At 37.5% G+C, this 258,179-nt stretch overlaps 13 protein-coding genes and 2 long non-coding RNA genes across 26 annotated transcripts in view; 6 read left to right on the top strand and 9 right to left on the bottom strand.

Annotated features, from left to right (window-relative positions):
* The window catches only part of LOC127428432 (cationic amino acid transporter 3-like), a 17,962-nt gene extending 11,241 nt beyond the window's left edge, over positions 1 to 6,721 (bottom strand). Inside the window, exon 1 of the mRNA XM_051676799.1 lies at positions 6,593 to 6,721. The gene's annotated coding sequence lies outside the window, so the exon portion shown is untranslated. The remainder of the gene's footprint in view (positions 1 to 6,592) is intronic.
* A 9,514-nt stretch (positions 6,722 to 16,235) lies between these two features.
* LOC127428439 (sorting nexin-12) lies at positions 16,236 to 26,468 on the bottom strand. 3 transcript variants are annotated; one of them, XM_051676808.1, is made up of 6 exons: positions 26,108 to 26,468; positions 25,540 to 25,635; positions 19,940 to 20,064; positions 19,592 to 19,682; positions 18,146 to 18,161; positions 16,236 to 17,853 (listed from the first exon to the last, which is right to left on the bottom strand). In XM_051676808.1, exons 1-5 carry the CDS (start codon positions 26,270 to 26,272, stop codon positions 18,156 to 18,158), a joined length of 483 nt encoding a protein of 160 aa, XP_051532768.1. In that variant the 5' UTR covers positions 26,273 to 26,468; the 3' UTR covers positions 16,236 to 17,853; positions 18,146 to 18,155. The 3 variants fall into 3 exon arrangements, with proteins under 3 accessions (XP_051532768.1, XP_051532769.1, XP_051532767.1); XM_051676809.1 differs by having other exon boundaries at positions 16,236 to 17,198; XM_051676807.1 differs by lacking the exons at positions 16,236 to 17,853; positions 18,146 to 18,161 and having other exon boundaries at positions 19,565 to 19,682.
* A 401-nt stretch (positions 26,469 to 26,869) lies between these two features.
* On the bottom strand, positions 26,870 to 31,066 carry LOC127428443 (uncharacterized). Its single transcript, XR_007895108.1, has 3 exons — positions 30,965 to 31,066; positions 29,425 to 29,518; positions 26,870 to 29,321 (listed from the first exon to the last, which is right to left on the bottom strand). It is a non-coding gene; the product is annotated as an uncharacterized LOC127428443 (long non-coding RNA).
* Positions 31,067 to 36,027: 4,961 nt separating this feature from the next.
* LOC127428431 (actin filament-associated protein 1-like 1) lies at positions 36,028 to 81,549 on the top strand. Of its 6 annotated transcripts, none has more exons than XM_051676794.1 (19): positions 36,028 to 36,149; positions 57,880 to 58,005; positions 58,866 to 58,949; positions 59,222 to 59,334; positions 60,146 to 60,257; positions 60,338 to 60,436; positions 60,525 to 60,736; positions 70,243 to 70,422; positions 70,819 to 70,911; positions 71,048 to 71,126; positions 73,715 to 73,870; positions 74,978 to 75,189; positions 75,280 to 75,425; positions 75,531 to 75,603; positions 76,127 to 76,226; positions 76,530 to 76,697; positions 77,453 to 77,643; positions 80,677 to 80,805; positions 80,928 to 81,549. In XM_051676794.1, the coding sequence occupies exons 1-19, from the start codon at positions 36,128 to 36,130 to the stop codon at positions 80,952 to 80,954; spliced, it is 2,322 nt and encodes a 773-aa protein (XP_051532754.1). In that variant the 5' UTR covers positions 36,028 to 36,127; the 3' UTR covers positions 80,955 to 81,549. The 6 variants fall into 6 exon arrangements, with proteins under 6 accessions (XP_051532754.1, XP_051532753.1, XP_051532758.1 ...); XM_051676793.1 differs by lacking the exon at positions 36,028 to 36,149 and adding an exon at positions 49,945 to 50,091; XM_051676797.1 differs by lacking the exon at positions 36,028 to 36,149 and adding an exon at positions 49,946 to 50,091 and having other exon boundaries at positions 59,246 to 59,334; positions 77,471 to 77,643.
* A 4,457-nt stretch (positions 81,550 to 86,006) lies between these two features.
* LOC127428436 (grpE protein homolog 2, mitochondrial-like) lies at positions 86,007 to 91,741 on the top strand. The gene is made up of 4 exons (XM_051676803.1): positions 86,007 to 86,152; positions 87,015 to 87,174; positions 90,419 to 90,500; positions 90,613 to 91,741. The coding sequence occupies exons 1-4, from the start codon at positions 86,076 to 86,078 to the stop codon at positions 90,945 to 90,947; spliced, it is 654 nt and encodes a 217-aa protein (XP_051532763.1). The 5' UTR covers positions 86,007 to 86,075; the 3' UTR covers positions 90,948 to 91,741.
* A 47-nt stretch (positions 91,742 to 91,788) lies between these two features.
* LOC127428440 (H/ACA ribonucleoprotein complex subunit 2-like protein) lies at positions 91,789 to 93,507 on the top strand. Its single transcript, XM_051676810.1, has 4 exons — positions 91,789 to 92,076; positions 92,221 to 92,290; positions 92,387 to 92,492; positions 92,938 to 93,507. Exons 1-4 carry the CDS (start codon positions 91,923 to 91,925, stop codon positions 93,061 to 93,063), a joined length of 456 nt encoding a protein of 151 aa, XP_051532770.1. The 5' UTR covers positions 91,789 to 91,922; the 3' UTR covers positions 93,064 to 93,507.
* Positions 93,508 to 95,103: 1,596 nt separating this feature from the next.
* LOC127428444 (uncharacterized) lies at positions 95,104 to 116,814 on the top strand. The gene is made up of 3 exons (XR_007895109.1): positions 95,104 to 95,617; positions 112,537 to 112,611; positions 116,604 to 116,814. It is a non-coding gene; the product is annotated as an uncharacterized LOC127428444 (long non-coding RNA).
* Positions 116,815 to 119,330: 2,516 nt separating this feature from the next.
* On the bottom strand, positions 119,331 to 121,690 carry LOC127428435 (forkhead box protein I1-ema-like). The gene is made up of 2 exons (XM_051676802.1): positions 120,645 to 121,690; positions 119,331 to 120,537 (listed from the first exon to the last, which is right to left on the bottom strand). Exons 1-2 carry the CDS (start codon positions 121,303 to 121,305, stop codon positions 119,987 to 119,989), a joined length of 1,212 nt encoding a protein of 403 aa, XP_051532762.1. The 5' UTR covers positions 121,306 to 121,690; the 3' UTR covers positions 119,331 to 119,986.
* Positions 121,691 to 121,856: 166 nt separating this feature from the next.
* Positions 121,857 to 131,869, bottom strand: LOC127428442 (lymphocyte cytosolic protein 2-like). Its single transcript, XM_051676813.1, is given in 20 exon segments — positions 121,857 to 122,473; positions 122,592 to 122,741; positions 122,896 to 122,970; positions 123,308 to 123,372; positions 123,470 to 123,510; positions 123,721 to 123,962; positions 124,265 to 124,289; positions 124,477 to 124,605; positions 125,033 to 125,052; positions 125,449 to 125,477; positions 125,818 to 125,883; positions 126,749 to 126,794; positions 126,894 to 126,994; positions 128,103 to 128,286; positions 128,590 to 128,627; positions 128,716 to 128,753; positions 128,842 to 128,913; positions 129,944 to 129,990; positions 130,826 to 130,888; positions 131,313 to 131,869. Coding segments are annotated over 20 exon segments (1,635 nt in total). The 5' UTR covers positions 131,391 to 131,869; the 3' UTR covers positions 121,857 to 122,347.
* A 10,992-nt stretch (positions 131,870 to 142,861) lies between these two features.
* LOC127429054 (zinc finger matrin-type protein 2) lies at positions 142,862 to 149,329 on the bottom strand. The gene is made up of 6 exons (XM_051677806.1): positions 149,267 to 149,329; positions 144,315 to 144,405; positions 143,927 to 144,050; positions 143,668 to 143,741; positions 143,439 to 143,584; positions 142,862 to 143,147 (listed from the first exon to the last, which is right to left on the bottom strand). Exons 1-6 carry the CDS (start codon positions 149,282 to 149,284, stop codon positions 143,004 to 143,006), a joined length of 597 nt encoding a protein of 198 aa, XP_051533766.1. The 5' UTR covers positions 149,285 to 149,329; the 3' UTR covers positions 142,862 to 143,003.
* Positions 149,330 to 149,636: 307 nt separating this feature from the next.
* Positions 149,637 to 155,301, top strand: LOC127429053 (oocyte-specific histone RNA stem-loop-binding protein 2-like). Of its 2 annotated transcripts, XM_051677803.1 has the most exons (8): positions 149,637 to 149,849; positions 149,971 to 150,093; positions 150,201 to 150,284; positions 150,502 to 150,585; positions 150,734 to 150,880; positions 151,462 to 151,629; positions 154,479 to 154,635; positions 154,722 to 155,301. In XM_051677803.1, the coding sequence occupies exons 1-8, from the start codon at positions 149,737 to 149,739 to the stop codon at positions 154,896 to 154,898; spliced, it is 1,053 nt and encodes a 350-aa protein (XP_051533763.1). In that variant the 5' UTR covers positions 149,637 to 149,736; the 3' UTR covers positions 154,899 to 155,301. The 2 variants fall into 2 exon arrangements, with proteins under 2 accessions (XP_051533763.1, XP_051533764.1); XM_051677804.1 differs by lacking the exon at positions 150,734 to 150,880.
* A 2,759-nt stretch (positions 155,302 to 158,060) lies between these two features.
* On the top strand, positions 158,061 to 169,596 carry LOC127429061 (protein FAM53C-like). The gene is made up of 5 exons (XM_051677821.1): positions 158,061 to 158,359; positions 162,399 to 162,609; positions 162,756 to 162,813; positions 163,735 to 164,573; positions 168,257 to 169,596. The coding sequence occupies exons 3-5, from the start codon at positions 162,807 to 162,809 to the stop codon at positions 168,527 to 168,529; spliced, it is 1,119 nt and encodes a 372-aa protein (XP_051533781.1). The 5' UTR covers positions 158,061 to 158,359; positions 162,399 to 162,609; positions 162,756 to 162,806; the 3' UTR covers positions 168,530 to 169,596.
* Positions 169,597 to 175,616: 6,020 nt separating this feature from the next.
* Positions 175,617 to 182,100, bottom strand: LOC127428853 (T-cell immunoglobulin and mucin domain-containing protein 4-like). The gene is made up of 7 exons (XM_051677489.1): positions 181,903 to 182,100; positions 181,007 to 181,345; positions 180,825 to 180,890; positions 180,202 to 180,293; positions 176,732 to 176,843; positions 176,585 to 176,618; positions 175,617 to 176,491 (listed from the first exon to the last, which is right to left on the bottom strand). The coding sequence occupies exons 1-7, from the start codon at positions 181,958 to 181,960 to the stop codon at positions 176,410 to 176,412; spliced, it is 783 nt and encodes a 260-aa protein (XP_051533449.1). The 5' UTR covers positions 181,961 to 182,100; the 3' UTR covers positions 175,617 to 176,409.
* A 1,587-nt stretch (positions 182,101 to 183,687) lies between these two features.
* LOC127429113 (T-cell immunoglobulin and mucin domain-containing protein 4-like) lies at positions 183,688 to 193,792 on the bottom strand. Of its 4 annotated transcripts, XM_051677921.1 has the most exons (8): positions 193,631 to 193,792; positions 192,577 to 192,918; positions 192,260 to 192,352; positions 191,535 to 191,612; positions 191,083 to 191,129; positions 190,911 to 190,986; positions 190,728 to 190,764; positions 183,688 to 184,477 (listed from the first exon to the last, which is right to left on the bottom strand). In XM_051677921.1, exons 1-8 carry the CDS (start codon positions 193,683 to 193,685, stop codon positions 184,348 to 184,350), a joined length of 858 nt encoding a protein of 285 aa, XP_051533881.1. In that variant the 5' UTR covers positions 193,686 to 193,792; the 3' UTR covers positions 183,688 to 184,347. The 4 variants fall into 4 exon arrangements, with proteins under 4 accessions (XP_051533881.1, XP_051533882.1, XP_051533883.1 ...); XM_051677922.1 differs by lacking the exon at positions 191,535 to 191,612; XM_051677923.1 differs by lacking the exon at positions 192,260 to 192,352.
* Positions 193,793 to 193,927: 135 nt separating this feature from the next.
* LOC127428964 (hepatitis A virus cellular receptor 1 homolog) lies at positions 193,928 to 198,816 on the bottom strand. The gene is made up of 7 exons (XM_051677658.1): positions 198,743 to 198,816; positions 197,830 to 198,168; positions 197,677 to 197,748; positions 197,332 to 197,400; positions 197,178 to 197,227; positions 196,934 to 197,018; positions 193,928 to 194,388 (listed from the first exon to the last, which is right to left on the bottom strand). The coding sequence occupies exons 1-7, from the start codon at positions 198,786 to 198,788 to the stop codon at positions 194,342 to 194,344; spliced, it is 708 nt and encodes a 235-aa protein (XP_051533618.1). The 5' UTR covers positions 198,789 to 198,816; the 3' UTR covers positions 193,928 to 194,341.
* Positions 198,817 to 258,179: the final 59,363 nt, after the last annotated feature.

The raw sequence follows: 258,179 nt of genomic DNA, 5'->3' as shown, positions 1-258,179 counted from the left end.
GATGAGAAGGAAGAGGCCCGGCCCATCGGCCAAGCCCACCGCAGCTGACCACCAAGAGGGGGAGGAGCCCGCTGCTGACTGCCTGGAGGCGGCGGACGTTCCCGCAACAGTGCGGAAGAGGAGAAGGGCCCCTGCTCTCCAGTTGCTGCCAGCGCTCACGGCCATGGAGGCCATTTCCCTGCCACTGTCAGCATCTACGGCCACGGAGGCTGTTCCCCTGCCGCTGCCAGCATCCACGGAGGCCATTACCTTGCCGCTGTCAGTGTGCACAGCCACGGAGGCCAATCTTCTGCCCATGTCAGAGTTCACGGTCACGGAGGTCAGTTTCCTGTGGCCGCTGACGAGCCTGTCCAGTTCCCTGTGGTTATCAAGTCTATCCAGTTCCCTAAAGCTGTCAACGAGCCTGTCCAGTTTCCCGTGGCTGCCGCCCAGTCGTCTAACCCCTGCCCAGAGGCTGCCCAAGTCCAGTCTGACTCCTATCCAGAGGCTGCCCACATCCAGTCAGATCCCTGTCAAGCAACCGCTCCTTTCCTGAAGCCAACTTCCAGGCCACCGGACCCCACCTCTTTCCTGAGGCCTCCTCCCAGGCCGCCAGACCCCACCCCTTTCCTTAAACTTCTACGCTGGTTTCCCTCCCTTCTCTCCCTTTCTTTTGTTTTTTTCTGTTCTGTGTTAGTTCCTGTTCCGTTTGTCATATCTGTTTGATGTTCTTTTGTTTTGGGACGCCAGGAGGTGTCCCTTTGAGGGGGGTAATGTCACGATCCTATCACTCTGTCAGGCTGGGTTTATGTGTGACGGGGTCGTGACACTATGGTTTCATGTCTGGAGCATGGTGTCTGGATCCTGACTTCCCTGTCTGGTTCTGTTTCGGTGTCAGAAGTGCATTGCGCATATGTCATCTTGGCGGCATGCGGTCAGTCGTCTGTGTCTGTCTCTCGCGGCCGCGCATCGCATTGCGTTCGCTTTGCACTACGTGCCCGGGTTGTGATCTGTCTTCACGCTGTGCTGAGGTTCGGTCACTTCGGTCTGAACTGTCAGGATTATTTGTGGCCGAACTCTCGCACAGGTGTCTTGTCTCGTATTGCATGCGTCATGTGGTGTTTGCCTCACGATGTACGCTCAGGCTTTGTCTAGTGTGAGAATGCATGGCATTGTTCTGTTGCCGTTGCCATGCATTCTCTCGTCTTATCTGTCAATTGGCATGGGTGCATATTGCATTATTGCCTTGGCCATGGGCGCTCGTGCCATCTTGTGAGAGCACGTGGTTTTGTTTTGCCTTGTGTCACTCAGTCCTCCGTCATACCCCGCCTCCTTGTTTGCCCATTATAAGTTCATTTGCCTCACCTGCCCTGCTATTAAACTGTTTGATTTCTCTCCCTATTTTAGTCTCCTCGTGTACACTGTCCAGTGCCAGTTCGTCTTGTTCTTTGGTCTAGTGTGTTCGTCTTGCTCTTCGGTCTTGTTCTTGTCTGTCGGTCTTGTGTTTTCCTTCTTTATCCAGCCCAGACCATCCTTGCATTTACCACCCTGAATCTCATTTTTTCCCCTTCGGGGTAGTTTGAGTTTTTGCCTGTGTTTATTTTTTGGAGTAATAATACCTTTTGATTTTTTCACTCTGCGTTTGGGTTCTGCCTCTGCTGATAACCGTGACAACATTGACATTGCATCACCAAAAAATTCTTAATTGTAAAAGGAAACATGAAACCGAAGTATGTGCATGTAGCCTACTGTTATATATATAATTGAAATAAAACACTAAAGAAATCCTAGTTTTGTTATTTTCCTCTTTTTTTTATTTTTAGTTCAGTGAATTTTTTTATTTTATTGTTTGTACCTGCATACTCTCCCATTAACTGATGTGATTGTCTGTGTGGATGATACATGGAGACCAGTGGATCAACAATGATTTTTGTCATGTACTATCACCGTTTAAGCAGTAAACGTAATGTTCATCTATAGAGAAATGCTCCATGATTACATTGACACCAGCTTCACCTTAACAAGCGGTGTTTTCAATTCTATGTTGCTGACAGGACGCAAGCATAAGGGTGTCTGATTCGAAAGCACTGCCAACAAATTGCATGGCCATGTTTATGTCTGAGCGAGCAGTCGTAGGCTGATGTTGACTTTTTAGTAGTGAGCAAACAGTTCCTTACCTAGGTCATCGTTCCTACTGGTGACGTATATAGTGATGCATGTTCCCAATTCATTATTTCTGTTCAGACTTGAAGAGGGACACAACAGAACCTTGAGTTGCAACAACAGCTTTCAAAATAGTACAAACTCTTTCGCAACAGCGTCAAAGGAAGCTAGAAATGTGGAATGCCCTGTTTGTTCAATCTACTTACATTTTTGCACAAATGCTCTAAAATGTTACGACTTCCCGTCCCATGACGAAGTTCTAAGACTATGCATGAAAACTAAAACAATGAAATTAAAGTCTTTCGCTAAAAATGGCTTGATAAAAGTTATGGAAATGCTTGCAAAACACTCTGTGTCCGCGGATCAAAGAAAGGTTTGACAAAGAGGACATAGGAGGGTCAGAAAACAAAAACATCCCTGTAATTCAGCGTACAATAGAGAGGCTGAAATAGACTCTTTTTATCTGCAAGGTGGTTTGTTTCACTTGGCACAGCAGCTGGCAAGATTCTTATAGGTTTGAATCAAGCTCAGTCCGGGCAAGAGCTCAGAACTTTAAGCCACTGTGTGGCTTTACACAACACATACAATGACTGCTTTCTTTCGCTACTCCCTGTCTTTGTCCAAAATGGTGGTGCATACACATAGAACATGTTAATGAGCTACCATAAACAGTTATGTAAATAAAAACCCTCTCACCGAGAGCAGAACTAACATATCTAGCTCTCAAGAGTGTGGAATTTTGTCTGCCTTTGTAGGTTGGCGCCTGAAGCACTTGAGGTGGGTTGAATTTGGCAAAGGTTGAAGAGTGCATGGATTTCAGTTGCCTTGAGAATGTTCTCTCGGTGTGAAGCCTCCCAGTCTAATCGCCCAGCATGTCCGCTGCTCTCAGGAGTTAAAGTTTTTTTGGGGGGCGTACATGTACAGTGTACACATCTGTGATAGGCCAAAGTGAGGCCAGCTGTACTAATCTCTTCCTTGTGGTCTCCACGAGGATGGCTGAGTGACACGTAGGCGAAATTAAATCTGTAACGGGTTTGATCTGGCCATGAGAAATTCATGAATGTCATGACGTCTGTTATACCTTATCCTGAGGAAACTGGCACATCAACAAGTGTGCCAACACATTTTTGTTGAAACACACTGACTTTAGCTTGGCTATACCGCTTGGTTTTGAACTCTAGACATTAAGGCTTAGACAATGTGACGATGTTATAGTTAGAGGGAACAGACACATTTACAGACTTTGATGAGGATAATCAAGTATATTAAAGATCTAAGTAACCCTCCCATGAGTGCATGAGATGGTGGTGTTATGGAGTGACTCATTGGGCTTTTCTCAAAATAAATATCTCAATGGATTTTAAGAGGATTACATAAAGACCTGCCAACCGGTTAACCTTCTTAACGGGAGAAAGAGGACTTATATTGGTTTACATTAGGTCTTGTTTTGTTTTGGTTCTTTTTTCCACATATTGCAACTATGGTATTGTGTTAGTATTGTCCAACATCTGAACACTACATTTCAAACAAACACCCCTTAGAAGATCAATAAGTACAATTCCCCTAATACAACAAGTGAACTTGGGATATATTGTAAACAGGTTCTGTGACAACGCTTGAAGGTAGTTTGACCCCTTGAGAAATATGAAATGCCTATTCAGATTACAGATCAATACAGTTATTCCTCACGACAGGATTTGCTAAATCCTTAAAGGAACAAGTGTTCTCAGGTTCCAGTTTTCACTAAATTGGGGACAGTATTACTTCTGTATAATTTTTTTGATGCTTGGGTCAAAAACAAACAAGGCTGTTCAAGGTGATAAAAATTTGAAATTTGAAAGGGTTACACCACATGACCTGAACAAAATGTGCCTTTTCATAAAAATGTCAAAATAATTTCTTTTTTTCCACACACAATCAAGATGGTCAACAGGGGTCCTCTCTGTTTTATGTTTTTTTTGTCACGACAACAAAATGGCAACCTACATGTTGGTTAAAAAATCTAACAATTTTCATAATCAACTAGTCAGTCAGTTGTTTGAACGACTATTTGACTAGTCGTTGTTAAAGATAAAAATGTATAATGTAGGGTCCGTTATGATCACGTGACCCCAATCAGATGCATTTCAGATGGCTATATGGGTGCTAACTGAAGCATTTCAACATGGTAACTAACGTTTATGCAACAAATAAATAGGCTAAATAACTATAACATCTTTTTGCACAAAACTATCGTGGTAAAAAAAGCTTCAATACAGAGCGGCACAAAACCGCTTATGTGGATCCTGAATGCAAAATGATGCACTTCAATGTAAACAGAGAGCTTGGGAGACATCTAGTTCATGACATCAAGCAGTTTAAAAATATTTTACTGCACCTATTTATTTAAGCAGTTTCAGACAGAATCAGCAAAAGACTTTAATCTTTTCACAGCACCTCACAGCAGAGGATTTAACATCAAACGGTAACATCTTGTAATGTGTTGTTGATGCAGCGCTTTGATGGCTGTAACAGCAGCGGTGCATAAATGAAATAAACTTAAAGCATTAAGGGACAAAGTTCCTGCAGAGGGTTTTTCTGTGCTGGCTGTTATTCACTTTTAAGCACAGCAAGCTATAATCAAGCAAAAACTCTCTCTAAGTTGCATCTCTCAATTAATATGAGAATTGCGTCTCCCATTAAAATCACCACCATTAAAAATATTAATGTTAGTAGTCGACTAGTCAGTTGTTGGGCGACTAGTCGATTAGTCGACCACCATGGCACATCCCTCGTTACGTCACCTGACTTTAATTTGGTGGACATTTTTTCCATTTTTTAAAAGAAATAATAATAAAATATTATCTTGCACTACTCATGCCAACATTTATATTTTCGAGAATTTCAGCATTTAATGAGACTAATATATTTTGACAGTTACATCATGCAATATTTTACTTAAATCCCCCGAAAAATATCAAAATGATAGCATGTTAATAATAGAAGAGGTGTATTGAAGTAATTGTTTGTATGAATTGCCTTTTTAATGTATTTTTGAGCATCACGTCATTGACCCGATAATTGATTTAACTCAAAGGCTGAGAACACAATTATGAAATGATGAAATCTGTTGGCACACCGACATTTAATAGTCTGCATGCTGTGCATAGAAACATAGAAGGGCATAAACATCTTCTCATATCAAACAATGAGAAATGCTGTTGAGAAGGAGATACGATCAAACTGTTTTGGGGACTGCAGGTTCCATAGACCTCTGGTGCCATATTACAGGTAAGAAATCAGCATGAGAGCATCATTCTTCAAGCACTCAACTGGTCATGGTTATGAAATGGTCTTATACAGTCAGGCGGCACATACCACTGTGAATGAATCAAGCAACCCCTCCAAAAGCTGGCATAGTGTCATTATATGGTTGCCTTCAAAAGGACTCCACATCCTGTGCACAATACAGTCACAAGACCGAGAACAGTGTGGCAACAACAACAAATGTGTGGGTGATCTTCGTGGGTTGGGCAATACAAATGTGACGTCACAGTCAAACAGCACTGTTTGATTTAGATGTAGGTGTGACATTTGGCCAGTTTGAATTGGCATCGGTCAGTTCGGGGCTGATGCAACGCTTACAACAGCTTCCGGGGCAATGACGTCCATTCAAAACGTGTCTGCTGAGCGGGAACTCGCGTGGATGACTGAAACGCGTAAAAAAACAAAACAAAAAAAAAACACGACGTTTTCATAAATATCTCAAATATTTAATATAGTAAATGTAAGAAATTAAAGCTATGCATGTTAGAAATGTATACGGAAATTTTTATGAATTATATTTAGAGTAAGACTGGTCGTTTGCAAGCTTATAAATAATCCTGCAAAATAACATAATAGCAGACGGAGCGATATCTGCAAGCTGTTTTGCACCCACATATTTTCAGAATATGTAATTAAATGTAATTGTTAAAACTAAACATTTAATAAGTCCCGATAAAACAAAAGACATCAATGTTTAGTACAGCCAATAGGGAATTCATATATATATATATATATATATATATATATATATATATATAAAAATTCTGGCGCCATTTAAGAATGGACATAAAGCAATTTCTTAGATAGGATAAAAGGTGAACAAATTAATTAAAGAGGATAGTGATAGCTGATGCTCACGTACATTGTTTCTCCTGGTGACAAGAGGGCACTCACTAATATTTAGTTGTTTAACTATTTACATTTTCATTATTTTGGCATTAAAAGACTGATAGATGCATGCAAATATCGAAGGCTGACATGAATTTCGGAACTGTGGGTTAATTTGAGAATATGATCACATGCACGAGTTCGATTGCATCAGATATTTTACAGTACAGAACAATGAATGATCCGTCCTGGAGTCAAGGTGGAAAAATAAGAAAAACTCTTACACAAAGCCTGTGTGATAAAAGTGAAAATGTACCTCTTTAGCCTCGATGTGTTTCTGGAAATGCGTTGTTATCCTCAGATTGTTGTGTAACCTTGTCTCTCAGCGACTATGTGCAAGTGATAAACCCAAGGGTGCAGGGGCTGCGACGTAATGTAAACAAACGTAAACACGCCCCTTTCTCCGCCCACTAGCTGATGTGACCAATCATCTTTCAGGGCGATTCAATTCAATTGCGCGTTGGAAAGTTCTCTGGCGTCAACGTGAAAATTAACGTCTATACATTATTTTAGGGTCTTGGAAATTTTAGTCTCCTTCAGCAAAATGAACGAATTCAAGTCATTTAGTTCATTTGAGCAGAATTAAATTAAAATGTTAAATTTTCAACGACTTGGACCAAAAGAGCTGAAAGGTCAACTAATAATGTATTTTTCCTGTACAGCGCCCATGCGGTTTTCATGTAACAAACGAATTGAGGTTGCGCAATGCGCATGAGCGGCCAACACAAAATGAAAGAATCACTCTCTGGTTCACTCTACTCGTTCTTCTGAGTCACATAAAAGATTCGTTCAAAAAGGACCCATCACTATTGGAGAGCCTGGGTGGCTCAGCAAGTAAAGATACTAACTACCCCACCTGGAGTCGCGAGTTCGAATCCAGTGCTGAGTGACTCCAGCCAGGTTGCTAGGGGAGGTAGAGTCACATGGAGTAACCTCCTTGTGGTCGTTATAATGTGTGGTTCTCACTCCGGTGGGGTGTGTGGATGTTCCTAGGACAGAAATGGAATGTATCATGGTTGCTATGACAGCACACCATGCTTTAACAAGCAGAGCACTTTGAGTGAGAAGGGAACAAAGTCCATTTAGAAGGGAATGTATGAGGTACATTTTAGGAGAGTTATAAAGATGTATAGAGAAAAGGAAATAGATTTTACAGGTGTACATTTAGTCTAATACTTTATTTTAATTATATATTAATATAATTATACATGTTATATACTCTGCACCCATCTACTGAGGTACTTCAACCTGGGAATTAACATTACTTGCATTTGAATATCATATTTACGGGCAAATTGGCGTTAATTAGTATTTTAATTTTTTTATTTATTTTTTACATTTCCGTTGAAGCAAAGAATTGTGGGATGTGAGTGCACACGAAGGATACACCTCATGCATCCTCCGAATTCCCGTGAAAGAAGGTCACATTTGAAGGCTGCATTCGAAGTGTCCTACTCGCTTTTCTGAAACGAGACAGCCTCTATGACGTATGCGGCCGACAAATGCGACCTCCGGAGGACACAGCCTTCCAAACAAGACACTACCTGAGATTCGTCCTCCGCTACCTGGATTGAGGCGAGTCACTACGCCACCACGAGGACTTAGAGCGCATTGGGAATTGGGCATTCCAAATTGGGGATAAAAGGGGAGAAAAAAAAATTATAACCTTGGTAATCTCAACAAATCCAGTGGAGACATGCTAAACAATTACAACCCCACACAATCCAACTGGTAAAGGAAAAGCGTAACTGAGTTAGTGTTTAAAACTGAAAGGCAAATGATGCGTTCAAGTCAGTTCGGAATGGTCTTATTTATGATTTGAACCAAAGTCTTTCTAGCAAGTCCACTGTCGGCCATCTTTGGAACGCTTTCAGGAAGCTACTTCCAGTCATGCCAGTGCACCTCCTATCTACTTGAATGGGGAAAGACCAAAATCTCAAATACGATTGGTCAACATTACGATCGTAGGACATATTTCAAATCAGCAATAAAATCTGACAATACTGGAATCATAAATTGTGATTCTTTACCTCATATTACGCTAAAAAACACAATTTTCCAAGCTTATATAGCTAATGCGCATGCATGTTCTAAAGTTGATTGACAGGTGATGTCTGTATTTAAAAGGTGATTGGCTCTTTTAACTGTAAGGTGGCACTTCCTTTCTACATCCGTTGACTGTTGGGCGCTCAGAACTTCTTCAATTTCAATTTCTCCCATTCATTTTAATAGAAGTGGCCCATCTCTGCGAAATGCTCTCTGGATGAACGCACATGAACGGCACCACAAAGTGAGAAATCATCATGAGTTGGAAACTCTGGATTTTTTTCGAGCCCCTATTTTCTGAGTTAGGGGTATGTCAATTTAAGAATCATGGCAGAAGCATTGTTATTGGTAATAATTCAGTTTTACTTGAGGATTTTGACTGTGCAGTTCAGTTTGTATGCATTTGTTGTACTGTTAAAGGAACAGTTCACCCAAAATTCATCATTTACTCACCCTCAAGCCATCCCAGATGTATGACTTTCTTTCTTCTGCAGAACACAAATTAAGATTTTTAGAAGACTGTTTCGGCTCTGTATGTCCATAGAATGCAAGTGAATAAGTACCAAAATTTTGACGCACATAAAGGCAGCATAAAAGTAATCCATAAGACTCCAGTGGTTAAATCCATGTCTTCTGAAGTGATGTGATAGATGTGGGTGAGAAACAGATAAATATTTAAGTAAATTTTTGCTAGAAATAAAGGCCAAGTAGGAGGCATATGCATGAAGAATGTGAATCACCAAAAACACAAGAAGAAGAATGTAAAAGTGAAAGTTGAGATTGACTGGGCAGGGAGGAGAATTTATAGTAAAAATTGACTAAAATAATGATCTGTTTCTCACCCACACCTATCAAATCGCTTCTGAAGTCATGGATTTAACCACTGGAGTCTTATGGATTACTTTTATGCTGCCTTTATGTTCTTTTTGGATCTTCAGATTTCTGGCCACCATTCACTTGCATTGTATGGGCCTACAGAGCTGAAATATTCTTCTAAAAATCTTCATTTGGTCTGCTGAAGAAAGAAAGTCATACACATCTGAGTAAATGATGAGAGAATTTTCATTTTTGGGTGAACTATTCCTTTAACTGCACTACGTAACTTTGTGCTCTCTAGCGACAACTGTGGTTGAAACTTAAAATTGCAAGCAATTTGTGGAAGAACACTATGTCAGTCGCGTTTCAGCACAAGCGCTTTTACATAGAGAACAGGGGACTCAATCACTACTAGAATATTTTAATATGATTATTCAAGTGTTTTATCAACTATTAATGTTTGTATTGTACTACACATCAATTTAAGAGGTGAAACTGGTGATATGGCTGATATGAGTTAAATGGAAGACTTTATTATTTTTATATTATTTTGTACAGCCTCAGATGATAATGCAAGTGAACCGTAATACCACAATAGTATGTTTATGCAGTGCACACAATAACACCGTAAACTAAATTGAGGATTCAATAATGATGGAGATAAAATATACTTTATTAAACATGAAAATAATATTCTTAAATATGCAATATAACAGTTACAAGAAGTCAATTTCAGAAGTCATGAATATTAGTAAACATGTCACAGTAACGTCCCCCAACAATGTAAATACACCGTGATCGATTAACACACGAGTAATGTTCGATTAATAAAAGCATGACAACCAATATAAGCTTCAACACCTTACCAGACAACATATCCAAGCATTATAGCAGGTAAACAACTTCACCAAACGGATAACAGATAAACGTCCAGATAAACAGTGATGCTGTCCTGAACTGTGTGAGTGTGACTGATTGAACTGAATGTAGTTTCTCCAGCCAGAACAAATGACAGCCGGTTCTTCTTTCCTGTGCTTACTGATGTGACGTAAGGATGAATGACAAAAGCCAGCGATTTCGTGCCAAATCCGACCTGACAGCTCAAAATACAAATAATTTTTAAAGGCTTACTGTAGTGAGTCAGTTGTTTTGAAGACTGATTGTTTATGTACTCAGTCAATAATGGCAATTTGTAAATTTTAAACAAAAAGTCTTACGTAGTGCAGCTTTAATGAAGAATAACGATAAAACTCACCAGAAAATAAGCCTTGAACTGGTTAATGCAGCGACAAGTGTTTGCAACAAAAGTACATTTCCCATCATTAGATGTGGCCACACAAGCATGATAAAATAGATAGATAAAGCATGAATTAGGGGCTGTTTACACGACAACGTTTTCAACTAAAAACGGAAAACTTTTTATTGCGTTTTGGCTGTTCGTTTACACGACAACGGCGTTTTGGGGCCTGAAAACGCAAACTTTTCACGTCATGCGCACGCGTATTATGTGTTCAGTCTATAGGCATGCGCGCGAGTACGTCAAAACAAAGCACAAAGCATTAAAAACTACAATGGTGGACTACAGGACTGTGTTTGTGCTGCTCAAGATTTTGAGTTTATTGACACGTCTCCAGCAAAGTGTAGATTTATTGCATCACTACAACGACCAGCAATCGCCATCTTCATTGTTTGTATTCACCGCTCTGTGGAAGAATGCTTATGTGCGCGGGCGCGGAGTGTTTCTTTACAAAGTGACATCGCCAACTACTGGACTGGCATGCATAATACAGCGTTTTTAGTCGTTTTCGCGGATCCTTGTGAACGGGCATCGTTTTGACAACGTTGTCGTCTGTACGCAAAACTTTTCAAAAACGCAAAGGAAAATCTTTTCAGTTTTTAGTACATCGTTGTCGTGTAAACGTACCCTTAAACGTGCATGGCTTTGCACTTCATTTTGTTGCATTGGTGCTAAAAAAAAAAACTTCCGCCTTCACTAGTTTGTAAAAGAGATAAAGAAAAATTCAATTGCAAAACGGGTCTGTTCTTTCCAAATAAAATCACTTGAACGCACATCACATAGTATTTACTATTTCCGATCTCGTAAGTACGAACTTCCGAGGAGGACTTGAATTCATATATAATTTTTGATGGGAATGAAAACTAGGCTGTGAGGTATGAATGTCCTAGACCACATTCCATTCCAAAAGATGTAATTTCAATGTTTCGTCAGCTGAAAGATCAACACCAGTTATAACAACAGTACAAGCCAATTAATGCCTTTCCCTCACAGCATCATTTTCATTCCCTTCAAAATTAAAAGGGACATTTAAAATGCAGTCATTATTTATTCATCCTTGTATTATTCTAAACCCATATGTCTTTCTTTTTTTTTTTTCTTTACCTTTTTTTTTGTGGTTAACAAAAGGGAGAAATTTTGAAAAAAATATTCTTCTCACTCAGTCAAAAGGACGCAAAAGGATAATTCAGAAATGTAACAAATTATTCCATGCCACTCATGCCTTATTCTGAAGGCATACGATAAGGTTTGGTTAGAAACAAACCAAAAATAATTTATTATTTAGTTAAAATCCTCACTAACCAATGCTCTCCAGTGGGCGTTCATGAGAGTGCACAAGAGCAGCAGTTCACGCAGCTCCCACTCACAAGTTGGTGCATTCAAGCAAAAAATAAATAAAAATAAAAAAAAGAACACTTATTTTGCTTCAACCGAACCACAAGCGATATTAACAACAGAGAACACAACACAGCTGCACACAAACCAGAGAACTGAAACTTACAAAACATGTCTGTAGAGTTTGAAGTCGAAGAGATGATGCCTTTGTTTGAACTGGAGTACTTGGAAATCGAACTAATACCAACATATACTTATGGAGTTAATCAGAGGGTTTTTTTTTTGTTTTGTTATAGAGCCTTTGCTCAGGTGATCCCATGGGAAAAATTACATTAACTACATGGATATTGTTACATATCAGTTTGCTTTCTCACACATAATCTTTGTTTGATTATGACAGAGGCCACTGTGTCTTGCATGTACAGTATGTGGGTAAGGGAGTTTTGGGCAGCGATCCGAAAAAAAGGGGCCTACCAGTCGAGGAAGATTTAAGGTTTAACATTGAGCACTTTTAATACTGGCCGAGCCCAGCGGGTTTAGTATGATATCCAATTTAGCTTTGCTGTTAAATAAAATAAAAAGTGATATGGGATTTCTGTGCCCTGTGGCCCTTTCTGAGGTGTAGTGTGGGGGAGGTACTGTCTGTGTTATAAAAGAAATCTCCTCCCATTGGCCTTGATAAAGTTCAGACCTCTCTTCTAAGCAGGTGGCCCATTACCCGGAAGAAACATAGTCTTCATAATCTGAAACTTTTCCAAGAAATGAATTAGGGAAAAAAAGGAACACTATTAGCAGAATGTGCTCATTCATCAAACTTTAGGCTATAAAGAGAGATGTAGGCAGAATCATCGTCAAGAGGGAACATTAGAAAAGTTGTCCTGGGCCCTTTGATTAGGGAGGCCCACAATGATCCTCTATGGCAGGTTTTTTTTTTTTTTAACTGGGGTTCGGGGAGCCCCAGGGGGCCACAAGGGAATTCTAGGGGGTCTGCAAATATATATATATATTTGTTTTAGAGAAAACAGTATGTGAAAGTGTACACTTTGTTAACATTATTACTGTTACATTCTCAAATCATGATTTTTATTTTTTATTCTTCTGACAGCCATAGTTTTTAACAGTAAGAAATAAAAACAAATCTTTATGATAATTATATAATATTTCAAATTAATAGGAATTGTAAGGCACTGTTCTGAGTAAAGCTAATTATAGTGAAAAGTGCTATACAAATCAATTTCTTCAGGTTTATACATCTAACATACTCTTGTAGTGTGTAGAAAAAAGACACTTGATACAAAGTAAATATATTCCAGGTAATGTTTTAATTATTTCTTTTGACTTTAATACAATGAAAATAGAAACTTTCACAAACAATGCTGTCTTTATAATATCATGCATAGTATATCCCTCACAGTTTGAAAGCCCCTGCTCTATGGTATAGCCTACACAGTGGGTCCAGGGCAGAGGGGGCCCCTTCAAAATTTTGTCTGGGCCCCATGATTTTTAGTGATGGCCCTGGATGTAGGTCTACCTTTAATTTAAAGATTATCAGGTGTTAATGCGTGTAAAATGTCATCTTTGTTGGTCCTCATCCAGACAAAAAGTCTGGTGCATATCCTCAATTCTTGTTTAATCTTTTTCCATCCCATCAAGTTGACTGAACATCAAGTCTCACATCATAAAAGAATGGTTACCAGTGGAAACCAGGTCACAGCCTTGCATTCAGTGATCTCATCCACTGCAGTTTCAGAGTTAACAAAGCACTTGTAATCTCACTTTTGTCCATATGACTGCTTCTTTTAGCACGTTTTTGTAGGCAGGGTTAAATTCCATGCGTCAAAGAAAGCCTTGTCTTTGACATCGGTGGATATGTTGTGTCAGTTTGTGTAGATGTCAAAAATATCCCATTTAGCTTCCACATCATGGACTAATGAGTCGATCATGCATTATGCGCAAACTCAGTTCCAAACTACTGCTGCTATTGTTTACATAGACAAATGAATACGTAAAACAAGTGTAAATTAACTTAATGAATACTTATTCTTATTCTTCCCTGCAATGTTATTGAGAATGGGGCAAGCCCTCTTTTTACACCTGAGATTGCTTTGGGTGGTCTCTGAACAAAATCATACTTAATAAAGGATTTGTGATAGATATGGCAGCATAAAACCCTAATATCTTAAATTTTTTAATATTGAAAAATCTAGAAAAACATTATTATTTTAAACGCAAAATTATAAATGATAATTTTTTGAAATAATGAAAAGGGTACAGTGAAAATAAAATCATCTGTGAGCTTGTTTGCCTATTTGACTCCGCTGATTACAATCAACTATTACAGTATCCAAGATCTAAATTAGGAACAAACTTAATCCTTTAAACACAACTCTTCTTGAACTAATGCTGTCTGTTTATCCACATTCAAGCAGTGCGTACACAGGTTCGTTTCAGGTTTAAACTACATGTTCACAAACACTTTCCCTCCCCCCACTAGTAGCATAATCCAGGCAGATCAGAGCAATTCACACAAGAACAAGGGACAATATAAAATAAAATTTTCTTGAATAGAATGGTCTTAAAATTAACATGCAAGTTTATGTTTAATGAAGGATAGGTTTAAGCAGTACATGCACAATCCTTTCTGCAAAAGAAAGCTACTCAGCGCTGCCACCTTCTGGTTGAATTCAAGAAAGCAGATTTTGATCTGCCTAGTCCTAGTGTTTAAGGAATGTTTGGGGTTCAATACAAGTTAAAGGAATAGTTCACCCAAAAATGAAAATTCTCTCATCATTTACTCACCCTCATGCCATCCCAGATGTGTATGACTTTCTTTCTTCTGCTGAACACAAAATAAGAAGTTTAGAAGAAAATCTCAGCTCTGTAGATCTATACAATGCAATTGAATGATGATCAAGTCTTTGAAGCTCCAAAAAGCAGATAAAGGCAGCATAAAAGTAATCAATAAGACTTCAGTGGTTTAATCAATGTCTTCTGAAGCCATCCAGCTGATTTTGGGTGAAAAATGACCAAAATGTAACAACTTTTTCAATGACTTGACAGCAGTCTCTTTGGTGATCATGATTTCAAGCTCAATTATACTTCCTGTAGCACCATCTAGCGCTCTGTGCATGCCTCAAGCACTAGGAAGTGTAATCGAGCTTAAAATCATGATTGTGCCTGGAGACTGCAATGTCAAGATGTAAAGTGAAAAAAGAGTTATATTTTGGTCTGTTCTCAACCAAAACCAACTGGATTGCTTCAGAAGATATTGACTACATTTACATGGACACCAGAAAGTGGCTTATTGCAAGAAAGTAGCTTTTCGGTTTATATATAATATATAAGCTGCATACTCTTTACTCTTGTATACATGCGGCTTGGTCAGTAAGCAGCTTTCTCCACAACAACATAATTTCCCCAAGACGCTTATGTAAGTAAGTAACATAATATCCGAGGAAGACTTCACTATTTTTATTCTCCGTTGCTTCGCTTTATTTCCAGATATTCCTGAGCTGTTGCTGTGTTTCTTTCCTTAACTTTCTATAGCGTCCTGCAGTGGAATTGCGCTGCAATAGCGGGGATTCCTATTACATAAAATTCTAGGATTCCCCCAGTGTACAAGCATATAGGCGAACACTGTTGATATTTTACATGGGTGTGTATAAATGAGTATAATTTATATTGTATATGCTTTACCCACTGCACTACTTATTGAAGGGGTCCATTATATAATATTTGTTATCCGGTCTGTTCACACACATGCGCACTTTTCAAAAACCTGTTAGAATGCCACTTATGTGTTTACACAACCACATAAGCCACGTTCTCCGGGAGAACCTGGATGTGTTAAACCGCTTTCTCTTAATAACAGCATAAGGAAATCTGTGTTCTTGTTTACATGACGTTTCAGAATGCTACTTACTGCAAAACCCCTGGGATAAACCGTTTTCTTAAGTTTGCATGTAAACATGGTCAATGATTAAACCGATGGAGTTATATGGATTACTTTTATGCAGACTTTATCTTCTTTTTGGAGCTTCAAAGGCCTGATCACCATTCACTTGTATTGTATGGACCTACAGAGCTGAGATATTTTTCTAAAAATTGTATTTTGAAACAGTGTGTATTTTTATGTTTATGGACTGGCCCCATTCACTTCCATTGTAAGTGCCCTACTGTAACTGAGATTTTTAAACAGAGGGGGACGAGTCGAGAATATTTCCTATGGTAATCAACATTATGCTACATATAGTGTCAAACGAAAATAAATTGCATTGAACTTGGAACGATCTTTTAATAACGTAATATGAAATGTCGTCTGTTCGCATATTAGATTGTATTATAAACTATTCAAGAAGACAATATAAGTCATATAGCATGAACAAAACACAGTCAGATAACACAGTAGAGCAGACAGCAGAGGTTTATTAATGGGCAGAAATGACGGCTATCTGTTAAAAATCAAATAGAGCCATTTTATTTACACATACTGAAAGTATAATAAAAAGAAATAGAACATAAGTAATTTTTTTTTCTTCAAGAGGGCTTATATAAACGTAACAATGTAACACAATTCGTCATAATGAAATTCAGTTTTTCACAGTGATTGAATATGTACATTCCCAAAGCCTGACTTGTTACACTGACACTAAACATAAGGAAAAACAATTTAAAATGTTTTCAAAAGCTTTGTTTTAACACACATTTCATAATTTTAAAGAATACTAATGAAACATGGAATGTGATAAAGGAAGACATTGTCAATGGGCAACACTTGTTTCAATTCTCTCTGAAATGCTACATTTTGAGTTAGTATAATATTGGGGCTGGACATTATGTCATTATTCAACAACGCACTTAAGATTTGAAGATAATGGGGTCACTTTTCTTTGTAGATTGCAGCTTTAATTCCAATTATATTCTATATCTTCTCGTAGCATTTTCAGTATGAGGTCTATATGCATACATATGAAATTATTAAGAATGCACATTACAAGGTGTGGTATGGAATACCATACTAACCTGACTGTCTTCTATTTATTTATTAATTAGGAAAATGGGTAGGTTGTTGAATTTAAGCCAGTACTTTCAACCAGATTTAAACACAAAAGGGAATGTTTTTAATTTTTGTTTAAAGATCAGCACAAAGCATACTGTACTTCTCAAAGCAACTGTGTGTGTGAGGTATAAATACAGCATACATACGAGTTCATCTTCAGGGTCAAATACGTGTTATAGTCTAGCTCTATTTGAGAAAAAAATATATACAAGATATTATGGAGAGCAGCCATGAAAAGCTCTGATTGATGTGCAGAAAAGAGCTGGTAGAGCAGATGGGTCCTGGACAGGGAGGGGGGCTTACAGCAACCTTTGGATTACAGGCCAAGGAGCAAAACTATTAGAGATTTTACAATTGCAGAGCTTATTTCCTTTTAAAGGTGCACTCAGTAATTTTTTTCAATATGTCATCTTGGACTGACACGAACACCTAGTGACTTGGATGCTGCATCATTCAAACACAATAGTTTTCAGTTACAGATGCCACTGTATAAACTCACTGTTCACAGTCAGCCATGATTAATTTAATCAGTGAGTGAAAGTGTCCAATAACAGGGCGTTTACTGAGATTAAACAAGTAGTATTTGGCTGGTCATGTGATTCTAACATGGCAGCCCCCATGAGGAGACCCTCTCCATGTAGAATAAAGCATCTTTTATAAGGTGAATGATATGATTGGAGTCTTCATCTCATGTGATTGGTCATGATTTCATAAATATTTTTCAAAATTACAATTAATTTCATGTGGAGTAAAACTTTTTAAATCTGGAAAAAAATTACAGAGTTCACCTTTAAGTATACCCCTTTTAATAATTCAACATTGTGTGAAACAATACTGCATTTGTTTATTGCGATGTTAGCTCCAATTCATTTAGGACAAAAGAGAACAACTTGTTTGGACAATGATCATAACAAGTAACTTCATGTGTTTGATATCACTGAAATTTTGTAGGCAGCCAATTTACCTAAAAAACAAAAACAAAAAAAACAGACTTTACAACACAAAGCATGCAATCATAACATGCATCCAACAAATTAGTAGATAGTAGATGTTGACTGGTAAGATCAGTGACAAGCAGATGCAAAATAAAAATGAGCAAAGCAACAGAATTTAAGTACATTAAAAAGAGAGTTGCAAGTATGACCATGAGATTACATTTCCCCATAACACTGCTTTGAATAGTTAGAATTCATGCAAATAGTGTTTTCCCACATCAGTTAACAACATCGTGATATTGAGAGTAAATAAAAACAAACCTTACTTCATTCACACCTAAAATGGAAGAGAGAATAAACACAGTAAGCATTTATTTCTGATATTATGGAATCTCTAGCCAGTGCTCTCTATTATGCTTTATTTACAGACAAACGTCACAGGCACAAATCGATGAACACAGGAGGTAACATAAATATAGTCATTCAGAGGAAAATGACTGAACTTTGGCAGGACGACTTTTACACAGTTGGCGCATATTTTGTCCTCTTGGGAAGTCTTTGGATATTACACACATCCTGGAGTTTAACCTTGACACAACCTCACATAAAATACAGGTCTTACGCACATATTTTATACCAAAATAGGTACATTTGATTATAAATTACTTGGGGTGGGGGGGGGGGGGGGAGACTCCATATAATTTGCCAAACGAAAATATTACAATACTTCCCAGTAGTTCAAGATACAGACCTTCGAACATTAGTAAATGCCATGCAAGCTAGACAAGATGAAGTATTGTTGTAATGTGTAATACGTATACTTAGCAGGCCTGATATACTGTATATTTATTAGTGATCTGTTGTTTTTGATACCAATAATCTTTAAACAATAGAATAAGATTTCTTTTGGATTAACATTCACACAACCAAGTCTTGTCACATAAAACTGGATTTAAAAGGCTCAAATCTATTCCTAATCCAATGTGTCTGATAAAACGAAGTGCATTCACTGTGTGGAACTTTAAGAGTTAATCAGATTGAATTGCTGTCAACATCACATTATTATGAGATAGTACTTTTCATTTCATGCACTGGACGGTTTAGGGAGCAAGAAGCAACAGTCTCAAGTTCCATTTGTCAATTTTAACACAAACTAGTGTATTAAAGTCCTACTGAGAGTCTTGTGATAACAAACAACAGGTACGACTTTAAAATACAAGTTTGAAAAACCCCACAGACCATTTATTTTGAGCTTGCGCCTTTGACAAACAAGCTTGACCACTAATTAACATTAATTTCCAAATCAGTTGCAAATATCCTTACTAATTGCTCCCTTAATGTTGTTAACTCAATGAGTGATCATTTGTGCCATCTGGAATGAAATGAAACACACTTTCGCTCTTGGACTCGGAAAAGCACATGTTCTCTTACAGTTGCCAGAGAGGACAAAGATATGAGCCAACCTCTTCGTTTTACAGTGCTACAGCTTCATGTATAGATATAATGTATACACACACACACTAACAAGTACATTGTATAGATGTAAAAAATACTATGTGTGTGCAAAGAGAAACTCTCAGTCAGACACCTGTACAAAACATGATCTGTCAAATAAAATCATGTCCTGCACAGTTCATTATATATCTAGATTTGCTTGGTGTAAAAATAAATGTTACTCTGCAATGTTTGCAGATGAACGGAATAGAAACCGAAACTGAAGAAAGAAGACCCCCCCTTGTCCCAGTTCAGAAAGCCCTACTGCCGTACTTTTCCGGGAATGTAGTTCCGGTCAATACTTTCGTCCTGCAAGAACATGTGAAGACAGCGTTCGTTCTGGGCCAAAGGATGACCTGCAATTCTGAACAGGAATAGGAGCAAAACAGTTATGCAAACAATGCATACAATAAGGTTGTACTGAAATCATCAGACAAATGCATAATTATAAATATATATTGTGATCAAATTTGAAAAGCTACTATTTCACGTCCTCCCAGATTATAAACTTAATTTATTAGTAATCTCTTACATTATGCTTGATTGCTTCTCTTGAACTTCATCTAACATTATGCAGTGGAGTGGATAACTCCAACACGGTGTATCATTTCGATGGCTAACCTGTTGATAAACTGTTCAAGGCCAGCTCGCCTCTCCTCAATGAAGGACTCTTCAAAAATACCCTCATCTCCACGGAAGGGGAGCTGTCTCTTCAATGCCTTTCCAGGCAAAGGAGGCACAACAATCTAAGAAACATTTTCATACCTTTTAGACACAATTAAAACATGAACAGGACAGAATCTAAAGCTACACATAAAAGTATTTTTAAAGTGTAATACTTTAAAGAGCATGCAATAAACAATGGCTGTTTTTTTTTTTGTTTTTTTTTTACATTAATTTAAAATTATTTAATGGTGTACATTTTTTATTTTAAATTTCTGTTTCTTCAACTGAACACAAATAAAGATTTTTGTGACCAGAACTTTGAAGCTCCATAAAGGTAGAATAAAAGTTATCAATATGACACCAGTGTGGGTCTACGAGGTTGGCGCCGAGTATGGCTGCTGCGTTGCGAGCTCCGACACAACACTGTAGTGTTTTGTTTGTTTTGTTTACAATTCTTATGTTTTTTGTACTGGATGTTGTCTGCCTTATTGTCTACGACAGACAAACACTTTTGGACATTGGTTCAGCAATTACACACCGCAAATCGGACTTCAAATTCCTCGATGCCGACCCGCTGTTTACAAACACGCCAGTGGAGCCCTTTGTCTGGGCTGCCTGGCCACAGAAACGCAGGAGGAAAAGGGGAAACAGAGCCGGCGTTCTCATCAGAGTAAGACGCCGCGCAAATCGACCCCCGCTACCCAGTATTCTACTGGCAAATGTTCAGTCTCTGGATAACAAGCTCTGCGAGCTGAAAGCGCGGATCTCTTTCCAACAAGAGACGAGGGACTGCTGCATTATCTGCCTAACAGAAACTTGGATGTCTGCTGAGATTCCAGATTCAGCCATTGAACCCGCGGGGTTCTCCGTGCACCGAGCGGACAGAGCGAAAGAAATCTCAGGTAAAAGCAGAGGTGGTGGTGTATGTTTTATGATCAACAAATCCTGGTGTGATCAGAGGAACATACAGGTGCATCTCAATAAATTAGAATGTCGTGGAAAAGTTAATTTATTTCAGTAATTCAACTCAAATTGTGAAACTCGTGTATTAAATAAATTCAATGCACACAGACTGAAGTAGTTTAAGTCTTTGGTTCTTTTAATTGTGATGATTTTGGCTCACATTTAACAAAAACCCACCAATTCACTATCTCAAAAAATTAGAATATGGAGACATGCCAATCAGCAAATCAACTCAAAACACCTGCAAAGGTTTCCTGAGCCTTCAAAATTGTCTCTTAGTTTGGTTCACTAGGCTACACAATCATGGGGAAGACTGCTGATCTGACAGTTGTCCAGAAGACAATCATTGACACCCTTCACAAGGAGGGTAAGCCACAAACATTCATTGCCAAAGAAGCTGGCTGTTCACAGAGTGCTGTATCCAAGCATGTTAACAGAAAGTTGAGTGGAAGGAAAAAGTGTGGAAGAAAAAGATGCACAACCAACCGAGAGAACCGCAGCCTTATGATTGTCAAGCAAAATCGATTCAAGAATTTGGGTGAACTTCACAAGGAATGGACTGAGGCTGGGGTCAAGGCATCAAGAGCCACCACACACAGACGTGTCAAGGGATTTGGATACAGTTGTCGTATTCCTCTTGTTAAGCCACTCCTGAACCACAGACAACGTCAGAGGCGTCTTACCTGGGCTAAGGAGAAGAAGAACTGGACTGTTGCCCAGTGTTCCAAAGTCCTCTTTTCAGATGAGAGCAAGTTCTGTATTTCATTTGGAAACCAAGGTCCTAGAGTCTGGAGGAAGGGTGGAGAAGCTCATAGCCCAAGTTGCTTGAAGTCCAGTGTTAAGTTTCCACAGTCTGTGATGATTTGGGGTGCAATGTCATCTGCTGGTGTTGGTCCATTGTGTTCTTTGAAAACCAAAGTCACTGCACCCGTTTACCAAGAAATTTTGGAGCACGTCATGCTTCCTTCTGCTGACCAGCTTTTTAAAGATGCTGATTTCATTTTCCAGCAGGATTTGGCACCTGCCCACACTGCCAAAAGCACCAAAAGTTGGTTAAATGACCATGGTGTTGGTGTGCTTGACTGGCCAGCAAACTCACCAGACCTGAACCCCATAGAGAATCTATGGGGTATTGTCAAGAGGACAATGAGAAACAAGAGATCAAAAAATGCAGATGAGCTGAAGGCCACTATCAAAGAAACCTGGGCTTCCATACCACCTCAGCAGTGCCACAAACTGATCACCTCCATGCCACGCCGAATTGAGGAAGTAATTAAAGCAAAAGGAGCCCCTACCAAGTATTGAGTACATATACAGTAAATTAACATACTTTCCAGAAGGCCAACAATTCACTAAAAATGTTTTTTTTATTGGTCTTATGATGTATTCTAATTTATTGAGATGCACCTGTACATTCTATCAAGTCTTTCTGCTCTCCTGATCTGGAATTTCTCATGCTTCTGTGTCGACCATTCTGGCTACCGAGGGAATTCACAGCGGTCATTATCACAGCTGTGTACATCCCGCTACAAGCCGACACAGACCGGGCACTCAAGGAACTGTATGGGATTATAAGTGAGCAGGAAACCGCGCACCCTGAGGCCACGTTCATTGTGACCGGGGACTTTAATAAAGCCAGTTTCAAATCAGTCACACCAAAATACCACCAACATATTAGTTTTAACACACGAGGGGACCGGGTTTTGGACCATTGCTACTCTCCCTTCCGGGACGGCTACAAATCCCTCCCCCGCCCACCATTTGGCAAATCGGACCACTCTTCCATTCTGCTTCTGCCCGCTTACAGGCAGAAACTGAAACAGGAAGCACCCACCCTCAGAACGATCCAGTGCTGGTCGGACCAATCAGACTCTGTGCTACAGGACTGTTTTGATCACACGGACTGGGAGATGTTCCGGTCCGCCTCTGATGACGACATCGAGCTTTATGCTGATAGCGTAACGTGTTTCATCAGAAAGTGCATAGAGGACGTCGTTCCGACCAGAACAATACGGATCTATCCGAACCAGAAACCTTGGATTAATAGCGATGTTCGCGTGGCACTTGATGCGCGGACCTCCGCTTTTAATTCCGGGAACGCGGAGGAGCATAAACAAGCCAGTTATGCCCTCTGAAAAACAGTCAGTATCAGCAAAACGTCAGTACAGGAACAAGATTGAAGGACAGTTTAACACCACCAACTCTAGAAGCATGTGGCAGGGAATTAACATCATCACGGACTTTAAAGGGAATAAAAACTCCACCGCGAACACCGCTGCCTCTCTCCCGGATGAGCTAAATACTTTTTATGCTCGTTTTGAGGGAAATAACACCGCCCTCACGGAGAGAGCTCTCGCGGCCGAAGCTACAGAGGTTAGTTCACTCTCCGTCTCTGTAGCGTATGTAACTCGATCCTTCTGACGGATGAATATCTGCAAAGCCACGGGTCCAGACGGCATTCCGGGCCGCGTCATCAGAGCGTGCGCGAACCAACTGGCTGGTGTTTTTAAACGGACATTTTCAACCTTTCCCACTCTTTGTCTGTAGTCCCCACATGCTTTAAAACGTCCACCATTGTGCGTGTTCCAAAGCAATCCAAAATAACTTGCTTAAATGACTGGCGTCCTGTTGCTCTGACCCCCATCATCAGCAAATGCTTTGAGAGACTAATCAGAGATTACATCTGCTCTGTGCTGCCTTCCTCACTTGACACATTGCAGTTTGCTTTCCGCAACAACCGCTCCACTGATGATGCCATTGCATCTACAATACACACTGCTCTCTCCCACCTGGAAAAAAAGAACACTTATGTGAGAATGCTCTTTGTAGACTACAGCTCAGCATTCAACACCATAGTGCCCTCCAAGCTTGATGAGAAACTCTGGGCTCTGGGCTTAAACAGCTCGCTGTGCAGCTGGATCCTGGACTTCCTGTCAAGCAGACGCCTCAACACTGGAGCCCCGCAGGGCTGTGTTCTCAGCCCACTCTTGTATTCCTTGTACACACATGACTGTGTGGCAACACACAGCTCCAATGCCATCATTAAGTTTGCTGATGAGATGATGGTGGTAGGTCTGATCACTGACAATGATGAAACAGCCTACAGAGAGGAGGTGCACACTCTGACACACTGGTGTCAGGAGCACAACCTCTCCCTCAACGTCAGTAAGAAAAAGGAGCTTGTGGTGGACTTCAGAAGAAAAGACAGAGAACACAGTCCCATCACCATCAATGGAGCACCAGTGGAGAGAGTCAGCAGCTTCAAGTTCCTGGGTGTCCACATCACTGAGGAACTCACATGGTCCATCCACACTGAGGCCGTTGTGAAGAAGGCTCATCAGTGCCTCTTCTTCCTGAGACGGCTGAGGAAGCTTGGAATGAACCGCCACATCCTCACACGGTTCTACACCTGCACTGTAGAGAGCATCCTGACTGGCTGCATCTCCGCCTGGTACGGCAATAGCACAGCCCACAACCGCAAAGCCCTGCAAAGGGTGGTGCGAACTGCCAAACATCATCGGAGGTGAGCTCCAGGACATATATACCAGGCGGTGTGTGAAAAAAGCTCGGAAGGATCATCAGAGACTCCAGCCACCCGAGCCATGGTCTGTTCTCACTGCTACCATCAGGCAGGTAGTATCACAGCATCAGGACCCGCACCAGACGACTTCATGACAGCTTCTTCCCCCAAGCAATCAGACTTCTGAACTCTTGATCTCCCACGATCAAAATACATCAGCCCTGCACTTTCTTACTCTTATATCTCACACCGGACTGTCATAAATTATATTATTATTATATTCTATTCTCTCTTAACAACTTACTATCAACCGACAGCCTGAATGTCAATACAATACAATACAACCTACTGTACATCCTATATACACACTATATATACTTTTTTTATTGTATAATATGTATTCTATATTGTGTGTATTGTATACTGTACATTGTATGTTATTATTTGTATATTGTGTTGTGTGTAATTGTGTATATTAGATTTTAAACTGTGTTGTAAATCTGATGTTTATTGTAAATTGTCTCATCACTGTCACGACTATGTTGCTCGGAACTGCACCCAACAATTTCACACACTATTGCACTTGTGTATATGGTTGTGTGACAATAAAAGTGATTTGATACGGATCAATATTTAAGTCCTTTTTTTTTTTTTTTTAACTATAAATTCTCCTCCCTGCTCAACAGATGGCAATGTGCATGAATAATGCGAAAAAACAAAAGAACGTGAAAGTGGTAATTTACAGTAATAAGGGACTGAAATATTGATCTGTTTCTCACCCAGATGTATCATATCGCTTCAGAAAACATAGATGTAACCACTGGAGTCGTTTGGATTACTTTTATGCTGCCTTTATGTGCTTTCTGGATCTTCAAAGTTCTGGTCACCATTCACTTGCATTGTATGGACCTACAGAGCTTAAATATTCTTTTAAAAATCTTCATTTGTGTTCTGTAAAAGAAAGTAAGTCATTCACATCTGGGATGGCATAATGGTGAGTAAATAATGAGATAATTATTATTATTATTTTTTTTTTGTGAACTATCACTTTAAGGGTTCCAAGATTTCATACCTTGCTGTCTCGTTCCAGTTCATTCTTCAGCCACTCGAAGTCACTGTATCTTCGTCTTACACAAGACTCCTTCAGTTTAAAAATGGGAAGATTTGTCTAGATTTCAATAGGGAAAGCAGAACAAGTCGTATTAACATTTGAAATGTAACTATCACAAAACTAAATTTCTCGAATATTCAAGCACAAGACATTTGAAATTTGAAACAAGTGTGCACTTATAACAATAAATAATTTCGCATTTAAAATGACAGTTAATCATAATGCTTTAGATGCGAAATAACCAAGTCGCAGGACGTTGTTTATGGTTGACAGTAACAGCTACATTAGCTCGGAATCCGTCGAACTGCTTGGATTAAGCTTGTTTACACAGAAAACTGAATTAAGACGAACAAACCCTGCGATTCACACAATAACACCCCATTTATAAATGCTTTGAGGGGGTTTATTTTCTCAAGAATCTTTCACGTTGGTTGAGGCGTTGGTTAGCAAGTTAGCGCTCAAGATAGCTAGGCCGAACCGAGCCGGAGCCTCTCACACACAAACACGTCCATTCACTGAGCCAGCATACCCTCATCCGGACTTCGTAAGTGGTGAACCGATTGCGGCCGACGCCTATAGTCTGAGGGTCGTACACGTCGATTTCCAGAAAGTTGCTGGGAGGCCCGTAAGCGTCCGTCAGGTCCTGCGGTTTGGAGTTTAACCGGCGTGTATCGGCCACTGTGGCTTCGGACATTTTTTATGACTTCTTTCAGACTAACTACGTCGAGGTGTAGTCTATGACACGTACGGATGAGATGGTTTTGATTAAGACATTAAATCGATGGAGGTTAAAATGGGCTAGGTACTTTTGCGAATGTAAAATTTGGATGTGCCCAGATCAGCAACACCACAGGAAGTCCTGCGTTTCTCGCAACCCCAGAGATTAGATGTTTAGCAGTCAACGTAATTCAGGCGACCAACCCATCTTGCTCATCTAGCCAATAGAATCTTTGTTTTGCAATGACTGACAGGCATTGGACCTATAAGATTTGAGAAGGCCGCTAAGAGGGTAGGATCTTCAAGATTCCATAAAATGTCATAACTGGAGAAGAAAATGCGAATGTGTAGAAATATCTGAATTTAAAAATGAATATTTTGCCCTGATTTCCAGTGTTTTGATACTTATTTGTGGATGTTTTACTATTTCACTACTGATTTGTTAATTTATATATATATATATATATATATATATGAGAGAGAGAGAGAGAGAGAGAGAGAGAGAGAGAGAGAGAGAGAGAGAGAGAGAGAGAGATTTGTCGATTTTTCACAGACCGATGTGGCATAACACACTCGTAAAATATATTTTTTTAAATAAATTAATAACAATTTTTATCGATAAATTGAATTGTGTTTTAATATTTTTTTAATCTTACCACTGTAACAGATGTGAGCGCATGCATCCATCATTCAATAACATACCGCTGTTTTACATTTTGTATCAATTCTGATGTGCAGAAACATTTGTTTTATTGAAATGTTAGAAGTATATTGATATCCTTTTAAATCTAAATTCATATAGGCTATCCCACTGAGCAAATATACGTCCAAAAGACGTCTTTTGAACGTCTTTGTTGCATGTTAAAAATACATCCCCTGAGGAGCCAGAATGAAAGTTTTTATGACGTCTTTTTATGACGTCCTCTGAACGTCCGATGTTGACGTCCACAGGACCTCTTTACAAGGTTGAAAATGAGTTCAAATGGGGTAATTGTGGACGTCTTTTCAACGTCTTATAACGTCAACTGCAGACTCATTTTAGACATAATTTATACTGCTTCTGGACCAATAAAGAGTCTTACGCTGGATTCAATTAAAACTCACTTTATTTCAAATTTTATGCTGTACAACAGGCAACTCACCGCAACTGGTATTGCAACTTCTGAACTGAATATGAATGTCGATTTTCTGCACCTGTCCTGAACGTCTACAGACTTAAAAAAAAATAAAAAAAATTGTACATAATTTCTACGTCCAAGAGGGCTTGCAGTATTTCGAGTGGATAGTGCCACGAAGGAGACAGTCGTGTACTTTTACGTGAGAGAAGGATACGTCGCCTCAATAGACGTGTGACTCCAACGTCGTGGATAAGTACGTCGCCGCTATAGAAAGTCGTTGATAGGTACATCAATCTAATGCAAAGCTAGTGTCAGAGCTTTCTACCAAAGGGTTTAGGTGAGGTTGTAAAAAGAGTGACAAAACTCAGAAAGTGTAAATTTATTGACAGCTGAATGGGTCATGGACTTTTATTTCAATTAGGAGGCTGGAGTTCCTGTCTTATTTGTAGCCAGAACTTATTGACATTTATTTTCGGTTTTCAGTCGCAATTTGGTTAGTTTTAGATACTAGACTCTTTCACAATTTCAACCACGTGTTAGAAAGTCTTTCTGCTAGAAAGTCCTGAAGGCAAACTGATGTGCTATAGTCACAACTGATATAAACATAGTCACAGGTGACATTGCGAATTATACATCTTCAGCAGAGCTGTAATTTTACTAAGTAATATACAGTCATTAAAATGAGCCCACCATTACTAGCAACAACTTTAAAGATGAACACATAAATTCAATAATTATAATCCAGTAATATATAATATTCTGGAATGTGCCATTCTGAACTTTTACTCTTGATGTTTTAAGTATATGATGCTAATACTTTTGTACTTTTACTTAAAGGGATATTTCACCCAAACAAGAAGATTCTGTCATCATTTACTCCTCTTCATGTCCTTCCAAACCTGTATGACTTTCTTTCTTCTGTGGAACATATATTTTGATACTTATTATACAAGACTTTTCCATATCTCTCAAATATATCATTTTTGGCTTCCTTATGATAAACACAATGGCTAATTTCATTGATTTTTAGGAACTATCAAAACCATTAATATTTATAATACATATCACATATTTAAAAATGTTCAACCTCTACCATGTCAAATGTATTCGTTTATCTGTTTTATTGTGTCTTTTTTCCCCCAATTCTAATTTATTCTTGTTGACTCATATATTGCTGTTTTTAAATGTCATCACTTTAAGGCACTGTTTGTACTCTTCTTGCTCAATTTCAGGAATAAAATGTAAGAATGAAAATGATGAGTGATTCTTTTTGCTATTTTAACTGTAAAAAGTGGTATATAAACTGCTGCTGCTGTACTTCCACATTCAGGATCCTTTGATGAGGGTTTATCCAATGAATAATGCATTCAGTGAACATGTATGAGTAGGTTTAGCATGCATTTAGGGAAAATAGTTTTACAAAATGTTTATCTTTACTCTGTAAAAGACTACCTTCAGATTTCAAAATCCAAAAGTAATTCTCCTTATTACAAGAAAATGTATATATATATATATATATATATATATATATATATATATAAATAAAAGCATCTTGCCTTTAAGTGTAAGGATTTTAAAATACTCATATAGGCTTTCTCTAAGTGCAACTTGAAATACTTGTTGGCTGTGTTACAGTATATTTGTTTCAAGTATGACCATGTTACCATGTCCTTTAAATATTGGTCTTTTTTTGAACAACTGATGCATTGTTAGCTGCTTTTTTCCAATTTAAAGGAGGCAGATTGCAAAAGAAAGGGACTCCTGATTTTCTTTCTTCAATTATTTCAAGTTGCACTTAGAGAAAGCCAGAAGTCAATGAGAATACACTTCAAAAGTCCACAAAGAGACAACACAGATTCCAAAGGTGGTCTTGTGCATAGAGGTTAGGACTTCATCATGGGAAACATCCTAAAAAAAAGGGTGAAATACAAAAAGAAAATTAACAACAGACCAGGGGTGAAAGGGGTTGTTTGTTTTAGGGAAACATACAATTTTAATTTAAATAACTTACCATGTACTCCTTCACGAGTTTTGAGGGATCTTCATTCGGGTAAGCAGCAAGTGTTCTCTAGACACATTCACGTTTTCTTTTCGATGGTGGCATTCTGGAAATGTGACAAATGAGCAGTGTTCAGCAGAATTAACACACAAGTTAGCATTTTGATTTTCAGATTTAGTCCTGTACCTCCAACACTTTCTTTAAACAGCATCACACAGAATATCCCACTGCGTTATTTCCACAAGAGTCAAGTTTGTCAATCTATTCATTGGCTGAAATTAATTCTACAATAGCATCTGTGAGGGCCACAAAATACCAGGAACCAGTACAAGAAAACAATCAAATGGTCCTAAACCAGAAGCTTTGCCACAGGAAAGCTACAAAATAATATTGGATGTCACAGTTGTGCCTACTGCATAAATGACAACTCTGATGCTTCTGAGAAATGGGGTAAAGTTACGAACAAGCCCTGAAATTAAAACGGTATGAATCATGTGCATAATAACATTCCAGAGCATATAAACCAAGGTTTAAAGGGATAGTTCACCCAAAAATGAAAAGTTCAGTCATTATTTACTCAACTTCATGTTGTTAAAACCCCTTATGATTATTTTCTTTCTGAACTCAAAAGGTTAATTTTGGCCAGTTTGTCCTGCTGGTTTCTGTCCGTACAATGACAGTCAGTGGTGCCCATATCTTCTGAAGCTTCAAAAGCATCATCAAATAATTCCATGTGACTCCTTCTGTATAATCTGAAGTCATATGATTGGGTTTGGTGAGAAACAAACAGAACACTCTTTTGTGCCCCTGTTCCTCCTTTGTTTTTGGAAATTCTGAGGAACTGGGTTGAGAAATGATCAAGCTGACCCATATATTTGGACATCAAAGGGATTGTTGTAATTGTACTGAATTCCACAGATACCTAATACAATTTTAAAATGACAAATCAGATTGGTTGCTGATAAATTTGTTACAATATTATCATATACTACATTATTTCTTTACCAGCACTTACACACAGATGAAATACAAAACTGTTACAGATGAATTACATCCAAAGGACTTCAATTCAGAATTTGGATTTACATACAACAACCATCACAGCTGACATTACATCACAAAGACTTCCCTCTTGCTCAGTAAAGAGTGCTGGTCATCTGTTCTTAAATTCCACGAGGAAAGGCAGACCTCACGCCTCCTGTGTGCAAATGCGGACTAGTAAAATTATGAATGATCTAACCTGCAAGTTTAGATCATATCGCATTTATTGCGATATGTGTAGTTAGAGATGCCAAAGTTGGAGTTAACATTTAATATTAAATAAAAATGCTCAACGCCATTATTTGTATGCACTATTGCCACTTGTTGGGAAATAACTAAATAAAAGCAATAGCCTATAACAAATAAATCTACTAACGCAAACTTCACACACACAAAACACACTGACGTAGTTACCCGGAGACGTTTTTTTATTTTATTTATTTTTTTGTTTGTTTTTTGTTTTTTTACCTGCAGAGGACATGTGTGTCAGACGTGTTTTAAGGCGACGTACCTGGAGACGACGTACTTAGTAAACATGTCATTTTTTTGGATACATTTCTGATATACGCCGCCGTCACGACGCCGCCGTCACGTCGCCGCCGGTAGATGTTCCTTACGTGCACTCGCCGTGACGTCGCCTCCGGTCTTACGTCAGCAGTCCCAATCAATCCCATTCAAAACTCGACACGGTCTGACGGCGAAGGAAGGGTAGATTGCTCCTTCTCCTCCCGGGAAGCCTTTAAAGTGGCACTATCCACTCGCCATAGTCGTAGTCAGACTTCGAGATACTGAACCTGATTTGCACGTCGTGCAGACATACAGATATGGTTTTAGACCGACTGACGCAATATAGACATGATTTACACGTCTGGCAGACGTCTCATGTTTGCTGGGATTTCCCTTTCTTTTCTCATTTTAGATTATGGCCACTCACAAAATAAATGAAAGCTAATAGCATCCTTTAATAAAACAATTGACTATTTAAATCAGATTTTATTAGCTCCTGATATGTGCGGCATTGTCCTTTTGGAATAGATACAGAATATCTTATTAAGATACTTTTAAAAAAGATTGTTACTGCACTGATACTGTCATCATTTTGCCTCTGGAGGGTGCTAAATAGTGCTGTAACCCTGAAACATTCATAATCTGAACATATCGTGTTTTTTGGGGATATTTGTACATGTACTTTCTGACTTGTGAAAATGAAATGAAAAATCAGTGTTGAAGTCGCTCAGTGTTGATTCATGACCAAAAAACACCCTAATTTGAAGATGTTTTGTGCATGACTAAAATGTTACCATTTTGTTCAAGCAAGCCTTTATATGTTGATAGTTTATTAAAGGAATATTCCGGGTTCAATACAAGTTAAGTTCAGTCGATAGCATTTGTGGCATAATGTTGATTACCACAAAAAATAATTTCGACTCGTTCCTCCTTTTCTTTAAAAAAAAAATTCGAGGTTCCAGTGAGGCACTTATAATGGAAGTGAATAGGGCCAAATTTTTTAACATGAAAATACTCACTTTTTCAAAAGTATAACCACAAGACATAAAGGATATGTGTGCAAACATGATTTTAGTGTGATAAAATCACTTACAAACCTTTTCTGTGTATAGTTGTAGCCAATTGTACAACTTGTTACCATGACGATGTAATGTCAACAAACCCCAAAACCCTAAAATTACTGTAAAAATTTCAATTTAAACATATTTTCAGCTCAAATAATACATGAGTTTTAACAGAAGAATTAATGCAAGTGCTTTTATAAAATTATAAGCTTCATATTTCTGCCTTTAAACCCTCCAAAAATTGGCCCCATTCACTTCCATTGTAAGAGCCTCACTGTAACCTCTATTTTTGCTTTTTTTTTAAAGGAAAGGAGGAACGAGTCTAAATAAATTTTGGTGGTAATCAATAGTCTATGTATTTATAGACATTTTTATACTTCCAGTCCTCGAATCTGATTGGACGAGAGGCGTTCCAAGAATGCTGATAGCTCACACCATCAGCACTTGGACACTTTACTGTTTGTATAACTCCACTTGTGTTTATGACGTTCCAAACTAACATGTAAGAGCTGCCGATCACAGCTGAGAGTCGTGAAAGACTCACGTTCAGGGTGCCTAACTGATACCCAGTTTCCAAGTTGAAAGAAGATGTAATCTTTCAACATGGTGGAGGAGAGTCTGGTTTCTGTGTCGTGTCAAAATAAGAGTTAAAAAAATACACAAAAATGAAACTGGCGTCATCTATATTTTCTCTCCAACAACAAAACACTTGAACGTGAGTGAAATATTTGGAGGATAATTCCGATAGCATGTATGGCAGCATTACTCCACGATCGGAGCAGATTACTATCACACTACAGCTGATGAATAGAGATAAACTAACAGATGCAGGTAATCACACATTCACTCACTCACTCACTCACTCTCTCTCTCTTTCTCTCTCTCTCTCTCTCTCTCTCTCTCTCTCTCTCTCTCTCACTCTCTCTCTCATATACACACATGTACTTTTGTATCCAATAACTTGTTAGAAACAGCCCAAGCTGTCATTACTAGTTATAAAGTATAGTTTTTTAATTAGTGACGGAGGCTTGGGCACATCTTTCTAACTAGCAATGGCAAATCTTGAATCTGTGGCGTAAAAAGTAGTTCTGTTGAAAACTGTTGTATAAAAGGAATATCACACTTGCAATCATATTGTCTATCTGTCAGCATGGCTGTAATTACCTGTGGCACTCAGCTGCTGTGTTTACAGCTGTACATACAGCACTCTTGCACATGTGATATTACTTTAATATAGCAGATGTTTTTAACCCAATGGACTTGATGCACAATGGTGATTGCCCATATCTCACTCCAAACAGTGCTTGAACCAGCAACCATCTGGTAACCAGCAGTGGCACCTGCAGCTGTACAGCTATATGCACTGTGCATATCATGAGCGCTCTGACTGACCTGAGAAACATTTTCTCTGAGAATATTTCACCAATCATGAAGTGTGTCCCATGTTTTATTGACTGTTTAAAAGAACTAGCAATGCACGATTCACAAATGAATAATTCTTTTGAGTCGGTTCTTTTCAGTGAATTGGCCAAACGGACTTGTAAAACAGTCTGATTCTATTTGTGATTCAGTACAATTCGTTCGGACCGCTCTCTCACTGAATCATTTGAAGCGGTAAAACAGTATTGGGGTATTTACGAATACATCGCTGGATAAAGTGTAAATTTACCTACTGTTAACTGAAACAAAAGGCTGTCTTTTTGAGAGGTAACTTTGAGAAACTTCAGCCAGTGCTGTGTCATGAGAATAAGGGGCTATTCTCACTGAACGTGTTTTTGGGTCAGCTTGTATTGTTTTAATTTGTTCAGTTCGCATGATGGATGTTTTTGACTACTATGTTACTTTTACTATGTTTTTAGCACTTCTCACAGGAGCGCTGCATGTTTAGATGCCGCGTCAAGTAAAAAAGAACTTCAGCTGTTAAAAACGCATCTCAAGACACCTGTGTTTTGCCTTTGTTGTTGCACTGCATCTTGCTTTTTTAGTGTGAGAATGTGTTTGTTCTGAACGGTTACTGTCTTCTAAGCCAATCAGTGCTACACATACTTGAGAAAATTAATAATTAATAATGTTTCTCTAAAAGTCGCCAGAATTGAATGCTTTGGTGTTGTTTTTGCAACAACAACAACAACAACAACAACAATGAAATCTACTGGGGAAGCATGCCCCCAAACCCCCTACAAATAAGTGTAGATGTACTTTAGTCAGATTTCTGTGCATAACCCCAGATTAAATTGTGCCAGTCCTAGCCTTTTGGGGGCCCTAAGCAGAATTTTGTGTGGGGGCCCCCGTCAGTATATTCGTAACACTACTTATAATGTCTTTGACAGTGTGGGGGGCCCCTGGCAGATCAGGCCCCTAAGCTACTTGCTTAGTTTGCCTATTGACCTGTTTCAGTGACATCACTTTTTTTCCTGCAGCTGCCATATTTGTGACCATCAGCAGGAGGAAACAATGGCGGTGAATGGAAAAACACTGTAAAACGATATCAAGAAAAACCTCAAAAATCCAAGGCAATTGATCCAAGCCAAGTCTCAGGAAAGGTGTATACAGGTCTGAAGTAGCATAAATATTGCCAAACTTGACTTTTGTGGACATTTAAATATATTTTATCCACGATTCATCTCTGTACGTTGGCGAGTCTGATGTGTGACCAGTGAGTACACACGCCTACCGGTACATCACCGTAAACATCTCTAATTCAGAAGTTACAAATGTTTGTGTTGTTTTCTGCTCTGATTTGGTCACAATATTACAAAATGTCTGTAATGATCCCGTCTGTATGAATGTAAGAGCTGCTTTTGACTCATGAAGGATACACAGAAATCAACTGAGACATATTAGTGAATAAGACTAATGTTTACATTGTAGTCTGGTGGTGTAAATAAAGTCTGTGCTTCACGGTCTTATGATGTGTTGTTTATTGACTACCATTAGTATAAACACATTAAATGTATACTATATATTCACATTATAGTCATTTTTTATTTATTACAGTGTGTTATAAATATGACATACCTTTATACAGTCTGGGTGTTATGAATAACCTCGTTCTATGTGCATTACTAATGTTAGCCAGTTTAACTGTATCCGACTCGATTATGTTATAAATATAATCGACACGTGTACAGATAACTGACATTTCTGAATAAATGAGCAAAGACCCACAAGTGTTTTTATTCGTGCTTTCTCCCTTCTTTGCTGCTTGTCTATGGCGAAATGAAGCCATGTCACTTAAAAGATAAAACTTTATTGAAAGAAAAATTACATTTTGGCTCTGGTAATTAAACAGCTGTATCACCTTTTCAATCATACAGTGACATCACATGAAACAGGTCAATAGGGAGGACCGGTGTTCTGACATTTTGTGCTACCTGCTCAGGAGTAAAAACAGTGATCTGTAAAGTTAAAACATGGGTAGCACATGTCATGAGGCACGGGAGAACCTGTCGGTATGTGCTACTACAGCATGAAATGTGTTAAAAACCTAGGTGGCACATCTTGTCGGGCAGATAATACCTATCAGGATGTGCTACCAGCATAACTATGAGATAGTGTGATATGGTGTGAGGCTGTACTAGGCCCTAACCCTACCACAAACCCTAACCCCAACCCTAAAACTATACGAATATAGCACATCCTGATAGGTAGCATATATTTTCAGGACACCGGCACTGGGCGCTCATGGTTACCAGCCCCAAGCTTTAGCCACTGTGCCTCAGCAACCCATGTGGATGTTTCATCCCAACATATCTACATGACTGCTCACTTTATTTATTTTTTAATCAATTATTATTTTGTATTTTATTTCTGATAACATAAATTAAACATGGATGAATTTATTTATCTCAAAAGTTAAAATACATAATTTTGGGGGGTGATATTTTCTTTGGGATTTAATATTTAATGCATTACAGTGTTAAAAAGACTTTGGTTTGGATGACAACAGTTAAGAAACTGGGTGACTTCATGCTGTAGTCATGACCTGACGAGCGCTAGGACCCAGATGTGTTGTGATTTCGAGTGGTCTGCACGCGCCCCTGTCAAAAGTGTAGTGCTGGCCACACGCGCGGTGAATACACAAGGAAATTATTCTGTTCGTCATGGAAATCACCGATTCCACTTGTAAGTTTGAAATTTTATTTATTCGGAAATAGCTAGTCTTTGAAATACGTTATAAAGCATGTGTAACATTATAAAGGTAAGTCCACAGCACCTTCTCAGTGATGGAAGGTGAATTTCATGTTATTATTATATTAGTCGTTATTCAAGATGAAAACAATCTCATCAACATTCTTGCAGAGTTGGTTATGCAATATGACCAACTCTTATTGGGTTATTAACAGCATGCCATCACTGTATCTGTCAAACTATCACTGATCTTTGTATATTTTTGTTTGTTTAAATTTTTTTTTTTTTGTTTCAAACTTTTGTTTCCCCCTTATTTTTAAAATTATTGTTTATTAGAGATGTCCAGTGGATGGAAATCCAAAGTTGAGTCTGTGATAGTAAATTCCACTGTCATTTCTGCCCTTCTCTATTAATATCACAACATATTAACTCATTCTCGGAGCAAAATGGCAAGACCTTATTAACCATGCTTGCAAACTTGTTATTTATTGCTGCGCTTTTCCATGTAGCACCCTGCATGTAAAAATATCTCTCACTCTGTATGCCTCATGTCCCTAACTTTCCATTGAACCCAGCTATCAGCTCCTTCATCCTGCTGTGCTGATCTGGTTGAAGGCCAGTTCAGCATGATGGCTATTCATGATCTGAAAGAAGACTTCCTCGCCTCTCATGCAGGAAATCCGCTTGAGGATGTGTTAAACTCTGAGTTTGTTTGCTTGGATGCCAGGAAAAAAACAGCCCATCAGCTACTTGTTACTGTTTTTAGCTGATTTGGAAATGCCCTTTTAAGTGTGTACTTGTTTCTTGTGAGAGTTGGTGAGTTTTGACTAGTGATTGACTGATATGGTTTTTTAATGGCCGATGTTGATATCCAGAAAGCAGGGTGGCCAATAGGCCGATACTATGCAGATAAATCACACAGTTTAATATAGTAAATAACATAAACATAAAATTGCAAAAAAAAAAATTAAAAATATTATTTAGCACTATATTTACTCAATTTCACACTAAACCTTAACTTTGTAAAAAAGAATCTTAAAAAAATAATATTGTATTTTCAATGGCAGATAGCAGTTTCTTCTGATATCTGTTTAGTCATCACATTTTAGTAATTTATTTGCACATTAACTAATTGTTAATATATTAGGAAGAAGGAAATAACAGTACACAGAGTAGTCCAGCAACCATGGATGGCATGTCCACGTTAGCAATCGCATTTTTAAAAGAAAATACAGAATCAAACCAATTGTTCATACAGTGCATAGTAAATATGACATGTACTCATAGCACACGTGAAGCACTTTTACTTTGAAGATGCACACACACGCTCGTGCGGATCCATCGTGAGCAGAATTCTCCTGACAGTTTAAATGGCCTGGATTGCCGGCTTGGATTGTCACGGACTGACCATCATGATTTGTGAATCAGAGGAACTTTTGATCCTGAAGTTTTGATTCTGGCTGATCGAATACACACTTCAAAGGAAGATATTATAGAAGTGCTCAACGGGAAGAAAACACTGGGTTTTCGTGAGGTTCATGAATTACATCTGTTTAAACGAGATATCTGCATATTTGCAGATGGTAGGCTATATGATGTTAGTTTTATTTATATTTGCCTTTTTATAATTAGACAAGACAGTTAAAAGTTAAAGGGGGGTGGTGCTGTAGCACGTGCTCTTAAAGGCACCTCTGCGCTCTTAAAGGCACCTCTGCTTAAAAGGGCACCTTTACATTTACGAAGGGCATCTTTAGATTTGTGAACTAAAGGGGCCCCCTTTCTGTGCACGTCAGTGCTCAGTTGCTTCACATGCAAGCAAGCGATTCACAGCTAAACAAATCAGCGAAATGGGAAAATGTATCGGCCGATTTATATCGGTTGACCGCTCGTTTTGACATGTAGGTGAAACCTGTACCTTTGAATTTGATGAGAACCAGTTTTGGATTTACAGCTCTGTTGCAGGGTCTATTTTGCAAGTGTTGCATAAGTCCATTTCCATGACAGTAATGGTTTGTTTTCCTAATCTCTGTTGAACACATTGGTTTTTCAGGATATAAAGGACAAATAATTTTTTTATCTTCTTATTTCATAACTGTAATTAATACAGACTAACGGTAGTGAGAATTAGGATCAATGGGCATGTTAGTGTTTAAAAGATTAGTTCACCCAAAAATGAAAATTCTCTCATCATTTACTCACCCTCATGCCATCCCAGATGTGTATGAATTTCTTCCTTCTGCTGAACACAAACGAAGATTTTTTGAATATTTTTTGAATATTTTTTGAATATCTCAGCTCTGTTGGTCCATACAATGCAAGTGACCAGAACTGCAAAAAGGAGATTAAGTCAGTATAAAAGTAATCCACAAGACTCCAGTGGTTTAATCCATGTCTTCTGAAGAAATCCATTTGATTTTGGGTGAAAACAGACCAAAATATAACTCCTTTTTCTCTGTACATCTTGCCATTTCAGTGTCTAGGCATGATCATGATTTCAAGCTCGATTACGCTTCCTAGTGCTTGACAACGCACAGAGCACTAGATGGCACTATAGGAAGTGTAATCAAGCTTGAAATCATGATCACCAAGTAGACTGCTGTCAAGATGTACAATGAAAAAGGAGTTATATTTTGGTCTGTTCTCACCCAAAACCAATTGGATGGCTTCAGAATAGGGTTGGGGTGGGGGATATTCATGTTCAAACCGACAAACACCGGTATTACCGCTGGTTGGACGCTAGGTGGTACTATGGAGTAATTTTCGTTAAGCAGGGTTAGGGTTAAGCCTACACAATAAAGCAAGACACCTTGATTTCAAACTTTGAACTTAATTTTTTTTTAAATGTTAATGAAACTGGAAAAAAATTAAGTGCAATTAAAATGTGTGTTGTTCCTACTTCATCTGTGCATTCTCAACCGGTCGGGTATTTCGTTGTCCGGGAGAATACATCATGTGTGTGAATACATTTGCTTTGTTCCCTCCTTCACAATATATATGCAGATGTAATTGGATATTGCGATATTTATCACAATATCCAATTACATCTGCAGCCCCTGAGGGATTGGTGAATATTCTCGCTTTAGTGATTTTGCATTGAAAATTAAATTCATTTATTTAAAAAACAAATAACTTAAATCAAATACATATCTAAATTCAAATTGCACTCCAAACGAAACGAAAAAGCAATTAAAATAACAAAGTGATCAAAATAGTAAAAATAGTAAAAAAAGTAACCACCTTTCCATTTACCGTCAGGCAAGTATCCATCTAAACATGCATTACTTACTTACAAAAATGAAGACATAAAAACAATTATAAATGAAAAAATAATAATTATAATGATGCTAATAATCACTGAACTATAAATCATGTTTTTTTAAATTATTATTTTATGTTTTAATCACATATGTATAGGCTGCAGAGTTGTGGTCACAATGAACTGATTTGTGGAAAAAGCGAACTGAACTCAAAACACCTCCTGAGCTGAGATGTCTGAGGTCATATGCAGCACTCATAGACGATACTGTTGTTGCAAAAAAAAAAATAATTCAGAAGACAGAAACAAAGAAAAAGTAAGAACCTTTTCTGTCATCTGTTCTTAATAATATAATAAAGTGTTTCTTGAAGCGTGTGTCTGTGTGCCGCGGGGCAAATTGTTTATAATATTAATTTGATACTAATAATAGCCTAATAATAATAATAATAATTTAATACATTCATGGGAAAAGGAGCCAAATATCGTCTTTACATCATCAAAGGCATCAGCTATTGGCGATCACTCTGACCATCGTAGATCCCCAAGATCATCGTCAATCGGCACAACCTTACTTCAGAAGACATTGATTAAACCACTGGAGTCATATGGATTACTTTTATGCTGCCTTTATCTGCTATTTGGAGCTTCAGAGGTCTGGTTGTGATTTACTTGCATTGTATTGACCCACAGAGCTGAAATATTCTTCTAAAAATCTTCATTTGTGTTCAGCAGATGGAAGAAAGTCATACACATCTGGGATGGCATGAGGGTGAGCAAATGATGAGTGAATTTCCATTTTTGGGTGAACTATCCCTTTAAATGACAATGTACTAGAGGCTTTGATGTGTCATCATTCAAATGATGATCCAGTCTGATTAAAAGTGTGAATAAATTCATACTTACTATAAGCTACAGCAGCAGAATTGAAGTGGATCATACACCAAAGTTTAACCACAAAATTGACAAACTCAATTCTTTAATATGCACAGTTATAATCGAGCTACAACAAGGTTTGCGTAGTTGAGCTACAGTCTTCAGCTGTCTTTGCAAGTATAGATTACACAATGCACACTGAATATTTGAAGGAAGGACATCAAATACAGCGAGTTCGGAGTATGCATAGAGACAATGTTGAGGCCAATTATGGTCCGATTGCCGTGTATACATGCTGTATGAAGGCAAGCTATAATCACATTATCTAGGTCTGTTAGTCCGGCTTCGCAAAAATCGGACTTGTAGGATTTCATTCTGACTAAAGCAAGTTATTGAGAAATTATTGACTGAATCGACTGAAATCGAACTTTTAAAGTGCATGTAAATGCACTGACAGTGCTAAACCTTTGGGACTTATTTATCACCCCCTTCCCTTCTTCATTCAAACTTTGAAGGGTGGGGTGGGGTAAGGGTCTGGTGAGAGATTTGCCCTGATTCCTCTCCACTAGTTCCTTGTGCACATGGCTTACATCTATAAATACCCATGGCCAAAGAGACAAAGGCTTCTCTCTTCTGCAGCTTATGAGCCTGATGGGTCTGCATAGGCCTGACCTTGTCCCTCACTCCAGCATTCCACGGACTAACTGCACAGGAACGGCAGCTGTCAAGGGCAGCTCCTGTCTGCAGAGAAATCACACAGGGTTATTATGATACAGAGTGGCCAGAAAGGTCTTTGTGTGTGACCCTGTGGGCCCTTACACTCTGATGTTACTAAAGAGTGGAAATCAAAGCCTGTCATCACAGGGGTTTGCTGTGATTGACCAATGTATTAACCTTCTAAAGAAAGTAGGTCAGCTGTTGAGTGGGGGCAAGCTGGAAAAAGCTTTTATTCATCAACCTTCCTCAATCCCATGCAAAGTAGGGGCAAAAATATGGGGAGGAGCAGTAATTATACTTGAAAGGCAAGAATTTCAATGATTTAAGGACAAATTTAGCAGAGGCCTCAACTATCTGCAAGAGAAAGATGCCTTTTGAGGATAAAAATTTCCACAAGTTGCTATCAGTGGGCTGGGAATTAAAAAGCAAAAGGTGAGATACTCAAAACAAACCTGGACTTGATAAAGTATGATTGAATCATCTGTTTGGAGGAATGGTTTTATAGCTGGTGCATTTCCAACTTCCTGACCAATCTCCCACCTGCCAGAAGCTCAAATTTAAACAGTTAATTAAGCCTCTGGTGAGAAATAAAGTGATGGTAATAAAGATGTTATATCTCTCTAAAGAGATATCATCTGAATTGGCTAATTCAGTACAATTAGTTAGCTTAATTGCAATCTTAGTAATGATATTTGAATCAAATTGGGTTACATGAACTATGTTTCTGTTGTTTTTTGCTCTCAAGATGTGTGTTTACTAATAACTGCAAAAAAAAGTACCAACATGTGTTTGCTAACTTTCTTTTCATCGAAACTAACTACTAGACACTAAATTGCAGGGACAGTTCTCCAGTAGCAATCTAGTGTTAGGTTGTTCTGGAGAACAATAGTGACAGAGCAGGATTGTGATTTTAGTAACCCTCCAGTTCGGTTTCTGTTACATGTAATTAAATCTGCAACCCAAAGTGAACCAGGCCAGATCCGTAACCATTAAAGCCACGCTGTAACGTTGGGTGGTGGAGAGGAAGAGATGCAGGAGTTGATTCTTTTCAATCTTTTAATAGTAATCACTGGAGTGGAACAAACTATAAAGCTAAACATCACAAACTAGCAACGCAAGGTAACACTTCAAGGACTGACATAGGAAGGAACAAAACAGAAGGGTATTTATACAAACAATGACTGATGATGGAAAGGAGGACAGGTGAGGATTGGAAACAGATTGAAGTGATAAGGGCAGTGGATTCTGGGAGATGTAGTCCAGGGGGAAAAAAACTTCAAAATAAGAGTCCTTGAAGAACATGAGGGAGACAGACTGTGACATTACCCCTTCAAAGGGTGAATCCTGGTGCCCAGAGATGGATTAGGAGGGTAGGGTGATGTAGAAGGTGAAGGAAGATCCAAGGAGGACGATCAGGAGGCCGGGGGGGGCGGCTTCGGGGCTGGGACTGTGTCAGGAGGCCTGGGAGGCGGCCACAGGGCAGGGACTGGATCAGGAGGTCTAGGAGGCGGCCACAGGGCAGGGACTGGGTCAGGAGGCCTGGGTGGCGGCCACAGGGCAGGGACTGGGTCAGGAGGCCTGGGAGGCGGCCACAGGGCAGGGACTGGGGAATGACCTCCATGGTCATGAGCACAGGCAGAGACTGGGGAACGACCTCCTTGGTCGTGAGCACAGGCAGAGACTGGGGAACGACCTCCGTGGTCGTGAGCACAGGCAGAGACTGGGGAACGACCTCCGTGGTCGTGAGCACAGGCAGAGACTGGGGAACGACCTCCGTGGTCGTGAGCACAGGCAGAGACTGGGGAACGACCTCCGTGGTCGTGAGCACAGGCAGAGACTGGGGAACGACCTCCGTGGTCGTGAGCACAGGCAGAGACTGGGGAACGACCTCCGTGGTCGTGAGCACAGGCAGAGACTGGGGAAAAGGTGTCCTTTTCCTTCTCCTACTTTTCCGGCCAGCAGGGAGCATGGTTACGGGGATCGTCGAGGCTACAGGCACTGGCTCTGGGACGGCCGAGGCTACAGGCACTGGCTCTGGGACGGCCGAGGCTACAGGCACTGGCTCGGGCTCGTTAACCATGGCAGGCACGGGCACAGGTTGTGGCCCGGGGTTCCCGCCATAATTCACAGCAAATGCAACTTCCATGGTCGCTACCACTGACTGCCGTGGGGAATTGACCACAAGAACTTGGAGGATGAGCACCCCCCAAAAAAAGTTACCTTGGAGATAGGGGCCACGGAAGGCACGGAGACAGGGGCCGTGGAGACAGGGGCCGTGGAAGGCAAGGAGCCGTGGAGGATGTTCACTGTGGGAGGAGATTCAAAGTCCTCATCCTCCAAACCCACAGTGAATGGTGAGCCGCAAAGCTGCAGAGCCACATCCATGTAGTTGGAGATCGTCCAGCGAGGACCCGATGGAGGCATCAGCTCCTTCAATGCACTATTCAGGCCAGCCCTGAAGAAACTCAGAGCATGGTCATCATAGTGCACCAAATTCGCGAGATGGAGAAACTCACATATGTGATCCTCAACTGGACGGTCTCCTTGTTCTAGAAGGAGGATTGCTACAGCAGGTGGTAGATCCATTAGGTCAGGTCAGTCTTTCTGTAACATTGGGTCATGTAGAGGATGAGGGAGAGTTGATACTTTTCATTCTTTTAATAGTAACCGCTGGAGTGGAACAAACACTGAAGTAGAACTAACTATAAAGCTAAACAATAGTAATCGCTGGAGCGGAACAAACGCTGGAGCGGAACAAACTATAAAGCTAAACATCACAAACTAGCAATGCAACGTAACACTTCAAGGACTGACAAAGGAAGGAACAAAACAGAAGGGTATTTATACAAACAATGACTGATGATGGAATGGAGGACAGGTGAGGAGGATAGGAAACAGATGGAAGTGATGAGGGCAAATCAATCAAATCGAATCACTTTTATTGTCACACAACCATATACACAAGTGCAATAGTGTGTGAAAATCTTGGGTGCAGTTCCGAGCAACATAGTAGTCGTGACAGTGATGAGACAATTTACAATAAACATCAGATTTACAACACAGTTTAAAATCTAATATACACATAATTACACACAACACAATATATAAATAATAACATACAATGTACAGTATACAATACACACAATATAGAATACACATTATAGTGGATTCTGGGAGATGTAGTCCAGGGGAAAACTTCAAAATAAGAGTCCTCGAAGAACATGAGGGAGACACGCACTCTCACTACACGGTTTTTGGTTGGATTTTCCTGTTGCACACAGATTTTCAAGGTCTGTGATAAAACCCACAGATCATTAAGGATGAGCAGTTCAGCAATCTGAGCCAGCCTTGAGCAGTCATAGACACTACAGTATTTTCAAGCATGTTTGATATTATCACCACATAGTCTTGTAGTATGATCGATGCAGCAACAACGGAGAACTGCTTCAGCCAATCACATCTTATCATGCATCTTTATGTACAGGAATGGAAAGCAACAATTTGATCAATTGTGTTTTATTGTAAAAAACTGAAAAGTATTTCTAACAAATAAATAAATGGCCTGAGCACTATACTTGACAATGTGCTATGTTTTGTTTTTTCCAAAACAGACACAGACAGCCTGCCCGTGTCTTCTTGTCTTTTTCGTCTCCTCTTTTGCTTTTCAGACAAAATCAGTAAACACTAGTGCCCGACTGATATATCAGTCGGCCGATATTAGCCTTTCACCGATATATCAGTATCAGCGTATATTTTACTGATATGCGCTGATATGAAAACTTTTTTTCAGAACTTATAATGCAGAAAACAATGCTTTAGAATTGGTGTCATAGCGTAGTTTGTCCGACTCCATTGTTTACAGAGCTGTGCTGATAGTGGCTCTGCAGACAGGGCGGAGTTGAGCGGTGTGGTAAGTGTACTAGTATGTGAAATACATAGTGGAAACTTAATAATTAATGACCCCATCATTTTCCCTTTTCAGTAAAACTAATATAACATTAACCTTGTCCCTGACAACCATGTCACTCATGTCTGTTTGCTGTTAGCCAGCTATAGTTTGTCAGTGTAGTCAGTAATGTAGCAGATTGAAAGGTAAACATCAGAGCATCTTTTGCAGCTCAGCAGACAACGGTGCGGTGGTGGATTGTGTCTGATGAGTGTTGATTTCATGCTATGTTGTTACCTAGTTGGTGAGACACAATGCTGGAAAGTAAAATAAACAACGAGCTTATAGCTAACTAGCTATGCACGTAGCTACTTTCATTGCTTGTCAGCTGAGTGGAAGCTAATGAGTAAATATGTATTCACCAAACTGTTTTGTTCAGGATTCACAGTTTGGTACCCCCTTCAACCGAACAATTCCAGTCGCTGCATTTATAAAATGTAATATTTAAAAGTCTGGTTTTCCACCGTTGAAAGTTTCCCCTGAACTTGTATAGCAGAATACGGTGTAACACCGCTGCCGCTGTTTATCTCTTGTCTCGGCAGTATTAATATAGTCAGCATTTGACTGATACTGAACAGTAATACTGATGTTTATTTAGCTATTTATTTTATTTTTATTTATTCTTTATTTTAATGGTCAGAATTTGACTGATACTAAACAGTACTGATGTTTATTTAGCTATTTATTGAATTTTTATTTATTCTTTATTTTCTCAGTGTTCATTTCTAGAATTTGTTGACAATGTATAATAATAATGTCAAATATTCTTTGATAAAAATATTTGTTTAAGAAAGCAGCCTTCTGAGTACCTTTGCATAGTCATATCAGTGCAAAATCGGTGCACAATCCACATAGAAAAGGTCTGTTTTCATTCCAGCTCAAAAATTAAATATATCCGCCACCATATCGGTAATCGTTTTTTGTGAAATTGTTCGTCCATTCATCTGGCCATGGTGTTCCTGTTTCTCAGTCGCTCTGTTCACTGCTTTTCTAACCGTTTGTTACATTAGATTCTTGTTGCAGTGTCTGTTTTTCCTTGTTACATTTTTTTTGTTGTTTTCTGGCTGACATGTGTCCGTTCTTAAAAACCCTTATACAGAATCTTAAGTGTTAGCATTATCTTCCAACCATTCTCTTGTAGTACAAAGGCATTTATATGACTTTAAATATCTTAAATTTCAGTGGTTGCCTGAAAGTTCATGAAAGTAAAATATTATAGAACCTACAATGTAGTGATTTTGTCCTTAATAAACCCAGTTTACAAGTGGAAATTTCATATCTTGGGATCATAACTGAAATATCCAAACTTCTTTGGCTTCAAAATCCATATAATTAAGGTTTTAAGTGTAAATAATTAAAAATAATTTTCAGAGTTCAATATAAGTTAAGGTCAGTCAACAGCATTTGTGGCATAATGTTGATTACTACAAAAAATTATTTTGACTCGTCCCTCCTTTTCTTTCAAAAAAGCAAAAATTGAGGTTACAGTGAGACACACAATAAAAGTGAACGTGGCCAATTTTTGGAGGGTTTAAAGGCAGAAATGTGAAGCTTATAATTTTATAAAAGCACTTACATTCATTCCTCTATTAAAACTTGTGTATTATTTTAGCTGTTAAGTTGTTTAAATCGTCATTTTTATAGGAGTTTAGGGTTGACAATATGTCTTCATGACAACGAAGTTGTAAAATTGGCTATAACTTAACACAGAAAAGGTTAGTAAGTGGTTTTATCATACAAAAATAATGTTAATGTGTATTGTTTATGTCTTGTGGCTATACTTTTGAAATAGTGAGTATTTTTACGTTTGTGGATTGGCCCCTTTCACTTCCATTGTAAGTGCCTCACTGTAACCCAGATTTTTAAATTTTTTTATTTATTTATTTTTTTAAGAAAAGCCACAAATGCTGTTGATTGAGCTTAACCTGTATTGAACCCAGACTATTCTTTAACTTATGAAACTAATGGGACATATAATAGTTATTAAAATTAATATAGATTTTTAGCTCTTTTCAATGTATCTGGTATTTCTTTGGATTTGGTATACATGTTTTATTTGAAGTCACCATTAGGGTGGCTAATTTTTTTCTCCATACAAATGCAAATATTTTACAAAAGTGCAGTTTTATGTGCACTTACAGCTACTGGGGAGAATCAAATGTTTTCAACCTGACCCAGGGTCTAGTCATAACTTTCCCTCTGAACCATATGCAATAATGTTTTTTTGTTGTTTTTTTATTTTGTTTTGTTTTTGTGCTAATTAGTGAAAAATTATATTTTGATCCCAAATCTTAGTTACGTCTTGTTGCAAGTAGCTTACTTTACTTAAAGTGTTAAAAAGTTAATTGTTTGAGAAGACCAAATTAGTTGAACTTAATGACATGTTTTGAGATGACGCGTTTCCTCAAATATCTGGAGTAAATTCAATTTATTAGTGTTTACAGTGTGTATATCGTAAGATATTAAAAATCATCAGTGTAATCAGTGAGTTTTGATTTACATTCCATTTGGGAATCTTTCACAATGTATTGTAGCTTGTTTTCTTATGTAGGAGGATTTTTCCCATGGATGCTCATTGACATGTTCAATCCATCAATAACCATGTCGTCATCCACAAAGCCTTCATTTCAGTTATGTGGCCTGTTGTTCCTCTGTGATTGACCCCACCCGGCAAGCTGCGAACTGCTTAAATAGTGAGTGTTAAATTATAGATATATCGCCTCCATGTGACCTTGTCTGGTGTTCATAAAAGCCCTCTGTATGTGTCGGCCCTGCTGTGTCTTCTACAGTTTATGGCAATTGATGTCCGCCCACCCTGAATCAGACAGCTGATAAGCTTTTTTAGGGATAGTGTGGTATTCTGCATGTAGTGCTTGTAGGATGAGCTTGTAGGACCCTCATATCTCATGAGAGATCCCAGCATGGTTTGTGGATAAGACCATTACTGCTGTAGATACGCCGTGTGCTATGATTTTTGAACTGGTGCACATGGAGGGGGGGGGGTGGACTTTGAAAGAGAGTGCTCTAGAGAAGAACTGATGGTATGTCATTTTTGTGGGGTGTATGTGGAGTAGAGGAATAGGAAGCAGAAGGTTTGAGATGATAGAAAGACTGTCAGCCCAGACAGGAAACTACATCTGCAGGACATATCCACTTACCCACAATGCCCTTGCCTCAAGACCGCACAGCTGCTTTCCCTAGAATTTGTTTTGCAAGTGTTTGAATGCGTATTAAGCTGTAGTGTATTTGGGTGAATGAATGTTTGCACTGCATTTGTGAATGCTACGTGCTGCTTTGTCCTGTTTTCCTCAAAGTTGATGTCATTGTGTAATTTTGGACCTCACAATGGCACATTGTCTAGGGTTTTCTATGCAGACCCACTGAATGAAAGTTCAGTCGAAATGATTTGTTGTTTAAACTTTGCCTAGTCTATAAAAAGAATGTGCTTTTAGCTTTGTTTGAATGTACTATTTTAAATTGCTACATCCCAGTTACAAACTAGGAACACTTCTTCACTAAATAAACCCTGTTTACGTCATGTAAATGTGATAAAATATGCAAAGGACTACATTGTTCCCATGGTCACGGAAAACCTGAAAATATCAGGGAATTTAAAAATGGTGTTTTCCAGGCCTGGAAATGTCATGAAAATTAATAAAATCGTAGAAGTCGTGGAAAAGTCTTGGAAATTGCTACACTATAAAAAGTGGTAACCTGCTCCTTAATCTTTTGCAAGTAGAAATAGATCCTGATGGTAAGACTTGCAGGTTACAATTTTTTTTTAGTGTGGGTCTAATAAAAGTGTTGATGAGAGATGTCTTTAGTTTTATTGTTAAGTTGAAATACAATGTGTCTTTGATCAGTGAGAGTCAGCACAGATGCATTAAGACCCACTGAAGCAGTCAGATAAGGTTCAACAACCTCACATTCCCACACATTACAAACACTGAAAAAATGTTATCCTTAAAAATGTGCTTCATGTGGTAACACGTAAACTAACTGTTTTGATTCAAGTTGAAAATATTATTTAAATATCATCGAATAAACTTGAATACATTAGGTTACATCAGCAAAACTCATTTTAAGGGTTAGACCAGGGAGAAAAAGCTCCTTAAGGTAACAATTGCAGGTTACCACTTTTTACGGAAGAAGAGTAGAAGTGCACCATAGCAGAAACAAGGTAGCCTTTTAAATAGTTGTATCTGAGCTGATTGTACCTTGTTCCACAAACTTGACCCAGTTTCCAGAGAAGAGTATGGCTGGCTGAAGACGGTGGATATAGGCGCAGAGGGTTTTTTGGGAACTTAAGTAACTCGAAAACGAGACGGGTCACTTCCTCGCCCGTGTCAGTAAGTGCACACCCACACAATGGCCCTCTGGAAAGCTGTGGCCCTGGAGTTGTGATTGCACCACTCTCAGAACAATAACAAAGTCATCCTCTCTGTGCTCCGAGTTTCCGCCTCCTACCCTTCTTCCGCCCCTCTCTTTTTCTTGTTTCCCCTTACGGATGCATACACATTCATATTCGTCTCAGGGAGAGAGGAAAAACCCTTTGGCGGAGTTTACTCGCAATTTGGCAGTTCATTTTTACTGACTATATCTACAAATTGCTTATTATATTGTTGTAATAAAAATGATAAGTGTAAAAACACTGTAAATATATTTACAGTGCCCCCTAAAGTATTTGGACACTTTTGTCCTCTTAAGTCAAACATATGAATGTATGAATGCCATTGCATTAGGTTACAAACCAAGTGCCATCTGGAAACAAATGATTCTAGAGCTTTTCAGAGAGCTAACTTTACTTTTCTTAGCCATTTTTGCAACAACTTTTAAGTGCCCACTTTAGAAACAGATTGCTGCAAAAGTGATTTAACCATCTTTAATTTTAGTAATTTTGTGTTTTTCTTCTTGACTATAGATTTTTATATGGAAGAGGGAGAAGAGAGAGAAAGAGTGAGCGATTGAGAGAGATAGAGAGACTAAATTAGGTACGTCCCCTAATCATAGCAGTGAGGACGGACTGAGAGATTAACTACTAAAAGCTTGCAAAAGCATATTGTCTTAATACCACAACTTAGTGGAACAGAGCTAAGCTTGTTGTTTTCTGAAAATGGTGGGCCTCTCGTCTACTGTTGAAACAGGTGAGTGCTAATTTGATTAATTCAATCTCTGTCTTTTTCGGCTCTTCGTTTTCTTTGAGTTGACAGAGCTGGACAGGTATTTTCGTTATCTGCATTGTAGCAGCATGCTTTATGTGGCTTGCTGTGAATTACTGTATATGGTTCCTCTTCTGTTGACAGACAACCAGAAATGTATGAAGTTCGAGAGTGAATTATAACATCATTGATAGAGCTGTGATCCGATGTTGCATTTCTGATAAATTTCTCTGCAGAATAAATGTATCTTAGTCCCATCAAGTCTTTATTTTATTTTATTTGTTTTCAATAGTATATATTACCGTGTGTTTGTTCTAGAAAGTAATTTTAGAAAAATGTTTTTGTTTTTAGCGGATTATGAAAACTGATTAAATTAATATGTAAGGGATTATGTACAGTCAGCCGTTTGTTATCACTAAATAATCCCCGACAGAGGTATATTTTGCAATAACAACCTGCTAACTGTATATTATCCTGCTTATTGCAAGACTACTTGCCAAATAAATAAAAAATAATTGGACATGAAATATTGATTTGCACTGAAATTATGTTATTATGTGAGAAGAAAGAAATCACCGAACAGCTGATTTGCACCTCTGGTTCGTTGTGGTTTATTTTGCGAAAATGACCATCTGACTGGTCATTATCCAGTTTATTACAATACAACTTTACCAAATAAGTAAACGGACTTGAAACATTGATTTGCGTTGAAATTACGTTATTATGTGAGAACAGCTGAATTCCACCTCCAGTTTGCGTCAGAGTTGTGGTAGTGTTTATTTAGCGAAAATGACCATCTGACTGCTCATTATCCAGCTTATTACAAGACTACTTGCCAAATAAATAAATAAATGGACATGAAACATTAATGTGTGTTGAAATTATTTTTTTTAGCTTACTTGTTGATATCGCAGAGTGATACGAGAAGTAGGAAAGATGACCCACAATACTTACAGTAAGACTTATATATCTTAATCCCCAGATGTGCAGTTGTCACTCAGAAATATCAGACCGCTAGATCCCAATGACCAATCAGAATCGAGTATTCCAGAGACCCATGTAATAATATATTTCATTTCAGCTTTATATGAACAGACATGTAGATCTGTGTAATGTTTACACATTTGGCCTCATTCCAATGTTTCTTACATTATCTTAAACAGGATTGTTTTTGAAAGTTTATTTTTTGGAAAATAACTTACTAAAGAGCAAACCTTTACAGCCCTCTAAGTAAATATGGTGCATGCTTACTGCGTTTCTCACTGTTTCATTGTTCTTCACTATCTCTCACTCTTCTGTATATAACACTATTCTGATATGAACAACATTTGCTTAGGCCTAATATCAAATTATTTTGGAGCAGCACACTGTAATAATACACTGTAAAACTATTTTAAAGTTAACCTAAAATGTATTTAATGCAAATAAATTTGCCTGACAAATTGGTTTACACCAAGAAAGTATTTTGTATGGGTCAAATCAAATAGATCCTTCATGTAATTCATGTTATATGTGTAACACGTTACCTATGTAGGTCATATTTTTGCATGCCAAGGAATATTAAATGAACAGGATGATTCTCAAAATAGAAGTGCTCTCAAGAATCCCGAAATTTTTGTCCTTTATTTATAACTTCCCTGTTTGTGTAGCGGTTTGCGACCTCTCTTCAAAGCATTGTTTGTTTTCATAGTAGTGAGGGTCTAGAAAAGAAAATTCATAAACTAAGCAACAGGTTTTTTTTTTATCTGGTCCAGAGAGATAGAAAAAACATTGTCATGGCAGGAGCAAATGTGAGGTCACATATTGCAGTAATTACTTTGGACCAAGAATAATAATTCATGCATCAGCAAAGCTAAATGAGTGGCAGGTAGCTTTGAGACTTCTATAAGAAAAGCTTTTTCTGTCCCATCCCTTTCTCTTGAGTCGAGTCTGGGTGGGGTGTGAAGTGCTTACATGTGCTTACACCATGACCTCTGTTCCTTAACAGGAAAGATGTATGAAACTCTGGTCCCTTTACTCTGTTTTGAGAAAGAGAATTTCCTTTGAAGATTTTCAGAAGGCAGGATATATATACCGGTTGGTCCATCTGGTTTGAGTAATCCTACTGGTAATGTCCATTATAAACGTGAACAGCACTATCCAGTCACAAAGTGCAATGTTTATAAAAGCAGAAATCGTAATCATGTGATGGCATCTGAGAGTGAATATTGTGCATGTTACAGTTTTGCTGAAATTGCTTCAGGTGACTTGATAGAACTGGCTCTGCCAAAACGTGGCTAGAAGGAAAATTAGTAGATATATAATGAGGACAGAAACAGAAATGTATTGTCAACAAGTAGTGCACTGGTATTATTAATTTGAACAAAAGATGTAAAGATGTTAAAAAATAAATTACCCATATAATAGATTTTTAGAGCTCAATTAGTAGTTTATAATTATTATCAACTCAACAGTAGGGGAGACCGGGGCTAGTTGTCACAAGAACTATATACAAATGTTTTCTCAAGCAATGATTTTATTTGTTGGTTTCAAACCAACACCTAGTTCAATAAATTAAATTAAATGTCATTTTATAAATATTATACAGATACATTTTTATAAATTTAATAAAATAAATCGAAAAGAGAAAAAAAGGGAACTAAAATTCCATAATCATCACATTTTTGTAAAAGCTGTTGGGTAAACAAGTGAACACAATAAACCACACTGACGTGCATTCAGACAAGGGACAACTTCAACTATATGATGGAGGTAGATTTTAACTGAAAGGCTGAACTGTGTTTAAATATGTCCGGTCAGGGCAAGCTGTCACATTTTTACTGGGACAAGTTGTCACACGTGTTTGTTGTAAATGTATACAATTTATTAATTATAATATTTGTTTGTCAGAACAATAGTTGGATTTTTTTGTGTTCTATTCAATTAATTGTTTTATGGGTAACACTTTCCAATAATTTTGGAAGAGAGAGAGAGAGAGAGAGAGAGAGTGAGTGTTGCACACAGCGCACAGACATGTGCATTTTGCTTTGGGCCAGGAAGGTCAACAGTTTGAGCATCACAAGGAGCTGTGTGTATGTGTGTGTGCTGGTGTTATTGTGCTGAAAAGCACTTATTATGTTGTGTCTGTGTTTAATTAAAGTCATTTGTGAGCCGTTCACCCGGCCCCTGCTTCCTCCTCATTAGGGAAGGCAGTGATCTGCCACACCTGCGCTCCTGAAATAAAAGCATTTAAAGAGTATAAAAGTATAACATGGTATTAGCATAATTTTTTTAGAAGTTATGGTGGTGTTAATCGTTTTAGGGATTGTTATTAATTTTCCATGTTTTAGACAGGTGATTGGTGATCAGCTCAATTCATGCAGCTCAAGCAGGGAAATCCCCAACACTGTGTCTGGATTATTTAACCCTTGTGCTGTCTTTAATTTTTATTTACCTAATTTGGTCTTCCTGGTCAAAAATGACCAGCCTATTAAAAGTTACTTATAAATTTCTCATTATGCTATATTATCACCAAAAATTGGATTAGATCTTTTTGTCAACTTGTTTTCTTTCAATAAGTGCAGGTTTTGTATTTCTTTTTGGAACTTGTTGATCGTAGGCCTCCTTGATCTGAGCTTATGCACCTAATTTTTTAGTGAAAAAAAAGCATTATTTGTGGATAATTTTGGCAATATTAAATAAAATATGTAAACATGCTGTACTGTATATCACACTAGTGTGCTGTAATTTTTAACAGGGAATTTTGTTTTGAAGCACGTTTATTTTTTTTAAATATCAGAAATCACACTTGTGCTGTTCTGGATCAAAAATGACTGGCAATTGAAAAGGAATGGGGAAGATCACAAAAAACTAGACTTTTATTTTGAAATGAACCAGGGCAAGTGGTCTAGTGTTATGATCAAGGATGTGATAAACAGCCTCATGCACAGAGAACTGCTTGGCCATTGTGCTGCCACAAATTGAATGATGAGCAAGACCCTATGTGGTTTTATACACTTTAGCTGTGGGAAAGCTTCTGTATATTAGTAAACATAAGCTGCGTTTCCATTATCAGGCCAAATGAGGGTGTACTAGTGCATGCCAGGGCCAGTTGCATTCCCACTGTCACTTCCGGGGCTTCATCATGCCTCCTCGGGCTTTCTTGGGGCCACCTTGTGCCAAACAAGGCCAACTGTAGACAATGTCAGATGTAAAATGTCAAAGGCGGAGTTTCACCGAACTTGTTAGAATATGTATCCAGCACACAACGGTACAGGTTCAATACAGGAAAAAATAAATAATAAAATGCAGGTACAGTACAAGTATGTTGAAATGCACAATGGACAAAGCGGTGCCAAAAGAAATGACTTTCCATGGTTCGGTGAACTTTTATAGATGCACTGGGACATAGTCCTGCTGTTAGAGGAGAGACCACTTGGGACATCATGGCAGTTACAGTCAGTGAGTTGTTATCGCTAATTTATCTTGCTAGCTAGCTAATGTTTACATTCAATATAAACTCAATATTCTAGATAATAAGATAACATGATACCTCAGCTTGAGCACCCCTTTTGCTTGTGAAATGGGTGAGGTCTGTGAAGTTGGCACAAGCTATTTGCCTGACTGGCCAGTTGATAGCCCTGGCTTGCACTGGCTCGATAGTGGAAAAGCAGCTAATGATCTGGTTCTTTGTGAGAGCATGAAAATTCCAAAACACATTGTCATAATATTTTGTCTGAAAGATGTGATGAAAGAAAGATCATGAAAGAGGGGTCACTGTGGGGCAAAGAAAGTTCAGTTGTGTGTCATATTACAGGTCTGTGATAATGTTGGATGGATATTGGATGCAGTTTAGGATAGGATAAAGTTTATCTCTATGAAAAAGTAAGCATGTAATACTCAGAGTTTGTGCATGTACGTATGTGTTTGTGTGTACGTGTGCACGCGCACATACACGCACATATGCGCGAGCACAGGTCCGAGGCCTTTATGTTTGCAAGCACACATGCACATATGTGAACATGAAAATGCTCCTGAACACTCAATTTTTCTCTTATTTTTGATATTCCCCATTCATTTTAAATGGCCGGTCATTTTTGACCGGGAACACCACAAGTGAGACTTTGTGCCATTTTGTACAGAATAAAAGCATTTCAAAATAAACTTCCTGGTTAAACTTTAAAGCACAATAGTGGGATAAATAGTACAGAATGTTTTCATATTTTATTTAATATTGCCAAAATTAGTCACAAATAATGGTTTTTCACTCAAAAACTAGGCACATAAGCTCAGGTCAATGAGGCCTACGATCGGTAAGTTCCAAATAGAAATACAAAACATGTCCTAATTGAAAGAAAACAAGTTGACAAAAAGATCTAATACAATATTTGGTAATAATATAGCATAATGAGAGATTTATAAACAATTTTGAATAGGCTGGTCATTTTTTACCAGGAAGACCACAAGTGTAACAAAGTGAAAAAAAAAGAAGAAAAAACACAAAACAGTGTGAACAAAGTCAGAAAGTTTAGTCCAATAGGATAACATTAACTATCATTTTCAGGCAAAAGAAAATCCTCTTCGGGTCAAAATGACTGGAACACAACATTAGGGTTAATACATTCTTTCTTGGTTATTCTTTTTGTAAACATTCTTAGTGCACTGTTGATGTCTTTCAGTATTGTTTTTTTCTCCTCACATTTTCATAAAGAGTAAAAAAGTTTTAATTCAAATCATATAATTGTTGTCATAATCTTCTTTTTCTTGTCATCTTCCTTATTGTTTATGAAATAAAAATACCCCTATACATTTTCATCATTACTTTCGTAACAAGATTAACACAGAATACAACGGTTTTCATATAACGTTAATGAAATGCCATAATTTATTCATGCATACGCTGTTTTGACAGCACTTCACAGGGTGGGCTCGAACACCGACAGGGGGTGCCAAATAAATACATGGACATACAATATTGATTTGCGTTGAAATTATGTAATTTGAGAAGAAAGAAATCGCTAAACAGCTGAAATCAACCTCCAGTTTGTGTCGGAGTTCTGTCATTGGTTTCTTTTTGTGAAAATGACCGTCTGCCTCCTCCTTATCCAGGCTATTACAAGACTGCTTGCCAAATAAACAAATAAATGGACATGAAACATTGATTTGGGTTGAAAATATTGCATTACCTTACTTGAAGAGATCACACAGTGATCAAAGAAGCAAGAGAGATGGCTCACAAGGACCCGGATGAGCGGTCTGATACGTGGAGCTGCGGTATTTACAGAGCAATAACAGACCACTAGATGGCACCATTGACCAATCAGAATCGAGTATTCCAGGATGCTGTTTAATAATATTAAATAATGCATTAGGTAGCATGAACTGAGAATGAACAATATTCTTTTACAACATTTATTAATCTAGCTTAATATTAATTTATAAATTTACAATTGTTCATTGTTAGTTCATGTTAGGTCACATTGCAGCTCGGTGGTAAAATACACTGGCTACCACCCCTGGAGTTTGCTAGCTCGCTAGTTCGAATCCCAGGGCGTGCTGAGTGACTCCAGCCTGGTCTCCTATGTGACCAAATTGGCCTGGTTGCTAGGGAGGGTAGAGTCACATGGGGTAAACTCCTGGTGGTTGCTATAATGTGGTTCATTCTCAGTGGGGCGTGTGGTGAGTTGAGCGTGGTTGCAGCGGTGGACGGTGTGAAGCCTCCACACGTGCTATGTCTCCGTGGCAATGCGCTCAACAAGCCATGTGATAAGATGCATGGGTTGATGGTCTCAGACGCGGAGGCAACTGGGATTTGTCCTCCGCCACCCAGACTGAGGCAAATCACTACACAACCACGAGGACTTAAAAGCACATTGGGAATTGGGCATTCCAAATTGGGAGAAAATATTTTTTTTTTACTAGTTTACCATTTATTGAAATTATTGTTATTATTATTATTGAATATATTCATATTCCAAAAAAAATTCTCTTTAGGGGGTTTCTTGTTTCCTGTGTTTGTTAAGCCATTCAGTTCAGTGCAACTATTGTTCACTGTGCACAGATTTGGAAGAGCAATGCCATTAGAAATCAATTCAGGTCATACCCCTATCACTGCATGTTTATTGCATTAAACTTCTAGGATCTCATGTTTGGCATTTGGAAAAGGTTTCTCCAACAAATTCCAATCTGGAGCAGCTGATGCCAACCCTATTACAAAAGTTGAATGCCAAAACGACCAAATGGAAATGCCTAGTTACTCCCAGTAATGATTAGAAAAGTAAATGAAATTTAACATTAGAAAGTACTTTTGTATTTAGATCATATGACATACAGCTTTTAAGTTTTATGCACTAAAGTAAAAAGGAATGCATAAAACACATCAAAGTGACTCAAAGGTATGGAGTAGGTTACATACAAATACAACATAATCCAAATCACTCCTGTTATGTTTAAAAACCTCAAATTTACATTTATGCAGATGCTTTTATACAAAGCAACTTACAGTGCCCTTATTACAGGGACAATCCCCCTGGAGCAACCTGGAGTTAAGTGCCTTGCTCAAGGACACAACAATGGTGGCTTTGGGAATTGAACCAACAACCTTTTGCTTACCAGTTCAGTGCTTTAGTCCACTACACTGCCGCCACCACCACCACCACTCCCAAATACAGTTTTATTTGATAAAAGAAATCTTCTCCTTTGTAATGATGAAGGCTTTAGAAAAGATTGTATTACTTTTTCTGTGGACTTGCTTCTGGCCACTGACTCTGTTATTTTCTTTGCATTCCTGTGTAGGTATGGAGCACCTGGTGAAGGAGCTGAGTCTGCTGCTGAAACTGCTGGAGAATGAGAGTGTGAGTTCAGCCACAGCAGAGAAGATGTGCGTGGTGCGGAACCTGGTCAAACAGCTGCAGCCATCTGGTGAGACTGAGCACCAAATACAAAACAGCTGAGGAGGCCGTTTTGGCCATGACCTTGCTAAAGGGATTCACACATTAATGTTTATGCTTACAGTATGTGAATCAAGGAATTAATGGTATGGCAGTGGAACACATAAATGTGTGATTTCATGGTTCAAATTGACAAAATTATAGAAACAGTTATGCACTGCAAAAATCACTTTCTTATTTAATATTTTTGTCTTGTTTTCCAGTAAAAATATCAAAACATCCTTAAAACAAGATACATTTACTTTACACATGAAATTAAGTCTTGATTTTAAAGGAATAATTCTCCCATCATTTACTCATCCTCATGCCATCCCAGATGTGTATGACTTTCTTTCTTCTGCAAAACACAAACGAAGATTTTTAGAAGAATATTTCAGCTCTGTAGGTTCATACAATGCAAGTGAATGGTGACCAGAACTTTGAAGCAGCAAAAATCACATAAAGGCAGCATAAAAAGTAATCCATATGACTCCAGTGGTTAAATCAATACCTTCAGAAGCTATATGATAGATGTGGGTGAGAAACAGATCAATATTGAAGTCCTTTTTACTATAAATCTTTCACATTTTGAAAGTGAAAATGGAGATTTATGGTAAAAAAGTACTTAATATTAATCTGTTTCTCTGTTTCTGTTTCTCACCCACACTTATCACACTTGTGATCAAATATCTTATACAGATGAATTTGTGTATAAAGTGTAGATGGTTACTTAGGACAACAAACTTTTAAGTTTGCAAAATTATAAGCATTTGTAAAGCTCCTAAGCCTTCCACTCTTCTGCCAAGTTATTCTTTTTTATGTGTGCATTCATTTATTTAATTTGTTTTTCAGTGAATGGATCTGACTTTTTATACATGAACACATCTCTCTATGGAAATGGTACCAGCTTTGTTGAATCATTGTTTGAAGAATTTGGTGAGTGTTTCTGTGCTTTAACACGTTTTTAAAACCAACCATTTTCCATGTGTGTTCCATACAATTATTATAGACATTTAATGTTTAGATGAAGAATTTCCATAGTGTAGATATTATTATTATTATTATTACTTTTTTTTTTGTAAACCTGTTGAACTAAAACAATTTTACAAAGCTTGTAATATGTGCTGTTAAAAATAGCAAATGAGCTTAGTATTGTTAGTTGTAATCATATTCCCATGATCTAATATGATTTATTTGTGTTGTAACAGGCCAGTTTTTATATTTATCCTCAGATTGTGACCTGCAGGAATTAAGGGACTCCTCTGAGGAGATAAAAGATGTGGAGCAAAAAGAGACATCCAAACACCTTCCCAAACAATCGGTAACAGAATCTAAATCCATTACAAATGCACTAATGCAAAACACAAACTGTAAAAAAATTTCAAACAGATAGCCCCGCCCCCAGACTCATGTTGAACCAATGTTGCTGTGTCAGGCTGGTTGAGATGCTCAAACTAACAGCAATGTTTTAATAGTGCCACAGAGCCACAGTATTCACACTTTTCGGGAAAATCAACCTACAAGTGGCTTAATTATGTTTGTCTCTGAATATTGAGGTGGGACTGAATAACATATTTTTATATCAAACAAATGCACACTTCATCTACTACAGCTTTTTTGGGGTGGGGGGATTTTTCCCCTTTTTCTCCTAATTTGGAATGCCCAATTCCCAATGTGCTCTAAGTCCTTGTGGTCACATAGTGATTCGCCTCAGTCCAGGTAGCAGAGGACAAATCCCAGTTGCCTTTGCATCAGTCAACCTGCACATCTTATCACGTGGCTTGTTGAGTGTGTTGCCATGGAGACATAGCACGTGTGGAGGCTTCACGCCACCCACCACGGCAACCACACTCAATTCACCATGTGCCCCACCGAGAACAAACCACATTATAGCGACCACGAGGAGGTTACCCCATGTGACTCTACCCTCCCTAGCAACCAGACCAATTTGGTTGCTTAGGAGACCTGGCTGGAATCACTCAGCACGCCCTGGGATTCGAACTAGCGAACTAGCAAACTCCAGGGGTGGTAGCCAGCATATTTTACCACTGAGCTACCCAGGCCCAGGCTTAAATTTTTTGCACCAATTTATATTATATTTATTACATTGAAATTAATTTATTGCTCCTCAGAGTCCTACAGACACACCTCCTCCCCTTCCTACCACACCTCCTCCTGATGATTACTATGAAGAAGCCGTACCACTCGGACCGGGCACAATGCCCCAGTATATAACCACACGCAGTGAGTATAAACACATGCAAGCCTGAGATGGCTTAACAATGGCCAGTTATGAAACCTAACATACTGTATCTATTTACCAGGCAACTCCAGCCCTCCAAACTCAATAGAGGATGCTTATTACGAAGACGCTGACAACAATTACCCAACAACCCACCTGAATGGGGCCTCCAAAAACTCCTGTAATGAACCCGTGCAGCCACACTTGTTTGTTATGCATGCGCACATCAAATATACTATATTTGTTTTAATAGTAGCTCATTTTAACAGATAATGATTCAGATGCGCTTAGTAGTTCCTATGAGTCATATGATGAAGAGGACGAGGAAGCTAAAGGCAAAGAGAGGATGCACCAGTGGCCCTCAGAAGAGAGTCCCGTGGGCCAAATGAAAGACTGTCGCAAATGTGCTTTTATGCTGCGCAAAAAACGCTTTGGTCAGTGGGCTAAGCAGCTAACGATCATCCGCGAGAACAGACTTCAGGTGAGTCACACTGGGGAACAGGAATGGACTGGGTCTCAAAACAGCCTGGCCCATCACAACCCATTGCGGATTATCCTGCATTATATAAGCTATCACGTGCATGTAATACAAACTTGACTGTGGTATTTTGGACTCTAAAAATGGTAACGCTCAATATTTACCTTAAAGGAATAGTTAATCCAAAAATGAATTCTATTATCATTTACACACCCTCATGCCATCCTAAATGTGTATGACTTTCTTTCTTCTGCTGAACACAAACTAAGGTTTTTAGAAGAATATTTCAGCTCTTTAGGTCTTCATAATAAAGTGTGAAAGTGAATGGTGGGTGGAGGAACATGGATGCCATGCGAGGTTCAGACGTGTGAACGGTGAGCTCTGCGCACTTTGCTAGTTTTAATACTATTAATGTCATAAACCGGTGAGATTCGATACACTCTGTTCCATAACTGTTCTAGGAGGACAATATGTCAAAGAATTCAAAATCCTCAGGCTCTGGAGACATTAAAAGACACTTATGTGCTCAAGCTGACACCCCCGAGTAGCAGGCCGCGAGCCAGGAAGCCGATTTGGTCGGGGAAATGTGGGAAATTCGGCGAGAAATGTTGAACATGTCGGCAATGCTGACGAATGGTGAAATTCTTGGACGAGCTCTTTCCGAGTCTGCTCGACATAACAGGCCATAGCTGGAAATCGAGCGAGCTCACAGGGTTCCAGCTCGGCGATCCGCTGAGAGAGACAGGCCCTGATCAATTCTGGCCAAATTTCTGAGATCATCCGATAAAGATCTTGTGTTATGCGAGGCGAGGAGTAAAGGAAGGCTTTCTTGGAACTACAGCATTTTCTTGTTCCCAGACTTTGCGAATTTGACAAGAGAGAAACGCGATCGATTCAAGGAATGCAAGAAACTCTTACATCAACAGAAGGTCACTTTTGCACTGATGTTCCTGGCCAAATTGAGAATAGATGCTAAAGATGTCCCCAGCAAGCGATGTCCTTCATAAAGTCAATGGAGTAAGTTATTTTGTGGTACTCACATTGTAGCCGAGTGGCCGACTCACTGAACATTCACTTGACTGTCCGAGGAAACTGAGCAAATTTTTTGTTTCTTTTTGTGCTGGTTCCGCCTAGTGGCTGGAGTTTGTTTTGTGGAGGAACACACCTTCGGGACAGATAAGTGGATGAATCTACATGTTCTTTGTGTTTATTCCACCTATTGGCTGGAGTTTGTTTTATAGATTATCTTTTGTTGTGTAATTCTGTCTCACAAAATTTGTATAGAAGCACCAGACTTGAGCAATCCGATGGCAAAGTTATCGCGGGGGCTCTCATAGGCGTACATGGACTGTTTGAGTATAGAGGGATGGATGCCAGTTGGTGCTGTCGTGTGCGGGGTTAAAGTGCACGTTTTTCTGTTTGTTTGGTTCGGAGGGAAGTTTGTTGCACTAATGTTGGAATGTGGTCATTATAATTTTGTTTTTGACACAATATATTTTTTCTATTATGTCAAAATGTTAATATGAGTGGATTGTCTCTCTCCACGTGGGATGTGAATGGGTTGGGGCACCCCATAAAAATAAGGAAGGTTATTTATCTTCTTAAGTGTAAGAAATATGATATAGTGTTTCTTCAAGAAATGCATCCTTCCCCTCAGGAAGCTGATAAATTTGGGAAGATATGGGGTGGACATGTTTTCTTTAGTGCTGGCTCAAGTAAGAGCAGGGGAGTCATTACACTGATAAGTGTGCATCTACAATTCAAATGTCTCAAACAGATTAAAGATACATTTGGAAGAGTCATTATTGTTTTAGCTGAAATTCAGGGGCAAAGTCTTATTTTGGCTAATATTTATGCACCTAACGTTGATGATCAGGGCTTTTTTATAGATCTTGAAGGGATGTTGCAAGCCGCTGGCACCCCTCATGATATAATATTGGGAGGAGATTTTAATCTTTTGACGGACTCAATCCTTGATCATAGTGAAGCAAATGCAAGCCCCCTAGAGCAACATTGACGCTTCACAGGATGTGTACAAATCTTGGTCTTACAGATATTTGGAGACTTTTGAACCCATCATCCATAAGATTTATTCTAGAATAGTTTTTTTTTTATCTAAGTCCCTCATTTCATCTATTGATTGCTCAATGGGAAACATTTTAGTCACAGATCACACCCTGGTGAGTTTAGAGGTATTGCCACATGGAGAAAAGGAAATCATATAGTTGGCGTTTAATGTATCCCTTTTGCAAAATTCTAATTTCCAACAAATGTTAAAGGCTGAAATTAATGTTTATATGGAGACCAACTGGTCCTCAGTGTCCTCTGTGAGCGTGGCTTTGGAGGCACTTAAGGCAGTTCTTAGGGGCCGGATCATACAGTACGCCTCGTTCACCAAAAAATCCAAAGCACAAGAACTCGTGGAGTTGAAGGGAATATTAAAAGTGCCAAGGCAGAGCTGAAACGCCGAATGTCATCTGATGGCCTCAGAGAATTGACCCGATTGATATACAGATATAATACTATTTTGTCACGGAAAGTGGAGTTTTGGCTATTCAGGGCAAGACAGTTATACTTTGAGTCAGGGGATAAGGCAGGAAAACTTCTGGCTAGATATATAAAACAGAGAGAGTCTTTTTCTACCATTCCCTCATTGAAATCTGCTGGTGGTGAAATATTTACCTCAGCCATTGAAATTAATAATGCTTTTAAAGAATTCTGTCTTGATCTCTACAGTTCCACGTCTTCGTCTACTGATGAGGATATTCAAAATTTTGTGGAACCATTAGAACTTTCTAAACTGACGGCTGAGCAAACAAATTCTCTTGATACAGAATTGGCTCCACTTTTGCTAGAAGTTTATACGGAATCATAAAAGAATGGAAAGCTTCCGCCAACCATGACACAAGCCCGGATCAGTCTGATTCTTAAAAAGGACAATGATCCAAGCGAGTGTAAGAGTTACTGTCCAATTTCCCTGATCCAGCTAGACGTTAAAATATTGTCAAAAATTTTGGCTAACCGATTAAGTAAAGTTATGACATCTCTTATACATATAGTTCAGGTGGGGTTTATTCGGGGGCACAGCTCTTCTGATAACATTAGGTGTTTCATCAATATCATGTGGTCAGTGGCAAATGATCAGACTCCAGTCGCTGCCATCTCACTTGACGCCGAAAAGGCATTTGATATGGTAGATTGGGATTATCTTTTTAAGATTTTGGAAATGTACGGGTTCGGGAATACTTTTATTGGTTGGATTAAGTTACTTTATAGACACCCGGTAGTGGCGGTACAAACGAATGGATTAATTTCAGATTATTTTACTCTGGATAGGGGCACCCGGCAGGGTTGCCCTCTTTCCCCATTATTGTTCTGTCTTGCCCTGGAACCATTTGCAGCCGCGATAAGAAAGGAGGATGATTTTCCAGGGGTAGTGGCGGGAGGTGTGATGCATAAGCTTTTGCTTTACGCAGATGATATTTTATTATTCGTCTCCCTGACCCTACTACATCTATGCCTTGCCTCCACAGAATTATTAATTCCTTTTCTAAATTCGTGGGATACAGAGTTAATTGGTCTAAATCCAAAGCTTTTGCTCTGACAGTGTACTGCCCGGTAACAGCTTTTCAGCCAGGCGCCTTCCAGTGGCCCAAACAGGGCATTAAGTATTTGGGTATTTTATTCCTAGCAAATTTGTGTTATTTAGTTAGAGTTCATTTTTTACCCTTTAATAAAAAGGTTTTTGAGCGATGTGGGCAGGTGATGATTGGGAAGGTTAATGTTAACAAAATGAATTGTATTCCAAAATTCAGCTACCTGCTACAATCTCTCCCTGTAGATGTCCCCCTCTCTTATTTCAAGCAATTTGATAGCATAGCGAAGTCCTTCATTTGGAATGATAAACGTCCCAGATTACATTTCAGTAAATTGCACAGGCTAATTGACAATGATGGGCTAGGCCTACCCAAGATTATTTTTTATTATTATGCATTCGGCCTCAGACATTTGACTCATTAGTCGCTTCCACTTGAGAGAGCCCCTCCCTGGTTTTGTATTGAACAGGAAGTTCTTGCCCCTATTTCACCATTGCAAAGCCTTTCTATCAAACTAATTGGAGAAGTTAAGTTACACCCCGTTATCTCGCATTTGCACTCGGTATGGACAAAAGTGTCCAGTGTGTTTAATTCGGACATTTATTTAAATGTTGCCTCGAGCATATGGCTGAACCCTAAATTATGTATTAATAAGTCCCCTTTCTGCTGGTCAGAGTGGATTGTGAGGGGGGTTACTACACTCGGTGACCTATATGAGAGTGGAGTGTTGAGATCCTTTGAAAATTTGGTTCAACATATTGGGATTCCCAGATCTCAGTTCTTTAGGTATTTACAGTTGCGCCACATGCTCTGTACTATTTTTGGGAGTAGCATACACCCCCCTAAAGTGGCAGATACTCTGGGAGAGGTGATTACTGCCTTTGGAAAAGGTGATAATGCATCAGTGAATTACTCTCTGCTAATTCAGAGTCTGTGGGACGGAGTTTTAACTTCTGTCAAGAGATTATGGGAGAAAGATTTAAACTTGGTATTGGAGGAGGGAGTGTGGGCTAGGATTCTAAAAAACGTCAAGTCTGCATCTAGAGATGCAAGGGTGCACCTTATGCAATTCAGGATTTTAGATAGATTCTATTGGACCCCCTCTAGATTGTATAGGCTTGATCTTAAAGACACACCCACCTGCTGGCGATGCCAATCAGAAGATGGAGACACAACCCATGTTTTCATGGTGTGTTAAGATCCAAGAATTTTGGTTGAAGGTTCAGAGTTTTATGTGTGATGTACTGGACATTTCTTTTTCCCCCAGACTCTGTATTTTAGATGATAGGGCAGTTATCAATATAGGGGATAAACACATAAAAAATTGGGTCCTAACCGGTGTTATGATATATAATGATTATATATATATATATATATATATATATATATATATATATATATATATATATATATATATATATATATATATATATACATTATTATTATTTTTTATTATTATTATTATTATTTTTTTAATGTTTTTTGTGTGTGTCTATAATCACGTGTGACCACTGGGATGTTGTTGAGGGTCAGGGTGGGGTTGGGGATTGGGAGGGGGAGGGGTAATAGTGGGGGTTAAATGTTGATTCTGTGTATATTTGTTTTGCTTTACTTTGTTATCTATATGAATCAATAAAAAACAATTTATCAGAGAAAGCGAATGGTGACCAAAACTTTGAAGGTCCAAAAAGCACATAAAGGCAGCATAAAAGTAATCCAGTGGTTTAATCCAGTGGTTCAGTTGGTTTTGCTTCGGGACCCAGATTTTACACTGGACATCAAGTGGCGATCCACCATAGTAAAAAACATAACCTGTATTTAATGTATCCTGGATAGCATTTTCTTTTATCTTGCATAGTTTTGTTCATGGTTTTCAAGTATAAATGCATTTATCAAGTGACAATTTTTTGGTGTCAACATCAAAATTAATTTATCTTCCCCCTTTTTAAAAGTTGATGAGCATATTTATTTATATAAGCCCAATATATTTATTATCCAGTTTATTTCCTAATATCAAACATCATTCTAACAGAACATATATTACAAAGGAGGAAAACTTTATTTATAATTTGTTCACAAGTCTTGGAGGCCCAGATTTTAAAGCCCTTTATGTATTTGGCCTTATATTTACAGTGTAATGCATATAAGTACAGGCATAAGACCATGATGGCCCCTCATTACCATGGCTAGGTCAATCTAGCTAGTCTTTCTAATAATAATAATAATAATAATAATAATAATAAATTATAGTGTTCATGAAAAATAGGATAGATTCTACCTAATAGACTATTTAATATGAAACTATAACATTTGTCAAAAGATCACATTTACTGTTACTACTATAAAATCGTGAAACATTTTTGTATGGGTAATGATGTAATTTTAAAAACAACAGCTTTATTTTGGCACATAGCACAGTGTTGCTATGTTCCACCTCACTGCTGTGTATAATGTCAGGGCTGCCTGTTTGAGAGGTTTGACTTCCTCCATAGTGATTTATACTTGAAAAATTCTCACTAGAATTAAAATGGCCGTTGATGCGTGCCGAGATACAGTTGATCAGAGAGCAGATCATTGGCACGAGTTGTTCCATTACACTCGCACGAAAAACAAGCTTACTCGCACTTCGAAAGTATCGCGTTGCAGATGAGAAGCCTTTTTGCATATATAAAGTACTGAAATTTCACTTAGGCGGCTGGCGAAAAATTTTCAATCGTAGAACAATGTAATGTTCTTTCCCTGCTGTCCGCGGTCGCGACCCATCAGTTGAGAAACACTGGTTTAATCCATGTCTTCTGAAGTGATATGATAGGTGTGGGTGAGAAACAAAAAAAGTCACTTTTTACTATAAATTTTCCTCTCTGCTCAGTATGTGGTGATATGCATGAAGAATACAAATTACCTAAAACCAGTGTTGTAGTCAAGACCACCTAAACCGAGACCAAGTCAAGACCAAGACCAGAGTGTATCGAGACCGAGTCAAGACCAAGACTTTGAGGGCTTGAGACCAAGTCGAGCCCAAGACCAAGGCAGTGCGAGACCGAGTCAAGACCAAGATCAGACCAGCGCGAGTCCCACACTGCATGACACACTTATGATAAAATGTGGAACATGCAAAACATAGGCACTCCTCAAATTGATCTGAAAGATCCACATTCCCATAAAAACCTTTCATTCACCTCTTTTATTGCCATATATATGTGTGTGTTTGTGTGTGTGTGTGTCAGTGTACCATGAGAAATGTCTTGATAAAATAATCAAAAGGCATTGCAGAGCTGAACTGTATATGTGTGAATTTTCCTTTGTTTCTTATGAGCAAACAAATACAAACAAACACTAAGGAGCTGAAATCAACTTAACCATCTTTATTCAACACTCCTTTTCCAAGTTTTACCATTCACTTAAATAATAAACATTTTGTGCAAGCATCGCATCAGGTTTTCTGGGTGACTCTTCTCTTAACGCTAGCTAGCTAGCTTTGCTAGCATCACTTACACTTAGCTTATCTTTCTTCATGCTTCCTTTCTAAGTGCCGATAAAAGTTTGACAGCCGTCTCGGTAAGCATTGCATTGCAGAATTTACATACTGCTGTGTGTTTTCTTTTGGACGCTTTTTTGCAGATGAACTATTTGTGGTTTAGGACAGTGTTTCCCAGCCTTTTTTCTGCCCCAGCACACTTTTTACAATTAAAAAATCCCACAGCACACCGATATACCACATAACCATTTTGATTGTTTTCCTTTTCAAGAACTTGTCCTCGTAATGTTTGAAATTCAGCTATGCAAAAAAACGCAAGTAACATAGGTACGCTATATATAGCGTATAATGAGGTCACAGATGCCAGGAGCGCTAATTGGATAATGAAAAACCAACAAATTTGTGTCTTTTCCAATTTGTAGATTTGTTCTTGCAAATTCATTCTTGCAGCAGTACAGCAAATAATAATATATATATATATATTTTTATTTACTGTATTTTCCGGAAATAAAGTCGCACCTGACTATAAGTCGCACCGGGTCAACATCGCGTTGTTTATAGAGAGAAAAAAAACCCACAGAGGTTGGATCCGGCAGGCATTAGGACCCGAGATCAGACACCTGGCCTCCGTTCACTGGTTCAGATCTCAAACACGCTCCGTGAAGATTACAGAGAATCTACACATAGTATCACGGTGCTTTTGGACTTGTTTAAAACAGGAGAATTTGCTTTTAGTAATCGTATGTAACAGTTTCTCATATTCTTTTTATGTTTCATGAGAGAAACGTGACAAATAAGCCACATCTGTTCATAACATCTGTAAATCTTTGCTGTGCACAAATAAACAGCTTTTAGTCTGTGAGTAAAACATTACAACTGTTGTATTCTATTCATTCATTCAGTTCACTGACTTAATGTTTTTACAAGTGTGATGATGAAGCATCATTTTGTGAGCATGTGAGGAGTTGCGTTTGACAGCGGACTAGAGTTTGTTAGAACAATAATGTTATGATGGACAAAATAAAATATTTTGTAATGAAAAATTGGCAACTTTAAAACTTTTCTACCATCTCTATGCCTTCACTAAAATACCAGGGGAAAAAAAAGGTATTTATTTATTTTGAGGAATTTAATAATTTTTCATGGCACACATGACAATCTTTCATGGCACACTAGTGGGCACAGTGGTTGGGAAACACTGATTTAGGTAGCCAGATTGTATTACAGAAGATTTGTCAGACATCTCTCAGAAAGCCACAGTTTCTTCTCCTGTCTCCCACATTCACTTTCTTGGAGTGTGTGTGAAGGGGGGTGGGGAGGGGTGAAAAATTTCAAATAAGAAATGAGTCAAGTTATTGCTTGCATTTGAAGCAGGAAGTTTTACATCCAATCACAGTAATGATGTTAACAAATAAATCAGACAATGCACAGGCAATTTAGTGATATCCCCGCAGTTGTGGTCTTGACTGGTCTTGAAATAAATTCCCGAGTCCTCTTTGTCTGAGACCGAGACAAGACCGAGTAAAAATGCGGAGACTGGTCTCGAGACCAAGACCGATCTCGAGTACTACAACACTGCCTAAAACAATTTTTTTTATTTATAATAAAAAGGACTTAAATAATGATCTATTTCTCACCCACACTTATCATATTGCTTCAGAAGACATGGATTAAACCACTCGATTACTTTTATGCTGCCTTTATATGCTTTTTGGAGCTTCATAGTTTCGGTCACCATTCACTTGCATTGTAAGGAACTACAGAGTTGAGATATTCTTTTAAAAATCTTAGTTTGTGTTCAGCAGAAGAAAGAAAGTCATAAACATCTGGGATGGCATGAGGGTGAGTAAATGAGGGAATTTTCATTTTTGGGTGAACTATCCCTTTAAGGAACTATTTCTACCTGATCTAACCCTAAAATTTTGGTTTGTTGGTGTAACTTAATGTAATCAGGTTGATTAAGCGATGTTAAATAATATTTTTGACTTAAACCAGTTAATTAAGATGTTACCACATGAAGCATATTTAAAGGAAACCATTTTTTTAGTGTAGTTTATATATACAGTAGATCTATATTTTCACTATATTTAAATATGTATTCAATAGCTGTATACATGGTAAAGGAAACACTTTTAAATTACAGAATGAATAAAATAATCTTGTCTTATATGGTGTGATCTGATGGTCAAGAAACAAGCAACTTGGACTCCTAGATAAACATATATATTCAATAAACATATTGAACGATTGAAAACGTATTGATTTGATTGTATCTGTGCTTAGGAGGATGGACTCTATATTATTCTATTATTGTAAAGCATATTGTACAGTAGATGTTTAGGGACAGTCTAGATGTTACAAGCATCCATACACATATCTTTACATTTAGAAATGTATTGTAAATTTGGCCTAAACCTGCCATATATTCTCTACAGTGCTTTAAGAATCCCAAAGATCGTTCTCCACATGTTGACATCCCCCTGAATCTCTGCAATGTCATCTATGTGCCTAAAGATGGACGTCGAAAGAAGCATGAGCTTCGTTTCTCCATTCCAGGAGGAGAAGCTCTAGTGTTAGCTGTACAGAGCAAAGAACAAGCTGAGAGCTGGCTCAAGGTGCTTCACCAAATAAAAGAATAAATGGACATAAAATAATGATTTGAGTAGAAAATGTTTTATTATGTGAGAAAAAAGAGACCACAGAGTGATACAGGAGGCATGAAACTTGCTATGTAGGTCTGGTTTAAACATATTTGACTGCAGGATGCCATGATTGACCAATCATAATCAAGTATTGCAGTGAGCCATGTAATAAAAGTAAATAGTGGAAACATAAATGAATAAATGTAAATGAATAAATGTAGTTCATCACAAATTACCTGGACACAGTAAATCCACAGAGTTTAGATTAGAGTTGATCATCTGGTGTTCTGTCAGTGTTGTTTATTTATTGGCTAAATGACTCATGTCTTTGCTTGAATTTTTTCTCATTTGATCACTAAATCTGTGTAGGTCATTCAGGAAGTTTGTAATCTGGCAAGCAACACTAATGGAAAAGAGAGTTCGTCCTCTCCTATGATACTGCGAAAACTAGAGCTGGAGAAGGCAAGTCTGAACGTATTGCTAATATCATGTCGCCCAGAGGAAACAAGACTACACTGATACTGATTGCAATGCTGACATGAACATAAACAGTGTAGTGATCCCTATAATTGTTCTGTGTGTTTGTTGATTATTGCAGATGATGTCACCAGATAAACATACTTCAGATTCTGACAGTGGAGCAAATGGAGACATTACACAAGAAAGCTGTGAGAATGGTATGGACACAGATAATGACTTGGGAAAATAAGCACAGTGCTTAGCGAATGCTTCTGGGGTCAGAGTCAGTATTCCAGGTGTAGCACATTTCCTTTTGTTAGTTTTGTAATGCCACTCTTGAACAATGGCATAAGGAATCCAGGAAGGATGTAGCTACTCTGTGCAGTACTTCCTCTGTCTTTGATGTATCCTGAAGTTTGTTCTCTTTACTACGTTACTCCCATTTTTGCTTATTTTTTCAGGTTGCTGATGGCAGTGTTCCTCAATTGGTTTTGTTCAAGACAAAAATGTTACAAAGGACATCAATTGTTGATCCAACACAGCTCCAAAACATTTTTTTTCAACTAACATTTTTAGTGATTCATAAATATATAACAAAATAAAAATAAAAAAACACAACATATATACACTGAATCAACATTTAACCCCCCCTAATACCCCTCCCCTCCCCAATCACCAAACCCACCCTAACCCCCAACGAACACCCCTGTGGTCACAAATAGATAAAAAAAACAACAATAAAAAAACATCATAATCATATATAATTAACACAAAACATCTCTTTCCTCAGCCCCTCCCCGAGAGTCCCCCAAAAACACCAAGCAATTACCCCACTTCCTGTTGAACAAATTCTTAACCCCCATCATTCTGCTTGACATTCCTTCATAAGCAGCCACTCTTCCCATCTCTGCACACCACTCTGGAAATGAGGGTGCCCTATCTGACTTCCATCCCCTTAAAATAATTTGCCTGCCCACCATAATGCTGGTCAGAACCCAGTTTTATGACCGCCCCATCGCCCAAAATACAAAGTCTGGGGCAGAGTGAAATTCGAGTGCCTAAAACGTCACACAAAAAACTCTGAACTTTCAATCAAAATTCCTGAATCTTAACCCCCCCCCCCAAAAAAAATCATGAGTTGTGTCTCCGTCTTCTGACTGGCATCGCCAGCAGGTGGGTGTGTCTTTAAGATCAAGCCTATACAATCTAGAGGGGGTCCAATAGAATCTGTGTAAAATCTTGAATTGCATAAGACGCACCCTTGCATCTCTAGATACAGACTTGACATTTTTTAGAATCCAAGCCCACACTCCCTCCTCCAATACCAAATTTAAATCTTTCTCCCATAATCTCATGAGAGAATTTGAAGCTCCGTCCCCCAGACTCTGAATTAGCAGGGAGTAATAGACTGATGCTGATAGAACTGAGATCTGGGAATCCCAAAATGTTGATCTAAATTTTCAAAAGATCTCAGCACTCCACTCTCATACAGGTCACAGAGTGTATTAACCCCACTCCCAATCCAGTCTGACCAGCAGAAAGGGGACTTATTAATAAATAATTTAGGGTTCAGCCATATGCTCGAGGCAGCATTTAAATAAATATCAGAATTAAACACCCAAAATTGTTTATTGTACAAAATAGAATTTTGACTGGTTTCATGCTCTCAGCAGGCAATAATTCACTGCACAAAACAAATAGAGCTATTCAGCTGTGACGTCAATTTGTAGGTGAACCCGGAAGTGTAATTCGCCATGCGTCATACCTCAAATGTGAATTTTGAAGCCGGTGTGCATTTTTTAAAAAAAGTATATAATTCAATATGGCTTCAAAATTCACATTTGTGAAATTGTGTAATTTATGTTATAGAACAAAACGTCCATGTTTCGTCAAGTAATGTTTACCACAGACCTTATTTTACTCATAAGTTCAAAAAACCCATTATAAAAACCCATAGAAAAATCCAGAGGGAACCCATGGCGAATTCTCTTCCGGGTTTGTGGACTACAAGCTGAACAGCTCTATTATACCATGTTTATCTTTGTTGCAAGTGAACACATATTTAACTTAAGGCCCTGATATACTTCCGGAGAAGTTCATCTTCGTTCTTTATTCAGGGATAAAAAGAAGTTAGAAACAGCCGAGCAACGGTATACAGTTTGTGAACATTCAGACACCTGCCAAATGTGGGAGGCATTTAGAGGAGCATTTAAATATGAGGACATTACATGTAAAACCTTAACTAATATTACATTAAAATGTGTTATCATTGATTTTATGCCTCATTTTATGCATAGAATTCACACTAGGTCAGTAAAAGAAGCTGTTTTAACCACTTGATGATGGTTTAAAGTAATATATATGTAGTAGACAATGTTTAATTTGTCTTGTTTACATTCTGAATTCATGACGCTAACATGTTATATGCGACCATAAAATGCGCCAGTTACACTCTGTTACTGTAATTTATGATGACACAGAAACTACTGCAAAGTTGAGAACCACTGCTGTATGGTATCAAGAAGCATTGAGAAGCTAATCTCTCAAAGCTAAATCTCCAGCTTTTTTAAATTTCCAACAAGTGTTGCAGATCCTGACAGCTAATAGATTCAAAATGTTACTCAGTGCTGCAAAATACAGACATACACTAAAGCGTCTTGTTTAGTTTTATTTTTTTTTTTCAACTCAACATTTCTAACAAAGGAAATCAAGGACTGTTCATGAATGGAATCTGAGCATATGTTTCATGTCTTATTCTTGCTCTGTGTGCATCCTCTTAGAATGCTTCCTGTGCTTGTTTTTGCAGGGAAGGGCAGGAAGGGGACATTCTCTGAGTTGACTGGATCTATGAGTCGAGCTGCTGGCAGGAAAATCAACCGAATCATCAGTTTCTCCAAAAAGAAGCCACCCCTGCCATGCGAGACCAACACGTTCTCCCATCTAGATGACAATCCCCGTTGTGGTGAGGGCTCATGAAACCATCTTGGCTTTTTCAATTAGCATGTCACAGTTCAAAATGTTTTACTGACTTTTCTGAAGACTCTGACTGGTTCTATGTTTGGAGTTCTTCTACAAAGTCCCTTTAAGGCAAGTCAGTTCACTGGTCATATTTGTCCAGACAGATCACACTGTAAATTCGGCGACTGGAGGTGGAACTTTTTGTTTCGGTTTGTGCTTACCAAAATTTGGACCACTACCCCAGTGGCTGAAGCTGGAACTGTTGTTGAGGTGAAATGTCCACAGGGTGGTGGCAAAAGCGAGTTGTATTATTAGTTGTTTATGACATAATACTGCCACCAAGAATGCATATTTTATTAACCATACATTCTAACCCAAACCTCAACTGTAAACCTAACTTAGGTCAGTAAAGTGAAAATAAAATTTTAGAGCAAAAATGCAACTTATGTATTGCGCTCACCATTGTTTATATGAACGTGATTACTGCCTGGTTTTCACAGGACCAGGACCTCTGTCTTAGAGATCACACAACATGCTATCAAAAGAGCCACACTGGAAAGTAAACACATTTGAATTTATGCAAAAATGTGTGACGTGGGATGGCGTTTGTCAGCAATTCAGGAGATGGGCATGGAGCTTGTCAGTAATTAGGCAGTATGCGGTCGATATCAGGGAACTTGAACATTCAGACGCAGCATGTTGATTTCCTGTGTGATCATGTTGATTCTTCTCTGGGCAGTTATTTCCAATCATGCAAGTACTGCTCCTGTCTACCTGAATGGGGAAAGACTGAAAAACTGTTGGCTTAAGATTACATTTAAATAACATATTCAAATCAGCAATAAAATGTGACAGCAATAGTATTATACTGAAAGCAATAGCGTGTTCTAGAGTAATCAAACTGAAGACTGGCTCTTTTGAACTGTCAGACTGACTTCCATTCCTATAGCAGCCATACTGAGTGTTATGATGCCACTATCAAAAAGGCGATTGGCTCTTAATATGTATATAATATATCCATATTTTGCGTTACAATTTATCGTATTTATACAATATATAGGAGTGGGCTGTCTCCTTTCCTTATAATGTCTCTGGGTCTTTCTCTTGCTAGGCTACTTGAATGTTCTGGTGAACCAGTGTTGGAAGGAGTGCTGGTGTAGTGTGAGAAATGGAACTCTTTATCTCCATAAGGACAGAGGGGACATTCACACCCATGTTAACTTTATAGCCCTTCATGGTGTAGAAGTCTTACCTGGTCTTGGGCCCAAACACCCTTTTGCCTTCCGCATCATGCGAGGGAGTACAGAAGTGGCAGCTTTGGAGGTAATAAAATGTTTTTTTCATGAGAGGTCTTTCTGTAGAGTCAAAATATGGGTCATTCTTTAATATTGTAAACCTGTGTCCATGCCTCAGGCAAGCTGTTCTGTAGAGATGGGCCGCTGGCTGGGGGTTCTGTTGGCAGAAGCAGGCAGTGCCACCACCCCTGAGGCACTGCATTATGACTATGTGGACGTGGATACTATCAGCAGCATCCAGAACGCAGCACGACACTCTTTTCTGTGAGTAGAATGGAGTATGTTTAGCATGTGGGGGTGTGATTCACAACCTTTGATTGTAACTGTTTTCATACTAATTCTGCTCAATTAAATTCTTTAATTCCATAGCTGGGCGACCTCCTCTAGCAGCGTCTCCACAGACCCGCGGACTTATGACGAAGTTCCCTATGAAAGTGTACTGGTAAGGTGTAATATTAGCAGTTAAATTTGAATTTTTTGTTATTTGTTGAGGCCAGCCTCTCAGCAATAGTCCCTCCCCCCCCCCACATATATCATTCCCTTACTTATGTGTTTACTGTGAGTGCGAGGTTATGTTCAGCTTTAGATGACTTCTGAAGTACAAGTTTCAGCCCAGTTTATTTTTATTTCTGCAATCTGGCAAAATAACCTCTGTACTCTGTAGTTGTAGTATACTTTTTAATTTGCTTATAAGGCAGCAACAAATACAGCTATGCCATTGCTGTTTTCCCTGGCTTACTCCCTAAAAGATTTTCAAAGTAGCGTTTCTTTCTTTGTTGGCATGAGCTCATGTTGTGTAAGTCTGTGTGACATTGCAAGCACGTTCTTGTTTCTTTCTTAATCAGGAAATATTCAGTAAATTCTTAATAAGCTCATTGTGTAATATCTAAGAAAATATTATCACAAACTGTAATTTTTCCCTTCTTTTAACCTCTACTCCTTCTCCATCACTTGCCTACCTGCAGGTCGACGAGACACAATCTAAACTGAAGCGTTATTCCTCTATGTCCAGTGTAGATACTGCAAAGGTTGACACACAGGTCATAGTGAAGCGACATGGTTCCTGTAAGTATGTTTTCATTGGACAATCACTGTTTACAATTTAGTTGACATTTGAGTCCCATCTATAAAAACAATCATTGTGTCATAACTTTACTGATGTAAGACATTATGAACGTCTTATGAATTGCAAGCGACACTGGTTCCTGTATGTTTTTATTGGACAATAACTGTTTACAATTTAGTTGACATTTGAGTCCCATCTATAAAAACAATCAGTGTGTCATAACTTTACTGATGTAAGACATTATGAACGTCTTATGAATTGCTGTTCATGACCGATTTTGTGTTCTTGGTTTTGTTTTGTAGCTGTGAATCATAATCGTAAATATGGAAAGATAAGGGCAGAGGAAGATGCAAGGCGATATCTCACTGAGAAAGAGCAGCTAGAGAAAGTAAAAGAAATTATCAGGAAGAGCCTGCTTTCACTACGCAGAGAAAAGAAGGAGGTGAAGGAAAGGCTGAAAGATGCAACAGGTGACCAAATCTAATTTTAGATTTAGTGTCAGGGAGTGCCACCAGTAACATACAAAATGGTTGGTTCCAGTTTTTTAGGTCAATATTAGGGGTATAAACGTTTGTTCTGACAAGGATTTTGTTTTAATCACAGACTAAAAAATTATTGTTTTTCATTTTGTTCTGAGCAGAAACTGTATTTTTTTCGTTCAGGTTCCAGCATTCCACTGCCTTCTTACCAACATTTAAAAATAACGTTTTCAATCTGGAACAATTGAAAGGGACTTCATTCGGTTCATTCTGTAAAACATTCTATTAAACAGTTTTCGTTCCTTGAAACATTTTCAGTTCCTGGTTTTAATTACACAATTCTCTATTAATAGATTAGATTACTAGGTTCTTTATAAATCATGTAATGCATCATGAAATCTAAAATTCATATTTGAGTATTTTGGCATGATTCATAATTATTATCAAATCTCATCTCTTGCTCCACTGAATATTTTTGCACTGGAAGTAGGTTTGGTATCTGGATTTGGTGGAATTTTCCTAATGAAAATAGGACAATAGTTGTGTTCTGGATAAAAAAAAAAATGTGTAAAACATTGGGTATTATTATAGAAATTATAATAGATTATAAACTCCGTAATTGAATTTTCATTCCGTGACCAATGAGTCGTGATGCATGCATTTTTACACCCCTAGTCAGTATTTATCACTGTCACTTGCTTGAGTCTTGCAGTGGTTGGCACCACCTGCTGACAAAATCCTAGTAGTATGTGTGTATGCATCAGATAAGCATCAGAAAGCCATGGAGCAGCAACTGGCCCAGCTGGAAGAAAGCTGTCGTCAGAAGGAAGCTGAGCGTGTGGACCTAGAGTTGCGGCTCACGGAGGTAAAGGAGAAACTGAAGAAGTCTCTGACTGGAGGAATATTGGGCGCACCTGTGGAATTAGCCCCCATAAAGGTACCTGCACAAATAGCCTCAGAATTATAATAAATGAAAACAGTGGGGGCACTGGCTCAGTCTTTTAGCCTACACCTCAACTGAACTTCTGCTGACATAAAAATATGTGCACTTCTGGCACACACATTAATAGTAATATAGGATGGGAATTGACTGAGAAGGAGTGACTACTAGCTGCTTTGAGTCATTGCTGTCCTGTTCCTGATAGATAATAATGAACAAACTGTACTCGATTAAGCAATCAACAGGAAGTGATGTCCAGTTCGTGAACGAAACGTTCTTTTGAACCGGTTCTTTTTAGTGAAGGAGTTGAACCAGTTCACCAAATCGGACTGAATCGTTTGAAACAGTTCGCATCTCGAGTCAACACTGATCCACAAGCTACTCTATCTTAACCTGTCTCTCGGACATGTCTGACACTACGAATCGAAATGAACTGATAATCGGGAGTAATGTGATCCTAGAGCTGGTGATATTTGCTTTTGCCAACTCTTTTTTGCAGTGAACCGCTCCAACTAGTTCACAAAACGGACGGAACGCTCCGGTCTCAATAGTTCTCAAGTCAACAGTACACTGATCTGAGGACAGCAGCAATCGAGTCAACAGCACATTGAGGTGTTCACAGCAGTTCTCGAGTCAACAGTATATTGAGTTGTTCGCAGCAGTTCTTGAGTCAACAGTACACTGATCCAAGGACAGCAGCTCTCGAGTCAACAGTACATTGAGTCGTTCGCAGCAGTTCTTGAGTTAACAGTACATTGAGTCGTTCGCAGCAGTTCTCGAGTCAACAGTACACTGATCCAAGGACAGCAGCTCTCGAGTCAACAGTACATTGAGTCGTTCGCAGCAGTTCTTGAGTTAACAGTACATTGAGTCGTTCGCAGCAGTTCTCGAGTCAACAGTACACTGATCCGAGGACAGCAGCTCTCGAGTCAACAGTACATTGAGTTGTTCACAGCAGTTCTCGAGTCAACAGTACATTGAGTCGTTCGCAGCAGTTCTCGAGTCAACAGTACACTGATCCGAGGACAGCAGCTCTCGAGTCAACAGTACATTAAGTCGTTCGCAGCAGTTCTCGAGTCAACAGTACACTGATCCGAGGACAGCAGTTCTCGAGTCAACAGTACATTGAGTCGTTCGCAGCAGTTCTCGAGTCAACAGTACATTGAGTCGTTCGCAGCAGTTCTCGAGTCAACAGTACACTGATCCGAGGACAGCAGCTCTTGAGTCAACAGTACATTGAGTCGTTCGCAGCAGTTCTCGAGTCAACAGTACACTGATCCGAGGACAGCAGCTCTTGAGTCAACAGTACATTGAGTCGTTCGCAGCAGTTCTCGAGTCAACAGTACACTGATCCGAGGACAGCAGTTCTCGAGTCAACAGTACACTGATCCGAGGACAGCAGCTCTTGAGTCAACAGTACATTGAGTCGTTCGCAGCAGTTCTAGAGTCAACAGTACACTGATCCGAGGACAGCAGCTCTCGAGTCAACAGTACATTGAGTCGTTCGCAGCAGTTCTCGAGTCAACAGTACACTGATCCGAGGACAGCAGCTCTCGAGTCAACAGTACATTGAGTCTTTCGCAGCAGTTCTCAAGTCAACAGTACACTGATCTGAGGACAGCAGCTCTCGAGTCAACAGTACATTAAGTCGTTCGCAAAAGTTCTCGAGTCAACAGTACACTGATCTGAGGACAGCAGTTCTCGAGTCAACAGTACACTGATCCGAGGACAGCAGCTCTCGAGTCAACAGTACATTAAGTCGTTCGCAGCAGTTCTCGAGTCAACAGTACACTGATCCGAGGACAGCAGTTCTCGAGTCAACAGTACATTGAGTCGTTCGCAGCAGTTCTCGAGTCAACAGTACACTGATCCGAGGACAGCAGTTCTCACGTCAACAGTACACTGAGTCGATCACAGCAGTTTGCAAGTCACCAGTACACTGAACTGAGAATCGCCTCTTTCGGACATAATACTGAGATCTGCTGATCAGTGAGCAGCTGATGAGCATGCGTGAACCGAGGACTTGAGTGAGGAGGTGAAATGTTTCAGTCGAGAGATGTAAACAAATTTTACTATTGAGTATTGTGCATGCAGATTATATCTGAAGTTGTGATGAGCTGGATCATGGTTTCTGTAAAAAAGGGTGAGTTGATTAAGACTAGTTTAATCACTTTATATGCTTTAGACGTGTAGAGCATTCGCGTTTGTAAATCAGTGTCAGTATTGTAATGTAGGATGTAAGATCACTAAATGAAACACTGATGACAATAAATACCCTTATTATTATAACTTAATTAAATAAAATGTAATAATCAGCAATATGCGCTTACATATGGCTGTATTGAATATGTTTGAACGTGTAATCTACGACGCCGGCGTATTAGCATTATGTACAGTGACGTTGTTACGTGATGACGTAAATTAACTGTGAATCGGTTTTTTGAACCGGTTCACTGAAACGAACCATCCGAAAGAACCGGTTTGCGGAAAATAATCAGAATTCCCATCAATATCAACAGTTCAGGCTTCAGCAAACTGAACAAGAAACGAGCGCTTAAGAAACACGCCTCACACAGTTTTGACACCTTAATAAATCATTTGTTTCAGATCAGTACTTCTAAGCAAGTATCATACTGATATAATTACATGATTTCACCAGCAGGTGTTTTCAGTGTTTGGCATATTGCATAATTCGATTCTTCGAGTCTTTTACCATAAAAATAGATTAAACTTATCGAAAAGATCCGACAAGTTTTATTATACCCAAAAATAACGTAAACGTTATCACATATAACTGAAAGGAACACTAATCTCACACAGGGTAACTAAAACATAAACCCATGTCATATCATAAAACAACATAATTAATATTAAACGGAACATAAAACATAACTATAACCCCCAATAACTTTCAAATGTTAATTAATAACACCCCCAAACAGTACCCCCACCCCCCACCACACACACACTTTGTCTTCAGAGTAACCTAATGTTGCAGTAAAAAATGATATAATATCTTAAAACTTTTAGGTCTCTGTTAAGAAAAAGGAACATGTATACAGTGACACAACTTTACCTGTCAACTGTTCATCTGAAATAAAGAAACGTTCCCCATCTATCTATGCATCCACCAAAGGAAATGTCATGCAGAAAGCTAAGGTACAATTTAACAATGATCTAACAGAATATAATGCAAAACACTTGGGAAGGACTGAGATGTATAAATGTGTAAATAATAACATCTATTTTATTCTGTTCTACTCAATTTTATTTGTATACAGGAATGGGAGTCAAAGAAGGGGATGTAATTATACCGCTGTTGTCAAGGTTGTCTGAGGATCCGTGGTTTGGCTGCCTTCAAGTTACAAAGTGTTAAAGCAAAAACAAAGAGCAAGTCAAAAGGAGAGATTGCATACATGAAGGCTCTGTTTGTCCAAACATTGCACTTATTTTTTTTTTTAATTATTTGAGAGGACAATAAAACAACCGTGTTAAGGAAATTTTGCTCATATATTTGGTGGTAGTCTGTATGTGAATAAAAATGAATGATAAACAATCGCATAAAAGACAATAAGGATAAGGGAATTTTTCAGAAACAACGTGTTTTGTAAACATCTGTCTGTTAATATAGAAGGTGAAATGTGTGCCTGACTTACAATTCTGTGAAATTGTTGTTTTATGCTTTAACCATTGGATATTGGTTCCTGTTTATTTCTATGTGCAGTACTGAGATAAAGTGTAAACATTTTTGTATGCTATGTAAAACTGAACTACATTCAAAGGATTACCCCCTTTGTTAAACACAAGGGCACTTATTTTACCAAATTTATTTATTTCGACTTTGTAAATAAATCCAGTTTAATGGAAATGTTTTATTTTTATTTTATTTTATTGTAACAGTAATAAATGTGCTTTTTTAGATTGTTGGAGTTCTGTAAAAGTAAAGACATTGCTGTCTCTTTCACAATGACCACAGGATGTGAGAACAACTAAAATGGGCTTTGCTTCCAAAAGCTTTGAAATAAAATTCTGTGTTGGCTCATCAAGTAGATCATTACTGTGTTAAGTTGGTCATAAATTCAGTACTGTTGGGAAAAATGTTTTTGGATATTACCGTTTATTTAAAGGGATAGTTCACAAAAAAATATGAATTCTCTCATCATTATCTCACCCTCATGCCATCTCAAATGTGTATGACTTTCTTTCTTCTGCAGAACACAAACAAAGATTTTTAGAAGAATATTTCAGCTCTGTTGGTCTTACGATGCAAGTGAATGGTGATCAGACCTTTGTAGCTTCAAAAATCACATAAAGGAAACATAAAAGTAATCCATAAGACTCCAGTGGTTTAATCCATGTCTTCAGAAGCAATTTAATAGGTGTGGGTGAGAAACAGATAAATGTTTAAGTCCTTTTTTACTCTAAATCTCCACTTTCACTTTCAGATATGAAAGTGCAACTAATCAGGCACCACATGTGACTTACAGATGTGAAAGTGGAGATTTAGATTAGATATTTGTAGGTCCAAAAAGTAGTCAGCATAAGAGTAATCCATCCTATCTCCAGCGGTGACATTAATGTTTTCTAAAGCGAATCGATCACTTTGTGTGCGAAAAAGAATGATATTTATGCACTTTTTAACTATAAAAGATTGCTTCCAGTCAGGTGTTGACGAACGGCTGAATTTACCCGAGTGCTCCCATGACGTAATCGCGATGGCACATTCCTTCGACTCATTGGTTGTGTATCTGTCACGCATCAGTTCACGTGCCATCGCGATTACGTCACGCGAGCACTCGAGTAAATTTGGACATTTGTCAACAGAAGACATTAATGTCACCGCTGGAGATAGGATGTATTACTCTTATGCTGGCTATCTGTGCTTTTTGGACCTACAAATATCTAATCACATCCTCTCCCAATCAAAGGACCTGCTGAGCATTGATCTTTTTCTACAAGTCTTAAAAAGTGTTTTGAAGAAGAAAGAAAGTCATACACATCTCAGATGGCTAGAGGGTGAGTAAATTATCAGACCATTTTCATTTTTGGGTGAACTATCACTTTAAATTTTGATATGTTTCTCACCCACATCTATCAAATTGCTTCTAAAGATATGGATTTAACCACTGGAGTCTTAAGGATTACTTAATGTGATTTATTTATTTGGAGCTTTACAGGTCTGGGGCCGTATTCACAAAACATCTTAAGGCTAAAAGTAGATCCTAACTTGCCGAACTCTTAGTGGTAAGATAAAATGTTTTGTGAATAAGGCACCTGGTCACCATTCATTTCATTGTAAGGACCAACAGAGCTGAGATATTCTTCTAAAAATCTTCGTTTGTGTTCTGCAGAAGAAAGAAAGTCATACACATCTGGGATGGAATGAGGGTGAGTAAATGATGAGAATTTTCATTTTTGGGTGAACTATGCTTTTACTTGCAGTAGCTGCAGGACCAGTGCCCAGTTGCATAAAGCACCTTAATATAAATTTTCCCATAAGATCGCCCTAAAGTTTCCCTTACATTTAATGGTGTTGAAGAAAACAACCCTTAAATTTTACTTCAGTAATCTTTATAGGTAAAACGTCACATTCCCCTACAATTTCCCTTAAATATTGATTTTTTATTTAAATATTTCCTTAAGTGTTGCATAAAGCCCCTTAACTGCCATTTTCCTAAGTAAACCTTAAAGGTAGTAAAACTTCACCTTAAGTGTTGGCTAAGAGTTACACGGTTTCTAAAAAAGAGAAATGGCGAAGTTTATAGACCCAGCTGAAGAGTAAAGCATACAGATGCAAATTTTTCACGATAGGGACTGCTCTTTATACAATCTTAGCGATAATAAACAAGTGCATGATTACTATTGGGAATCAATAACATGATGAAAGGCAATCTAATATCACATCTAACATCTCACATTCACCTCACTACTCACTATCAAAAGTGTCTTCCTTAAGTGGACACTCACCGGCCATAAAAGCAGAATCCTCCATTAATTGCTTGGTATAATAAACTCAAGACGGTTTATAATTCACACAGAAAAAAATTGTACACACACACACACACACACACACACACACACAAAAGTGTTTAAATCTATTAATTTTGAGGCTTGTACGTGAGAAACAAATGAAAATCTGCCCGTGCAACCTCCAGAAAATGAGTTTTAAAAATGTTTATGCAGTATTCTGTACGGAAGCCCTGAACCGCAAGGTGAAAAAAATAATAAAAAAAAAAAATAAATAAAATAAAATAGTGTCTCAGTTCCTTCCTGAGCCTAAATCTTACATTATATTCTCTCTTCCTAAATTGTTTTTTCCTCTCTTCAAAAAGGGTTTGCAAACCGTAATCAAGACAAAATCAGGTTACATATGTTTAATTAGGCATTCGTTGTCGTGTAACAACTGGAGTTATTTTTTTGTTTGAAACTGTTGGTCTTTCTAAACCATCTATGCTCCTACACAAAGGAGTCGTTTTATAGGTTGGTGCCTAGCCAATGAAATCGGACTTCTTTTGTACATGATGTCATGACCATAGACATATAAATGACATTTATCATGACCATAGACATTACCAGATGTACCCTTAACACTTCAAAAGGACAGACATAATAATAATTTCCCCATGTTTCCCGTTTTCCTCAGTACATTCCTTCGCTTCCACCATGTAACACGAGCAAACAGCATAGATGGTTTAGAAAGACCAACAATTTCAAACAAAAAAATAACTCCAGTTGTTACACGACAACGAATGCCATATCAAACATATGTAACCTGATTGTGTCTTAAGGTTTGCAAACCCTTAAATAAATAATAATGTATTATTCAGCTATATAGCAACAGAGAAAGCATTAAAAGCATAAGATTACATGTTTACTGGTAGTAGCACCTGGTGGTCAAGGTTGGTACCGCATGCATTTCTTTTGAAGAGAGAAAAAAAAAAATTTGAAGAGAGAAAAAAAAATTTTTTGAAGAGAGAAAAAATATTTTTTTGAAGAGAGAAAGAAAATGTAAGACTTAGGCTCAGGAAGGAACTGAGACACTATTTTTTTTTTCACTGTTATTTTTTTTTTTCCACCTTGCGGTTCAGAGCTTCTGTATTCTAATTTTTTTTTTTAAATAATTTTTTTTTTTATTTATCACACATTTGCACATATACAGTGAAATTATTTTTTTCTAACATATCCCAGCTAAGCTGGGGTCAGAGTGCAGGGTCAGCCATGATACAGCACCCCTGGAGCAGATAGGGTCAAGGGCCTTGCTCAAGGGCCCAACAGTGGCATCTTGGCAGTGCTGGGGCTTGAGCCCCCAATTCTTCTAATCAGTAACCCAGAGCCTTAACCGCTAAGCCACCACTGCCCCTTAATTATTCTACAATAATCACAAACGACTGTAATTGATGCATCCAGAAAAGTGCTGAGAAATGTAACAGGTACCACGTGACAATGCTGTTTATGCGCTAATTCGGAAGAAGTTGGACAATAATTTACACATCAGTAATAATACTGAGAAACTTTATTAGTCACTAAAATGAAAATAAAAAACTGTAAAAAGTTTAAGTATTCTTTGTGTTAAAATTGCTCAAATGTCTATTCACCTTATTCAGTGCCGCCCCCTTTACTATGTGAAATTGCTAGTGAGGTGTTTTTTCTGTCACTGTAAATGTACGTTTTTTCCGACACCAGCGGAGGTAAATTGGACCTGGCATTGTGTTAAAATGTGTAGTTGACATGAAATTTCAAACAGCACAGCTCGTATTATTTTACACAAGTACATGACATTAAAGGAAAATATTTGTATTTTTTAAAATAAAAATTTCACCCACATTTTTAAGAGGCTTAAATGTGATTAAAATAGTTGTAAATGCAATATAAATAAAACATACTCTTATATATTTGAATGTAACTGTATTCCACTACAGTTACAGTTTAAATCATTGGTATTTAGAATACAGTTACATTGAAAAAGTATTTTGATTACTGAAGAGATTACTTTGCATTTTATTGTCATTTGTTTTATTTAATATTTAGTCCTTTCAGATGGAAAACATTTATTCATATAAATGATGCGATCCAAAGTGCATTTGAACAGCGGTGAAACACTTTCTTATGATGTGTTACATTCATATGAGCAGACAGAGAAGTTTGAAGTAAGTTTGAAGTAAGTTTAGAGCAGAAGAAATAGAAATAAACCTTGTGTAAATTGTCAGCTTTATGCTAAGCTAAAATGATATTTCTAGCCATTTTACATGCACATGTTACCAGGCACAATCATATTTTTTTATCAAGAAAATTCACGATGGATCATAATTTCTTTTTTCTAGTAAGACATTTGATATTAGGAATCGTTTTAAGGAATCGACTCAGTGATTCTGAACAGTGACTCGTTCTGGGTGTCACGCGCTCGACCACCCAGAAACACTACTGAGGAAATGGCCGTACGCTTTCTGTCCGTAACGAGAAGATATCCCATCGATTTGTGCAGGTTAACACCAAGCGCGTCCACCAGGTAAAAGCGTATTATACGGAGAAATGTGCTAAAAATAATAAGTTTTTATTCGCTAGTTCGCATATTAATCGTTTAAAGTGTCGAGAAGAAGGTTCGGTGCTAATTGCTAGCTAGTGAGTTAACGGCCAACGGGACACAAACCTCGACATAACGACACCTAACGGTTTAATATCGGTCCCGAAATGTCAAATACGCCTTTAAAATTGTGTCATGTAGGGACTTAGAGCAGTTTATAACAAGTAGGAAACCCTGCCATCATATTTGGCACTTTCAGTTTCACTAATGTGTTTTGCTTTATGAGTAAAATAAGTCATTCTTGTATCATACTCGTTTACAAATGAAAAATATGTTATGACCTTGTTCTATGTAATAATTGTATTGTCTTGTAGTAGTCTGATACCGCTGTGCCCCCTCCCCCTTACGGGTCATTTACTTCCACAACTATTTATGTTAACGTATGTAATTACCCATGTTGATGAATGGGTTTATGGCATTCCCGTGGAGAAGTCTATTTCTGTTGTTAACTGTGTGCAATAGCCTGCCAAATGATTTTTGTTTCAGCTAATGTTAGTTTGCCTTTCAGATTCTACGTTGAAAGTACGTTTTAAAGAAAGGTGTACTTCTCTCTCAGGCGTCATGAGCATTGCTGTGCAATAGAGCATTGAGTATTATTGTGTTCAGCAGAAACCTTGAGTGCCAAAAGCCACTAACCGTGGTAACTTGGTTGGATGTAAAGGCTTTAGTTGCACCTAATATAAAGCAAAATTCCATTTAGAAATGATTTCCTTTGTGTATTTGAGAACTCAAAGAAACTCAGAACTGAATAAATATTCTCCCATTTCCCCCGCCTCTTTTGCTCCAGGTCCATTATTGGCCTCTTTAGCACTGCAGCGGAGCAGCGTAGTGCTGGAGATGATTGCCATAGTGACGATGGCAATGATGACCCCAGTCATTCTGTGACACATGTCAGGATGTTGGAGATGAGAGCTAGAAAACTTGAGCAGCAGGTTCATGACCTCACGGTAATTTCCTTGTTTAGGAAGAGAACATGATGTGTGCCACATATCAGGCAACTGTGTTTTTTTTTTTTTTTTTTAACAGCAGCTTTCAATATGGGCTGCACTGCAATTTAAAATAATATTTAAGCATAATGTAATGTACAGGGATGCAAACTGCTCACTTTTCATCTAAAGTCACATTTTCTGAAGCAATTTTGCCCAACTTGTTTGGTCAAATGTTCTACATTTTCCTTATTAAAATTACTTGAAAGTGGTACTTTTAGCCTAAACGCTTAAAGCTTTAAATACAACAAAGCTTTAAATACAACGAACAGATCAATTAAAAATATACATTTGTAACATCTGCTATTACTTTCTCACCTTTTTCACCCCTCATGAGTTTGCACCCCTGAATGTTATAATGTTTGTTAGTGTTAATAATAGTTATTATGAAGAGATATCTATATTTTAACCTCTTCAAATCTGCGGACCTGCCAGCCAGTCTAAAAGGGGGCACTGTCGCGATAAAAAGTTTACACTTAAAATGTTTAAGTCTCCGAATACATAAGTCAGGCATATGTTGTATCTTTTGAAAGCTTAGAATCAGAACTTCTAATAGAGAACCATCAATTCTGCATTTGTTACATAAAATAAGGCCTGAAAGCATTTGCATCGCAAATCAGCGCCATCTTGAAGAAATATTAATATAAAAGTCTTTCAAATAGCACTTAAATAGACAAATCATATATCAAATGAAAGCTCTAATTTTCAGGAAATCGACTGTACAGTTTTATTTTGTTGCCCTTATACCACAGTTTGAAAGATTTTCAAAAGAATCACAAAGTGAAATATGATATTTGTAAGATATCAAATACAAACGTCTCTTTATGCACTGATCACTTCTGCTGTAAGCCCCAAATAGTTAAAAACGTTTTCTGCTTTTACCTTTGGCAGTTTTCTAAAAATGCACAATTTTTACTTGTCTGTGAGCTTGCTTGAGTGAATAATCCAATGTTATATCTTAGATGTCCAGAACAAATAATGCAGTCCAACAGGAAAAGCATGCTAAACAAATAATCGGAAATGTATGTAATCGACTATTGATAAAACGTTATACTTCATCGCAAAGGGCTTTCTAATGTCACATAGATTGAACTTCTAGTCCATTGAGAGGCAGAGATATTCAGTGAAACAATGGGGGTGGTGCATGAACTAAAAATTAGACTGAATGTCTATGGACGAGCACATCTGTGCAAGTATAGGTCTCTGCAAGTATAGGTCTCTGCAAGTATAGGTCTCTGCAAGTATAGGTCTTTGCAGAACAATAATGGGTGTTTTCAATTCTGTGGGCGTTTTCAAACCAGGATGGGCATTTCTAAACTATCCAATGAAAGTAGGGAATCTCAATGTAGAAGTCAGTGGGCTTTTCCAAACCGGGATGGGAGTTTCTAAACTATCCAATGAAAGTAGGGAATCTCAATGTAGAAGTCAGTGGGCGTTTCCAAACCGGCATGGGAGTTTCTAAACTGTCCATTGAAAGTAGGGAATCTCAATGTAGAAGTCAGTGGGCGTTTCCAAACCGGGATGGGCGTTTCTAAACTGTCCATTGTAAGTAGGGAATCTCAGTGTAGAAGTCAGTGGGCTTTTCCAAACCGGGATGGGAGTTTCTAAACTGTCCAATGAAAGTAGGGAATCTCACTGTAGAAGTCTGTGGGCGTTTCCAAACCGGGATGGGCGTTTCTAAACTGTCCAATGAAAGTAGGGAATCTCACTGTAGAAGTCTGTGGGCGTTTCCAAACCGGGATGGGCGTTTCTAAACTGTCCAATGAAAGTAGGGAATCTCAATGTAGAAGTCAGTGGGCGTTTCCAAACCGGGATGAGCGTTTTTAAACTGTCCAATGAAAGTAGGGAATCTCAATGTAGTAATCAATGGCCGTTTCCAAACTATCCATTGAATCTCAATGGTTTGAAAACACCCACTGATTGGGAAAAGCCCATTTTTGTGAGGGCTGAAATGCGTTAGAGCGCCACCTACATTTCAGACCGGCATTTTGTGATGGAAGGCGATAGAGGAAAAATATTTTTTTCTGATACTTTTAGTGGAATAAAATAAGACTATTTGGAAGGTGACAGAATGAACAGAACCAGAATTACATTCTTACAAATTTAGAAAAAAAAAAAATGATATTAATCATAAGATTGTAAACATATACAATTATTTATGAATAATTTCAGCAGTTTTTTATTTTGGTGGGGTTTCTGAAAAAATTAGACCAATATTTGACAATTAGTCCACAGTATGTGTAAATGGTGAGCTTTTAAATTTTAGTGTGAAAAACTGCAAGTGGAAGCCCAGAAATGCCCTGGAGAGGTTAAAGTGAAAAAATATATATGCAGGTTTTTTCTATCTATTGCAAAACCAGTTTAAACTTGGCTCAATAGACCTGTATGATTATGTCTGACATGTAGCCGGTTGATGAATTACGCATCCTCACATATTTAACACTTCTAAAGCCTGAGAAATGTGGCTTCATATAAAAATTAAAACAGACATGCAATATTCGTCTTTTCTGCTTGAATTATTGGTACAAATGCAGTATATACTATTTTACTTCAGCCTGGTTTCGATTGAACAAGTTACATACTGCATTCAAAATAAATGCAAATACATAATTTGACAGGTATTACATTATTTTTAGTTGCATATCCTTTCACAAACAGTAGCCTATGCATTGCGGTGATCCCATCTTACATGGTGGTATAAGATCAGCGTTAGATCATATTAGACCTCAAATCTGTCACAGTGATTGCGCTTTGGAAATTAAAAACAGTTGTTTGCTATCGGAGGATGTGTGACTGGTGGTCTTTGAAATATCAAAAGTGATGTCAAATTTTAAGTTTATCCTGATCCAGTGATCCTGATGGAAATTTAAAGAAGCCCAAATCTCCAATAATCTGTAGGAAACATGGTGTTTCAAAAAGCACTTTTTTGGGCATTTTTAGCTCAGTTTTAGGGAAGCGGGGTTTTTTTCTGCAGTGCCAAAAGAACCTGGAGTTGCTGGCAAGCATTTGTTTGTATAACCGTAACTTCATCTGTTCTAGCTCGGTGAGAAATTGAAAACATTATTAAAATATGGTATATTATAGTGTTGTAGTTTTGCTTCCAAAATCTCTAATATGGTGCTTTAGAGTAAATACACCATTAATAAGGCATAGTCTTGCTTTTTATTTAATAATTGTTGATCAGAATTCTTTGTGTTTTTCACAGGAGAGATACAAACGAGCTGTAGCTGACTCCGATAATGTTAGAAGAAGAACACAGAAATTTGTGGAAGATGCCAAAATATTTGGTAAGCTTAAGTTACTCGTTTAGCTTTGCTATACATTATAGCTTGCAATTCTAACTGGAAATCAGTAGTGTTCCCTTCAATATGACATGAATATGTTGTGCTGTTCCTTCAGGGATTCAGAGTTTCTGCCGGGACCTCGTAGAGGTGGCAGACTTGTTAGAGAAGAGTGCAGACATCGAGAAGAGAGAAGGAACACAGCAGCTGACACAATATCTGGCACACATACAGGGACGGCTGCAGGACGTGTTCACCAAACATGGACTGGAGAAGATGACCCCCGTGGGAGCTGCTTACGACCCTTATCAGCATGAAATAGTCTGTCATACCCCAGCAGAGGCAGTGGAGCCTGGCTGTATAGCTGTGGTGAAGCAAGACGGTTACATGCTGCATGGACGTACCATTCGCCATGCCCTCGTGGGTATTGCTGTGAAGACACAGGAGCATTGACATGGCCGTGGTTCAGTCCTCTTCTGCTTAATTTCTTTACACTCATAGAATGTATGATATCATTGTTTTTACATCTCTAGACAACAACGCATTTGATTTACTCTCTGAAATAATGGTTATTTATTTATACAAGTGTTTTTTTGTTTGTTTTTCTAACTTGTAATCTATTGAGATTAACAGACCCTGTTTTTCCCCCCCTTATTCCTGTTTACAGAATGTCTACAATGCCCATTTCATGTTTGAGGGATTCAGTATTGTCTGTGTGATACAGACAGATTTATTGCATTTCCAGAATTGTAATGTTGAAATGACCCGAAAAAAGCACTTTACACCATGTCGTGGTGGTTTCTGTAAGTGATTAGTGTTTTTTTGCATTTAAAGGAAAACAGTAACGACTTGTTATTGCCAATAACGATTGGTTATTGGTTGTTCTTGAATGTGTCAAGCAAGTGTTATAGGCCAGCAGTACCCAAAAAACAAATGCTAAAATGGAGTTGTTTTCTTTTGGGGGTTGGGGTAAAGGGATAAACAGGAGATATATATGTATCCAAAGTGGAATTTAACTGAATATTTTTGGGAGATAAAAAATGAACATGAAACATATGTATTTATTTTGTTTGTCAAAGTTTTCCCTGTTAGATTACTTTTTTGTAAACGAGAAAAATTGTAAGCGATTTTCATTTAAGACTTTTTTTTTTTTTAACAGATTTATGCTTTGTTAATGTTGAATGAATAGTTTTTAGTGTATGTGTGTGATGCAGATGTGTCGACTGAATAAAATCTCAATATTTGTACATTCAGTGCACTAGAGGTCAGTGTTTCCAATAGAAACTCAGAGCGCGTGGAGGAAGAAGAGTGAAAAGAGCGGAAGTGCGCTGAGAGTCACTACACGTGTGAGTTGTGGAGCTGTACACATTTTCCTGACGTTAAACCCTTTTGTTTTGTCTCATATATATTCAAATAGTTTAGCTTAATATGACAAAGGTAAAGAAAGAGAAAAGTGGCGCTGAGGAGGAGACAGGAACAACTGAGAAATCATATCAAGAATTAATAGCTAATATAAACCCCATCGCAAACCCTCTTGCATCGCGAAAACTAAGCAAGAAGCTCTACAAATGCGTCAAGAAAGGTACATTTGTTTTTTTTAAAAAAAGCTTTCGAACTTAAACCATATTTGAGTCTGAATAGATAATAATAAAAGTCAGTAAATTGCATCCAGCAGTGTTGTATAAAAAAATGTTTGAATAAATTATCTTTCACTTCTACTCCATAGCGGCCAAACTGAGAAACATCCGACGAGGAGTAAAAGAAGTACAGAAGTTCATAAATAAAGGGGAGACAGGGTAAGAGGAGCTTTACCAATGTTCCAGTTTCATGACCACTGTTTGATCTCAGAGATGTTTGAGATATTTTGAATTAAATTATCCGTCATCCTTTAGGATTGTGGTGTTTGCCGGAGATACACTTCCTATCGAAGTATATTGCCACTTACCAATCATGTGTGAAGACAGAAGCCTTCCCTATGCTTATGTTCCATCCAAAGTTGTAAGTGCATCAGAATTTCACTCGTGTATAATAACGTATTTGTATTTCCTTTTCTGAATCATATTTAAAGTACAGGGTGTAAAGGGTTAGTTTAACCCAAAATGAAAATTCAGCTGCCTCATGTCATGCCTTATGACTCTTTATTGTGTGCAACACAAAAATAGATGTTGGGCAGAATGTTTGGGGCAAACCACCTCAGTCACCATTCACTTTCATTGTATTAAAAAAAAGAAAAGAAAAAAAAAGTGAATGGTGACTGAGGCTGTCAGTACCCAACATTCTGCCTAATTTATGTTCCACGGGTGGAAAAAAATAAATCGTGTGGATTACTTGTATGTAAATGATAGGATTTTAATTGTTTGTCAACTATTCCTTTAAGAACTGAAAACAACATGGTTTGTGCTGAATTATTGATGCTGATGTAGTTGTATTCATCTTTCTGTAGGATCTGGGTGCATCAGCTGGCTCAAAGCGGCCCACATGTGTCATCATGGTCAAACCCCATGATGAGTACAAGCAAGCCTATGATGAGTGTCTGGAGGAAGTCACAGCTCTACCTAAACCAATCTGAGGACAATTGACTTGGGTTTTAGTTTTAAGATCATGATTGAACACATCACATCAAATTATTGCAGTGGGTGACTCTGCACTGAGTTAGTATTCACCAGTGCATCTGTTGAGTCATTTTTAAGATTGACCCCAACTCTGACTATTTGTCTCCCTTGCCACCTTTTCATTTGCAAGAGGATGAATGTGTGAGTACAGTTGATTTGATGTTTAGTAAATGAATCTTTAGTTGGAACATTTCTGTCACTGGACAATGGACTGAGCCATTGTTACGCATGTTGTATTTGTCAATATTTGGTGCTCTAGATCTCTAATGTTTGATTGTTGATTATTTTTTCTGAACTGTTTGTTTGAATGGGACATTGAACTGGTTTTGTAGAAATGAACCTCTCAAAGAGCTCCTAGAGACATCATAATAAATGCATTTGCCTTTTTGTTTTATGCCCAACATTATCGGTTTTCTTTGGGGGTTCTTAAAGGGATAGTTCACCCAAAAATGAAAATTTCCTAATTTACTTGCCTTCATGCCAACCCAGATGTGCATGACTTTCTTTATTTTGCAGAACACAAACAAAGGTTTTTAGAAAAATATATCAGCTCTAGGTTCATACAATGCAAGTGAATGGTGACCAAAACTTTGAAGCTCCACAGCACATAAAGGCAGCATAAAAGTAATCCATACAACTCCAATGGTTTAATCCATGTCTTCTGAAGCGATATGATAGGTGTGGGTGAGAAACAGATCAATATTTAAGTATATTATAATTTACTATAAATTCTCCCTTCCCAGTAGGCGACGATATGCATGATGAATTCAAACTGACTAAAAAGAATGTGAAAGTGGAGATTGATAGTTGAAAAAAAGTTAAATATTGATCTGTTTCTCACCCACACTTATACAGCTTCTGAAGACATGAATTTAACCACTGGAGTCATATGAATTACTTTATGCGCTGTGGAGCTTCAAAGATTTGGTACCCATTCACTTGCATTGAACGGACCTACAAAGCTGAGAAATTATTTTTGTGTTCAGCAGAAGAAAGTCATACACATCTGTGATGGCATGAGGGTGAGTAAATGATGAGAGAATTTTCATTTTTGGGTGACAATTTCACAAAAGTACATTTTCATGCCCATATCATATATGTCTCAATATATTCGATAAAATAATGAACTCTCAATGAACAATTTTTAAAGATGGACATCACTTAAGTTCATAGTAATACAATTAAGTGACCATTAATTAGTATTTTAAGCTAAATAGGTAAACTCTGATGTTGGCATAAAAAAGCCTTGGCTGAAAGTTTAAAGTAGTTTTAAAAGTTTTAAGTTTGATGGGTATACAGACAGCTAGACTGGTAACTAGATAGCTAGTTTGACAGACTATCACACAGATAGTCAGATAAACCAACAGAGAGAGAGAGAGAGCTTAAAGAAAGGTTCCAGATTCAATACAAGTTAAGCTAAATCGACAGCGTTTGTGGCATAATGTTGACTACTACACAAATAAACTGTTGTCAGCTGAGGGCGCTGTTTCGCCACTGTTGTGTTTGACGTCTCAGCGCTGTCTTTGGAGGACGGGGCTTTGAAAAGAAGGGCGTGTCTAATAATTCGAAGGCTCAGTCTCGTGAAAGGCTAAAATCGCTTACAGCACCTTTAAAATGACAAAATTCTGTATGATACTTTCACCATGTTAAAAGATGGTTAAAAATTCCTTTAAAGGTGCACTCAGTATTTTTTTATTTTTTATTATGCAGCATAATTCAAACGCAATAGTTTTCAATTATCGATGGCATTGTAGAAATTCACAATTCACAGCCAGTCATTATTCCTTGAATCCCTGAGTGCAGTGTCGCCTGCAGCTGTACAATACGCACTGTGTGTACCATGAGACTGACCTGATAAATATTTACTCTCAGAATATTTCATCAATCATGAAATGTTGTCTCGTATTTCTGTTGGCTGTTTAAAAGAACTAGCGATGCCCAATTTGCGAATGAATAATTCTTCTGAGTCGGTTCTTTTCAGTGAATTGGCCAAACGGGCTTGCGAAACGGTCTGAATCGGTTCGTGATTCAGTACAATTCGTTCGGAGCGCTCTCACACTGTAAAACAGTATCGGGATATTTACGAATACAGCGCTGGATAACGTGTAAATTTACCTACAGTCAACTGAAACAAAAGTCTGTCTTTTTGAGAGGTATCTTTGAGAAACTTCAGCTAGTGCTGTGTCATGTGAACAAGGGGCTGTTCAAACTGAACACGTTTTTGCGTCCGCTCGCGCTGTTTTTCCAATCGTTTTACTTGTAAACATTAGCTAGATGGACGTCTTTTGACAACTGCGTCACGTTTCACTGTGTTATGAGCATTTCTCACAGGAGCGCTGCATTTATAAACGCTGTGTCACGTTAAAAAAAATTCTTCAACTGATAAAAACATGTCTCGAGACACCTGCGTTCTGCTCTATTAGTTGTGGCGCGTTTTGCTTTTTTACGGGGGAGCAACCCGACCCGGGCCCGACGGGATCGAGATTCCGAGAGGTTTCGGATCAAGTTCAGGTTTGTAATTAATGAAAAAATAAACAGGCTTACCGATCTTGTTTGGCGCACGCGCTCTCACTCACAGACACGCGCGAACGGACGAGTTATGGGCCGTTCACACCAAATGTTGCGCACGTCTGTTCTGTTTTCCCATTGTTTAAACACTTGCTGGACGAATGTCTTTGACATTTGCACCGCGTCTCCTTGTTTCTTCAGCATCTCGCGCAGGACCGGCACTGCTGAAAGGTCAAGTTAAAAAGAACTTCCCATTTTCAAAAACGCATGTTGAGACACCTGCGCTCTGTTTCATACTTTGCCTGCCTCTAGACCAAAAAACGTGGCTCTATAGTGCCGATACTTTACAGAGTCCAGATGACCGGGGTTTTTTTTTTTTTTTTTTTTTTTTTTTTTTTTACACAGTGCCTCACCTGAGTATGTAGATGACATGAAGCAATGGTTCGAGGTTAGTGACGTTGATATCAATAACTACTTTGAGTTGTTATGACAGCCAACAACTGCACAAGTTGATAGTGAAATCAATTTTTACTCCAAATAACATTTAAATGTTGTTGTTCTCCATCTGGTCGTTTTGGTTAGTTTTACATTGCGTCTGGAGACCGGAAACAGAAAACAGGCAGTTAGAATCATCATGGCACCGCCCAGTGGTTACTCAGGAAAACTATGGATAAGGTCACTGATATCACTGGAGTCTTCATGTTGTGCAAGTGCTTACGACTTTATACAAATGTTTCAAAATATCAATTAATTTCTTACGAAGTAAAACTTTTTTAAATGAGGAAGAAATTACTGAGCGCACCTTTAAAGTTAACAAACTCATGTAAGATAAATAAATTTCTCACTCAGCAATGACTGATTTTAGCTCTTAATTTGCATCCTGTTAATTTTCTTGGCATTGTGTAAATCAGTTGTTCTCAAACTGTGGTATATGGAGTGTCCTCAGGTGGTACGCAGCATGACCCAGGATATTTACATAAAAAAACAAAAAACAAATATAAATTTTATTAAAATGTTTTCCATGTTTTATTTGTAATGTATGATTACAATTGTAATATATTTTTAAGATAGCCCACCTTTTTCTTTTTTTTTACATCGGCAGTGCAGGATGTGAATAGGTAATGTTCTCGTTGCGCACGGCTGCGCTGATGTCTCTGTGCGCGCAACACAATATTATTCCCATGCAGAAAACTGAACAGCAAATACTGATGCGAATGAGGAAAGATATCATTCCGTTTATTTTACACATTCTCAGACTTCCTTTAAGATGTTTTATGTAAGATTGACAACAAACGTTTGAAATGGGTACTGAAGTCCAAATTCAAAATATTGGAGAGTTGTCTGCCCCTCCCCAGACTTGAAGCTCATGCGGGTTGCCAGAATGTTGACATGCAAATTATCCAACTCAGCATCCGTTTTAAAGGATTTCTGGGCTTTAAGCTGTCTCCATCTTCCAAAGGCATCTCCAATATTTAGCCTTGTTTTACTACGCCTCTGGTCATGGTGGTTTTTAGATGGATGGCGAGTGTCGGGTGGAATCTGTTATCTCTGATCCAGTTCGTTTGCTGGTTTCCATGGCTGCAGCACGCAGTGTTGTTTGCCCGCAAACTTGTTTAAATCTGGCAACCCGGCAGTGTCGAAATACTATTGGTGAGTGGGCAGTGGGCGGGATCACAACATAAGCCAAAACATAAACAGAAATTCCGGCCCGGAATGGAAACTTCAAAGTAGAATATACTGACTGTAGCATTGTTATCGGAGAAGCCAGTATTTCAATTTAGCATGCTTCCTAATTCTCTAATGACATATTATGGTCAATTTATGATTTAGTACAGTAAAAATATGACATATAGCACCTTTAAAGTCTACAATCTTAAAAAGTGCTGTTGACTCAAAGACACTGGTTTGTATTTGGCTGTGTTTTGTTTTTGATTTCAATGGAAGATTGCTCGGATGAGGGACAGAGAAATGGAGTACATGTCTGACAGCTGTGCGCAAGGCAGCGCTATGTGACGAACATTGCTGCTATGTCACTTATGACAAGAGGGAAGGAAAATACTTAGTTTGACAAATTTTAAAGTTAATGACTGGTAAGGGCATGACTCAGAATCAAATGAACCTCAGGTAGCTTACTGCAGCCACTGGGCATTCCAAATTGGGGAGAAAAGGGGAGAAAATCCCCCCCCCCTAAAAATGTATATTTGCCGAATGCTGAAATGATATTTGAGTGAACACTGGTGGTGACTATTGGTACTTGTTCTGATTTGATCGAAGGTGGTACTTGACCTAAAAAGTTTGAGAAGCACTGGCGTAAATAATCAAGTTATAATTAATACATTTGTAGTGTCTAAGCTTGACTAGAGCGTATTTCTGAAAGTCTTGTACACAGTTTTATAGAAATACTTCCTTAATTACAAAATAGGCATATTTATTTTTTTAAAAGTTACTTAGTTATTTAAATATGGAAAATCTTCTTATACATAATGTTAAATTTCCTACAGTTCTTGTTTCTTTGGTGCAGCTCTGCGTATATGTTCACATGGTGGCAGTATTGTCCTTCCAGAAACTGGTTGTGTGACCTAGTAACCACAGGTTCTGTTCACACAGCACAGTTCTACCGAAAATGCTGTTGTGAGTGCCCATTGTACACAGTTCAGTTATGTAATGTGGATGTTAGTCTTCTTTATAACTGAACGAAGTGTGAACATTACCGTATTTAGCACTCTAAAACAGGACTGACAACCATATCCTGCTGATGTGTGAACATGGTCATAGATTTGACAATCTACTCCCTCAAGTTCATTCTTTATTACATTATAGATGTCCCATCATTCTGTACTCTTTTTTTTTTTTTTTACTCATATATTAATTATATATTAATAATAACATATTAATAATAACATGCCTGTAGGAAATATTACCATAGTGTAAATAATGTGTAATAATCAAGCACCTCTTTGTTTGGTGAGGCAACACAGCGTATGTTAGGTGTTGAACCTATCTTGAGTGTCTTACGTTTCACTAGGCCCAGATTCGTAGTGCTTGTTCAGTCTGTGTTGACATCTAAAATATTTAATGCTGAAATGCTCTTTCTCCCATGACGTTTTTTTTTGTTTTTTTTTGGCACATATTATTCCCAAATCATGCATAAAAGCACAAGAGACGGGGTTTCAGTCCCTCAGTTGCTCAAAACCTTCGAACAGAATGATGTACCTGGAGATTAAGACTACTGGCACTGTTTTTGTGATAGACGCACTTAAGGCCACCAAGAATAGGAGGCATTGACAATGTCTTCTTTTGGTTTACATTTTGTCATCGTTTTGGATTACACAGATTGCATGTTTTTGAGGGACCAGGAGGATAATTCTACTTATTTTACCATTTCTGCGGAGGTTCTTGGAGGAACTTACAGTATGTGGCGACAGAACTAGTAGGCCAAACAACAATGGGGAGCAATAGTGACATTTCTGTTTTGCAGTCAAAGGAATACTGTTCAGAATTGTGGACATTTTTTATGTTGATATTTTTTTTTTTTTTTACTTATTGATGAGCTCATTATCATACATTAGTTTAACTGAACACAGGCCTTTGCCAAGGGAACTGCATATATTTTTCATTAAGGGATAGTGCACCCAAAAATGAAAATTCTGTCATTATTTACTCACCCTTTTGTTGTTCCGCAACACAATTACTTTCTTTCTTCCTTGAAATGCAAAAGGAGATGTTAGGCAGAATGTTAACCTCAGTCACTTTCAGTGCATCTTTTTTTTCCATGCAATGAAAGTAAATGCTGACCGAGGCTAACATTCTACCCAACAGAATGTTACAGAAGAAAGAAAATCATACAGGTTTGCAAAAACACGATGGTGAGTAGTACATGATTTTAAAGTTTCAGTGGATTAGCTGGGTGGCACAAAAACTGTATTATCGTGACAAAAAGGAAAGACAAGTTAGTGACAAGGACATGCATATGTCCTTGCTGTGGGCGTGCGTCATGAGTGTGTTTACTCTCAACAGCAGGCATGTCTTAGAGATTCAGAGGACAGGGTCTGGCATGAGTCACCGGTGTCCAGGGGGTGGTGACACAACCTGTGCCACAGTGAGTTTACCAAACATGCCTAGAGTTCAGCCATGTTATAGTGTACACACTTCAAAGTGTGGTCAGTGTTTAATGTGGGCACTGGAGAATAAACAAACCAAAAGTAAAAGAAAGGATTTTTTTCCTTCAAATAATCAAATCTTGTAGTTATAGAGGTTTGATATTGTTTTGCCTGTATTGTACCACCACTCAGTCATGCTTGCTAAGACAAGAATAATTACTATTATAGCTCAGAACACCTAATCTTAACTATTAAACTTGAGCACGCAACTTGTTCAGCATTGTTTCTGTTACGGACATGATGCCCAAAGACGGATTATGGACTGGGCCAATGGGGCCAGTGCCCCAGGGCCTCTAACTACCAGGGGTTTCAAGCTGAGAGAAACCCAGAAACAACCCACTAAAGATGAAGTGTTTATTCTCCCAATGTCAACTGTCACAATTGTGACCTAATTTCTCATTTGCAAGATCATCTCTTGTAATTTTGATATTAAATTTTGCATTTGCTACAACAGTAAGGCTGGTGTCCTGGGGCCTCGCAGGACCAAAATCAGTCTTGAGGAGCGCTATTACTTTTCTAAGCGTTCGGATTGATTTTTGCCTGGGCAGATGACAAATCAAGTAAAAACTCCAATAGACTTCTATTGAGAGAAGGACTTGAACCATATCTGGGAACCAGAATATTACAGAGACCAGGGGGTTGGCTCTGACATGAGCCAGTAAACAGGGCTGGTGCTACTGGGGGGCTAGGTGGGGCCTTGGCCCCCCAAAATAGGAACACTATGGCCTTAATAAAGTGCCTGACATGGGTTTCTGCTGTTGTAGCCCATCCGCCTCAAGGTTCGACGTGTTGTTTGACCTCTCTCATCAACAAGGCGTTTCCATCATTCTGAGTAAACTCTAGAGACTGTTGTGTGTGAAAATCCCAGGAGATCAGCAGTTACTGAAATACTCAAACCAGCCCGTCTGGCACCAACAATCATGCCACGGTCTAAATTACAGAGATCAAATTTTTTTCACATTCTGATGGTTGATGTGAACATTAACTGAAGCTCCTGACCCGTTTCTGCATGATTTTATGCATTGCACTGCTGCCACATGATTGGCAGATTACATGAATATGTGAATAGGTGTTCCTAATAAAGTGCTCGATGGTCTAGTCTAATGGTAAATTTTTGGTCTAGAGTGTGGAGCGACCCGGGTTCAAATCCTGACTTAGCAATCTTTTTTGTCAGCTAACATAACCATGACTCATAAATATGGCAACAAAAAGAAGAACAAAAGAGAAAAAAGCAATTGCAATTGCAGAAACAGCAATAAAAATATTCTATGTAAATATTGCTCACAAGCCAGCAATCACATGTTCTATTTATCCAATATATTCTCTATTATGAAAATGTCTGATTGATGAATGAGTCGCTCTTTTAAGTCACTTTTTTAATCGGTTTGGCAAATTGGATCATTCCCGTTTGATTCACAGTTCAATTTGAATCATTTGGACAGCTGACTCACACACTGAATCGTTTGCAGCGGTTTGCAACTCAGTAAAACAGTAAAGCAGCCATCCAGCAGTGCCCTATCAACCGCATAACAACTTGCTAACAACACTCAGAACACCTTAGCAACCGTTTAGCAAGAGCTTTTCAACCACCCTCAACACCTTAGCATTGTGGTGGCAAGTTTTGCACGGGTAACCATCACTCACATTTTCTTTAGCCGTAGTCACCATCAGTGTTGGGTGTTATCCAAATTACAAAGTAATTAGTTACTCTAATCGAATTACTTTATTTTTTAAGTAAAAAAAGTAATGTAATGCATTACATTTTATATTCTTGTAATCAGATTACAATTACTGACTTTCAATTAGTTTAATTACTTTTAAGAACATTGCAGGGTTATGCTTATTTCTAACATATTATTTATGTAGAATACATAAATTATGGCTACGTAACGAGTCATTGTGAAGGAGAAATGTGAGGTGCTGAGTGTATGACTCGTGTGTAACAATGAACAAGAAAGAAATATACACATTAATTTGAATTTCTTTTAAGTTAGAAAGTAACTTAAAATAAGTAATTAGTAATGTGATTACTTTTCAATGAAGTAATAAATAAAGTTATCTGATTACAATTTTAGATAAATAATGATTGTTGTGGATTGCTATTTTTAAGTAACTTACCCAACAATGGTCACCATTCACTTTCATTGTATGAAATGAAATTGAATGGTGATTGAGACTAATGTTCTGCCTAACATCTCCTTTTGTGTTACACGGAAGAAAGAAAGTCATACAGGTTTGGAACAACATGAGGGTGAATAAATCATGACAGAATTTTCAACTATGCCTTTAAGCTTTTACATTGCACAGAAGGAAAGAGCACTTTTGATGATTAAATTCTTGTGAGAGACAGCAATAATTGTGAAGATGGAAACTTGGAGCACAAAGCACTGTGCGGTTGGTTTTCTTCCACACCCTTGTCTATCATTTTATGTTCATCTTTATCTCCCCCCATATCTCAACACATTTTCTTTTTTCTGTTACATCATTTCTCTGTTGACATGTTTAACGTACCAGTTGGCTGTTTAAGGTGGAAATGCAGGAGAATGCCAGTCCCGGCCCATTTACTTTTCTCAGTATTGTAGCTTGAAATGTCTTTACCAGGGTTTGGCACTGTCCTTGCACATGTTTAGGGTGTCAACATTGCACCTGCTGCCTGCCTTCCCCTCTTGAGCATCAGCACGCGCCACCGTGACACCCCCTCGCCTCTGCTCACCTCTTACCCAATTCACCCCACCAGCTACAACCGGTTCACGTCCTAAATCTAATTCAACACTGCACGTCGGATTTCACTGCTGGCTACATAAACGGAGGATTACTGTAAAGCTAGAGGCATACCTGTACTCTTGTGTTGCCCATCTCTGCCTTTCGTCACTCTCTCTAAAGTGTGGGCCCGTTTTTGTCCCAGACAGGTGCTGGTGATAAAGCAGGTGTAGCAAGAGATTTACTGATTTCTCCGTATTCTGTTGAGCAATAATTCTGAGCCTGGGGCGTGAGGCAGATAGACCCTCCGACCGCCTGCACCCACTGACTCCTTCCAGTAAGGAGTGACAAGCAGGAGTAATACCCCCTGTCAGCACCACAAAAAGGAGGGAGCACTGTAGGGAAATCTAAATGGTACAATTTTCCTACACAAATCTATTGCGAAGTTGTCTTTCAAGCCTGAGAGTTAATTCAAGATTACTTAAATTGCTCATTGTAGAAGTGCTGAAGGCCAAAATATTTACATAAAGACAGAAGAGAAATGGACATAGAATGGAAAGATCAGAGGGCAGTAAATTATAATGCCTGAGTACTTTGGAGCTTTGGGGCTTATTGATTAGACATGGCTTTTGACATCAAGATGTCAGGTCAGTCTTAAGATCACAAAACCATTAAGATCTTTATAAATAACTGCCGCTTGACCACTATCTGCATAACAGTGATGTTGTTTGTACTCCAAAGCTGTTGTTTGTTTAAGTGCGTGTGCATGTATCGGGTTATTGGGGTGTCAGTGTGCCATCAGGACAGCCTTGGGGCGACCTGTTTTCCCTCTCAACGGGGGCTTGTGGGGGCATGTTTTCCACCTCTGACAGCTTTACAGTTCATAAACTCCTGTCAAACTTGCCATCCAGTTTCCACTTGAGTGCACCATCCACGCCCCTTTGGAGATCAGTGGTGAAATCTAACGGGTCTAACAAGAGAAAGTCACCAAAGATAAATAATAAACCGCTGGTGACAAGCATCTATTTGACTGATAAACCATTTGACAAATATTCATTTGGCACGGATGAGAGCTGAATGTTCCATACTGAATGTTCTATACTGGATGTTCCAAGTGCAGTTAAAAAAACATATAACGCCAGATTTAACACAACCTTACAGGTTTTTCTTCTGCTGCTAATTGTCACTCTCATTCTTAACTTCCTAATAAATTACTGGAAATGTGGACTTTATGGAAATACTACATGGCAGTATTTTTATTTTTTTTTATTTTCAGAATTTCTTCCAATTTAGTTTCGGATTTGTTGTATGACAGTTAGTTTTAATTTTTAAGTGTATTATTTGTTTTAAGTTTGAATATTTTGGGACATTAACTTTGGCAGTCCCAAAATATTCAAACTTAAAACAGATGGCAACACTAGATGGATTTATGAAATATATATATATATATATATACACACACTTTATATTTCATAAAGCCATCCAGAATATTCCAGGTTCAAGTTAAGCTCAAACAACAGCATTTGTGGCATAATGTTGATTACCAAAAAAAAAAAAAAAAAAAGAATTTGACTCATCCCCAAATCGAAGTTACAGTGAGGCACTTACAATGGAAGGTAATGAGGGCAATTTTTGGAGGGTTTAAAGGCAGAAATGTGAATTTAATAATTTTATTAAACAAAATACTGTTAAAACTCATGTATTATTTGAGCTGTAAAGTTGTTTAAATTATCATTTTTACTTTTATTTTAGGCTTTTAGGGTTTGTTGACATTACATCGTCATGGCTATAATTGGCTATAACTTTACACAGAAAAGGTTAGTAAGCAATTTTATTACACTAAAATCATGTTAACATGCATATTGTTTAGGAATTGTGGCTATACTTTTAAAACAGTGTGTATTTTAGCATTTATCAACTGGCCCCATTCAATTAAATAAATGTTCAGAGTTGAATACAATTTAAACTCAATTGACAGCATTTGTGGCATAATGTTGATTACCACAGAAAATCATTTCAACTCACCCCTTGTTTATTTAAAAAAAAGCAAAAATTTGCAGTATACAGTTAGGCACTCACAATGGAAGTGAATGGGGCCAATCGATAAATGCTAAAATACAACAATTATAAAGACAATTATAAATAAACATTACACATATAACTTGATTTTAATGTGATATATTGCCAAATCTGTGTAAAGTCCAATTACAGGGTTTACCGGCATTATGTCGTTGTGACAACAAAAGCATAATATTGGATATAACTTCACACAGAAAAGGTTAGTAAACGATTTTATCACACACAAATCATATTAACACAATGTTAATGTCTTGTGGCTATAAATATTGTGTATTTTAATGTTTATAGACGGCCCTATTGACTTCCATTGTAAGTGCCTTTTTTCAGGAATTATAATAATTTTAATAATAATACATTTTTGTGGTAATCAACATTATGCCACAAATGATGTTGATTGAGCTTAACTTGAATTGAACCCATAACATTCCTTAAATAAAGGCTAGTTGTAAACATTTCAAAAATTATTCATAATACAGTGCATCAAAAACTAAAACTTAAATGAATTTGTGGTCATTGTTATTTTATTTGAGTTTGTTTTGAAGTCATAAAAATGTATTTTAATTTTGTTTCAGTTTATCCAATTATTATATTTTTATTTCAGTCAGTGAAAATGTTTTCATGTATTTAACGTTAACAATAATAACACTGCTTTACACAGACATGCAAAGTGCTGCTCCCCTCTTTTAAATGTTGATGGTTAAAAAAGCAGTTTCAAAGCTTCATGAAAGCCATATAGTAGACATGTGGAGAAGGTGATGCTTGTGGCTGTGACTTCTGATTTATCACACACTTGGCATGTGTTTGTAGCCACAGGCTTTAACAGAAGACCACAGTCCACCTTTAGGTCTACTGGTGAAATCCAGGAGGGATAAACCGTATTAACGGATGTAAATATGTAAGATCCTGTTCAAATAATTTTCTTGGAACTAGAGATCATGATACTTTTCATGTCTACTTTATGTGACTTTTAAACAAAATCCTTTTCAACGTCATATGAAAATATGTAGCTGTATCTCAGGTTACCCTCAAACACAGAGATCGATGTTTGCATGTCCACTTGCACAGACTTGTAAAGACCCCAGTAAGAAATCATTTTGACTAATATTTGGAATACTAAATGTCTCATATACAGTATATTTCCATGAAATGCACAAATAAGAACTCTTCCTGTAAACTCTACTTAGAGCTTAGTCAAATATCACTGAATTTTGAAGCATAAAGATAATTTTGATCACATAAATCTTCTGCAAGATTACTCTGCCACATAATGTTCCATTGTCACATTTCATAGACAGTTAGGATATATGAATTATAAGCCTGAAGGAAAACAAAAGCTTTTGATGATAAGAAACTAAAGGCCTAATACCTTATAACTCTTGCTTCAGCAACGTAAACTGGCATCATTTTGCTTTTGTGGTTTTTTTGGATTATGGTGTTTGGACGCAGACATTTATTGTCAGTAAGACAAATCAGTGTAAAACTAATCCTCTGGCCAGACGATGGAATCGATGGCAAGCTAGGTTTCACGGCGACTGTCGCCACATGTGTCTGAAGCTGTTAGAGTTGCTGTTGTTTGTGTGCGGCCTTTCTCAGGCATCCTAAGGGAAACCCGTGGGACTGGTGCTGTTCTATAGGGGCAGAGAGCTGGGTTATAGGGGTCCGACAAGCCATCAGCGAAAGTAGGCATGCTGGGGCAGGACATGCACAGTCAGAGTCGTGTTCATATCTATTGTCATCTAAGAACTGATGTTTAATTCAGTGCCTTACGTGATAATTTGCTTTCAGAATGGCTACTCCTTGAATTTTCTTGTAATTCACAAAAGTTTTAGATGTTTTTTTATTTTTTTATTTAAGTATTTTTATTTCATATTTAATGATAGCTTGTTCTTCATTTCAGGAGAAATGTGTCCCTATGCTGCTAAATGTTTTTTTAGTCTCATGACATACTTTGCCTTCAGCAAAGTCCAAACTGTGCTAAAGAAGCTCAGTTATTTTTAATCTCATACAGTAAATCCTAGTTAAGTAATTGGATAAGCAGAAAATCATACTTTTTAGTCCTTATAATTTTATATAGACCTCTGAGGTATAAACTGAATAAAAACTGGAGTGGGGTTTACTTAAAAAAATCATAGGAAACAATTTCCACACTGAAATTGCTAGTAAATGTAACAGACCATATTTTCAAGCAAAGGCTACACACAGTTCTTGGTGGCTTTAATTAGAAATTCTCAAGTAAAGTTCACTTGACAATACTGTGTTTCAAGTAAACTTCTCTGACTCTTTGTTTGTACATTTATTTAAGCAATATAGCACTGAATTAAGCCTTGATTTTAAAAGTGTACTAGCATTTCAGTGCCTTTTTTAACATACTTAGTCATGTACCACATGACGCACATAAGCCTTCCACAGGGAAGCGTAATGCATGCTATGCAATCTGTTACACAACATCACTTTGCTTTAATGCAAAAAGAACAAGATCCAGGGCTGTGCATGCAGACCTCAACACTTGGTGCAAAAAAACACCATGACAGTATCAATCAACAATCAAGTGTGTTTTAAAAAAAATTATTATCATGAATGGGTAATTTTGAGTAGAAAATGAACTTCAGACTTCACAAAATAAGAAGTTACCAAACCTACTGTAACAACTAAATCAGCAATACAAACGGTGTTAATCAACTTGCAAACAGGGAAACCATGCAAGCTCATTAATTATTCAATTTCACTTACCTTTTAAATTTACTCAAATTAGCAAATAAATATGACAAAATTGTCTACCTAAGGATTGGTACATGATGATGCACTGTGAAGATAAACAATCATAAATAATATTTACTTATAAGCTAGTGCGTTAATTTTAACATGTTTGAATTGAGTCCAAATGTAGAATTTATATTTTCAAGTTCATGCTTTAACTTATTCAATGTAGAATGTACTTTATTCTGCTATATTTACTCCACCACAATTTTTGTTTTCACTTTACATTTTACTGGTCATCATGACCTAAATATTATGTAAAAAGCCTGTAAAATCATTTTACTTTTATTTAAATCATTTTATTTTTCTTTATGAAAGCCGATGAAGTTCATTTCATTGCTGAATCCGCCACAATTATTGTGATTTGTTCTTCTGAAGAGACATCACTGAAGAAATGCCGACATGATCTGTGATCAGCAAGTATCAAATAACTAGAAAATCAACTATAAAAGCTATTAAAAAAAGTATAATATATATATATATATATAATGCTGAATTTGAACAGGTTTCAGGACAAAGGTTTTAATTTAACAATTGGTGTGTCCTAGAGCCTTACATAGTCCGGATATTGAGAAAATTGTGATAAACTGTTGCTTTAAAAAGTTTAAAAGGACCTTGCATAAAGGCTAATAAATTTCAATTTCAAAGGTTAATAAACCTGTTTCATTTTTAATTTTTCAGTACAATTAAAAGTGCAATCTTTGTTACTTTCAGTCAAGTAAGCCTATACATTTTTAGCTTGACACTTTTGAGTGAAATTTTGTCATGGGTTTACAGTTTAATTAATCACATATACTTCATCAGTGTGACCTTTTGGTAAAAATGAATTTTTGCTTTTAAAAGAATTTCCATTAAGTATGGCTAATTCCAAGAAAGTGTTTTTTCTTTCTGTTTTTGGCAGGGGTTAATGAAGTCAGACAGGCAATTAAGTTCAGCATTCCCCATTTCTCTCCAGCACTGATTTTCCCTCCAAATTCACATGCAAATTGTCACTGGAATTGCTGTATATTAAATATACTTGCCAAGTTAGTTTGGCTTTATATCTGTGAGCACTGCAGTATATGGTAAATCAAACACACCTGTGTCATTAGGCAATGGATGCATTGGGATGCTATGACATGGGAAAACAGTCACATGGTGAATGTAACAGTTTTGCTCAGACTGTAACTGACTATAACCCACACACACACACACACAGACACAAATTCTGGTTCAGAATAAGGAACGACAAGCAACCAAAACATTTAATCATTAGTATATGTATGTAATAGAAACCCATCTTTGACTCTTCTCAGCTACTGAATGAGCAAAAGAAAGCTTTAAAGCTCTTTTAAAGCTCTTACATTTGAAAATGTACGCTTTAACCCAGAACACTCTCACGGTGAAATCGTCAGGATTCATACAACTTTTCTAAATTTGGCTAATTCGTATGATATTGTGCGACTGCACTCGTTTGAATTCCTACAATCGTTTCCATCTAATACGCGACAATTACTTGCTTCTGTCACACACAACAGCTTCCTATCATGTTTACACACTCTACTGATTGATAGATAAGGGGTTTGGGTTAGGGCATAATATTAATAAGTATGTCCTTAACACCTTGTATGCGGAACTCGCGCTTCCACAATAGACGTCCGGGAATTTACACGTGATGAAGTCGTACGAGTTTATGCGAACAACATCGTGCGAGACCATATGAAATAGCCAACTCGTAAATTATGTACGATGTTTCATGAGATCGGGTTGCTTTAACCCCACATTCACACACAAATATTCACCCATTACACTACAAACCAGTTAATAATAGCTTAGACACTGTAAAATAATTTAAGCTGTAGTTGTTACCTTTAGGAGCTATATATCCTGATCTAACACTTAAAATTAATATTGCTGGTGTAACCTAATGTAGTCAGGTTGATATTTAATATTATTTTTGACTTGAATCAAATCAGTTAATTTATGTAATGTTATGTTACCACATGAGGCACATTTTTAGGTTAACGATTTTCAGTGCACTCAAAAACATAACTCTTTGGATGAACTTTGTTCAACTACGGACAGTGGTTCCAAATGTTTGAAATTAGTTTTTAAATCAAAATTACCATGTAATTTAAACTTAAATACTTTTTAGGGAACCTAACTAAATCTAGTAAACCCAACAAAATATAACATGTCAAAATAACACAAATGAAACTAGATCAAACCCTTAAAAATTACTTTAGTTGGTGTGTAAGCTTATAAAGTCATATTAAATAACATTTGTTACTTGAATAAAACCATTTAATTTAGATGTCATCACATGAAGCATTTATAAAGTAACTTATCAAACATTTTTACAGTGTACATCATTTTTTTCACTCAGCATAAATTGTTTATTATTATATGTTTAGCACAAATTATATATTTTAAATGTTTTAATCTAGGGCAGAACTAGAAACTATAACTAGTATTTAAAAAAAGATACACTTAAAAAATGTTAACCTAAAAAATGTGCTTCAAGTGGTAACATCTAAATTAACTGGTTTGATAATTGATAATTGATAATACTTTATTTAATATTTCTAAATCAACCTGACCACATTAGGTTACACCAACAAAACAATATTTTAAGGGTTAGGTCAGGTAGAAATTGCTCCTTAAGGTAACTATTGCAGTTTACCACTTTTACAGTGTAATATCTATGCTAATCTGTAATTAATTCAAAACATAACGCAATTAGTTTTTAAATGACTATATTGTTTCTTGTGTGACATTGTGAAAGATTTGTAATTTCTATGAGAACTCTTTTCAGCAAAATCAACAGATCATGTTAAGATGGGTATTCATACAATTTCAAGGAAAGAATCTAGACTTTTATCATCCAGTATGTAGGTACTCTTTTAACCTTCTAGAATGCACACCATCAAACTGTTTACTTCCCATCATTTAATTACGCTCTTTCTTTGCTTACGTTGCACAGTATAAGCTTGACCATGAACATATTCTGTGTAGAAACATCTGCTCAATTGGATGCAACAGGTTTTTTTCCACACCTGCGCTTGAGAGGGCCGCAGGGCGTCTTTAATCAAGTTTACTCAATCTATCTCCCCATCAGCCCTTGTGTTTACAAACAACATTGACCCATTGATGTGGCATGTGTCATTAAACAGTAGGCACACATACAGTGTCATTGGACAAGAGACATCACATTGGAATTCGCACATTTCAAAAGAGTAGCCACCTTGACAAGGCCAGACAGCATTGAAGCTTTTGTTTTTGTAAATGGAGATGAAGGAACAAGTGTATTGAGGTAGGGCGAGGTTTTTCAAAGTGTAGAGATATGTTTGTGTGTGTAAATATGAGCGGCACATGCCAGGTTTATCACAAGAATCTGTGATGACCTGGTGATCACGAGTTCTGTGTTGTCATTCCCAGACACCAAGACTGAGATCTCAATGTTAGGCCTGCTTCAGATGGGTTTAAATTAGCCAGGCCAATTGGCAGCACACCTGTTATTACAGGCTAATTTCACTAACAGAGAGATATTTATTATGAATTGCAATCATTAGTACCAATTTCGAACTAAAACTTCTAACCAATTCCATCTATATATCTCTCAAAAAAAAAAGAAAAGATTTTCGAAAGCTCACTGTCGAAAGAAAGAAATAATAAAAACACGATCACAACTCCCCTGATAAAGCATTATAGATTTCCTCATTTCTAAAAACCACCAGTTTCCAGCAAATGCAGGGTTACTCCAAATGAGAAAATAATTTGTGAACATTTTTAAACCAGAACTTTATGAACTATAAAACCAGAAACACTTTGCAGCAATTTTACAATATCATATACAATGAGCCAAAGGCAATCTGATCCAGATCAGTTTGAGGTAGTCACAGGAGACAGCAGCTGGGCAGGCACCTGGCTATAAACACACGGCACACTCTCTGTGTTGTTAGATTTAATCGATTAGATCAAAGTGACACATCTAAATTTAGAGTCAATTTGTTGTGTTGAGACATTGTATCGTGTGTTTTGACAATAAACACCTTAGGCAGGAATAGAAAGCTAGAGGGAGGGCACTCGACATGTTACAGGCAGAGATGATAGTCGTATATATGGTCTGGTCCTGAACCTGGTCTGATTATGTCCTGCCGTTGTCATGCGTTGCTGCTGGGCCATAAATCTTGACTTTTACACTGTGTTAAAATTGGGCATTTTCACAAGTAGGCAGCATCATTATGGTTCATTATTACATTATTACTTAATTATCACTATTACTATATAGTAGCACAAAAACAAATTAAAATGTAATTTAAGTGTAAATCAGAGCTAGATTTATGGCTCGGGCAAATGGGGCCATTGCCCCAGGACCTCTGACTATCACAAGCCTCTTTTTTGCTCTATATCTTACAACTGCAATTTTATTTCGCATTACTTTATTTGCAATGTAATTTCTTGTTATTTAGACATTATATCTTACAATTGCAACAAGAAGAGGCCTTCAAAAGGGCTGGTGGCCCAGGGTCTTCCTTTTGTAACAGTTCTAAGGAAGGCGCCTAAGGAAGGTTTTTTATAAAAAAATAAAAAAATAAATAACATTACAGACTTTGTAAGTTACAGACTTAGATTACAGACATTACTGTCTTGCAGGATATACATACTGTTTGGACACTTTAATGCTTCAAAATGTTTTTATTTAAAAAATGAGCTCTTTGCATGAATCTGTACTGTGCCGTATTATCCAGGGCGTCCCTTATTTTGGCTGAAATGACGACATTGCGTACAGTATGCAATATTGTCCAGTATTTAAGCGGAAAAATGCTGAACGAGGATCCCCCACCCCACCTGCCGGACAGCAAAATGCTGAAAATGCAGATCTTATATACTAAATATAATGACATAAGACATGTTTACATCTAACACACACAAGTATTACACTGTACAAAGTAGTATCCTGCAATTGATACTTTAAGGAGCTATTTCTACCTGATATAACTGCTGGTGTAACCTAATGTATTCAGGTTGATTCAGTAATGTTACATTTTATTTTTGACTTAAATAAAACCAGTTAATTTAGATGTTACCATATGCAGCACTTTTTTGTTTAGTTTTTTCAGTGTACAAGGGAAAAGTATACATTTTACAATTTCCTGCTTAAAGAAAATGTGATGATGAAAACATGGAAAGTCATTTTTATTAGTGCCTGACCGATATATCGATTCCTGACTCCATTGTTTACAGAGCTGACTCTGAACTGACGGTGGCTCTGCAGACAGAGCGGACTTAAGCGGTGCGGAGTTAACCGGTGTCTTCACGGTAAGTTGCTAACTAGTTTGTAAAATACATACTGGAAAGTTAATAAACAATGACCCCATAATTTTCCCTTTTCAATATAACTAATATAACGTTAACCTGTCCCTGACAATCATGTCACTCATGTCTGTTTGCTGTTAGCCAGCTATAGTTTGTCAGTGCAGTAAGTAATATAGCAGATTGAAAGGTAAACATCAGAGCATCTTTTTGCAGCTCAGTGCGGTGGTGGATTGTGTCTGTTGAGTGTTGATTTCACGCTACGCTGTTACCTATTTGGTGAGACGCAATACTGGTCCATCTTTTACTCTCCGTGACAACGAGCTTATAGCTAACTAGCTAACCACGTAGCTACTTTCATTGCTTGTCAGCTGAGTGGAAGCTAATGTGTAAACATGTATTCACCAAACTGTTTTGTTCAGGATTCACAGTTTAGTACCCCCTTCAACCGGACAATTCCAGTCACTGCATTTATAAAATGTAATATTTAAAAGGTTTTCCACTGTTGAAAGTTTCCCCTGAACTTGTATAGCAGAATACGGTTTAACACCTCTGCCGCTGTTTTTCTCTTGTCTCGGCAGGTGTAAAAACTTCTTGTTTTACAACCTGACACTAATTGACTGGCAGTATTAATATAGTCAGAATTTGACTGATATTAAACAGTAGTACTGATGTTTATTTAGCTATTTATTTTATTTTTATTTATTCTTTATTTTAATGGTCAGCATTTGACTGATACTAAACAGTACTGAAGTTTATTTAGCTATTTATTTTATTTTTATTTATTCTTTATTTTCTTAGTGTTCATTTCAGGGCTTGGGAGGCACTTAAGGTGGTTCTTAGGGGCCGAATCATACAGTATGCCTCATTCACCAAAAAATCCATAGTACGAGAACTCGTGGAGTTGGAAGGGATTATTAAAAGTGCTGAGGCAGAGCTGAAGCACCAAATGTCATCTGATGGCCTCAGAGAATTGACCTGATTGAAATACAGATATAATACTATTTTGTCACGGAAGGTGGAGTTTTGGCTGTTCAGGGCAAGACAATCATACTTTGAGTTGGGGGACAAGGCAGGAAAACTTCTGGCTAGATATATAAAACAGAGAGTCTTTTTCTACCATTCCCTCAGTGAAATCTGCTGGTGGTGAAATATTTACCTCGGCCATTGATATTAATAATGCTTTTAAAGAATTCTGTCTTGATCTCTATAGTTCCACGTCTTCATCTGCTGATGAGGATATTAGAAACTTTGTGGAACCATTAGAAATTCCTAAACTGACGACTGAGCAAAAAAATTATCTTGATTCTGAGATAACCTTGGAGGAGCTTAGCGAGGTAATTAAGGCCTTGCCTACAGGCAAGTCTCCGGGGACAGATGGCTTTGCCGCTGAGTTTTTTTTATAGATCTTATGCTACAGAACTGGCTCCACTTTTGCTAGAAGCTTATATGGAATCATTAAAGAAGGGAAATCTTTCTCCAACCATGACGCAAGCCCGGATCAGTCTGATTCTTAAAAGGGACAAAGGTCCAAGCGAGAGTGTAAGAGTTACTGTCCAATTTCCCTGATCCAGCTAGACGTTAAAATATTGTCAAAAATTTTGGCTAAACAATTAAGTAAAGTTATGACATCTCTTGTACATATAGATCAGGTGGGGTTTATTCGGGCCATAGCTCTTCTGATAACATTAGGAGCTTCATCAATATCATGTGGTCAGTGGCAAATGATCAGTCTCCGGTCGCTGCCATCTCACTTGACGCCAAAAAGGCGTTTGATATGGTAGAATGATTTTGGAAATGTATGGGTTCGGGAGTACATTTATTGGTTGGATTAAGTTAAGTTATAGACACTCTGTAGCAGCGGTACAAACAAATGGATTAATTTCAGATTATTTTACTCTGGATAGGGGCACCCGGCAGGGTTGCCCTCTTTCCCTATTATTGTTTTGTCTTGCCCTGGAACGATTAGCAGCCATGATAAGAAAGGAGGATTATTTTCCAGGGGTGGTGGCAGGAGGTGTGAAGCATAAGCTTTTGCTTTATGCAGATGATATTTTATTATTCGTCTCCGACCCTACTAGATATATGCCTTGCCTCGACAGAATTATTAATTCCTTTTCTAAATTCTCGGGATACAGAGTTAACTGGTCTAAATCCGAAGCTCTGATAGCATACTGCCCGATAATGGCTTTTCAGCCAGGTGCCTTCCAGTGGCCCAAAAAAGGCATTAAGTATTTTGGCATTTTATTCCCAGCAAATTTGTGTGATTTAGTTCATTTTGACCCTTTAATAAAAAGGTTTTTGAGCGATGTGGGCAGGTGGGCTTCATTATATTTATCGATGATTGGGAGGTTAATGTTATTAAAATGAATTGTATTCCAAAATTCAACTACCTGCTACAGTCTCTCCCTACAGATGTCCCCCTCTCTTACTTCAGGCAATTTGATAGCATAGCGAAGTACTTCATTTGGAATAGTAAACATCCCGGATTAGATTTCAGTAAATTGCATAGGCCGATTGACAAAGGTGGGCTAGGCCTACCCATGATTTTGTTTTATTATTATGCATTCGGTCTGAGACATTTGGCTCATTGGTCGCTTTCAGCTGAGAGAGCCTCTCCCTGGTTTTGTAGTGAACAGGAAGTTCTTGCCCCTATTTCGCCATTGCAAAGCCTTTCTATCAAACTAATCGGAGAAGTTAAGTTACACCCTGTTATCTCGCATTTGCCCTCTGTATGGACAAAAGTGTCCAGAGTGTTTAATTTGGAAATGTATTTACATGTTGCCTTGAGCATATGGCTGAACCCCAAATTATGTATTAATAAGTCCCCTTTCTGCTGGTCAGAGTGGATTGTGAGGGAGATTAATACACTCGGTGACCTATATGAGAGTGGAGTGTTGAGATCCTTTGAAAATTTGGTTCAAGATTTTGGGATTCCCAGATCTCAGTTTTTTAGGTATTTACAGCTGCGCCACATGCTCTGTACTATTTTTGGGAGTAGCATACACCCCCTAAAGTGGCAGATACTCTGGGAGTGGTGATTACTGCTTTTGGAAAAGGTCATGAGGCATCAGTGTATTACTCCCTGCTAATTCAGAGTCTGGGGGACGGAGCTTTAACTTCTGTCAAGAGATTATGGGAGAAAGATTTAATCTTGGTATTGGAGGAGGGAGTGTGGGCTAGGATTCTAAAAAATGTCAAGTCTGCATCTGGAGATGCAAGGGTGCACCTTATGCAATTCAAGATTTTACATAAATTCTATTGGACCCCCTCTAGATTGTATAGGCTTGATCTTAAAGACACACCCACCTGCTGGTGATGCCAATCAGAAGATGGAGACACAACCCATGTTTTTTGTGTGACGTATTGGGCACTCAAATTTCAGTGTAGTGGGGGTTAAATGTTGATTCTGTGTATATATGTTTTGCTTTGTTTGATGTGTGAATCAATAAAAATGTTAATCACAAAAAACAAAACAAAAAAAACAACAAAAAAAAACACATTAAGCTAATTTAACAGGTTATTTTAAGTCAGCTTTCTGTTCTTTTTAAACTTTACCTCTTAAGTTGATACAACTTAAATTTTAAGGCAGCACGACTGCTTACTTTTTTAAGTTGAAAAAAAATTGTTAGTGTACTGCGCTGTAAAAAGTGAAACTGCAATTATAAACTAATGGAATATTTCTTCCTGTTCTGGCTCTTAAAAATGACTTTTGTTGATGTAATCACATGTAGTCGGAGTAGATGAAATTGGTTCAGTCAAATAAAATAATATTTTAGACTTTAATAAAGCCAGTTAATTTAGATGTTACTACACTAAGCATATTTTAGGTTACCTGATAAAATGTTATTTTTACAGCATGTGAAGTGTGAGTTGGGAATGGGTTTTAGGGAACTAAAAGTTGAAAGCATGCTGAAAGCAGCAGTGTTGAGTAACAGCTGACTCACATTTCTCTAATGTGATGAAACTATCTCATTTGTATTTATTTTTTACATCAGTGCTTAATTTTCCCCGTTGCCTACAAATTCCTCACCCAAATGAGAGCCGTGAATCAGTGAACATGGCCGGCGTTCCTTGGTATGGTCACAAGGAGAAGGGGCTTAAAGATGATTCCCACACCCAGAGTAATTCGACAAGAAGTGACCTCAGCATTTCTATGTCTTCCAGACAACAGCATAAATTTGACTTCTTTCATGACCAGTGCATACACAGAACAGAAACAACTGGTCCAAATTATCGACTTGTTGAATCTGTCTTTAATTTACTATCCAAATTTTCTTTCTTTTTATCTCCTCTTCCAAGTCTTGACATCCAGTAAAAAAGCACCATAGCAGTATGTTGTATGTTGTATATGATCATCATTTAGATGTTTAATGATCTCTTAATTTGAATGCCAATAGATTCACTCCCTGAGGGAGTAAACATGTAACATATAAAGAAATAAACATATAAACTTTTAGTCCCACTCAAATCAATTCATCCCCATTATGCAGTTGTCCTTGGACAACATTTTAGCAAAATATCCAAACCCTATTTAGATGTACATATAAACCATATATATAAAGAATAAAAACTATGAATCAAAGTATTCACTGTAGAAAATTTCAAGTGAGCTATTATATTTAATTGTTCACTTGTATTTTTAAGTAAAATCAAAGTGGTGCCAAGTTTATTGCACTTTTTCAGTAACATAAAATTTAGTTACTGATAAAGATCAAGTTGAAACTGTGAAAACGTATTATAAGTTCGATGAAAACAGATGGAAGCAAAGATAGTGACATAACAATATAAACATTTTTACAGTGTATATTACAACTAGGCTGAATACATCAAAAATCTATAATCTTGTTGGGAATATTGTCTTTCATCTGAGTAGCTGTTGTCAACCAAAGAAAAAGATCTCGAGACCCTGAGGAACAAGTTTCGTTTCATATATCTTTTTTCTCCCTCTGGCTGTCAAACCAGTCTTTTTCTCCTGATTAGGGTTTGTTGTTTAACGGTTCCTTTAGCTGTATTCCCCTTCACCTTTCTTTTTTTGTGGGTCTGTGGCTGTAATGACAGACACCAGGTAGTTCTGACTTAACTCGGGTGACAATTACATGTTGGTCTCTTAGTTTAAGAGCAGTCTCTAAGCTCTCAGCTTAGAACTGCTTGTTTTTTTCATGCATGAGCCGATGTCCTTAATGCTCCTTTTGCTGTTTCTTGTCACCCTCACCTCCTGTTTACTGTGGATTAGATAGATTGGACTTAACTCAGTCCAAAGCATTGACAATAACATCTTGCTCTCTCTCTTTCTCTCTCTAGTACTGATGGATTTTTCTTGTGTTTAAGGTGTGTTGTTTAACGGTTTCTTAGGCAGTAACCCCCACCTTCCCCCCACCGCCACCACCACCGCTCTTTAAGTGTGGAATGGATCACTGACTGTATTGACTTATAGCAGATAGCAGTTGACTTAACTGAGCCACAAACGTTGACACTCACATTTTGATAAGCTTTAAGATAAATCAGACTGAAATGTGGGTGAAAGTGTTGTACTATATTTGCATCCCTGCTGTGCGTGTTGCCTTAGTGAACTTCATTCAAATGACTGATGTTTTTTTCCCTCATGTTTCCTGTTTCAAAGCAGACAATTTGTCTTCAAAACACAGTTTTGTTACATGGCTCTCTGAAATACTTAATGTTTCACATTCAGGGATAAAGTGATATTTCACCAGTCATTCGAGAATTGCAAGTGATCTTTCCTATGTCTCGTATCACTCTGTGATCTCTACAAGTAAGCTTATAAATGTAAATCAATGAGCATGTTTACATGAACACCAATACGCTGATTACTCCCAAAAATCAGCTTATTTAAAAAATCAGACAAAGCAAAAAAAAAAAACAGTGTTTACATGAGATTTGAAACAATCGCATTATTCTCTGCTTTTGACATTAATCCGCGAACATGTGCGCACATTGTATAAGCCAGTGAGAACACCAATAAAGGTGTTTACATGCCACGCAAAATCAGCGTAATGGGCAAAAATCTACCCGTGTTGACCGATTTATTCTTACGCCATTTATGACCTTACACCGATAAAGGAAAGCCGTTTATTGCATTTACCACGTGTGTTGTCAGCATATCTGGAACAGACCGAATAACAAACATCACAGGATGGAGGCCAACAAAAGTCAACAAAACATTTCAGGGAGTACACTGGGAAAAACACATACACTATAAACTATACCCATTTATAAAAACCACTGAAAAATATCGACGGCCCCTCACATTAAGGCAATCCCGGAGTTTTACATAAAGGGAAACCCCACTATTGAAGCACAATTCCGCTGCAAGTCACGTAAGAAAGGTAAGTAAACAAACACACCAGCGTCGCGAGGTAATTATGTTGCTCTGGAGAAAGCTACTTACTGACCAAGCCGCATCTATACAAGAGTAAAGAGTATGCCGCTTATACAGTGCATGTAAACAAGAACGCTGCTTTCTCACAATATCCTGCTTTATCGCAATAGCCCACTTTCTGGTGTCCATGTAAACATGGTCATTGTTTTAAGTCCATTTATTCATTTATTTGGCAAGCATTCTTGTAATAATCTGGATAATGAGCAGTCAGATGGTCATTCTCGCAATATAAACACAAACAGAACTCCGCCATTTCTAGAGACTCCTCATTCTTTCTTCTTACATAATAACGTAATTTCAACACAAATCAATATTTCATGTCCATTTTTTGTTTATTTATTCAGTAGGAAGTGGTGTGGGATTAGTGGGAGAATCTACAGTCAGCCAGTTATTATCACCTAATAAACCCCTCCTGCTCGAGCTGGCAGGGTTTATTTTGCAACAATGACTGGCTGACTGTACATTATCCTTTACTTATTATGTAATCACAAGCGTCCTGTTACTTAACCATAAAAACATCATTTTTAACAATAATGAAAATTATAATTGTGAAGATGGTTTATTTATGCAAATATAATATATATTACAATCACAACATAACAAAGAGAACACAAATACAAAATATGAAACAATGGACAAAAAGATTAATATATATATCAAAAAAGTCAGTGCATTTTCTGTATTACATTACAACAGACTTCAATTTAACAAAATGGAAATTAATTGCAAAAAAACATGACTGGGTTGGGTGATTACTACTATCTTTCAGCTACACAAATTTGATGATGTCAGCAAGTAAGCCTGAGAAAAGTGTGTGTTAGCATTCACACAACTGTAAAATAGAGGGAATCCTCTTCATGTCCAATTTGACCTGTTGACTCGGATACTGCTGTGGGAGTTTGGCTAACAATGCAGGTCAACTGCTCTCGCAAGTGCCTGCACCCAAATTGTATGCGTTGTGTCCATCAGTCCTTTCTTGTGCTACACCTCTGTTCCCTCCCGTGAATACAGCAAGTCAGTGGAGCCCAGGACTCTATAAAGCTGGCTGCCGAACTGGTTGAGCATTGAGTCACTGTAGCTGTCTGTGTACTGAGTGGGTGAGGAGGAGATGTTGGGTGGAACAGGGGGAGGAATGTGGGCCTCCCATTGTGGCACAGTAGCACTTGGTGAGTATGGGCCATACACCCCTGACGGAGAAGCTCTTTGGCTTCCATCCAAAGGCAAAGCCAGAGGAGACGGGAGAACGGATGCCCTGCCAATGTTGCTTGAGCCTGACACCATGTCACCCATTTGAGTTAAGAAGCCATTGAGACAAGGAGTTGGGTCTGTGGAGACTGGAGAGTTTCCTCTCTCTGGTGTGTCACTGGTGTTACTGGGCTCTTGAGGACTTGACAGAGCAGAGTCTGATCCAGAATAGCCTTTCCCTTCCTCCTCAGCCAAAGAGTCCGACTTTCTCTTCCTCTTGCGACGGAAGTTGCCATTATCGAACATCTTTTCACAGTTTGGGTCGAGGGTCCAATAGTTACCTTTTCCTATTCAAAGGAAGAAACATGTTTCTTTATATTCCACATAAACAAATGGATAAATCTGTTCTACAACTTAGACAGTAACACAAAGAGAAGTTTAAACATGTTCTTACCTGGATCATTGTCATCTCTGGGCATCTTCATGAAGCAGTTGTTAAGTGAGAGATTGTGCCGGATAGAGTTTTGCCAGCTGGCCTTGCTCTTGTTGTAGAAGGGGAAGTTTTCTGCCACATACTGGTAGATCTGGCTGAGTGTAAGACGCCGGTTTGGGGCACCGTGTATTGCCATCGCAATAAGTGCTGAGTATGAGTAGGGAGGCCTGACAAGTTTCATTAGGTCTTCTTGGGAAGGCAGAGAAAACCAGCTGAAGCCACCCTCAGAGTCGCCAATTCCTCCTGAGGCCATGTAAGGCTTCGTCATACCGTAGTGCTGAGGCCCTCCACCGAGGCAGGGAGCTGAATTGAGCCCAGGGCCATTAAACCACAGGTAAGGGTTTGAAGCTGGGCTGGCATAGTCTCCAAAGTCATGAGAAGATGGCAGGGTTTGCTGTGGACTAGGCAGAGGTTGAGTGTTGTAGAAGTTGTCACTGTACAGACTGAACTCCTGGGATTCCTGCCCCATACTGTGGAACTGGGGTGAGAGGGATTGTGGTACAAATGATGTCATGTTTTCTCTTTTTCTTCCCTTTGTCCTGTTGTTCCTGGAATATGGAGAAAGTGCTCTCTTCTGTTCTGCTGTGTCTGTGTTTAGCACAGATGAATTGGTCTGGTGCATCTCAACATGACACCTGTCTTACCTGAACAATTTATACAAGTTTTGAAACACCCCCTCGGCTCTGATTGGTTGTTACGGTCACACCTCAGCCCTCATTTGTTTGTGTGTGTGTGTGTGTGTGTGTGTGTGTGTGTGAGAGTTGGAATGAGTAGCTACTGCAGAGACTGTGGAACAAGTTACATGTCAAATGTGCTGACAAACTGGAGTAGGCTTCCTTATTTTTTGTTGATACCAACGTGGTTTCTGTGGTATTACAGGCTAAACATGTTAAATTAAAGATAAATCGTCACACTGTTGGCTTCGTTTATATTTTACGATCACTTGGAACATGTAGGGGTGAAATATACCTTGCCAGTGCTGGCAGTTAGCAATCTTCACCAGATGGTACTGATATTAACGGAACGCTCGTCAGCCCCCCTCAGCAATCCGGCTAATATTCCTTGAAGATTAAGTCTATATTAACTTTATTGCCTCCCTTGACAATATACAGTTTAGTTAGAATGACATTATGACATTAACACAACAAATAATCATTTTTTAATTAGAAACTGTGGAACAAGATGGGGGGAAAATACTTTATTTTTGTGAACTGTACAGTAGCTCTCCTTCGCAGTGAAGATTAGAGATTGATTAGCCTAGTTATATTTTGAGAAATAACCTACAGACAACTTTTAGAATGTAAAGTATTGATTTACAGACAGTAGGTTTGTTTGCTATATGAACATTTCTTAATATCTTTTCAGTACCATCAGTGTGATCATGCATTCAAAAGTTTTACAATGTTCTAAACAACAGCAGCAGCAGTCATACAATTTTGAAAGTTACGAATGGTGTTGCTATTATGATGATTGTAAAAAAGTCTCTGAGAGAGAGAGAGAAAAAAAAACATAAAAAAATTAGTCATTGGTTTTTCCATTGTTGCCAATGGCTATATAACCACTGAATTAAAGATCCATTACAGAGATCAGATTTATTTCTGAAAGTATAATGTGCTGCAGTCCAGTGTTGTCCTGTGGAGATTAGACTTCGGTAGAATAAAGGTTTAGTATCCAGCTGGGTAAATCAGAGCACATTGATTCTGTTGGCCTGATACTCGATTCTTAGCATCAATAAGGAGGAGTGGCATGTGTCTGTGTTGACTGATAATGTCAGCAACCCGCTCAAAATTCTGTCAGAAACAATCAAGAGCATTACTAACTTTTAATAACAGTCATTTTGCATGTATTCCTATGAAGTTCTAGATGTAAACCATTTGATTGGAGACAATAACACAAGTGTTTGGATACCTCTGAGCCCTTTAGACCAGTGCCAAGCATGAAGCCATCTCTCTGTCTGCGGATCTGAATGTTGTAAACTTTTGCCTGGTAAAGTACCACGAGTGTGTAGGGCTGGTTAGAAGAGCGATTTGAGCTGTCCCGCACAAGGAATGTCCCATCCTAACAAAGGGCGGATTTCAACAGGATAACTTTGTTATATTCAAAGCCAAGTTCAAAAATGTAATTTTTAGTGCATTTGTTTTTAAGTTTGCATGAAAATAATAATACACTTTTATCCAACATTTATGATGTGGTGCATTTGAACACATCTCACCCTGTTAACTCTTCTCAGACAGTTCTCGGCCTCACCACGGGTGATCTGTCCCATATACCAAGCTGGATCCATGTCCTATAGATGGAAAAATTCAAAGAGATTCAAAATAGATATAAGGCGGAAAATGGCTACTACTGTATTTCTCTGCATTTGTCTAAGAGAAGCATAGTTACATTTAACCAAAATAATTGTGATTTCTTGTATCCACTTTGACCAACAACTTTGTAAAAAAGACATATTTTGTGTAAGTGAAATTCAGCCTTGAATAGGCTGTCTTTAACACAATAAGAAACACACTCAAGCAGCTCCAGAGTGAGTCCAGTAGCACCTCAAAAGAAATGCAGTTCAAGGGTGCCATCTGCGGGTTGCTTTAGTGTAATTGCTTGAACACAGCTCAAAAATTTCAACATACCTGCTTGCTACTTGTGTCTGGCTGTGGCAATGCTGCTCTTGGACTACTCCGGTGAGCGCTCATTGCTTTCATTAAAAAAAAAATTGAATTAATTGAGTTAATTTATTGATTATAGAGTAAGAATGATCAAAAAGTGTAATGAGTTCAGGCGATGAGTCTCACCTTTCTGCAGTTCTGCTGGTAGTGATCGACTGGAACTAACACTGTGTGAAATAACAGAGAAATATTGTAAAATTATAAGAATACATGCACTTAAACTGATCTCTTCACTAAATGTGGGAATTAATTCAGAAATAACATCTAGTATTAAATATAAACATATGAAAGGTTTTCATATAGCGTTACACAACATTCAGCAATGCTCTTATTTTGCTGACACCATCAGTGTTCTCATAAGTCATTTGAATACGTGCCTGTCTGTTTGAGAAGACTGTCCGTGTGTTCCTGGAGGCCTTGGTGATGGATTCCTGGTGTGCAATGGAAATGTGTTGGAGGAGTGCCTGGCAGCTGTAAGAATCACAAGATATCAAAATACTGGATTATTGGTATTCATAACTTTATTGATATTCAAGCTTATAACTGTTCTACCAAAAAGGACAAAAAAAAAACAAAACAACAAATGACCAAGAAAAACTCGCTTACTGTCATCAGGAAACTGTTGGAAAGAAAAAAGAAACAAAGTCAAATTTGAGTTAACCATATTGCTATGAATATTTTATAATCACAGTCAAACAAATTCAAATAAATTATTATTAATGTTTTTCCATGTTTAACCACCAGTGGTTTGTCTAAAAATGTTTTTAGCACAGGACTTTAGTTATCAGTAACAAGACAGACAGACAGACAGTTAGATAGATGGATGGATGAATGGATGGATGGATGGATGGATAGATAGATAGATAGATAGATAGATAGATAGATAGATAGATAGATAGATAGATAGCTTAGTGTGATTACCTCAGTTCTGTGATCAAATTGATTTCTGTTTGAAATAAAGAAATAAAGGCTACAGTGATGTGTTGAAAATTAACAGAAAACTGCAGGATAACGTACGGGTGGAGCACCTCTGACCACTGCATTATGCTTGATAATCGCACTAACTTTTATGTGTTATATGGTATGCCTGACCCTGAGTTCTCTATGATTAAAAAAAGGTCTGTGTTGCTTACCTGTTTTGAGAGAAGCCTGGGGTAACAGAAGAGGCAGTCCTGCGCACCCCAGATGGAGGAAGTGAGGGTTTGGGAATCCTCATTGGGTCTCCTGGCAACTCAAGTCCAGGTAGTCTGAGAGGAGCAGCACTATTGGTATAGGATAAACACATTTTAGTTGTTTGTTTTACAAAGAGACAAATCTTGCTACACCTTTTATATAGTGTATGTATTTTATGTAATGAATTATGAAATTCAATATGAAATACTAAATTGCCATACTAAATACTGTCATACTAATGCTGCATGTTCAAATACTTAATTAGTGCATAGGTCAACTTAGACCATATCAGACAGTGAGAAACACAGTGGGTTATAGTGTAACAAATCTTCAAATTGTACATACATATTACACTGTGCATATTACAGATCAACACCAACAAAGAGAAACATTTAAGTCTAGGTATATCAGATTTCAACTGGGGATCACTTATGCTCTGTCCTATGAGTGATACAGTGGAGGTACATATAGCTAATTTATATCTATAAAGGACAAAACACAAAGATATAACAATACCTTTTTGGTGGTTGGACAACCTGCAGTAAGAAGAAATAAGTATTAGAGCATTAGCATTTTACCTTTAGAACAATTTGCCACAGAGATAAATGAAAATCGAAAATCATAGCTTAAACATTTTATATCCAACCACGACAATCAGAATACAACTTTTAAATGGAAAGACCAAATATTAGAAACCAGGTCAATTATAGGTCTAGTATAAAATCATCTTTGGTCTATGCAAGTCTTTCTGTATGAAGTTAAATTATCTATGCCTCAGTAACCAACCAAAATGCTGTTATCTCACTTTGTGCTAGCAGCTGTGCTCTAAATTAGTGTTTGGGAAATGCTGAGAAAACTAGGTGAAGAGAAAAGTGAAAAAAATGTACACATAGACACAACTTCTGTTTAGAAGCAGAATGAGACAAACTTACCCTATCAAGTGAGCTACTGCCCCTTTCACCTGTAAACACGTAACAGTGTAAAGAACAAGGTTGGCAAAACATACAACCACAGCCTCCCCTTCACAAACCAGGTCACAGTGTAATAGTATTCAATGTGCCAGTGTAGCAATAATGCTTTTGCATAGCATGGAAGCGGATCTGGATTCAAATCCCATCTTAACACCATTTTTCTTTAATAAACCAAGCATTATTGCAACTGACAGTCAGTGATCACCTTCTCAATTTAAATGGGCATGATGCTTCTGTCACCAAGGTCACTCAGAAAGTGCATTAAGAAATAAAATTGTGACTGCTACAAGTACAACCCCTGTTAGAAAGTGTTAGAATGAAACAAGAGACCTGCTACAGGTGAGGGATGGCTCCTGTCCTGCGCTCCTGGCTTCGTACTGCGGTCCACAACAGGTGCTACAAGAGTAAGGGACAGTAGCGAGGAATAAGAGCATATAAGGAGAACAGTGTCATACATAATACGCAATGCAAAAAATATTGTCTTGATCACTATTTTTGTCTGTATTCATGTAAAAATACCTAAACATCCATAAAACAAGATATTTGAGAAAAATAAACCTAGATATTAAAGTTGCACTCAGTAACTTTTGTCTTTTTGTCATCTTGGATTTACACTGACACCTAACGACTTGGATGCAGCATCATTTAAAATCATCAGTTTTCAGTTTCAGATGCCATTGTAGGAACTGAGTATTCACAGTCAGCCATGATTACTTTAATCAGTGAATGAAGTTGTCAAATACAGTTACTGAGATTAAGCGAGTAGTATTCGGCTGGTCATGTGATTAATGATGGCAGCCCCCATGTGCGGATCCTCTCCATGTAGCATAAAACAGCTTTTATAATGTCCGTGATATGACTGGAGTCTTCATTTTAACGTGATGGTCATGATTTCCTACATATATTGCAAAATTACAATTCATGTCTTTAGGTGTTCAACTTTTTTAAGGAAGTAAAAAATACTGAGTGCACCTTTAAGACTTGCTTATAGAGAATATATGTTATATAGATTATAATTACATGTATTTTTTACTACATTGGCAAATTTATTTTTTAACAAATCTAACAAAAGTTTGTAAGGTTTATGCTTATAACAACAATTTGCCAATGGGGTAAGAAAAATAAGCTAATTCAAGATATATTATCTGAATATTACAATGAATATTTGACTTTTTTAAATATAGTTTTACTGGAAAACAAGACAAATAAATGTTTTTTTTTTTTTTTTTTTTTTTGCAGTGCAGTGCATAAATATTCTTACCAGGGGGTCTTTTTGGGGCCCGCTCTTCTCTTGGATGTAGTCCAACCTACAGAATTCAAAATTTGCATTTTATATTATAGAACACTCAAAAAAGGAAAATAAGCAACAAAGAAGGACATACTATTTGGAAGAACAAAGAACTCACACTTGGCCTCTCCCCTACGGGAGGGAGAGATGGTCCAGGTCCAGGACGCTCTGGAGGCACAGGAGGTTGGCTCCTGTTCGTGCCACGATTACGGTTATTATCTGATAAAGCAAGTAATCAATACAGAATCAATAACAATAACATTGATTTATAGTAATCAGTATGACTTATCCAACACAAAAAGAGCATATGCCCCTGGGGTTTATAACGTTACAGCAGAGGTTCATTTTTTGACTTCGACAAAGGCCCCCATTGTTTGAAGACAATATTCAAAGCAACCACCCAAAACTAGGATTGTCAATAGATTAAAGGAATATTCCGGGTTTATTAGAAGTTAGGCTCAATCAACAGAATTTATGGCATAATATTGATTACCACAAAAATTTATTTTGACGTGTATCTCCTTTAAAAAAAAAAAAAAAAAAAAAAAGCAATAGTTGCAGTGAGGCATTTACAATGGAAGTGAATGGGACCAATCTGTAAATGATAAAATACACACTGTTTCAAAATTTAGCCGCAAGACTATGTCACTCACTAACCTTTTCTGTGTAAAGTTATAGCAAATTTTACAACTTCATTGCCATGATAATGTAATGTCAACAAACCCTAAAATGACCTTTACAGTTCAAATAATACACATGTTTGAACAGAAGAATTAATGTAAGTGCTTTTATAAAATTATAAACTTCACATTTCTGACTTTAATCCCTCCAAAAATTGGCCCATTCACTTCCTTTGTAAGTGCTGCACTCTTTGCCAGATTTATTTTTTTTTTAGTCGAAATAATCTTTTGTGGTAATCAACATTGTGCCACAAATGCAGTCGACTGAGCATAACTTGTATTGCACCTATAATATTACTTTAAAATAATGAATTACAGTTAACTTTTTAGAAGTTTCAAGAGCTGTGTTCTTAAAAAACAACAATATGTTTTTTCAGTAAAAACTTGATGGGCCAAATAGCAACAAAATTTGTCCATTTTGTTTGACGAAGTTGCATGATGCACAGTAAAGGTCCGGATTATCTCAGCACTCATGATTAGATAACTTTTGCTGTTTAATTTAAACATGAAATGCAGCCACACATATGTTTTGATATTTAATTTATGGCCACATGGAAGTTTGCTGTGACCCCCCAGTGAGCCCTGACCCCCTTGTTTAGAACCACTGGATTATAGGGTAAAAAAGTATAGTGCACAGTTTTGTCTACCAATATAATCGCTGTTTTCTATGGGTTTAGCAGGACAGATCTGGGGCATGTCATCAGAAGGCTCGATTGGTGGCGGCTCATAGCTATTGTCACTGTCCGATCCCTCCTCTGGAGACTCATAATCTCCACCACTGGCTTCGTCTTGGCCATTTGAATCTGGATCCTCGTAATCATCCTCGCTTTCCTTCATAATGAAAGAACAGATGTATTGAGCCAGTCACAAATGATGTGAGACACTCGAAACAGTTCAAGATTTGATTAAATGGATAGCTCACCCAAAAATTATAATTCTGTCATCATTTACTCATGAATGCCCCTTGTACACTTTCATTGCATGGAAGAGAGCAGCTCGGACATTCTGCTAAACATCCTCTTGGATGTTACATGGATTATAGAAGGTCATACAGGTATGGAACAAGATGAGGGTGAGTAAATGATAACAGAATTTTCATTTTGGAGTGAACTATCCCTTTAACAGAAGACTTACAAAATCCGCAGGGTCCCATGCTTGTTCCTCATGTTCAGCTGAAAATAATAATAAGAGAGAACTTTAAGACAATATCTTAACAAGTAGTGAGTTGTTATACATATACAAACTTTATATCATCTGTACCTGGTGGTTGTGGAAAGCTGGGGACTGGTTGTGATGGCCTGTTACAAAAATATTAGTTATCTACTGACAGACGATATACATTAAGTCTCAGATATCATATATTCATGATGGTAGACATATACTTGCCTTATTGAAGGAATTGGTGGGAAAAATCTCTTCTTTTCTTTGTTGATTTCCTGACAAATCTTGGAGATAAGCCTAAAGGGAAACACCAATTTCAATTCCTCAAAACCTAACCGACTTTTGTGGTATTTTGTCAGTTAGTAGGTGTTAAAAGAGAAAGCACAGCTGTCTAGTCTAATGGAATATCACATCTTTGCAACAGTATGCAATCATTGCTCTGTGTACTAGCTGAAGGGCAGGATGTTAACTGAATCATCCTTTTCTGACTCTAAATTGCTCAACAACAAAATAAAAAAAAATAATAATTTACTATGACATTACGATATCCCACATCTCAAACCAGATATTGTTTAGGGGAAGCAAAAAAAAAAATCAATGAAAGTCTCTGCATATTTAGTGTTTATTCGGTGTATGGGCTTTTCAACCATTTAACACATTACGTGCACTACAAAACAGCTTCTGCATCAGTGCAGTGGTTCCTGCCACATCTGCCTGCTTTGGTTTATCTTTCCTGTGCAGTGTTTCCTCTTAATGTCACTATGTAATCTATGATATTATTGCAAGTTTCTACCTGGTTTGTACTCTTTTAGTCAGTAGAGCAATGTGGAAACATTTATTAAAAAGTATTTGTAAAAGAAGTATAAAGTTTGTCTTTGAATACTGCGAATATGAGCAATTATTCTGCGCTTTATGCTTAATAAATCATGATGTTAACACTTGCCCTTTATTCTACATTAGATGTTAGTTTACCCAAAAATGTTAATTCTATCATCATACACTCACCCTTATGTTGTTCTAAACCTGAATGATTTATAATGTCATATTTTTGCATTTTAATTTTTTTTTTTTTTTTTTTTTTTACATAACAATAAAAGTGAATGGTGACTGAGGCTGCCATTCTGCCTAAGAAAGTCAAATGGGTTTGGAACAACATGAGGCTGAGTAAATGATGACAGAATTGTCACTTTTAGGTGAACTATCCCTTTAAAATGCTTAATTTAATTCAGCGCCAAGAGCACAGCAGTAATATACTTTCTACAAATTAGGAAAATCTTGATAACCAATTCACAAAATATAGGCACAAAAATATGCAAGCAGTACTTACGGTGCATGAAGCTTCGGGAACTTTTGAAGGTCATTTTCAGACATACTCTACAAAAATAAATAAATTCAAACTATTTACACAAACTTTACTAGACAGTGGCATTATTTTTGACCATAGTTTAAATTAATGTTGTTATGCATAGGGGGGACCAGGGCTAGTTGTCACAGATTTTACTCTTGTGAATAGATGGTAGGTTTTTGACAGTCTAGGTATATACTCACATACCTTAAATTCTTGGATAGAAAAAAAGCTATTGAGCTTCCCCACTGTTATTGCCCAGAAAAAAGATACAGTTCATTAAATACATGCTAAGCCCCAAATGTGGCATTTTTTCCAAGGGCAGCCTATTTTTCCTAGGCTTTCAGCTAAATTTAAACAAAAGAACAATTATGAAACAAAACAATGCATAAAACTGCAAAAATGTAAAAGGCAATGAAAGAAAAAAGACAAACCATTGTTTTGGAGTGAAGAACTCACAAGAAATATTCTAATTTAACAGGGTTTTGAACTTGGTGTTTCAAACCAACTGCTAGTAATTGGACATTTGACTCAAAACTTGATTAGTTTTGTAGTATCTTCGACTCAGAAGACATTCTTACATTTCTTGGAAGTATAAGTTTCTAATAACAGAACTTTCAAAAAAAAAATGTATAGGAAATACAGATGCCACAATATGTCAGACAACAGTCAACTATTTTTTAAAGCATTTTTTAAGACATGACAAAGCATATATAAATATAATTAGATAAGTTTCAAATTCCAAGGGCTACAAATGTGCAGATAAACCCATTAACAAAAAAGACAGCATGATTTTATTGTTGATTTCTTCTGAGATCATAAACTGTGGAGTTTGACTGACAAAAATATTCCAAAGGTACATACCAAGAACCGTTGTCCATTTATGTTGTATCGTGTTATGACCTTATCACATCCAGATAGATTCCTCTAATGATAATAATAATAAATAATTTTAGTAAGATATGCATGACAAAATAAATATAAATACACAACATAGTAAATAATAAACAAGGAATACATGTGCAACATTAACTCTTATATCGGTCTATAATTATAAGTATATTTAGGGATATGGTGGCTTTTAACAGGGCTGCTTATACAACATTTGTCAGAATAATAATTACGGCCATTTATGTTCTTTTTGTTTGTTTGATTGGTCATATTAGGTCTGTTAGATTCAGTAGTGCTACTTCAAAACAAAGCCCCTCAATTACCACTGCTTTAAACTGCATAAAACTAAGAACTTTGTGTTGAAAGTGCATAAAACAAATTGTTTTAATGATTAATTGCAACAGTCATATTATTTCATAAACAATGTTACACCTGTAGATGGAAAGAGAAAGCAACTTACTCTTTTCAAAAAGTCAGCTAACCGATGTGAATCCCAGCCCATAACCTCCGATTTGGATGGAACACCATCAAAGCTCATTGTTTCAAATTCACCAGTCTTAGTTATGAGTTAAAAATTCCAGAAATGCTCAAGCCTTGGAAAACTGCAGTGTCTCTTACAGTGAGTTCACAGTGTGCCAGACATCAAGTCAGCCGAGAACACGAGGAGACAGACAGTCAGAGTGGTGAAGTATCAAAAGAGTGCTGTTTAGTTAAGAAAGATAAAAATACAGCAAAACCAAACTTTATCAAGTTAGTGTATTACTGGTAAATAATAAGCGAGAAAGGGTAAAAAAAGACAAACTAGAGAAAAAAAGATTATGTAATCACAGAAGGAAATAAATAAATCAAAATGACAGAATCACTCAAATGTCACTTTCGAAAAAGAAGAAAAAAAAAGGAGATTTACGAATATGCAAAGATTACATACAGAAAATATCAACACAACATTTTTTTTAAACTAAGAAACCAACACCCGGATTTGTCTGAGTGCACTATGAAAAGAAAGAATGACAGTCACTTCCCCAAAGACTTCCTGTTAATGATTGTTGTGACAAACAGGGAAAGTACAGCCCCTTTACAGAAAAAAAAGAGGTTACATATTATTTCATAATAACAAAAAACGTGTATTGGTTGTTTCACTTCACCCCCCTCAGGTTAATATATAAATTTGGACATCTAATTATCTCATCATGAGACGCTAATAATCGTCACTAAGTGCTTAAAAATAGCACATGACCTTATATTAGTATTAGGCAAATGCAAATCTAAAACTAGATGTTTATTCAGGCCTCAATTGCTGAATCTTGCCAGTTTCACAAGTCATATGATCCTGAAGGTCTGCGTAATTTCTGCACACTGGATGTTATGTATATGTTTATTGTTATTAAAATAACACCTAATTACACTATAAAACTCAATAACTCAATATTGGACTCTTTGTACATACAATCCCATAGCACATGTACATCTCCAAAATGTCTGTTTAGATCTTTTTATCTGGAAAGCATCACATTCTAATTAACGTCTGCTAAACATCATAAAAAGATCAGATTTACTCAACTCAACTCAACTTTTATTTATAGTGCACTTTCAAAATCACAAGAATGGACTAAAGTGCTGTACACAGATTCCTATTTCAACATCAAACACAGTACATACCATGATAACTAAAACACTTAAGGACATACAAATAAAAACTTGGGAAATAAAAGCAAGTGCAAAGATACAAATTTGCCTCATACACCATAATAAATACCACTTATAAAGTTAAAACTTATTCAAAGGCCAAAGTAAATAAATAAGTCTTTAGGCCAGTTTTGAAAGCATCAATACACGATGCTGATTTTAAAGACAGGGGCAAATCATTCCATAGTCTAGAAGCTGCCACTGAAAAAGCATGGTCGCCTTTGCACTTCAAGCGAGACCGCAGAACTGTAAGATACAACTGGTCGATAGAGCGCAAGAATCTTTAGGATTGATGAGGGATGATCAAGTCTCTGATATACAGTGGCACCAATCCATGTAGGGCTTTAAAAATAAACATTAACACCTTATATTGGATCCTAAACTTCACCAGAAGCCAGTGAAGAGCTGCCAAAACAGGTGTTATATGGTCCATCTTCCTGGTATTAGTTAAAAGACTCGCTGCGGCCCTCTGCACAAGCTGGAGGCGAGAAACCGAGGATTGACCAATGCCTAAATATAAGCCATTACAATAGTCCAAATGGGTAGAAATAAAAGCATGTATAACTTTTTCCAAGTCTCTAAAAGAGAGGATAGATTTTAGCTTAGAAATACTTAACTGAAAAAACAACAGCATTTATCTGATGATCAAATCTAAGCTCAGAGTCAAAAATAACTCCCAGATTCTTCAAATGAGAGCGCACGTTACCAGACAGTAAACCAAAACTGTCTGTCGTATCCTTATCACGTTGATTCTGACCAAAAACAATAAACTCTGTCTTATCCTCATTTAACTGGAGAAAGTTATTCGCCAACCAACCTTTGACTTCAGCCAAAAAATTATAAAAAAGTGTAATAAAAGAATAATCATCATGCTTTAAGGGTAGGTACAATTGTAGGTCATCAGCATAAAAATGATAACAGATTCCGTTATTTTTAATTTTTTTTTTATTAACCCCAGAGGCAACATATATAATGAGAATAAAACCGGACCAAGGATTGAAACTTGTGGAACCCCACAAGAAATAGTGACAGATGATGAAGAACAGTTCTATCCTGTAAGTATGAAGAAAACCACTTAAGGGCCAAGCCCTTAATACCTACATAATCCCTAAGACGTTTTATCAAAATAGTATGGTCTATAGTGTCAAAGGCTGCACTCAAATCCAGTAAATGTGCCACACATTTTCCTGAATCAATACTTAACAAGATATCATTCGTAAATCTTAAAAGAGCCGTCTCGGGGCCTGGGTAGCTCAGCGAGTAAAGACGCTCACTACCACACCTGGAGGCGCGAGTTCAAATCCAGGGAGTGTTGAGTGACTCAAGCCAGGTCTCCTAAGCAACCAAATTGGCCCCGTTGCTAGGGAGGGTAGAGTCAAATAAGGTAACCTCCTTGTGGTCGCTATAATGTGGTTCTCGCTCTCAGTGGGGCACGTGGTGAGTTGTGCGTGGATGCCGCAGAGAATAGCGAGAAGCCTCCACACGTGCTGTGTCTCCGTGGTAACGCGCTCAACAAGCCACGTGATAAGATGTGCGGATTGACAGTCTCAGACATGGAGGCAACTGAGATTCGTCCTCCACCACCTGGATTGAGGCGAGTCACTACACCACCACAAGGACTTAGAGCGCATTGGGAATTGGGCATTCCAAATTGGGGAGAAAAAGGGGAGAAAAAAAAAAGAGCTGTCTCTGTACTATGTTTAGCCCTAAAACCAGACTGAAATGTATCAAAAATTTTATTTTCTGTCAAAAAAGAAACTAGCTGAAAGTAAACCTTCTCTAAGATTTTATTTATAAAAAGTAATTTTGAAATGGGCCTGAAACTCTTAAAATCCTGTGGATCCAAACTGCATGTTTAAAAACTGCTGGAACAACGCCATATGCTAGACTGCTATTTATAATAGATAAAATACTAGGATAAATAGTGTCCACAACCTCTTTAAAAAGTTGCGTTGGGAGAACATCGCAAGAAGTTGTCTTTTTCAACTGTAAAATAATGTCTTTTAAATGTACCAGAGACACTGGCTCAAAGCAACTAAAACAATGTGAAGTAGTTTTAAATTCAACTACAGCACTCCCTGATGGTGAGATGCTAGATCTTATGAGAGCAACTTTATCAGTAAAAAATCTTAAAAAACTTTCACACAAATCTGTAGAAGGATCTGAGAAGATAGTGATAACCAGATTAAGCACCTTATTCATAGTAGAAAACAAGATTCTCGGATTATTGCTATTTTGTGAAATAATTCCAGAGAAATATGAGGATCTGGCCACCTTAACAGCTTTTTGATAATTTAATAAACATTCTTTCAAAACATAATAGGATACCTGTTATCTTTCAGCCATTTATGCTCAGCTTTCCTACATTCCTTACTAAGATTCCGAGTAGTATTATTTATCCATGGTTGTGTGTTAATTTGGTGACTCCTCGGTTTGAAGAGAGCCACTGAATCAAGAATCTCAGAGCAAACATGGATAAATTAACTAACTAATTCCTCAGGTCCTGTAGAGGGTGAGGTAGGGGACTCAACAGAAGATGTTAAAATAGATGTACTAAAAGCAGTTGAGAACTCACTGGCCGTGGAAGCAGTGATAACCCGTGATAAAAAAAAGCAGGTGGCTGATAATGTAATAACATTACCTAGAGAAGTAATATTAAAACTAATAGATTTATGGTCCGTATCCTCATAACATATATTATCAACAGCAATACCTAAGGACGAGAGTATGGCCATGTTCATGTGTGGGTCCAGAAACACAATGAAACAAATGAAAAGAATCTACCAGAGTTCAAAACTCTTTGGTCAAGGGTTTCAAAGGGCAACAGACATGAATGTTAAAATCACACAAACATTCTAAATCATAAACGTCTCAAAGACATCTGCTGAATGTCTTATTGACATCCAAGACATACTTATTGACATACATCTTAACGTATTGCAGATGAGCAAACAACTTAAAAAAATACATCTTCCAGATGTAAACGCACACATCAAATAGATGTCTGGGTGATGTACGTGTGCTATCAGGGATCTTGCCATTAGCTAATATCCCAGATAGCACACGAACATCTCTGCGATGTCTGTTTTAGATGTTTTCATCTGAAAAGCATCACAGCCTAATTAACATCTGTTCAACATCTTAAAAATTTACACTGGATGTTATGTAAACCTTTATCGTGATTAAAATAACACCTAATTACACTATAAAACTCAATATTGGATTTTTTTAGTACATACAATCCCATAGCACATCTCCAAGATGTCTCAGATCTTTTCATCTGGAAAGCATCACATTCTAATTAACATCTGCTAAACATCTTAAAAAGATCAGATTTACAAACATTCGATATCAGAAACGTCTCAAAGACATCTGATGAATGTCTTATTGACATCCGAGAGGAAACGTCTTATAAACTTGAATTGCAAATGAGCAAACAACCTAAAAAATACGTCTTCTAGATGTAAACACACACATAAAAAAGACTTCTTGGTGATGTACATGTGCTATTGTTAATGTCAGTGTTCCACATAAAATGTCTGAAATTTGGTTTTCAGTTTGTTGAGGATGACAAGACAGAGCCACATGTTTCAAATGTCTTAATCGGGAATATGGACCATGTGAGAAAATCATTGTGCCTTGATTATTATTGAAACTTCTGGACTATCGAAAGTAATCAAAATTTTGCATTTTCATAGATCAAGGTGTTTTATAATATGAGGAAGGGGATGTAAAATAAAATATGCTACAGATTTTTTCTATTCATTTAATGTTCAATATTTTCAAAAACAAGCTACGAAATAAATCTAAATCTTGACCTTGATATTAACAAACAGTGCAATTAGCAGACATGCTAGTCTTTAAATTCACTTATCAAACAACTACACCAAGTGAAATATCTTTAGTGACTGATCTAGGGGGCACAGTTCAGTGGATACTGGATAGTAAGTCCTCGTATGAGCTGCAAACTCGCTAGCATGTACGCTAACTTGACTAGCAAAACTGAGCTAGAATAAACAAAACGTGAAAATGGAATGCTTTGTTTTCAAGACAATATGTGTCTTCCCAAAGCTGTATGTCACTAATCACATGTTAAACCTAATAAAAATATTATAAAGGTACAGGCACGTCATTGGTTGATGCTAAGGGTGTCACTCATTTGCATTTTAGCTAAAGCTTTATCTCAAGATCTAGACAGTATGCTTTATTTTACATTTGGCACCCCATATTATTACGTGTTCTCTCTCTCTCTTTCTCTCTCAGTGTGTGTGTAGGTTAGTCTACTTCTTTCAAATTTGCATAACAAAACTCATCAGATGTCAGTTTGTGTGAGCTGATAGTCCCAAACCTGGGTGGCTGATTTTCTAACAGTTAGCATTAAACACCCACAGCTGGAAACTATGAGTTTAAATCATTCAGTTGCTCCTTTTCTTGGTTCTAGGGGTTAGTTCATGGAAATATCTCATTAAACGTGCTTCTGCCAGTGAAAATCCACTTTGTTCTAGCTGTTAAGTGTATTTGATTCGCACTTGCTGCAAGCGGATGTTCAAATTGTTATCATATTGCATTTAGGTGCTGTCATGCATCAAGACACCTACAATGCCCTGCCCTAGTTGCACACTGTGTGACTCTTTGTGCAATTATTTCCACTTCCTGGCTGCTTACGAAGTGGAAGATGGTTAGGTGGGTGTATAAAAATCTGTTTTTGGATACAAAGTCAGCTGTCTTGGTTCAAGGGGTCTATCATATGACATTATCTTTAAACCAGCAGACATCAAAAGTAGGAACTTTAGTGCCCTTGCTGTAGTCAATTGCTAAAACAGCAACATGTCTTTGGTTACAAATACAGTCGTTATACAGAATGTATTAGACTTTTCTATAGGTCACCCTGTTTTAACTGTTTGTTACATTGTACATGTAAGGGCTCTCTAGACACTGTTACTTTCCATCAAACAATTTCACTCCTTATAGTTTAAATTCAGTTTTGAATTCAATTGCCTTGTGACTAATGATCAGTGCTGGGTAGTAACGGATTACATGAAATCTAGATTTGATTAAATTACATTTTAAAATACACCAAATTATAGTTCAGTTACTTTTTTTTTGGATAACATGATTACATATTCATCAGGCAACTGTAGTAAATTCATAATTTACTGATCCATCTAATTCTTTTTCTTTTTTAATATATATATATATATTTATACTAAATCAGTTTATGCTCATTAAATCTTCGAGGGGAGGTTGTGGATTTGCAAACACAGACCTGATATGAGCCATCAGCCAAGTGGCTATAATTAGCTACACTGAAGATGGAGTGATAATCTACACATAAATGCATGTGATAAGATGCGCGGATTGACGGTCTCAGACACGGAGGCAATTGAGATACATCCTCCGCCACCCAGATTGAGGCGAGTTGCTACGCCACCACGAGGACTTAGAGCCCATTGGGAACTCCAAATTGGGAAGAAAAGGGGAGAAAATCAACACACAAAAAAAAAAAAAAAAAGAAAAAAGAAAAATCACACTAGGAAGGCGTTTTCCTCCACTGAAAACTGAGACTTTCGAAAACGCTCTTTATAACCACATATGTTAGGAAAACGGTGAGGTTAGTAAAATGAAGACTTAGTTTTCAAACATAATTGAATTAGTGAGGACATGGTGTTTGGACATTTTTAGGCTGACTTTGACCAAAGACCCTTTCAAGGCAAGTCAGTCCACTCAGAGGCCATCTTGGCAAGGCTCCCAGGCAGCTATTTTCTATGTATACAAGGGCATGAAAGTATGGCTCATATCTCCTTGAATGGGGAAAGACAAATATCTCCAAAACAGTTGTCTGAGATTATGATCAAATAATATATTTCAAATCAGCAGTAAAATTTGACAATAATCATATCATAAATTGTGCTTCTTTACCTCAGATCACTCTATAAAAAATAAATTTAAAAATAAATTTAAAAAAAGGCTATTTTTCAGGCTTGTCCATCTAATGCGCATGTGCGTTACTGAGTTGACTGGATTTTTGGTGAAGGAAAACGCTGTTGTAGTGTGAATGTATGAGAGGTGTAACCATAGCTAAATCATATTAGTGTGGACCAGGGGTGTAAAGTAATTGAGTAAAATTTTTTTGGGGATTTCTACTTTACTCGAGTGCAATACAAATGGAATACTTTTACTTAATTACATTTCCAAAAGAAAAATAAAATACTAAGAATACTAAGAAAAATAGTACTTTTTACTCCTTACAATTTTATTTAAACTTGAAAAGTACTCATTACATTTTTGCAGATAATTTTCTTTCGTCTTACTGGACGGAAGCTGCCTTTTCACTGCATCCAACAAATGACAGATGACAGACCAGAAGTCAGTAATTTCAAATGGAGTGTCGCACGGCGGCTGTATTATTTGTGCGACTAGACCGTATGTGACTGTACATATCTGAGTAAATATTAATCATGAATTTTATTGAATTCATCCATCTGCTCAACAGCAAGGTTTGGGAACAAACCTCAGAAAACAATTCACAAAAGCAACAACATTACTAACTTTCTTAAAAGCTTCATTTTAATATTTTTATCTTTCTCTATGTCTCAAGGGGCTGGGTGTTCTGACATCGCAATTCGTGAGTGGCTTCTGCCATGCAGTGAACATTGCGTGACTGTTGCAACATTTTTGCAAAATACATTTATGTGGTTCATTACACATCTCAAGACAGTTGCAAAGTGAATTTGTCCACTGTGCTAAAAGTGTTTTTTAAGGTTAAAGTTCTATCAAGATTTTAAATCAACAAAACTGACCTTCCTACCCTAAACCTTGAACCTAAACCTAACCAATAGTATAATAAAAAGCAAATCTGAGATGAAAAAGAAAACTGCATCATTCTATGGTGCCTCTATGACACTTTCGGCTCACGTGTCGACACGTGCTCTTCAGGATTCATACCCTTGTCCTTTGTATTACAAGTGCAACACTCTATCAGTTGAGCTACGACGCAATTGGCTCACACTTAAACAAACTTGGAAATGTAGTTGGTTATAAAATGCAAACATTAAAATGCATCATGCTCTATAGTAAAAGTGTTTATATGTCGTAAGTGTTTATGAACTGATAATCTGCCATTTTACTCTTGATTTGAGTGAAAGGGGATAAAAGTCATTGTTGTTTAAGCGCCTCTAGTGTTCATTCCACCTGGAAATTGCAGTGTTATGTACAACAGGCCACATAAAAATCATTTTGCAAACATATATTTATTGTAACATGATTCTATGACCAGGTTGCAAATGCCACTGGGGATGAAATATGACAGTCGTCAGAGACAGTAAAAAGGTGTCTTAACTAACCAATGGAATTTAACAGCATCCTCTCTCAAACAATCTCTTCTTGATTTCATTCTAGCTAGGAAAAAAGTTACTTTTTAAATACTTAAGTACAATTTAATGTGAATACTTTTTAATTTCACTCAAGTACACTTTTAGCTGGATACTTGGACTTTTAATTGAGTATATTTTTCACACTTTCACTTAAGTATAATTTCTGAATACTTTTTACACACCTAGTGTGGATGTGGCCTTTGAATATTTGCTGTTGTCACTTAGACTTTTTTCCGCAGACAAGGACTATGGTGGGGAAAATGACTTAGAATGTCAGATGCTTGCTAAAAATGGTAATTCACACTAGACCCCAACACACGACAACATACACCAACAGATACGGATGTTGGATTTTGATGGATCAGTGTAAAAATGACAATTCTTTCCCAACATTCTAAATCAAACAGCCAACTTTAGAATGCTTGAAATGCTGGAGTTTGTTGGGGCAGCATAAACCAGTCTTTAGAGGTTGGAAAGTACATGTTATGGCAGTATTTTTATTGTTCACCATTGTTCATTGTTTTAATTTAACCCTTAAATGCATGGGTGTTTTGTCAAACATTATTACACACTTAGGTCTTTAGAGACCAGCAACACATCTATCACAAATGGATCTACAAAATGCTAAAATAGTGTCAAATTTTCAAGACAATTAGAAAAAACAGAATAAAATATATTCTGATGTATTTTGATGTTTTACTTTTTCATATATCAATGAGATGATTTTTTATTCTAAAAGATGCAAAACTTACATCATTTCAGTAGTACACCCAAATTACAATAGCCAAATCATACTGTTCATGAGGTACACTTGCTATAGTTAACTTCCACTTTTCACCAACACAACAGTGCCACCATGAGTAAGAAATAGCATGCATAATAGGTATGTGTACATGCATATGGAACACTGATAATTCACCATTGTCACACAGAACATTAATGTGATATAGTACCCATTTGTATGACTATGATACTTATTTGTCTTGTAATAAAGAAATATATATCCTATGTTAGTGAACGTATATAGATATGAAATAATCATAAAAATATTATTTATGAAAGTGAAAGGAAAAAAAACACTATTACATATCTAGGGCCTTTAATGACCCTATACACTTTTGGTAATTAAGCTATAAAAAATTACGTTATGACTTTTTTATTTTATGCAATTGTGCCATTTTTTTGTTACACTATTCAGAAGAGAAAGATTGATGAATACTAAAGGGGCGTGGGCATAACCCCAAAAAATAGACGAGGAACAGAAGGTGGAATGAGGTCCCGGGTCACTAAGCATTAAAGGGTTAAACAGCATTACAATAAAAAATGGCCCCAACTCACACACACACACACACACACACAAAAAGCATGAGTATGTAGAATATGTATTAAATTATCTTACACGTAATTCATTAGAATTATTATTTAATTATTTACCACAGACTGATGATATGTTTATATATTGGGGCTGAACAATGTAGCTAACTTTTTATATATTTATTGCAGATTTGATCTTACCAATTTTATTTATCATTTTGCCAATTGTTTGTCTTTGCTACGATGAACTTTTTGGGACACAACAGCACCTTCCAGTGGTGATCTAGGATATAAATCACTATCCTTAAAAAAAACATAACCTGTCTAGTTTACATTGTTTTGTACTGTAAAATACACTGTTAATAATGGGAGAAACTCTGAAAAGGTTGTTACACAGTGCTTTAATGTAAAATAACCACAAAATAATACAATCCATCAGTCCAATTATTAAAAAAAACATGTACACATACACCGATCAGCCACAACATTAAAACCACCTGCCTAATATTGTGTAGGTCCCCTTCGTGCCACCAAAACAGCACCAACTATTCTTCTCACCACAATTGTACAGAGCAGTTATCTGAGTTATTGTAGACTTTGTCAGTTTGATCCAGTCTGGCCATTCTCTGTTGACCTCTCTCATCAACAAGGCATTTCTGTCCACAGAACTGCTGGTCACTGGATGTTTTTTGTTTTTAGCACCATTTGTGGTAAATTCTAGAGACTGTTGTGTGTGAAAATCCCAGGAGATCAGCAGTTACAGAAATACTCAAACCAGCCCATCTGGCACCAATAATCATCTATGTGATTATCTAATCAGCCAATCGTGTGACAGCAGTGCAGTACATAAAATCATGCAGATACGGGTAAGGAGCTTCAGTTAATGTTCACATCAACCATCAGAATGGGGAAAAAAGTGTGAACTCAGTGATTTGGACCATGGCATGTTTGTTGATGCAAGACGGGCTGGTTTGAGTATTTCTGTAACTGCTGATCTCCTGGGATTTTCACACATAACAGTCTCTAGAATTTACTCAGAATGATGACAAAAACAAAAAACATCCAATGAGGGGCAGTTCTGTGGATGGAAATGCCTTGTTGATGAGAGAGGTCAACAGAGAATGGCCAGACTGGTTCAAACTGACAAATTCTACGGTAACTCATAACCACACTGTACAATTGTGGTGAGAAGAATATCATCTCAGAATGCTATTCTGAGATGCGGGTTGGCACGAGAGGGGCCTACACAATATTAGGCAGGTGGTTTTAATGTTGTGACTGATCGTGTATGCTCTTTTTTCACAGCATGACACAGCTCCTCCCGATCTGCCATTGAATAGATGTATTAAATTCTTGTCTTCTAAAAAGGTCAAAAGGTGCTTTAACCTTATTTTTTCCATTCTGCAGAAGGGGTACGAGGTTTACTTCCGACTCAACTCACAAAAGAATAAATGCATTATGCATCCCTATTTACAACAATTACCTTAAAACAACCTAATTATAATGAGTTTAATTTAAACTGAATGAATGCTGCTATTTTGATGACATTCTATGATCAAGGGCCCAAAAATGGGTTTGCCAACTAGAGGCTTTACCACACTTGCTAAAAGAGGAGTATTTAACAGCATGTGTGGGAAAAAAAAAAAAAAAAAAAAGCTTTGTGGTCCTGAAAAAGAACAATAAAAGTTCTTGCATTTTTCAGTGACATGGGACCCTGGCGTTCAGGGATACCAATTCAGAAAAGAAGATGGTAAGCAAACAGGTAAAAGAGAAATCGGTCAATGGCCTTTTTTGGAAGAACCAAACCCAGAGAATCCCATAACAGCAGCCATTTCATCATCGTCTTCAAAGTTGAGCTCTTCTTCTGCCTTTCTTTTCTTTTCCTTTTGCTTCTCCTTTCTGTAGGCTTTTGCTTTCTCCTCCTATACAACAGTACAAATCAGGACAACAGGCAATAAATAAAACTCTATAATTATTTTAAGAAAAACTGTCGGTTTTGATATGCTCTTTAAAGGAGACAATGTGAAAAATTTCTCAGTGGTCACAATCTTTCACATGTGGATTTTTTTGTCAGGAAAGTTATCACCTCTATGAAAAGTGCATTAGACATTAGACTATAAATGATGATTAATAAACAGGATTTAGTTTGATTTGTGATTTAGCATAAATTGGCTTTCAAGACCTGTCAGTAAATGTGCAAATCCAACACTGACCTCCTCTCGCAACTCCTTCATTCGTTCCTCAAAATCATACTCCTTCTGCTTTTCTTCCAATTTTTTCTTGTTTATTTCAAAACGTTTTTTAACTTGGTCCAATGAAGAACGTTCTACTCGCATGGACATTCCCAGGTTTCTCTGATCTGTGTTAGGGGAAAAAGGAAAAATATACTCATATTTAGTCCTAAAATACTCTAAGGATAAGAATAAAGACTGTGTTACTTACGTTTTTTGCCATTGATATGATCCAAAAAGTTTATGGAATCTTTTACAACACAATCACAGACATTGCAGTAGTATCTGAATGAAAAGAAATAAAGAGCCAAATTAGGAAGACTGACACAAATATTAGAGTAACACATAGCAAAACACCGTCAAACATAAGCAGTAAGTGAAACAACCTTCTAGGTAATAGTAACATACATAATGTCAACATTTATAAAGCAAACACAACAGAGAATGCTTGTTGATAAGTAGATACCCACCCCCCCATCTCAGCCTGTGGTGTGGTCTTTGTAATGACAATAGTTTTCCCCAGTTTTGACTCCAGATCCACTTTATAATCTCTGTGGCGGAGATTCTCCCGTTTGACGGGGGGCACAGGCTTGCCTGGAGAACAGGACAGAGGAATACATGGATTACATGGGAAATTGTAATTTATTACGCCATTTATTTGGACAAAGTAAAGATGTTTTAATCAAAATTATTTATTGCAATTCATCAGTCTGAGGTGAAAACAAACCCATTTCTTTGACCTCATACTTAGCAATCTTTGATCAAATATATCACTTCATTAATATGGTCTTTTACTAAATTAAATGCACCCAAAAACTTAAGAAAACAGTTAAAGATTACAACAATGCTTTTGCATACCATCTTTTTTCTCTCTCTCCTCCGTAAGGCGTTTCTCGGCCAGCTGTTCATATTCATCTTTGTCCCATTTTCGCCGAAAATCATTCTTAGACTACAAAAGCAAGTAGATAATATTAGAAATGTCTTTTTTTTTTTTTTTTTTGCCATTTTGTACACTATTGCAGTTATGACTATTGCCATGTTGCACATTATTTCCTCCTTACCCTCATTGTAAATAATATACTCATCACTCACACTTGCACATTTATTTACTTGCATCACTGCTTGACCCTGCCTTCTACCTTCATTTTATTATTCTGTACTCTGTATATACCATATATTATTATACTATCATTTACTATCATATATATATATATATATATATATATATATATATATATATATATATATATATATATATATATATATATATACACACACACAAACTGCCGTTCAAAAGTTTGGGGTCACTTACTCATTCTTTATTATAATTTTTTTTCACATTTTAGAATAATAGTAAAGTCATCAAAACTATGGAATAACATAAATGGAACTATGGGAATTATGTTGTGACTAAACAAAATCCAAAATAAATCAAAACTGTGTTATATTTTAACATCTTCATAGTAGTCACCCTTTGCCTAGAATTTGCAGACATGTACTCTTGACATTTTCTCAACCAACTTCTTGAGGTATCACCCTGGGATGCTTTTTAAACAGTATTGAAGGAGTTCCCATCTATGTTGGGCACTTAGTGGCTACTTTTCTTTATTATTTGGTCCAAGTCATCAATTTAAAAAAAAAAAAAAAAAAAAAAAGTTTATTAAATTTTAGTTTTATAATGAAATAAATTAATATGGTGGCACAATTATATTTTTGTCTACAAAACTAATTTCAAACATTTAAGCATACGGCTTCAGATCAAAAGATTTTTAAGATCATGAGAAACATTTCAGTCAAGTGTTTCAAAACTTTTGACCGGTGTGTGAGTGTGCGTGTGTGTATACATACACACACACACAGTATACTGTATATAAAAGGGCTGTGAATTCATAATAAATACCGGACGTGGGATACAGCATTCGTAGAACACATCAACAGCGGCCACCTAAACCTTGAGTTCAAGATTACCCCGAAGTCACAAATAACCCCTCCCAATTTACTCATGGCGTTTTCGCAATAACAGCCAGCCCACATCCCAGCACGGCAGCTCTGGTAAAAAAATGAACAGTACCAAAACCCCCCTTAACTACAGAAATCATTATACTTCTATAGCTTCATGCCCATACTGCTAATACAAAACAGGTGTGTGTAGCCTACTATTCTTCCCCCCGGCGGAACCCGGGGAGCGATACTATAGGTGATTCCTCACCCCTCACCAATTTGTTTGGGATGAGCATTTTACATCGGCGTAACTGTCTAGCTCATGTTTAGACAGACCAACAATATTTGGATATTTATTTGACATTCTTCATCTTGGACAGTGTGTTTCAAATGCATAGACAACTTGTTATATTAAAATATATTATTATAATTAAATTCCACCATGAAAGTCTGCACATGACATCCCCGTTCAGTCGCGAGGATTTAATTTATAAATGATCTTTTCGTTTAGAAAAGATTACTTACAACAATATTAACATTACCAGATGTACCCCTAACACTTCAAAAGGACAGACATAATAATAATTTCCCCATGTTTCCCGTTTTCCTCAGTACATTCCTTCGCTTCCACCATGTAACACGAGCAAACAGCATAGATGGTTTAGAAAGACCAACAATTTCAAACAAAAAAATAACTCCAGTTGTTACACGACAACGAATGCCATATCAAACATATGTAACCTGATTGTGTCTTAAGGTTTGCAAACCCTTAAATAAATAATAATGTATTATTCAGCTATATAGCAACAGAGAAAGCAATAAAAGCATAAGATTACATGTTTACTGATAGTGGTACCTGGTGGTCAAGGTTGGTAGTGCATGCATTTTTTTGAAGAGAGAAAAAAAATAATAATAATTTGAAGAGAGAAAAAAAACATTTTTGAAGAGAGAAAAAAATTTAAGACTTACGCTCAGGAAGGAACTGAGACACTATTTTTTTTTTCCACCTTGCGGTTCAGAGCTTCCATACGATATATATCATAGTGATGATATAAAAGTTTCAATCAATAGAGATTTTGCTATATCATGTTTATCGCGATATGTAAATATCCATGTGTACAGTGTGGGCTTATCTAGCAGTGGGCAGGGCTTCACGTAAGCCTGAGAGAATTGAAGAAACATGGACACGGTTTTTCCGGCATTGAACATTTTTTTGTGGCCGCCCAATCAAATGTAATTACTTTCATCGCACGTTTGGCGCTTTAAAAGCTTTAAATATTCTTCTCATCTGACATGATGTTTTTTTGTGACTGTGGTGCGCGCTGTCTCTGGAGCTCCGAAGTGCTCGCGAGTCCAGCAGGCTTCCCGATATTTGTGCTTTAGAGACAGCAGAGCTCAGAACTGGATCACTCGCACTACTCAATCATTTTTGACCCAGGAAAACCCCAAATGGAGAAAGAAATCTCCACAGAATGGGACGACTCCCAAACAGGTCAAGAAAATGACTAGGAACTTGCTATTAAAACAGGTGCGACATCTTTGATTCACACAACGATAATCACTTGTAATACAAGCAAACTGTTTCACCACCTCAAAATGAAGCATGTGAAAGAATATTATGAAAGCCAAAAGATGAACTACCCATTAATTCGGTCATTTATTTATTTTGCAAGATGTGATATTTATTTTCTTCAAGAAGTGTTCATTTGTCGTTATTTGTTATGTTATGCTTTGAGAAGATATTAAGCTTCTTGAGCAAAGTTCATGATAATAATAATACTGGTAAACATTTTAAACGGAAATGTGGCATACTGTTATATTTAGCATTTTTGTTAAGGTTGATTTTTGACATGTTGATTTTTATTTATTTACTTTGACATTGTTTGTCTTATTCCAAATAAAGAGGAAGTAGTTTTAATTTATAAAGTATTTAATTCACTGACTGGAGTTCCAAAAATAGGCATTATAATAGAGTTATTTAATATATAAACCAATTTGTATTGATTTTCCAGACAACTTTTACTTTATCATGATTTATTTCATTATTGGGATATAAATTTACTCCTATCATGATATAAGATTTTGGTCATATCACCCACCTCTAGTGTCATCTAAAGCTTTAGAATTCATTCTGATGAGCTAATTTGCTACTCTAGAAACATTTGTTTTTGTAAGAGTTGAAATTTGTGCTAATAAACCAAGTTTGGACAAAATACAATGTCTTTTTTCAGTTGCTGAAGTATTGAAAAGTACACTTGGATTTCTTGCAAGTCACTTTCCACAAACAATGCTACATTTTGGTTTCAGAATGGCCAAAAGAAACAAATGAATCCATCTATTGTTCTTTTAAGAGATGAAGACTTTTCTATGTACTACTAACTTGAAAGAAAAAAGCAAACTGGATGTAACTGGAACAAAGAGAGCAGTGGATGGCCCAGATGCACAACAACAAGTACATCAAAGACTCTAGTTTGATAAAAACAGACCCCTCACAGCTCCTAAACTGGCAGCGTCAACCCAGTCTCATGAAAATTCGTAAATAATTTACGAGTTGGCTATTTCATATGGTCTCGCATGATGTTGTTCGCATAAACTCGTACACTTCATCATGTGTAAATTCCGCATGTCTAATGCGGAAGCGCGAGTTTCGCGCACGAAGTGTTAAGGACATACTTATTAATATTATGCCCTTACCCAAACCCCTTATCTAAACTTAACCAATCAGCAGAATGTGTAAACATGATAGGAAGCTGTTGTGTGTGACAGAAGCAAGTAACTGTCGCATATTAGACGGAAACGATGTCCAGCAACGTCATCGGCTCTAGTGAAAGTCGTAGGAATTCAAACGAATGCAGTCGCACGACATCATACGAATTAGCCAAATTTAGAAAAGTCGCATGAATCCTGATGATTTCGCCGTGAGAGTGTGTTGTAGTAAAGGCTAAATTCCTGCAACAGTGAAGAGAAAACGTTAGGATGTCTGGCATTTTGGGCAGACTTTCAAAAATAAAGCCACATCTGAAACTGGCAAATGAGAAGAAAAGGGTGGAATATGCTAAATAACCTTAAATTATAAGAAATGAGTATTTTGGATGGATGAGTCTAAGTTTGAACGGTATGATCATAAAGTCCATGAAAAGTGTCCTTCAAAACAATTTCACCTTTGGGATGTACTACAGAAAATGGGGCAGCAAAATACACCTGAATATCTCAATACACTGACTGCTAGAATGCCCAATGTGTCATTGCTGCAAGTGGATGAGGATTCTTGGATGAACAGAAAGTTTGAAGAATACAGCTTTTATTTATACAGAAAGTCATTTGTAACAGTATTAATGTATTTACTGGCATTCTTACATCATTTGCACTTTACCATTATTTTATTTTAAGCGTGTATATCTACATATTTCTTTGTGCACTTCTGGAAAGATGCTAACTGTTTTTCCAATGAGTTTGTACGTGTACTCTGCAACAGTGACAATAAAGTTTAATCTAATATAATACATGTAGGAATCTGATCATTCACAACTGTTGAAACTACATAACAGAGCCTTTAAATAAAATAGGACAAGTATAAAACGTCTGTGATCATGTTGACAGTTTAGCAAGTCTGCCGGCCAGCAAGATTCCAGAATGTCTCGTGTACAAATGTATTAAATACAACAAAACAAACCAGCTACCGTCACAAACGCCGTTAGCTATGCCGTTCCACCTACTACAGAAGTATTTCATATGTATGTTCTCCGCTTCCAAGACAATAAAGTAAGAGCAGACTTTTTTCGTCAATGGTGCTCAAAGAATGTGGACTAATTAAAAATACAACTATAAACAAAGAAAGAAATCAAAACCACTCTTAGCCAATTTCTTACCCCACTGCCCGACGCCATTTTGCTTCCGCGTGCCGTAAAATGTTTGTGGCTGTCGTACACGTGTCGTAGTTAATCCAAACTGCCGTCACTGACCTGAAAACAGTTGAAGCTGCACAGGACACCGTGCAAATCACATCGTTTGAGTCATAGATTAATTTCAGACATGTACATTTTATTTATATATATATATATATATATATATATATATATATATATATATATATATATATATATATATATATATATATTATTTTTTATTTTTACAAACTTCCAGGTTATAGTGTAGGCTAATATATTTCATTATTCGTAATAACTCCGATTCGCTCGATTTCACTTGCACTTTAGCCACTTTTAGTTAATAATAAATCAGTTGTTTCTGTTTAAATGAAAACTTCATCATTTTATTTTAGTTTATTTTTGATGATTGGTGGCCTTACCTGCCTCAATCGTACAGCCCCGCCCCGTTACACATGTGGCTGATAAAAAGCTTTGTGAATCGCAGCGCGACGCTTTGTGAGGCTGTAGCCAAAATCAGCATGTCAACACGGATAGAAAGACTTCTTCAAAGCCCTTTAAAATCGCGGTCTGTATTATTATTATTTTTTTCAAATAGGCCTAATTATATAAATACATAAAACTCTGTCAGTTTGGTTGTACATTGCTTCACTTTTAAGGAAACTTTATCTTGCATTTCTTTTTTGTAGAGGTCTGCCTCTTCACCTGTGGCCAACAGACATATCACAAGATTCAAAGCCTAAAACACACCCATGTAGCCCAGAACCATGGCTTCTTCCAGGCTGCAGTTCAGTGTATGATAGTCTTGTCAGGTAAAGTCAACATCTCTGCAAATTGGGGAACACAATAAAACTTTTCACGTTTTCTTCTCTTTTTTTTCAGATTGCAAACTCTGATAACTGTATTCTCTGAATTGCAGATTTCCATCTACCAGCTGCTCTAAAACCCCACAGCTGTCTTCACACAATGGAGAAAAAACATTTGCTGCTCCGAAGCCTCACAGGTATTTTATGAATATATATATATATATATATATATATATATATATATATTTTTTTTTTTTTTAAATGTTGTGGGGGTTGATGAATGCATTGCAGTATAAAAGTTTAGAACATTAAAACCTATTACACACTACCATTTATTTTATAGGGCTGAAATATTGAGTTACAAGCTCATATAGAAACTTCTATATTTAACTGTTCAGTCTATTCTCTGTTCAGGTCCTCCATTCTTGAGAGGTGCATCCTGAAGATGTCTACAGCTAGTGTTGCTGTTGGAACCGAGGACGTGGATGGAATCAAGAGGTCTGGTGTATGTCTTTCAGTGTAGATTTTGGAGATCTGTTATTCTGAGTTTGGTTATCTGGCTGATACTACCTGCACATCTTGTGAAATGCAACAATGACTTCTTGTTTCAGCTTGTGTAAGCAATCAAAGGAACTTGTATTTTTAGGTCACCATCAGGGCGACAGTGGTGCTCCCACACTGCTGACCCATCACAATTTGAGACTAATGAGGCGGTTTTGAAGCGCAGACAAAAACAGATTCAGTATGGGAAGAACACCTGTGGCTACCAAAACTATGTGCATGAGGTTCCAAAGTGAGAATTGGGGAAGAGTTTTTAATTTGTTGTCTCGCAGTGTTTGACAGTGTTTTCTTTTTGGATTATTGCATTAAATAGTTGCGTAGAGGGGGCCTGGGTAGCTCAGCGAGTAAATTTGCTGACTGCCACCCCTGGAGTTGCGAGTTCAAATCCAGGGCGTGCTGAGTGACTCCAGCCAGGTCTCCTAAGCAACCAAATTGGCCCGGTTGCTAGGGAGGGTAGAGTCACATGGGGTAATCTCCTCATGGTCACTATAATGTGGTTTGCTCTTGGTGGGGCACGTGGTGAGTTGTGCGTGGATGCCGCGGAGAATAGCGTGAAGCCTCCACACGTGCCATGTCTCCACGGTAACGCACTCAACAAGCCACGTGATGAGATGCGTGGATTGACGGTCTCAGACATGGAGGCAACTGAGATTCGTCCTCCGCCACCCGGATTGAGGCGAGTCACTATGCCACCACGAGGACTTGGAGTGCATTGGGAATTGGGCATTCCAAATCGGGGAGAAAAAAAATACAGATAAATAATAGATGCGTAGATGGCATTCTAGGTATTTTGACTGTCTTTTGACTGTTCAGGCGCCTGCGTATCCATGGGATTCACCCTTCCACTCCCAACAAATACCGCAAATATAGCCGTAGATCTTGGGATATGCAAGTCAGGCTCTGGCGCAGAGCACTTCACTCATGGGACCCACCATCTGCTTCCCAGAAAGAAAGTGAGGGACAAGACCCAGTTGATCAACTGTAAGTTTAAAAAAAATAAAAAATAAATACACACACACACACTGGCAGGCAAATGTTTGGAATAATGTACAGATTTTGCTCTTATGGAAAGAAATTGGTACTTTTATTCACCAAAGTGGCATTCAACTGATCACAATGTATAGTCAGGACATTAACAACGTGAAAAATTACTATTACAATTTGAATTTTTTTTCCAGAACTTCTTAAACTACTTTCAAAGAGTTCTCATTTAAAAAAAAAAATCCTCTGTGCAGCAATGACAGCTTTGCAGATCCTTGGCATTCTAGCTGGCAGTTTGTCCAGATACTCAGGTGACATTTCACCCCACACTTCCTGTAGCACTTGCCATAGATGTGGCTGTCTTGTCGGGCACTTCTCACGCACCTTACAGTCTAGCTGATCCCACAAAAGCTCAATGGGTTTAAGATCCAGAACACTCTTTTCCAGTTATCTGTTGTCCAATGTCTGTGTTTCTTTGTCCACTCTAACCTTTTCTTTTTGATTTTATGTTTCAAAAGTGGCTTTATCTTTGTAATTCTTCCCATAAGGCCTGCACCCCTGAGTCTTCTCTTTACTGTTGTACATGAAACTGGTGTTGAGCGGGTAGAATTCAATGAAGCTGTCAGCTGAGGACATGTGAGGTGTCTATTTCTCAAACTAGAGACTCTGATGTACTTATCCTCTTGTTTAGTTGTGCATCTGGCTTTCCACATCTCTTTCTGTCCTTGTTAGAGTCCTTTGTCTTTGAAGACTGTGGTGTACACCTTTGTATGAAATCTTCAGTTTTTTGGCAATTTCAAGCATTGTATAACCTTCATTCCTCAAAACAATGATTGACTGACGAGTTTCTAGAGAAAGCGGTTTCTTTTTTGCCATTTTTGACCTAATATTGACCTTAAGACATGCCAGTCTATTGCATACTTTGGCAACTCAAACACAAGAACAAAGTTAAGCTTCATTTAACGAACCAAAGAGTGTTCAATGTGTTTGATATAATGGCAAGTGATTTTCTAGTACCAAATTAGCAATTTAGTATGATTACTCAAGGATAAGGTGTTGGAGTGATGGCTGCTGGAAATGGGGCCTGTCTAGATTTGATCAAAAATTACTTTTTTTCAAATAGTGATGGTGCTGTTTTTTACATCAGTAATGTCCTGACTATACTTTGTGATCAGTTGAATGCCACTTTGGTGAATTAAAGTACCAATTTCCTTCTGAAACAGCAAAATCTGTACATTATTCCAAAAATTTTGGCCACCTGTGTGTGTGTATGTGTGTGTGTGTGTATATATATATATATATATATCTCAGCAAAAAAGGAAATGTTCTCACTTTCAACTGCTTTTATTTTCAACAAATTTAACATGTGTAAATATTTGTATGAACATAAAAAGATTCAACAAAGACATAAACTGAACAAGTTTTACAGGCATGTGACTAACAGAAATGGAATAGTGTGTCCCTGAACAAAAGTAACAGTCATTAAGTACTGCAGTGCATCTTCTCCTCATGGACTGCACCAGATTTGCCAGTTCTTGCTGCGAGATGTTACCCCACTCTTCCACCAAGGCACTTGCGAGTTCCCGGACATTTCTGGGGGGGATGGCCCTAGCCCTCACCCTCCGATCCAACAGGTCCCAGACGAGCTCAATGGGATGGAGATCCGGACTCTTCACTGGCCATGGCAGAACACTGACATTCCTGTGTTGCAGGAAATCACGTACAGAACGAGCAGTATGGCTGGTGGCATTGTCATGCTGGAGGGTCATATCAGGATGAGCCTGCAGGAAGGGTACCACATGAGGGAGAAGGATGTCTTCCCTGTAACGCACAGCGTTGAGATTGCCTGCAATGACAACAAGCTCAGTCCGATGATGCTGTGACACACCGCCCCAGACCATGACGGACCCTCCACCTCCAAATCGATCCCGCTCCAGAGTACAGGCCTCGGTGTAATGCTCATTCCTTCGATGATAAACGCGAGTCCGACCATCACCCCTGGTGAGACAAAACCACGATTCGTCAGTGAAGAGCACTTTTTGCCAGTCTTGTCTGGTCCAGCGAAGGTGGGTTTGTGCCCATAGGCGATGTTGTTGCCGGTGATGTCTGGTAAGGACCTGCCTTACAACAGGCCTACAAGCCCTCAGTCCAGCCTCTCTCAGCCTGTTGCGGACAGTCTGAGCACTGATGGAGGGATTGTGCGTTCCTGTTGTAACTCGGGCAGTTGTTGTTGCCATCCTGTACCTGTCCCGCAGGTGTGATATTCGGATGTACCGATCCTGTGCAGGTGTTGTTACACTTGTTCTGCCACTGCGAGGACGATCAGCTGTCCTTCCTGTCTCTCTGTAGTGCTGTCTTCGGCGTCTCACAGTACGGACATTGCAATTTATTGCCCTGGCCACATCTGCAGTCCTCATGACTCCATGCAGGATGCCTTAGGCACATTCACACGGATGAGCAGGGGCCCTGGGCATCTTTCTTTTGGTGTTTTACAGAATCAGTAGAAAAGTCTCTTTAGTGTCCTAAGTTTTTATAACTGTGACCTTAATTTCCTACCGTCTGTAAGCTGTTAGTGTCTTAACAACCATTCCACAGGTGCATGTTCATTAATTGTTTATGGTTCATTGAACAAGCATGGAAAACATCGTTTAAACCCTTTACAATTAATATCTATAAAGTTATTTGGATTTTTACAAAATTATCTTTAAAATACAGTGTCCTGAAAAAGGGACGTTTCTTTTTTTGCTGAGTGTGTATGTGTATATATATATATATATATATATATATATATATATATATATATATATATATTGAGGAAGTTTTTAACTGGCAAATTTAATCTCTCTTAGGCAGGACCTGCTTGAGAAGATGAATATGGAGTTGTGCGAATTTGGAGAAAAGGAGGTAACAAAGTGGGAAATGGGACCAGACTCCAGTGCTTCCATAATTTCTCAACCTACTGACTTCTCAACTGATGGTCTTTGGCTGTCCTCTAATGCCTCTCAAGTCAGTAGACCTATATTATGACTCACTGTCCTTCTCTTGTGAAGGTAAATGGTAGTTTCGGAGATAACTGGGCTAATTCCTCCTAGGTTGGGGTCTCATGCCACCAGAACCAACCCTCTCAGCTTGGATTGGGCTATACCTTCAGAAGTCATCTTACCGCTCAGGAGAACATTCTAGGATGGTTGCGATTTCTCTTTGAGACTGACCACAACTTGAACCAGGCAACTTTGCTGCATGAAGAGCCTTTCTGGAGATTTAAATAGTGATATTTTTTTTATTTATTTTTTTCCAGTGGTGTTTGATGTTCTAAGAAAAATTACACTTGAATCACTTTCTCTTAGTTCTGTATGTTGTACACATATGTATTTTGGTGTCAAGGTGTCCTCTCCAGATTAATGTTTACTATTGCTATGATTTCACGTACCAGTTATCACTACTTTGTTATTAACTTTCTAATTTTTCACTTGTTAAATTTTAATTTCCCCCTCCCCAAAAGCAGTAAAGCACATATCCTGATTTGTTACATGTTCTTAACACTATCTTTTTCTCCTGTTTGTCACATCACTGTTTTTCTAAAAACAGACTAAGTTTAGACATTTTATATTTTATTTTTGTGTGTGTGGATCTCTAATATGAGTGGAAAGCAAAACTAATAAAGATGTGGACTGGCTGTAGTTGACTTGGCATATTTGTGATGATTGGAATTTTATTTGAATATGGTAGTTGCCCTACAATTTGAAGAATTTGAAATACTTGATTTCTGTCCACTGGGGAATACATATATTTGCATGATATTATGCAGTATAGAGAATTGTAATGCAGGCATAAAGGAATATTCGGTGTTCAATGCAAGTTAAGATGAACCGATAGCATTTGTGGCATAATGTTGATTACCACAAAACATTATTTAGACTCATTTCTCCTTTTCTTCAAAAAGCAAAAAATCGAGGTAACGGTGAGGCATGTACAATGGAAGTGAATGGGGCCAATTAATGGAGACTTTTAAGGCTGAAATGTGAAGCTTATTTTATAAAAGCACTTACATTAATTCTTCTTTTAAAACTCATGTATTATTTGAGCTGTAAAGCTTTTTAAATTTTCATTTTTACAGTCATTTTAGGGTTTGTTGACATTACATCGTCATGGCAATGAAGTTGGATATAACTTTATGTAGAAAAGGTTAGTAAACTATCACACCAAAATCATACTAACACACTTATTGTTTATGTCTTGTGGCTATACTTTTGAAACAGTAATTTAATGTTTACTGACTGGCCCCATTCACTTCCATTGTAAGTGCCTAATTGTAACCGAGATTTGTGCTTTTTTTTTTTTTTTTTTTTTAAATAAGTCAAAATTATTTTTGTGGAATTCAAAATAGTCAAAAATGGTGTTGATTGAGCTTATCTTGTATTAAACATGGAATATTCCTTTAACTGCACATTGCCTTTAGGCTTGTACATTATTACAAAAATTAACGGCCACAATTTTTCATCTTGAAATAGTGGTTTGGAAATATGCTTTCATCCATACAAACTTAAAAGTGCACTCAGTAAGTTTTTGTTCATGTCGTTTTGTACTTACACTGACACCTAGCAGCGTGGATGCAGCATCATTCAAACGCAATAGTTTTCAGTTACCAATGCCATAGAATAAATTCACTATTCACAGTGAGCCATGATTAAATTAATCCACAAGTGAAAATTATTAATAACAGTCCTGATAGCACACGTACATCACCCAGATGTCTATTTGATGTGTGTATTTACATCTGGAAGATGTTGGTTTTTTCTGTTGTTTGCTCATCTATAAGACGGATGTCAATAAGACATTCAGCAGATGTCTTTGAGATGTTTAGGATTTAGAATGTTTGTAAATCTGATCTTTTTAAGATTTTTAGCAGATGTTCATTAGATTGTGATGCTTTCCAGATGAAAAGATCTAAAACAGACATCTTGCAGATGTAGGTGTGCTATCTGGGAGGGCGGTTACTGAGTTTAAAGGGAAAGTTCACCCAAAAATGAAAATTCACTCATCATTTACTCACCCTCCATTCCAGATGTGTATGACTTTCTTTTTTCTGCTGAACACAAACATTTTTTTTTAGAATAATATCTCAGCTCTGTGGGTTCATACAATGAAAGTAAATGGTGACCAGTGACCAAGCTCCAAAAAAAAAAAAAAAAAGTAATCCATACAACTCCAGTGGTTTAATCCATGTCTTCTGATGCGATATGATAGGTATGGGTGAGAGACAGATTAATATTGAACTTTTTTTTAACTATAAATTATCATTCCTGCCCAGTAGACAAAAGAAGAATGTGAACATGGATATTTATAGAAAAAGAAAATGACTTAAATATTGATCTGTTTACCACCCACACCTATCATATCGCTTCTGAAGATATTGATTTAACCACTGGAGTTGTATTGACTACTTTTGTGCTGCATTTATGTGCTTTTAAGAGCTTCAAAGTTCTGGAAACCATACACTTTCATTGTGAGGACGTACAGAGCTGAAATACTATTCTAAAAGCCTTTGTTTGTGTTTAGCAAAAGAAAGTAAGTCACACATCTGGGATGGCATGAGGGTGAATAAATGATGAGAGAAGTTGCAATTTTTGGGTGAACTATCCCCTTAAGCCAGTAGTATTCAGCTTGAGCATGTGCGGAACCTCTCCATGTAAAATAAAACAGCTTTTATAAGGTTAGCCTACTGATATGACTGGAGACTTCATCTCATGTGAATGGACATGATTTTCTACATTTGTCAAAATTGCAATTTCTTAGGAATAAAACTTTTTTAATGAGGATTTTTTATTATTATTATTATTTTATTATTTATTTTTTTTTACTAAGTGCACCTTTAAATTCACCTTTTTCTGTGACATTGTGCTTTTCCCATCTTAGGCCAAAGAACAGATCTCAGTAAGCGGAATGGAGATTTATTGCATCCGTATGATGGTATGTCTTTATAGTTGCTTATCATCTGATACGCCACCTCAAGTTGCATGCGCATATTCTACCTCGTGGAATAATTGATAGAATAATCATAGCATTCTAAAATACCTTGATATTCTAGTTTAATTTGTTTTGAGATTTTGAAGGAGTAAAAGGTGCAAAAATTCCTTTTGTAATGCACTACAATTCCCATGATCCTGAGTGTCGTATTATCTCGGGATCGGCTCAGTTCAAAGAGGGTCGAGTGGACTCACTGAACTCTATTGTTTGACACCTCCAAGCTTAATATAATTTATTTGACAATAATTATTCCCGTGTAATGTTTCAAAGTGAACGTCGTTCCACACGTTTGCTTACGGACAGTTATAAAATGAGCCTGAGACAGCCTGTATATGCCCTGAATGTTATTTACAAATTCCTCCATAGAAGGGGCGCACTCGGTTCTCCCTAGTGGGCGACGTCGAGAAGGCAGTCTGTATCGACCAAGCGTGCAATTGCAGAGCATTCCTCAATTTTTATGCGATCCTTTAAATCATTTGTAGCATTCTTCGCTTATGGTCCAAAGTGTTATTTTAACGTTATGTTCTGGTTAAGCATATCAGTCGGGAATAGTATACAGAGATACATACAGGCCAAGGCGAGTGCAGTTTATTAGACAGCAAGCCGACCTGCTTTAGCTTGTAGTATCGAATCTGCTGAATCTCTCGGTCGCGAGCAGTATTTCAGGCCTGGGGTTTGATGGACCGCTCACGACTGAGTCAAGGTAAGCCAGTATAGTCGAAAATCATCAGTATATGTTCGTTGATATGTGTGATTCCTCATACATGGTGTAGTTTCGCTGCAGTCGGGCTCAGTGTGCATGGCTTAACATCTGATATCGGTTCATTGATTAGACTGGCATCTCAGAAACGTGTGTAAACAAATCAGCAGCACATGGCAGGGGTGCAGTAATTTGGTTCTGCACACTGGTGATCAGAATATGCTGGACAGGCAATTTAAACCTTATTTCTTTCATGGGCCTATTTACTGCTCAGCGTTAGCTGTAGCTCCGGACGGCGGTTCCTGATTGGCTCGCCATGTAGACTGTTATTTTTAATCACCATGAAAATTAGTCGCATTTTATAAAAGCAAAAATATTGATTTGAGAGCTGTAGGTGTTGTTGTGTAATATCCTGGTCTAAACTGTAAAATCAAGCCCATGACAAATAGAGAACAACAACCGGTGCGCGGAATGAGCATATTAAATGGCTTTCTGCATACTAATATTGACCATTGCTTATTTATAGTCTCTGTTCATTTGCATGCTTGCTTAAACGTGCAAAAATCAGTACACAATTAATGTGTGTACACACTCCGAATGGCTAAACTTGGCGAATGCCCCATGCAAACCGTACACACAGCTGCAGTAATGCAACCCAGTGGTCAACTCCGACCTTCAAGGCGATACGCTTTTTATTTATAATTGTGGCGATGCGATCGTGGAATGTATTCTGTATTTCAGCAAATTATTTGAACCGAAGACGACGTATGTGTTGTGCTACATGTCACGCTTAATGTGCTTATAATGAAGATGACAGGCAGGCTTATATACTCCCCCTCCCCCTCCATCAGCCTGGACCGCTCAGCGCGTTACCAAGGCAGCGGCGGAACCGAACAAGAATCTGCTCGTGACCACTCATGAACGTCATTACTAGCGACTTTCCCTCACCAGCACACAACATCGTTTCATTCAGAGCGTTTACATGTACTAACCGCCTAAATAACGTGTTCGCGTTGGACTTGGACAACGGCACTGTAAATATTAATAGGTATTTATCAATATCAGTCATATCGGTGTACGTGTTTTTCAATGCTTAGTGTGTCAGTGAGCACAGACAGTGAAGGATGTGTTCCCACAGTGGCATTAGGCCAGCGGAACAGACGGTTCCTTGACTGTGCAGCTTTCCCAGACACCTGTCACTAAGCAGTCCCTATTCATGGGTGCTGTAACGGGACACCACTAACAGACTGGGCATGTGCCCTGCAGGGCTACAGTCCTTAGCCAGGGCTTGGAAAGCCAGGGTGATCAAATTCAAAGACCCTCAATCAATTTCTAAGTGAACTAATAACCTTCACACCCCGCATCAGGTATAAACAATACTTCAAGCAAAACAAACTACAAAAAACAGGAAAGTGTTTGTTGGAGAATTCATTGTTTGACATATGCAAACTGTATGACTGAAACTGTTATGGCACAAGGCAGAAGAGAGCGTATAGAAAGTTAGATACGAATGATGTTAAAAAGAAAAACAGTATAGGAAATAAACCTGATGTTGGGCAGTACAGCTCTTTCATAATGGTAGTCTTAACACTACATTTTTGTTGAGTTCTTGTTAAAGGGATAGTTCACCCAAAAATGAAAATTCTCTTATCATTTACTCACCCTCATGCCATCCCAGATGTGTATGACTTTCTTTCTTCTGCAGAACACAAACGAAGATTTTTAGAAGAATATCTCAGCTCTGTAGGTCCATACAGTGCAAGTGAATGGTGACCAGGACTTTGAAGCTCAGAAAAACACATAAAGGAAACATAAACGTTATCCACAAGACTCTAGTGGTTTAATTAATGTCTTCTGAAGCTATCCAGTTTTGGGTGAGAACAGACCAAAATATAACTTCTTTTTCTCTCTTTACATCTTACCATTGCAGTCTCCAGGTAGCATCATGATTTCAAGCTCGATTACACTTACTAGTGCTTGAGGCACGTGCAGAGCTTTAGATGGCGCTAGGGAGTTTAATCAAGCTTGAAATCAAGATCGCTAAGAAGAATGCTGATGTCAATATTTATAGTAAAAAAGGTTATATTTTAGTCTGTTCTCACACAAAACCAACTGGATCGCTTCAGAAGACAACGGCTGTTTCTCATTGTGCGTTTTGTTGTGTTCTTAGGGTCTCGTGGACTCTTTCGACGTCATCATCCACTGCCAAAGTTAAATTCCAATACTCAAGATCGCAAGTACAGAGAATGCAAAAAATTACCCAGATGTGTTCTTGATAAGGCCGAATATCAAGGGTGCTTCGGATGGTGACTTGTGGGCAAGAACCCGGTACTACAGTGGCTGATGAAGGACATTTATTGTTGTGATTTACCCATTGATATATCAGTGGTTTTACCTCAAGTGTTTCCTGCTGTAAGCTCGTGAATGTCTGACGACTTGTGAGAGTCGTTATATTCAGTCAGCATTTGTTGTTTTGTTGGGCATTATTTAATATAGTAATAAACACGTGGAGGAAACGAGTGTTAACAGACTTTATTATTTTAACATGTCACTAGTCCTACAAAACCTCACTGGTGTGATGATAATAATGTTGCTACTGGTGTGATAGTCCCAGTAGTTCACTCACTGCTTTCAAATGCGCAGTGACGGTTAATTGCGCAACAGGAAGATCGCGATAAACGCGTTCTACGTCCTTCTGAGTTCATTCTTATAAGGTGGCTCAACAAGACTGGTCTCCATGAGAACGCATGTCCGTTCTTTGCATTCTTAGCATTGAGAAACATCCATTGACTAAACCACTGGAGTCGTATTGATTACTTTTATGCTGCTTTTATTGTGTTTTTTGAAGCTTCGAAGTTCTGGTCACTGTTCACTTTCATTGTTTGTACCTACAGAGCTGAGATATTCTTCTAAAAATCTTCATTTGTGTTCAGCAGAAGAAAGAAAGTCATACACATCTGGGATGGCATGAGGGTGAGTAAATGATGAGAGAATTTTCATTTTTGGGTGAACTATCCCTTTAATACATACTAAGTGCACTGTGGGTTCATGTTTTATGCCCAGATGGATATATTAGTGGAAATTGATCTAAAGTTGGGTAACTTTATTTGAGAATGCAGTCAAATTCAGAGCTGGCCAAATTTTTAAGGGAATGTAGTAGGTAAAAAAATAAATAAATAATTGGCTAACTGCCTGATTACTGATCCTAGGCAAAATATTCTTGTTCATGCTATATCATTTTGGATTTGCAAGATCATTTTCAAGTCACCTTGATTTACAGGTGTGTGTAAAGAAAAAGTTCACCCAAAAACGGAAAATTCTGTCATCATTTACTCACCCACATGTTGTTACCAAATCGTATGTTTTTTTCTTCTTCAGTGGAACACAAAAGGAGATGTGAAGCAAAAGGACAGCTTCAGTCACCATTCACTTTCAATGTATGGGAAAAAAGATGCAATGAAGGTGAATAGTGATTAAGATCAACATCTCCTTACATCTCCTTTTGTGTTCCATGGAAGAAAGTCATACAGGTTTGGTACAACATACCTTCCATGTCTGCATCATAGAGAGAATTGTTTGTATAATAAAAGTGATGGAAATTAAATATAATTGATTTCCTCTCATGTCAAGCGAGGACTCCAAAATAAAATGTAAAAATTAGCTAAATATGGTGTTTGATGTATCCTCTTGCTTGAAGTTTAGTTGCACAGGAAGGGTTCTTATCATGGATTTACACTTCCTTGTAAACAGGACAAATGACCTTATGTGTGAGTATGACTGTAGAATATAATCATGTAATTTTTTTAAAATTACATTTGCTTTCCCATTCTCACTAGATCAGACATCCTAAAAATTCCATTTAGTTCAGCTAAATGTAATATTCCTTCGCATTAATTTTAGAGATTCACAGGGATTTCAAATTTTCCACCATTTTGTATTGTCCTGAAGCTAGAACCACCAAATGTGGCATTTAGTGCCCACATCCATGCATATATTTATATCTTAGGAATGCTTAATTATTTTTAATTCTAACATGCCCAAGGTGAGGACGTCATCATGGTTCCTGAGTGAGAGGTGACAGCGTGCCCTGGATGTTTGGTGGACCTTACTGTGTTCAACCTCAGTTTCATCTTGTGCACATCAGCCACTTTCTCCACCTTTCCTTCCTCCTTCAATTTGCCATGCCATGGTTTTGTTAAATGTGAACAACAACATTGTCCCAACATCAACAACAACCACCGGACAGCAAACTGGTAAAACTTGTGTTGTAGTGCTTTGTATCAGCACTGTGTGTTTTGATTCACTTATGATCCATTTATGATATTCCTTTATATCTGCATATTAATGCAGTGCACTGTATCTTCTGTACTGTGATCTGATCTCAAATGTTGTCTTTCAGTCTCTAATTCATTGTCAGAGCACCGAAAACAGCAGGCCTACAGATGGATTGATGCCTGGTGAGTATTCTCTGACATGTATATCACTTACGAATATGTGGAGTCTGGACTCCAAGCACTGAACTTGTGAAAGTAAAGTACTCAAGAACCTGAATTGGATTTAGTAAAAAACAGAACAAAGGACTGCATGCTAAAGTAATTTAGGTGCTTAATTTGAAGTGCTGAGATGAATTGTAGCTGGGTTATGCCAAGTGAAATGAAAAATTGTATTTATGGAGCTTTCATTATGTTAATACGTCTTTTTATGACAATTTTAAAATCTCCCATAATCTGTAATCTTGGGCTTTCTGAATACAAGCTGATATCTAAAACAAATGCAAGGTGAACCTCATAATTGCAACATAGAAACATACTTGTGTGAGTACAGCAAGTTACATGCATGCCAAATATAAATTATAACCTACAAAACATAAATATCACATGTTGTACAACGATGTAATTTAGATCAATGCATAAATGGCAAGTGATTGTACTGATTATATTTAATTGCTGTTCAAGTTTCAACTAACTCTCTCACCATGAACGTGATTACGTCTACACTAAACAACTGACTCACTGCTTTTGATTTGTGAGCAATCATCGATATTATTGTCTGGAGGCAGCACAGTTGAGAAACCAGGTTACAATCACATGCTAGTTTTACAGCATATATAGGGGTGCAACTAACAATTATTTGATAAAAAATTAATATGTAGATTCATTCATAATTATCAGTCAAAAATACAAATTGTATGACCAGTCAATAATTTACACAGAAAAAAAACTAACTACAAACCGAAGTGTGACATCAAACGACTTTGGACTGTGTATTATGAGAAACCCCTTATATTCTAAATCCTGTTAATAGCACAGACTTCTGTATTGGCTTGTTACATTGTTGACTGAGTGAATACTCAGAATTATGTGTCCTTCCTCTTTCAGAGAGCAGTTACTGGCAGCTCTGCCCTTCTTCAAAGTCCAGCCCGCAGGGGGTGCTCAGCTCCAGCTTCCCCCCCGTGCCCCTGGGTCCTCCAGAAAACCACCTGCCGGAGGGGGATGCTCTGAACCGTCCGCTTGCCCCTAGCACCTCTGTTACGGACCTGTCTTTTCCCGGGCCTCCCCCTCCCCCCCCGCCACCCCCCAAACGCCACTGTCGTTCGCTGTCTGTACCAGAGGACCTTTCCCGCTGCCGGTACACCTGGCGGCCGAGCGCCTCCAAGGTCTGGACACCAGTGAACCGGCGATGCCACGGTGGAGGGGGCGTGGGGGGGCCGTGTCCGCTGCGTGCCCCTAGCTCCTCTCTCAATTCCTCACTGCATTCTTCTTCCAGTCCCACCTTTTTCAGCCTAGCCCTTTCCCCGGATTCTCCGTTGCCATGGAATTTCCCGTGGGACCCGACTGACAGTGCCGGAGGTGGTGCCTGCTACTGCTTCTTCCCCTCGCCATCTTCATGCTCCTCCTCTCCGTCTCCACTCCATCCACCACCTCCACCGCAGCGTCGCTTTTCCCTCTCTCCGGTGCTTATTCGCGAAGCTGCCGCCCAGTTCCTGCCGCCACCTCCTGTGCCCCCGCAAATCACGTCGCATCCACCAGTGGTGCCTGCCTCGCCCTCGTCCGCCTGCAGCACTCCATCTTCGGTGCGCCGTGCTCTTCCTCCTCAACTTCCACGGTGCCATTCTCAGCCCTGCGACCTGCTCCTGTTCAAACCTGGCCTAAAACGCCGCAGGGACCCGGACAGACCATGCGCACGGCCTGTGTTGGACTTTGCCAAAATGACACAGGTAATCATGTGTTATTTATTCTTTAATATTCTCAAGATACATTTATAACTAATCTAATATTATTAGAAAAGTAGCACTCTCTGATATAGCAAGTATAAAGAGTATTTGATTATTTCTATTATGTTGTAAAAATGTGAAAGTTATGGTGTAAATTTAAAGTCAACTTGAACACATTCCTGGTCTTATTGTGTATGATTCATCATTGTAGGGCTGGGCGATAAAACGATATCGATATTTATTGGAAAAAAAATGTCAACATCGATGATAAACTTGAGTAATTTTACATTTTCGTTATTTAGCTTATTCTTCATCCAGACGATCGGATCAGGTTCGTCTTGTTAAAAACGCATGCAGTTCAGCAAAGTTATACACACAACTAGCTAACTGAATCACAGTCATAAAATCAGCCGGTTAGGAAGTATTAGCAGGCTTGCGGCTACATAGCACTGCTGTCAAGAAAACCGGTAAAGAGACTCTGAAGCCGCTAGCTAGCTATCCAGCTAATATGATATCATTGTGTATCGAACAAGACAGCACTGACAATGCAATACAGCTATCGACTGAACACAACACCACCTGCGACATCAGCACCATTGCTGTTTATTTATGTACTATTTAGTTAAAAGTTTTTTCATGATCCATAGCGCTGTCAAAGCCAAGAAAGTGTTTCTCTTTCTTTGTGATGTTTATTGGCAGTTGGCAGTCCAGTTATGGTGCATTACCGATAAAGAAATGGGTGAAATTTCAACGAAAAGAGTTCACACACACCTTATGTAGAATGAAATCCTAAACTGAGTATACTTAAAAGGTCTAACAAACATGTAGAATGCATGCCCTCCCCCATTAATGGTATGAAGTGTATATTGTGATGAACGATATGAAAAACAATATCGTGATAATGCTTTTGGCCATATTGTCCAGCCCTAAATCAGTGCACATTGTTCCAAAAAATAAAAAATAAAAATCTTTATCTTCTCATCAAAATGTTAGAACTTTCCTTTTCGGCCCATGTCACTTATGATGTCTTCATGCGCTATTGGAATTATCCTACTTGCCACTTCTGAAGTGGTAACTACAAGTACGTCGTGTCAAGTGTTTTGTTGTCTAAAAGAACAGGAAATATGGACAATGGCAGGTTCAGTCATAGATATTTCTTGAGAAACTTTTATTTTGGCACCATTATACATATTACTCCATTTTGCTGATGATAATGGAATTTTGGTCAAATAAAAGCTATTTTCACTGTGTAAAAATTTACACCATGCATCAAATGGTTGCTGATATACATAAATGAATATGACTATATTTAGAAAAATGCAGAAACCGTACTCTCCTCCGCCATGTTGAAAGTTTACATCTCCACCCAACTGGGAAACTTGGGTATCAAAATGTTCACAGAGTCTCAGGGTCTTGTGCAAATTCCGAGTGGGAAACTCATCCGATAGGACGTGAAGGAAGCATTAGGTCAGTGTTAAATTTTTTGTTTTAGGTACCACCACAGTCCCATCTGTAAGGCTCAAGTAGAACTTTTATAAACAGCAAACTTGAAATGTGTTCCTTTTAACTCATATTGTACTGGATACTGAAAAACTTTATTAGTCAGTAATAATATTAAAATGGAAATTATTACAGTTGTTTAACAAGAAAATGTTGATACTCTGGGTGAAGGTTAGACTCACCAAGTAGCTTTCTCTTAAAGGGTTCATGAAATGCTCTTTTTATATATATATATATATATATATATATATATATATATATATATATATATATAGATATAGATATAGATATATATATATATATATATATATATAGATATATATAGATATAGATATAGATAGATAGATAGATTTATTATCTTCCCTGAGGTCCACTGATAATGTTAGTTATATTTGTTTTGCATTAAAACAGTCATAATTTAGTAATATATGATCAGTTTCCACCCTGTCTTTAGCCCTATGACTGAAACGCTCGGTTTTGGACTAAGAGGCTCCTTAAAACTTCAATATAAATGCCCACTGTTATGATCAGCTAACGTTGTGCAGCCCCTTGAAAATACAGCCATATTTGAAACTCAATCGGAAGAGAATGAACAACCCCACAATATATTAAAACTAAATTTCAGGGTTTACACACAACGCACATCCAACACATTTGATCTGAATATATTAAACTGTTCATCTCAAGCACAGCCGTTAACACTCGTCACCATAAACTATCAGACAGTCATGACATCTGAAATATGAATGAAACTGGTTACTTACGGTTTTGCGATTGGATCCAAGTGTTTTTAACTGTCCTATTCTTCGATAATAATGACTGGTTCATAAGCAATCCATGCTGATATGAGGCGAAAAACTGCACATTCATAGTCTAAAGCACAATGAAGATGCACTCATCCAATATCATTGTGCACTGAAGCCGGGAACGCATCAAAACGGTCAAAGACGTCCATCTTGTGCAAGTTACATACACCAACAATTACAAATATCACAGATGGGCGTGAGAACGTGTCCATGACGCGTTTGTGCTCAAAACAACAACAGGCAGAAGCTGGATGAAACCGAATGGCTTCTCCTGTTCAGAGTTGTAACTTGACATCACATCTTTTAAAATCAGCCTGAGATATTTATCAAGCGGTCAAAGACGTCTGTGTATTGCATCTTTTAAAACAAAAATCATTCAAAATAGTCCAGATGGCTCCCCTTTGGTGTTCAGTAATAGCCTGTCTGTCCTACTCTCTCTGTTTCCGAATATAAGCGTCAGTGGGCGGGGCCAAGAGTTAAATTATGTAATGTAGGCGTTGATGTTTTTTCGCTGTAGAGGCGGTCATGAATTAATGTACACCTCGTGACATAGGGTAGTCTCAGAAGTAGAAAACGAGGCGTTTTTGCAGCTTGTTTTCAATAAATGCTTTTATTGCATTGGGTATTAATGTTTGAGTTCTGAAATTTGCAGGATGTTTTTATTGTAGAAAGACCTCATGTCAAAATATCAAGGACAATTTGATTCCTCATGACATGACCCCTTTAAACTAAAGCAGATTGAGAAATATACGATCTGTCGTTTTATAACTGCATTTAGTTTTATATTGGTTTGATTGGCTGAGATGTTTGATGGGACAGAAATGGGGAAACTTGCTCATTATTTTCTTTCCTTACAGTAGCTATTTTTTGTAAATCTATTTGTTAAACTATTTATATTATTTTCTGTTTTACGATTAATTGTTGTTATATAGGTTTAGCAAAGCAAAACAAAATCAAAATCTTAGTTCCAGGTATTTAGCCATAGTTTTAGGCTGCTGTTGTAGATAATGTAGTCTTTCTAAAAGCTAGTCAGTAGTTAATGCTGTAATTTAATGCTGGTTAACGTTTAAGTAATTAATGTTTTGGCAATTATAGCAAATAACAATGGATTTGAAAAATTAACATTGCGATACATTGAGATGCTTGGGGTATGCACACATTTTCTATAAACTGTTTACAGACACTTTAGTTTGAAAATTGTTTGACATTTTGGTCTGAGATTCGCATTATTTTGTCACATCACCCTTGGTGTAGGCCTTAAAATCACATTGCTGTTTGGGTATATACTGTATATACTTTTTAGTCTTACCAGTTCTATTTTGGACACTTTGTTACTCCACTTTAACAGAGCTAAATTGTTATTTTGCTCTTTCTTTTCAGACCCGAAGCACAGATCCCCTCAGTTATATGGAACGGGGCAGACTTGCCTGTGGGGGGGACGTCTGTATGGGCCTTGAGCCTTTTTTTGGAGACTTCAGAGGCTCATGTTCACCAGCCGAAGGCCTGGGCAGGACGAGTATTGGGCCATTGAGTGAAAGCGATGAGGAGGAGGAGAGAGAGGAGGAGGACCCTGAAGAGCGTGACGGGGGACAAACGAGTGTGTTTGAAAGGGATTGTACTGAACTAGATATCACCCTCATTGAGGAGAACTGAACGTTGTCCAGGGGAAGATCTAATTTCCCCTCCACCCCAACGGCCAGCATTCAGCTCTCTCTGCATCACCTGCTACCTTACACTGGCAGGCCTCTCAGGAACCCTGCTGCCCGCTCTCGAGGCTCGCAGGCATAGAAGCCCATTAATGAAGACATGCCGACTACTATCATATGCAGGCAGTCATGGACGCTGACCCATCAACATTCCAGAATCAGTTGCTGAGACATTCTGAAGGATACAGATATTTCAGAGCTGGAGAAACCAGCGAAGGAGTTTTATGTGTACCGGACATCCTCTTAAAATGAATCCTCAAACTGACAAAACGGAACTGGAGGCAAACAGGTCTTCAGCTTCCTGCTTCTTTTCTTTTCACGTCTTTCCTCTTGACTTGTTTTGATAGTAAGAATAGACTTTCATGGATGATGGTTATAAATATCAGTGTTTTGTTCAGTTAAATAAAAAGGGCAGTACGACATAGCAGTATTTTACTCTGCAGACCTTTATACTTCCTGACGAAGGTCCATCTGATTCAACATAAGCCTTAAGATGCCTGTTTTTTCTTCCTCTTTATCAAAAGATTCCTCAAGGAAATGAATTGTGTACTGTAGCTGTTGTTCTTTGTTTTATTTTCTGCAGTCTTTTTTTTTTTTTTTTTAATCTGTACAATGCATTCCTCTAAAATTGAAATGTGTATACATTTATTAACGCACTGTATTTGGGACATTTAGAAAGAAACAATGAAAGCAACCACTGTATTCTGAAGGCACATTGTTATACTGTATTGTACAGCGAGTATTTGTTCAAATAAGTTGTGTAAAGATGGTAGCTTGAAGGTTGGAGACAGGCTATTGCTGTCATTTAGAGATTTTTTTTTTTATTGTACGTGTGATAAAAAATTCAGACTCAGTTTATGTAAAAATAAAGTTTATTTGAAATTATTTTACAGAGAATGGAAATATTAACCCAAATGGGTGTTTTTGTATAACTGGAATAATTTGCAGCATTAAGAAAGACTGTGAGAGAAGATAACAAGAGTTTTTCAGTGTGATCATAAAAGGTATGGCTTCTTCCCTTCTCTGTTCTTTTCAAATTCCATTTCAAAATAAGGTTCTGAGGGTATGTTTGTGATGTTTTCTCCATTATTCCAGATTTTACTGTTGTTAATTTTATGCAATGACTATTGTCCATGAAAACAAGAGAGTTAACATTTTATTTGATGTTAGTAGCACCATTACACAAATACTAAAAGCCCTTGCACTTAAAGGTGCACTCAGTAATATTTTTGAATGTGTCGTCTTGGACTTAGATACTTACACCTAGGGATGTGGATGCAACATCATTCAAACGCAAAAGTTTTTAGTGACTGATGCCACTGTAGAAGTTCCGTATTCACAGTCAGCAAGGATTAATTTAATTCCAGAGTAAAAATGTTCAATAATAGGGCGGTTATTTAGATAAATAACCATAAGGGAGCCCTCTCCATGCAGATTAAAACTATATGACTGCTTGTATAACTGGTGACTTCATCTCATGTGAGTGCTCATGCTTTTATACATATGTTTCAAAATTACAATTAATTTCTTTATAAGTAAAAATTTTTAAATGAGGGAAAAAATTAGAGTGCACCTTTAAGAAGTTGGAAATCAATTTCAACCTTTGTCTGATCTGAACTAATTTCAGTGTCCAAGTAGAAGGTAGCTGCTGGGCAATCACTAAAATTTACTCTCCAGAAGACCTTTTTTTTTTTTTTTTCGTGGGCACCCTCCTCGCTAGGCTTGGGAGCCCAATTCTGATCTTGTTTGTTAAGGTTGGTTTTGTATCTTAGATCAGCTGCTGATTAGCATTGATAGGACTTATTTTGTGTGACTTGATTTAACCAAGTTGAATGAGGCACAGTGGGTCACAACAACAACACTAACAATTTATTAGGGGATTTTTAATGGATAGCACAGTGATTTAGTTGTGCAAATATTTGTTTGTGAGCATTTCATTAGTTCAATTGCATAAATAATGTTACAAGATTCATGTTTTAAATATAAAATTATGAATATAGAAATATGAATGAATAAAAATATGAAGTTATACTTTTAAATATGAAACTGAATGAAGAAATATATGCTCTTTCATGACAACAACAAAGTTAAAGGCTGTTCTGATGCTGCATTTCATTTACACAGAATCAAAGCAGCACCAGAACTGCCTTTGATACTAAAGCAGGTGGTCAGAGCAAGCATAATTTAGTCTGGCTTTTATGCTGCATTGCATCTTTACACAGAATTTTGAGCAGGCACAGAGCAGCCTTAAATCGGCTGTGTAAAGATGCCTTTGTTGTAACTTTTAAAGGACATCATGATCTATTATGATATAATGAGTGAATAATAACAATCTATGTTTGTTATGCACCAGTCAAGGTGCTGAAATCTGACTCACAATGATTTTTCAATCTCTTGAGGGGATGCTGCAGCACTTGAGTGAGCTCACGGAGCGCTGACTTGAAGCAAAATGCATGTGCAAGATTTGCTACAAGTGAATCACATTTATTTATTTATTTATTTATTCATCAGAATCAATGGTCTCTCTTTTGAATGGTGCACAATAACCTATAAAGCATATCATTCTTAATCATTTTCAGGAAGCTTATTATAATTACTTAAATATTTTTTTAAGATTTTTTTTACCTTTAAGCTTTTTATATTGATTTTGTCCAGTTTATTTTTATTTCAATTTTCTTCAAAATTAAGTTTTATGTCCAGAAGGGGGCAGCCTGACATCAAACTGGCAGACCTTGTCCCTACCTGCATGTTAGCACTATCACATTATAAAGAATTTATTATAAAAAGTAAGATGAGACCATTCTATTGGCAAAGGCAACAACAACAATAATAATAATAATATTTATTATTATTATATTATTATTATAAAATATCAACGATTTCTAATATTTATTAATATTAGACTCCATGCACGTGTTTTTATTTCTTTGCAAAAATACTGGTAAAAATATGATGTATGATATTTACTCATTTTAAATCACTGACTTTGTTGACAATTCATACACTGCTGATAAAATTTACATGGATTTTGTTGGGGGAGTTACCGGCTTTTCTTCCAAACCATTTTTGGACATCTGCGTAACAAAAAAAAAGCCCTAAGTAAATACCAGGGAATTCTGGCAATTAAGTTTACAGTGCTGAATAAAGTCAATTATCTATTACAATTGAAATTTGTTTACTGCATTTCTCAGATGTATGTAGCTATTTGAATCTCCTTGTGCCAACACTTCTTGCTTAATATGCTTTCCATTCAGCTAAAGGACGACACAGCCAGGTCTGAAACACTCCTGTCACCCCTGCATGTGTTAGATCCATGGGTCACCACCTTTCACCATTGGACAGCTGCCCGAAACTGGAAGATATCATGCTTCTGCATTCAGTGGGGACACCTTTCATTTCTCCCTCCCATCTAGAGACCACAGTGTTTGGGAGACCTGAGACTATTGATCATAATAACCACTTGAATGCAGGTAGGAACTTTCTGTTAAACTTATAAAGTTGGTGCTAAAAAAAATTGTACAGCCTTTAATTAGAATTACCAAATTGGTCAGCTGTATGATATTGTTCCGAAACCTATTTAATAATTTTGGACTGAAAAATGGACTGAGGAAAACAATGTGTTTTTTCAGATGAGTTTCCTAAAATCAACTGCAGTTGTGATAAAACTGAGGCTGATCAGAGCAACTCTACTTTGAAGCTGCCATCTTGCTACTATTCAGGATGATTTATCCTCAACTCAACAGCACCCTGTAACCACAGGCTTTGGCCAGAGCCCCTCCTCAACTTGGTCCGTGGCTTAATGGGCATTGCAGGGTCTACCAAGTCCTGCTCCTCTTCTTTTTCTTCTGCAGATCTATCTACATTCACAAACTTAACTCGCTCATTCCAAAATTGTGAGGAACTCTAACGCTGCATCCACTTATTCAAACAATCCACATATCGTTTCAGAGACAAGTCAGTCTCTCCCAAGTGCAGTCAGCAGTTTAGTCCTGCATTGCCCCTCAAACCACCTAAACATCAGGCCTTGCTCTCAAAGCTCCTCCATGCCACTCATGCCAGACTCTTCCACCGGGATCAATCCATCTCTTGTCCCAGCAAGAGTTCTCCCTTACATCCCTGTCTACAATCAAGGCATTTACTACACAGAAATATGGGAACCATTTTTGCAAGACTTCCAAATGATCGCCCTCTTGCTTGTCCTGTTGAAAGCTGCAACTGCCGCTTTTCTCACTACTCCATACTGCCAGAAGCCCTTCCAGAGCCGGATACGAATACGCAATTTAGCCGTAGTGATAACCTTTCCACACATATACGGACTCATACTGGTGAAAAGCCTTTTGCTTGTGACATATGTGGTCGTAAATTTGACGGTAGTGATGACGGCAAGTGCAAATTAAAATACACCTGAGACAGAGGGATAAGACAATAGAGAGGAGTAGAACAGGATCTGTTACCTGACTGACTGATCTGCCAAAACCACATCCTGTTCTTCTCCAATGTCTTCGTCATCCTTTTCAGCATCCAATCTTTTGCAAGGGCATCACTCCTTCCCATAATTCAGTGGCGACAGCCATCTTCATTGTATTTTGGACATAAGTCCCACTTAATTTTGCTCAAACTCTAATAAGAGTTGAAGCAGTGCTCCTCTGAGGATGTTGTTTATATTGGATATCATTAAAATCACTGATCACCATTTTTAGGACTTGATACTTCAAGCTGAAAGATCACAAAGTAGGGTAAATACATGTTAAGTGCAACAGCTGGTAAAGTGGGACACTTGAGCAAATAATCAGTCATTACGTGTATATTCTAAATTGCTAAAAACCAGCATTATGTTCACCATAAATTTTAGAATGACATTGATGTAGCCATTTCAATCATATTTTAAACAACTCCAATGACAAATTATCAAAAAGTGTCCCACTTTACCTGTATTTACCCTATATGTAATGTCAATGAACAGGACAACAGGAAAACAAGTCTTTCATGTCTTATTCTTCACTGTAACTGTAATGTGACTGCTGCTGTTGAAATAGACATGTAGAGGATATAAACAGGGGTTAGAGCAGAGGGGTACAGTTGGGGCTTTCCAGAACACTCCCAAGGTTTTGCTTCGGTCATACTCAGAATCACACCTCTGGCATTCCAGCACAAGATGAAACGGGGAGTTGAGCGGGAGATTTTAACAGAGGCAAAAGATTCCTGCTTCATACCCAGGATCAAACTGAGGGCCATATTAGCTGGTATTCTAGCTTTACACTGATTATGCCAGATGTAAATCCACAGGAAGGTAATGTTTCATCACCATGCACTACAGTTCTCTCCAGAGCAATTCTGTGGTTTCTAACAAAAGCTTGTTTCTGCTCACCTGTGTTTGGAAGAGCTTAAGTCACAAAGGCCCTGGAGATATTTTCAAAAGTATTGTCATTTGCATTTACTGAATTTCTGGTGTATTGTTTTATATTTGTAAAATATGAATGTCCATGAAATACAACATTTTGTGATATTCATATCCACAGTGGATTTAACAATTAATGGACACAATAAAATAAAATGATGAAAAAAAGCAGATGGCAGAGGCCTCTGCTTTGGTGCCCTCCCAGCAGGTGGCGCGCTAGGCAACCGCCTAGTTCGCCTATGCCTAGAAACGGCCCTGATTTAAGGGGTACAAAAATTATTCAAGCTATTATATGTTGTGTTTAAAGAAGCATAAGAGAGATGTTGCCATATGACAGTGCTTGACTTCCTGGATTCAGAGGACTGAAGTTTTTAATTAGCCAAAGTTCATGTTTTGTAACTACTTTAACCTGTCTAAAATTAGCACACAGTCAGTGACATTCGATTACACTTGTTCAGCAGGACTCAGAATCAGCACCATTTACTGTAAAGTGCCCCTCATCTGGCAAGATTGTAATTTTTGATTATAAGGGAGCTTTCATGTTCACACAAACGGTCCATCCAGTAAAATCTCATTATTGTCTCCAGCTTATGGCTGTTTTTGAAGTTACACAGACAGTTAGACAGGCCTGGCCTTTCCACACATCCCACATCTCCATGCTGCTTTCCAGATGTGAAGACACTTGCTAGAGGAGAGCTTAAGAAACATATTCAAAATCAAACAGAGCCATAGATTTTGTATTTGAATTTGGAAGAGATTTGAGGAGAGAAAGTGAGAGAGAGCAATCAAAGGTGGGAGAGAGCATGTGTGTAACTAAAGCCTAGTATAAACTACACAACTTGCAGTAGGCGCCCTCTGAGAAACAGATAAATATTTAAGTCCTTTTTTTACTTTTTAAATATCCACTTTCACTTTCAGATGTGAAAGTGAAACTAAACAGGCACCACATGTGACTTTCAGATGTGAAAGTGAAAGTGGAGATTGCAAAAAAATAAAAAATAAAAAAAATAAAAAAATACTTGAATTAAGAAATCAAATTTTCCTTGATCATTTGACATATAAGAGGTCATAGTACTATATTGATCTGTTTCTCACCCACACTTATAATTTAACTTCTGAAGACATGGATTAAACCACTGGAGTCATTTGGATTACTTTTATGCTGCTTTTATCTGCTTTTTGGACCTTCTGATTTCTGGTCACCATTCACCTGCATTGTATGGACCTACAGAGCTGAGATATTCTTCTAAAAATCTTTGTTTTGTTTTCTGCAGAAGAAAAAAAGTCAAACACATCTGGGATGGCATGAGGGTGAGTAAATGATGAGAGAATTTTCATTTTTGGGTGAACTTTAAGAAGCAGTACAATAATGTATCAAACAGCTCACTGGATCAGATGGAGATGATGATAGTGATGATGGCTGGATCAATAGGGCTGGATTTAAAACCGACTTTTAACTGACTCAACTGACTTTTAGCCAATGGGACAAAAATATAGGACAAGTCTGCCATCATGTGATGAAAAGAGCAATAGCTGATTACAAAACAGACCTGCGTATTATAAATTCATCCTGTGGCTCTCTCACACATCTGTTTGAGGCCGAGAGCAAATGTACACAGTTTAATCACTTCAAATGGTAGTGTGTTGCTCTCTACATGGTGACAAATAAATGTACTTATCAAAAGTAAAAATTCTAGGTTTATTTATAATAACAAACTTATGAAGTAATGTGAAAAAAACACTAGACTTTTCATGAATTATTACAGTTTTAAAGGAGTTGTCACATTAATGTGATACTTTTACTAAAAATTACAATTCTGTCATTATTTTGTCTTGTTGCTCCAAACCTGTTTGATTTTAAGCAGATAAAATATACAGTCAGCTCCTCACACAAAAATCAAAAGTAGTCATTTGGATTACAGTTATGGTAGGGTGAATACAGACAAATTTGGACACTTTCTAATAATTTCTCACTGGCATTGTTTTAAAAACACCATCCAAATGGCTACATCAAATTCATTCCATACTAGATTGGATGAACTTAATGCGGATTTCTAGCAATGGAAGTAAATATACATAATGATAGATAATTAGGCTTAAGGGTCACACTTTACCAGCTGTCCCACTTTACCTGTATTCAGTCTACTTTTATGATACTTTTTTCTTGAAAGCCCCAGTTTCAGTTTACTTTAATTCTATGGAAAATAGAAGCATTGATATTCTGCTAAATATCTCATCATACACATCTGGAGCAACATGAGGGTAAATAAATGATGACATCATTTTCATTTTTTGGTTGAACATATTTTTCTTCCAAAATCAAATCAAAACCTTCATATTATTAATGACCTGCAGCATGTGTGTGTGTGTGTGTGTGTGTGTGTGTGTGTGTGTGTGTGTTTATTTATAAAGAGAGGTTGGTTTTGCTTCTATTCCAGTGTGTAGATGTTCTCCTCCACTGGTCTCCTGGTGCGTATTTCATAGATAATGTGCCGTGGCTCCTTTGAGAAGCTAAAGGGTCAACACACAGTATTCATTGTGATAGCATTACATTACAAAGAGCTTTATGGTATTTGCAAAGTAAAAAGGCTACCAAAAACTTACCAACCACTGTCTAATGCCTTCCCATAATACCCACCTGAAACAGATGATCAGTTATTTCAGTTCAGAATTCACTCCATCTGTGAGACACCATATGATACTTAACTTATCATTAACGGCACTTTTGTTAAGCAAACATGTTATACATACGTTTGAAGGTCAACAGGGCCATTGCCCCTAAGAGGAGCAGTAGCAGACTGAGAGACAGAGACAGCACGGGGATGTTTATCTGAAGTGTGATTCTGGAGATAGCCTCCTCCATCTTTAAATAACAAATTTAAAAAGGTATCATCACTTTAAGCCGCACTTCTTTAATTCACGACTTAAACAGTTACATCTCATGGGAAATAGGCGACATGAGGTTTAACGTTTTGTCTCCTAAGATCGGTCTGTTTTCCGGATTTCTGAATTGCTCCCAGTGGCTGCGGCTGGAACTACAGTTGAACACATGCAGACAAGTGCGATGCACTGCGCAAGTGCAAGACATGAGTAAACATTATCCGTATTTACATAAGTATACTCCTAACCCTAACACTACTAAGATAAAAACAGCATTCTTTAACTTATTTCTTTGCAAATGTAGCCTGAAATCATCAGGAATGAGGCATCAATGGTACAGCGTGGGCTGATTTTTTTGGGGCATGAATATTTGCCACATTGTGGCGCTTGTCAGATATTTGGCACAGAAGGACCAGATTTGGGGGCAATAAAAAAATAAAAAATAAAAAAATAAACATTTTGTTGAATGACTGGTGTAAATTTTTTTGTGGAAATGTATTATTATTATTTTCATTTTCAAATGAGCTCATTTTAACCCTCCTATGGTGTTGAAAAATGGCACCTCCCTTTAGTATTCGCGGCAACTTTTGACTGGAAGGGTCAGATGTGTAACCCTTTTTTTAAGATGATAATGGTACAATTTCTTCTTCCCTGAAGTAAGAACAAAACAATTATGCACTTCTTTTGGGATGTTATGCTATTTTCATCTTATTTACGTTTCTACATTTTACCATTACTTTTCATATACAAATAAAGTAATTTGAAAAAAAATCAGAACCTACACTTCTGTAAGTTGAAATATGAAGAAAATATGAGAATGTGACATAAATTGGAGGCAGATTGCTGCCATCTGGTGAACAGCATATAAATAACATGACTGATAAGTAACAGCCAGTAGATGGTTGTAGTCACCTACTGTGTAGTCTGATGGCTCGTTGTAACCTAATTTTAAATTTTATCACAAGATATGCATTCGGATATTTATTTAGACATTATCAAACCATTATTTGTCAAAGTTTACCATTTTAAAACTTATTTGAAGTGTAAGTTTTTGCAGTTAAAGGAAAAGTTCACCCAAAAATTTACTCACCCTCATGCCATCCCAGATGTGTATGACTTTCTTTCTTCTGCAGAACACAAATTAAGATTTTTAGAAGAATATTTCCGCTCTGTAGGTTCATACAATGCAAGTGAATAGGTGCCAACATTTTGACACTCCAAAAATCACATAAAGGCAACATAAAAGTAATCCATAAGACTCCAGTGGTTTAATCCAGGTCTTCTGAAGTAATATGATAGGTATGGTGAGAAACTGATCAATAGTCTTTTTTTTTTTTGCTAGAAATTCTTCTCCCTGCCCAATGGGGGCATATGCATGAAGAATATGAATCACCAAAAACACAAGAAGAAGAATGTAAAAGTGAAAGTTAAAGTGGAGATTGGCTGAGCAGGGAGGAGAATGTATAGTAAAAATGTACTAAAATATTGATCTGTTTCTCACCCACACCTATCAAATTACTTCTGAAGACATGGATTTAACCACTGGAGTCATATGGATTGCTTTTAAGCTAACCTACAGTATGTGATTTTTGGAGCTTCAAACAATTGGCACCCATTCACTTGCATGATATGGACCAAAAAAGCTGAAATATTCTTCTAAATACCTTTGTTTGTGTTCTGCTGAAGAGAGAAAGTCATGCACATCTGGGATGGCATGAGGGTGAGTAAATGATGAGAGAATTTTCATTTTTGGGTGAACTATTCCTTATTTTGAATTATTCCTTGGATTATGCTTTTAATCAAACCTGACCATGGTGTTACAAAGAGATGACACAGAATAAGCACTGTTCTATCAATGATTTATTTCAAACATAAAAATGGAATATCTCAAAGTAAATGCATAATAATGTCAAGAAAATCAACATCAAGAAACAGAAATGAACTGCAAAATTCTGAAAATTAAATTTACTATATAGTATCTTCTACAGAAGAATCAAAGTAAACATTTTGCAATTTCAAACTTTCTATAGTAAACATGTATTTTGCAAACATGTGTGTGTGTGTGTGTGTGTGTGTGTGTGTGTGTGTGTCAGATTGTTGTCATCAGCTAGAAACAACAGATGACTTGTAATGCCAAGATGGCTGTAGAGCTCCACTTATTGATGCCCTGGTTCTCTTTCTCTCTCTCTCTCTCTAGCTCATTCTCTCTCTCTGTGTGTGCATGTGTGTTCTGCATTGTGAGTGTGTTATTGTCTCACCCCTTCATTTCTGAGTGTGTGTGTTTAGCATTGTGACTGATTTATTGATTTATTTATTTATTTTTGACAATTGTAAGAAAAGCTCTGTGTTATAGTCTCACCAGTTCATTTTTGTTTGTGTGTGAGTGGATGTTTTAGAGTTGCACCCCATAATTTCTGTCTGGTTTTTTTCTGCATTGTGGCTGATTTATTTATTGTATCTGACATAAAAATTGCTCTGTTTTTTGGTCTTTCCCATTCATTGTCAGTGGGCGGTCAATTTTGACCATGAATACTAAAGGTATCTTTTTTTTTTTTTTAAAGACCAGACTTATCGAATCAAGCCCAGATATTTATATCTTTTTGTATGTTCAGATGGAAAATGGAGAAAAAGTCACCAAGTCTTGTACTGCTCAGATAAAGGAAACCATTTTTATTAAATGAGGAATGTTTATTTTGGTCGAAAATGACAATACCATAGGAGGGTTAAAAACATTCTCTGTAACTCAATTGAATCAGTTAATATGCATTAAAACTGAATTTTTGTCTCTTAAAATAGATTTAAGCTTTACTTCCACCCTTCATAGCATGTGTTATTCATACTTTCAGAAGTTGGTGAGATGTAAAGAACTTTGTACAACATAAGATACATGCTGACAATGATACAATGACTCACAGTGTTACAAATATGATAATGTTTAAATTTCCCATAAAATTAAAACAATAGCAAAGGAGACTTATTATTTGAATGTGGGGAGTGGTGAAGTATTTTTTTTAAATTACTAAAATGGTTGCTATGATTATTATTGATTAAACTGATCATTGTGTACAAAGAGAACACCTTCAGAACCCTCGTACATTGTAAAAACTGGTAACCTGCAGTTAGCTATTTTTACCTGATCTAACCCTTAAAATTATTATTATTATTATTTTATCTAATGTATTCAGGTTGATTCAGAGATGCGAAGTGATATTTTCAGCTTGCATAAGTTAATTTAGATATTACCACACAAAGCACAAATTTTAGTTTACTTTTTTTTTCAGTGTAGTGATAATCTAATTTTTAACTTGGTGTAAATGTGTGTTTGAGCACCATTAACTCACCATCGCCCCAGAATGCACATGAGTGACATTCTGCCAGGAAATGTCAGACAGTGATGGGTCTTCTCCTCTGGACTGATTTGACAGCAGTAACACTATGAAATTCAGAATGAACACAGGAAATTACTTTTGCCGCTCATGTTGGTTGATGCATGAGAAATGGCAACTATAACCACAAGGGTCTGTGACATTTGAGATGTAGCATTGTGTACAAGCAGAATCGAGAAACTGCAATGATCTGATGATTCATCATATACTGTATTTTGGTTTGACTGACTGGTAAATACCAAGGGTCTGAAGAAAAACAAATTGCTTAATGCTTAATGTGCAACTTGAGACAATTATATTAAAAGACTAGTTGACCCAAAAATGCTTATTTTGTAAGTTATTTCCCCTTATGTTGTTCCAAACCTGTATGATTTTCTTTCTTCCATGGAACATGTGAGGAGAAATTTTGAAGGTTGATGACGCTGTTTTTTCCAATACTGCTCTTACTGTAGGCTGTCAATCTCTAATATTCTGCCTAACATCTCTTTTTGTGTTCCACGGAGGAACGAAAGTCATATGAATTAGGAACGACATTTGGTCGAAGACACTGAGGCGAAGTGACTCCCTGCAATACTCACCTGTCTGTGTCTCCAGTGGCTCTGTAATAAGCGGTGTGGTGGTTGTTGGTGGTATAGTCGTTGGTGCTTAAGAAATAAAAATACATCAAGATTTACAACCCTTCCAATTCAAAGACTAGATATGGACCTCTCCAATTGTTCAACTTCAAAAAAAATCTCCAAAACCCATTTGTCCCACTTGCCTTTCATGACACTCAAAGTGTAAGACACCTTCTTGTCATTAAAAAAGCCTTTTATGTCCACTCTGCAGCAGTATGGCCCGCTGTCTGCTTTCTGTAGCCTTTGGATCCCCAGGTCCATTTGGCCTGAAAGAACATCTCCAATGAGCTTGTACCTGTCCGACACTTTGGAGATGACACCATACTCATCTGTTTGTACAATGATGTCGTTGCACCAGAAAGTTCCACAATCTCGTCCCCAGCAGACGTGGCTCAGGCCGTGGTGCTTTACAGAGTAATGACATGATAAAATCACTGTGCTGCCCTCTGTCACATGGAATGCCAGAACAGAGAACCTGTCAACTGCAGGACACAAAATCAACAAAATTTCAGAGGTCTCTAAAATTTAAAGATGCTTTAAAGGGATAGTTCAAAAATTCACTTCCATTTTAAGTGCCTCACTGAAACCTATTTATTTATTTAAGAAAAGGAGGGGCAAGTCAAAAATGTTTTGTGGTAATCAACATTATGCCGTAAATGTTGTTGATTGAGATTAACTTGTATTGAACCTGGAATATTCTTTTAAGAATAATAATACATCTGGTTTATTTTACTTGTTTACAGCAGAAACCTCTAAAAAGGTGTTATAGTTATACTTTAAACAAGATAACTATTTGAAAACTAATAAACTTAATTCTAGATATATTCTCGGAAAGCAAGTCTTAAGTCCTTACACACTTTTGCCTTTCAAGTAAATTTCGTTTGTTTTAAGGATGTTTGGATATTTTAAGTAGGAAAGCACGATACTGATCAAATTCACAGTATATTTTCTGCCATTAATTCTGCTATTAGGCTAATCTCCCATAATGTTTTTAATCATTTATATATAGTGTACATAAATAAGTGCGTATGGTTCTTGCCTGAGATGGTGAGAAGGAGGATCCAGTGCAGCACTGATAGCCTGGGAGGAGCAGCCATTCCAACCAGCCAGTGTGGAATTCAGGTGACACTGCCTTGAGCTGGGCGGCAACAGCGGTATGCAGAGGAGGGCATGTGAATGAGTGGCTGTGTTTCCCAGCTCTCTGCCTGTGACATCTCCATGAAGGACAGGGACACTGACCCCTCTGCCAGTCCTCGTCTGGAGGAGTGGTCGTGCCGCAGAGAATAGGGACATTGTATGATAAAGTTTTATTTGGATTGGCCATATCCCAGTAAACAGGCTCCATTAATGATTCAGTGTGTCTGCCTACAGCACACACCACATCCATGGTGGCATGTGTGTTTGCTATTGTTGGAAAACAAAGTGCCAAAAAGTGTTCATGCAATCACAGCTGACTGATTGGATAAACCAGCTAATTGTTCAACATACTTGTTGGACTGCATGAATTATTGAATAAACATTGACAGTATGACTGAAACATTTCAGAGGCAAAGACTGGTCAGGTATTTATTTACAATTGTCCTCAAATTGTAAAACATGACACAAACAGACCTTGGATATTCAATTATTCATTGTTAATACTTTTACTGTACATTGTCCTTATGTGATCTTAGATTGTTGCATTAAATTAGCTGTTTTTTTTTTTTTTTTTTTTGGTTTCTCAAATCAAAATGGTCTTTTATTCCTGCCAGAGTGTTTATATTGAATTGATTCAATTGAGGAGTGACATTGTTTTCCTGAAATGAATCAGTTCAATATGAATTCTCTGCCAGGATTAAATGACCATTTGGGTATTTATGCTACACACAAGTTTCACTGCACTCTGTGTGCACACATTCAGAGAATTCAATATTCATACTGCTGAAAAGCTGACTAATTTTTAATCAGCATGGGTTTGTTTTTTCTGTTATGGTGGAAGGAAGTTTCCAGACTTGACCTATGAGTCTTATGAAAGCAGTCAGCCAGCAGTTGTGATTTACAGATAACAGAAATGTTTTGTATAGTAATGGAAAAAAAACAACACTATTAGCTATTATAGTGGAAACTCAATAATAATAAGGAAACTCATCAGTAATTTTGGTTTGAACCTGTGTTAATATTATTTAATTCAAACTTGATGACAGTGCTTCACAATCTAGTTCCCTTTGCAGTTTTCAGTTGTATTACCTCCTTGAACCTACATTCCCCAAAATGAGCAGTTCTTAGATTGGCTTAAACTCTTGTAAACCTGACCGTTTTTGGGTAAGTTACTTAAAAAAGTAATCAACTACAAATGACTAATTACTTATATAAAATTGTAATCTGAATTAGTTTACTGATTATTTTATCAGAAAGTAATCACATTTCTAATTACTTTACTTTTAAGTTACTTTCTGACTTTTGTTCTTTATGACAAAGGGGGCATACACTTTTCAGCTTGCACAAAAACACAAAGAGACATACTGTACATATGAACATAATGCATTTTTTAAATTCTCCATAAATAATACTATTTTAGGAATGTGAAACCCAAGTAATGTACTTAAAAGTAACTTAACTGAAAGTCAGTAATTGTATTCTGATTACTAGAATAAAAAGGTCATGCATTACACTATATACACTATAGCTTTTGACTTAAAAGTAATTAGATTCGAGTAACTAATTACTTTGTAATCCGATTACACCCAACACTGACCCCAACATATAAAAAGTGTGATGGTGTAGAAGAGTACAGCAATGATACCAAAATCCTCTGTGGTAAATTATTAAATACAAAGTGTTCACTTGGGGAAAGTTTTATTAATGATAGTGTTGCAGTATGTTAGCTACTAGACTTAAGTGTGTATGGCTTACAAATCAATTTTAGGAAGAGTAAAGGTTAGCCCAGAGCAACAATTTTGCTCTAATCAGCAATAGATATCACGTAAGTACACAAACAAAGTTTTTTAGACAACACAAAACAGTTGAGGCTGGTCATCACTGATCAACTTAAAAATGCTAAAGGTAATGTGCTTTTCTGAGATATTAAAGGGGTCATTTCATGTCAATATTCATCTATATTTTTACATATAAATGGTCATTGTACTATAAAAACATACTGTAAGTTTCAGAACTCAAATCTTCCACTCCAGTCCAAAAAGAGCATTTATTGTTCCTACTCTGCAAAAATAAATAGTTTTAAAATTGGCTACACAGTGCAGTGTCATTTGAATAGCCCCGAATCCACAAAATTAGTAATTGTCACTGTGAACTGGTAGACCGGCTGAGGAAATCTTAAAGGGGACAGCACAGAAAAAGTGTTTCAGACCGAGGGCCAGAGACAGTAGAAAAATGTAATTTAATACTATATTATGACTGTTTTTGTACAAAAAACCTTTACTAACATAACTAAACCTCAAGGAAAATAATAAAGTAAATAAAAAATAAAAAAACATGACATGACCCCTTAATGCCATTGTTCATATTCATTTTCGGTCTGTATCTGATAGACATTGTCCACAGCCATCTCTCTGTTGTACAGGCCCAAACTGCTGCCGGAGTTATTGTAGATGACAGAGTTCTCGGAGTTCTGGGCTCTGTGGGAGATGAATTCAACCAAACCGTGATAAACGTTTTGCTTAAAAAACAGTGATGTCCAAGCAGGTTAATAAAAACATAAGACCAAGCAACGCAAGCATACAAAGCAGTGGCCTAACCTACAAGATCACACAGGAAATTGGCGTGTTAGTTCCAAATTTATTTCCATCTAAATTCAGAACTATTGTGCCGAATTGACCCGAAAATCACATGCATGCCGGTTATAAATCTGTCCGATTTGCTGTGATGTCATGACGAGGTATGTCAAAAAATGTACCGCCAGAGTGAGGTGGCCGCAGTTGCTTTTTCCAAGTGAACGGCAAGCATGATGGGAAATGACTTGCTGATGACACAGCTTAATGCTCATTGGCTTAAACAACTGTGATGTTTTGATATCTTTTAAATTTTTTTGATTTTTTGATCTCTTATATCATGTTTTTATGTATATAAATTAAATGTGAATATTCCCAACACTCTGTCAGTACAGTCTCTGTATGGGATATGTGATTGGTATTATATGTCTGAAATATCTAAAATATGTGTCTTTATTAAAATAAAAATGTATGGAAAGACATGTCTTATGGGGGAAATTAAATAACAGGTACATTGAGTGTCTTTTTCATCATATTTATTTTCATTTAAAAGCAACAGAATTTAAATTGCATCCACTTTATTAACAACAAAGCACATGAACATGAATCCCGCGATATCTGCCTTTGATTTTGTTGCCGCTTATGCACTTCGAGAAGTGAGAACTGTCTGACTTGACAGCTCTTATTTCACTCTTCCTCTGTCTGCACCCACCTACTCTCATCTACTTTCAAGAGGCATTTGGCATCTCAAATGTTTGACGGCGTTTTAGTGCCACATAAAAAAAAAAAATCAAACATTTTGAGAATAAAGTTATGATATTTTGAGAATAAAGTCAAAATTACAAGAATAAAAATGTACTTCATCTTCTCAAAATGAAAATAATGTGGAAATACTGACAAACATGGAAGTTGTTTGTAACCTAGCCAAAGCGCCAAAATGTATGAACTATTACAAAATTTAATTATAGAAATAATAATGGCTTTAGTAAGGTTTCAAATAGTTCTCAACTTCATAGAGATTAATGGAAGTGACACAAGAAATGCATGTAACATGAATGCACGCAATGCGGGCTCTCACGTAGCCTAAAGTTTTGTTTCTTTGACTGGGACCTGAATAAATGCACAAAGAACAGGATTAAATGATGGACATCAGTACTGAATTATAGACTTATGTAAATATGAACAGATCATCTGGTTACAGTTCTAGGCACTGTGCACTTCTAGCCTAAAGCTGCATTCACACTGCATTCACACATCGCGCGAGACAGCAACACCATCCTATTCATTACATCATGATGGTGCCACGGATGGCCGCCTCGGTGTGGAGCGCTTCTATTGTTTTGTTGTTTTTGTTTGTTTGTCCTGTGTTTAGTAATCTTTTTTCAGTTAGTTTTACCAGAGACGAACTGCTGAACATTCGACAGCATATACCAGTCAATCTTTTCCTGGATTTTGAATATTCGGACATTTTGTTTGACATTTTAGTTGGAGGAGCGGCTGTGTTGTTTAAACGGGCTATGACATGCAGGTGAGGTAGACGAGCAGGCATGCTGGTCAAGCTCTGTCGGTGGGGCTTTCGAATAACGCTGCCAAGCATTCATCTTGCGAATCTCCACTCTCTTCCTAACAAAACGGACAAACTACATCTCCTCACCCGCACAAACAAGGACTTTTCAACCTCTGCTGCCTTGTGCTTCACAGAAACCTGGCTGAGTGAAGCCATTCCGGACAGCGCGTTACATCTGCCGGGCTTTCAACTGTTTAGAGCGGATCGCATCGCGGAGTTAACGGGGAAAACTAGAGGCGGTGGAACATGCTTTTACATCAATGAAAGTTGGTGTACAGATGTAACAATGTTAAAGAGGATGTGCTGTCCTAATTTGAAAGCGCTCTTTATTAACTGTAAGCCTTTCTACTTGCTGCGGGAGTTTTCTTAGTTTATTCTAGTGAGTGTTTACATCGCGCCAAACACATGTTTGAATGCCACGCTGTAACAGCTGGCTGATCAAATCACAGACACGGAACAACAATACCCGGACTCAATTATTATTATTCTTGGGGATTTTAAGAAAATAAACCTCACACGTGAACTGCCCAAATACAAACAGCACATTACATGCCCAACCAGTGACAGAAATATACTGGATCACTGCTACACAACAATAAAGGATGCATATCGCTCTGTTCCTAGAGCAGCTTTGGGACTATCTGATCACTGTCTGGTTCATCTTCTTCCAACCTACAGGCAGAAATTAAAATCTGCTAAGCCTGTAGTAAGGATTGTAAAGAGATGGACCAACAAAGCAGAGCTGGAAGTACAAGCCTGCTTTGACTGCACTGATTGTAGTGTTTTTGAGGCTGCAGCCACAGACCTGTACGAGCTCACAGATACTGTTACATCATATATCAGTTTCTGTGAGGATATGTGCATTCCTACTAGGACTTATTTAACATTTAACAATGACAAACCATGGTTTACAGTGGAACTCAGGCAGCTTCATCAGGCCAAAGAGGATGCTTACAGAGTTGGGGATAAAGTCTTGTACAATCAGGCCAGGAACACACTGAATAAGGGAATCAGAGTGGCTAAAAGAAGATACTCTGAGAAGCTGAAAAACAAGTTTTCAGCTAACGACCCTGCATCAGTGTGGAGTGGCATGAAACAACTTACAAATTACAGGACTCCTACCCCCAACCCTATGGTGGACCAACAACTGGCTGACGACCTGAATGTGTTCTTCTGTAGAATTGAAAGGCCCAGTCTCACACCCCACACCCACTCTGACCTTCAATTCACACAAACACCAACACTTCCTGCAACCCCCCTCCTCCCCCTCCTGCTACTCAACCTGCACTTAAGATCTGTGAAGATGATGTGAGCCGCATCTTTCAAAAACAAAGGATAAGGAAAGCACAGTGCCCAGATGGCATTTCACCTGCATGTCTTAGATCCTGTGCTATCCAGCTGGCCCCCATCTTCACACAGATCTTCAATAGATCACTGGAGCAGTGTGAAGTCCCATGCTGCTTAAAACGTTCCACTTTCATCCCCATCCCAAAGAAACCAAAAATCACAGGACTGACTACAGACCTGTCGCCCTGACATCTGTGGTCATGAAGTCATATGAGAGACTGGTTTTGGCCCACCTGAAGGACATCACTGGACCCTTTCTAGATCCCCTTCAATTTGCTTATCGAGCAAACAGGTCTGTGGATGATGCAGTCAACATCATCATCCCAGCTATTCTCCGGACTAAATTACACCAACTCTCTGTTCCCACGTCTGTCTGTCAGTGGATTACCAGCTTTCTGACAAACAGGCAGCAGCTTGTGAGACAGGGGAAATTCACTTCCAGCACCTGTACAATCAGCACTGGTGCCCCCCAGGGATGTGTGCTCTCCCCACTACTCTTCTCCCTCTACACCAACGACTGCATCGCCAAGGACCCCTCTGTCAAGCTCCTAATGTTAGCAGATGACACCACTATCATCGGCCTCATCCGAGATGACGATGAGTCTGCATACAGAAGGGAGGTGAAACAGCTGGCTGTCTGGTGCAGTCAAAACAACCTTGAGCTGAACACGCTCAAAACGGTGGAAATGATTGTGGACTTTAGGAGGAACACCCCAACACTGTCCCTCCTCACCATTCTAAACAGCACTGTGGCAGCAGTGGAGTCATTCAGGTTCCTGGGCACTACCATCTCACAGGACCTGAAGTGGGAGACCCACATTGATGCCAGTTTGAAAAAGGCACAGCAGAGGTTGTACTTCCTTCGCCCCTGCCCCCCCTTCAAGAACTAGACACTTCCAGAGTGAGGAAAAAGGCTGAAAAAATCATTCTGGACCCCACTCACCCTGCCCACAACCTTTTTGAACTGTTGCCTTCTGGCCGACGCTTCAGAGCTCTGAGCACCAGAACTGTCAGGCACAGGAACAGTTTTTTCCCCCAGGCTATCCATCTCATGAACAGTTAAAACTGCCCCTTTGAGCAATAATTAATGTGCAATACACAGCTTAGTCTTTTTATATTATCCAACACATCCTACCTCTTCTGCCATTACATTCCCTTGCACTGTACATAACTGATTTGTATTTAGATTTGCACTACGTAGTATGTGCATGTGTGTGTGTATGTATGTATATATATTAATATATGTGTATAGGTGTATATATGTGTATATGTATGTATGCGTGTGTGTGTATATATATGAAAAAGTATATATAGAATACACAATAGACAATATATATATATATATATATATATATATATATATATATATATATATATATGTATGTCTGTATGTATTTATATATATATATATATATATATATATATATATATATATATATATATATATATATATATATTGTCTATTGTGTATTCTATATATACTTTTTTCTTTTCAATATTTAGCTATTTTTTTTTTTTTTTTCAATTTTAATTATTTTTTTAAAGTCTTGTTGCTGTTTTTGTATTGTTGTGTACTGGAAGCTCCTGTCACCAAGACAAATTCCTTGTATGTGTAAGCGTACTTGGCAATAAAGCTCATTCTGATTCTGATTCTGATTCTGATTTTCAATGAGAGCACAGCGACTTCCGGCGACACGTGCTGCCGCGGCCGTTGGCGACAGAGATCACCATTGAGAGCGACATGACAAGTTGAGAAAATGTAAACTTTATGCAAATGACGAGTAACATTCACGAGCGACTGCCAATGAGAGTGAAGACAGCAGAACTCACGTCATCTGTCTCCTGGCAGATTGGGGACGAGTGCATGCAAGACAGAGAAGTTTCAGCATAGTGAGGGATTTTTACTGTTCTATATAATTTGTCTGTAACCACATGCATGGATATAATAAAACAATGATGCGTGGAAATGCGTGTCAGAAACTGTCTGCATTCCGACTGAGTTTGATTCATTCATTCATGATACGTAGATTGATTGTCTTATTAATGATTCAATACACTGAATACTGCTGCACATTTTATAAAACACTCTACACTGCAGAATGTACAATTTTAGAGACAAGAGAACTGATTCCTTGTCAAACTCTAATGATATCTTAATTTATCCAGTATTAGGTCTCATCCATGATAACATTTTTAAACGTTATTGCCAGCCGTGCAGTCCTTCAATAACGTTACAGCGACAAACAGTAGGAATGCCCACTAGCGACACCAAGCCACAAAGTGTGAATGCAGCTTTACCCTGAATAAATTCAATAACTTAAAAAAAAAGAAAAGAAAAAAAGTGTGCTTGACTACACAGCACATCTGGATATATGCCAAGCTATAGCTCTCCTTTATCATTAGTGTTTGATGAATTACTGCTGATATGATGGATTGAAAATATTCACAAACATATCTTTTAAATAAAATTCAGATTTAATACTTTTATTTATGGTAATAGCACAGTCTAAATTGCAGCAGGCAATTTTTGTGAATGAAGCGCAATCTAAATTAGCCTAATTTACATCGAATGGAGGCCTGTTTGTGCCTTTTTTGATGTTACTTTCCTCATGATTTATTCTCAAAATATTTTTTATTCTCGTAACTTTGACTTTATTCTCAAAATATTATGACTTTAATTTCATAATGCAACAACTTTATCTCGAAATTTTGACTTTATCTCAAAATATTTTGACTTTATTCTCAAAATCTTTTTTTATTTTTTTTTTTTTTACGTGGCACTAAAACGCTGTCATACTAGCGAGCCTAACGTTTGCTCATGTTTTGCGCAGTGCCTCATGCAAATGTGCACATGCGCACGACTGTAGTTTAATCTTCAGCCACATGGTGATAGTTCAAAATTCGGAAAGCACTGAGTGATTTTTGCAAAAATATATATATGCTGTAGCAGTTTTTTTCCATGAGATCAGTCTGGCCTAACAGAACGATCATACTTGAATCCAGCTGTTCACATAATTGTTCTTGCAACAAAATAAATATTTTTGCTTATAATTTATTATTAGATATTTTTAAAGCTGATGGTTTTCTTTTAAATATGGGCATGACAGTAACTGTAAACACATACAGTACACGATTTAATCGTTTTTTTTTTCTTTCTTTTGTTTTTTTGTTTACACCTGTAAAATTTTGGACATGTTTTTGAACCAGACTTAAACAAAACGAGCACTTCTAGGTTTCACTTACATTTCTACCAATGCTCTGCTTTTCCTCTTTTGCTTCCCTGAAAATAGAAAGAAAGAAAACAAAGTTTCCTTTAAAAAAACAACAACAACAACAACAACAACAACAAAAAAACATTCAACATGGAAGGACAGTATTGCAGAGAAAATTACAAATGTGAATTTCTTGAATGTGCTGTGCACTCACATATCAAAAGGGCAGCAATGACTACGAAAGCCAACAGTAACAGAAGAACAGGCACAATAACTGCAGATGTATTTACCTTTAAAAACAAATCAGTATTGAGATATTAAATGACCAATTATAGTGTTTCGAACTGTAAAACATCTTAGGCTTTCTGTTTTAATGAAATACTCACACTCTCTCCTTTTTTCACAGAGGATGAACCATTGAAATCATCCGTTTCTATTTTATAATCAAAACAACAACATTAGTTAACATGAACTAACAATGAACAATACTTTTACAGCATTTATTAATCTTGGTCAATGTTAGTTTAAACATACATTAATACATTTTTTAAATCAAAAGTTGTATTAGTTAACATTAGTAAATTCACTAACATGAACTAACAATGAACAATTGTATTTTTATTAACTAACATTAACTAAGATTAATAAATGCTGTAAAAATATTGTTCATTGTTTGTGCATGAAACATGTTAATGAATAGACCCTTATTGTAAAGTGTTATCAGGTACATTTCACACAAAGAAAATTAAAATCTAGGAATGACACAAAACTTGCAGTTATTATTATACTATTAAAAGTTACTTTACAAATAATAAATAATAAATTTGCTCTGTTATACCGTGTGTTGTGTCATAAGGCAATAGTCCAGTATTTCTACTCTCTGGAGCACTTGATGAACTGACAAATGATGAATTCTCTTGTGTTGTGTTGTGTCAGTTTATGATTGGAAAAGAAGACACAATAAGTCACATAATGTTATTTTACACTGGCTGCCTTCCAATTTAAATGTCTTTAAAAAAAGCATAAATCTTTAATGACTAAATATTTATAAAATTTCCAAGTGTATTCTGTCTCCAAAACTGTACCAGTTGATCATTATGAATAATGATAAATTAATCATGGAAATTTTTTTTTTCCTTCAGTCATTATAGATTCACTGTGGGGGTTAGAATAATAATACCCCCTACTACTGAGTGGTCTGTGATTCAGAGGTTATATGCCTGGGAATAGTGGTTACTGCCACAGGCTCTTGTGTGGTTGGAACAGGTTCTTTGAAGCAGGATGTACAATGTTCCTTTTAAAATGCTGACAATCTCACACGAGCAGCGGCTATAAGAAAATGATTTATCTTCAGCAGTAATCTAATCTGTAATGACTGATTGATATTGTTTAAGGGACTTGTTTCTGTACTCACTGTCACATAAAAATAGTTGCTTTTAAGCCTTGGTTGGTTAATGCTACAGATGTATTTATAGTGTGGTATGTTTTCATCATTCAGTCATAACAGATTCATAAAGACAGTATAAAATCATATTCCAATATATTCACATATACTGTAAGTACCCTCAGTCATGGCAGTGGTGAATACTCCTGTGGTTTCACGCTCATAGAAACTGCTGATTATGGATGTAGTTTCCCATGTTGCTGGAGTTGGTGCTTTGAGAAAGCATATGTATTTTAATGTAAAACTAAACGTATTCATTTTTATGATAAAAATTTTGTTTTATTAATTTATGCATTATATTTTTCTTCATTTAATTAGGATAAGTAGTGCTAAAAAATGCAATAACAGAATCTGTTTTGAATGAATGATAATGATTTTCATACAGCTATGGAATTCAGACACTTTCAGGCATTATTGCTTTGCTTTAGCTACTTACCGTCACTAACAATCAAGTGAACATAATGCATCTCATCATTAAACCATCCAGGCACATGTATGCGGCAACCATATTTGCCCGAATCTTGTTTTGTGATGTTGAGGATTGTTAAAGATACATCTCCATGCTGTATTTCTCCAGTCATCTGGTATTTCTGTGATTGTCTTCTCACCACTGTATCGCCATTGCCCCCAATAATTTCATCACCACATCCCATATTGGGAATGTCTCCTCTCATCCAGCATATGTGACATTTTCCATGATATTGACTGTCATATTTGCATGGCAATGTGGCATTCTCACCCTCAAAATTCTGTACAATGATGTTACTGCATTTACAAACTGAGACAGAGAGAGAAACAGTGAGAGTTTTAAACACTGAGAAAATTTAAACAATAAGATATTTTAGGATCATAAAATTAACCTTAAAAGACTTAATGTGTATGAAGTTAACAAACAAATATGCATGTCATATTATATTTCAGTGCAGTGTATTATCAAAATCATTCTAGATCATTTTCACTTTCACTTAAAAGTGTTACTGTATTAATTGAACAAAAAAACAGTGTTCCTACACTTTTTAACTAAACAATTTCCATGACTTTTCCATTACCTATCCAGTTGTAATGTGAAACTAGATAAGGAATTTTAAAAAATAATTTAGATTCAGTCCAAATAATTCATGATTTATTTTGACCGATTTGTGAACCAGTTCGACCAATTAATTGAAAATTACTCAAAAGAATGATTTGCTCTCAAATCAGACATATGGCTTGTAAGTTTTATGGTACAAAAGTTCCACACAAGTTCAATATCTAGCCGATTCAATAATTTAGAACATAACTAGAAACATTTATTTTCTCTACACACTTTTCCATGATGTTTAAGAATGTATTCATTTCCATAACTTTTCAAAGCCTGGAAAACCCCATTTTAAAATTCTCTGGATATTATTCCTGGATATTACTTTGGGTACCCTTAATATATTTTAAAATATCGACATTAATATCTTAATATTTAACCACAATTCATTATAAATATCAGAGTGACTTACTCATCAGATAACAGAGAAGCCAGGATGGAAAGAGCCACCTGTGAAGATCTTTCATGATGGAAAAGGTTTCACTCTCTGCAAACACTGAAACAAAGACAACCTCTTTCTTTCTCCTCTTACATCAACCCTTTACACAGAAGCTGACATTCACATGATCTCAGCTTTTCTTGCATGTGCAATCAGACTTCTTTTTTACAGTTTCATTTCCAGTTGTAGCCTACTACTCTGTGGCCAACTTCAAGTAACTCAATCAGAGATTTTTTGTTGAAACTGAGAACATTTTTACATCTACTTCCACTGTAAAAAAAAAAAAAAAAAAAAAAAAAAAAATGGAACAATGCAATGATGCTACAAATAAGCACATCTGAGTCTGTTAGGATTTTATTTATGTATACATTTATTTACTTAGATCGAACTTTTGATACAACACCTCTAGAGGCCACTGTTGAATCAAGCTGTTGTGTGGTATGCCTTTTCTCAAAAAGACTTCCATACCAGACATAAAAAACATTGTTCCACTTTCTACATATTTCACTGAGGAAATTTTAAACAACCTCACTGTATGTAAGTTATTTAATATTTCACATTTCACTCAAGAGTAAGTTTATACAGTAGTCTCCTGATCAGTTATTTTATAAATATTAGGTACAGAGAACATATCATTATGTGCTCCATTCACAGTCGAATCCTGACTACATCACATGGCAATGTTTAAAATTCGCTGCAGCTGGTGGTGTGTTCTCTGGAGCACCGCAGTCCTGAGGGCAGAGCGTTCAGATGAATGCGTTAATGCACAGTGAGCAAAACAGCCCATGAGTCACCTGTTTCACTTCCATTCAGCCAGGAAGACAGAATCTGAGAGACAAATTTAACGGCGTATGCAGCACGAGGATCCTCAGAACTTTCTACATAGTCATATGGAACAAGAAGTTGTTTTTTGTTCATGCATTAAATAAAATGTCCAATACACTTTTTCAGTGTATACAGAGGATTTGTGTGAATCTTACGAAAACCTGTCAAGAGTATGTCCAGGTTATATTTCAATGCAAATAAAAACAACAACAACAACAACAAAAAAAAAATAAAAAAAAATAAAATAAAAAAAATAAATAAAAAAAAACAATAATAACAGGCCTAATATTTTACATAAATAAATTGAAGGCTGGTTAAGGATCAAGACCCCCTTCCCAAATCTCATTACTATAATGTAAAAAAAAAAAAAAAAAAAATTTGCAAAAGTGCCATGATGTTAGATACTGTAATGACATTATAGTAATGAGAATTAGATTTTTTTTCACATTATGGTAATGAGAAAAAGTGTTTGGTATCATTTTAAAGAAAACTTTTAAATTTTAATTATATAGATAATGATAAATTCTGAGACTCTCAGCCTAAGAAACTGCAGAATTGTTATTTTTTAGCTGAAAATGAACTTTCTTCTTATTTTTTCTGATTTGACGTTATATATCTCAGGTTGTAACTCTGGTAGCTCCGAAAAACTGCTTTTGTTTTGTTTCCAGTCATGTCAGCTGGAATTGAATAATTTTAAAAGTTATAGCATTGCAAAAATAATTTATCCTAGTGTCCAAAAATGTCTCCAAATGTCCAAAAGCCACTCCAAACAAATAAAACATAATAATTATACATAAGAACTAAATACACAAAAATGACTAAAGGTATCCTCTCTCTTCAAAGCATGCAGGCATGAGTGACGAGATCTCATTCAGTTCCATTCTGTGTCATTTGAGCCATTACTGAGTCTGTGTCATGTACTTGGTGCCATCTCTTGGTGGCCACATGTAATTAGCGTGAACGATCCTCTCTGCCCATATCTGGATGACTTCCACCTCTTGTTGCAGCAATCTGAATCCTAATATGATTGGTTTAGCATTGTTTTATCAAAACAGAACACTTCTGATTTGTCTGCAAATTTCAAGGCACTTGTTCAGTTTTGATCATAATGCATACATGCATTGGAAAGTAGAGTTTTAAGCTTTAAAACGATACCTATTTTGTGTTGGTCAAGACTGTAGTTATTAATATTTTGATAATTATTTATTTCTCGGTGGGCCGGCCTGCAAATTTTTTTTTCTTTTGCCCCATCTGAGCTTAAAGGGTTAAGAGTTTCCACACCAGCTGATATGATGAAACTTCATTTGTTTAACCATTGCCATATCATATCAATACAAAATTCAAAAAGCCTTGGAAGATTTAGTCAAAAGTCCATTTAAGTGTAGCAAAAGACAAATTTCACATGAATAGTTAATTTTCATCTCTGTTTTTAGTGCTTATATAAAACAAAAAAAAACTTGGTATCATTTTAATCTCCAGTCCGTTAGCTAGCATCTTGCATAGTCGTTTAATGCTTAGCATACCAACAGAAGTGACTAGCCAAGTTTAAATCCCAGTTGTGCTGACGGGGCACGTGCCCCTATTAGAACAAACTATATGCGTTTCCATGCAGTCAACTATGTAATTAACATAATTCCCCTTTATGTGTGTATGTGCATGTGTGTGTTGTGTTGTGTTGAGTTGTGTTTTTTCTTCACCCATTTGCTTGCTTCATTTTGGCCCATTCTGTGGCTTTGATATGTGTTCATTGTAAAGTGGAAAAATTAAGTCATACGCTATATGGCAATGTTAATAAGGGGTTTTATTGACATAATATTTTAGTTTATCTTCTATGAATTTTAATTAGATCAGATACACTTGTTAAATGGGGATTTTAAGCTGTCATATGGTCATGATACAACGTCCCCTGCCTATGGGGCACATTGTAACATTTTACTCCACTTCTTTCCAGCTAGATAATGAAAAAAATATACACTGTATTCTTGAAACCAGACCACATATTTAAAAAGAAAAAACAAAAATACTTTGAACCCCAAGTGCATTTTCAAAAACATAAAAAAATAAATAAAAAAAAAGGGTTAGTTTATGCCCAGCTCTCCCCTACTTTTTACTATAATACAGTAAAAAAATATGATTTTACAGTAATAATTATCTAATGAGAATCACCATGGAAAATATTAGTAATGGGAAAAAAACCTAAAGAGTAAATTACATTTGCTTAAATGTCAAATAATGTCACAATATAAAAAATCTTGGTCCTAAAAAAGGCTTAATTTTTTTTATGCAAAATCAAATTTCCTATTTAATTTCATTCTGTGTGGTATGGCTGGAAATGTGACCTGGACATGTTCATGACAGGTTTAGTGAGATTCCCTCACTGTTGCTTATTCCAAGCATTTAACATTTCTCCAGAGATAGATCATTAGATTAATCACTTGCTAATCTACTTACTGAACAGAAGTATGATGATTAATCCAGGGACGAAGACAATGGCTCCCACTCTGACAGTACTTATGACAAATATTTCCATTGTTTCCTGAAAAGTAATGTTTGGTGAAAAACCTGCTACATATAAAACCATATGATGTCAATATGCATACATAGCCTACATGACCTAAAGAATATACAAAGTCTATATAGAGTAATAGCAAATTCAGCTAACATTACCACCTTTGCAAAAATATTAGTGTGGTACCTCAGTATGGACAACTGCATCGGGCTCACTAATGTAGACATCAGTAACATCTGAAATAAATCAAAGAATTTGCATTTACTCTTGTCAAATACTGTTTGAAGCACTTCCAATGTTGATTGAGTGTGGTTAATTATATTCAGGATTATATTTATACCTGCAGTTGTCTCTTCTGATGTAATATATAGCTCAGGAATGATTGTGGTTGGGTCCGATACATAGTAAACTGTGTGTAAAACAAAAATGGCAAGCCAGGGTTAGTTTATGTCATGTGACCCTAATGCTTTTATGACCATCTGTGTAATGTTTCTGAGTCTTTGTGTTCCTACAATTAAAATGTAGCACTAGTAATTCATATTAAAAGGGAAGGTGGTTAATATGTCAGTTGTATGATCAGTTATTCTCAACTGATTTTACTTTACATTGGACATCAAGTAGCGACCCTGTGTCCACTTTAGAACCACTGCTGTAGTGCTAATGTATCTACGTTGTGATAGGGTACCTTGCTTTTCCTGCTTTGTCATTGGGTCCAGTTGTGTATCTGAGATGACTCTCTTTGTATCCATCTCCAGTCCTTGTATGAAAGAACAGTAATACATAATCACAAATGAGCACAGCAACATTCATAAGGTTATCAATTCTTGTGGTTACTCACCATTGCTGATGAACAGATAAACATTGTATCTAATGTCATTGAAAGGTCCAGGGATCTCGATACGGCACACATACAGCCCGGCATCCCTTTTTTGAGCAACCCTGATAGTGAGTGAAACATCACCTCGGTTGAGTTCACTGGCCAAGTTGAATCTATGCGACTCTCTGTAGTTCACATGCAAGCCATCGGTGGTGATAACAGTGTTCTTACAGCTGAACCATGACTGGTGTCTCCCCCAACAAATGTTTAATATGCCATGTGCGTCAATGTCATATTTACATGGAAGAGTAACTGTATCCCCAACCTGTCCGACCACCAGTTTAGATGATTCACTGCAGGCTACATCACAAAAAGTGAGGTTTTAGCCATTTTTATTTTTACAGATCATTTAGCATGCACCAGTTATTAGAATTACACATTTTCTCAAATTCCCTTAAGATTTATTGCAAATGCTCTACTACAGAATAAAAAAAGAGACAAAGTGGTTTTATGACCGTGGTGCAGAAATACAACACAAGACAGACAAAAATTAATAGAGCTTTATACAATATTCACAATATATACAGACCACAGATATGCAATACACTGTAAAAAAATATTTTCTTTGTTGCCATCCATTTAACTTGTCAGTCACAATAATTTCTCTAATTTCTACTTGATTTAGAGTTTTCAGAGTTGCAACTTGATTTTCTACAAAATTAATTCAATTCAAAGTGGTCGAAAAAAGTGCAATGAACTCTAAATAACTTCAGGTTGTAAAAACTGCAGGTTAAAAAAGGCAGAAATTAAAAGAAAGTTTTCAATTTTAGCAGGATGAAATTTTTTAGTGTATATACATTATTGTACCTTTAATATATATATATATATATATATATATATATATATATATATATATATATAGTTTTTTACTTACTTGATACGACGATGCTCAATGTTATAACAAATAGTAAAACAATCATTTTCTGTGCTTACAGTCACTCATTCATGTGCAAATGGATCATAATCTAAAAATACAACTTCTCCTTTCCATGGTGACTGTTCACCAATAGGAATAACTTCAACATGCTCTTAGTCTCAGTTTTAGACCCAGACCCAGAAAAATTTAAATTTTTTCCCTCTGTAATTGTAAATTGCAATTTTCTTGTGGGCCCGCATCTGAGCTTAAAAGGTTAATTAAATACTATGTAATTTAAGTACAATTTAAAAACTGCAAGCAACTTCTGCTCATATTTTCATATTTCACTGTGTTACATTTCAGAATCAGAATCAGAATGAGCTTTATTGCCAAGTATGCTTACACATACAAGGAATTTGTCTTGGTGATTGTCAGTGTACAACAATAAAAAAACAATACAAAAACGCAGCAAGACATAGATAATAATAAAAAATACAGTTATACACATACGTACATACACACACAGACACACACATACATACATACACATACGTAGTGTAATCTAATACAATCTGTTATGTACAGTGCAAACACAAATTTGTTATGTACAATTTTTTTTTTTTGTTTTTTTTTTCAGAGGAATGAAATGGCAAAAGAGGTTGGATGTGTTGGATAAATATAAAAAAGACTAAACTGTGAATTGCACATAGTTATTGCTCAATGGGGCAATTTAACTGTTCATGAGATGGATAGCCTGAGGGAAAAAACTGTTCCTGTGCCTGATGGTTCTGGTGCTCAGAGCTCTGAAGCATCGGCCAGAAGGCAACAGTTCAAAAAGGTCTGGGGTCCAGAATGATTTTTCCAGCCTTTTTCCTCACTCTGGAAGTGTATAGTTCTTGAAGGGGGGGGCAAGGGGCAACCAATAATCCTCTCAGCAGTCTGAATTGTTCTTTGTAGTCTTCTGATGTCTGATTTCGTACCTGAACCAAACCAGACAGTTACTGAAGTGCAGAGGACAGACTCAATGACCGCTGAGTAGAACTGTATCAGCAGCGCCTGTGGCAGGTTGAACTTCCTCAGCTGGCGAAGGAAGTACAACCTCTGCTGGACCTTTTTCACAATGGAGTCAATGTGGGTCTCCCACTTCAGGTCCTGTGAGATGGTAGTACCCAGGAACCTGAATGACTCCACTGCTGCCACAGTGCTGTTTAGAATGGTGAGGGGGTCAGTGTTGGGGTGTTCCTCCTAAAGTCCACAATCATCTCCACCATTTTGAGCGTGTTCAGCTCAAGGTTGTTTTGACTGCACCAGACAGCCAGCTGTGCAACCTCCTTTCTGTATGCAGACTCATCGTGATCTCGGATGAGGCCAATGACAGTGGTGTCATCTGCAAACTTCAGGAGCTTGACAGAGGGGTCCTTGGCAATGCAGACATTGGTGTAGAGGGAGAAGAGTAGCACACATCCCTGGGGGGCACCAGTGCTGATTGTACAGGTGCTGGAAGTGAGTTTCCCCTGTCTCACAAGCTGCTGCCTGTCCGTCAGAAAGCTGGTAATCCACTGACAGATAGACATGGGACCAGAGAGTTGGTGTAATTTATTCTGGAGTATAGCTGGGATGATGGTGTTGAAAGGATCCACAAAAAGGATCCTTGCATATGTCCCTGGTCTGCCCAGATGTTGCAGGATATGATGCAATCCCATGTTGACTGCATCATCCACAGACCTGTTTGCTCGATAATAAATTGAAGAGGATTTAGAAAGGGTCCAGTGATGTTCTTCAGGTGGGCCAACACCAGTCTCTCAAATGATTTCATGACCACAGACATCAGGGCGACAGGTCTGTAGTCATTAAGTCCTGTGATTTTTGGTTTCTTTGGGACAGGAATAATGATTGAGCATTTGAAGCAGCATGGGACTTCACACTGCTCCAGTGATTTATTGAAGATCTGTGTGAAGATGGGGGCCAGCTGGTTAGCGCAGGATCAAAGACATGCTGGTGAGACGCCATCTGGGCTTGAAGCTTTCCTTGTCTTTTGTTTCCGAAAGACGTGGCTCACATCATCTTCACAGATCTTAAGTGCAGGTTGAGTAGCAGGAGGGGGGAGGAGGGGGGTTGCAGGAGGTGTTGGTGTTTGTGTGAAGTGAAGGTCAGAGTGGGTGTGGGGTGTGAAATTGGGCCTTTCAAATCTGCAGTAGAACACATTCAGGTCGTCAGCCTGTTGTTGGTCCACCACAGGGTTGGGGGTAGGAGTCCTGTAATTTGTGAGTTGTTTTATGCCACTCCACACTGATGCAGGGTCGTTAGCTGAAAACTTGTTTTTCAGCTTCTCAGAGTATCTTCTTTTAGTCACTCTGATTTCCTTGTTCAGTGTGTTCCTGGCCTGATTGTAAAAGACTTTATCCCCACCCCTGTAAGCATCCTCTTTGGCCTGAAGAAGCTGCCTGAGCTCTGCTATAAACCACAGTTTGTCCTTGCTGAACTTTAAATAAGTCCAATAGGAATGCACATATCCTCACAGAACCTGATATATGATGTAACAGTATATGTGAGCTCGTCCAGGTCTGTGGCTGCAGCCTCAAAAACACTCCAATCTGTGCAATCGAAGCAGGCTTGTAGTTCCTGCTCTGCTTCATTGGTCCATCTCTTTACAGTCCTTACTACTGGCTTGGTTGATTTTAATTTCTGCCTGTAGGTTGGAAGATGATGAACCAGCAGTGATCAGAGAGTCCCAAAGCTGCTCTAGGGACAGAGCGATATGCATCCTTTATTGTTGTGTAGCAGTGATCCAGTATGTTCCTGTCTCTGGTGGGGCATGTAATGTGCTGTTTGTATTTGGGCAGTTCACGTGTGAGATTTTCTTTCTTAAAATCCCCAAGAATAATAATAACTGAGTCCGGGTATTGTTGTTCTGTGTCTGTGATTTGATCAGCCAGCTGTTGCTGCGCCGCATTCAAACACGCATTTGGCGCGATATACACACTCACCAGAATAAACGAGGAAAACTTCTGTGGCAAGGTGAAAGGCTTACAGTTAATAAAAAGCACTTCCAAATTAGGACAGCACATCCTCTTTAACGTTGTTACATCTGCACACCAACTTTCATTGATGTAAAAGCATGTTCCACCGCCTCTCGTTTTCTCTGTTAACTCCGCGATGCGATCCGCTCTGAACAGCTGGAAGCCTGACAGATGTTACGTGCTGTCTGGAATGGCTTCACTCAGCCAGGTTTCTGTGAAGCACAAGGCAGCAGAGGTTGAAAAGTCCTTGTTTGTGCGGGTGAGGAGATGTAGTTTGTCCGTTTTGTTAGGAAGAGAGCGGAGATTCACAAGATGAATGCTCGGCAGCGCTGTTCGAAAGCCACGCTGACGGAGTTTGACCAGCGCACCGGCTCGTCTTCCTCACCTGCGTCTCCTGAACAACAAAGCCGCGCCTCCAACTAAAATATCTAGCAAAATGTCGGAATATTCAAAAACCGGGAAAAGACTGTCTGGTATAAGCTGTCGAATATTCAGCAGTTCACCTCTGGTAAAACTGACTGGAAAAAGATTACTAAACACAGGACAAACAAACAAAAACAACAAAACAATAGGAGCGCTCCACACTGAGGCAACCATCTGCAGCACCATCATGACGTCACTGGTCATGACGTCATGACCTTTGGTCTCTAGACGTGCAAGAACCAATGATGTTTGATGTTTTTGACGCGTCACCATATTTGATTTGTGCTCTGTTTCCAGGAATTGATCAAAGAATTGATTTTAAAGTGAATAACGATTTATATTTCAGTCAGTTCATCATACAACATTTTGATCGTATGTCTTCAAGACTTGGAATATGAAATATGAGTTGCATGGAGCACTTTTATTACAGTTTTGAGTGTGTTTTTAAGCTTTAAAGTGAGTCACTATCAACTGCCATTGTACAGAAACCAGTGTTCACGCAACATTCTTTAACATATCTTATTTTGTGTTCTGCAGAAGAATGAAAAGAAAGTCATATGGGTTTGGAACAACATGGGGGTGAGTAAATAATGACAGAATTTTCATTTATGGGTGAATTATTCCTTTAAACAAAAATAATATTGGTTTTGTTGCATTTGGTTAGCAAGCCAGGCTTCTATGAGCGATATACAGAATGTTAAGTTTCATTTTCTCAAAAAGCAGCATTGTTCTGTAAAGCCATATTTATCCCCATATTTATTTATTTGGTTCATCCCCAACCAAATTTAAATAACATGCTACATATGACCACAAAAAAGTCCTACCCAACTTCCTTCCTTTTACATGGGAGGTTTTGTTTTCACATTGACCATTACTGACACAACAGATCTTCAGAGATCATTTCTAGAGTAGACAGTAATATTTCCTTGAGAACTGAGGCTCAGTTTGGAGGGAAGGCGATGTAACATTTTGGTGCAGTTGAGTCTTTATTCACATTCATCTCCTTCACCTGACCTCTACTGCACTCAATCAGGTTTGCGTCTGTCTGTGTCACGAAAGTGTTTCTCTTTTTCAAAACCAGACACAGACTAGAAATGTCTGTTCCACCTCAATACAGTAAGGAGCATATGTTCTCTCTCCTTGAAGATTATTGGCATCCATCTTTAGCTTATTCCTTTTTTTTTCAGTAGGCTACTCATCATACTGAACTAACTTCAGTGACATAGAGAAGAAGGTCTCTGTCTCCTATTAAGTGTGGCTGTTGTAAATGTTGCCAGCTGTACTCATGCTGTCAAACATTATCTTAATTATTTAACAGGACAAAAAGTTATGGACCATGTCACATTTCCAGGTTTGGAAAGCGGGAGTAAACAATAGCAGGATAAATGGCATAACTGGTGTATAGAGTTACAGTAAAATGGGAATCGATAGCCAATGTTTTTGCAGTTGTCTTTTGCTTCAACAGCAAAATAAAAAAATTAAAAAAATCACAATGCAGACTCATCTATAAGTATTATAGTTTAATATACAGAGACAACTATAAGTAAGCCATTTGAAGGTTGATTTCACCTAAATATTTAAACACTGTGGCTCTGAGTTTGAGCCATTCAGCCCTACACAGCAACACTGGATCAAGCAATAGTGTGAGTTGGGGACTGCACTGTCTGGTCATAGTAAGCTGGAGAATCTGTTTGAAAACAATTATTATTTTTGCAATTCAGTTTGGTGAAACTAGTGGGGCAGAATTACACACTTCAGCTATATTGTCATATTTTGAATATTGCATTTCTCACTCAATATTAGAATAAGACTACTGATTAATATTGGGATTCAGTAAACTAGCTTGCTGGATAACAAAGACTGTAAAACAAGAAAGTATTAACACTCACACACGTGATTGAAGAGATGTCCCTCATATAATGTTTTGTATACTTTTCAGCAGTTGATTTTTTTTTTCACAATTGAAATGTTCAGTAATCCTGGGGATGTCACAAAAGCCTATTCAGGAAAGGGTGTGTAATGATGCTATAAACTCCACCGCAGCAATGTTTATTAGTTCACTAGACCCTGGAAAATGTCCTGGTTACTTGCGTAACCTCCGTTCCCTGATGGAGGGAACGAGATGTTGTGTTGATGTAGTGACACTAGAGGTCACTCTTGGGAGCCCGAGACACCTCTGGTCTTTGATAAAAGGCCAATGAAAATTGGCGAGTGGTATTTGCATACCACTCCCCCAGACATACCTGTACGGGTATAAAAGGAGCTGGTATGCAACCACTCATTCAGGTTTTATGCTGAGGAGCCGAGACATGGTCCCGGCCATTTCAGTGGGTAGTTCAGCATTGTGGCAGGAGGGACACAACGTCTCGTTCCCTCCATCAGGGAACGGAGGTTACGCTAGTAACCAGGACGTTCCCAATCTGTCACTCACTCGACGTTGTGTCGATGTAGTGACACTAGGGGTCCCCATACAAAAACGCCACAACCGGCTGAACTGCGTTACGTGAACTGACGGTGTGTGATGGGCAGACCACTGTGTGCCTCGTAGCCAGCGCACCAGGCCGACACATAACCTCCCCCAACACTGTTATGAGTGTCGAATTGACCTTTGGGACAAGTTGACTACCCAAAAGATAGAGATGGGCTAGCCCAGTCGTGGCCTCTTATCCCCTTTTTTTTCCACTCCCTAAAAAAAAGGGGGATTATCCGACTGGGCCGACCAGGTCTAGTCGGGGGGGTGTCCCTCCCAAGGGGATGACACCGCGGAGACCACACCTCACCCAGAGAGAGGGGGGGATATTTAAGTGGAAATACATCACATGAGCTATGTTGGGAGTATGCCATGTGGAGAAATCCCATGGTAGGTCCTACCCTACTTTTAGAGAAATACAGGTGCATCTCAATAAATTAGAATGTCGTGGAAAAGTTCATTAATTTCAGTTATTCAACTCAAATTGTGAAACTCGTGTATTAAATAAATTCAGTGCACACAGACTGAAGTAGTTTAAGTCTTTGGTTCTTTTAATTGTGATGATTTTGGCTCACATTTAACAAAAACCCACCAATTCACTATCTCAAAAAATTAGAATACATCATAAGACCAATTAAAAAAAAAACATTTTTAGTGAATTGTTGGCCTTCTGGAAAGTATGTTCATTTACTGTATATGTAATCAATACTTGGTAGGGGCTCCTTTTGCTTTAATTACTGCCTCAATTTGGCGTGGCATGGAGGTGATCAGTTTGTGGCACTGCCGAGGTGGTATGGAAGCCCAGGTTTCTTTGACAGTGGCCTTCAGCTCATCTGCATTTTTTGGTCTCTTGTTTCTCATTTTCCTCTTGACAATACCCCATAGATTCTCTATGGGGATCAGGTCTGGTGAGTTTGCTGGCCAGTCAAGCACACCAACACCATGGTCATTTAACCAACTTTTGGTGCTTTTGGCAGTGTGGGCAGGTGCCAAATCCTGCTGGAAAATGAAATCAGCATCTTTAAAAAGCTGGTCAGCAGAAGGAAGCATGAAGTGCTCCAAAATTTCTTGGTAAACGGGTGCAGTGACTTGTGTTTTTTGAAAACCAAATGGACCAACACCAGCAGATGACATTACACCCCAAATCATCACAGACTGTGGAAACTTAACACTGGACTTCAAGCAACTTGGGCTATGAGCTTCTCCACCCTTCCTCCAGACTCTAGGACCTTGGTTTCCAAATGAAATACAAAACTTGCGCTCATCTGAAAAGAGGACTTTGGACCACTGGGCAACAGTCCAGTTCTTCTTCTCCTTAGCCCAGGTAAGACGCCTCTGACGTTGTCTGTGGTTCAGGAGTGGCTTAACAAGAGGAATACGACAACTGTAACCAAATTCCTTGACACGTCTGTGTGTGGTGGCTCTTGATGCCTTGACCCCAGCCTCAGTCCATTCCTTGTGAAGTTCACCCAAATTCTTGAATCGATTTTGCTTGACAATCCTCATAAGGCTGCGGTTCTCTCGGTTGGTTGTGCATCTTTTTCTTCCACACTTTTTCCTTCCACTCAACTTTCTGTTAACATGCTTGGATACAGCACTCTGTGAACAGCCAGCTTCTTTGGCAATGAATGTTTGTGGCTTACCCTCCTTGTGAAGGGTGTCAATGATCGTCTTCTGGACAACTGTCAGATCAGCAGTCTTCCCCATGATTGTGTAGCCTAGTGAACCAAATTGAGAGACCATTTTGAAGGCTCAGGAAACCTTTGCAGGTGTTTTGAGTTGATTAGCTGATTGGCATGTCACCATATTCTAATTTGTTGAGATAGTGAATTGGTGGGTTTTTGTTAAATGTGAGCCAAAATCATCACAATTAAAAGAACCAAAGACTTAAACTACTTCAGTCTGTGTGCATTGAATTTATTTAATACATGAGTTTCACAATTTGAGTTGAATTACTGAAATAAATGAACTTTTCCACGACATTCTAATTTATTGAGATGCACCTGTATACTCTTTTAGAAAAATATACTCTCTTTTTTCTGCCGAAGCGCCCAAGGGCGTTCTCTGCAGTGCACCAGTGCAGAGGAGGGAGAAGCCGCTGAAATGCCCCGTCAGATCCAGCAGAAGTGAATGAACAGTCAGCTCAGTAAACATCGACCATTCAGCTCCGCAGAGAAAATCTGAATGAGTGGTTGCATACCAGCTCCTTTTATACCCGTATGTCCTGGGGAGTGGTATGCAAATACCACTCGCCAATTTTCATTGGCCTTTTATCAAAGACCAGAGGTGTCTCGGGCTCCCAAGAGTGATCCCTAGTGTCACTACATCGACACAACGTTGAGTGAGTGACAGACAGGGAACCTCTTTTGCTACACTGAAAAAAATGTCAACCTGAAAATGTGCTTCATGTGGTAATATCGAAATAATATCTAAATATTATTTAACATCACTGAATTAACCTGACTACATTAGATACTATTTACAGTGTATCCTGTTTCTGGTTTCATTGCATAGTTCCAATTCTAAAAAAAAAATAAATTAAAAAAAAATCCAGACTTTTCAGACTGCTTGGTCTCAGGCACCCTGTTAAATTCATTACTAAAAAAAAAGACCCAATGCATAAACACCATTACTCTGATTCATTGCACAGAGGCGCAGACAAGCTAAGCTATGATAATTCACAATCAAATTATTCACTCTATAGTTTTGTTGACAATCATATTCTGCTGGTAGGCGTCAGGTTTTACAGGTGTCTCTTTAGAGGCATTACAATAATGGCACTGTTTACTCTTTTTAATTTACTTGGGAGAGAATTCCCCTGAATCATATTGCCAGATTGGCCATTTGCCTGGCTGGAGGTTAAAACAATCTGAAGATCAACAGCATACTTAACATTGAAGTATCACGCTGATGGGTGTCTCACAGGAATAAATCATGATTAATTACACATAGATCGTTGGGGTCTCAGAATGTGATGGTTTAATCAGATTTGTTAATATAACACTTAGCAGCTATTTAACTCTGATGGCTGGAACAGCAAACTCTTCAACATGATCACACAGGAAATTAACACGTTGCTTCAAAGGTTTATTTACCCTGAAATCGACCACATTCTGCTGTATTACTGACAAGTGCCATCCCCATCATGGACATTTCTGCATCAGTTTTGATGTAATCACCTTTTTCTCCAGCGCTACTGATAGCACTTTGTGGCAGCGGGGGCGTGGTCAAGCATCTCTCCGGAGAGAGAGAAAGCGATAAGGGCGCTTACACCTGAGCTAAATTATAACACCTGTCTCTAATTTCAGTGAGCACTGGGAGAGCGGCATAAATAGAGCGACACAGCACTTAGTCGAGAGAGAGACTGGATACAACAGAACCGAGCCAGAGCAAGGATTTTTTTTTTTTTTTTTTTTTTTTTTTTTTTTTTTTTAATAGTAGTTAAAGTTGATTTGTGAAAGCAGTGTGTGTTAGTGTTTAGTTTAGTGCTTAAAGGTAAACTGTAAAGTGGTGTTGCGAAGAGGGAAAAATAAAGCCTCACCTTAAGAAGGAAAACTGCTTCTCGCTTCATCTTTTACACGCGTTTCTCAAGCAGCCTCAGAAACACGAGTTCTGGTCTTGTGGAAACCAGGAATTGATCACGCTTACACAGACAATGGTGGAGGATGCAATGCAGAGGATACATTTTCGTTCTAAAATAAAAATTTTACTCCACTGGCGGTTAGGTTTTGGTTTAGGGTGTAGTTTTACCTTTGTGCGACCCCACGTCCTTCTGCGTGAAATTGTGCTTTGTCTATGCATAATTTTATTTCATTTAAACCAACTGATCTCAGTTCAGGACACTCTGGGCTGTCACTAAAATGTTAAAATTTTGAAGCACCGAGTCGTGACAAAACAACATGGCGCCAATCTCAGTGGTGTTTTTCTTTGAGAAACGGCAACAAAACTATATCTGGTAAGAAACCTAATTAAGTTTTTACATTGAAACCTGTTTGAGTCAAAAGATTGAGTCTCTTGTCATCCGATATGCCATTTTTAAAATTTGAGCGATTTATCCACTATCCACAATGACCACTATGGTGGACTCTAGCGCTAGTTTTTCCTATATTCGCTGTGCATTATCACATTCAGAATCAATGGGTTCATCCAAAAGCTGAAAATGTTGCTTTCAGAGGCTTTATATGGAGTTAGGATGAAAATAAGGTGCATTTTGGACTATTCTGAGACCAGTGTAGACAGACAGCACACTGGAGTTTAAGTCATTCACTAAATAGGGAGCAAGGGAGCATCCTATAGCTTTCCTATGCAGCTAAGTGCATTCACTACAAACTTCCTATCAAAGGTTCAGTTTCAGGCTGCAGATGATATTTGAACCACTCAACATGTTTGGCAGATATGGGACTATGGTAATCAATACACAGATTCAGAATTTATAATGTATAATTTTATATTAACATTGTTGGCAGTGATTGGATGGTGCTGGTCATTACTTTGAATCAGAATTAATTATGCTAATTTCTGATAATGCTTTAGCACTGGCTATCACTTGTTTGTTTGATAGTGCAAAGAGAGAACATTGAGATTTTGTTTCCAAAGTGGAAATAAAACATTGTAACATAAAAGTCAAATCAAGTCAAATCATTTTTATTTATATAATTTTTTATTTGCGCTTTTCCCAATACACATTGTTCAAAACCGGAAAATAAGCTGTAAAGTCTGTAAAATCTTAAAAACATGAATAACCAACACTCCTAGAAAAATAAACAATTTGCTAAAAAAAATAAATAAAAACTAAAAAAATCGCAAGCTTTCTATAGTCCCCATATGAGAACATACATTTTTTACGAAAACTATTTTCTCCTCAATTTTTAATTGTTTATTTTTTGCATGTTTATTAGGCGCTACTAGTTACAAATCAAAAAAGGGAAATGGAAAATGCACGCAGCAGTCACGCACAGGTCTCAGGAGGTTAAAATATGCATTCCTGTTGACTGTATTACTTAATTTACAACTAAAAATAAAACTAGCTTTTTGCACCACTCTGTGGACACATGCCCATATGTTCAACAACACTTCAAGCTTCGGCCACTGGGGGCAGTGATTTGTATTTTGGTAAGAACACACCGATTTCAGCAGCAAAGCTTTTAACCTACTGTCGCCGAATACACAGTGTGATCAGTCTGAACACACAAGGGCTTTTATCATGATCATTTTTTTAAATTATTGATTTTTTTTTTTTTTTTTTTTTTTTACACAATGCCTGGGTTGTGGATGTTTCCAAAGAACTTTCTCTTAATTTCCTGATTTTGCCTGCAGCTCTGGATAGTGCTCCACCAAACCATGAATAGTCCTCAGTGGGACTATTTACATTTTGTTATAAATAATCTCATATGAATGAACAGATCATAATTAGAGTGTAGACTAGTTATTGTAGGCTGTTAGGGAGTATTTTATTTGTTTTATTTGTTGCGTAGTTTAAACCTTTTAGTGTAGAGAAGAGTTCAAAACAGGGTTTCTGGGCAGCATGTTATAATTGTTTAATGTAATAATGATCACAAGTAAACTGGTTTATTTCTAATCTTGTAGACATTTAATTATTCATGCACCCCAAAAATGCTTTCCTCTGAGAAAACAACTTAGTCAATATGTCTGTAGAAATGTTGAACACAGAAAGACTCTGGTGTGTGTGATTCAATTTCAACACACTTATCTGAGTTCACTCTAGGTTTACCATCATCCACAATGAAATGAACCTGTTGGTAATTGCACTTTTCCAGAGAAAAATTCTGAAGACATGACAGGAGTTTTATATCATTAAATAAACGCAATCATGTGCTGGTCGAGGTTACCGCGCTCTCTCTCTCTCTCTCTCTCTCTCTCTCTCTCTCTCTCTCTCTATGTCTCTCTCTCTCTCTATTTTGTAAGACATACGCAAATTAGATGATACTCATTTTGCCAGCATTGTTTTTCATTCCAATCTTAATAATAGTGAGAGACACCATTTGCTCATTTGTGGATAAGCTGCACCTGCTCATACTCACATTTTCTGAATTAAAGGCTTTTGCTATTGTCCTGCCACTCATTCAATGGCCACATCCCACACAGTTGAGCACCATCAGCAATAAATTTAAATGACAAAGTGGGTTTCCAGCTGAATATAAATAATAATATCTTGCTCATTGTGAGTCCTCTCACAAAAGATGAATGGAGTTACAGTTTTACATGGCAATGTTTATATCTCTTGCTTCTATTATATTATTAATTAACTTTCTGTTAATTAATGTCTCATGCTGAAGCCCCGCAGTGTGCACAGCAAGCCAAACCTGTTTACTTGTAACACTCTCAGCGAGGATGTATTCACATATACAAGATTAGGTGATGGGTGCAAATATAATCTCTCAAGGATATCAATATGTGAACTCATTATTAAGTAATTAATAAAAGATCAAGTTACTATATAGTGCCAGTTTTAATCACTTAGAACATGATCTCAATGGTCTTATCATAATTTATAATTAATTATATTTATTTATCACACATATACATTTGCACATATATAGTGAAATTCTTTTTTTTCACATATCCCAGCTAAGCTGGGGTCAGAGTGCAGGGTCAGCCATGATACAGCACCCCTGGAGCAGATAGGGTCAAGGGCCTTGCTCAAGGGCCCAACAGTGGCATCTTGGCAGTGCTGGGGCTTGAACCCCTGACCTTCTGATCAGTAACCCAGAGCCTTAACCACTGAGCCACCACTATATCAGCTTCAGGTGTGACCATACAGAGAACTTTCTCTATATAGATTTCTGCATAAAACAGACAGAGGTGTAAAGTAACAAATTACAAATACTCACGTTACTGTAATTAAGTAGTACTTAATAGTAGTACTTTACTTAGTTACTTTTACTTGAGTACATTTTAAGTGCTGTAACTGTACTTTTACTGTGCTATTTCCCATGTCTGTGTTCACTACTTCCCTGTCCTGATTTTATTTTTATCTATCAACATGATTGGCTAGGGAGAGTCTCGTAACTCCCATCAAAACAAATCACACCTTAAAAACTTGAATGGCAGCTGTAGATCTTGCGCCAACTGTGGAGAATGCCTCAATCACAGTTCAACACCTGAACATCACGGCCGCACCTGAAAGGGCTTTTCGCAGTGAAAAAGGCCAATTGCTTCATCGTGTCATGTGAGTTTAACTTGCTCAAGCCAGATAGCAGCATTAATCCTGCCTCTAATTTGAAGAAACATATCGAGGTAAATTTCATATTTCTGCTTACTAGATTCTGTGTCTATAACGTAGCCTGTAATTTAACCATCTGTCACTGAGATAATTGGGTTGATGTGAGAGATTAAGGCAATGTTATCAATAGGGCTGGGCAATAAAATGATCTAGATGTTTATCGGAAAAAAGAGAGATGTCCTTGATCAAACTTTTGAGTAATTTTCTATACTTAGCCTATGTTCTACATCTAGAACAGAGGTGTTCATTACAACGATCGTGATAGCAAGAGCACCACTGGTTAGTTGATCTAGATGAAATATAAAAGATTGACTTTTTTTCCTGAGGTCTGTAGCTGTGCTGTTTGATTGACAGGCGCTAATGCATGTTCGCGCCTAAACAGTCAAATATACTTCATAATTCCACCAGTGCCCATCTTGGTGAGGATTTAATGTAAACGCAGTCTTTTATGTCTAAAGTGAACTTAAACAGTGGGACAAAAAGCGTATTTGCATCAAAATGTTGGACTTGAAATGTAACCGAATTGAGCACTGTTTAGTAGGCTATGTCATATAAAGGCTATTATTCAAACAACATTAACAAGGAAACGAGAAAACCACTCACTACTTTTGGCTAAATAACTTGGGTAGCTTTAAAAGTATTAATGTAATAGAATAAAACAGTGATATGTTTTTATAATATTGTTAGTTTTTTTTTTTTAGTTGTAGAGGGTGTGTTAATTTGTATAATAAATTACCAGGAAAGTAGAGATGATTAAATATTTTATAATTATGCTTAGCCTTTATTAAGTTTTTTCTAATGCCTGATAGAAAAGTATCAACCTTTGTAGAGCAATACTTCAGGCAGAATATTCCACCAGTCACAAATTTCAGAAAATAGTGCATCATGTATGAGAATGAGAACACAACTATTTCTGGGAATAAAAGGTACATGAACTAAATAAATGTTGAACACTGTATCTCAAAAGGAGGACAATGTTGCCCCCATGTGCTACTTAAAGAAATAATTCACACAAAAATGAAAATTCTCTTATAATTTCCTCACCCTCATGCCATCCCAGATGTGTATGACTCTCTTTCTTCAGAACACAAATTAAGATTTTTAGAAGAATATTTCAGCTCTGTAGGTCCATTCAATGTAAGTGGACGGGTGTCAAAATTTTGACGCTTCAAAAAGCACATAAAAGCAGCATAAAAGTAATACATACAACTCCAGTGGTTTAATCCATGACTTCAGAATTTATATGACAGGTGTGGGTGAGAAACAGATCAATATTTAAGTCCATTTTTGCTAGAAATTCTTCTCTCTGAAGTAGGTGGTGATATGCATGAAGAATGTGAATCACCAAAAACTCAAGAAGAACAATGTGAAATTTAAAGTGGAGACTGACTGAGCAGGGAGGAGAATTAATAGTAAGAAATGAATTAAATATTGATCTGTTTCTCACCACATCTATCATATCTCTTCTGAAGACATGGATTTAACCACTGGAGGCTCATGGATTTTATGCTGATTAATGTGATTTGTGGAGCTTCAATATTTTAGCACCGATTCACTTTCATTGTATGGACCAAAAGAGCTCAGATATTCTTCTAAAAATCTTAATTTATGTTCTGCAGAAAAAAGAAAGTCATACACATCCAGGATGGCATGAGGGCGAGTAAATGATGAGAGAATTTTCATTTTTGGTTGAATTATTCCTTTTTAAGCGTGATGTAGCCCCTGTACCAAACAACTTCTCCCATGCCTGCTCTACCTCCTCTATTGTGCAGGACATGACGTGCCAAGTGATCCTGCTTATTTAGCATTATTTTGCATTCCTTGCATTGTTCGAACATGTTTTATGCACAACAATAACTCGCTCTGTCGTCATTAAGGGAAATTTAGACCCTACACATAAACTGGTTTTAATGTAGTTGTTTCATACATTACGATTTAAAATGGTGATCAGTGTATTGAAAATAACTTTTTAATCTTTTAGTTTCTGTTATCATGTCTCCCTTTTATTTTTTGGAATCAGATTAATGTAGTGTTTATCACTGATAAGTGATGTATTTTAAAAGTTGGCATACAGTATTCATTATAATGGGGCATAGGTTTTGCAATTCGGTACTCAATACACACTACTCATGAGTACTTTTAAATGAGCTACTTTTTTACTCTTACTTGAGTAGTTTTTAGGACAGCTACTTTTACTCTACTCACACTAAATCTTTTGGGAAGTAACAGTACTTCTACTTGAGGATGATTTTTCAGTACTCTTTCCACCCCTGAAAACAAAGCTAAGTTACTACAGCACTTCTCCAATCTATTACAATTAGCCTTATGGGTGCTGAAATGAATCAAAAGTTAAATAGGATTTGAATGTATTTATTTTAAATTAAATTATATTTAAAAATGAGCTTTAATTTTATTTCCGATTTGCATTAAGAGCTTAATGGGATTAAAACGTCCCATTGGGATATACAATGGCTATTTCTGCTGTGCACGCAGAAACATACCTTATGTTATGTATCCAAATATATTATGCTATGCAGCTTACCTGCTTAATTAGATTAATGAGACTTCAGCTGAATGTCACAAGTGAAATCTAAGACATGTTTTTGATATGTGATATTTGATATGCCCATTTACAGTAAGTGTGTTTATGGTAAAATGGCATTCGGGGATCAGTGTTGGGTGTAATCCAATTACAAATTAATTAGTTACTGTAATCAAATTACTTTTTAGTCATAAAAGTAGTGTAATACATTACATTTTAAATTCTTGTAATCAGATTACAGTTACTAACTTTCAATTAATTTAATTACTAATAAGTACATAATAGGGTTATGCTTATTTCTAATATATTATTTATGTAGAATACATGAATTATGGCCCTGTAACGAGTCATTGTGAAGGAGAAATGTGAGGTGCTGATTGTATGACTTGTGTAGAACAATGAACAAGAAATATATGTATAAACATTATTTTGAATTTGTTGAGCAGAAAAGTGTTTTAGAAAGTAACTTTAAAGTAAATTAGTAATTTGATTACTTTTCAATGACGTAATTAGTCATTTATATTGGATTACTATTTTTAAGTAACTTATCCAACACTGTTGGGGAGTGACTAGAAGACCCAATATAAGCCACAGATTTAGTATTAAAAGGAGACTGATACTATATATACTTAGACTATACTTTACTTAGACTATAGTATATTATACTTACAGTATACTATTTTATATATATTGGTGGTTCTCATCAAATAAAACGAGAAACACAGAGGCAAGGAAACATCACCATTCCATTTAAATAGTCTTGGGCAGTTTTTTAGGCTAATTTGAGCTAAAGAAATACATTTCATGATACTGTGTTGTCAGGTTGTATTATTTGACAAGTTATTAAAAATAAAAGCTTGTGGTGTGGCCAGGATGGCCACTGAGTGAACGAATTTGCTTAAAAAGGCTTTGATTAAGCTAACTTATGAGTGCACACACTGAGACTAATACTAATATTGTACAAATTAAATAGAACTAGTAGGCTAATAATTAAAAAGCATAGTATTAAGTTATTGGGATGCATTGCATTACCTTGTCTGCATGCTTAAACTGAATACAATTAATTTATATTTTTGTTGCTTGAAATGTGATGCTCCAGTGTCTTTATCAACAAACATGACAAGATTATGCAGATACTTTTGCGATGAATATTGCAATGTACTTAATTTTTCCTCTTTGTTCTTGTTCAGTTTAAATTGTACACTGTTCCATGCACTGTCAGCAGCATGTGAAAATGTCATGTGCGTGGATATCCATATTTAATACTACAGATTGGCACTTAATGTTAATTAAAATTGAGCCACAAGTGTTCTCCATGGATATATTAAGCACAGAGACTAACACCCAGAGGTGACCTTAAAGACATTATTTTTCTCTTATTTTAAAGGAATATTCCAGGTTCAATACAAGTTTAGCTCAGTTGACAGCATTTGTGGCATAATGTTGATAACCACAAAAAAATAATTTCGACTTGTCCCTACTTTTCTTTAAAAACTTTGAGGTTATAGTGAGGATCTTACAATGGAAGTGAATGGGGCAATTTAAAAGTTTAAAAGCAGAAATGTCAAGCTTATAATTATTTTAGAAGCACTTACATTAATTCTTCTGTTAAAACTCATGTATTATTTGAGCTTTAAAGTTTTAATTGTCATTTTTACAGTCATTTTAGGGTTTGTTGACATTTCATAGCTATGCAACGAAGTTGTAAAATTGATAAATTAACACAGAAAAGGTTAGTAAGTGATTTTATCACACTAAAATCATGTTAACACACATATTGTTTATGTCTTGTGGCTATATTTTTGAAACATTGAGTATTATTTTTTCTTTTTTTTTTTTTTCTTTTTTTTGATTTTTCCCCTTTTTCTCCCAATTTGGAATGCCCAATTCCCAATGTGCTTTTTTTAAGTCCTTGTGGTCGCGTAGTGATTCGCCTCAGTCCGGGTGGCGGAGGACGAATCCCAGTTGCCTCTGCGTCTGAGACCGTCAACCCGCGCATCTTATCACGTGGCTTGTTGAGCGAGTTGCCTAGGAGACATAATGCGTGTGGAGGCTTCAGGCCATCCACTGCGGCAACCACGCTCAACTCACCACGCACCCCACTGAGAATGTGGTTCGTTCTCAGTGGGGCGTGTGGTGAGTTGAGCGTGGTTGCCGCGGTGAATGGCCCCACTGAGAACGAGCCACATTATAGCGACTCTACCCTCCCTAGCAACTGGGCCAATTTGGTTGCTTAGGATACCTGGCTGGAGTCACTCAGCACGCCCTGGGACTCAAACTAGCGAACTAACGAACTCCAGGGGTGGTAGCCAGCGTCTTTACCACTGAGCTACCCAGGCCCCCAAAATAGTGCGTATTTTAACATTTACGGATTGACCCCATTCACTTCCATTGTAAGTGCCACACTGGAACCTCGATTTTTGAAAGAAAGAAGGGGGGGGGGGGGGGGGGCAAGTCAAAATGTATTTTTGTGGTAATCAACATTATGCCACAAATGCTATCGACTGAGCTTAACTTGTATTGAATCCAGAATATTCCTTTAACAGGCACATTTATGACTCTCTCACCATTTTCATCAAAATAGATTAGATTATATTAGATATACTTTATTGATCCCACGAGGGAAATTGTTATGTTACATCAGCATAATCAACAATAGATTAAGTAATAATATTAAAAGCAGAATTGCAGATCCACATAACAAACACTGAATATCAAATAAAGATATGTGCAATATACTGTATACATAAAAACCAATAAAAGTAATAAATACAATATATGATAAAAACAGTATTGGTAGTGCAATAGTGTATTCACCTGTCACACAGAGGTGAGCTTTTGTACCATGTTATGGTGAAAGTTAAGAATGATTTCCTAAAACGTTCTTTATGACAGCGGAGCTGAATGAGTCTGTTAGAAAATGAGATCCGCTGTCTTTGTAGTGTTTCATGGAGGGGGTGGGATAGATTTTCCATGATTGAGAGCAGTTTGTTCTGTGACATTCTGCTCCTTAATGACTCAAACATCTCCAGGATTTGACCAATGATAGTTCCTGCCTTGTGAATTAGTTTATTAATCCTGCTGGCATATCTGGCACTGATGCTGCACCCCCAGCATGCCTCTGCCCAGTACATGGCACTCGCGACCACAGACTGGTAGAAGGTCTCCAGTATCTTGATGCATACACTGAAAGATCTGAGCTTCATCAGAAAATAGAGTCTGCTCATCCCCTTCTTGTACACAGCATCAGTGTTGGTCCTCCAGCCCAGTCTGTTGTTCAAGTGAACACCCAATTACTTGTAGTGCTCAACAATTCCAACCCCCTCACCCATAATGTCTATGTGCTAGTTTGCAGTTCTTGTCCTCCTAAAACCAACCACCATCTCCTTGGTCTTGTTTACCAGATGATTCCTGCTGCACCGCTCCACAAAGTTTTCCACCAGTTCCCTGTACTCTGACTCCTGCCCATCTCTAATATACCCCACCACCGCAGAGTCATCAGAAAACTTCTGCATTGTAAAATATACTGACATGTTGTTGTATAACCATGTCTTATACTCTTGACCAACCAGAATCCTAAATGACACATTGAACTCAATTTGACAGGCTGTTATTGTCCTTGGCTCTGAACATTGTGTATTCCTAAAAGCTGCCATGTACTTAAATTAATTATGCTGTTCCTGGGAATTAGCTCTCAGTGTGTTTTGCCGGAGGAGCAGCATCATGCTGTGGCAAGATAGTTTAACCACTGATTTGTATCACAAAGGACCTGTTAGAGACACATGTAAAGGCAAAAAGACATCTCTGACACAGCAGCACATTCTGAAATGTCCACCCACCAGTTTCACTCCTAACTGCACAATTTTATCCTTTAAGTGTGTTTCCTACTATATTTGATCTTTGTGACTCATATATTTATGGCTTGCAGGAAAGAGTCTTTCACTGCTATTGAACCAGATGCATATTTTACAAATAAAACTTTAAAATTATCTGATTGAACATAACATTAATTTGCCTGGGACTCATTTCTAAATCAAAACATTGCTTAATATGATCTCATAATAGAATTTATTAACATAGCTTGGAAGGATATGTAGCCAAGTTGTTAAAGATCTAGTGTGGTAATCCAATGGTTGTAAATTCAAAAACTCCAAGAGGCGATCCATCACCTTTATGCCCTTGAGCAAGGCATTTTACTCCCAAATTGCTCCAGAGCAATTGTAAATAACAATGATCTTTCTGTATAGTAAGTTGCCTTGAGTAGAATTGTCAACTAAATGACAAATTGGATGCATGTAAAACTATGCAAAAGCTATTTGGATCACTATCCTATATTTAATTACAACTACTACTGTATATTACAAAACTTATTTCTTAAATGAAAGGCACTCATCTGTGCTTTGATGAACTGACAAATAGTTGTCTAAAATAGTGGTGCTACTTTTCCCATCATCCTTGCACTGCAGAAAATCATTTTCTCAATCATTATTTTTATCTTGACTTCCTGTAAAAAAAAAAAAAAAAAAAAAAAAAAATATATATATATATATATATATATATATATATATATATATATATAAGAAAAACATGTATTCAAGATATATTCATTTTAAAGAAGTCTAAATATCTTATGTAATTTTGATCCTCAAACGAATTTGTCAGATTTATATAAAACAAGACAAATTAACTTGAGGATCAAAATTACATAAGACATTTAAACTTCTTTAAAATGAAAATATCTTGAATAAATGTTTTCTTATCACATTGGGATTTCTTCTTGTTATAAGCATAAACCTCAAACAATTTTGTTGTCAGTGGAGTATAAAAAACTTATCTTTAAAGTCTTATCTTACACATTGTGCTTCTTAAGTATATTTATCTTGTTTAAGGATGTTTAGATGTTTCTACTATGGTTTTGCTACAACACCACAGCAACATTGAGGTGTTGCTACAATTTACAATGAAGTTTATGGTGATACTCAGAGGACAGGATATAAGTTTAAGTCTTTTGAACTAATAATGCTTAATGTGACACCGTCAGATATACAGTGCATCTGGAAAGTATTCACAGCGCTTCACTTTTTCCAAATTTTGTTATGTTACAGCCTTATTACAAAATGGATTAAATTCATTATTATCCTCAAAATTCTACAAACAATACCCCATAATGACAACATGAAAGAAGTTTGTTTGAAATCTTTGCAAATTTATTAAAAATAAAAAATGAAAAAAATCACATTTACATAAATATTCACAGCCTTTGCCATGACACTCAAAATTGAGCTCAGGTGCATCCTGTTTCCACTGATCATCCTTGAGATGTTTCTACAACTTGATTGGAGACCACTTGTGGTAAATTCAGTTGATTGGACATGATTTGGAAAGGCACACACCTGTCTATATAAGGTCCCACAGTTAACAGTGCATGTCAGAACACAAACCAAGGCATGAAGTCCAAGGAATTGTCTGTAGACCTCCGAGACAGAATTGTATCGAGGCACAGATCTGGGGAAGGTACAGAAAAATTTCTGCAGCATTGAAGGTCCCAATGAGCACAGTGGCCTCCATCATCCGTAAATGAAAGAAGTTTGGAATCACCAGGACTCTTCCTAGAGCTGGCCGCCCAGCCAAACTGAGCGATCGGGGGAGAAGGGCCTTAGTCAGGGAGGTGACCAGGAACCCAATGGTCACTCTGACAGAGCTCCAGCATTTCTCTGTGGAGAGAGGAGAACCTTCCAGAAGAACAATCATCTCTGCAGCACTCCACCAATCAGGCCTGTATGGTAGAGTGGCCAGACAGAAGCCACTCCTCAGTAAAAGGCACATGACTGCCCACCTGGAGTTTGCCAAAAGGCACCTGAAGGACTCTCAGACCATGAGAAACAAAGATTGAACTCTTTGGCCTGAATGGCAAGCGTCATGTCTGGAGGAAACCAGGCACCGCTCATCACCTGGCCAATACCATCCCTACAGTGAAGCATGGTGGTGGCAGCATCATGCTGTGGGGATGTTTTTCAGTGGCAGGAACTGGGAGACTAGTCAGGATTGAGGGAAAGATGAATGCAGCAATGTACAGAGACATGCTTGATGAAAACCTGCTCCAGAGCGCTCTGGAGCTCAGACTGGGGCGAAGGTTCATCTTCCAACAGGACAACGACCCTAAGCACACAGCCAAGATAACAAAGGAGTGGCTCCGGGACAACTCTGTGAATGTCCTTGAGTGGCCCAGCCAGAGCCCAGACTTGAACCCGATTGAACATCTCTGGAGAGATCTAAAAATGGCTGTGCACCGATGCTCCCCATCCAACCTGATGGAGCTTGAGATGTCCTGCAAAGAATGGGAGAAACTGCCCAAAAATAGTTGTGCCAAGCTTGTAGCATCATACTCAAAAAGACTTGAGGCTGTAATTGGTGCCAAAGGTGCTTCAACAAAGTATTGAGCAAAGGCTGTGAATACTTATGTACATGTGTGTTTTTTTTTTTTTTTTTTTTTTTTATAAATTTGCAAAGATTTCAAACAAACTTCTTTCACGTTGTCATTATGGGGTACTGTTTGTAGAATTTTGAGGAAAATAATGAATTTAATCCATTTTGGAATAAGGCTGTAACATAACAAAATGTGGAAAAAGTGAAGAGCTGTGAATACTTTCCGGACGCACTGTAAATAAAAATCTCTGTCACCTTTTACACTTGCTACAGTATATAGATCACCCGGTTTGTATTCAGATATCCTTGGTGAATTTGCAAATTTTCTATCAGATTTAGTAGTTACTGTAGATAGAGCTTTAATTGTTGGTGACTTAAACATTCACATAGATAATGAAAATGACACATTGGGATTAGCATTTATCGATATTCTAAACTCTCTTGGAGTCAGACAAAATGTGACAGGACCAACTCATCACCAAAATCATACGCTAGATTTAATTCTGTCATATGGAATTGATGTTGACTTGCATAGAACCGTCAGGCACAGGAACAGTTTTTTCCCTCAGGCTATCCATCTCATGAACAGATAAATTGCCCATTGAGCAATAACTATGTGCAATACACAGTTTAGTCTTTCTTATATTTATCCAACACATCCAACCTCTTCTGCCATTTCATTCCTCTGAAAAAAAAAAAAACAAAAAAAAAAAACATTTGCACTGTACATAACAAATTGTATTAGATTTGCACTACCCATGTGTATGTGTGTATGTATGTTTGTGTGTGTCTGTACGTATGTGTATAATTTTTTATGTTTTATTTATTTATTTATTTTATCATCTATGTTTTGCTGCTGTTTTTGTATTGTTTTTTATTGTTGTACACTGGAAGCTCCTGTCACCAAGACAAATTCCTTGTATGTGTAAGCATATTTTGCAATAAAGCTCATTCTGATTTTGATTCTGATGTTGATACTATAGAAATTCTACCGCAGAGCGATGACATCTCAGATCATTACCTCGTCTCTTGTTTGCTGCGATCAACTAATATCACACAATCTACACCACGCTATCGTTCAGGTAGAACTATTCTATTGACCACTAAAGATAGCTTCACTAATAATCTTCCAGAATTGTCTCACATACTCAGTAAGCCAAAAAGTCTAGAAGAACTTGATGTAATAACAGAAAATATAAATACAGTCTTCTCTAGCACTCTTGATAGTGTCGCCCCCCTTCGATTAAAGAAAATTAAAGAAAAAAGCCCAGCACCATGGTACAATGTTCACACTCATGCTCTCAAGAGACCAGCTCGGAAAATGGAGCACAAGTGGAAGAATACAAAATTAGAGGTATTTCATGATGCATGGAAGGATAGTGTCTGTAGCTACAGACAGGCACTAAAAGCTGCCAGGTCTGCATATTTTAGCAAACTCATAGAAAATTACCACAACAGTCCTAGGTGTTTATTCAGTACTGTAGCTAAATTGGTTAGGAATAAAGCCTCAACTGAACCAGATATTCTGTCATAGCACAATAGTAATGACTTAATGAATTTCTTTACTGATAAAATTAAAATAATCAGAAATAAAATTGGAACTATGCAGTCAACTGTCACAGTACCTCAGAAAACAGTGTCTCATAATTTTCATCACGAGCAACTTCAATCCTTGTCTGTCATTGGTCATGAAGAGCTAACAAAACTTTTGACTGTATTACATAAAAACTATCAAAAACCACAACATACATGTTAGATCCAGTACCAACTAAGCTCTTAAAAGAGGTATTCCCTGTAACCTCAGAACCTCTTCTTAATATTATTAACTCCTTGCTATCCTTAGGACATGTCCCAAGAAACTTTAAAATGGCAGTTATCAAACCATTTATTAAGAAGCCACAGCTTGATCTTGGAGAATTGGTTAATTACAGACCAATTTCAAATCTACTATTTATGTAGAAAATACTAGAAAAGGTAGTGTCCTCCCAACTATGTTCATTTCTACAAAGAAATGGTATATATGAAAAATTTCAGTCAGGATTTAGGCCCCATCACAGTGCAGAGACTGCACTTATCAGAGTTACAAATTACTTGCTCTTATCATCTGATCACGACTGCATTTTTCTTCTAGTGCTTATAGATCTTAGCGCTGCCTTCGACAAGATAGATCAAGACATTCTCTTGAATAGGTTGGAGAATTATGTTGGCATTAGTGGACTTGCATTAGCATGGTTTAGGTCATATTTATCAGACCGCTACCACTTTGTATGTGTAAATGTGTAATTGTCAAATCAAACAAAATTTAAGTATGGAGTGCCACAGGGATCTGCTTTTCTCCTTATACATGCTTCCCCAGGGAGATATTATCAGGAATCATGGAAGTTTCCACTGTTATGTTGACGATACCCAACTTGATATTACTTCTAAACCCAATGAAAATTCACAGTTCTCCCCAGTTCTCCAAATTAGCAGTGTATCAATGAAATCAAAGATTGGATGGCTAGAAATTTCCTTCTACTCAATTCCTACAAAACAGAGGTACTAATTATTGGACCAAAAACCTCTAAAAATAAGCCGCTAAAATATAATTTGACTCTCAATGGATGTACTGTTACATTGTGTTCTACAGCGAAGAACTTAGGTGTTATATTTGATACCAATCTGTCATTCAAAAATCTAATTTCCAATGTTTGTAGAACAGCATTCTTCCACCTCATAAATATTGCTAAGTTACAACACATGCTCTCTGTTGCTGATTCTGAAAAACTAACTCATGTGTTCATGACCTCAAGACTAGATTATTGTAATGCATTACTGGGAGGATGTACTGCAAGTTCAATAAATAATTTTCAAATGCAGCTGCCAGAGTGCTGACTAGAACCATGAAATGTGATCATATTAATTCCATTTTATCGTCATTACATTGGCCCTGTTAAATTTTTTTATTAATTTTAAAATTCTGTTAACTACGTACAAAGCTTTGAATGGTCTAGCTCCACAGTACTTAAGTGACCTTCTGTTCCGACACACTATATTCTATCACGTTCATTACGATCACAAATTTCTGGCTTGTTAATAGTTCCTTGACTATCAAAATCTACAAAAGGAGGTAGATCCTTTTCCTATTTTGCTCTAAACTATGGAATAGTCCCCCTAACACTGTTCGAGATGCAGACACACTTACTGAGTTTAAGTCTAGACTAAAGACTCATCTATTTAGCCAGGCATACACCTAATTTATCATTCAACTAACAGTTAGGCTGCTTTAGTCCGGTCTGCCGGAACCATGATCTATAACTGCATAAAATTGAATGGCATCTATGGTAATATTGTTCTATTTTTTTCCATGTCTCAACCTTGGGATTCATATGCTTTCCTGCTTGGTGTTGGACACTGCTACATGTCGCTGAGTGATGACGACAAACTACAGCCAGTGCTAGCCAGACATCACTTCAGTCTTTTGCGATGGACTTCAGAGGATGAATTGATGCCAACTCCAACTGTAAGACATCGGATAATTCATATGCCACTGCCTGAACCTTGGACTTATGATGGACCCCACCAAACCTCACCGAAATGACCTGCTGGTTGAACTGCGATGCACCTCGTTGATCTCTGCCTACATTCACCTTTGTCTATTGATGGACTACACTCTTGAAATGGAATACATAGACAATCATTTAATTGCCAACAAAAGCCTTCATCAGCCAGCTAACAAAGGAAATTGCATCTATGTGAACTTCTGCAGTTAATTCAGGATGGACTTCAAAGACATTAGTCATTAATCTTACAGTTCATAAAAAAACTTTTTTTAAACACTGGCCCTTAACACTTACTTAGTTTAATAATTTAAAACCATGACTTGCACTGCACACAAATAACTAATATTGGCATTATATTCATGCTGTTAGCCAGAGGGGAATTGGCCCCCACAGTGAGCCTGGTTTCTCCCAAAGTTATTTTTCTCCATTAACCAACATCTTTTGGAGTTTTGTGTTTCTTGACACAGTTGCCTTCAGCTTGCTCACAAGGGGTTCTAAATACAATTATTATTACATTTTTATACACAATTTACAATCATATTTAATTAAACTACACAATGATCACTCTAAGACTTTATAGATATTATAGTTACATTTTTTGTTAATGCATGATTTTCTGTAAAGCTGCTTTGAAACGATGTGTGTTGTGAAAAGCACTATAAATGACTTGACTTACTAGAGAACAAGATAAAAATACTGAATAAGAAAATGTTTTTGGCACTGTATGTGTGTGGTAATTTTTCAGAAATCTTTTTATTGATGTGTAAAGACAATACATTTTTCAGAATTTAATGAATGTTAATACACAAATTATTTTCCGATTTCAGGAATAAAAGGTTTAACATAACCAGTGAGTGGCATTCATGAGGCTGTATTGTCTTTTTTAAATGACATGCATCATGTGGTCATAGCTTTACGTGCTAGAAAGTGTGACCAGCATTCAAATGAAAAAGAGCCAGTCTTGCATCTCTGCACAACTGACCACAACACGTGTGCAGCTGAACTTGGACACATGGACAACCTGCAATGGGCTGATAACAGACTCACAGTTGAAAAACTGTCTTGAAAGTTATTATGAAATCATGGATCTTGCCATAAATCTGTTTTCTTCATGCTGTAAATGTCCCAAAAAAAAAAAAAAAAATCCATTCTGCAGACAGTGTGATAACTGATTAGACAGTAGATTTATATGAAGCCATTGTGAAATCGCAATAAAAGGTTGTGTTTTAGAAAATACACTAAGGAGCATTTCAAAATCATGATCTATTTTGATCTGTGATGAGGCTCTATATTTTATCTCAGTAAGAGACATTAAAAAGGAGAATACTTTGGGAGAACACTGTTCTACAGTAGATGGATTAGCACTGCTAAGGATAGTTCTAATAGCTTCATTGACGTCGTACAATCCGAGTCCCTAGGGCTCCCAGCCACCTCCTTTATCAGCCCAGCATGATTGGCGAGTGGTTCTGTCTGCAAGCCTTTGCTGAAGATATGACAATGTGCCAAAAACATGTCCCCACATGCACAGGAAACAGATTACTGAGGGAGAAACAGACAAATCTTTTAGAGGTGGGAACTCAGTCAATAGAAAATGTAGCACTGCAGTCATCCGAAACACAATATATGGTAGACGCTTCTAGCTATGCAAGCTGTATTGTTGCTTTCTGAAATGTGACAAACCACAGGTCATAACACAGCTTCTTCTATGGCCAGTTTTCTCTTCAGGTCAACAACTGACATTGTGGAACAACAGTTTGAAGAGAATCTTGCTGAGCATTAAAAAAATGTGCTTCATGTGGTAACTATCTGATTCTAAATTCTCTGTATCTAAATTAACTGGTTTGATTCAAGTAAAAAATATTACTTATTATGCCTGAATCAGCCTGAATATTTCTCCAACACGTCTCTTAAAGAGTGCATCTCCTGAAAAGCATCACATTCTAATTAATTCTAATGATTGTGTTCAAACATCTGATAAACATGTTAAAAAGAGCAGGTTCACATACTCTATACACTCAGCACTTTATTAGGAACACTATGGTCCTAATGTTATGGTCTTCTGCTTTTGTAGCCCATCTGCCTCAAGTTTCGACATGTTGTGCATTCTGAGATGCTATTCTGCTCACTACAATTGTACAGAGTGGTTATCTGAGTTACCGTATCCTTTCTGTCAGCTCTAACCAGTCTGGCTATTCTCCGTTGACCTCTCTCATCAACAAGACATTTTGGTCCACAGAACTGCTGCTCACTGAATGTTTTTGGCACCATTCTGAGTAAACTCTAGAGACTGTTGTGCGTGAAAATCCCAGGAGATCAGCAGTAACAGAAATATTCAAACCAGCCCATCTGGCACCAACAATCATGCCACGGTCGAAATCACTGAGATCACATTTTTCCACATTCTGATGGTCCTGACCCATATCTGCGTGATTTTATAGATTACACTGCTGCCACATGATTGGCTGATTCATTGGCTGAGGTGTACAGGTATTACTAATAAAGTGAGTGTAAATCCTAAATGTATCTAAGACATTTTCAGAATGTTCTTCTTATGATGGAGAGTGTTCTAGAGACATTTTTCAGATAGGCAACTGCTCTAAAAATTGTCGCATTTACATGCACGATTTACACCAATTATTCTTAACAGGCCAACAACAAGTTATGTAATGTAACAGCTTGTGGCTGTCCTTTATGGGAGTAAGGTCATACACGATCAACACACAGAGTTTCGCATATTGCCCCAATTTAGCGTTACACGTTAACATAGTTGTTAGTTGTTTACCAGCTTGTCAATGTGTGCAAGTGTTGTGCGCATGCCTGTTTAATTTTTGATGTAAAAAACAGAATAATCCAATGAATTCAAATCTCATGTAACACAGTTTTCTTGTAATGTTCGTTGTTTCTTTTTTTATATCAGCGTATTTGTGTTCATGTAAACGCTCTCAATGACATTTTCCAACTGAAAACATACATATCAGATACACATATGGAAGACGAACATTATGTGTACTATTAAGGTGATCATCATTTCCCTATCTGTCACTCAATCAACATTGTGTCGATGTAGTGTCACTAGGGGTCACTTTTGGGAGCCCGAGACACCTCTGGTCTTTGATAAAAGGCCAATGAAAATTGGCGAGTGGTATTTGCATGCCACTCCCCCGGGTATAAAAGGAGCTGGTATGTAACCACTCATTCAGATTTTCTCTTCGGAGCCGAACGGTCATGCTCACTGAGCTGAATTCTCACAACTGTTCATTCACATTTGCTGGATCTGACAGCGCATTTCAGTGGCTTCTCCCTCCTCTGCACTGGTGCACTGCAGAGAATGCCCCTGGGAGTTTGGCAGAAAAAAGAGAGTATAGTTTCCTGAAAGAGTATATTTCTCTAAAAGAGCGGCACACACGGAATGTCTTTTTAAAGACGTATCTTTTTAAAGATGGCTTTCCGATTGTGTGTTATTCCTGGTTGTGGTCATTACCTCTCAATTTCAGACGATCACGATCGTTGTCTTTCGTGTCTGGGCGCAACCCACACGGAGGCAGCGTTCGTGGATGGTTCATGTTCTCACTGCGAGAACATGACCATGGCAACGTTGCGGTCGCAGCTTGCTTTCGTGAGAAAACCCCACCTCGGTCCTTCTACCTACAGTTTGAGGCCAGCACGGCTAGCACTGGGGGCGATTTGGGGACCCCAATGGGTGGAGGGCCGGGTGGAGAATCTTTTGTTGCCTTTTCATTTGATTTCGCCACATGCCCAAGTGGCTGCAGTACCCAACAGTTCAGCAAAAGAACAGTTCCCTCCTTCCCTGGGTCACATACCCGGTGTGCACGGTCGTCATCATGACCACCGTCCACCTTTTTTCACTTGCACGAAAAAAGGCGGTGGGTTGCGGCCAATCTTGGACCTGCGAGTACTGAACTGGGCTTTACACAGACTCCCATTCAAGATGCTGATGCAAAAACGCATTCTGGCGAGCATCAAGATTGGTTCGCGGCGGTAGACCTGAAGGACGCGTACTTTCACGTCTCGATTCTACCTCGACACAGACCCTTCCTGCGGTTTGCATTTGAGGGTCAGGCGTATCAGTATAAGGTCCTCCCTTTCGGCCTGTCCTTGTCCCCTCGTGTCTTCACGAAGGTAGCAGAGGCAGCTCTTGCCCCATTAAGGGAAGTGGGCATTCACATTCTCAACTATCTCGATGATTGGCTAATCCTAGCTCACTCTCAGGACATGTTGTGTGCACACAGGGACTTGGTGCTCTCGCACCTCAACCGATTGGGGCTTCGGGTCAACTGGGAAAAGTGCATTCTCCTCCCGGTTCAGAGCATCTCTTTTCTCGGTTTGGAGTTGGACTCAGTCTCATTGACAGCGCGCCTCACGAATGAGCATGCACAGTCGGTGCTGACCTGTTTGAAGGCATTCAAACAGAAAACCGTGGTTCCACTGAAACTCTTTCAGGGGCTCCTGGGGCATATGGCATCCTCAGCAGTGGCCCCCCACAAAGGTTGATGCATATGAGACTGCTTCAGCACTGGCTTCAGACTCATGTCCCAAGATGGGCATGGTGCTGCGGGACACATCGCGTGGACATCATGCCTATCTGTCACCGTCTCTTCAGCCCTTGGACCGACCTCTCATTTCTACGGGCAGGTGTTCCCCTAGAGCAGGTCTCCAGGCGCATCGTGGTCATGACAGACACCTCCAAAACGGGCTGGGGCACTGTTTGCAACGGGCACGCAGCTGCCAGCTTATGGACGGGCCCGTGGCTGCGTTGGCACATCAACTGCCTCAAGTTGTTGGCAATTCTGCTTGCCCTGCAGAGTTTCCGGCTGTTGATCCAGAGCAAGCACATGTTAGTTCGGACAGACAACACGGCAACAGTAGCATATGTCAACCGCCAAGGTGGTCTGTGCTCTCGTTGTATGTCACAACTCGCCTGCCATCTCCTCTGGAGTCAGCAGCACTTCAAGTCGCTGTGAGCCACTCGCATCCCGGGCGACCTCAACACTGCAGTGGACGCGCTGTCATGGCAGGTTACCCTCAAGGGACAGTGGAGACTCCACCCTCAGGTGGTCCAGCTGATTTGGAGTCAATTCAGACAGGCACATTTAGACCTGTTCGCCTCCCAAGAATCCTCCCACTGCCCGCTCTGGTACGCCCTGACCGGGGCACCTCTCGGCATAGACACGCTGGCACACAGCTGGCCTCCTGGCCTACGCAAATATGCGTTTCCCCCAGTCAGCCTATTTGCACAGACTCTGTGCAAGGTCAGGGAGGACGAGGAGCAGGTCATCCTGGTAGCACCCTACTGGCCCACCCAGACGTGGTTCTCAGACCGCACGCTCCTTGCAACCTTCTTTCTCAGGGACGGGGCACCATCTGGCACCCGCGACCAGACCTCTGGAATCTCCATGTCTGGCCCCTGGATGGGACGCGGAAGACCTAAGCAGTCTACCACCCGCGGTGGTAGACACAATCACTCAGGCTAGGGCCCCCTCTACGAGGCGCCTGTATGCCTTTAAGTGGCATCTGTTCACTAAGTGGTGTTCTTCCCGACGGGAAGACCCCCAGAGATGCGCAGTCGGATTGGTGCTTTCCTTCGTGCAGGAGAGGTTGGAAGGATGGCTGTCCCCTTCCACCTTGAAGGTGTACAAGGTGTACACACCACAACACAGTGGACAGTAAGTCCTTAGGGAAGCACGACCTGATCATCAGGTTCCTGAGAGGCACCAGGAGGCTGAACCCCTCCAGACCGCACCTCGTTCCCTCATGGGACCTTTCTGTAGTTCTTCAGGGTCTACAGAGAGCCCCCTTTGAGCCTTTGCAGTCAGCTGAGCTTAAGGCACTCTCCTTGAAGACTGCCCTCCTGACTGCGCTCACTTCCATCAAGAGGGTAGGAGACCTGCAAGCGTTCTCTGTCAGCGAAACATGCCTGGAGTTTGGTCTGGGCTACTCTCATGTGATCTTGAGACCCCGACCGGGCTATGTGCCCAAGGTTCCCATGACCCCTTTTAGGGACCAGGTGGTGAACCTGTGAGTGCTGCCCCAGGAGGAGGCAACACCCAACACCTTTGCAAGGTTCTACAACCTCCGGGTGGAACCAGTTTCATCCCAGGTAGTGGCACGCAATACAAGTGGATAAGCCCGTGATAGCCGGCCGGGTGTATCGCTTGCACATAGTGCCTTTCACCTCCTCTGAGCTGAAGACGTGCGCCATTAATTCCCAGTAGTGTTCACAAACTATGTTCCCTGGTTGACTTCCTCCGAGCCCTGTGGCAGTTGAGTTTTCGGAGAGACTCGCTGCCAGCCCAGTACATGTTCTAAGAGCCCTGTTCTGGGGTAGGTGCTCCACATGTGGCACATGTGTAACCCCATACGATGTATATCATCCACTAATTCGTTTCCCTGTTGGCAAACTGCATCTTCATTGGACAGAGCCCCCTCTGCCACAGTCTCCATGTTTGTAGTAACTCCTCCCCCGTTGGGTAGGATCTACCATCAGACTTCTCCACATGGTCGGCAAGACCATGTGACGTGTTTTCCACTTAAATATCCCCCCCTCTCTTTGGGCGAGGTGTGGTCTCCGCAGTGTCCTCCCCTTGGGAGGGACACCCCCCAACTAGACCTGGCGGCCCAGTCTGATAATCCCCCTTGTTTTTTAGGGAGTGGAAAAAAAGAAGGGGAAAAGAGGCCACGACTGGGTTAGCCTGTCTCTATCTTTTGGGTAGTCGATTTGTCCCCAGAGGTTCGTTTGACACTCATAACTATGTTGGGGGAGGTTACGTGTCGGCCTGGTGCGCTGGCTACGAGGCACACAGTTGTCTGCCCATCACACACCGCCAGTTCACGTAACACAGTTCAGCCAGTTGCGGCATTTTGTATAGGGACCCCTAGTGTCACTACATCGACACAACATCGAGTGAGTGACAGATTGGGAACGTCCTGGTTACTTGCGTAACCTCCGTTCCCTGATGGAGGGAACGAGACGTTGTGTCCCTCCTGCTTCACCGCTGAAGTACCCGCTGAAATGGTCGGACCTTGTCTCGGCTCCTCAGCATAAAACCTGAATGAGTGGTTGCATACCAGCTCCTTTTATACCCGTATGTCCGGGGGAGTGGCATGCAAATACCACTCGCCAATTTTCATTGGCCTTTTATCAAAGACCAGAGGTGTCTCGGGTTCCCAAGAGTGACCCCTAGTGTCACTACATCGACACAACATCTCGTTCCCTCCATCAGGGTACGGAGGTTACGCAAGTAACCAGGACGATTTAAATCAAGAAATGGAGCAATGGTAATAATAATGAGGATCTGTTAAATTTTTGCAGTATCTTTGAAACCTCCTTGTGGTTGGGTTGTACAGTCTGTTACCAATAGCAGGTCATTAAAGTGATGTCATCAGTTCAATGACCAGCTAGATTATAGAGTGGGCTCCATCTTCAGATTCTAGTATACTGTATTTATAGTAGGTATTTAACAGCTCTCAATGATTTGTTGCTGATTGGTGAGTTGTTGTGGTACAGTCTTTGTATGACCAGCCAGTCTTAGCCTGACATGCAGTCGTTCATCATGAGTCAGTGGTTAGAGGTCTCCATTGGAGCGGATCACATGACTAATTTCAACACACAAGTGGAGATGACATTCTGTCTATGCTGTCACGGATTTATCTCCCTTATACTCTGTGGTGTGAGAGTTCCTGTGAGAGACAGTGGTGGAATACTCATGTGGCATGGCTTTTGGGTTAACCTGTGCTCCCTGTCTTTAAAGTCAGCATGAAATCAAAATTGATCTTATTTATTTTTTTAAATATGTGTCACATTATTCCAAAGAGATAAAATGTTTGTCTTTGTAATCTTTCATCAAGATGTAATAATACTGTATACTATATAGTTTTCCACCTCTGAAAACAACTTTCTTTTTCGGACATCACCAAGTCCTCTTGTCCCCTACAACCACCTGTCATATAGAGACCACTTTATACAATCCAATGAATTCCTGATGAATAAAAATAAATCCCAGTCTACATTTTACTCTCACTGAATATATCCTGTTTCACTCTGAGATATGTCACATAATGGAAGTAAAAATAGTTTGTTAATGCTGTTTCATCATGACTTATCTTACCGTGAATTTGGCAACAGTAGGTTGCCAAATTCAGTTTAGTTTAGTTGAAATCGTTCTGTGCTTACAGAAATTCAAATCACTGCCCCCAGTGGCTGAAGCTGGAAGTGCAGCATGTATGGGCATGTGTGAGCTCCAATCCATGGAATGACGCCAAAAGCCAGTTGTAAAGCAAGTTGTTTTGTGTTGTAAATGATGTAATACAGTCAACAGGAATGCAAATTTTATTAACCATATGCCCTAACCCAAACCCCAACCCCAACCCTAAACCTAACTGTCAGTGGAGTAAAAATGTAATCTAAAATGAAAAATGCATCCTCCGAATTGTGTTCATCGTTGATTATGTGAGCATGATTTCACCTGGTTTCCATGGGACTACAACACGTCTCTGTGGCTGCTTGTGCAACATGCTGTTAGTAGCACAACAGGAAAAGGTAAACATGCTTGAATTGATGAAAAATATCTGATGGGAGATGGTGCTTGTCAGTAACTTGGCAGAACATTCGGTAGAAGCATGTAGAGTTCCTGTGTGATCATGTTGGTCTTTAAGCATGACTTTTTGTTCTAGTTTTTGTTTCAGTGGCCTTTGAAAACATTCATTTTTAAGATCTTAGCCAGTGGATCTCAGAAGGTACATTTTCCAGTTAGATTAATTTGTCCAACTATTTATTACTGTTAGTCACGTTCAATTCACCCATGTTTGGTTTCCTCCATTAGCAGGTTCATATGCACTAAGTCTAAAATCCAGAATGGAAATGGTCTCCACCTTAAACAGTGCATTTCAATAAATTACACAGCACTTCTGTAATTCTTTCTTCATGGGTGAAAGTGGGGAGAAGTATATTTTGCATATACTATGTATATGCATATACTACTTGTATATTATACTTTTGATTGCTTAGATTTAAGATTTTTTTTTTTTTTTTTTTTTTGTAAATTTTTTTTTGGAAGGAGATATTGCATTTACCCAAAGTACCTACTGTGTTATTATTTTGAAGAACCTATAAATACAATCTTGGAATTCTGAGCATTTATAGAAATAATGGCATGCATTACTTTTCAATCACACTTCAAAACACAAAACAAGAGACTGGCAGATAGATTTAATGTCTAGATAAACAGGCAAATCAACAGCGAACATCATAAATACATTAAAAACTAAAATAGGACCCAAGAGTTACCACAGTCATGTAAAATGGCTTGCTTGATGAAAATGAATGGGGACAGAAAAGCTATCAAAAAATAAAGCAACAAGCCGCCACTCGTGAAAGGCTGTGGATTACAGTAATTTTACCACATGGAAGCACAATGCAAAAGGACAAGGTTTAAAGGCACAATAAATAATGTATTATTAATAAAACATCTCAAATTCACAATTTTCATCAAGTAATATAGGAAATTATACTAACTGTAGGAGTTTGTGGGTGCTAAGCAACTTTGCATTGTGGTGCATTAAAATACATATGGACGTTGTTATAGTTATTTTACAATGACTTTGAACACTGCTTGTACAATCAAAATTTAGAGTTTTATAAAAATTGCTTTTATAATGGTTTTGCTTTTATCATCTGTTTTTTATTTTTATTTTTTATTTTTTATTGATAATCCTTATTATTATTATTATTATTATTATTATTATTAATATTTAAAGAAACAGCAACTTTTGTTTCTATGAAGTTCCATTATTTATTGTGGGAATCAAAAACAAAAAGTATAAAAAAACTTGGGCATGATAGTTTTGGCTCTGCTCAGTCTTGTTTTATATTTTCAAAATCCATTTATTTTTTACTCGGACAACATTTTTTCTATCGCCACAACTTTTAATGATTTGCCGTTTAAGTCCTTCAACATGTTATACGAAAGAATAACTCTTGTCTCAGTAAATGCAGCTTTATACAAGCTGAATATCACTGATGAAGTTTAGGACTTGAACAAATTAACTTGAAGTAAGATACCCGTGGTTCTTGTTGGCTCCAAGCTCTATATTATTTTAGCCAACAAAATAAATTGACTGATTGACTGATAATTAGATTGAAATAAGAAAATAAATAAATAAATATTTCCACACTTCTGTTGATTATGTAAAATTCTGTTCATGTGTGAACGCTGAGAGAGAGAGGCTGAGCCAGCAGGCAAATCCAAGACAACACGGGGGTGGCATACCCTGCTGTCTATAAAACAAATCTTCAGTAATGAGGATTTTTACACCTCTCGTGAAAGTAAATCAGACAGTGTGGGAAGAAAAAGGATGGAAGGGGCCAAGCTGGCAGCAGGGAATGCTGATTCAGTCCTCCGTGTGCCGTGAGTTAGTATGACACTGCAGGATCATGGCCTCTAACAGAGCAAAGCACAACACTTCAGTACCCTTGGGTCTGTATCCCTAAATCCCATTACACACACCTGCATCTAAATGCTGATATACAAACAAAGAAAGAGCCAATTCTCTTAAGATGACATTTATTTTTTCCACTTTTCCCTCACAGAGCAGATCAGATATGAGCTAATGTTTACACAGGAGATTTAGCAACTTTTTAGTTTCAAGTGGAGATTTGTCTTTGTATTTCAACGCTCAGATAACCACTATTGTGCACGATTGTGCTCTCTTATTTAAACAAAGAGCTTAAAAATGCATTAGTTGTAGATAATGGGAAATGAATTTACAAAGGATTCTGTGAAGGGGCTGTATTTTAATAACATGCATTAAGGGTTCTTTCTAAGTTTTATTTTAAGGACAGAAAATGAATAGAAAATGTCATAGCTATCCTGTTACACAATGGCTCCATCTGTTGAATTGAGTTGAACTCAAGTACATCTCAGTGAGTCACACTTGATGTGGTCTCTCTAATTGGTTTATTGTAGTTTTAAGTAAAGCAGGACGAAAAGAAACAAGCCTGCTCTACAAATGTGTAATGTACTTCTAAGACTACAAAGGATGGATTAAAAAATAAAATGCAATCTCTCTGCTCATATTCGCACAAGATCCTCCTATCATTGAAAATATACTGTTATAATTATTATACTATATTTAAAAAAAAATGATTTAGATTAAGTTACTTGTTAGTTATTTGGCAGCATTTTACAACAAGTTTGTATATGTTAACATTAGTTAACATGAAGAATACTTTTACAGCATTTAATCTTGGTTAATGTTCATTTCTACAAATACTCACACATTATTAACTTTAAAAGTTGTGTACTTTAACAATAATTAAAATATATTTTCCGGGTTCAAAACAAGTTAAACTCAATCGACAGCATTTGTGGCATGATGTTGATTACCACAAAAATACTTTTGACTCGTCCCTCCTTTTCTTTAAAAAAAAAAGCAAAAATCTGGGTTAAATTGAGGCACTTACAATGGAAGTGAAAGGAGACAATCTTTGGAAGGTTTAAAGGCAGTAATGTGAAGCTTATAATAGTTGCTTATAGTTCTGTTTTTCTGTTCAAACTTGTGTATTATTTGAGATGTAAAGTTGTTTTTACAGTCATTTTAGGGTTTATGGCATTACGTCATCATGGCAGCAAAGTAGTAAAATTGTATATAATGTTACACAGAAAAGGTTGGTAAGCAATTTTATCACACTTAAATCATGTTAACATGCATAATGTTTACGTCTTGTGGCTATACTTTTCAAACAGTGAGTATTTTAATGTTTACGAATTGGCCCCATAGACTTCCATTATAAGTGCCTCACTGCTGTGTAAAAGTATTGTTCATCATTAGTTCATGATACCTAATGCATTAACCAATGTTAACATACTTTATAGAACCTTATTGTGACATTTTACCATTATATTTTAGTTTGGGATCTTTATTGTTACATGGCAACCCCATTATAGTACAAGATTTACTGATTTTCCACATTGCTGAAACTTCTCCAAATGTAATCCTCCAGGCTCTGATATTTCATTTGAGACATACTACTTATTTATTTTAGAGGGAATTAACCATAATTTTTTCACTTTCACAGTACGATTTCCCATGAAAAGACTGTCTTTATGTCTTAAAAAAGTATACAGAACAGTGTGCTATTCTCTTCTCTATTCTTAGCAACGGTAACGCTAAGTATATTTAGGGGTTTGACATGCTGAAAAGTTCATTGCATATAAAAACAAACTGATTAGAAATGGTGTTTCCGATACAGATTGGTTTTGGTTCAGAGAGAGCCGTTTATATCATAGGAATTGGCGGATTCACTCAGAGTGGAGATGTTTCAATAGGACAACATAGTACTAGTGGACTGATACTCATAAGCACGTTATTTAAGTGCTGTGCCCCAATTTCCTGTTTCAGAAGGAAATATGTCAACACAAAAAATAATCTATGCACCATTGGGTCTGTATTATTTTTTGGGATAGAGAAAAAGATAAAGGGATAACAAGAAAACCACACCTTAAACCTGTGCATTAGTAGTAAGCATTATAGCTTGTCAGAAATAAGGCATGTGAAACGCTCTTTTCATTTTCACAAACAATGTACAGTCATTTTGTGTGAGTGCTGATTCAGAGCTTAGAGAGCTGAAAAGACTTCACTGTTCAGTGTCCAAGACTAACGCTTCATGCATATTCAATAGTTCTCAAGGTTCATTCATCCAATTAGTCATTTTAAATGCATTTCAGATGCAGCATTTGATAAGCATTGTTAATCCTTTGCCTCTCTTCAAGCTAATTTGTGCATTAATATTACCATTATCTTTAGATTTGTATTCAATTTATTCAAATGTATACAACAGTTAGTCCGGTCCTCTAATCTGATTGGCCAAGTGGCATTCCAAGAGTGCTGATATGTAGTATAACAGCACTTATACTGCTTATATACACACTGTAAAAAAAAAAAAAAAAAAAAGAAAACTGGCAGCTGTGGTTGCCAGAATAATTATGTACAAATGTATACAACTTTACAGAACTACCTGTAAGGTTTACAGTTTAAAACTGTTGTAATTTACATGACCATGAGAGCACTATAAAAACGTCATGAACTTGATAGTAACCTTCTGAAACTGCAAAAATCTGCTTTTTACTTTATAAGGTATTGTGTAAATCACTGTAAAAATGACTGAAGAGCACATGATGACATGAAGTTCACCAATAGTGGCTCTTCGAGGAGCAATGACCAATAAACGTGTGACAGTACTCAGTGTCACTCACACTAACACTAAACACCATCAGGGTAACACATGTGAAATTTAAATAATGCAATAAACATTAACTAAACTACATTAAATATAACACAGAACACCCCAATGTACATAACTAATATTAAAAATAAGAAGAAACATAACTATTCCCATCAAATATAATGAAATGTGATGGGTCACGCAGGGAATTGTGGGAACGCTCGATTATTGTTTTTCACTGCAATTTTAACAATAATTTAATGTAAAAAGTACATGTACTCTCTTGTTAAACATAATGTACATTTTTACCATTAATTATACAGGAAAATCATACTTTTACATTTAGAAAAAATCATTTTTACAACATTTTATTGTAAAAACTAGCACTGTATTGTCTTTTAAAATATATTTAAAAAATTACTGTATATTTTACAGTTAATACTCGTTAATCAATTAAAAAAGAATAATTCTGTAGCATTTTTGCAGTCTTTACCATTAAAATTACAGACATTTGTTACAGTGCACTCTTCTGTGTTTGCGGCATTGGTTGATACTGCTTTGTTTTGAACTATTTTCATTAGCAGAGTCACTCAATATTAAATTCTTCTTTATAGAACTGTTGTTGAAATATAACACTTGCAATGGCGCTGGTATATTAGCACGGCTGTGATTACCTGTGGCGCTCAGCTGGTATTTAGCACAACAGCACTATTGCTCATGTGATATTGCTTTATTAATTACTTTTTTTAATGAAATGAATGTGCTAAAGCTGTCAGCTAGGATAAATATGACTCCACAGCATAGGCCACCATAACATAACATTTGGGTGAAATTGTTAGTAGACATCGCTGGTTCTTACCAGTGATAGCATGGGTCTATTAAGCTTATTAATCCAACTGAAACCCAGCACTTTTTTACTATCAATGAGTCACCCTTTAGCACTATCTATGAATGAATCTATGACAGCTCAAACTGACCTTGTTTACTTGCCTACCAGCCACTATTGACTTTCTGAGGTTCGCCAAAACACCGGTACCACAACTTAGCCCTGTGGTAACAGGGATGTTGCAAAAGAAAGATGATTCACAGAGTTTAAAGCCCACAGGCAGTAAAGGAAGTATAGCGTGACCAGTCCAACATCTTCATGAGATTAACCCTTAATTGTCTCAGCTGGATCTCTGTCCCTGTTCCACAGTCACTCCTGAACACCTCCAGCCACCCAGCTACAAGTCGTGCCTGTCTGGTAATGCGGATAGTTACTATCTTTGGGCTTCTGTCATTTATTTCAACATATATTAGTCATGCCAGACACACTACCATTACAGTGTTTCAGTCAAGTGCTACTGGGTGAATTTAGCAGAGACATAATGGAATATTATTAATCATGAAAAAGAATACTCTCTGAAAATTAAAGTCCAACTATCAATGAAATGGATTTGTAGCTTGACTGACTATTTGGCTTCCTGCCATGTGACACTTTCAAGAACAATTGAAAGTTTTTCATACAAGTGAAAGAGACATTATTTCATTTATTTCTTTTTTTTAAAGAAAAATTTCAAACAAGGCATCTAAAGAGATATTGTGTTAAATGTCCAAAATACATAGTATATTCCATATAGTAGGACGATGAGAAAACTGTAGGTAACACACAAGCATCCCTACATGTCACACACACAAACAAATGTAATTTTATTTTTTATTATTTTTTACACATTTTTTGCTGCAGCTGCACATCTAAAATCATAAAGTTGTTGTTTCTCAGTTGTTGTTTTACTTTTTTTTTTTTTTTTTTTTTTTTTTGCAGCATTTAAAATCAAATCAAAATCAAATCAAATCACTTTATTATCACACAGCCATATACACAAGTGCAATGGTGTGTGAAATTCTTGGGTGCAGTTCCGATCAACATAGCAATCGTGACAGTGATGAGACATATACCAATTTACAATAACATCAAATTAACACAACGCAATTTAAACATCTGTTATACATAATTAAACTCAACTTAAAACATCAAATTAACACAACACAATTTAAACATCTGTTATACATAATTACACTCAACTTAAAACATCAAATTAACACAACACAATTTAAACATCTGTTATACATAATTACACAACTTAAAACATCAAATTAACACAACACAATTTAAACATCTGTTATACACATAATTACACTCAACAATATACAAATAATAACATACACTGTACAGTATACAATATGCTGTTTTTGTTTTTTTGTTTTTTACTATATAGATACTATATAGATACACATTATTCAATAAAAATTAAAATATATATTAAAAAAAAAAAGTATATATGTATAGAATGTACAGTATTGTACTGTACTGACATTCAGGCTGTCGACTGATAGTCAGTTGTTAAGAGAGACATAATATAATAACAGTAATATAATTTATGACAGTCCGGTGTGTGATAAAAGAGTAATAAAGTGCAGGGCTGATGTATTTTGATCGTGGGAGATCAAGAGTTCAGAAGTCTGATTGCTTGGGGGAAGAAGCTGTCATGGAGTCGGCTGGTGCGGGTCCTGATGCTGTGATACCACCTACCTGATGGTAGCAGTGAGAACAGCCCATGGCTCGGGTGGCTGGAGTCTCTGATGATCCTCCGAGCTTTTTTCACACACCGCCTGGTATATATGTCCTGGAGGGAGGGAAGCTCACCTCCGATGATGGGTCTGGCAGTTCGCACCACCCTTTGCAGTGCTTTGCGGTTGTGGGCGGTGCTATTGCCGTACCAGGCGGAGATACAGCCAGTCAGGATGCTCTCCACAGTGCAGGTGTAGAACCGTGTGAAGATGTGGCGGTTCATTCCAAACTTCCTCAGCCGTCTCAGGAAGAAGAGGCGCTGATGAGCCTTCTTCACAACGACTTCAGTGTGGACGGACCATGTGAGTTCCTCAGTGATGTGGACACCCAGGAACTTGAAGCTGCTGACTCTCTCCACTGGTGCTCCATTGATGGTGATGGGACTGTGTTCTCTGTCTTTTGAAGTCCACCACAAGCTCCTTTGTCTTACTGACGTTGAGGGAGAGGTTGTGCTCCTGACACCAGTGTGTCAGAGTGTGCACCTCCTCTCTGTAGGCTGTTTCATCATTGTCGGTGATCAGACCTACCACCGTCGTGTCATCAGCAAACTTAATGATGGCATTGGAGTTATGTGTTGCCACACAGTCATGTGTGTACAAGGAATACAGTAGTGGGCTGAGAACACAGCCCTGCGGGGCTCCAGTGTTGAGGGTCAGTGATGAGGAGATGTTGCTGCCTATTCTAACCACCTGGCGTCTGCTTGACAGGAAGTCCAGGATCCAGCTGCACAGCAAGCTGTTTAAGCCCAGAGCCCGGAGTTTCTCATCTGGCTTGGAGGGCACTATGGTGTTGAATGCTGAGCTGTAGTCTACAAACAACATTCTCACATAAGTGTTCTTTTTTTCCAGGTGGGAGAGAGCAGTGTGTATTGTAGATGCAATGGCATCATCAGTGGAACGGTTGTTGCGGTATGCAAACTGCAGCGGGTCAAGATTGAGTGGTAATACAGAGCAGATGTAATCTCTGATTAGTCTCTCAAAACATTTGCTGATGATGGGGGTCAGAGCAACAGGACGCCAGTCATTTAAACAAGTTATTTTCGATTGTTTTGGAACAGGCACAATGGTGGATGTTTTAAAGCATGTGGGGACTACAGACAAAGAGAGGGAAAGGTTGAAAATGTCCGTAAAAACACCAGCCAGCTGGTTCGCGCACGCTCTGATGACGCGGCCCGGAATGCTGTCTGGACCCGCGGCTTTGCAGATATTCATCCGTCGGAAGGATCGGGTTACATCCGCTACAGAGACGGAGAGTGAACTAACCTCTGTAGCTTCGGCCGTGAGAGCTCTCTCTGCGAGGGCGGTGTTATTTCCCTCGAAACGAGCATAAAAAGTATTTAGCTCATCCAGTAGAGAGGCAGCGGTGTTCATGGCGGAGTTTTTATTCCCTTTAAAGTCCGTGATGATGTTAATTCCCTGCCACATGCTTCTAGAGTTGGTGGTGTTAAACTGTCCTTCAATCTTGTTCCTGTACTGGAGTTTTGCTGTTTTGATAGTTTTTCGGAGGGCATAACTGGCTTGTTTATGCTCCTCCGCGTTCCCGGAATTAAAAGCGGAGGTCCGCACATTAAGTGCCGCGCGAACATCGCTATTGATCCACGGCTTCTGATTCGGATAGATTCGCACAGTTCTGGTCGGAATCACTTCCTCTACGCACGTTCTGATGAAACACATTACGCTATCAGCGTAAAGCTCGATGTCGTCATCAGAGGCGGACCGGAACATCTCCCAGTCCGTGCGATCAAAACAGTCTTGTAGCGTAGAGTCTGATTGGTCCGACCAGCACTGGATCGTCCTGAGGGTGGGTGCTTCCTGTTTCAGTTTCTGCCTGTAAGCGGGCAGAAGCAGAATGGAAGAGTGGTCCAATTTGCCAAATGGTGGGCGGGGGAGGGATTTGTAGCCATCCCGGAACGGAGAGTAGCAATGGTCCAAAACCCGGTCCCCTCGTGTGTTGAAACTAATGTGCTGGTGATATTTTGGTGCGACTGATTTTAAACTGGCTTTATTAAAGTCCCCGGTCACAATGAACGCGGCCTCAGGGTGCGCGGTTTCCTGCTCACTTATACTCCCATACAGTTCTTTGAGTGCCCGGTCTGTGTCGGCTTGTGGGGGGATGTACACAGCAGTGATAATGACCGCTGTGAATTCCCTCGGTAGCCAGAATGGTCGACACAGAAGTATAAGAAATTCCAGATCAGGCGAACAGAAAGACTTGATGGAATGTACGTTCCTCTGATCACACCAGGATTTGTTGATCATAAAACATACACCACCTCCTCTAGTTTTACCTGAGAGGTCTTTCGCTCTGTCCGCTCGGAGCATGGAGAACCCCGCGGGTTCAATGGCTGAGTCTGGAATCTCCGCAGACATCCAAGTTTCTGTTAGGCAGATAATGCAGCAGTCCCTTGTATCTCGTTGGAAAGAGATCCGCGCTTTCAGCTCGCAGAGCTTGTTATCCAGAGACTGAACATTTGCCAGTAGAATAGTGGGTAGCGGGGGTCGATTTGCGCGGCGTCTTACTCTGATGAGAACGCCGGCTCTGTTTCCCCTTTTCCTCCTGCGTTTCCGCGGCCGTGCTGCCCAGACAAAGGGCTCCGCTTGCGTGTTTGTAAACAGCGGGTCGGCATTGAGGAATGTGAAGTCCGGTTTACGGTGTGAGATCGCTGAACCAATGTCCAAAAGTGTTTGTCTGTCGTAGACAATAAGGCAGACAGCATCCAAGACAAAAAACATAAGAATTGTAAACAAAACAAACAAACCATTGCTATGTTGTGTCGGAGCTCGCAACGCAGCAGCCATACTCGGCGCCATCTTGAGTCCAATGTTAAATAAAGTATTGGACAAAAAAAGCACTTTGAATCATTAAAAAGAATATATTTCACATTATTATTATATCATATGAGTAAAAAATTGTTGACCACTGTATTTACGTTTTGTTCTGTAGGTTGCAAGTGGTTTTGTTATATACATTTAAATGTTGTATTGTCACAGTCTGTCTCCCTCACGTTCTTCAAGGACTCTTATTTTGAAGTTTTCCTCCGGACTACAGCTCCCATGTTTCACTGCCCTCATCACTTCCGTCTGTTCATCTTCACCTGTATTCCATTCCCTCATTAGTTCCTTTTTGCATAAATATCCTCTAGTTTTGCCCATTCCTTTGTCAGTCCTTGAAGTGTTACATTGTGTTATTATGTTTATTGTTTTGTTGCACTCCAGCGTTTATTTTTAAAAGATTTAAAAGTACCCACTCCTGCGTCTCCTCTCTTCCACTCCAAGAACCCAGCGTTACATATTTATTTTTGCATTTATACCTCATTATGTTCACTTGTATGATATCCGTTTGTCTAAATGAAATGAGTGGCATGTCAAATAATATATGCATTGTCTCCCCAGATGGTGTGATCCACAATGAATTAATACTGTATGTAACTGCACAGCACCTACATTTAATCCTTTGAGATGGTCATTGATTTCCTCCTAAGGTTTTGTGGTGTAGTGGTACAATAATGATGTCTTTATTGTTCAAAACAAGACTTATGGTGTCCGATGAACAGCGGCCACTTCAGATACAAACAGTGAATAATGTTTTGTTTGGGTGAGGATTCAGAATGCAGGCACCCAGAACTGCACAAGCTGGCCTCATGATTTCCAGGCTTTAATGCATTTACCTTGTAGTAGGCTGTATAGTATGGAATAGCATGGTAATATTTGAGCATTATAAACAGGGTCATGAAAATGGGCTTGGAGACTGTTCCTCTTGAAAACAGTCCTTTTATCTCTGGTTTCATAATGGTTTGGAAAAAGCATGTGGATGCAATAACGCACAATATTAGCCTGCCTATTTTTGCAATATCTGATTTATTTATGAATGCTCAAATTTTTCTCATTCCTGAAATGTGATTTGGTTGTTATTCATTGTATTGCTCCAAGATTCCTTATTTCATAATTGTGGAGAATGCACTAAAAGTGTGTGTGTGTGTGTGTGTGTGTGTGTGTGTGTGTGTGTGTGTGAAAACAATATCAGGTTAAAAACTTCTTTTTGTGGGAATGTTGGACACTGTGTTTATGCAATATTTCTTTAAAATAAAACCCACTTGGTTTGATTTCTTGATATAATGCAAAGAGATCAAATAATTTTTTAGTGTGGCTCAGGTGCCCTCAGGTTTTGTGGCCACTGTATACAGTGTACTGTATCTGTAATATATATACTGTAATCATATATATAATATATATAAACTATGAAAATAGCCAGTAATTTGATAAATTAACAACTTCTACCACACATTTTATACTTAGAGTGGCAATTAAAATTCTAACTCTCTGATTAAGAAAGCATTGCAAAACCTCTTCAGCTGCCCTCCCAACGGTTTCATAACTCTACACTGGAAAAAAAAAAAAAAACTTTTTTGAAGTAAATATAGCAAAAAGATCAAGTACTTTCTACATTTAATAAGTTAAAGCATGAACTTAAAATATTAAGTGAATACTACATTCAAAAATGTAAAAATTACTTCTAAATAAATATTATTTATGATTGTTTTTTATTTTTACAATGTGTCATCATGTACTAACCCTAAAGTAGAAAACCTTGTCATATTTATTTGCTAATTTGAACTAATTTCACTGGTAAATAAAATAAGTAAATTTTACTTAACTTTTCAAAGCTGGTGTTCCCAGCATGCTTGAATAATTAATGAGATTGCATGGTTTCACTGTTTGCAAGTATCTTTACTCTGTTTTTATTGTTTATTTTGTTGTTACAATTGGTAATTTTTATTTTGTGAAGTCTTAAGTTCATTTTCTACTAAAAATTATCTGTTCATGATCAAATAAATGATCTTTTGATTGTCACCGTCATGGTGTTTTGTGCACCAAGTGCACAAAACATCCGCAGTTCTATATAAAGCCAGTAATGCAAGGTGTTGTTGTCTCATAGACTACATAGCATGCATTCATTTTTCCTGTGGGAGGCTTCCGTTTGTCATGCAGTACATGATTAAATGTATGTTTGTAGGGAAACTTCAAAACATGAAACGTTTTCAAATCAAATCCCTTTATTGTCACTCAACCATATACACAAGTGCAATAGTGTGTGAAATTCTTGGGTGCAGTTCCGAGCAACAAAGCAGTCGTGACAGTGGTGAGACATATACCGATTTACAATAAACATCAGATTTACACAACACAATTTACATATATACTATATACATAATTACACACAACACAATATAGAAATAATAATATACAATGTACAGTATACAATATACACAATATAGAATACACATTATACAATAAAAATAATATATATTAAATATACAGTAAGTTGTATTGTACTGTATTGACATTCAGGCTGTCGGTTGATAGTCAGTTGCCAGTGTGGTTTTAAGAGAGAATATCATTTCTGACAGTCCAGTGTAAGATTAATAAAGTGCAGTGCTGATGTATTTTGATCGTGAGAGATCAAGAGTTCAAAAGTCTGATTGCTTGGGGGAAGAAGTTTTAATATGATGTTTATTTAAATTTTACTAAGTTTATTTAAGCACAAGGTATTTCATACTTGTCAATAAAAGTTAATGGATTTACTAAAATATTAAAGATAGATTTACACACACTTAAAGTTAAGTAGATTTTAAAATGTAAAGGTAGAAAAAAATGTGCAAATACTTGCAAAATACTGTAAATATCAAGTAAATCATACTAGTAATTGTGGACATAAGTTGTTATGAATATTCACCCACTATTGCACACTATCAGAATCTGATTTACATGCTTTGCCTTGAGTAGAAATATACTGTTTAAAGGTTAACATTTTGTAATAAGTTTTAATTGGTTAGCATTAGTTAATACATTAGGTATTATGAACAATACATTTTTACAGCATTTATTAACCTTTGTTGATGCTATTTGATAAAAATACAATTGTTGATTGTAAGTTCATGTTAGTTCATAGTGCATTTACTAATGTTAACATATACAACTTTTGATTTAAAAAATGTATTACTATACTGTATTTTGTAATCAACATTAACAAAGATGAATACATTTTGTAAAATATTGCTCATTGTTAGTTCATGTTAACTAATGTTAACAAATGGAACCTAACTGTAAAGTGTTACAGTTTAAAGTGCATGCATAGTTTGGTTATGTTAAAGGTCAAGTGTGTATTTTCTGTACCACCAAACGGAATTACAAAAATAACAATTGTTTTCAAACAGGTTTCCTGCTCTTAATTCAGGCCATTGTTTGAGATAATGTAACTACATCAGGGCGGTTGGGTTGCTCAAAAAAAAAAAAAAAGTAGTATGTTTTTACACTTAGCACGGGTATCAACCTATACTTTACTTTACTTCCTATTGTCTCTGCATATTAAGCTGAGATTGGAGAAAGTATTTTAACATTGAAAAAAAATGATGTACTTTAATTATATCACTTTTAAGTTATGGCTCAGTAGAGCTGGGTTACGCTGCCGTATTCATTATTGACTGTAAAACATTACTGTCCCTGTAGTGAGGTTTGGCCCAAGTGATCATTTTTAATTTAGTGCTTTGGGCTGTTTTCAGCCTGCCTTTATTTTGGGCATGTTAAAAAAACTGTGCTTTATGGCTGCTATTCCAGCAGGAAGAGCTTAGCATTCGGATCAATATTTTTAACACTTTTCCATGTCTTTTGGCCAAACCTTTTCAGGGAGAGATTATTTTTCATTTTAAATGATTGTGCTGGAAGCATTTTTTACATGCTACCTGATCTAAGTTGTTGCTTTTGATAGATTGCTGTCTTTATAGAAGTCCACATTCACTGGATCTGCACACTGACCCTTGAGCTCATACTGTACAAATATTCACAGTTATTCCAGTCTAGTGACAACAGAGAGATTGCTGAGCAATGCAAGCTGAGAATGCTAAATCACTGCAAAATTACATCTCTTCAGGACTACAGACTGAGAAACTCTGCCCTTTTTCCAGAAAGTCTCACAGGAGCTGAGCAAATGTGCAAAACTCATTTAAACCAGGCACCATGGAGAATCCTCTTTAGTCCCTGTGGGTTCTATGCTGAAGTTACTAAACTTTGCATGATCTATTTCAGAACTAATTTATCAGAATTACCTGGAAAATTGTGACTTATCTATGAATGACAAGCAGATGTGAATTGCTTTATTGTGCTTCAGTTGTAGCTCAAGGATTCAAGTGAAGGCATTTCACTGTTTTAAATCAGTATTAGACCAGCTACATAAACATAGAAGCATTTTTTAACAAAACAGATTACAGTTCCAATTCTTTATGCAGGTTTAATGCATTTCATCATAACAACCAACACTAATTTAAACCAAACAACTGCATAATAGTAAACCATAGTAAACTCTGAGAAACAACCAAAGTTTGACTGCTGAACTGAATTTTGTGACTATTTTAAAGCTCAAGGGAGGACAGCACTGTGAAAACCAGATTTTTCTAATGCGCCACATGGGTCAAGGAAAATAAATAGTAGTTTCATTAGTAAGTAAACAGAAAGTTATTTAGAAATGCACTCAGTGTTTGAACAGCATTGTATTTCAGCAGAAGCGGTATCAAATTACAGCAGGACACCTGGTGCTACTAATAACATCTGAGTTAGTTTCTGAACTTTTAATAATTTGGTTTAGTTTGCATAACCACTGCAATAGTAACAACAATTCTTGTGTGTTTTGTAGACTGATTGTCAAAGAGTTTTGACAGTCATCTGCTATGTAACTATTTTATGCTATTCAGTTAAGCTTTACTATACTGAATAACACTGACAGGCTTTGATCTTTAGTTTTTTAAATATCTAAAGGCAATTTGAGGAGCTTTATTTCGCTGTCATGTTCCCAATTGCTTATTGAACACAGTTCTTCCATAGGCATATCAGTGGACACTGATACATAGACATGACACTAAATCAATAGGAAGCATTGTGATTGTCAATTATCAATATACTTATTTCATTTACATTGACTCTCTGAATACATAGATCTGAGTAAATGGGATTGTTTGACCTTTATTTAGAATATGAACTCAACTCTATTCCATGACGGTATAAGGAATGCTAATTTTATTTACAACTTTGCTGAGGATAATCTCTGAAGTTGTTCAAGATTCTGTAAGCTTTTGTGTGTTTGTAATTCATGTGTTTTTGGTTATTGGTTTGGTTATATGTTCATGCTTTTTCCTTTTGTACTAAGTTCATAATGTATTTTGAAGTTCAGTTCTACTATTCATGTCATGTCTGTGTTTAAGTATCTTTTATTTTATTTTTATTTTTTTTAGTCAACCGTTTATTTTGAAGTCATGTATTTTAATGTCTTGTTTCCTGTTGTTGGTTTCCTGTTCTCCGGTGTCCAGGTGTTTCTTGTTTATTATTAGTTACAAAGAATATGTACACCATATTCTTTGTTGTGTGTTGAATTTTAAAACTGGCTGCCGCCTTGGTGAGTTCATGTCAAATTCTTGTCAGGTCAAGTCGTGTGTATTGTTAATCACATAATTTCAGTCAAGTTTCCTGCTCACAAGTTTTGGAGTCTTTTTTTTTTTTTTTCTTTTGCTAAGAGCTATGTTAATATATGAATATGACATTTAATTTCAATCTTTTAGAGTTTTTCCATTGAGGGCAATATAAGCCTTACCATTTCTCATGTCTACAATATTCCATTCCGTCCCACATTAACATTTGTTGGAGAGAATTATGAATGGCATTCATTTCCCAAAGTGCTATGTGAAAAAAGAGGGGTTTAGAATGCAGGACTTAGGAAAATAAAATATCATTAACCATCAGTATGTGTACATTTATGGGGGAGCATTTTTTTCCAGCAATCCAATCTTAAAATTTCTGATCTTTTTATGCATTGCTTTTGGAGAATGCCTGCTATGCAAGCAAAAAGGGTCCAGTGGTGTTATTCTTATGCAACTGTATTTTGACTATCTCTGAATTCAAAAAGAGCCCTTTCCAGCAATGTGAATTATAGCAACGCACGGTGCGTTGTGCTCTAGCCTTCATATACAGAGCACAAAAGCCCAGGTAAGAGATGTTATCCTGCATATATCCAGGATATTAACACAAACAGCCATTAGCATGAAGCACAGATAAATCTTATGAAGTGATTGTGATGGCTGATGTCCCATGATTAACTCTTGGTATTACTCTCTTCTGCCTGGGAGAATGTGATACTTTTCCAGAGTGAGCACTTCTAAGTAATGAAATATTTCCATACCAGTGGCTCAAATTCAAGCTTTCATTCAAAAATTCCACAGGCGTCAAATATATTTTATATTGCCTATGTATTTTTGCATGTATTCTTATTAGTCGTACGACATAACTGGATTGAGAGCAATGTGACGAAAGCAATTTTGCCTATAGACAGGACATAAATAAAACTCTTTGATACACTGGGGTCTAAAAGTCTAAGTCTACTTGTGAAAATGCTTCTGTTTTGCAGTCTTTTAATTTAGTACAGTTTTGTTTAATTATAATGTCAGCATGACATTTAATAAAGTTATTTAAAGTTGAACTGATAAAAAAAAAAAAAAAAAAACTCAAGTTGGTGTGAAAACTAATGATCCAGTCTGATCTCATGAACATTATGGGCTCTATTTTTTGCGCTAATTCTAAGTGCAATTTTCGTGCCAGTGCAAAGCGCAACTGGCCGTGGGTGGGAGTGTTTGCACTATCTGTGGGTGCATGCGCTAATTGTGGGTGTATTGTATGTAAATGAAGTGCCGCAAAGCGCGATTTGCTATTTTCCTAAGAATTTGGTTGTTGCGCTAAGACGTTTCAACACCACGTCTTAACACAGCGCAAAGTCCAAATTCAGTTCCTGCATTTGCAGTGTGGAGATTTCACCAGCAGGTGGTAATAAAGTTCATGTCCAAACTCTTAAAATATAGCGGAACATTAAATTAAGTAGCTGACAATCACTGTCATAGCTGTTTCGAGAAAAAATAATAATTATGAGATTGTGTTAAACTGTCTAAAGTTCATGGCTTATTTTTCAATTATTATCATTATGTTTATATTTAATAAATTGTATTTATGATCTAATTTTTTATTGGGGGTTTTTGTTTGTTTGTTTGTTTTTTCACTGCAAAAGGGGCCGAAGTTGGACAAAGTAAAATGTTTGGATTTGGTATGATTTTTTTTTTTTACCACTTTGTTATTTTAATTATATTTTCATTTTGTTTGGAGTGTAATTTGAATTTAGAAATGTGTTTCTAAATTTAGGTTTAATTTGTTTATATAAATGCATTTATTTTTTCAAAATCGACCAGAAGAAGTGAAGTGCATTCCGATACAATCACAGTTAATACTAGCTATGATTTGTGTGCCAGTAGATGAAAATGATTAATAACATTTACTTTCTCTATAATTTAAAGGAGCATACATCCAAATTCTGACGAGAGTCGCATTTTCCATTCATATAAAAGAAGCGTGTCACTGTCATAGAAATATGACTGGCACTCATCAAGTACGCAGTTAATGCACAAAAGAACGTAAGTCCATATTTCAATTCTTTTCATTCATTGCATACAGTCAATTTACACTACCAGCTTCTTATGAATGTAATGCTTGCGCTCATAAAATAGGGCCCTACATGACTGTGGCAACATTTTTGCAAAACAAAATTATGTGCCTTATTACGTTTTGCTGCAGTTTCCCAGTGAATTGTCCAGCGGGGGGCGCCAAAAGCAAGTGAAAAGGTGTCGTAATCAGGCAAGGTTTTTAAGGTGAATATTAGATGGAGGTTTTAAGGAGTAAATGTACCTCCTTAACCTAAAAATGTAACCTTAACCTAACCAATAGTGATCTAAAATCAAAGGACAGGTAGACAAAAAACAGACACCCTTAACCAACGCCTAAACCTAACCAATAGTGTCCAAAAACAAAATGAGAAATCAAAAGCACATTTTCTAAAGCAATCATGTAATTTTATGTCGCTTCTATGACTCTTTTGGCTCATGTGTCTGGTTTCGAATGTGCTACCATGCAAGCTAATCACATTGGATTAAGTATGTAAAATGTAGGTGGGTCTGTAACACAAGTGATAAAATGTATCATTTTTTTATAATGATGCATTATAGTAAAAGTGTTTTGACATCATAACATAGCAGTGTGTGAATAATAGTATGAAAAATAAGTGTTTATAAAGTCATAATTAGCCATTGCATTCATGATTTGTGTGAAAGTTAATAAAATGCACAGTTGTTGTAGCGCCTCTAGTGTTCATTTCACCAGGAAGCTGTGGTGAAACTTAGAATTCGGCACTTATAAAAGTCAGTTTGCAAAAATTTAGTTATAGTAACGTTTATTCTATGAGGCTATCCATGTTGTCTCAGCATGATACGAGAATGTTACATAGAGCCTCTTTTGTGCTTCAGTGAAAGCAAGGAGGTCTGACCTTTTGAACAAAGGAATTAAAGTCAGTGTCACAAATCTGATTAGTGGCCTAGAATTCTGCACTATTTCTATGTTTCTTATTCATTTTACACCACATTTATTATTTATTTCAGGTCCATTTGACAAAATCCTAACATTTTCTGTTTCTTTCCAAGTTCTTTGAATCCCAGATTTTCAAAGTGGACAAAGACTTTTGAACACAACTGAAATCTTTCTCAAAAACAATAGCATCTTTCAGTAAAATCCCATGAGAGGCCATGCATATGTAGATCCTTCAGTAAATGAATGGCCCTCTTAGCTTATATATTAGTAATTTTCAATTGCTTTCTAAAGGGAGGATTTTAAAATGTTAGGGCAGTAGGGTAGAGGGAAAATTAAAACATTCCCACACATGTAAAAGAAAACAGTTTTTATATAGTGGCTCTGTGTTATGTAACTGTCTAACTTCATTATCTCCATAGTTTTTTTTTAAAGCAATGTTTAAAAGGAATTCTCATGTCAATGATTACAATCAGAATTTTGTTTTTGCTCTAAATGAACCATGGAAATATTTGATATTTCAGTCTTATTTTTTGTGACATTTTTATGCATACATGTTACCCTATCCTAAACCACCAATAAAGCATCATCGTCATCAAGCAAAAGCTTACACAAAGTCAAAACTTTTACTTGCATCATCAAATACAACCTTTTGATTCATCTGTTTGCCCCTAGTCACAGAATTTGAACATAATATTATATTTTTCTCACTCCCCCACATAACTGTTTATTAGCTCCTTTCCTTTCTCTCACAGCAGTGCCTTGAAGCAAATGTCTTGTACCCCTGGCCACAGTCCAGATAGATGAATTACGATGACTTTTTGCTTGCTTCCATAACAGGAGTCTCTCAGAAAAGCCTAGGTTCCATAATGGTCCTGTGAATATTTTCTAGACTCCCTTTTCTGCACTTCATACTAGATTGGTTTGGGGAGTAATGTTTATTGAAATCCTAATGGATGAAATCAACTAAAATGTTTTTTTTTTTGTTTGTTTGTTTGTTTGTTTTAAATGGCCGATACAGATATCTAGAGAGAGCAGAGTGGCTGATGGCCGATATGATGATGATATCTAAATATACATTGAAATGAACTCTTATTTTACATACTATTTACTCAAAATTAACAAATATTCCTAATCATCCACTGGCAAGGTTGAAACTGACACAATTGGGAGCCAACATTTCCATTAAGCAGCTAATCAGCCGATGTCGATTATCTCAAAATCGTCCAATATCAGCCAGTTAATTGGCATGACCAATTAATATTGATTTATCACTATTCATAACCATCTTTCTTAGCTGTCTAATTTTTGTTCATACAGGAGGAAATACCGCATAAATTCATCCTGATTATTTCAGCACTTAGACCTAAATAAACTTTTCAGTATATAACAGAGAAGATATATGTGATTTGGGTGTCATTAAAATGGTAAAACGTACTAACCGGCTTACAGGATTTTGTCATGATCATGCCATTTTTGACTTGTGTTTTTCTTGATGTGGCAGGATTGTGACAGTTTCCTCCACCCATCTCTCAGGTTGTCTATGGGTGTGTCTCGTTTCGAAGGCTGTGTGCTAGGTATGACGCGTCCTTTGAAGGCTGCAGTATACCGAGCGTCCTCCTTTAAACTAGTCTCATTTAAACGAGACGGCCTTCCTAGGACAAACAGAAACGTAACGTAACATGGTTGCTATGTCAGCAGGCCACTCTTTAACAAGCGCGAGCGCTTCGAGTGAGAAGGGAACAAAGTCCCTCTAGAAGGGAATGTATGAGGTACATTTTAGGACAGTTATAATGATGTAAGGAGAAAAGAAAATAGATTTTACAGGTGTACTTCTAGTCTAATTCTTTATTTTAATTATATATGAATATAATCATACATATTATATACTCTGCACCCATCTACTGAGGTACTTCAATTTGGGAATTAACAATCCTTGCGTTTGAACATCATATTTACGGGCAAATTGGCGTTATTTTTTTTTTAGACATTTCCATTGAAGCAAAGAATTGTGGGTTGTGAGTGCCCAGGAAGGATACACCTCATGCATCCTCCGAATTCCTGTGAAAGAAGGTCACATTCGAAGGCTGCATTCGAAGTGTCCTACATGCTTTTATGAAACGAGACATCGTCAATGACGTATGCGGCCGACAAATGCGACCTCCGGAGGACACAGACTTCCAAACGAGACACAGCCTGCGTGCTTTTATTTTCCTCTTTCCCTTGTGTTTCTCACAGGTGCTGCTCAGCAGTGCCTTTTTTTTTTTTTTTTTTTTTTTTTTTGCTATGGCAACACTGATTTGCTGGGCTCATTAGTAGATCAGGAGCACCTGTGGCTCATTCCATTCCTCTATATATTCTCTCCTTTGTCCCATCTTCCCTGTCATATCATTGTGTTTTGGTTCCAGTCTAGTCTTGTTAGTCCTGTCATTTCCTGTTATCCTCAGTTGGTTTGTTTTTAGTTTTATTGCTGAATTTTTGTACTTGTTTTCAATCTTGTGAGAGTTTTTGTTTGAATTTTGTTTTTTCAGTAAAAACCCTTTTCATTGCCATACTGCATCTTGGGTATTTCCTTAGAATACGTGACAGATTTAAACTGCACTGACAGAGAAAAACAGGCGATTAAAAACATGAGCATCTGAGCAGTGTAGGAGTTTGAGACCTAATCTCTGAGACAAAAATATCCTTCTGCACTTTTTAGGTTACAAAAACAAATAATTAAATGTATAAATTAAGTTGCCTAGGGCAAACTTCTCCTCAGCTATGTTAAAATATAATGTTTTTGTAAACAAGACCACACTGAGTTTCTTCACTGGATTCCCATGCACATTTTGGGAATGATGTTGAGAAGATACGCCGTGCAATAAGAACATTTCATAGACACGTCTTTTTCGCTCAGGAAGATGAACAAAACAATTTAACATCTGTGATATTAGAGCTTCACAGGATGCCTGCTAATTACGCTTCCTTTCCATGCTTTATTATACCATTTAATTATGTCTGCTGCATAGAATTGCAAAATGCCCAGCTTGTAATCCGTACTTCCCCCCCCCCCCCCCCACAAAAAAAATATTGAACATTCAAAATGTGTCTTGCCTGATGAGATGAGAAAACTCAGTTTTAAAAAGCTTAAAGGGATAGTTCACCTGAAAATAAAAATTCTCTCATTTACTCACCCTCATGTCATCAGATGTGTATGACTTTCTTTCTTCTGCTGAACACAAAGATTGTTAGAAGAATATTTCAGCTCTGTGGGTCCATACAGTGCAAGTGAATGGTGACCAGAACTTTGAAGCTCCATAAATCACATAAAGGCAGCATAAAAGTAATCCATAAGACCAATATTTAAGTCCTTTTCTACTATAAATCTAAAATTCAAAATGTGAAAGTGAAAGTGGGGATTTATAAAGGACTTCAGTATTGATCTGTTTCTCACCCACACTTATAACTCTTCCGAAGACATGGATTAAACCACTGGAGTCTTATGGATTACTTTTATGTTTCCCTTATGTTATTTTTGGAGCTTCCATTCACTTGCATTGTATGAACCTATAGAGCTGAAATATCCTTCTAAAAATCTTCGTGTTCAGCAGAAAAAAGAAAGCCATACACATCTGGGATGGCATGAGGTTGAGTAAATGATGAGAGAATTTTCATTTTTGGGTGAACTATTCCTTTAATGAGTCCTTCATTCAAGAATTAAAATTAGCTAGATAAAGATTGCTACATTGTGGATGTAATGCATTATTTATTTAAAATTAAAATAGTAATGTATTTATTTATTTATTATTCTGTTGCTAGAACTTGTATCTGTACTGTCACTATACTCTTTAACAGATGCTTGCCACTGCACTGGGAGATAATGACACAGCTTAGGGAGGTGTGACTAACAGCTCAGCATTTTCCTGCCTTCAAATCTCACTTTTCACTTTACATTGCCTTCTGCCATTAATCATCCAAAGCTGTGATGGCATAAAAATGCAATCACCTTAATTCAATTGGAGTGTGTCTGGGCTAAATGCTGGACCGTTTTCAAGAGCTATACAGTGGAATGGGTATGTGTGCATGTGTGTTTATTTATTGCACTGGTCACACAGTGGTCTGGCTGCTGTTTCTCCTGAGCTCAGCATTGGTGTCTAAGCTGAAATGCATCAACACAGCAACTTACCCTTCCACAAAGGTTAGAACTTTCCCCTTTACAATACATACTCTGCTGTATCTCATCTTAGGCTGTGGAAGAGAGTGCTCTTTAAGATTCCTTTACCTATCAGCTTTTTTTACCACATCAGTTTGAGATTAAACAATCTTTAAAGGGAAAGTCCCCTCAAAAATTAAATTTTGTCATTTAGTCACCCTGTTGTTCCAAAACCATATTACTTTCTTATGTGGAACACAAAAGGAGATGTTAGGCAGAATGTTAGAATCAGTCACGGTTAACTTAATCTTTTTTTTAACAATGAAAGTGAATGGTGACTGAGCTAATATTCTGCTTAAGAAATATAGGTTTTGAATACATGAGGGTGAGTAAATGATGATATAATTTTCATTTTGGGGCGAACTTTTCCTTTAAGAGTTTAAATTAACCTTCATGTATTTGTTAACACTCTCTGGTCTATGCTCCGAATTATGGATTAATCAAAAGGTCATGATGGACTTTTTTAACACCTGCATAATGAGGATATTCCTGCACAACTACAGGCCTAGTTTCTAGTTCACATCTCATCTCTCACTGGCTATAATTTAACTTGATTACTGAGCAAATGGGTTTTCGTCCATCTGTTTTACTTATGTATATTCTGATTTTGATTTCTGGCACAAGCCATAAAGTACTTAATCACTGTCATAGCATATTCCTCTTTGACCAGCATTTGCTAACAGATTGAGTTAGTGGCTAGTTTACAAAATTACAGATGATTTGTGGAAATATTTAGACACTCATGGCAGTCTTTAAAGATAGGATAACATGGAGCCCTTTGCCAATGAATGACTTTGGGCTATATGTAGTTGAATTCATCAGTGTGCTGGAGGAGGGCCTGACAAGTAAATACAGTGGCCCCAAAACGTATTTGGACACTTAAAGTGATAGTTCACCCAAAAATGAAAATTATGTCATTGTTTACTTACCCTCACATTGTTCCAAACACATATAACTTTCTGTCTTCTATGCAACATTAAAGGAAATGTCTGGCAGAATGTTTGACTAAAGGATGCAATGAAGGTGAATAGCAACTGAGGCTTACATTCTACCAAATATCTCCTTTTGTGGTGCACAGAAGAAATAAAGTTGCACACAGAAGTATGTTGTCCCATACGGAATATGCACACAGAAAACTCATTTACAGATTTAGGACACCCATTATTCACAAATTTCCACACATCTCCCACCCCTTGTGTGTTTGTTTATAAATTATTTCAGCTAATTAGCAGCGATTAAGACCGAAGTAATCTTGGCTCAGTTATAGACATTTTACCATATTTAAATCCATTCCACAGAATTCTACAAATTTTCAAACAAAATAAGAGAATGACAAAAACGAAAAAAAAAAAAAAAATCTGGGCTTAATCATATGGTTTTGAAACATCATGAAAGTGAGTAAACATTAACAGGATTTTCATTTTTGGGTGAAATATGTCTTTTAAGCCACGCCTAAAAATGTATGAATATCTTTGTATTATCTGCACTATAAAAAAAAAAAAAAAAACTTATTTTAAAGATTTACACATTTGAAAATTCTATCAATTTAAATGGTATAATTTTTAACTAAATTTAATTAATAAAACTTGAAATATGTATTTATTTGTATTTTTTGTTCAAGAATAATTGTTACTTACTTGTTATGAAATTCTAAAATCCTAAAAACAAATTCTAACAAAATATCAAAACAAGTGGCATTTTAAAGATAGCACAAGCACACTTTTCAAGCATGACATTTGCTATGAACTTCACCATGTGGTTATTCTGTGGTTATAACTGATTTTATATATCCTCTAAAAATGGCCTTCAGAGCAGTTTGTTAAAAATAATTGCATAAATGGCTCAAGTGAAGTTAGTTCTGAGAAAAGGTCTACCATACTTTATTTGCAGATGCCACTTAGTTTGATCTTCTAATAAAATGAAACTAATACTTTTTTAATGTGTGAATTAGCTAAAGTGTCCAAATACCTTTTTTTAGCCACTGTACTTTTGGACTAAAAATGTTACTTAAGTGATAAAAATAAATAAATTAAAATCCTCTGTGCAAGAATTATATCTATGTATTAAAAAAACTTGTGGACATGTGGCATGTGCAACATTTTGGTATTGTATAACTACTTGGGTAGGCTATTTAACTAAACAGGAAACCCAGAATATAGCAACAGAGTCCTCCTGGGACTAAAATTTACACCAGATTCCAGCATTACAACTCATCAACCTTGATATTGTTTGCGTGTTTTCCATATTTTACATCGCAAATGCTCCTAAGAATAGAGCAGTTGGCATGCACACTGGCATGCTG

The sequence above is a fragment of the Myxocyprinus asiaticus genome, chromosome 38 (genome assembly GCF_019703515.2).
Source record: "Myxocyprinus asiaticus isolate MX2 ecotype Aquarium Trade chromosome 38, UBuf_Myxa_2, whole genome shotgun sequence".
In the NCBI taxonomy this organism is placed as follows: domain Eukaryota; kingdom Metazoa; phylum Chordata; class Actinopteri; order Cypriniformes; family Catostomidae; genus Myxocyprinus; species Myxocyprinus asiaticus.
The sequence above is the reverse complement of the archived record's forward strand: the minus strand, read 5'-3'. Positions and strand labels throughout refer to the sequence as shown.

What these genes read in the sequence shown, in the direction of transcription:
- LOC127428853 (XM_051677489.1), bottom strand. Translation starts at nt 181,960, where the DNA reads ATGGCTGCTCCTCCCAGGCTATCAGTGCTGCACTGGATCCTCCTTCTC. An exon ending in CCTCCTTCTCACCATCTCAG is followed by an intron (nt 181,346 to 181,902) that starts GCAAGAACCATA and finishes TGTGTCCTGCAG; the next exon opens with TTGACAGGTTCTCTGTTCTG. An exon ending in GGCCCTGTTGACCTTCAAAC is followed by an intron (nt 176,619 to 176,731) that starts GTATGTATAACA and finishes CATCTGTTTCAG; the next exon opens with GTGGGTATTATGGGAAGGCA.
- LOC127428431 (XM_051676793.1), top strand. Translation starts at nt 50,061, where the DNA reads ATGGTGGGCCTCTCGTCTACTGTTGAAACAG. An exon ending in TGGGGCCTCCAAAAACTCCT is followed by an intron (nt 60,437 to 60,524) that starts GTAATGAACCCG and finishes TCATTTTAACAG; the next exon opens with ATAATGATTCAGATGCGCTT. An exon ending in TCCGCGAGAACAGACTTCAG is followed by an intron (nt 60,737 to 70,242) that starts GTGAGTCACACT and finishes TATTCTCTACAG; the next exon opens with TGCTTTAAGAATCCCAAAGA.
- LOC127429053 (XM_051677803.1), top strand. Translation starts at nt 149,737, where the DNA reads ATGTGGCTGATAAAAAGCTTTGTGAATCGCAGCGCGACGCTTTGTGAG. An exon ending in GCTGCTCCGAAGCCTCACAG is followed by an intron (nt 150,285 to 150,501) that starts GTATTTTATGAA and finishes TTCTCTGTTCAG; the next exon opens with GTCCTCCATTCTTGAGAGGT. An exon ending in TATGTGCATGAGGTTCCAAA is followed by an intron (nt 150,881 to 151,461) that starts GTGAGAATTGGG and finishes TTGACTGTTCAG; the next exon opens with GCGCCTGCGTATCCATGGGA.
- LOC127428440 (XM_051676810.1), top strand. Translation starts at nt 91,923, where the DNA reads ATGACAAAGGTAAAGAAAGAGAAAAGTGGCGCTGAGGAGGAGACAGGA. An exon ending in ATAAATAAAGGGGAGACAGG is followed by an intron (nt 92,291 to 92,386) that starts GTAAGAGGAGCT and finishes GTCATCCTTTAG; the next exon opens with GATTGTGGTGTTTGCCGGAG. An exon ending in CTTATGTTCCATCCAAAGTT is followed by an intron (nt 92,493 to 92,937) that starts GTAAGTGCATCA and finishes ATCTTTCTGTAG; the next exon opens with GATCTGGGTGCATCAGCTGG.
- LOC127428964 (XM_051677658.1), bottom strand. Translation starts at nt 198,788, where the DNA reads ATGATTGTTTTACTATTTGTTATAACATTGAGCATCGTCGTATCAA. An exon ending in GACAAAGCAGGAAAAGCAAG is followed by an intron (nt 197,401 to 197,676) that starts GTACCCTATCAC and finishes TTTTACACACAG; the next exon opens with TTTACTATGTATCGGACCCA. An exon ending in AATCATCATACTTCTGTTCA is followed by an intron (nt 194,389 to 196,933) that starts GTAAGTAGATTA and finishes CTCTGCCCTCAG; the next exon opens with GACTGCGGTGCTCCAGAGAA.
- LOC127429061 (XM_051677821.1), top strand. An exon ending in ACTTTGCCAAAATGACACAG is followed by an intron (nt 164,574 to 168,256) that starts GTAATCATGTGT and finishes CTTTCTTTTCAG; the next exon opens with ACCCGAAGCACAGATCCCCT.
- LOC127428439 (XM_051676807.1), bottom strand. Translation starts at nt 26,272, where the DNA reads ATGTCCGAAGCCACAGTGGCCGATACACGCCGGTTAAACTCCAAACCG. An exon ending in CTTACGAAGTCCGGATGAGG is followed by an intron (nt 25,636 to 26,107) that starts GTATGCTGGCTC and finishes ATTGAAATCTAG; the next exon opens with ACAAATCTTCCCATTTTTAA. An exon ending in CTTGAACAGTTTATCAACAG is followed by an intron (nt 19,683 to 19,939) that starts GTTAGCCATCGA and finishes ATTCCTGTTCAG; the next exon opens with AATTGCAGGTCATCCTTTGG.
- LOC127429054 (XM_051677806.1), bottom strand. An exon ending in CCACAGGCTGAGATGGGGGG is followed by an intron (nt 143,742 to 143,926) that starts GTGGGTATCTAC and finishes CTTTTCATTCAG; the next exon opens with ATACTACTGCAATGTCTGTG. An exon ending in TCATATCAATGGCAAAAAAC is followed by an intron (nt 143,585 to 143,667) that starts GTAAGTAACACA and finishes CCCCTAACACAG; the next exon opens with ATCAGAGAAACCTGGGAATG.
- LOC127428435 (XM_051676802.1), bottom strand. Translation starts at nt 121,305, where the DNA reads ATGCACCAGACCAATTCATCTGTGCTAAACACAGACACAGCAGAACAG. An exon ending in CAGAGATGACAATGATCCAG is followed by an intron (nt 120,538 to 120,644) that starts GTAAGAACATGT and finishes TCCTTTGAATAG; the next exon opens with GAAAAGGTAACTATTGGACC.
- LOC127429113 (XM_051677921.1), bottom strand. Translation starts at nt 193,685, where the DNA reads ATGAAAGATCTTCACAGGTGGCTCTTTCCATCCTGGCTTCTCTGTTAT. An exon ending in TCACTTGATTGTTAGTGACG is followed by an intron (nt 192,353 to 192,576) that starts GTAAGTAGCTAA and finishes GCTTTCTCAAAG; the next exon opens with CACCAACTCCAGCAACATGG. An exon ending in CACCACTGCCATGACTGAGG is followed by an intron (nt 191,613 to 192,259) that starts GTACTTACAGTA and finishes ACACAACACAAG; the next exon opens with AGAATTCATCATTTGTCAGT.
- LOC127428436 (XM_051676803.1), top strand. Translation starts at nt 86,076, where the DNA reads ATGGCCGTACGCTTTCTGTCCGTAACGAGAAGATATCCCATCGATTTG. An exon ending in ACACCAAGCGCGTCCACCAG is followed by an intron (nt 86,153 to 87,014) that starts GTAAAAGCGTAT and finishes CTTTTGCTCCAG; the next exon opens with GTCCATTATTGGCCTCTTTA. An exon ending in AGCAGGTTCATGACCTCACG is followed by an intron (nt 87,175 to 90,418) that starts GTAATTTCCTTG and finishes TGTTTTTCACAG; the next exon opens with GAGAGATACAAACGAGCTGT.